The sequence below is a fragment of the Abrus precatorius genome, unplaced genomic scaffold (assembly GCF_003935025.1).
Source record: "Abrus precatorius isolate BTA unplaced genomic scaffold, Abrus_2018 Scaffold10, whole genome shotgun sequence".
NCBI classification, from domain to species: domain Eukaryota; kingdom Viridiplantae; phylum Streptophyta; class Magnoliopsida; order Fabales; family Fabaceae; genus Abrus; species Abrus precatorius.
Genome location: NW_020874292.1, coordinates 31,786,681 through 32,050,198, shown reverse-complemented (window position 1 = coordinate 32,050,198; position 263,518 = coordinate 31,786,681). Strand labels below are relative to the sequence as shown.

The window sequence follows — 263,518 nt, the reverse complement described above, 5'->3', positions numbered from 1 at the left end:
CCATATTTAACTTTTAGTGTGAAGAAAAACGTTGAGATATATATACAAGTAACTAGAAAATATGTTTGTGTGTTGCACAGTTTATTTTTTTTTTAAATTAATTTATTTTAAAATATATAATATATAATTTAAATATAAAAAATATATAAATATAATAAAAAATTTATTTATCAAAATAAATTATTATTTAAAATATGTATAATTTAGTATTTTTTAGTATAAAATAAAATAACATACAAAAATTTTATTTTTAAAATGTAAAAATAAAATTTATATTGTTTCATGATATCATAAATTATTTATTATTATAAAATTTTAAATAAATAATTATAACAATAAATTATTAAATATAATAAATTTTTTAATATATGTTATAAAATTTTAAACACTAACTTCTATTTTTTTTGAATTTAAAGTCTTTTAATAGTTGTAAAGATTTAGACTTCATATTCATAAAATTTTAAAATAAATTATATATATATAAATTAAATATAACATTTGAACTTAATTAAAAATAAAAATATTATATTTTCTTTACTTATTCATTTATTATGATATAAAAATATTAAATATAAAAATAGAATAGTTAAATCATATTCATTTTCATTGTTATGATATTTAGTAATTTTTAATTTATTTTAATTATTATAATTAATTAGTTTTAATTGAAGAGTTTTAAATTTATCATCATCATTATAGCATTTTATAAAAAACATTGCAACAAAATCATTAAGTATAAATATTGTTAATTTTTTAATTTAAAAAAATTAAATTTTTTATCATAATTATTATAATATAAAATATAAATAAAATATTATCTATGTTAACAGGTTATACATAATTTTGATATATCAGTTTCTACTAAATTATTTTCTAAAAAATTAAAATAATAGAAGAGAAAAAAAGAGTAGTTAAAAATTTTCAATTAAGATTTAGGTAGAAACTAAAAGAGAAGAATTGCTACATTTAATATAAAAATTAATTTTTATATCAATTAAATTTATAAATGTTGATATAATATAAAATTTATGAATTACATATAAGATTTGTCTAAGAAAAAGTTAATACATAATATATATAATAATAAAATAAGATAGATATATATAATAAAATAAAAAAATTATCTTATAAAAGACTTAAATGTTTGGTGACATTTTACTTTTCAGACTCTACACAATATTATTAGTATTTATACAACACTGTAATAAAAATGGTTCAATATTCTAAATTCTCTATTGTTGTCTTTTGTTCACAATTTTTTGCTTCTTCCTCCTTAAGTTACAACCTAAAAGAAAATATCAAATATAAATTACTAATCTAAGAAATTTGAACAATACATTATAAATTTATAATTTATACATTAATTTTCTCATTTTTTTTTGGTAAATTTGGTGTTTCTATGGTTAGAGATATATATGAATAACTTATTGCCAAATCATTTTCTTTTATTTTTGCATTTATATTGTCTACTCCTTCTTCCTTTTCAATCTGTAAATATAAACAATGAAAATAAAGTTATTTATCATTGTATTATAAACATTATAAATAAAAGTAATGAAACTCCAATTTAATTTTCTATATTATCTTCACTATCAGCTTCACAATTTTATTTGCAGTGAAACTTTATTTTTTACGACTTTCAAAGTACGTACTCATTTTTTTTTTTAACAATATGTGAAGTGTCAATAATCTTTAAAATTTGTGGAGGCAACTTTAACACTTCACCATTACCTTTAAAAAAATTATCACATAAAAATAGTTATATGTTATAATATATTTTATTTATAAGAAGTTAGAAATTAACACATTTGCTTACAATTTTAGATGTTGCAATAAGATTTGTTAACTTTACTTGTGCTAATTGTTCAACAACTTCATCAAATGAGACAAATATAGTTGAATCTGTAAAATCTTTAACATCAAGCTCAAGACGAAACCTGTAATGTATATAAATTAAGGTAATAATATAAAATTTAATTTATTTTAATATAAAAATTTAAAAATTAGAATACATAGTGATAAATTAATTACCTTGTCATTGGATACTCTGCGTCTTTATAACATTATTCACATTTAAAATTTGTAGTTGTGAAAGAAACTTTCTTCTTGCAATGAGAGTAAGAAATATAATACCAACAATTTTTAAGTATTATATCATTCACAGTTATAATATAACCCATTACGATATTTTGAAAATTAATTAAAAAATTAGTTTAAAACTTAAATAAGAAGAATAAAGTATAAGAGAGATTAAATTTACTATATAACTCTTTGATTTTGCTATTGTCAAGATTTCAGATATGTTTTTGAAATTTCCTAACTTAGGAAAAATAGTAGATATTGTATTATCAACATTGTGAGCCATATGCATATAATTAAAATCTCTTCAACAAAGTGATAATGAATAATTGAAAATGTAGTTAAAATAAAAAGTAAACAATTAGCAATAATTAATGTAACAGAGATATTTTAAATAATTTCAATACTTGAATGAATTTATAAAATGAGTAACTTCTGCTATGTCAATATTGACATAATTCTTTATTGATCTTGATGTGAAAATATAAATATTAACTATAATACATACATTCATATTTTTTATAATTAAATATTATAGTCGTGATATTCACACTTTTATTTTTCATTCATCTATTGTTGAGTTCAGATTGTTAAGAAAAATCTATTTATCTTTATTGAAACTTGTCGTTCTCCTACAACATCATGGAAATATAAAAATAAATAATTACTTGTGATGAATATAAGAAAATAATAAGAGATTTAATACAAATTATTCAATTAAAAATAAGATTCAATACATTATATAATTTAAAAATATTACTTCATGTTTATTTAAAAAAATTAAAATATATAACACAATTTAGTGAAACAAAATAAAAAATATCAAACTTGAAAATACATGTAGATAGGTAATTTTTGATTGCTGACATTGTTGCAAAATACAAAAAAAAAATATGACAATAGAAAGAACGGTGAGCAAGTTTTTAAAAATTATGTAAATATGACTTATATAAGTAGAAAATAAGTCCTTATTTAAGATATATGAAAAGTTAAAAAATAAAATATTAATGTAATAAAAGTTATTTTTTCTTTCAAAATTTACTCTAATAATATAATATATAATATAAAACAATAATTCACATTCAACGTATATTTTAATTTTTAAAATATATATGGAACTATATATTATATTAAACTAATTAATAAGATTATTTAAATATGTAAACTTACCTTTTCATTAGAAATGTAATTTAACAATATATAGTATAAATTAATAATTTTATAAATATTTTAATTTTTGAGATATATATTGAATTATATATTATATTAAACTAATTACTAAAATAATTTAAATATGTAAACTTGCCTTTTCATTTAAAATTTAATTTAATAATATATAATACAAAGTAATAATTTTATAAATGTATTTTTTTATTTACATTATATTTTAGTATTTGAAGTAAATATTGAAATATAAATTAAATTAAACTAATTAATAAAATAATTTAAATATGTAAAAAGAATTTATGAAAAATTTTACTTAATAATATATAATATGAAGTAATAATATTATAAGTGTAATTTTTTAATTCAATGTATATAATATAACTATAAATTCTAATAAATTATTCTTAAATGTATTTCATAATAAGTATAAATCAAATATAATTTTAATTCATAAACTTTGAAAAATGTTGTAGTTAATTTTAATAAATTATAATGTAAGGCAATTTATAGTATAAATATTTACGTTGCCATTTATAACATAATATAACCATCAATTTTAATAAAAAATTTAAATACAATTTATCAAATCTAATAAAGATTCTTTAAATATAATTCAAAGATAATAAATATGAATAAAATATAATTTCAATCAGTAAGTTTTACGTTTCAAATTTTAATGTAGAGAGTAATAATTAGATGCAGTTAATATAAGTGACTTTATAGGTTCTGAATTAATTCTTTAAATAAAATTTGTCAATTCTAATAAAAATTCTTTAAATACAATTCAAAGATAAATAAGTATGAATAAATATAATTTCAATTCATAAGTTATACGTTTTGAATTTTAATGCATAGAGTAATAAGTGAGTGCATATAAGAGTGACTTTATAAGTTTCGAATTTTAATGCATAGAGTAATAAGTAAATGAAATCACATATATAAAAATAACTTTATACATTTCAAAATTTAATGCATAGGGTAATAAGTAAGTGTATAGATAGATGCTAGCAATACATTTTCTAACATATTCTTTGTAATACTCCCTACTATTGGTTAAAATTTATTGAAAATATTACAAAATTTATGTAGTTTCAACGCTAAATTAATAATTTTTATATATTCTTAATTTTCAATAAATTTTAGTCAAAAATTGAGAGTAGGTTAAAAAAATATATTATAAGTATTTTTTATATTAATAATAATCTTATATATATATATATATATATATATATATATATATATATATAGAGGGCAAGATCTTCTTACACCAGTGTAAATATAAAAACTCTTACATTCAATTTTAGTCTTTCATTTAACTTAAATCTAATAGGTTTATAGTTAGGTACATTTAACTTAAATCTATTATGTTTATAATTTATTACTTAACTGGCAGTTAGATTTAATTTAAATAAAAGGTTCAAATTAGATATAAGAGTTTTTAGACTTACACTGGTACAAGAAGATCCTTATATAGTTACAAAATTATTAGTAACACAATTTCTAACATATTCATTTTAAGAACTAGTTAAAATTTTTTGAAAACTAAAAAAATAATGTAAGTTTCACTCAATATTTTTCTTTTATAATTTTTAAATTTTTAATAAATTATAACCAATATTTAGGCGTATTTAGAAAATAATAATTTTAAATCCTCCTACCCTTTATTTCTCTTAATTACTAAATAAATAAAGTAGTTAATATAAAGCTTTGGTAAATCCTCCTAATAATATTTTTACTATTTAATAAAGTAAGTATTAAATAAAATTTTTCATTTATTATTATATTAAAAACATAAAACATGTTAAATATTGTTTATTTATTTAATATTTATTTTATAAAATAATAAAAAATTATTAAAAATATAAAAAATTAAAATTATTTAATATATTTTGAACATAATAACAATAAATATTCATTAATAAGTATTACTAAGAGAGTGTATTGTTAGCATTTTTTTTGTGTAAATTATCTTCTCTTGTCCTCCTTTCTCTCGTGAATTTATTCAACAAAACGCATGCTTCTTTTCCGCGTTATCTCTCCAAAACACGCACACTTACACTCCCTCTAGTTGATATCATGTGAATGCAAGCTATGTGTTGTGTTGGAAAAAAGCTTTGAATTTGGACCCCACATGATGTATATCTTGAAAGAGGTTTTTGTAGTAGACCCAAAATAAATAAATGTTTTATATATAAAAGAAGAAATATATTAAAAGATAATTTTTATGTCATAAAGTAATAAAAAATATTATTAATTTTTATTATGAATAGTTATAATAAAAACATAGAAGTTATGTACCTTTTAAAACAAATTATGTGACTTTGAATTAATTATGTGATTTTAATTAACATTTAATATTGATACTCTAAGTATGATTAACTACTCAGATTTATCTTTTTCATTAAGTACATCCCATGTATAGAAATGTATCATGTGAAATATTTTTTTTATGTTAAAATATTTTAACCATTAAATCTTACAACCAATAATCATGATTAAAACATAAAAATTACATGCATTTAAAAATATGTGCCCTTTTAAAGTGATTTTAATTAACCTTTGATTTTTAAAAAATGTTAACTTTATTTTTAAAGACTAAGTTTAAAAATACAAAATAGTACATTTTATTGGAAATTAATTTTTTCTTAAATTTTTATTTCTTTAATATAATAAGCACTTTCTTTTCTAACAAAATTTTATTATTATTAAATATTTAAACTTAATTTTAAAGACTAAAATTAATAAAATAATTTTTATCATCCATGTATCCAATAAATTTTAAAAAAATATTATTTTAACACCCAAAATAAATGTTTAATACTAGACAGATAAAATTTATTAATCTCAGTTCTTGAGATGTGTTACTCAAAATTAATAATTTTGTATTAAAAATATTTATATTTCTTATATTAAAATTATAAAAATATAATAAAATTTTATTATTATTTATTTTTTAAACTCAATCACAAAGATTGAGGTTATATATATATAAAAAAATTTAACTAAATTATATTAATATAAGTTACACTCATTTTTATATTATTTAATAAATTTTTTATTAAATAATTTAATCCTAAAAATAAAATTTAAATTTAAAGTAAATTTCTTATTAATAAAATAATTTATCATGCTTATAAAACTTTGATATAGTAATTTTTTTAAAAGAATTTTTTACTTTTGTTTTTAAATTTAATTATAAAAACTAAAAGTATGTTTGTTTTATTTTTTAAAATAAAAATTTATTTTTAAAAAATTTTCAACTATATTTTAAAAAATATATTTTTATTTTCAATTTTTAAAACTATAAAACAAAAATAGTCGGTGTTTTGATTTTTGTTTTTTCATTTCTCTTCATATATATATATATTGATAGTTTAAAATATTTTTAATTTTTAAATATTATAAATTTAAAACAAGAATGAAAATATTATTTTATTTATTAATTTATAAATAAAGTTTGATAAAATAAAATTATATATATATATATATACACGGTAGAATCTATCGTATCTTTGTAATTGAAAAGATTTGGTATCCATTCTTACACTTAAAAAAAATTTAACTGTTAATTTTATATTAATAGATAATAGAATTAGTAGTTTAGTTAAAAAAATATTAATTTTTTTATTTTTAAAATAAAAAATAATAACAGTTAATAATAGAGTATAGAATACTTTCAAAAATTTATGAGTACTACAATAAATATCTATGTATAGAAAGAAGAGAGAGAAACAATAAAAAATATTTTAAATCTATTAATATTTGATGGTCAAACTTAGAAACGTATATTATTTAATAATTTTATGAGATCGATGAATTTAATCATTAAATTATTTTTATTAACATATGTATTAAATATCTATGTATTAAAATTTGGAATTTGTATGCATGAAATTATGTGATTTGGTGAGAAAAAGAAAAGAAGGGGCGAAGAGAAATGAAAGGGCAATGGGGTGTTTAAATTATCGATTGCTTTTAATTACCGAACACCATTCTTCAGTTCACTCTCCCTTTTCCCTTTTCCCTTTTCCCTTTTCCCTTTCTTTTCTTTTCTTTACAAAATGCCAAACTTGCTTACCCTCGTAAGGTTTATGCCAATGAGATTAGTGGAACGTTTCGATTCGATTTTTTAAGGTGTTTTTCTATTTAAATATACAACATACTAATTTATCGTGAATGATTAAAATGGATATGCTACTTTCCATTTTAATTGAAACAAATAAACCAATATTACATAATTACAAATGTCAAGTCAAATGTGATTTAGATTTATTTTACTTTAATGGGTCACTTTAAGTTTGAAGCTCACTTAATGCACTTATATTCAATATTTTGAAAAAGACTTTTGTCATACATAAAATCTTACTTAATTAAAAAAAAAAACATCTCATATAAAATATACTTGTGATTTTAAAAAAATATGATTTAGATTTATGAATCAATTTTTAAATTAAATTATTTTTTATTTAATTATCTTTCCAACGTCATAATTTTATTATTTTAAATTTAATAAGTTATTAATATTTGAAAATTTTATTCTTTTAAATAAATATTAATAATATACCTTTTTAAACATACTTTTCAATACACTTTTACAATTTGTTCATTTATTTAAAAAAATCATAACACTTGACTCATTAAATTTTATTTTTAAAATATTACTTTAATATTTTTAAATATGGATTAATTGGATAAAGTGCGTGTTTAAAAGAATATGTTGCTAACTTTTTTTGTATTTCTTTTAGTTTTTTATGGTAATTTTATTTAATTGTATTTTATTAAAAAATTCACATGATTTTTCCACTAAAGGCTTAAACTCAAGCAATTCATGCCAATTGACTTAACTTTTAACGAGGGATTACTTAATTAAAATATATATTTTAATATAAAATCTAAAAATGGATAAAATTTTTATAAGAACTGAAGTAGAAATAACAATAGAGTGATTGTTTATTTAAGTAAAAAATTTTACATTCATATATCTCTTTATTTATTTTAAGCTAAATTAATGCTTTTGTACTCTAAGGTCAATTTAATTTTGTCATCTAATTTTGTCTTAATTTATTTTAGCCTTTTAACTTAAAAAAATTCAAATAATTTTTTTTTATTAAAAAAGTGAACTCTATTTATATATATATATATTTTTTATTATATGTATTATTTATGCATTATTTATTGTCTTTTTCCTAGTTTTCTTAACATTGTTAATCATCTTCTTTCTCAAATTATTGAATTTCACTCTTCTTCATTTTTCTTCCCTTTCATCTTCTTCTTCCTTATCTTTCTTTATCTTTAAAATCCTACTGCATCACTACTTGTTTTTAATGATTTGTAACACTTAGGTGCAACTTCCAATTAACTATCTCATATTATTTTCAAGTATTTCTCTTGATATAAAAAGTGATCAAGAGCGTGTTTAAAGAATAATAACTATTTTTATTTTTTTTTCTTGACAATTTTTTCTAATTTGTATTCTTCTTTCATATTTATAGAATTGATTACAATTATTTTGATTATTTATTATACGACGAGTAATTAAATTCATAACTAGGACTATGATAAATCTATTTGTATAGCTTTATATGATTTTTACATTTAATGATAATTTTAATTTTTATTTATGATTGATTTTTATTCCGTTGCTTAAAAATGTGTGTTAAGAATTAACAACTTCTAATATATCATAATTAATTATATAGTAAACAATCGTATCACATATCATAATCATAAGATAAAACAAGACGAAGAGTTAAATAAATCAAATAAACCCTAAACATAAAAGGTGTGTAAGGTGAAATTATACATTTTAAGCTCTCCAATAAGTAATCAAAAATGTATTTCTTTATAGCTTTTATTCACAAGATAACTATTCATTCTTAATATGTATCCTTTAAATTTAAATAATTAAATTAAAATTTTCTAAGTACTTGAGATACAATTTATGTGAAACAATATTTTAAAAAATTAATTTAAAATTTTTTATCACTTTTTATGAGTATACTTACTTGTAAATAAGAATTAAATTATAATTGTTGAAATTAAAAAATATGTTAAAATAAAAATAAATTTATAAAAGATACATATATCATTATAAGATATGATCATCTAAAATATAAGTAAATTTTAACTTGTTTTACAATATTTAATGAAATTATTTATAAAATATTTTTATTTATTTATTTTTTAATAACTTTATTATTTTAAAAGAGAACCACTAAGTACTAAATTAACTTGTAAAAAGTTGTTCCAACTTAACATATGGGGTTGAATTTGAGTCTAACTACTTGACTCAAATAAGATTGTTTTTAGTGTCTCGGTTGACTACATCTAACATAGAAATTTAAATAACTAATTAATAATATTTAATGCTAAAATAAATATTAAATTATTCTTAAATGATCTTGAAGGGCGTGTTAAAAAACAATTTTTTATAAAATTTAAAATATTAATAAAATTAACTAATATTTTTAATTAGCATAAGTTAATTATTTTTCCTTTATTATATTAAATTGTATAAATTAAATTTTATAATGTTTAATAAAATTTAAGTATATTTAAATTTTCATTATTTAAAATATTATATAAGATAAAAAAATTATATATTTACACAATTTAATAACTTTTTTATAAAATGTTAGTTTTACATATCCAATAGTTTAATAATTTTATATTATTTTTATAATTATGTATATCAAATTTCACATAATTTAGGCATTTATAGGTATATTAACTAAAAATAAAATTTAATTTTAATTTTAAAAAGTTATATATTAAAATAAAGTAATACAATAAAATAATTATTACTTTATTTTAAAAGTGAAATACTATTATTTATTTTTTGGATCATCACGTCACGCATAATAATATTTTTTGTGTGTCTTTAATGTTAGACATTAATTAATAAAGACAAATAATTGATTACATTAATTGTAAAAAATATATTCAACACTTCTAAATTTTAAATTTCTTTAAAAGAATTATTATATAGCTTGATAAAGTTAGAAGAGTGTCTAACCAAGCTAACTTGGCGTATTCAGGTTAGTTCACAAAAAGTTGAGTTCAATATTGAACCCACTCAACTCACTTTTGTAGAGATTTAAAATTGCTAGCGTGGTTCAACCTACTAACTCGGTAAAGATGTAAATTAAGGTGACATGAAATTTGGAAGAAAAATAATGTTTTATTTTTTTCATGAAATAATGTTTCTGCAATAAGATAATTAAGAGTAGGAAGAAAGCATTAAAAAAAATTAAGATTTAAATATAATTTACGACTTTCATAATTTCTTTCTAATTTATTTTAATAAAATATATCAATATTGATCTTTAAGACTGAAATTAAACATTTCATGACATTAAAATTTTACTAAAAATATTTATTATATTTTTATAATTTTAATATAATAAATATTTTATTATTTTAATAAAAATTATTATATTTAAAAAAATATTTTGAAATTATGATTTTAACGAAATCATATTTTTATGAACTTTTTGTTTTAACAAAATCATATTTTTATGAACTTTTTGTTTAACTTCCAGTAAACTAGTTTCATAATTAAATTATAATAAAATTCATATTATAATATTTTATTGAATAAATACTCAATTAAATTAATTTTTCAAATGCACCCTTAGTTACTAAGAGCATTTTATTAAAGTTTTGTTTGAAAATTAAATTTTTTTAAAAAAAATTATACGACGATTATCCTTATTTTTGAAATTTTAAATTAATTCTCTTTTTTTTTCCCTTTTCATCTTATCCTTTATCCTTTAAATATTTTTTTCTTTTCTCTCTTTTCAAACTTTTTTTTAAAAAAAAAAATTTAAGAATTTAAAGTCTTGAAAATTTTTCATTACTTCCGTAAAGTTAAAAAATAAATAAAAAAATTGTGTTTTATATATAAAGAATTAAAATAAAAAATCAAAAGTTATTAGATTTTCTTTAAATTTAAAGAATATTTTTAATATATATAATAAAAGATTAAAAAGAAGATAAAATTAATTATATATCATGTCAAACATAAAATAACAAGTTGCCAAATGTGTAAGTTTCTTATATTATAATTACCAATTAATATATATAACGCGTAAAAATTAATTCTTAATTCAGAAGAATATTTTTACAAACTTTTTAAATGAGAGGGCTTTTAAAAATTAATTGTCTTTCTTATCATTTCAAGCATTTTTTAAGTAAGTATTTATTTTTAATTTAATATTATTAAATGTAAAATTTTTAATAATTTAATTTTTATTCAATATTTATATATAATTAATGAGTGTTAATCCTTAAATAAAAATAATTTTAAATAATTTCTCAAGTAAAAGTATTTCTAAGAATTAATTTTCTTTTTCATCATATTAAGTAATATTTTATAAGTAAAATTATTATTTTTGTTCCTTAATAAAGTAAAATTTATTTTAGTCTTCTAATATTTTTATTCAATTAAATCTTTAAAGTTTTATTTTTTTTATTTTAAGTTAGTCCTTTATGTCAGTTCTGCTATATAATATAAGATATCTTAAGTAGCACTAAACCTTAACATCATTTATTTAGTTAAATCTAATTTTTTATTTAAAAAATTATTTAAAAATAGTAAAATTTGTCTAGGTAACGTTGATTTCTTACTTACCCTTTTTTTCTCCTTCCTCCTTCTGACGCAACTCTCCCATCCCTTTCCCCCAAACCTACTAGTCCTGTCTTTCTCTCTCGCAGCTCTCATCCATTTTCTTCCTCCTCTCATAGTTCTCTAACCATTGTCCTTCCAACCCACCAGCTTGTAGCCCATATTTCCCCTTCCTTTAGCCCTCCTCTCCTCTTGCAACTCTCCCACTCTTACCCTCACAGCCCTCATTTTCCCCTCTCATAACCCTCCTTCTACAACTCCCTCACTCCTTTCCCTTCTCAACTCACCAGCCCACAACCTCCATTTCTCTTTCTTGCAGCTCCTCTTCCTTTCCTCCTCCTGCAACTCTTCTACTCCTTTCCCCCCAACCCACAACTCCCATTTTCCCTTTCTTCTCCTGCAACTCCCCCACTATTTTTTCCTCCAACCCACCAATCATGTCTCCTCCTCTCACAGTCCTATTTCCCCTTTCCTACAGCCCCTTCTCCTCCCACGATCCTACATTCCTTAGCCTCCCTCATTGCACAAAATTTGTTTTGTAGAGTAAATTAGTAAAGTACTAACTCATACTTAATTATAAATCATTTAATGCAAATTTTTAATCTCTGGTTCATGAGGCATAAGACTTGGAATAAGTACACATTTGTTTTGTTCTGTGAGAAAGAGAGTTGAAGGGCTTATAAGAGAGTTAAAGAGAAACAAGAAGGGGAGGAAGGAGATTGTGGGAGGAGAGGAAGATGCAAGAAAAGGAAGGAAAAATTGCGCAAAGAGGAAAGGGATTGTGGGGAGGGGAAATGGGAGTTGTGAGTTGGTGGGTTTGGGGGGAGGGGGAGGGAGATGGGGGAAGGGTGAAGGAGCTCAAGGGATAAAAGGTGGAGAGAGGGGCTACGAGAAGGAGAAGGGACTAGTAGATTTTTGGAGAAAAGGGGTGGGGACCTGCATCCGGAGGAGGTAGGAGAAGAGAAGGGAAAATGGGAGAGTCAACGCCATCTATACAAATTTCACTATTTTTAAATAATTTTTTAAATAAAAGAATCCATGTTAGATTAAATAAACAACTTTAAGGCTATTTTAATTCCACCTAGTATATCTTTATTAGGTCATATAATAGAGTTAATGGAAATGACTAACTTAAAGGAAAAAAAAGACTAAATTGAATAAATAAAAAGTTAGAAGACTAAAGCAAATTTTACCTTAAAATTAAAAGATAAAAAGACTAATTTTACTTATTTTATATTAAATATTATTTAAATTTTTTATAATTACTTTTTTAAATAAAAAAATTTAAAAATTTATTTAATATTTTGTATGATGAAAAATTATTAATAATTGTAATATTTACTTATTAAATTTCAAAATAGTCATATATTATGATTTTTACTTAAAATATCAAATTTATAATTTTTTTATATTACAATAATATTTAACATTTGTTATCACTATAAATCATTAACCATAATGTTGTTGACAAAACAAAATAAAATTCTCCACACAATTTTTGCGAATAATAAAATATTGAATTAATAATTATATATCAATTTTAAAATAAAAAATAAGTTTAGTTAATATAGTTGTCTATTCTAAAATTTGAAAATTTTAAATTATACAAATTACTTACTTCTTAATTAAAGCTTATTTCAAATGTTAATGGACAAAAATAAGAAAAAAAGTTGACTTGTTGATAGTAATAACGTAACACTTAAAATAGTAGTAAATATGGTAAATGTAACATCTTACTTTTTAAATTCTGAAAAATAAATAATAATTTGTTGTAAATCAACTGAATAAGTCAATTTTTCTTTAAAACGAGTAATATAAATATTTAAAAATTACAAGCCAAAAGAATAAATTGGTTATTATTCAAAATAGGTATTTACAGTATATTATGAATCAAAATTTTTCTCATTCAAACATATTTACAATTAATTTAAACAATAACGAAATCAGAGTCTAATTGTAATTTAATAATAATACCAAATTAAAATAATATAAATTACACATGTACTGAATTTAAGTTGTATATAAAAGTATATTTTTTACAGACTGTTAACCATATATATATATATATATATATATATATATATATGATATATAATACATTGTTAAATAACTAAATTAAGCAAAAAAAAATTTGTAGAGCAGTTCTGATCCATGTCTAAATGCTGAGAGTCTGATCCTAATCGTCATTCTTGTTTTCTGAAATATTTTGTAAGGATGAGTTCTATTCTTATCATTAAAACATAACAAGAAGTATCATTATATATTAGAAAATATATTTTACAATCCATATGCAAAATAAATAAATTAATTTCTATAAAATTTCTATATTATATTCACATAAAATTAATAAAATATCCAATCATTAATCATATTCCAAATACATCAATTTCTATGATAAGGCTTATATCGAATTCAAATAAAACACCACATCATTAATTGTAATCCAATCACCTCATCACTTTTATGCATATCAATATCATGTTCAATTTTATTACATTTTCAACTTAACAATTTTGTATACAATGTAATCACATTTCATAGTTGCCTCCAGCATTTCATGAGGTCTTACACAATAAGTGAATAGTTGCCGGTTAACCCATGCATATGGATATAATGTATACACTTATACGTCCCCTTAGCAAAAGTACAGTCAGGAGTATTAGTCAGGAAACGCGTGTGTGGTCATATGATGCATTTGTACTTTATAAATTGTGCACATTAGCTAATATCATCCATCATCTACGTTTCTCTCAGACTTCCATAGTCGGCTCCCTCTTCCATACTCCCAATGTATTGTTGTGCATATTCACATTAATTCCTTTTTCATCAATTCATATATCATCCACAGATCAGCATGTTACAATACACATATTATAACCATCTAATTCAATGTATTACGATACATATATTATAAATACATCCGTCGATGTGTCACAATACCTGTATCACAATCACATCAATTTGCTAGATTCAATTCTTGCATTGTAAACACACATCTCATAACTTCGCAATCTCCTCAAAATTTCATACTTTTTAGATTCAATTCCATTCAAATATTTTCACAACAATACATATTATACATATCATATACTTTTTACGCACACTATTCATCATTTAACTCATTTTTACATATATTCAACTTTCAATCAAATTCAACAACCACATCATCATATGATTCGCACATATAATCTGACTATCAATTAAATAATTTTGCCAGAGATCGAATATATTTGGACTCAATCCAAATCCAATACTACAATAAATTATATTTTATCATATCTCAAAATAATCAGTTATCATCCATTGAACCTCCTAAATTTAGAGAAATATACATTATCAACCTATCATAATATTTAAAATTTTCATCTTTATATATACAATTTCACAATAGAAACAAACACTACTGGAGTTTCAAGAGTATAAATATTTATATGTTCTAATAATAGAATTGAACTCTCCTTACCTCGATATAAAGATCTAGAAGGAGTCTGATAAAGAGAATCATTTAGAACGAAAGTTCTTCCTATACAACACGAGATAACCTTTTAAAAATAGAATTTGTACGATCGGTAAATTGAGATATAAACTCAATAAAACTTACTTAGAGTTGCTTAGGTCGAACACCCAAACTTGGATGCAGCTAACAATTGCAGTTTGGAGGGAACTTTTAGAAGAAAAGGGAGTGAGAACTCAGAGAGAACGAGAGAAGTCGAGATAGAGATTAAGAGAAATGAAAATTTCACGTTTGAGATTCCTTAAATAACCTGGACTCGCGTGCTCTCGCTTAAGCAAGAGATTCTCGCTTGAGCGAGTACCTCGCCTAGGCGAGATATGCAAACGGTGGTTCCTTACTCATTTTCTGGTATTCTCGCTTGAGTGAGCTGGGTGTCCAGAAGATTTTAAATTTCTCTGTGATTCCTCGCTTGGGTGAGATCCATATCGCCTGAGTGAGGTGGCAGTTGAGGCGACCTAATCTAGTCTCGCTCGAGCGTAATTGATCTCGCTTGAGCGAGAATGCTCCAGAAAGGGATAATCTTGGGCGTGCAATCTCGCCTGAGTGAGGCATATCTTGCTTGAGCGAGATTCCTTTGCACTAAAACTCTACTAAACACTTAAAATTCTCATTACTACTTTCCAACATCATCTAACATTAATTAATAATCCATCACTAATATTATTTTGAAATGAGGATGTTATAGTAATGATAATAATTATATTAATAGTAGTGACACTAGCTTTGATAATGATGGTGACAATAATGATAATTATTAAGTAGTGATAGCATAGATAATAATGATCATGAAAGTGATAATACATAGTGTTAGTGATCTTAGTAGCAACAATAACTAATAGTTGTAATAATAATCATGGTGACAGTTTAGGGTTTAGGATTGTGATAGTGACAATAATAATTATTATTATTATATTAAAATGAACAATAATGACCATTATTAATATTATGTGATTATGACAATAATTGACTGGTGATGGTAATAAAATGACAATAATAACAAAGATGATAATAATTATTGTGCCTTTTAAAAAAATGTGAGTTTAATACTTTATTTTTATAATTAAAAATAAAAACTACTTTGTTTTATTTTAAAATTTAAGATAAAGATATTTTAAAAATAAGTTAAAAATTTTCAATTGAACACATGAGTCAAGGACAATTTAATTTGGTCAAAGATATGTATCATTAAATAACGTAACTAAGCAAGTATTTATAAGACCTGTTTAGTTAGTATGAATTGTGCGTCTAATCATTGACTATTAAAGGGATTAGAAATATTAAACTTTATCCGAAAAACTTTTGCCACTCAATGTTGGCCCAACAACTAATTGTATTATCAATGCCTACACAAAGGGAAGGAGGACAAGAATGTCATGTGCATTACAATCCTCTAACCTACACCTACAAATATCATCCTCTAAATTCTTTCTAACTTAGTGTTAAATGTTTCTTATCTGAAAAATCCAACTCCATTATCAAATTATTCTCAACTCAAATAGAATAGAAATAAAAATAAGTACAATGATTCAAACTTATCAAGTGTTCAAATTTAAATACAAATATGACTTTTTTACGGATATATTATTAAAAAAAATTACAGAAATAGACTCAACAAGGATTTATTAACTGGAATTAACCTAATTGCTGTAACATAAAAATGTCAATTCAAAATTCGGTTCCCTGGGAACCGAATTCTGAATTGTTTTTTTTTTTATACTTTTATATAATAAAATAAATATTATTAATTAAAATATATTTATATATTTATATTTTGTTAAAATACATATTTATAATATGTTATTCTAATAAATATTTATAAATATTTTATTAATTATATATAATACAATAAGTTATTATTTGAATTATGTTTATATTTTTATATTATTTAAAAATGAATAAAAAAAAATAATATTAATTTTAAATGTTTACTAAAAATTATTTTACATATTTAAGATAATAAATAATATTTTTGTTTTTCTTATTATATTATTAATATACTTTTGATTTTTTAAATGATATTAATATTATATTTTGAAATTATATTTTTGAAAATATTATATTTTTAAAAAAAATAAAATTTACAATAATAATTTATTTAATTTTATATATTTAAAAATTAAATAAAATTATTAACTATAACCAATTTATGTATTTATTTTGAGATATTAATATTCATTAAAATTTATACATAATTATTTATTTAAAAAATTTGTTATTAATATTAATAAATATAATTAAATAATATTATGTAGATATATTATATATAATTATATATTTAATATAAATTACAAATACTAAAAATTTAAATGTTGCAATGATATTCATAAAATTAAAAATGATATTAAGAAAATTTTAAAATAATAACAACAATATAAATCAATGTCATGAACTAAAAGCTTGAGCGATGTTTGGACATGTCTTCCTTGTGTGACCAGGGGTATGATAATAAGAACAATTTTTTGTCCGACTTTGTTGTTCTCTAATGTCCATCTCTATTCTTATCCTACTGGACGTGGGTCGACCCTTTGAAGTTCTTTTTAATTCTGGATTTAGACACAAAGTTTGGTTTATGTAAGTTGGCTAATAGTCTTCATGTCTGAGTTCTCCAAATTGGCATTCGTATACCTTAGAAACTTGTTGTAAGGTATACACAAGAGATATGTAGATGTCAAAGTTGTGGTGTGTGTACAAGCATGAAGCAAGTATATGCGAGTATAGGATGTGAACTTTTGAAACTTGCCACAATCACACCATATTTCATTAAACCGTACTGTAAATCTTTATACGGGTTGAATTTCTGTCGGATGTTGCGTTTCTTCAACTAAAAATCTAGTGCTTGTTCTGGAAAGGTGATGACTTTGTGAGTGTCATGCCTTTGACTGTGCATCTTGAATTGCTTTAGTTGCAACCTCCGAGTACATATGTTCAGCATTAATCATTACATCTACTTCCTTACTTTTGTCAATGAAGAACTTATTGCAACGGGTGTATATTGTCATGACCATGGAGCAAATTGGTAAGTTTCTGATTTTCTTCAAGATCAAATTGATTGACTCCGCTAGGTTTGTTGTCATGTGTCCTTAGCATCGTCTGTTGTCCTATACCAGTGTCTATTTTTCTCTTGGGATGTTGTCCTACCATTGTGCAACTTCAAGATTATTATCTTTTACTATGTTGTAATAATAAAAGAATCTTGGTTCAGTCATCCCATATGCTGGAAACAAGATTTCAAATTAAATTAATATAACTAGCTAAACAATTGTATAAAATATTAATGATAATATAGAGTATGTAAAAAATTAAAATTACCCATATTGACGACATCTTTATTCAGTGCAGCATTTTTGAATCGTCGCATAAAGTTTTGTGCAATGCGTCTAATGCAATAAACATGGACAAAATTGTTTTCTGTCAAACCACTTCCATTTCTAGAGTACGCACTTCTTATGGCATCATGACGATCCGAAATGAGGCACAACCCCTCTTGCAGGGTTACATACCTCCTTAAGTTTTTCAAAAAAAAGAATCATGCATCGCTAGTTTTACCTTCAACCACAGTAAAGGCAATGAGAATTATGTTGTTACAGCCGTCTTGTGCAACTGCCACTAATAAAGTCCCTTTGTATTTGCCAGTCAAAAATATTTCATCCACTTAAACAATTGATTTGCAGAAGGAAAAATCATCAATGCATGCCTTGAAGGTCCAAAACAACCTCTTGAAGAACACATTCCCCTCGTCAAGCAAGCCACCGTTGTATGCCAGTTGTGTACTTAATTTCCATATGAAGCTCGGAACATACAGTTACATTGCAAGCAACTATCTAGGTAACTTATGATATGACTCCTCCCAATTTCTGAAAATATTTTTAATGGCATGTTGTTTCCCCAACTATCCCTTTCTATAGCTAATTGTATAACCCATTGTGGACTTTATGTGGGCTAAAATGGTTATGATGGGTGTGGATAGATCAGTCTCAATAATTTCACGAATGGTTTGAGAAATCATTTGTGATTCCAACTTATTATAATCCTGTGAAATGAGTGAGGAAGCACATGTGTGGCACCCTTCAAGCTTCATTATTTCCCAGTGTTGCTCTTTGGTGCGCAATATAGCGTAACATCTCCAAGCACAGTCGTTGTGAACGCATTCCACGACAAGCCTAGTTGTGCTTGATATTTCCACCTTGTAAGTGCAATGATTGACAATGTGAAATCTATTTATAGCATCTTGCACTTCAACTCGAGCTAAGAGTTGATGGTTTACTAGTCACTGGTCCAACAATGTTTGACTGGGAGGAAATGTGTGACACATATCTCGGTATCGTGCCAGTCAAGGGAAAGTCACTTATTGACTCTATGCTAAAACTAAAATGGCTAAGAGATAATATGTTGCCATTACCAGAAGAACCATTTGAAGAAGAAGTTCACGCCCATTGTAGGGCTTATATACTAAGTTTAATTGGAGGTGTTTTGATGCCTGACAAAACAGGCAACAAAGTACATCTTATGTATTTAGTTTTATTAACTAATCTTGGAAGAACAAGACGATATAGTTAGGATTCTGCTTATTTAGCTATGTTATACAGGGAAATGTGCAGAGCCACGGAAGTTGGTAGCAAAACAATAGGTGGTTGCTCATCATTGTTAATGTCCTGGGCATGATATCGCATTATATATATTGCGCAATTTCTAATAATCCACCAACATACCCTCTCGTGTGCAGATAGAGCAGGGGTAGAGTACTAAACTTTTGAAATAAACATCACAATGATGTTGTGGGGTACAGATGAATGTTTGATCACATTCAAGCTAATCAGGTAACTCTTCATAACAAAAATTTGAATTCATATTTATTTTCTTATCTTTTACACATCATCTTAAGTAACAAAGTTAAATTTATTTGTTGTTTTCATAGGCGTCATATCAAGACTTGCAAACATCAATACCCATGGAAGCATATAGAAATGTCCATTTGTGGATTTTATGTACTGTCATCCTTTATTTTGCAATTGTTGAATGACACAAAACAGATAGAGTCAAATTATAGTTTTGTCTCTTTCAAGAAGTCCCTTCTCCACCGAATAATTATAATGACCTCCACAAAATTGACATGAGAGGAAGACAAGATAAAAAATGGGTTACAAGACATGCTTAATGGATTGAGATATGAAACAACAGACGTGAGCTGACAATAACGGGTCATCTAATGCAAAGCCTATTATATCATACACAAGAATACATGAAATGGTACATTGTCAATTCCATCTATTTCCTATCTGTGCCACCACTACTACAAGATCTAAGGAGGAGTGATCAACAACTAAGGACTACCAACACATTTGAACGGTATGACTTCCACAATGTCGTGCCACGAGACTGCATCAATTCCTCCAAACATTACGCTAGAAACAAACATAATTAACACAAGACATTCGCTTGCAACAACATCAGAGAATTTTTTTACAAACTTATTTGGAGTTGATTTTACAACTCCATCTTCAGCACAAACTTACATACAATCTTTTTACTAACCAAATTTTCCTAATGAACCTGATAATTCATCAAATGCATTCCTAGAACTAGACCTTCATGATGATTCAAATCTTCCATAAGTTCATCTTAAAATCCCAGAGCAACAACCACAACAATGAAACCCACCACGTTACAAACATCGCCCTTGTTACGGAACTGCCACAATTACGGAGATAGTTAATTATTAATGTTGTTATAAATTTGTTATCATCTTTATTAATGCACTTTGTATTCATCAATGTTACCTTAGTAATATGAAAATGATAATTTTAAAATATTTGTTTCAAGTATAAATAATTAACTTATAATTTAATATTTTATTTACTTTTAAAAATAAATTTTTATTTTAAAATAAATTTTATTAAAAATTATAATAATAAAGTTTTAGGGTTTAGGGTATTAAAAATTATAATATTAAATAATGTAATTTTAAAAAAACTAATTTAATTAAAATAAAATTTTTATTCAAAATACCATTTTATCATATTAATATTTAAAAATATTAACTCAAAATTATATATTTAAATAAATAAATAAATAGAATAATATTTAATATATTTATTTAATTTTTAAAAATTTAATTATTATTCTTTAAGTATAAATAATTTAAGCATTAACATTACTATCTAAAATAATATACTTATTATTTAAATATTTTAATTAGTTTTTAGAAAATATCTAAAATAATTTACTTATTATTTAATTATTTTATTTATTTTTTAAAAATATAATTATTATTGTTTTCTAAAAATATTATTTATTATCATAAATATGTAAAATAAATATTATTTATTATTTTTATTTATTTTCAAATAATATAAAAACATAAACATAATTCAAATAATAACTTATTTTATTATATATAATTAACAAAATATTTATAAATATTTATTAGAATAATATATTATAAATATTTATTTTAACAAAATATAAATATATAAGTATATTTTAATTAATAATATTTATTTTACTATATATATATATATAAACCAATTCAGAATTCGGTTCCAAGAAACCGAATTCTGAATTGGCATTTTTTATTACAGTAATTAAGTTAATTTCGATAAATAAATTGTTGTTGAGTCTATTTCTGTAATTTTTTATTTTTTTAATAATATTTCTATAGAAAAGTCATACAAATACAAGTGTCTAATTTAACCATTATTTTGATTAGCCAGTATTACACATCAAACTTATAAGAATTATTATCACTAATTACAATAGCAACTGAACAAATTTCAACTAATAATTTGATACTAATAATTATGGTTATAATATAACATGGCATTTTTTCGGCATGATTTATTATAGTTGTGCACCAAGCAGGTAGAATCCTATATCCTATATTCCTATATGGCATACAGTGACTTCTACTTTTGGTGTAATCCATACAAAATAAATATTTATCTGTCCAATTAATCATAGACATAACCCATTTTTAACAAAGCAAATTCACCCTTTACTTGGGAAACATAACTTGCCATGTTACGATCATTAATTTCATAAAAAATATAATTTTAGAAAATATTTATAAAAAATCATTTGACAATTAGTTTATGATATTTAATCATTTATTTATTTTAATAAATACCATGAAAAGGTTTACTAATTATTTTTTAAAAATTCATTTCAATATGCTTTACTGAGATGACTCTTTATTTTTTATAATATATGGCCAGTTTAATTTTAAAATTTTCATATGATTTAATAAATTTATATTTCTAATAAAAAATTGTATGTTTCTGCTTCTTTTATAAATTTAATTTTGCTATAATTTAACGAGTTAAAACAAGGAGATGTTTGGTAAACCAACAAATTCTTGCCAGTATATTTTATTTAGATGCTCTAGTATTACTTAATTTTCTGATATTTTAGTCATCCATAATAGCTAATTAATATATGCTTGGCAATACTTAATGTCATCAGGTAATCAGAAAGAATATGTTATAAATGAAAGTAACTTTAAAATTAATTAATTCAAAGTATGTGTTATATATATATTTTTAAGTGAAGTTTCCATCGAAATGAAATCTTGTCCATAAAGAGATATTTTATTAAGAAAATTAATCTCATTATATTATAAATATTCATGATTCGAGTAAAGTTATCTCCAATCAATGCATACAAGGTGTATAATTGCGATAGTCCAATAAAGAAAAATAAAATGAGAGTTTAATAATTGTTCCAAGCTTTTAACAATGCATTTGCTATCTAACTCAAGACATTAGTAAAAATAATAATAATAAATATATTTAGGTACTAATTATCATTTTCTTACTTTAAAGCGTCGCTTGCTATGTCATATAAATAAGTATCTCCTACTAACTCTACTTATAGGTGTGCAAACAAGTCAAATTAAGCTAAACACTTAAAATTTAAACATGACTTGTTAAAAAAAATAATCTTAATTAATTTATTTAAACGAGTCAATTGCAAATTCAAAACTTAAATTTGACTTAGTTAAAAATTAACAATTAGCTTGGCCTTTTTTATTCGGTTAATTTACATATTTGCTAATTTTTTTTATCAAACTTTTTCTTTGAATAAATTTCTGTTTATCAATTTAGTATTTAATTAAAAGATATTTTTTTTAAAATTTAAAGTAAGATAGTAATAGAATATAATTTTCTGGTCATATAAAATGACTTAACATTTAAGATAAAAATTTTAATGGTAAAAATAAAAATTTTCTTGAATAAATATTATAATAATCTATTTAAAATACGAATATTTAAATTAAAAATAATAAATAATACATGTGTATATAAGATAATAATAACTAAAATTTTAAATAAATTTAATAAATTAAATTAAAATTGTTTAACTTATTCAAAAGTTATTAACATTATTTTTAAAATTTTAAACTCAACTCCTTGAAATAATTAAATTTAAGTTTCTTTATCTAACTAAAAAGTAAAATTTAGTGAATTATGTTCAAATAATTCATAAACTTACTCGTTGACAAGCATGAGTAACCAATATTAACTGTCACAATCATGTAGTAGTTCAAGCAACGTTGTCCATAAAGCACTTGAGTAAAAAGCTCCTCGTGCGTTGCAGCACATGATTGAAGATCCATTAATACTATTTTAATTTCTTTTTAAGCTTGCAATTGTCTCACTAGTGTCCTGTGATTAGACCTGCATGCCTATAATTAACAAAGTGCTAATCTATTATTATTCTTAATTAGGATCCCATTTGTTCCCCAATTCGTGTGGTCAACGTTTGCCAAGGAAAGAGGATTGATTAAAAAATTAGGTAAATGTTAATTAGTATTCTTAATATACTGGTCTTATTTGTTTATCAGTCTAAAATATTTATTAATATTTTTTAAAATAAAAAAATAAGCTTTTCTTTTGCAAATGTAGTCTAATATAAATTTTAATAATTTTATAATCAGTGTTTTGAAAACACTTGTTAACAAGATTAAAAATAATGTCACACTAATTATGATACCGGAATTTAAGTTTGAATAATTGTGTTTTGAACTACAGGATGTCACCTAAACATATGGCAAATTAGCAGCTAAAAGAAGATTTGACGTTATAACAAGTTTTTTTTGAGAGTTGAAATTAAAGACATGAGAGGAATGGTTTAGCCTAAATCAATCATAAAATCAAAGAATCTCATTTATATCCCTTATCAATTCACAGTCAAAGTGTTGAGATCTTACAAATTAATTTTTTTTTCTCCTGTTGCGATCTTTGGTAGAGTTGTGCAGATCTGAACAATCTGTTTCGCTCTGTATAATTTGAGCAACTCATCCAAGTAAAATCGGATAATAACGAGTTTTGGGTAAGTATAATATCTTTTTTGAATTAAAATTGTTAAATAAAGTTAGTGAAGGATATAAAATTAGAAGACTATCGGTACTCGAAACTGGCTGAATATATATATATATATATATATATATATATATATATATATATATATATATTTGAATTTGTGAAAATTTAATTTATCAAATATGCATGTGATATGATATGAATATTTAATTTGGGTCAAGTCCAATTCTGTTATTAAATCATTAGGTTTTAATTGACACTGCAACATGTTTTTCTTTTATTATTCTGAATTCTTGAATGTTTAATTTACCAAATATGCATGTGATATGAATATTTAATTTGGGTCAAGCCTAGTTTTTTTATTAGATCATTAGGTTTTAATTCATGCTGCAACATATCTTTCCTTCATTTCTTTAGTCTGTGCGACAACGATCCTTTGTTTGTTATCTTTGAACTTTGTTAGGGTTTGAAATTTTATCTCTTCTTTGCCTCTTTTTTTTTGTTACCATAGTTTATCTCTTATCAGCATGAGGCTTAAACTGAAGTAACTACCCGATTAATTGAGTTACTCAATAAACCTGAATCTAAGCTATCCGATAAAAAATTGGATAAAATTGAGTATTTTTCTAAACAATTCGATTAAATATAATTAGTTAATTTTAGACTTTAACTCACCCAAAATTGACCGATAATTACTCCTAATCTTTGGTAGATATTTTCAATTGCACGAATAGACATTTTTACTATTTTATGTTTAATCTACGGGGATTCATTGTTTTTTACACAAAGTATATATGGAAAGCATGTTAGTATGAACATGGTACCTTTAATTTCTTCGTGACAATGACACTTCAATATGTTATTAGAGTGGCAAAGGAAAATCCTAAGCATAGTTTAAGTGCATGTTTTATTATTGATCTTTTATAGCTTCTTGCTTAATCGATTTCACTTAATTCACAGGCAGGCCTCTAATTTGTTAACTATAAAATAATTTCTATTTACTTGGTGCATAAAAAATTGTCAAATTTAGATATTTAATAAAAAAAAATTATATATTAATAAAAAATTAAGTTAACCAATAATATAATATATTATTATTTATGTATTACTAGTGTATATTAATGTTTTATTCTAAATTATTTATTAGTATACATAATGTAACATATTATTAATACAAATTATATATATATATATATATATATATATATATATAAGCTAATATTAGTAAATGCTATTTTTCTAGTGCACAATCGTTGAAAGTATGAAAAAACAAAAAATTCACCCAAACAGTGGATTGAAAGGGAAGCTGACAGCTGATAAGACCTTAGGAGGTAGGAATATGGCCTTGCACGTCATTTCCATTGCTCTAGTAAATCTAAAATCAAAATTTTATTCTATCAGACTATATTTTGAAACTTTACTAACTTTAATTATATATATATATATATATATATATATATATTTGTTTGTTTAATAATGACATAATAATTTTGAAATATTTATTATTTAACATTTAATTTTAATAATTTATTATTAAATTTAATGATTGTAATTTATTTATTTCTTATTCTTATAATAAATTTTTCATTTGATACGCACTTTCAAAGTAACCTTGACAAAAAAATATTTTTCTTAATAAACTTTATATATATTAAAATTTTTCAATTCAATTATTAAATAATATAAAATTTATATAAATAAACAACTAATTCAAAAATCATTAGATAACTTTATTTTAACTTCTATTATGCATTTAATTAAAAAATTAATATGAATGATTAATGTGAATATATAATATTATTTAATATTAAAACTTTTAAAATTAAATATGACTTAATTAAATATTTAGTTTTTACAAAAGTTACACAATTTAAATTTAGTCTTTATAAAAATATTTGTTAGAGTATAGTTTTTATTTTTTTTATAAATTATTATTTTTAATTTTTAACTGATATAATTAATTGAAATATTATTTAGTGTCGATTTTAGTTTAACATGTTTTTTAAAGAAACTAAAAATAATAATTAATTAAAAATTACATTCTAATAAAATATTTTATACAAACTCGTTAAAAGGATTAAACATGTCATTAAATATTTATAAAAACTCTTAAGTAGAGTAACTCCTAAAACAGGATCAAGTTACGTTAAGAGTAATTTATGATATTTTTATTTTTTTCTTTATTACTTTAATGTTTTTTATTTATCTTATTATTACTTTTTATAGAATTAATTTCTTTATATTTATCTTTCATAATTAATATGTGTTAGATAAAAAATAATAAATAAGATATCATTTCTTATTGTGATAAATAAAAATATAATAAAGAATAAAATATTTTTCGTAAAATTTAAATTTTTAACTATTTATTTAATTATTGTATCTCAAACATTAAAGGGAGTGTAACTTGTTTGGCCTTTTTTTTTTTTTGGAGGCCAATTTAAAGTATGAAACTGCAAACCAAACTCAGCCCCACCTAAAAAGTCAACAATTAATACAGTAGCTACAATAAACAGTATTTTAGTTGGAGCTATTCTTAGTTATATATTATATAGTATACAAATATCGAGAGAGGATTAAATAATACAATATTAAATTTATTCAATTTTAAAATTAAATAAGACTTCCTTACTTTAGTTTATTTTAGCATTTAGTTGTTATTTAAAATATAAATAAATATTAATTATTAATTATATATTTACGATAAATTATAAAAATTTTATATATAATTACTATGATAATATTATATGAATCAGTATTTATATTAATAAATTTATTTTTAATTTAAAATATTAAGAATCATTTTTCCAAGGTTGATCAGCATCGATAAGTAGTTAGAGAGAGAACAAATAGTTACATTTACTGAAAATAATATCTTTATCATATAAAAAATCATATAACTAAATATAAATAATTAATTTTAAAATATATTTGAAGTCATAAATATTTTAAAAAAATTAAATAACAATAAAAAAGTCAAATAATTCTTATTTTTATGAATCTAAAAATGTATAAGTAAAATATCAAATGCTTTAAAAACAATATCAAATTTTACAAATATAATCTATAAGATAAAAAAAGTGCTAAAATAATTTTTATGATAAAATTATCGAATAAAACATTATCACACAATATAAAAATAAATATAACTCCTAGAAGTAGAAATTTATATCCCTTCCAATGTATATATCCTAAAACTGAAGCAACCAGTTGATGTAACTATCTAAGTGACCGACCACCAAAATCCTGCGTTTACTTTCTCTCAACATCAAAATCAAGTTAAGAACATATAAGCTTATTACTTGCATCTATGAATACTTATGTATCTTCCTCTCTCTGGTAGTGACCCACAAAAATTGGTTGAAACATGAGCAAGTAAAAAGATTAGGTCAGCATCAAGAAGAGAGAAAAGTAGATCAAAGAGGAAATGGATCTTGGAGATGGTAGAAATGGGCCCTGTGGTGCGTGCAAGTTCCTTAGGAGAAAGTGTGTGAAGGGTTGCATATTTGCACCATATTTTGACTCAGGCCAAGGCACTGCTCATTTTGCTGCGGTTCACAAAGTGTTCGGTGCCAGCAATGCCTCTAAGCTACTCACCCGTGTCCCTCCTCACAAGCGTCTTGATGCTGTTGTTACTCTTTGCTATGAGGCTCTTGCTAGGGCTACTGACCCAGTTTATGGTTCTGTTGGTCACATCTTTGCCCTTCAACAACAGGTTTGCATGCCTTTAACTCTTAGTTATATTTATATTTCAGTCATCTCTTTGTTTCTTCTTTCTTTGTTCGTGTTTGCTAACTAGTTGCCAACTTGGGGTTTATTTTGAGGGTTAATTCGTCTCCTGCTTGAGATTTGGGTTATTTGTTGCATTTATGAGAGGAGATGCTAAGATGTTCTAAGTTGATTAATCAGAAATGCAGATAGAACATTTTTTATAACATTTTAACTTTTTTTTTTATGAACTATAGGTTTGAGAAATTAGTGAAGTTTAGTTTTTCAATGGCTATTTAATTTAAATGTTTGGTCATTTAATATAAATGTTCTGTATAAACTTTGTACACCAAACAATTGTAAGTTTATAATACAAACAATCATCATCAAAGGTCTTGCTGACAACTTGAGAAATATACATCTACTGACCACTGAATGCTTTTAATTATTTTGCAAAGTGTATATTAAGTAATCTTTTATATTTCTAGATATAGTAAATATTTTTAATAAATCATTTGTGTTTCTTTAATCAGCATTTTAAGAATTATTTGTTCGTATCTGCTTAAGGTTAATATGACAAAAGTGATGAGAATTGCTGCAAACAAAGTACGTGCCAATTAAGTTGATGACAACGTTGTACGCACTTTGTCTCTAAATCATTCCTCTTGTACTTTTCTTTTGAATAATGACGCTATTGCTAGCGTGCTTGTTTTGAACCTTGATCAATTCATATCATATTTATCCTATAGGAAAAAACTGTTTTTGAACGTTTAAATAGAGATATCTAATGTGTTTTTCTTTTGTGTATTTTAAAATGAGTGTACGTATATGGAAAAAAAAAATTCAAAAAATAGATAAAAGTCGATTAATCACAGATCCTTTTTGTTTGGGTTATTTTAGATAACAAAAATGTATTAGAAAAATCGGCATAATTCAAGGAAAAATTATCAAAATTCAATTGTGTGGTTATTGAATAACTCAAGGGGATGGATCAGTCATGTATTCAATATGCAATACCAAAATTAATTCAAATGAAGAAATATAGGGATTCATGGCCAAATTTAAGGAATCAAGTTAAACACTGTAGAATCTGTACTTTCTAGAGTAGTCGCTTGATAAATATCACTGTTTCGAGTTACTGGTAGAGCACACGACTTTCTTTACATTAATTTGATGTTACAGTATGTTCTGTTTGCTTTGAAATGATTGTCAGCTTTGGTTAGCTTTTATATGGAAGCCATACAATAAACTTCTCATGCCCCTATCACCGTAGGTTTTGTCTTTTGATTTCAAGGTCTAAGGCCCATGAATGCATTATCAAAAGTACTAGCAATGCAGACTTTTAATTACCCTATGTTCTAGATCATTAAATTTACGATAAATTCGGTTCCTGAAATCAATGTGTATTGTGATTTGTGGACATTTGGTTTCTGTGTAAGATAGTGGCAGAATGAGATAGATTATAACTCTACTCGCCAAAATTAGCTGAAAGGGTTGTAATTTATCAATTTTTTTAATCTGTGTAATATTAAAAATTATAGCATTAATAGTATTAATAATATATTAAAGTATACTAAATTCTATAATTTTTAATAAGAATCTATTATGTATAAGTTATTGTTATGTGTTGCATATATTAAAATAATTTGATGATTTACAATTAGCTGACTGAATTACAATTATTTAATAAAATTAATTTCAACTAATTAAAAAAAGAGAGTAAAAGTTGTTTTATGCGAGGAGCAAATTAAGACGGATCTTTGTTGTGACTTGTGGGGGCAAAAGGTATTTAATCTTTATTATTAATGTATGTATTGTTTATATAAATTGTCTAATACTACATTTAATAACACTCAATTAGTTCAATGTGTTTGCCCCCAGTATTTGTTAAATAGGATGATTATAATCATACAAATTACTTCAATGTCTGACCTTAATGTAGGTTGTTCTCACAACTTTTTAAAAAATAAGTTTAAAAAATTTTTGTTTATTAAACGGTTCTATTTATTAAAAAATTATAAATTATAAACTCTTAAATAACTATACAAAATTATAATATGAAAGATGTTCTGAATATGAAAACTGATATTTTCCTCGGCAAAGTTACCAAACACCCAATTAGCAGTTGGAGAAATCTTCAAACACTCGTAACCTTGACTTTCATTCCTTTGTAGACATATTTTATATTACAAATACACAGTTGAGTGTATTAGTTTAATAACCCTAAAAAAACAACGTAGAATAGTAAAAAAATTCAAAATAAGATACCATTTGCAAAATAAGTTAATAAGATATATTCAAATATCTAAATTTTTAAACAATAATATTTTATATGCATAAATATGAAAAAACAGTAATAATATTTATATATTATTATTGTTTTACAGGTTGTGAACTTGCAGGCAGAGTTAGCCTATGTGCATGCTCGTCTTTCCACATTGCATCGGGTGTACGTAGTTCCTCCATTTCCAGAGTCTTGTTCAAGCACCCCAAATAGCAACAATGAGTTGCAAAGTTCATACATATCAATGCATTTTGATAATCCAACATCATTAGATTTAAGCAGCTTTCTGAATCCATCCTATCAACAAGGTGATGAGCAGGAACTCCAAGCTTTGGCTCGAGATTTTGTGTCGAGGTTCTTGCCCGGAATTAATTCTCACTAATTAAGCTCTCTTCTTCCAATGTTGATGCAATACTTGGGTTATAATATTTAATTAACGAAAGTGTGAGTTAGCTTAATCTTGTTAAGCCTTATGCTAATGGTATCAGATAGTTAGACCTAAAGGGGTTTGTAGCATTTACCATGAAGAACATATATATATATATATGCAACTACATGACCAATTCATCTTCTTTATCTACGCTTTTTTTTTTCCAAGAAATTTTCTATATCTCGCCTACTAAAAGCATGCATGCGAACCTAAGGATAAAAGTTATATATATATATATATATATAATTTAATCATGTATTACTATATCAACAAAAGTTTTTAATTTTTGTAATTATTTCAGAAATCATATTTATTTTATATTTTAATCAGTTAATAGAGTAAAAAAATCATATTAATAATATATAAAAAAAAACACTTAGGAATTATTTGATATTTAATTTTTAAAACAGTTATGAAATTAACTTTATAATATATAAATACATTAATTATAAATAAAATTTGATTTAAAATGTTTAAAGGACGTCTTCTTTCTTTTATAAAAAAATTAAATAAAAGTATGATTATATCATATTTTAAAAATAACTATTTAAGAATAAAATTTAAAAATGTTAAGAAATAAACATTTTTGTTCATAAATAAATTAATGATAATTTAATTTTATCACAATATATTTATATGTATATATATATATATATATATATATATATCATAAATTATAATATTTTAAATATACATCTTATAATACTTTTTATTTTATAGTCTTTTATTGTGATTACATGTGGAGGATAAAATTGTTATTAAAATTTTAATTTTTTTTATAATTTCAATTAAATAAAAATCAATATGCATATAGCATAGTTTGATTATATATACAGAAGTTTATAAAAATTTAAACTTTAATTTTTATAAATTATTTTGACATATTTTGACGATCGAGAGAACAAACTATAAAAAATTTAAAAGACTAAAACATGACAATTTTACGTTTAAAATGGCTAAATGATAATTTTCGTACAATTCCAACTTTAATATCTATAATTATTTTTCCAACAATATTATTACCTCCATTGCAGGTAAATATTTAATTGTCTCATTTTAAAATTTGAAAAAGATGCAACTTAAATCATCCCTCCAAATTTAATCATTAAAAGTCACTAAATATAATTAAAAGCATTCAACCATTATTGATTAATGAAAATAAATAAAAAGTTCAACGTTGAAAAAATGAAATGAATAGAATTTCTCATTTTGAAATTCAAATGAATTTAGACAATCATTGTCCATAGATAAAAGTAACGCTCACTCGCCACGTAATCAATACTAACTATTTTTGGATGACGTGTCACAATCTGGTTGGATTCTGAAGCTCGAGAAAACGGCTCGTTTCCCTCCCAAAACTGAATTCGATTCGCACACTTTGCTCCATCCTACTGTCATAAACCCCTCTCTTCTTCACTTTTCAAATCGCATTCCCAATTTCCAAATCCCTAAAAGAATTCCCAATTGTTCTTCTTCGTGTTGAGTCTCTTAAGGTCTGTTTTTTTCTGCATTTTTTTGTTTGTTTCGGAGAAAACAAAGGGAAAGAAAAAAAAAACTCATTTTTAGTTTGAAATAATGGGATTTGAGCATTTTCAAATTTACTGAAAATTTTGATTTTTGGTATTTTGAAGAATAGATGAATATTATAGGATGATAAGAAAAATCGTTCCTTTTGCTGTAGCAAATGACTCCTATTCTATAAGGAAACCTTTATTCACTGATCATGCACTACATCTTCCATCAAAGAGATATATACTTGCTGAACAGAGAAAGTACATGATGACGCTCATACATTACATCATTTGTGCTACCTGCAATAAATTTCAAGTGTGTCATACTTATGTTCATTCTATAATAGAAGCGGGAACCATTGATTTATTGATCATGCATTGCATTTTCTTTGTCATTTTGTTTTGTTTCTGGTTCCCCCCAGAGTTTTAAGCTTAGATTTAATGGGAAATTTCAATGTTTGATTTTATTTAAGTAGGGAAGGGTTTCACAATTTCTTATCATCATTTTGTTTGCAGCGTACTTGTTCCTATGTTGAGCAACCGAAGCAGTCAGTTTTTTCATCAAGAAACAACGTGTGATTTGTTGCTGAAAGAACTACAGGTTGTGAAGAATCACTCTTTTTTATCATGTTCTCTTCCTTCACGATAACTTATTTGTGCTTCTTCTTTTAGAGGACCATATAAATAGATTAACACTTTATTTTTGGTTTGCTTGGTCCTTGGGTGTTGAATGTAAGATAATATGGGATGAACTTGGAGAGTCTGGTTCTCAAAGGGATGCAATGTTGCTGGAAATAGAACAGAAGTGTCTGGAGTTGTATAGAAAAAAAGTGGATGAAGCCAAACAGTGTAGAGCACAAATTCAGCAAGAGATTGCTGATTATGAAGCAGAAATTGCTGGCATTTGTGCGGCTATAGGTGAACACCCGTTTTATGTAAGTGTTGTTGGCACTAAAGAATTTATTGTATTAGCCATTTTCTTGGCCACTGGGAAATCTTATAATTGACAAGCTTGTATCGGTGTGTTCTCAGTTGGAGCCAAAGTCTGGTACAAGCTTGAAGAAAGAACGTGAAACTGTTGTTTCTCAACTTGAGGAGATGCACAAGCTGAAAACAGAAAGGAAGAAACAGTTTTTAGAAGTCTTATGTCAGTTACAGAATATTTCCAGTGAGCTTCATGGCTCTGTGGAGGTTAATGCATATTTAGATGAGAACAACTTGTCTTTGAAAAGACTAGAAGAATTACAGAAGCAGTTACTTCAATTTCAAAATGAAAAGGTAATTTCTGCCTTTACTTTTATTATATTTGTTGCCTGAAATTTTGATAGACAGAAAAGTATATTGTTCATGATGTGTTTAGGAAATGCTCCAATGCAGTGTGACTATTGTTAATGCACGAGTAGATTTAGGTGAAAGAGTCATATTTTGTTTTCTTCCAAACGTATTCTTACCCTAAGAAAGAATAATTTTGAAATGTTAATTTCTGTGTTTTTCTCTTAAATTACTGCAGGCCAGTCGACTGAAGCAGGTATCTGACCAATTGAACACTCTTAACTCGTTGTGCTTGGTCCTTGGTTTGAATTTCAAAGACAAAATTTGTGAGATTTGCCCCACTATGACTAATTCCACTGTGACAAAAGATGTAAGTGACAATACAATTAAGAATTGGACTTCTGAAATACAAAGTTTAAGAGAGGTTAAAATACAGAGAATGCAGAAGGTCAGTGTTCTTGCTCTTGTCCTTCATCCTGTCAAATACCAGTTTTATTTCGAGTGGCCTTTCTCACTTTTTCAAGCTGTATCAGCTTAAAGGTTTTGCAGCTGCACTATTAGAGATGTGGGATTTGATGGATACACCAATTGAGGAACAGCAGAAATTTCACAACGTCACCAGTAAAATTGCTGCTTTGGAATCTGAATTTACTGAGTCTAACATGCTCTCAATTGACTCCATTATCTATGTGAGTTTTTTACTTGTTTGTCTTTGATTATAGCCTTGATTCTGTTTTTCTTTCCTTTCAAATAAATTGTTTCAATTGTATTGTAGTTTGCATTATTTATTTTTAATTAACCGTACGAGTGTTTCTCCTTGCAGGTTGAGAGAGAAGTTAAAAGGCTTCAACTACTTAAATCAACGAAAATGAAAGAACTTGTACTGCGAAAGAAATTGGAGTTGGAGGAAATATGCAGAAAAACACATCTGACTATACAAACAGTTTTTCCAAGCGAACATTCAATTGAATTAGACTCCGGTAAAATTTCCCATAAGTTTTTGAAGATTTCTTAGTTATTCTTCATTTTTTGCATAATGGTCTCACAGTTGGTGCAATCTTACTTCATATCCTTTAAGGAACCAATGCATACGCCAGTCATGAACAATGATATGGCTATTAATTTAAATTTCTTCCTTTCTATCATCTGCTACAGGGGATTGCTGGAAACTTTTTGTTTCTTAATTATTTACCAGTTTGTTGTTGTTTATCAAAATGTGCGATGAATGTCATTATTTGTCCTGTCATCCAATTTGACAATCATTCTGCAGATTCTGTAAACCATGAAAACCTGTTGGAACAAATTGAGCTCCAAATTACCAAGATAAAAGAAGAAGCCCTTGGCAGGAAAGAAATCCTTGAAAAGGTTGAGAAGTGGTTGGCTGCTAGTCAAGAAGAAAGTTGGCTGGAGGAGTACAACAGGGTGAAGCAGTGCTGCTATTGACAATAATGAATATTTCCTTATTTTATTTTTGTCTTGCTTTATTTTTTTATTTACTTTGGTTTTTTTCAGGATGATAATCGTTATAATGCTGGACGAGGTGCACATCTTGCCTTAAAACGTGCTGAGAAGGCTCGTGCTTTATTGAGTAAACTTCCTGGCAAGTATCTCTCTACTCATCATAATTAGTTCTTCAGCAATACTATCATTTTGCAGTGGCTTCCCGCTTTTGCTATTAGGTTCTTGTCTTACAATAAGCTAAAATTTGGGCTAAGAGCCAAATTGGATAAACTTTCTAACAAGTATATTAGGTAAAGAAAATAAGATGAATTAAAAAAGTAAAATGAATGAAACTTTTTTTAAAAATCTACTTTTGGAAAAGATAAGTGCGAGAGCTTCTAAAACTGTTGTTGAGGTGCTTTAAGTTTTAACATTTGGGAGAAATTTAATTATTTTACCTAGATCCATTTGATTTTCTTCTCCTACATGTTGAGAAATTTATTCAAACTGCACTCAGATGTTGGCATATAACATGTTGAAGTCAGCTATTTAATTGTATGTGGTCGTTTGCATATCTTTAACTGTGTAGTTTTTTGAGTATTAATTTAGTGTTCAGTTAAGGAGTACGATGCATCAAGAGCAGTATATAGTGTCTGAATTATGGGCCTCGTCCTCAGTTTCCCCTTTGTTTTAATTTGTATGTTATTGAAACAGGCATGGTAGAGGCAATAATTTTAAAAGTTAAAGCTTGGGAGAAAGAAAGAGGATGCGAGTTTTCGTATGGAGGAGTAAGTTTCTAAACAAAATTATTAATGCAACCTTTTATATTCAGTGTCAAATTTGAAGACTTGTGTTATTTAATAATTTTTTATAAAATATAAAAATAACCAATATAACTATTAAATTATCTGATATTATTTTTATTATCACATGAACTATATTAAATTTCACATAAATTAGATATTTGTAGATATATTGTCTAAAATTTGATATTTACTTATATTTTAAAAATATATTATCATTAAAATAAAATAATGAGATAAAGTATCCATTAATTTTATTCTTAGATGAAATTTTATAAAATTGTTCTACTTAATAATAACCTTCAAATTTTCACAAATGGATTCTTACATTTTATGTATTAGCCTGTTAAATTATATGAAATTTTACTGAGGTAGACTTCCTCTTTGAAATCTAAGTAAGTAGTATTATCACTTTTGGCATGTAAGTTCAATATAATTTACCTGATTCATCTCATATATTTTCTTGCATTTTGTTTTCATGGATGTGTTCAGAGCCGGCTACTTTCCATGCTTGAAGATTACAGCTCCTTGAGGCAGGAGAAAGAGAATGAAAGGCAAAGGCAGAGGGTATGAACTATTAAGTACATTATTGTAATCGAATATGTAACAGATGATGCAGAATACTGAGAGCATGTTTGTTTTTATTTTTTAAAAATTTTTCTCTTTTTAAAAAAAATTATAATTTTTTATTTTTAAAAAGAAAAAAACTCTTATTTAAAATGGAAACAATTCTCTGAGACATTTTGCTTGTTTCTACGCATTATCTATAATTCAATTTCGTTTGCTTCATGCCAATTTTAGGATCAAAAGAGAATTCAGGGGCAGCTGATGGCAGAGCATGAAACACTATTTGGCTCAAAACCCAGCCCGTCTAAAAGTGGGAGAAGAGCTTCCAGATGTTCAACAGGAGTTCCAAGTATCAGAAAATTGTCCATTGGTGGGGCATTGCTTCAGGATCCAAGACAAGCCACTCTTATTCAACAATCTACTAAAAAGGGTAACATTACCAATCAGAAAGGCTCTACCCTTCGCAACAAGAATATTTGCCATTCAACTAAATCCTCAGGTTTTTAATTTTTTTCTCTTGAGCCTATGTATTATCAAGTGAATAATTTTTGTAGAGTTTAAATGCTAATGTCAATGGAAACTTACGCAGGAAAAGGTAACTGTAAAGTTATTGGTCATTCAGTGAAGACTGCATGCAGTGCAGAAAGGGGTGTTGAAATTCAGTCACCATTGACTAGGAAGCCCCTCTCTCCTCTTTCTCCTACACTCCTGTCTAAAGCCAACATATCGAACTTTCTAGAAGACCAAAGAAAATTACAGAATGTAGCAACACAAGCAAAACAGCACAAAAATCAAATGGTAACAGGAACTCCACCTTCCAGGCCATATATAGCTGGTGATGAAGAAAACATGACACCAAAGAATCTTGGACTTCCAGTGCCTCCCACTCCTTTAACTTCAGTCCCTATGTTGACTGCCACTACACCAGATAGTGTGTATTCTGGTTGCACTGCTGCTTCAAGGACTAGTCAATCATTTGAGTATTCATTTGAGGAGGTCAGAGCTGGTTTTACCCTTCCTAAAACCTATGCTCAATGATTCTCAGTTTGGTGAAGAAGTTCAATCAACAAAAACAGCTAGAGTGCTGATCAGTTTTCTGCTTTTCAAAATGCTATAACAAAATTGTTAACTCTGTTGTATTTTGGTTGAAACTTGTCCAATTTTAGAGCACATCATAATGGCTTTCACTGTGATGTGATCCACCGAATTAATACTTTGATTCAATCCAAAATAACAGGTGAATGAGGCTCTCTTTTTTGGGCCACAATGGATAATAGATTGAGCTATTCTTATTTTATATTTTTATTGATCAGCTGTATACCTAACTGAGATTTCTAGATCAGCTACTATTCACATGGTTTACACATGATAATATATATATTTATTACATTTAAGTTATAAAATTATAATGAATATTTTAAATAAATTTTATAATAATTAGTTGCTTAAATTTAATTGAAAAATTAAGATGAACACTTCTCTTATTTTGATTTCATTAATTATATATTTAATAATTTAAAATTAATTTAATAAAAATAATTTTATTTTAAAATGAATAGAACTTCTTGTAAATGCAGCTATATTAAATATTAAAAAAAGTTTCACTGTAATTCTATCGGCCTCCAATAAAATTGCACAAATTGAAAACTATACGCAGTGTAGACTAAAACAAACGCAGGAAAGCTGTTCTTATTATATAAACTTTATTATATGCATACTTCAAATTTTCAATCAATTCGATTGGGACAGTTTTGGTCGATTTCAGTGAGTCCCCAATTTAATTTTGTTTTGGGTTTAAAGTCAGTCCCCAATAAATGTCTTAAAACCAAAACCAACCGCGTTTGACCAATGACCAACATATTTATAGGGCATATTATAAGTGTTATGTGACATATCATATATGTATATATGACATACTACAAATATTTTAATATAACTCAGGTGACCCCCTTCTTATGCTTTATTAGCATTATCATACCTTCCCTTTTCCTGTCGTATAAAGTCCCTTCTCATCTTCTCCATTGTCGGCTCATATGTTTAGTTTTATTAATTTCAACCCTTCAATTTTAATTTAAATATTTTCAGATATATTTTTTATTATATTATATATATTAAAAGTCTTACTATCAGTAACTATTTAATTCAACCCTGGTTGAATGAACATGTTTTATAAAAGTAAAATTACACTTAAGCATGGATTTTTTTTTTTAAATGGTTAAAATTGTGCAATTAATAGGTTTTTCATATGTATAATAGGATTAAAGGGTCTTTGATTGAAGTGTGAATGCATGGGTCCATTATAACAATGTTGGGTTTTGACGCAGCAGAGCATGTGCAGAACAATAACCTTAAAAGAAAGATAGAGTAACCTAGTCTGAGGCAGAGGCAGAGGGTAGGTGACTATTGACTAAATGCCAAAGCAACCTAAGACAAAGGTAACTGCTTGAGCCTATGGCTGAATCCAAAATCCAAGTCGGTCTCATGGGTGTCCTACACGTGGCAGAAGGACAACCACCTTGGACTTTGGTTCTTGGAGTTTTGTAGAATGCTCACACACTACTCAGCACACTTTGTTGAATTTCAACTCATTTCTATTATATACAAAAGCAAAAGGTTCAATTCTTATTCATAAAATCTTATCTTAAATGATTATGTTTGAAATGAATTTTGAAGCATAAAGATTCCATACTCAATTATAAAGATAAGAACATTGAAAATGTCAATTAGTTTTTTTAACTATTAATCTCCCACTCAATTTTTTTAATTTTTGTTTGTAATTGTGGAAAATTATTCTACATTTAATGTTAAGAAGCCTTTGATTTTTCTGACTCAAAATAAAAAATATTTTCAATTATAAACTCTGTGAATATTTTCTAATATTATCAGAAAAAATAATCAAACGTGTTTTCATCTATGACTTGTTCTAAATATATAAAGAATATTTTAAATTTTTTGTAACAAAATTTTAGGTTTTGAAAAGAGAAAGTACACCAAAACAGAATTAAAGAACTTTAGCATCTTTGATGGGATTTCTTAGAAATTGTTTATTATATTTTTATGGCATATTAAAAGAGAGAGAAAAAAAACTATTTTAAGAAACATTTACTTGTAGAATTACTTTTCATTATACCAATAAAAAAATGGATAGAAAAGTTAAAATTACTTTTCGATTGAGGATTAAATAGTCTCTTAATAAATTTTTTGACTTATAATGCTAGATATAATAATATTTTAATTACAAGTTGTTTCTGTATATTCGTGTTTTATATATATATATAGAAATATCTATAACTGCTAATTGTTGTCTAATGTGCGTTGATTCTTATTAACTCTGTTTTTAAAATTTTTTATAATGTTGTTCATCAAATATATAAAATTTTACCTATAGATAAATAATTTTAGAGGTGGAATAAAACTGTGAAAAAAATGTTTTTGCTTTAATAACATTAAAATATAGGGAAAGTATCAGAGGGTTCAAAATGAGACAGAAAATATTATTGGTAAAGAACTTTCTAAAATTTTAAAGAATTTTACCAAATCCTTAGAAGAATGGAGAATAAAAAAACATACAAGTTTATAAAAGAAAATTTAAAAATTAGACAAAATAAGTTACAGTGAGGGTGAAGAATGATTTTTTTTATTCCAGATTATGATATTAAAGATCGATGTAAGATATATATTTATAAATTTTTTAACAAGAAACAACTTCTAATATGAATAGATAAGGAATCAAGGTGAATGAACAAAATTTGACTGTAAAATTCAAGATGGATAACGATAAAGCTTGGTCTTGTGGTGTTTTTATTAAAATCTGAAAAAGAATAGACAAAAATGGTATTATTTCCTTGTTAAGCTGTTTAATAATATTTTAAAAAATAATAGATGAGTTAATAGGAAAAGCATTATGATTCCTCTGTATAAAATCATGTTTATACAACTAAATGAAGTGTGAATCTTACTGATCAATGCCCTTAGGTCCTCAAAGTAAATAAATATGGTGATTTTCTAATTTTATCCCCAAAATTATCATTTTTTTCTAATCTTTATAAAAATATTTTAATGACAAAAAAAAATAATTTTAGAACGAAAGACAGTTAATATTTAAAACTCATTTTAGTATAAAAATCATACTAAATTTTTAGATTGTTGACTTAAATTAAAACAATTTTATATTTTCCTATTTGTATGAAATCAGAGTATGTACTCCAAAGTGCAAATAAAAGATTGGACAATATTTTTTATACTATATAATTTTAGTGATAATAAATTTAAAATTCACATTTAATATTCTAATTAATAATGTATAAAAAATTAAAATTAGGAGTGACAAAATAAACTAATCTATCTTGCCTTATTAAAAGTTCATATAAAAGTGGGTCAATCTATCTCACTCTACTTTTAAGGTGAGTTAAAAGTAAGTTAGTGAGACTACCAACATAAACTTAATATAAAAAAATTAAAAGTTTCATAAAAATAAAAAAATATTTAAATAATATTTGATATAAATAACAACATAAAAATATATTAATAAACAGTTATATTTTATTTTTCATAAAAAATTATAAGTTTGACCATATCGGTTTACATTTTGACTAATTAAAGTGAGACAAACTTGACATATTGATGAGTATAAAACTCTAATTTAGCCTACCATTTTAGGTAAAGTAAATGAGTCAGTTCTTCAAGCCACATTTATTTTACATTATTTATTACAAAAATAATATATTAAAATTAAAATAAGTTGGTAAGGACATCATAGATACTAGTGAAATTTTAAAAAATTTTGTAGTGATGTTATGTTTCAATTTAAATTGATTAAATGATGTATTTTATGTTAATAATTGTAGTGTGTTTGTTCCAATTATTTTTCATTTAAAATTTTTGGAGTTTTATCCCTCAAAGTTATGTTTGACAACACATTTGACACATCACATTCAGAATAACAGGGCCTCAGATATTTTGTACTTTATGTTATGTGGAGATGTGAATTAATTGATAATTGAAAACAAATATGAAATAAATTTCATAGATGAAAATGTGGGTAAGGTAAGGTTTATTATATTTATTTCCCTTTGCTAAAAATAAAAAATGATATTGTCTCTGTTTCACGGGTAAGGTAAGTGTTTCCAAACAGAGGAGCTTTCTGCTACAATCACAAACCCCCACTGTCACGTGCCACTGTACCCTTTCAGATTTCAAGTAATATGCATTAAAGTTATCTTTTTCTCTTTCCTTTTCTTTATTAGATCATGCACCTTTTCTTTATATCATAAATAACCACTAATACCTAATCTCATCTTATTCATTATTGATTTTCTAAAATTATAAATTTCAAAATTCCAGTTTTTAAATTTAATTTATCTTTTTAGCTTTAAATAATAACTTAATTAAAACTCTTATGCATTTGAATTTCCATCTTTAAATTCTAAAAGATGTAACATTTGAAGCTTTCTTGTTATTTTTATTGTGCTGGAAGAATATTCTCAAAAAGAAGTGTTATAAAGGATATCCTGGATGAAAGAGCAAATACAATATTAGAATATTATGTTTAATTAGTCATATTCTTCGAGAATTACACATGCGTTTAAAATTAAAAATTATAATAGCAGAATTTAAAGAGTATTATATGAAAAAAAAATTAATTTAATTATATTTTAATTATTGAAATAGTATTTTTTTTAATAATGTGGAATTTGACCCTGGACATCTAAAGAAAGTGTATTTTGATTTTGAATATTTGTAAAAATATACACAATAGTCTCATAACTAATCTATTGTTATTTACTTAAAGTTTTATTAATTTGTAACAAATTAATTAGATATAAATTTAAATATAAAATATATATCGTTTTAATTTTTAAATTATTACTTTATATATTAAAAAAAAAGAGAGACAAAAAGCAGGTCACCGGCCGCAGAAGGCTGGCCATCCAACACTGACTTGCAGCCTTAAATGGAAAATCAAATTAGTTTGTTAAAAAAAAAAGGGCAAAAGTTTTATTTTTTTCTCAAATATAGAATCCTACCTTTTTTTTTCTTACAAATTTACCATATTAGCCACTGATCTAAAAAAGAATTTTAATTGCCTCTCACGGACCTGAAATTGTTCTTAACTAAATTGTATTTTTGGGGTTTAGCAATTTATTCAAAATAAGGTCTTAAATATTATTATTTACATACTTTATTATCCTTGATTTGTCTTTCTTTTTATTTTCTCCCTGATTATAATTACCAGAGTCTTCTAAATCAAATATCTTAAAGAATCAATTAAGAAAATAATGATATTTTAAATGATAAAAGTTTATTAATAATTTAAATATCGTGTTTTTATGAAAACTTTATTCTTAGTTCTTTAATAACTATCATAGATATACTAATTAACATTTATTATTATAATTATTATTTAATATCATTTTTAAAATAATTTTAAACGTTTAAAATTATAATAAATATTTGTATAAAAATTATGACTTTAAATTATTTTAAATTTTAAAATAAATTTAAAGCCTAATGTTAGCATTATTGTTATTATTATTTTAATGTTGTTGCAGTATTTATTTTGAACTTTACCATTTTTCTCTTTAAAAAATTTCAACTTTCAATTCAAGCAGCTTTGGAAAACCAACCAGCCAACAGGTTTTCTTCTAATCCTGAAATTTGTAAGTTGTTTTATATTTCTAGAGCAAATAGTTTTTCACTTTTTCTGCTCTTTTTTCTTTTTTTTTTTCGTGTTTTTTTTCTTTTAAATTTTCACTTTCTGGGTTGAGTGAGCTAGTTAGGTTTTGGAGGGAGCTGAAAAGAAATTTTAAAACAGTGTTACAGCTTTAGAAGAGTCTTGCTGAAGTGTGTGGAATCTGTGACAGGTCATGATCTTTGCAGTCTGAAGAGTATTAAGAGTTTGATGTTGGTATGTAAAATAAAAAAATATATAGGAGCTTTGTTTTATTTTTATTTTATTTATCTCACTTTTTTGTACAAAATTCTTCCTTGAGTTTCAGCTTTCTGTCTTTTAAAAGTTCAGGTAAATGCTGGGTATGAAGCAGATTTACGCAAAAGGGTGTAATTTATTTTATTTTCTGTTTTGGAAAGGCCTTTGATATTTTTGGATGGCTTTTACTTTGTTTTGAGCTCAGGGCTATGAAATATTTGGAGTAAATGAACCAAAATTTTTATGATGCTTAGTTTAAATTTGTTATCTTGAAACATGTTTTCAAAATTTTTTAAGCCAAGTTTATTTTAATAATATAGCAAATTTTTACTAATTTTTATTATTTTTCTTTTAATGGCTAATATTTTTTTCCCTCGTCCTTTCTGTTAGGAATCGAATTTCTGGTTTCAGTACTTGAAAGTTGAAACAAGTACCCATTTTTTAGATATGGAAACAGAGGATAAAAACTTTGTTAAGAAAACAACTGCATTTTCTTTCTTATGGTTTTCTACTGTGATGCTAAAGTGTTATGATTTTTGCAATTTAATGCAAAGTTAAAGTTTGAAATGGATCTGCTAATTCATCTCAACAACTTCTTGTAAATCCAAAGTTTGTGTCTTTATTTTATTTTTTTCCTAATTTGTGGGAATTCCTTGATGGGTTTTAACTTTGGCTTTCCACTTCTAGCATGCTTAAGAAGGTTCGAATTTTTGGTTTTGCTTAAATGCTCAATGTTTTTTTTTTTTTTTTATAGTGACACTTGTTTTAATGACCCATTTGCTTTCTAAGTACATTCTCTATTGATCTGCGGCATGCAGATGTTGGTTTGATTGTGTAGACTTAGGAGGGGATAGTTTAGTATATGCATGGAAGCAAGAGAAGGTATTAGTTCTGGGGTTACAGTGATAGGGGCAGAAGCTCCTTCAGCTTATCATATGGCACCAAGGAGTGAAGCTCCAAACCAGGGTCCTATTCCTGAAGCAGCTGCTCCCGCTATTGGTGTGTCGCCGGTGAGTGTGGGATTGGATGGAACATCAGTTAAGAAGAAAAGGGGTAGACCAAGGAAATATGGACCAGATGGGTCTGTTACTATGGCATTGTCACCTATGCCAATCTCATCTTCAGCTCCATTTGGTAATGACTTTTCAATTTCATCCGGCAAGCGGGGAAAACCGCGAGGGATGGAGTACAAGATGCCAAAGAAAGTTGGAGTTGATCATCTGGGTAATGAGATTTGATGCTATTAAGCTTAATGTGTCACTGACATGGTTTATTGGATTACTTTTTTTTGTTAATCTTTAACATTTTGGTGGATTTAGTAGGGTGCTTCTGTTTCTATTAGTGAAATGACTTTTCTTCCTTCTTCAACTTTGCTTGCTGTGAAACTTCTAAACTTTGTCCCCTTGAATACCTGTAAAAGCTCTGCTTTTTCATTTGTAAATACCTAAAGAAGTCATCCCTTTGAACTGTTGATTTTTTGAAGTGAGGTAAAACAGTTTAATTGTTAACATTAATGATGTTTCCACGCCTAAAAAGGTGATTTTTGTATTATTAGCAATGGAATGTTGAATAACAATTTAATGTTTATTCTCTAAATAATATTATTTTATCTTGTGTGTTTAACTCATCTACTAACTGTGCTCAACACAGGAAAATATCGGCATGCTAGTTGGTTTTTGTCTAAATATATGACTGCTTTTTATGGACATTATTGATTACTTGAAGTATCAACTAATTTCTGTTAATGTCTATTGTTGTGTTTTTGTAGGTGACTCTGTTGGTACAAATTTTATGCCCCATATCATTACTGTCAATACTGGTGAGGTATGCTTGACAGGGAGGGGTAAAAGATTTGTTTTAGCTTCATTTGGTACATATGAGTTTGCTTTTATCTCTCAAACTATCATGTATTATACCTTTTGAGAGTCTAGAATATATCCATCTTATGGAGGGGGTTGCTCAGTTGCCTGTTGGAGGGTAAACCCTGCAAGTAAGGATAATATGGTTTAAGGAAATATATTTTGGTTGTTTTATCTATTTGTTTAAATGAAGTGCAATGATAACATGGTTTAAATTTCTTGTTTTCCTATTTAATTTTATTGTATATTTTTCTAATCTATAATGGGGACAGTTATATGCAAGTGTTTCATTTTATGTTGATGATATTTGCAAATTAACGATCATTGCTTGATTATTGTGTTTGGCACGAAACACATTTTCCTCATAAAAAATAATTATGCTGTTTTGTTTGTTTATTACAATGAATATTCAGTATGTAACAAGGTAATAAATAAAAGACCTTTGTAGATATCAACTGACTACTGTTCACTGGAATTTGCTTCATTTTTACGCCCATTTTCTCAGTCTTTGTTTTGTTTTAGCTTTTGCTTTTACCATTTTTTAGCTTGATGCATTGTGGTCTTAATACATTGTGTATTTCAACGAGCAAGCATGCAGCTGTTGTTTTGTCAATGGTTGCATGATTATTAACTTGTTTTGTGTATTTGTTCCAGTTAAGTTTGATTAACAAACAATAGTTGTACTTATTTTTATCAATATTTGATTTTTCTGCAGTGAAGTCACCGCAAATTTACCTGTAGTTATTCATAACATATAGTTTGAACAAAAGTTAAAAAGCTCAAATGTTTGTACTTTATTCTCCGTTTGACAAAAGAGAAAAAGCCTCTATTTACATATTCCCTAACCATGCTTTACATCTTGTGATGCTAATTCTTCCTGCTGAAGAAACAATTGAATATTATTTTGCTTTACACTGTTCTTGTTTCAGGACATTACAATGAAGGTTATATCTTTTTCACAACAAGGGCCCCGAGCTATATGCATCCTATCTGCTAACGGTGTAATTTCAAATGTTACACTTCGTCAACCTGATTCTTCTGGGGGAACTTTGACCTATGAGGTGCTGTAGTAAATCATCTCATTATTACATGTTTTATTTTATAATTTTCGAACTTGCCTTTTTCACAATTACTTGTTTGAAGTTTCTGTCTTGTATAAATTAGTTTGAAACATCTGCGTCGCAAAATTGGACTTTGTTCAGTTTTATTTTGCATCACAAACTTAGAAACTTTTCTAAATAAACATATATGGACAAACTTCAACTCTTCATTGTCCCTGTTCCTGGTTCAATGTTTAACCTTTATCCCTCTTTCGTGATGGCCACATTATATTTCTACTGAGATGTTTATGCTCCTTCTATTGTTTGCTTTTGTATGCATTATTAATGATAATGATGTTTTTCATAAATTATTACTTCCTTGAACTCGAAGTAGAATATATAATTTTTGGAGATGCCAATATTCAATAATTATTGGATTATCTGTTGGTACTCATTATGCTGTTGTCAATAGAAATTCCGAGACAAAATCATCACGTACTGATAATGGTAATTTTCATGAAAGAGAATGATGCCAACCTAGGGAAGATTTAGAATAGTAGTACACAAACAAATTGCTTTGCCAATGCAATTATTGTATGTGTTGCTTACAATGAAAAATATTTCACATTTATGTTAAATAAATGAGGGTTAAAAGTCAACATTATATTTCTTTTATATTATTAAAAAAATTGTTACATTTTAAGGAAATAAAGTTGGTAATAAATTCCCTGTCCATATTCTATACCGAATTCTTTCAACTTGATCCCTGTCATACTTCGACTGGAATCCTAAATGTGAAGTTAGATATTGCATGAAACTAGGGGAAAACTTAAACCTGTAATGTTTTTTGGAAACAGGATTTAAATAGTGATTTGATGCACTCTGTCACATTTCTCATAATATTAAAATAGCTGCCCCAGCCAGCGCTGTTGAAAACTTGACCAGAGAGATGAGGGAAACTTGATTTTGAGTCTAGCAGATAATACACTAAATTAGCATGAAACGTGATTAACAGAGGCTTTTGGTGAAAACTTCGATTGTTGTGAAAATAGTCAGATGGGGGGCCAAGATTTCAAAATAAGGATGGAATTGGAAGGACAGAGGTTTTTTAAGTTTGATATACAAGTGCTTAAATTATTCGTGATATGCAGTGATATGTTAGGCCTAAGAAATGGAAGCATCCCTTTATGGTCTTTAAAAAAGTAGGATGTGAGCATCAAGTAGCTTGAGAAGATTCCTAGATTTAGGTTTGCTGTGTAGAGACTACAAATGGATAAAAAGGGCTTGGTTTGTCTGCAACTGACAGAAACAAAATTTTGGCTGTGGAATTGTCTTTGGTGGTACCTTATGGTAATTTGTAATTTTGTGTAAGTTCATCTCTTACATGGAAATTCATGTTTATATCAGTATGAGGTTCCTGATAGGTGCTATAAAATCTTGTGTTTGATATTTTGGATTATCTTTTTCTAGGGCCGTTTTGAGATACTTTCATTGTCTGGATCATTCATGCCTACTGACAATCAAGGAACAAGAAGCAGGTCCGGTGGGATGAGCGTTTCTTTGTCAAGTCCTGATGGTCGTGTGGTAGGTGGTGGAGTCGCCGGTCTTCTTGTAGCTGCCAGTCCTGTGCAGGTAAACATTCCCCATCCTATCCTCCTCGTACTCTCAATGATGCATATGATCATGTTCTGTTTCTTATGAGTTTCAACATGGACTAAGGATAGATTCAAAATAGTCTTCAATAATATCCCATCTTCACAATAATGTTTAAAACTTTGTCTCACATAATTTACCTCTAAAAGGCTGAGAAATGAAAGAGACTAGCTTTCATCCCTTGAATAAAAGACACTAGGGAATTATAACATTGAACAAGTTAGACATAACATAAAACATTACTTCCTCCAATGAAGGATCACTCAAATGCCTTTATGTCCTTGTATATCAGGTGGTGGTAGGAAGTTTTTTACCAAGCAACCAGCAAGATCAAAAACCGAAAAAGCCCAAGTCTGATTATGCACCACCGGCTACTGTTACCCCCGCTGTTGCAGTGTCTTCTGTTCCACCCCCTACTACTAATGGCGAAAAGGAGGATATCATGGGTGGACATCTGCTGCAAAATTCAACAACCCTTAACTCAAACCTTACTCCTCCCTCGGCCTTTCGCAGAGATAACTGGGTTAACATGCACTCTATGCCAGATGCAATGAAGTCTGCTACTGATATTAACATATCTTTGCCTGATAGTTAAGTTGATCAACGTGGAATCGCGTATCCTCTAGTCTTGCTGACAACATTCATGACTGAGCTATTTATTTGATGTTTCTAGTGTTTGTTCTCTATCATGATGTAGATTATTTCAAACCTATTGTCTATTGTCTATGACCACAGGATGAAGTAGTTGATTAGTGTTTTAAGTTGCAGCTAGGTTTCTACATTTTTCTTTGCCTACTAGATCATCTGATTCCTGGCTGATTTGGTAGATGCTGCAATATGCTGTATTATGAGTAGGCTAATTCGGATGTAATGAAAAATTGTTGAAGCTTTTATGTCTAAATCTAGCCATTTGCGTTTGATATTGTTCATTGTTTTTATACACTCATTTGTTATTATGCAATGAGTATAATCTTGAAATTTTCACTGAATCTTGCTCTTGCTTTTTAATGAGTTTAGTATTATTTACTTAAAAATTCTTGTTTTGGTTTACAAGAATGCACAAATTTTGGTAGATGAATGGTTGGCATACAAGATCCACCAAATAACTTTTGGTTGAACTATGGTTCTCATAATACTAATTTTTAATATTTGTATTTATATTCTCATTTAAATTTCAATCTTTATAATTTCTATTCTTCAAGATACGTTACTCCTTTCTTTTCATGCATACTTGATGCTTACATTTTTATGAATTGAAGTATTTATTCTTGAGAGGGTAAATACCAAAATAAATTAGGATAGATATTTGAAAAGATTACGAAAATCAAGTGAAATTAGTGTTTAAAACCAAAAGCTTTATTCAAGGTAAGTTGGAAGAAGCCCTATATGACTTTGTGTGGATGAACTTAATTTTACTATCTTATAAAACAAACTAAGCTTTTTTAAAAGAAAAATATGTTCCACAAAATTTAAATAAACCAAAACCCAAATCGTCGTCAACGTGATGATGACTTTCAATTATGTAGTAAAATATGGGTGTTGTAATGGAAATTCTTCCGATTTCTTGTGAAAGTATTGGTATCTTTTAACAATTAGTAGCTAATATTTTTATTCAAGGGTCTCAATTACTTGAAATATAAAAATAGTTAATGTGTATTATTTATATTTTAATTTGAAAAGCAATGGGACACCTTTATATAAATAAAGGGGTAACAGGAATATTTCTTTTAATGCAAAATTTTGATACATAATTCTTAAAGGTGTAAAAAGTAAAAATAAAAGCATTAACGTTCAAATTAAAATGCTGTATCATGCCTTAAAAGCAATAAAGAAAAGATTTGTGTTCAAATGCTTGCTAGGATTCAAAGAATCATGACGTGGATAGCAATCCATCTATGTTTGCTCTCCAAAATCAGTAATAATAGAATAGAGGTTGCTTTTGTCTCCCCTTAAAAAGTTATCAAGCTTAACTTTAAGAAACGTTAATAACACATTTTCTTAAAAAATATATTATTAGTTAAAATTTATTAAAAATTATAAAAACATGTATTTTTATTTTGTAATTTTTATTTTAAATAAATTTTAATTATTAATAAAAATATATTAAAATATATTTTTAATATTTCTTTTAGCTAAAAGAAGGCACCCTAAGATACTCTTTTCAGAAGAATAAATGTTACATAGGTCAAATGCTTTGATTGTCACCTACTCCCTACGAAGAAATTCGGCCTTAATAAAGTGAAAAATGCATTATTGTTTCAACTTAATTATATTTTGATCTTTTATAATAATTTCTATTCAATTTTTTTAATTTTAACTATTACAATCAAATCTTTCAACTCTTTGCTATAATTAGATCCTTTAATTAATTTTTTTATCTCTCCAAAATTCTCATTTTCATTTTTTCATAAAATATTCACAAATTAAACCCATTAAATTGTTTTAAACATTCTTCAGTTCAGAATTTGTAAATCAAAACATCATATCTCACCTCCCAATTAAAAAAAAAAAAACCTGAATTTCTCCCTCTTCAAAATATTAACCTCTTACCTTACTAAAATAATTTTTCATCTTGAATTTGTCCTAAGTCTTTAATTATTTAAATAATATAAAAATTTAATAGTTTTTTTAAAAGGTTACAATAGAACTCGGTGAAAATAATTAGAAAATGAAGTTGAGTTCGAATTTTCATAAAATAAAACCACACATTAAATACTATAAATTGGAAAAGAAAATACAATTAACTCATTATTGAGTAACTGATACTAGTTGTAAATGCAAACTAATAGATGAAAATTTCTTTTATTCATCATTTTAAATGTTACACACAATCTTATTAAGAAAAAAGAAAAAATTAACACACGATTTTGGACCTTTGATTTTGAATTGTGAAGTTTATGTACTTAAAATTTATATCCATTGATCTTTTTGTCTTTTTTTTTTTTTTAATGTCGTGATTTGATTTTGTTGTGTCTACCATCCATTCAGCGACATTATATAATAAGTGAAACTAAAAAGGTCTTGTGGTAATAAATAGGATTCCTATTTTTGGCCCAAAGTTAGTTGTCAGGGTAGAAAGGAAGGCTATTTTAGGTAAAGAATAAGAATGGTAGAAAATTGGTTGTGAAACTGCCACACAAGAGTTATAAAAGAGACCCTCTTGTACATTGTGAATAATTTTGAATCATTAATTGAAGTTTTCCCCTCTTTTTGCTTAAGTGCAGAGAGTGAGTTGTGAGAGAAAGTCTTACTCCTTGTTACGGTTTCTGTCATTCATAATTGAATCATTACATTTGGTATCAGATAGCTAGGAACGATGGTGACCAACAAAGAATTAGAAACAAGAATGGATTCTTACGAAAAGAACCTCGCTGATCAACAAGAATCAATGCAATGATCATTGGAGACGATGCAAAAGATGATTGAGGGTTTGGTGGCATCAATGGCGGCATTACCTGTGCGACGAACAGACAATTAGGAAGAAGATGAAGTCGTTTACAGCCACAACCCAGACACGACTCCTTCAATCATTGAATGGGCCCAAATTCCATTTCCAACATCCGATGGGACCAATTTTCGCAAATGGAAAGCAAAGGCAAAACAATTTTTTGAAATTGAAGGTACGCCTGAAGAATAAAGAAGTCGTTTATTACTTCTATCAATGGATGGAAAAGCCTTTGCATAGCAAAGGCATTACATGAAGAATCTCAAGAACAAAGACAAAAAATGGCAACAAATTCTCCAGGATACTGGAGGCAGGTTTGATACGGGTGCGTTTGATGATCCTGTTGTGAAAATAGCAAGGTTGAAACAAGAAGGTCCTTTGTTTGAATATCTTGAAAAATATGATACCTTGTTGGCTCGTGTATCAATCTCTGAAGAATTAGCTTTGAGCTTCTTCTTATCGGGATTGAACATTGAGTTGGAAAAATTTGTGCGTATGCATAGACCCTTAACTGTACAAGAGGCAATCAGGATCACAAGATTGCAAGATGAGGTGCTTCAAGAAATGTCAAAGAATTTTCTCCAAGAAAGACGGTTTCTGCTTCCCCATCTAACACATTTAGCCGTTCTTGGTCAAACCAATATCAGCCAGTCAGAAATCATCCAATAACAACCCTCCAACAATCTCAGCCACAAAGTACAGTTTCAGCAACAAATGGAACCGAATCAAATATAACTGTTAATAATTCTTTCTTTAGAAAGCAAACAAGTGATAGAATTTCTAAGGGTTTGTGTCGATTTTATGGTGAAAAATAGGAGAGGGATCATAGGCAACGATGTAAAGTGTGGGGAAAATTAAATGCCATCTTTAGTGCCCAGGATCAAGAGGTAGCGGAGGATCAATCTGAATTGGAAGGAGATCATGTCACAGAACTGGTTGAACATAGTTTAACTATAATTCAAGATGCTGATGTCCACATTTCACTGAATACGTTACAAGGAATAGCTGGGGGTAATACTCTTCAAATGAAGGGCTTCATTAAGAAACAAGCAGTACCATTCCTAATAGATACTCGGAGCACACACAATTTTATCAGTTCCAATTGGGTCAAGACATTGGGATTGAAGGCTCAAAGTGTCAAGAACTTCCCTGTGATGGTAGCATCGGATAAGCAACTGATGATTACAAGAAAATGCAGTCAAGTGGAATGGAGGTTTGGCGATCATAGGTTTCAGGCAGACTTTTTGGTATTACCTAGTGGAAGCTTTAGAGTGATACTTGGGATGCAGTGGTTTAAAACTCTGGGAGAAATATGCTGGAATTATGCCAAACTAACAATGAAGTTTGAGCATCAAGGGAAATAAGTGTATTTACAAGGAGAATCACTAGCAGTGGATATTGGTGAATGTACAGGTAAATTGAAAAGAGCTCAGTGTCAAGCATTATTACTTGCTGTGCAAGGACCAATTTGTTACAATGTGAGCCCTGCATCTAATACAATGGTACTGACAGCAGATCAACAAATGAAGTTGCAGCAACTTCTGAATGGTTATCAGCACTTGTTCTTGGAACCTACAACATTAGCCCCCAAGAGAAGGTATGATCATAAAATATCCTTGCTCAGTGATACACCTTTCTGTTTAAAACCATATAGATATCCACATGCACAAAAAGAAGAGATTGAAAGGCAGGTGAAAGCTTTGTTGCACACGAGATTCATAAGAGAAAGTGGAAGTTGTTATGCTTCACCACTGGTTTTGGTTAAGAAAAAAGATGGTTCTTGGAGGTGCTGCACAGATTTTAGGAAACTAAATGCAATTACAGTTAAAAATAAGTTTCCAATGCCTTTGATTGAGGATTTATTAGATGAATTACATGAGGCTAGATACTTTTCAAAGCTGGATCTCAGAAGTGGATATAATCAGGTGAGAATGGCTGAGGAAGACATATACAAAACAACTTTCAGAACACACAATGGACATTATGAATGGGTGGTTTTATCATTTGGTTTATGTAATCTCCTGCAACCTTTAAGAATTTAATGAATGATCTTTTCAGAGAGTACCTACGAAAATTTATTTTGGTATTTTTTGATAATATCATGGTTTATTCCAAGACATGGTCAGAACACTTAGCTTGCTTGAATACTACTTTACAGATATTACAGGACAATAGTCTGGCTCTAAACTTTAAGAAGTGCAGCTTTGGACAAACAAAGATAGACTACTTGGGACATTTGATCTCAGTTCAGGGAGTACAACCTGATCCAGACAAAGTTATAGCAGTAAAAGAATGGCCTACACCTGGTTCAGTAAAGGAATTAAGAGGGTTTCTAGGTCTTTCTGGTTACTACAGAAGGTTCATCCACAATTATGAAAAAATAGCTCAGCCCCTAACAATGTTGCTTCAGAAGGATGCCGAATTTAAGTGGACAACAACAGCTGATGAAGCTTTCAACAGGTTAAAATTAGCTTTAACATCAGCACCAGTCTTGTCTTTACCTGATTTTGATCAAACCTTCACAATAGAGACTGATGCTTTAGGTGTGGGAATTGGAGCAGTGCTTCTTCAACATGGTCACCTTATTGCTTACATAAGCAAGGCTATGGGACCAAAGTATCAATTGCTGTCAGCATACAAAAAGGAGTTTTATGCAATCTTGTTTGCAGTAAAAAAGTGGCAACACTACTTTCTGGGTCAACATTTTATAATCAAAACAGATCAGAAAGCATTGAAGCATATGTTGGAACAACCACCTACAACATTAATGCAAAATTGGGGACTAGAAAAACTGATGGGACTGGATTTCAGCATCGAATATAAGAAAGGAAAAGAGAATATAGTAGCTGATGCTTTATCCAGGAAGCAACCTAAGGGGAGCATTGCAGCCATATACAAAGTAACTTCTCAGTTGGTTAGTGAGGCAAAGGATTCTTGGAAGAGTGATAACAAGCTTAGAAAAGTGGTGGATAAGATGAGACTAACTCAAGCTCCTTACAAGTAATATTCTTTTGATGGCTGCATACTAAGGAGAAGAGGCAAGATGGTGATAGGGACTGATCCTACAATCAGAAGACAAATCCTGCAGCATTTTCACAATACAGAAGTGGGAGGACACTCAGGTGATGATCTGACTTACAAATGAATCAAGGAGCATTTTTATTGGAAGGGATTGCAAAAAGATGTAAAGAGATGGGTTCAAGAATGTGTCTTGTCAGAAAAACAAACCACTCTTACAGGCACCTGCTGGCTTATTACACCCTTTAAACATCCCTGATAAAGCTTGGAAATCCATTTCAATGGATTTTATCACTGGTCTACCGAAGTCTAATGGCCATTCAGTTATTTTTGTAGTTTGTGACCGGTACACAAAGTATGCACACTTTGTAGCCCTCGCTCTTTTGGAGCAGCTAAAGTGAGCCAAGTTTTCTATGAAACTGTTATAAAACTACATGGATGGCCAGATGAAATCATATCTGACAGGAATAGCATCTTTATGAGTAAATTTTGGACAGAGTTGATGAAAAAGAATCAAGTGAAGTTGCTGAAATCAACTGCATTTCATCCTCAAACGGATGGACAAATAGAGGCAATCAATAAAGCCTTGGAAGCTTATCTGAGATGTGTTACTGGAGAAGTTCCAAAGAGGTGGTCCGAACATTTAGCATCAACAGAATTATGGTACAATACGAAGTTCCACACTACAATTAAGCTCACACAATTTGAAGCCCTATATGGATACCCTCCACCAATGCCTTCAGTCATAATAAGTGATGACAGCAGTATAGAGGCAGTAGAATACATTCTAAAAACAAGGGAACAGATAACCAAGACATTGCAAGAGAAACTGTTTAAAGCACAAGAAAGAATGAAAGGGTACGCAGATAAGAAAAGAATTGACAGGGCAAGGAGATTGGGTTTATCTGAAATTACAACCTTACAAACAGCAGAGTGTTACAAATACTCATTTTCATAAACTGGCAGCCAGATTTTATGGTCCTTTCAAAATACTAGAACGTATTGGTCAGGTTGCATACAAGTTAGCATTACCTGTTGGGAGTAAAATTCATGATGTGTTTCATGTGTCTTTGTTGAAGAAACACCATGGAGAGCATCCAGTGTCACAAGAACTTCCTCTATATGATGAAGAAGAAGAATTCCAGCTGCAACCTTTGGCTGTTTTGGATAGGAGGATGAAAAAGAAGGGGGGTAGAGCAATAACTGAAGTGCTGGTACAATGGACTCACACGAATCCTGAAGATGCTAAATGGAAAGCGTTGTATAAAATGCAGCAGCAGTTTCCTAATTTTGCTTGGATTACTACACGAACTTGAGGTCAAGTCCTTATTTGAAAGGGGGGACAAATGTAATAAGTGAAACTAAAAGGGTCTTATGGTAATAAATAGGATTCCTATTTTTAGCCAAAAGTTAGTTGTCAGGGTAGAAAGGAAGGCTATTTTAGGAAAATAATAAGAATGACAAAAAATTGGTTGTGAAACTGCCACACAAGAGTTATAAAAGAGACCCTCTTGTACATTGTGAATAATTTTGAATCATTAATTGAAGTTTTCCCCTCTTTTTGCTTGAGTGCAGAGAGTGAGTTGTGAGAGAAAATCTTACTCCTTGTTATAGTTTCTTTCATTCATAATTGAATCATTACACATTAATAGAGGAAGAAAATATGTGCGTATTGCTGTGTCTCACATTACCCACTGATTCATTGCATATACAAGTAATAATTTCATTGTATAAATAAATTAATCTAAAACAAATTCTAATTTTTTTAAAAGCCAATTATTACTTTGGGATTTATAACAGGATGGTAAACTTGGGTAACAAGTTATAGTGAAATAAAGAAAATAAAAAGTTTTAAGGCTATGATTAAGGAATCAATATATTAAAAACTTCTATTAAAAATCACATTGAATGTATATTAAAAAGGATAATAATAATTATTAATATTTTTAAAAAATTATAGTTTTAATTTTAATTAATATCCTAAGTTACTAATTAATATCCATTGCAAGTTGTAATGTTTGTCATCAAGTTTTAGGTGTTTTGATTTTACGTTTAAATAACTATGAATTTATATTTATTTTAATATTATTAATTATAATTTATACGTTTAATTCATATTTATAAATATTTTAACATGTTTTTAAACACACGAGATTTTCCCCTTACAGAGATGTTCTAAATTTGCTGTTCTACAAAAGACAACCAAATGATGTTTGCCTTGAGAACATATTGTAATGTGACAAATGATGGCAAAGAAAAATTACATTTATTATTTTAAATTTTAAGAGAGTTAATAAAATTAATTTAATAATTGTGATGTGAAAAAAGAAAAACAGTAGGTATTAGAATTCAATTAGATATTTATGTAAGAGTTTTAAAAATTAATCTCATTATAAACTTAAACATTTGTTATGAAAAACAAAAACTAATAAAGATTTAACAATTTATCAAGGCACATACGTTTCGATAAGGGATTAGGACCCCACGGTAACTCTCACAAATTAGGTTCAAACCAAAATGTTAATATCACTCATTGATGATAAGGAGCATTCGTAATTGATTTTGAATCAATTGTGAAAAAATTGAAATAATCCATTTGATTATAAATAAAGCATGTAATTTAATTTAAATCAATTGAGAATGATTTCAAAATTAAATCAATCTTTTGCAATTTAAATCAATTTAGTTTATGTTTTACTCTATTTATTTTATTTTTTTAAGGAACACATCTTTAATATTTTAATCAATACAAACTCTTTTAGTGGCTAATTTTTATTGAAGAGACAACGCTTAATAAAAAAAAGTAAAATTAATAAACATGAAGAATAAATCAGTAAAAAGTACTCAATTTGAGCATAAATTATAATTTACTTTAAATTACCAATCACAAATTAAAATAATCTCAAGTTTTTCTTTAAAAAAATACAAATATATTTAATAAAACATTTTATATTAGTAGTTATATAAAGATCAAATAAAAAAAATCATATCGAATTAGTATATTTGCAATTCGGTTTAGTTTAATTTTCAATTCTCGTATTCAAACTGCAAAAAAAAAGCAAGACTTTTTTTCAGGTAATAATTTATGTAATTTTCAATTTTTTAATTGATTGAGCAGTTTAAAATGGTGGTTGAACACCCCTAGTTGCTGCTGCTACTACTCTTAGGGTTGCATGGAGAGGGAGCAAATAAGACAGTAAATATGCATATTACACAAAAGAAGTTTACATTTGTACCTAAACCATTACCAATTAACTTTTTTGATGCCTAAAGCACTCTTAATTCACAGAAAGAATCCAAAACTTCACTTAGAGAATCACACCTTCTCAAGCTCAGTTTTCTGTCTTTTTTGCTTAAGCACCAATATGGATTGTCACACATGTCCTCCTCTCTAAGGAGCTCAGCTCATCATGGATGGCTCTCACATGGTTCTTGCCCATTTGAATAAAGTACCAATATGGACTTGCCCAATATGTATCAGCCTGTAACTTTTCTGATATTTTCAATAATTTAATGAGCTGATTGATATATTTATACAAAGAATAACATAACCCTCAAACAAAAAAGTAACAGAAACTTACAGCAGGCGTTGAAGGTCCAATTAATGCACATCCTCGGTAAGGGTCCATACCAAGCTAAAAACACATTCAGATATGAGAACAGTCACCCACTTTTCCTTTGAAATAGTATAGGATAGTTTACAAAAGAATGCATTTCTAATCATAATACCTTACTATAGAAGCGACAAATACCAGAACAAGATATGCAACTTTGCACAGCCGCTTCTTTTTCTCCCAACTCAACTTATTATAGATTTCAGTAACATCTGCTAATTGCTCTCTTTTAATGCACCTGATATTAGCTTTCAAGTCAATTGAGGAGTAGCAATATGCTAGAAATAATGTGCATAGGTAATAACAGCACATACTTTAGAGGGAAATGCTTTCAGGGTTCCATTTATTATCTCATACAGGATTACACGGCTGCACATATTCATTTTAATGCAAAGATTTTTTTTATCAGCCAAACAAATTAATTGCAAAGTGAGTCCAAGGGGTACTCAAGCCCTTACAAAAGGTGTCTATGTTTTGACTTACAAGATATTTGAAATTTTGAATTCAAATTGCAATCTAATTATTCATACCTTTTGAATGTCAATTGCATGCTCAAGACATTCTTTAGGATGAGTTAATAATTTTATTATAGTGGCCTATATAACTTATAGCATGACTCTAATTAATGATTTAATGTGATGGTAGTTAAATATAAAATATAGAGTCATCAAGGATGTAATTATAAATACAATTATAAGGAAACCCTCTCCTCTCTCTTCATATAAATAAAAGAACGGTTATCAAATAGAGGTTACTTGGTTCTCTAATTTTCACTCTCACGGTCTCTGAGTGAGACCAGAGTAAACACAAGACAAGAATTTTCTCTCAACCATCCGAGAGGAACTGAAAGAAGAAGGAAGAGTTGAAAAAAATACCAAGGAATCAACGACATCAAAGAGAGAGATAACATCAAGAAATAATGAATTCAGGTTAGCGCTATCTAAACTCTTAATTGTATGAGAACTATATATTATATTGTGAGAGCAACGTAATTTAAGATCTCTAAGAAAAAAAGTAATTTCATAATAGTCATTGCATAATAAAAATTACATAATGGATTAAAGAAAATTCTAACAGAAATATACATTCATTCCATTATATTGAGTTTTGCTCCAAGAAACCAACTTTTTGAAACCCTAAATTAACATAAATGCTTCCAATAAGAAGTGAGAAGTCAACTGAAACATTCAACAATTTAAAATTAACAACTGCACAATTATATTGAAAACCTTTATGTTATGTGGAATTAAAAGGCAATTTTATTTTTAATAAAACTGATTCAATTTCATTTAAATGCTGCTATCCATGCCTTTCACAATGCTCCAATTTTAATTTCAACTTTCATGTGAAAGAATCAAAAAGAAGAATCATTTTGTCTTTTTACCAAGCTTTATGGTCTATAACATCTGCAAGAATGAAATAAGATCTGCTCCTTTGCTTTTAACACAATAAAATAAAACACTATTTTGAGAAGGAAAGGAAAAACGCTTACAATGTCACATTGTAATACAGGCAAGGGAGAGATATCAAGAATATAACCCAATGTCCTGCTATAAGATTGATGAGGCAGAAGATTCCTTGGATGATAAACTCTGGCAAGATAACCTGGTTTATCCGAAATGTTGAATCATACGGGTTGATATAATCAAACTCCAGGTCCACCAACAATATAAGCTGCAATATAAAAATTCAGGGGATGTCAATTTTGTTTAAGCAGCACTTTTGCTCACTTGATCTTATGGATGCCAAACAACCATTGAGCTGCGTGTTCAAGCTTCAAAGACAGCAACATAATTGCAATCTTAATAGACTAAAAGTTGCTGTTACGACAACATACTTCAAACGGTTTTTCCATCCTATGTCGACACACAATAAGAAACTATGTATGATGTATGACAAGCTTTTGAAAATTACAAGATATCACCAAATCCAATGCATTGATAACTTCTTATACACGTTACAAAAACCATACTTAAAATAAAAATATTTGTTTTAAAACTTCACAGATAAAATTGGAGGTAGGATCGCAGTAAAAATATTTACTACTAGTAATCTAGTACACCACTAACTTTCTGGGATTAATACACACGAAAATGACGAGATTGCAGATAACTCCATCTAGAATCGTGAAATACAACGACATAAATGTAGTGTGAGATTCATACCAACGCAGTCCTTAATCATATAAATGGTTTAATTCCAGAAAATTGTTCAAAGAACCATACACAACCATAGGGTTAGCACTTATCACTACAATCTGAGAAGTCTTCCACTCAATTAAAAAAAAATTAAAAGCATGAATATTAAAATAAAATAAGCAATCTTTGCAATTAGAACTGAAATCTCATGCCCAAATAATTTATTTTATCCCCCAAAACAATAAAAAAATAATAATATTTTCCTTCCATTTTTTATTACTTTCTAACTGGAAGCATTTAGAAGCAGAGAAAAAGCAAATAGAATTGAATTGAAATAATGAATATGTTGCTTTGGGGTGATTGAAAAGAGAAGCAGCAATGAACCTGGTAACCGAGGAGACAAAGAAGGGTCAAAATGAGAACAAAGGTTGAGATCCAATACAACACTTCCGCCATAACGCCCACCACTGCATCCCCTCTCTCTCTCTCTCCTGCTTTACTTAAACTGAGTTCCTGCTTTTGGGGAAACAAAATTGTTTTAACCTCATTTCTTGCTCTTTTTTCCCCTTTACATTATCTTTTTATAGCCTTTGTTTCACTTTTTGATGGGGCTTGTGATTATGAATTAGATGTATTTGACTAATCTGTTTCATTTTATTAAAATTAAATTAAGATTAATAGGTTGATTTTTGAGTAATTGGATACAATTGAATTTTGAAATAACATATTTCATTATTTTCGGTTTCATATTTCATTAATTCAACTTGATGTGATTTCAAATTTAATATGAATTTAATAAATAATTTATTATTTAAATATAAACTAAGATTTTTTATATAAAATTTGATCATTTTCTTAATTGATTTTGATAAATGTTAAATTATAAATATCCCATTTTTTTTTTACTTTTTAAATATAAATTCAATTTTCTAATCTAAACCAGCCTGTTTATGGTTGCATCATGTTAGAATGGATTACATTTAAGAAATTGAGAATAACTAACTCAATCTAACATGTTATATTTTTACAACTTAGAGTAATTTTTTTCATTAAATTCGGCCGAACTTAACTCTCCATCATTCATAATTACTATTTTGGGTCACTTGGAAGTTATATTAACATGTTATTAAATAATATAATAAAAAATCAAGTTTAAACTTAAAAAAAAAAAAGTTTCAATGTAGTTTTAATCTTTAAAAAAATTTAAAATTTTTTAGTTAATCATTTTTTAAAATTTTAATTTTTATCTCTTAAAAATTGTTATTTTCATCCGATCTATTTATTAGTAATATCTTAACTTTTTTCGTAATTTATTTATATAAAATTTGAGTAATTCTTATAATTTGATTAACACATAACATAAACAAATTAATAATAACATAATTTTATATTTTTAAATAAAATTTTAGATTATAAAATTAAACTTTTAAGTTTGAGATTTAAAAATATAAATATAAATATCACCTCAACTCTATGACATATTATATTAGATATCAAACAAAGGTAAACATTGCTGTCAAAGAGACTGTGTAAAAAGAACCATCAACAAAACAAATTGTGAAAAGCGTAATTTTTCTCCAAGAACCTTGTATTATCCTAATTTTCTAAATTTTAGAATATAAATAATAATTTATAACAATTCAATTTAATAAGTCAATTTCTTAATTATAACTAGTAATTTAAATATTTTCAAATTTTAAATCAAACAAATAAATTGGTTCTTTGACCAAAACAAGTAATTACAGTATGTGCAAAACTCAAATTTTTTCTTTTAAATATATTTATAATTAAATTGAACAGTAAAAGAATCATAATCTAACTATAATTTTATAATATTACCAAATACATCAATTTCTAGGATAAGGCTTATATTGAATTCAAATAAAATACCATATCAATTAATTGTACTCCAATTACTTCATCACTCTTACACATACCAATAACATATTCAATTCACTTAATTTCAACCCAACAATTTTTTATATAATGTGATCACATTCTATAGTTGCTTCCAGCATTTCATGAGGTCTTACATAATAGGTGAATAGCTGTTGGTTAACCCATGCATATGGATACAACGTATACACTTATAGGGCCCTTTAGTAAAAGTACAGTCAGGAGTGTTAGTCAGGAAACGCGTGTGTGGCCATATAATACACTCGCAACTTTATAAATTGTGCACATTTAGCGAATGTCATCCATCACCTGCGTTTCTCCCAGACTTCCATAGTCAGCTCCCTATTCCACACTCTGAGTGTATTATTGTGGCTATTCACACTAATTCCTTTCTCATCAGTTCATATATTATTTACAGATCAACATGTTACCATACACGTATTGTGGTCATATAATTCAATGTATTACGATACATATATTGTGAATACACTGTCGATGTGTCACAATACCTGTATCATAATCACATCAATTAACGGGTTACAATTCTTCCATTATAAACACACATCTCATAACTCCACAATCTCATCAAATTTCATATTTCTCAAATTCAATTCCATTCAAATATTTTTAAAACAGTACATATACTTTCCATGCAAATTATTCATCATTTGACTCATTTTCAAATATACTTAGTTTTCACTCAAATTCAACAACCACATCATCATACAATTTGCACATATAATCTGACTATCAATCAACAATTTTGCCAGAGATCAGATATCTCTAGACTTAACCCAAATCGAATAACACAATCAATTATATTTCATAATATCTCAAAATAATCAGTTATCATCCATTGAACCTCCAAAATGCAGATGATTCTAATATATTAAAAAACCCTCGTGAGTTATATCCGGACATAAAAATACCTTTAGATGATTATGAAAATTGGTGCAAGTTTAACCCTGATTGTTAAACTTCTTGATAAATCGGCTAGTTTTAGCTATTTGAACCAAAAATTAGGTCATATTTGGGGCAAAAATAGGACCTTAAAAATCCTGGACTTTAATAACGACTTTTTTCTAGTAAAATTTGATAATTCAGAGGATTATAAACATGCCCTTTTTGAAGTGCTTTGGCTAATATTAGATCACTATTTGCTAGTCCAGAGGTGGAGACCTCTATTTAGACATAAAGACTAGGAATTGAAAAAAATTGCGGTCTGGATTTGTATACATGACCTTCCATTAGAGCTCTATAATAATAAGTTTCTGTGGCAAGTAGGAAATTGCCTAGGTTTAATGTTGAAAGTTGATCCACATACATCCCTTGTATCTATAGGAAAGTTTGCTAGAATATATGTAGAAATAGACTTGAGAAGGAACCTTATTCCAGCTTTTAAGATTTTAGGCCAAGAATTTAAAGTAGAGTATGAAGGTCTGCATCTCATCTATTTTAAGTGTGAAAAACATGGACATAGGCAAGAACAACGTACTGAATGTCTTAGTCATAGTCAGGGTGATGCTAATCAGATAGTAATTGCTACTGTTCAAATTCAAAAGGAGGAAGGGGGGATAGAGAATAATGCTAAGGAAGCAAAGGAGTTGAATGTGACTGATCAGGCAAATAATTCTAGGAAAGTTAGGGACTAGTTTGGTCCTTGGATGTTAGCAAAAAAATTCCTTAGGAAGAATTCTAATCTCCCAAACTCAGCTAAAACCTTTGTGACCTATGGTAAGAAAAAAGATGCTCAGATTGGGTCTAGCTTTAATATTCTAGGAAAATCTGATCAGAATCATAGTCAGAATTTTGACTCTAAAAGCCTAAGCAATGTTGATCCTCAAAAAACTAATAAACTAGGGATTAAAGGCCCTATTAGTAAAAAAATGAATAACAAACCTTCTGCTAGTCTTAAAATAAAAGAATTTAGTAAAAAACCAATTAAAATCTAGTCCTCAGTTAGAAATGTGAAAATAGGAATAGAGGAAGAAGAAGGGTAGATACTCTAAGTTATAAACATGAGGTTCAGGAGAGTAATAATGATAAAGAAAGTAGGAACACCCTCCTATTAATGACATTTTTCAAGATAACCTCCAAAAGTATCCTAACCTAGGGCATTCTATATAGGACCTTATAGGTTTGAATCCAGCAAGAATTTGAAATGATCATGAAAAACTAAAACATATTCCTACTTATTGACCCCCAGATATCTCTTTACCTATGGATCTGGATAAAGTTCAAAATGTGGAAGTAAACTTGATTAACAATTATTTGCCTCTTGTTTGTCATAAGGAGTTATCTCAGCATCTTATTGATGCAAAAGACCTTAAACAATAACCTAATAAACTGTCTTTTTTAGAATTATAAGGGTGCAAGTGGTAAAACCTTTCATAGACATATAAAGGCTTAATTAGAATGCACCATCTAGATTTTATTACCTTTTTGAGCCCAGAATCAATTCCATCAAAGTTGATATGGTTATTAGGAAAATAAACTTGGATGGATCTATCAAGATGTTAGAGGGTTTGCTAGAGGAATTTGGTGTTGCTGGAACACCGAAAAAGTTAAAGTTAAAATAATAGCTACTAATAAATATTTTATTCATCTAAATATTAACAATGGGCAGTGGGATTAGATTTTGTCATCTATATATGCTAGTCCTTAAGAACATCTAAGAGCTGAGTGTTGGAAAATGTTAACTGAATTTAGTAGCACAATTAATAAATCCTGGTGTCTTGTTGGAGATTTCAACTCTGTTCTCTACCGGCATGAAAAAACTGGGGGTAGGTTAACTAATCTTAGTCTTATCTAGCAATTTACTGAATCCCTGGATACTTGTGGCTTGCAGGATCTGGGTTTCAAACAGAAAGGAAATCTTAGGAAAAGAATTGATAGGGTTGTTGTTTCTGACTCTTGAAGGATGCTTTTTCCTAATAGCTCTCTTATCCACCTTCCACTCTTAAAATCTGATCATAATAGACTTTGACTTAAAATTAGGAATCAGTTCAAAATTTCTAGATTCCCTCTAGACCTTGGACTGAGAACATAATTAATTTTCAAAAAAATATCTTTGATTAGAACCTACATACTTTTGGTAACATTTTTAAAAGGAAACAACGGTTATTAAATATGATTAGGGGTATACCATGTAAATTGGGATTAAATAAGAACCTCTTTCTTAGAAATTTGATGAAATCTTTATGGTCTGAATATCAGCAAATTTTAGACCAGAAAGAAATGTTTTGGGCCATTCACTATAAGTCTAATTGGCTTAGGTTAGGAGATAGGAACAAATTTTTTTTCCATAAAGTTGTTCTTATTCATAGGCAAAAAAATAGAATTTAAGCTCTGAGAGATAACTAGAATACCTGAGAATTTGACCCCCTCAAACTTCAATCCCTTGTTGTTAGTTACTTCGAGGGTATATATAGCGATCCTTATCCTAATAGTCCACCTCTCAACACTATCTCCCACTCCCCCTTTTAAGACTCTGAGATGGTAATTTTAAATGCTGACTTGACCATGCAGGAAATTAAATATGCTTTATCCAATATTGCAAACCTAAAATCTCCTGATCCTGATGGTATCCATGTCTTGTTTTATTCTTGCCCCTTTAATATTTGATTTTGTTTCTAATATATTTAAAAATCTCCATCATGTTGCTAAGGTTAATGATACATCTATTACCCTTATTCCTAAATGTGACCACCCTGAACACATTAGGAATTTTAGGCCAATTTCTTTATATAATGTCAGTTATAAAATCATTACAAAAATTTTGGCTAATAGAATTAGAGGCTCCCTGCCTTCCTTAATTTCTTCCAATTAAACCAGCTTTGTCTCGGGAAGACATGGCATAGATAGCACCTTAATTCTTCAGGAGCTGACTCATTCTTTCAATAAGTTAAAAAATAAGAGTGGTTACATGCTGATTAAGTTAGATTTAAAGAAGGCTTATGATAGGCTTAGATGGAGTTTTATTAAAAACACCATTTAACAAATAGGTTTCGATTCTAGTCTGACTGCTTTAATTTTCCAATGTATTTCCTCTGCTTCCATGTCCATTAATTGGAACTAATGGTATTACTGACAAGTTTTATCCTAATAGGGGAATTAGGTAGGATGGCCTTATCTCCCATTATCTTTTTGTTATTTGTTTAGAAAGACTAGCTCATTTAATTCAAGATATAGTTTTCTCTGGGGATTGGACCCATTTTTCTTTCAATAATGGTCCCAAAATTTCTCACTTATTATTTGATGATGACATAATTTTAATTGCTAAAGCTTATATGGTTAACAGTGAAATAATTAGTTCTGCCCTATCTGAGTTCTGCTCAACCTCTAGGCTATCCATTAATAAAAATAAATCTTCTATTTTTTTTTCTAGCAACTGTGATTCTGTTTTATGTGCTGATATTAGTCTTAAATTAGGAATTGGTCGTTCTACTCATTTTGAAAAATATCTGGGAATTCCAATTAGCCACCTGAAGCCAAAAAAAATAGGATTTTGCTTTCTTAGTTGACAAGATTAGGAAAAAAAATATTCTCTCTCTAGAAAATAAATTCTTTATCCATGGCTGGCCGAATAACCCTTGCTTAATCTTCAATTATGAGCATACCTGCCTATTTTATGCAATCAATGCTTTGATGATTCATATTTTGTACTCACATTTATAGCCTTATTGCATCTTCCAAAATATCTTTCTATCTTTATTTATTTCATTTAGCATGTTTTTGTATTTCTTGCATTAAATTGAAGTTTTATGAATACTTGTTATCTTTACTTTATATTTCATATTTTTATTATTTTGACTTTTGTCCACTATTTCAGCCATAATTTTTTTTTTCTGTAGATCTCCTTTTTGGCTATTTTTTTTGCAATGAATTCCTAAGAAGCTCTTGCTAGATTATCCGACATTGACTCGCTATAAGAAGATTGTCCGAATAGCAGAATTTTTCTATATGTGAAAATAGTGAGAAAGGCTATCAGTTAGCAGAATTCTCAACTCTCTCTGACTGCCTGCATTGGTTGTCTTTCTCTTGTGAGTCTAACATGTCTTTCTCTCCCTGTCTTGCAAATTCACATAGGTTGACCTACATGGCTGATTTTTTTTTTGCAATGAATTCCTAACTTCCTGGGCTTCAATTTGGACATATGGATCATGCTGTTTAGAGTTCGAAGCTATTTTTATTAATTTTTAAAGTTCAAACTTAAAACATACCTTTAATATTTAGGGTTTTTATTTTAATTACTTGCAGCAACCTTGACCCATTTATTTCTGTTTTCATTTAAGACCAATATATATAGGGGTCAAAAGGTTGATTTTGGACCTCTTCCTTTTTCATAATTTCATTTTTCTGTAAAGATTTTTTTCCACTTTTGAGAGAAAACTTTTTTTGTTCTATTCGTTTGCCTCTTTTCAGATTCTACTACATTCTTAATTATTCTTTTCTCGTGAATCATCTCGTCACTAGCGTGAATTGCAAGATCAGTTGATTGCTCCGATTTTGTCTTTTCACTTTCTTGCAATTCTTGATTAAGATTATTGCATGTATAATTTGATTGAATTTGTTTTTTATTCTTGAGTGTAAGATTGATATATTGATTTCTTTTGCATTTGAGATTTAGGCAAATTCGGTATGATAATCCTAGTTTGCGTCTGTGATTCGTGATTTCAATTTATGGTTTTAATTCTTGTTAGTCTTAATTGCCTTCATTCTTTTAATTGCATTCGTTCCTCTTTTCAATTTGTTTTCATTTTCAAATCTGTTTTTGTTTTTAAATTTGATTTTGTTTTTAGACTTGTTTTCGTTTTTAAATCCATTTTTGTTTTTAAATCCGTTTTTGTTTAAATTACTTTCATTTTAAATTGCTTTCCTTTTGCCTCTAATTCGTCTTTGATTTCTGGGTTTAATTCATGTTCGTTTTAATTGTTTTTAATATGTGTTTTCATTTTTAATCTGCATGCATTTGTTTCAATTAGCACTCGTTTTAATTGCTTTTGTCCTTTATTTAATTCTGGGTTTAATTCGTTTTCTGCATTTTTTGGGTTACCAATTTACATTTCTGTTTAATTTCTTAAAAACCACCCCCAATCTAACAACTATTGCATGTCTAAAATTGAAAACAGAATAAATATGTGTCCTTGTGAGATGACCTAGGTTTACTCCTTATATTGCAAAATTATTTGAGCAATCTAATTTTGTTTGAAACCATTACAACATGGTTATTATGCTCCTCCCCAAATCTGTGTATAAGGAAATAGATCATATCTGCAAAAAGTTTATTTAGGGATGATTGGGTGGTAAGAAATGTCATCTAGTTAGTTGGAAGGAAATATGTAAATCCAAAAAAGATGGGGGCTTAGGGTTTAGAGAAACTCATCTTGTGAACCAAGCTTATATCATGAAATTATATTGGCGGCTTCTCTCCTCCCCCAATGACCTATGGGCCTAGGTTATTTGTGGTAAGTATAGATTTTCTATTGGTAAAAATCTTAGTCTTTCTAATGCTCAAAACTGCTCTCACTTATGGAGAAATATTATTTCTGTTTGACAGCTTTTCTATTCAAGTCTTGGCTGAATTTTGGGTGATGGATTGACTACCAAATTTTGGAAAGATGATTGGATTCTCTCTAATGAGAATCTTAAATATTTTGCTTTTCACCCTATTTCAAAATCTGATTTATTGAAACTTGTGGTAATGTTTTCTCAAAATGGCTTTTGGAACTGAACTAGGCTTAGAACCTTAATCCCTGAGCATATATGTGCTTTAATCACTCAAATTCACCCCCTGCTTTTGATAAAGGTCAAGATTTTTTTTTTTGGAAACTAACTAGTAATGGTATTTTTATTGTAAAATTTGCGTTTAGTTTTATTTTTTGTCAGGATCAAACTCAAAATTTGCCTAACAACACTTTTAATCTGGTTTAGAATTGGGCAAGTTCCCCTAAAATGAATGTGTTTCTTTAGAAAATAGCTCATGGTAGACTTATCACAAATGTTGAAAGATTTAAGTGTCATGTGACTAACTTTGCCTTATGCTCCAGGTGCAACTGTGCTGAGGAAATTGTTATTTATATTCTCTATGATTGCTGGTTTGCCAAGGAGATTTGGGACCAACTCCTTGTTCCTAATAACTGAGTTTTATTTTATAGTTCTAGATTGTCCTACTGGTTGAATTTTAATTTAGCCCAATCTGATTTTCCCTTCTATCCTCACTGGAGTTTATTGTTTGGCATAGTGGTTTGGAATTTGTGGTGTAATAGAAATAATGAGATTTTTCAGAACTCCCCTCTAACCAGTCAATCTCTTATTTCTAAAATTCATTATGATTTTGACTACTTCGTTTTTTGTTGCAAGTCTAATAAGAAGTTGGGGTTGGGCTGGATGGGGTCCGAAAGACTCACTAGATGGCAACCTCCCAGGACCCTTCAGTTGAAGCTTAATGTTGATGGGGACGTCTTTCAAGCGGCTGGGATGACTAGCTGCGGCAGTTTTATTAGGGACAGCCATGGAAAATTGATTGCGAAATTTTATAAAGCCTTTAAGTTATGTTCCCCCTAGTTGCAGAACTTTGGGGGATCTACTAGAATTTTTTTCTTATTATCTCCAAGAATATTAGTCTAATTTGGATAGAATATGACTTGAAAGAGGCTCTCTCCTTAGTTATGAACCCATGTAGGTGTGATCATTCTCTCTTTTAAGTGATTAGTGACATTAGGAAGTTGTTAAAAGAGATTAGTTTTATCACATTTAGTCATGTCTTGAGAAGAGTCAATCAATGTGCAGATTGGTTGGTTAAGCTGGGTGCCGAATGAGGGTTACAATTTCTTTGTTTTGATGAGACTCTTCCTTCTTTAGTTTCTTTTTTGAGGATGGATTCTCTAGGTTTTTGGTCTCCTAGATTTTTAATCTAGTTTGTTTTGTGGTGTTGTGCTTTTAAGCCCTGTTTAATAGGCAAAAAAAGAGACTATGTAGAAAAACTAAATTTTAGAAGATTTATTTAAAAAATTAAAATAAAGAATCAAATAATTTTTTTTTTAAGAAATTGAAATGTTATTTAAACTTAAATAATACGATACCAACAATACAATGTTTTTGTTAGGCACCATCTTATATGATTAAGACCTTGTTTGTTTGTGTCAATATAGTAGAGAAAGAAGTAGAGGGGGGAAATAAACTAATAAACTTTCTCTTGTTCACTTTGGGAATAAAAAAAATCAAGGTATAGGGCAAATTATCTTTTGATAAAATATTTGATTTTTCTTTTGATTTAAAATTGAATAAATGTAAATTTAAATAATTTATTATTTTTAATTAAAAAACATAAAATTTGATTTTTCTTACTACAAAATAAAGAGACCCTTATTCTTACTTTTCACTCTTCTACTCAATTGTACTTTTGCATGTCCTTTTTATAAGAAATAGAATGAAACATTTTTTTAGTCTTTATTATAAGAAATAAATGATAAATTTAAAATATATTAATTACTAAATTTTTTTTATATTCTTCTTTTATTAGTATCATTATATGCAAATGACTAAGTACACCATTTGATATGGATATTTTTAAAATAAAATTTATATTTATAAAAAATATAACTGATTTAATTACTTTTCTTGATCTAGATAATTTAATATTTTGTTTCTTATAAAAAAAAGACTAAAAAAATTATATTTTTATCATCTAAACAAAAATCAGTTTCTATTCGGTCTTTTTTAATTTTCTCTTCTTTCCCTGTTTCTTTCAATTTCTAAAGAGATTGCAAGTGTTTTAAAAGATCTTTTTTATATAAAAAAATTTCTTTTAATTTTTTTTTATCTCTCGAACTTATCTTAAACTATCAACTAAGATTTTTTTTTTCATATAACAAACTTTGAACCTAATCTATAATTATATATGGATCTAGCTTTACTATTACAAATAAATGCTTTAATTTTGTATTTTTTGGTAATTCTGACTATTGACTACTCTTTCGGTCATAACTTTTTTTACAGATATCATTTTTGGCTAGTTTTAGTTGCATTGGATTCTACACATCCAGGGCTTTAAAATACATATATGGATTGCTGGATTTGGAGTTAATTTCAATTTTTTATGATTTTTTAAAGTTGAGGCATATTTGCTAAATATTGTTGCAAGATTACATTTGGACCCTTTGTTATTAGATAATTGTATTTGGACTTGTAGTTATAATTAAATTCTAAATTCTAATCAGAGCTTATAAATAGACTAATAAGATTCTGATTTAGGAGAGGTAATTAAACACTTTGAGATTTTGAGACTTGGCTGAAATAAGAATCCTTGTTTTCTACTTTCTCTCAAACTCTCGTTCTTTTCTCATACTTGTGTGGGTTAAGTGTCTCAATGGAAGGCTAAACCTCTCATTTAATTCCTGGAATCCAAACGCTATAATTTCAACTTGAGTTATGTGCTAAATTATTCTGAGTTTGTTCTCTTTTTCTTTCTAATCTCAAAATTATATATTGCAATTGTGATTAACTTGATCTGTTGTTAGAATTCAAATTAGAACTCGATTGATGCTTGATTTGATAATTAATGCAGATTAAATTAAATAATTATTTGATTGAATTCGTAACTGTATTCAATTAGGTTATTCAATCGAATTAATAATTGAATTGGATGATTGTTCAAACTCAGATTTAAATCTTTAAATACTGTAATAGTCGAAGTTAAATGTATTTGATATTCTGTAGATTGATGTTTCTTAATTCATTTTTACTCAATTTTATTCTATTCGTAATTCAATTCAATTAATTTATAATTTTTAAAATCCAAAAAACTTTATTTATATTTTTTAAAAAGAAACTTAAAATTAAATTTGACTGAGAACGTATTCTGTGAATTGACCTAAGTTTGACTCTATACTGTAAAATCTTTAAAAAATTAGTTATTTTGACAATGATTTGACATATCTAATCAGTGTTCTTTAAACTGAAAATATATTTTTGGACCCATAGACTTACTTCAAAACTATATTAGTCCAAGTTTATTTTCACAAAAAAACTAAAATTTCTTTTCTGTGTCAACCTTATAAATGATCATGATGTTGACAGGAAAAAAAAATTGTTTGTTACCTTTTTCTCATGTGCAATTTGTGCTAGTTTTTTCTAGTTACACCGACTCTTCACCCCACCACTTTATTACACATTGCAGCACTGACTCAGTGCATGTGTGCTCTTTTGGTTCTCATGTTTGGTATGTCTTTAGGTAGCGGTTGGATAAGGAAGTTTAGGGAAGAAAGTGATTTTTATTTTTATTTTTAGTATTTAAAATCCTTTAAGGTTTATTTAGGAGTTAATATTTGGGAAGAAGGAAAAATTTTATATGATAATTATTTTTGTTTGATAGTTTTAGATGAGCAAAGAGAATTTATAAATATTTCAAAACTCTAATGATTTTATATTTTTAAGTTTAGATGAGCAGACGATTTATAAATATTTTAAAACTCTAATAATTTTACATTTTTAAATTTTTTTAATTTGGAAGTTTCTATATTAGTTTTCCTTTTTTTTATTCTTTTATTTTTCAAACTCTTAAAAAAAAGCATAATTATAAAAGATAAATTTGTAGGAAACAAAAGACAAGACCATTTTTTTTATCCTTCGCCTGAGAAAATCATCACATTACAACCTGGCTTCTCCAATCCTTTTAAAGCTATAGCAAATTCAAACTACATGAACATATCAAAATACTAACTACCCACACAAAATTATTATCTTATTGAGATTTTAATATTAAAAAAAAAAGAAAAAAATTCACTTTTTAATCTTTCTAAGTAACACCCTTATACATTAACATTTGTCTCAATCAGTCAATTTTTTTTTATAGAATTATATTACTTTTATATAGCTTTATACAATATAAATTTTACTCTTTTTTTCATCACATCATTTATTTAATTGGTCAAAATTCATCTTTAATAATAGATAAACATATTAAGAAAGAGAAAAAAGATATGTATATTTTGTGAAACCCACAAAATACATGTTTTTTTCTCTTTTAATGCACTCATCTAATAAACAAATCTAAATCTTATTTAAGTACAAAATTCTCTTTCTTAATCTTTCTCTTAGTTGAAGCAAAAATACAACTTTTTTATTATAAAATAAATTTATTTTTTTATATATATACTTTGTTATCCTCACAGTCATTAAGTTTATTATGTTGAAAAAGACTATAAAATATAGTTTAATTATCTCAACTAAATCCACAATAACTCAATTAAAAGTTTATAGGGTGTATTTAAAAAGGTTTATCTTTCGGAAGTTTTTTTCTTTTCAGTTTGTTTCAGGTGTAACTTACTAGAATGTTATTTTTAACTTTTATCAATAAGTTTCATGTTTTCAAAATAATATAATTTTTTTATTTAATGCATAGTTTCTAAAGTAGTACTAAAATTATTAGGAAGGTAAGTTAGAAGGTATACCAAAATTCTTTTTAATGTGTTTTAAGATACACAATTAAAAATTAATAAAGAATATTTTTTATTAAAATTATAGAGGCTAAATTGCAGTTTTTTATTCCAAATTTTTGTATTTGTTTAATTTTATCTCTCTAATTTTTAATTACACGATTTTTTAGAATTCATTTTTTCTTCGCTGCCAAAATTTGTGTTAGGAGGATTAGGTTTGAAAGATGAACGACGTTTATGCTGCTTAGTGGATTGTGCAATGGTTGGGGAATGGTGAAGCAATAGCAACAAGAGTCTAGTGAATGGGGAGAGGAGGAGCACCGTCAGCAACGACGGATTTCGATAAAAGGGAAAGGAAGAAGAAGACCACTCATTTGCCGTTAAAAATTAGATAGCAACTTAATAAAAGCAAAAAATTGCTTAATTAAGAACATAAAATTACGCAATTGAAATTTTGAGGATTAAAATTAAATATAGATGACAAAAAAATAATATAGCCAATTATAAAATTTAAGACTGAGTTTAAGCATTCACAAATAATTTTTTTTATAAAAAAAAAATACACATTTATTATATTGAAGTTATAAAAATATAATAAATACTTTTTTAAAATAAAATTTTACTATTATTAGCTGCTTATTTTCAACACTAAAAATTAAAGTTAAAAAAACTCTAAAATTTAATATCACTAACTTATTAAATCTTATAATATTTTATAATTTTTTATAAAACTTACTATATATAAGTTCTTATTTATATTCTATGACACATATTTAAAAAATTATTTTTCTTTGACATTTAAAGTTCAACACATGAATAAGTAAATGTTTAGTATTTAACTTTCTATTATACCATTTATCTATTAGATTCATTAATATCTTATTTTTATATCTGTACTAAATAAATATTAATTTTTAGGTACAAAATTTAAAAAAATATTTATTCATTAATTTTATATAATAACAATAAAATAATTACAATGTCAAAGAAAAAAAACTGATGTAGTGTTTATCTAAAGAAATAAAATTAATTTTATTCCAGCTTATTTATCTACATAAAAGTTCAAAATAATATTAGTTGTTACTATTCTATTAATTTCATTTTTTCATATAAAACGTATAAAAAATGTTTATCTCTACTCTTAGGAATGAATTTAATAATGATGATAATAATAATATTAAAAAAATGCTAGTATTATGCTTTTGTATATTCAATATAATAATTTAAAATAAATTATTTGGATAGAGTAGAGTTTAAAAAATTATTAATCAAGAATAAATATTTTTTAATATGTCCAAAAACACACGTTAAGAAATCAATAAACAGTGAGTTTTTAATATATGTTCAAATATCAAATTTTGTAATATTATATACTTTTTAATAAAAATTTAATATGCACATATTTTGATTACGTGTCCTATCCTATAACACACGTTAAAAAAATTATCATAATAATTTTTATTTAATAATTATAAAATATAAATATAAAAGACTGAAATTCCAATAATAAAAGAAATGGCATTCTTTGAATGCATGATGCACGTGTTCTAGTGTAGAGCAACGTTATTGATGGTCTCAAAGCATCGAGAGATGCCCATCGTATGTTTTCCAGCTACGGTAATAGTGACTTTCAACCACCAAGATGTGATAACATTAATTACTAAGTTAGCTTAGATATAGTGCTTAAAATTTAAAGTTTATTATCTTTCTCAAAGTTTTTTAATCAAAATTCTTATTCATATACTTCAAGATTGTGTCTAAGAATAGAAATAAGCCAGTTTTAATTAAGCTTTACTTTAATCAGGTCTAATCTGTAATATAATTATTAAGTTTAAGCTTAATTTATTACTTTTTAAAAGTTTTATTTTCAATTTAGTCTGAATTATTTAGATGATTTGAACTGATCTGAAACTTGTCAAAAAGTCTGCTACAAAAAGAAAATCTTAATATTAATAAAAATATAATTATTTATATTTAAGTGTATAACTATGTGCTGTAAACCTGATTTTTAAAAGTTTTTTTATAGATACTTTATTCAAAAAAATTATACCAATAAAAATAAAACACGTATTAAGTTACAAAAAGTATATATTATTATATATAATTTATTTAAAATTATATTATTTATATTATTTACTATATGGTCATATTATATATATATAGATATTATATTAAATTTTTTATTTTATTTTTCTATTATTTTTAAATAAAATTTTAGTTTTGAATAAAATATAATTTATATTTAAATAATTTTTATTTATTATAAAAAAAGAATTAAACATAATATATTAATATAATAATTAAATATTAATAATAATAAAATTAAGAATATAAAAATATATTAATATAATATTATTATTTCATTTTTAAATATTATTTCATTTAATTTTGATTGCGTCTTGTTCTTGTTCAAAAACTTAAACACTCTTTAATTTTTTTAAATATAACAAATATAGTAATTTATTATTAAATAATTTTATTATTAAAAAAATATAATTATGTATAAATATTTTTAATTTTTAATAAAATATAATTTCTATTGATTATAATTATAAATAAAAAATTATAATATAATATATTAATTTAATAATAACAGAACTAAGAATATAAAAAATATATTATTAAATAACTTTATTATTTAAACATGTTTTGATAGTTTTATTTTTAAATTATATATATATATATATATATAGAGGTTAGGTTTAACAAGTTTGGTAAATAGCTTAGGATTAACTTGTTTATTTAAACATGTCTTAAAAAAAGTCTAAGTTTTCTTTATTTATTAAAAAGGTCAAACTAAATCAGGTCAGACTACATACTCTTGTCAAGTGACCTAGTCTATTTCCATCCATAATTGTGTCTTTCTATAGTAGAACCACAACTCAACATCATTTACAAACGCTTTTATTATTGAAAGTTCAAAAATGAAATTAAACTAATTCTTTGAACTTATATTATATGTGGTGCTTTTTTAATAAATTTATTAAAAATTACAAAAGTGAAATGTGTAAAGAAATTAAAAGTGAAAATTATACTAATATTATTTTTATAATTTTAATTAATAAAAAATAAACAAATACAGAAATAATAAATTTTTGTCTGCTTAATTTTTTATTTTATTTTATTTTATTCTATAATTATATTAATTATATGTGATACTATTAACTATGATATAATCAATTATGAGATGTTAAGTAACACTGTCCGACTGAATGTTAAGCAAAAGCTGCAAAATCGTGCTTGTTACTAAAAATAACCTTACTGATTGCTAAGTGTGATATGCTGTTGTCCATATATTCTATCAAATTTTATTTGATTGCGACAAAAATACTTCTGTAATTAATTAGTAATTGATTCACACTAAATTAAAATAATTAATACAAAATTTTCATTAAATAAGTATTAAATATATATAAAAATAGGCTATAAAAGAGTTTTGAAATATACTTATTAATATTTTAAAAAATTTATATAAATATTAAAAATATTTATAAATATATTTCATCTTTCAAAACTCTTTCTTATAATCTAGAAATTGATTATAAAGATAAAAAAATATTAAATTAAAATTCATTTTCAATCAATGATATACAAGGCCCTACATGATAATTCTTCTGTACGTCTTCGTCCAAGCTTGAAAACTTCACATTTAATTTCTCTGAACTTGTCCCACTTCAAATTATACATATATATTTTTTAAAATAAAGATGATGAAATGAACTACAAAATAAAAAATAATAATGCTCCTAATATATATAGCATTATATAAGATAAAAAGTTATATATAATATATTTTTATTAGAAATTATATAATATAATATGCTAATATTATTAAATAGAAGAGCTATGCTATATTGTAACACAAATCCAATGTTGCTTCATTGGGACCTCTAGATTCCCAAAATGCTTGCCAGAACCTAACGCTAATGCCGCACGCTACACTGTACTGCACCCCAAACTTTGAAGTCAAAATTTTATTTTAATCCTATCCCAAAATTACCAATTGGCTGGGTGATAATATTTTATAATATCAGTTTTTAAATTGAATTTAATCATTCGTTTAAAATTTTTTAAAATATAATAATTTTTTAATAAAATTTTATTTTTATTACTTTTTTAAACTCGGTTTTAAGAGTTATAGTTATTTTTTATATTTTTATGAATATGATTAATTTTAGACCCTTTAAACAATTCCACCGTGAAACCCTTTAAACAATAACAATTTTAAAATTTTTTAAGAGACTTTTTATAAAGTATTTATTGTATTTTTTATTTGCTCATTATAAATAAAGTTGACTGTAACATAATTCGTAGCAACCTATTTTTATCCTTTTTTATAGACACGTGTGAGCTCTAAGAAATTATAGACTGTTTTTATCATACCACGCGATTCACTGTACACAATTCCCCACCAACCAAACCATATGGGACACTATAATAAATTATGTTTATTTCTTTATGTGTTCTAAAAACTATATTTTTTTATTAAAAATTATATAATAAAAATTATAAAATTATTATTTAATTATTTTTTAATCTTATTTGTATTTTTTTATTCTTATATATTTTAATGTATGTATAATTTTAGTTTTCTTAATTTTTATCGTTCATATTTAGTCTTTCTAAATTTTTAAATGCTAAATTTAATTCTTTTAGCTTAAAATTTTATCCAATAATTATTAAAAATTTAATAAATATATAAAATTTTATTAATTTAAATAATTTATATATTTGTATATAATATTGAAATAAAAAAGAAAAATGAAAGTACAAAACCAAAAGAAATCTAAAAATAAAAGGATGTATTTATTAATTTAGCCAATTTACTGTGAAACAAAGAGATTCTTTTTAAAGAAAAACAACATTACTCTCTATTGTCTTTTTCATAAGTAAATAATTAATTTATTAAAACTAATATAAAATAATTATATAATATAAATTTATATTTCAATATTCTAAAAACTGCCTATATTATTGAAAAATTGGATTGATAACTTATTTATATATTAAATGATTAAATGCATCTTCTTATATTAGAATTATAAGTGTGAGTGAGTACGATTATAACATAAATTTTATAATAAAATAAGAATATAAAATAATTTAATAATTAATATATGTAAAAATTAGTAAATTTTTTTATAATTAAAACCAATAAAATATTTTTATTATATTTATAAAAATATCAAAACAGTAATCGCTACTCTTAAGAGACAGATTAATAAACAAAGAAAAATTAATATTAATAATACAATTATTGTAAATATTTATTTATTAGCAAGATAGGTATTAACAAAATATTTTTATTTTTATTTTTAGAAATACTACTGGCCGTTCATTTCAAAACACTATTAAATGTCTACATTCAAAGACTGCACCTTTAAACTGGGGCATTTATAGAAGAGTAGTGATACATATATATTAAATTCTCAAAATGTTTTTTTTTAATTTATTTATTTCCCTCCTTATGTTAGTGTCACATATATCCTAATTTTCTCCTAAATTATTATATTTTTTTTTTCTGTAATATAAGTAGACTTTTCCTTCATAGAATCACCCAAAATTTTGTTAATTCTCATTTTGTAGAAGTTGCACTTTCTTTTCCTATTCCTCCTCCTCTCACAATGCTCCCCTACAAGACCATTGAAGAGGCAGAAGTTGCACTAGACAGAGGACTAACTCTTGCTGAGACACTGTGGTTCAAATACACTGCCAATAAACCAGATTTTGTTCTTCATTGCCACAACATTCTATTCTTGTGCTTGTTTTACACTCTAGCCCCTATTCCATTTGCATTGATAGAGCTTAGTGGCTCCAAGAACTTCAACAAATACAAGATTCAGCCCTTAGTAAAGACATCATTCTGGGAAATGTTCAAGTGCTACAAAAAAGTCATGCAAACCTTTATCATTGCAGTTGGTCCTCTACAGATACTTTCTTATCCCACCATAAAGGTACTTGCTATTTCATTTACATAATTATACTTATTCAGCATCCACTCTTAATTGTTGAGTCCAAATCTATTCTCAGTAAATATTCTAATCTTACACTAATGGATAACTTTTTTAACAACACAAATTTAACCAATTCAATTGCTAAACTAAGTTATGGGATATGTTTAATTTAACACTTATTTGACATAAACTTTTATTTCCGAGTTTGTATTATAAATTTAACTATAAAACTTATTAACATAAATTGAAAATAATTTATTTTAATAAAAACTAAAAAATTGTTATTTTTTTTTTCATAAAACACACGTCATTTCAACATTGTGCGATGCACTTAATATGTAATATATAAATTTGGATCTTTTCTAGTTTAAGCAAAAATTACAATATGTAATCTAAATTTACTTATGTAAAAAAAATTGTTTAAACAAATTTGACAAAAAAATAATTTTCACTTAAGTTAAAAAATTCACTTAAACGAATTAGTAAAAACATATTTTAATTTAAAATAAAAAAATATACTTAAATCAAAATTGTAAAAAAATTTAAATTTTTTTTAAACTACAAAAAATTTAAAAAAAATTTGTGCAAAATTATATAATCATACTAAGAAAATTTAAGAGTTTTAAATCATATATTACTGTAAATATTTCTCGACTAAATTTTTAAAGTCATTATTTATATAATCCTTATCATTATTTTTAATAATTTAATTTAATTCTAAATAGTTCTACCACAAATAGTACATTAGACTATATATTTAGTAGAATGATATGTATAAGGGTTTTAAGTAATTATATAGTTATTAATAAAAAATAAAGATTTTTTATAGTTTAGAAAAAAAAAAGATAAAATTTTAAATTTTTTTTCAATTTTAACTTAAACAAAAATTATTTTTTGTTAAATTTTTCACTTAAATAACTTTAGACTGTAGAATGCAATTCTTTTAAAATTATAGAAAATCTAAATTTGTAATATTAAGATAAATTGTGAATTTATATAGATAATATTACGATCTATTACACTTTTTTAGTTATTTAATAAAAATTATAAGGTTATATAAGCTAAACTTGTTAACTTATTTATAAGACTCACGTAAATTTTAACTTATAATAAAAAATATTAACGTTAATACTAAAATTAAATAGTTAATACTGGTAAAATTTATTAAAAATAAATATTTATTATAATTTTGATATAATAAATATATTTTTATATTTTATATATTTAAATTCAATTTTAAAAAATGAGATTAACAAAGTTATAATAAAAAAAGTGTTAGAAATAAGTCATTATAAAATGTGCTATTTGTGTTGGAATAGTATCAATGGACGAGGATGATACCCGTTCATAACCTATTAACTGGTATGAGTACTAATAATGTAATTGTAATTTATTAACGTTAGCTATTAGTCAGGCTCTCACATCGCACTCTTCAACAAGTACACTATTTAATTTTATATCCCCCTACTACCTACCTCCATTAATAATCCATATCAAATAGTACATTTCATATTCATAAATTATGAAATTTAAAAAATTTGTTAAAAATATAAAATATACTATTTTTATGTATTATAATATATATTATACTACTTCCAGTTTTATTTATAAAAAAATAATTAAAATACAAAGATTAAGAAAAGTAATAAATTCAACTATATTTTTAATAAATATAAATTTTATTTTAAAAATACCTATATATTAAATGATGTAGTTGGTGTAGTTTTTTTTTCACAAACATACATTTAACAATAAATGAAGGATATAAAAAGAATTCAGTAATTAATACATCTAAAATATATTATATGTTTCTTATAAAAAAAACAAAAAAAAAATACTTTTATTTTTTATAAAAAAAATCGGAGATGATAACATATTTTTTATATTATTATTATTATCTATTAATCAATTCTTCCGTTAGAGAAAATATAAATAAATTATTATTTTCTTACCGTGTTTTTAAAAACACATAAAGAAAAATAATTAAATAATAAATATTTATTAAAGTTACAATATTTAATATTAATAATATATTAGATTTTATATTTTTTAATAAAAATTATTACTATAATTTTTTATTATGTGTCTTAAATATGTATTAAAAAATTTATAAATTATATTATGCTTGCTATTTTTATTCGCCAAGACAAGTTGAAAAATTGGTGAAACGATGTTAATATGGTCTGAAATTAGTTAGATTAAGACTTTTTGCGTTCTTTTAATAAATTATACGACACTGTATAAGATGCGAGAGTATTATATATATTTTTTATATGTAAAATAATTATAATTGTTAATTTTAATTAATAAAAAATAGGTTAATAATTTATTTAAAAAATATAAATATTTTTTAATTTTTTTATATTTAAAAGAGAGCATTCAAATACCCTATTGATTTTTTTTTTATTTTCAAATAACTACTCTTTTTTTATACTAAGAAAAATGTCAATATTAATTTATATATATATATATATATATATATATTATAAAATGTAAATTACATATTAAAAGAAGCAATAATTTTAATATTTTTCATTACTATACAGTAATTTTTTTAGCGTCATATAGTGATATATCATAAAAGAATAAAATATAAAACATTAGTAATGAAAAATAGAATAAAATATAATAAAGTGAATAGAGTGAAAGTGTAAATGAAAGTGCAGCATGCATAACACAACGTGAAAAAGGTAAGTGAATGGCTCGCTTTACAAAAGTCACTCGTTTTCAAAATTTATATTATTTAATAATTTTTTATAAAATATAATATTAAATAACAAATTTTTTATTAAATTAATTAATTTTATAAAAATTTATAAAACCATAAAAATGTTGTTATATTACTTATTTTTAAAAATTATATATTTTTTAAAATATAAATTATGTATATAATATACATAATTAGAAAAATAATATAAGAGAATTTAATAATTGTGTTAATCAATTTTGTATTTATAAACTTATTAAATATGTATATATGATATTTTTTATTAAAAATTGTAAAGTTTAATATATTAATAATATATAATATTAAAAGTTATACTTATATTAATTTCTATTAAATTTTTAATGTACTTCAGAGACACATTAAAAATTAATAATTTTATATAAACAAATTATACAGAAAAATAAATTTATTTTTTTATGGTTATTTTTTCTTACTTTTAAATCATGCAAATAGTATAAACATTTGATATAGATAGAGTGTATTTTGAAAAAAATAGCTTAATGAATTCTTTATCAATAATTTTTTTATGTAAGGTTTTATTTTGTAAATTTGATTCTAACTTTTTGTTAAAAGTTGAAAATTTTTATTTTGAAAAAATATACTAAAAAATTATTAAAATAAGTTAAAAAGAATATATGAAAGTTATGTTTTATTTTCATAAATTCTTTTAAATATTTTTAGAACAAAATTTACCTCTTCTAAAATAAAAAGTGTATAAAATGAGAAAATAAATGTTTATTTACCTATAATTTAAATTAAAGTACTTCATAAGCATAACTAACTTTAAATAAACATTAGATACATCTTCACTTTCTTAATTTATATTTCTTAAAACTTGCAAAACAGATTATTTGGGCATTTAGAATGTCCTATTTCGGGTGACACATTTTCACGAGTCGGGTTAAAAAAAAGTTAATTTGAATTATTAAAATTAATATGAAAAATTAGTTTTTTTAAAAGTTAGTAAATTTAATTAATATCAAACTCGATCAAATTAGATTGAAAATAGTTGAATTTAATTTGATCTTATAATTTAAAAATAAAATTCTATATTTTATCGTATAGGTTCGGACCAACTTGATTAATTGGATCTATTTTATTAAGTTTAATATTTTTTTGTTTTAGAAAAGTCAAATATATCTCAATGAAAGAATAATATATAATATTATTTAAGATAGATAGTGTATCCTTGCAGTGCGTTGAACTTATGCCTATTTTCGTTCGACCTTATCTGAATTCTGAAATTATTGTGTGATTGTCAGATGGAAGGTTGTGTTTGTTTATTGATCTGCTTTCAGAGAGTAATAATGTAGACATATGAGATATGCATCATTAATATTTACATATATAATTTATTTAAAATTATAAAAGAAATAATAGTTATAATTAAATAGATAGAACAATAAAAATCATATTCTACAAAGTTATGTTGGTTTTCTCGTATTTATGTCATAAATGGTAATGGAATTTCTTCCCTCCAAATATTTTTGCAGTGGATTGGGATCAGAACTGATTTGACATTGCCATCAGGTTGGGAAATATTTTGCCAATTGTTTGTTTACTTTGTGATTGAAGATTTTTCCAACTATTGGATCCATAGGTTACTCCATTGTAAATGGGCCTTTGAGAAGATCCATAAGGTTCATCATGAATATTCAGCACCAGTTGGGCTCGCAGCACCCTATGCCCATTGGGCTGAGATTATTTTATTGGGTATCCCCTCCTTTCTAGGCCCTGCAATTGTTCCCTGTCACATAACAACTTATTGGCTATGGTTCGTTTTGCGACAGCTAGAAGCCGTTGAGACCCATAGCGGGTAAATGTTTTATTTCTAATATTTCATATTTATAGAAGTTTATTTATGATTCTTTGGTTGAGTTTTGCTTGTTTTTAATTAATTATAAATTGATATTTACTTAATTTTTCAAAAATATCAAATTTCAATTATTATAAGAGATGTTAATCAATTTTAGTAATATTTAAAATGTTTTAGACTAACACTGGCTTTATATGATTGGTAAAAATACATTTTTGATATAAAAAAAATACTTTTTTTTGTCAAATTAAATGAGTTTGAAAAGCCTTTTTTATACCATGATATCAATAAATGCTTGCTTTCATAGTTTTATTAATTTTAACTTCTAAAGTTGAGATGAAGTATACAAGAATAATAATTTTTTTATTAAAAGTAAGGAAAAAGATCTTCTCACTTTTATATTTAATCTGATTTTTTCATTTAATTTACATATAATAAATTATACGTATTTTTCTTACATCTTATCCATCTTGACATTTTACAGGTATGATTTTCCATGGAGTCCCACAAAATATATACCATTTTATGCAGGGGCTGCATATCATGACTACCATCACTATGTAGGAGGAAGAAGTCAAGGCAATTTTGCCTCAGTATTTACCTATTGTGACTACATTTATGGGACCGATAAGGTAATCTTTATCTTTTTTGATTAGTGATTTTAGAATTACCACCAAATTACAATATCAGTTATTCTATTAAACTTGAAAAAATGATAGTAGTTCAGCAAAATTATTCAATATTTCATGATAACCCATCACTATATAACGAGGCTATTATATCATTGCAGGGGTACCAATACACTAAGCAAATGCGCAAGAACAAATCTACTTCCACCATGCTTGCCCAAAATGACAAGATGGAGTAGCTGTTATCTGCTTTCAAAACGTTCTATGATAGTATATAAAATAAAAGCATGTTTTACCATGAGTGCATGAGGTGCTTTAGATTGTTCTTCTATTTATGTTCGCATTGAAGGCTTAAAATTCAGAGTACTTTAGTGCCACTTTAGTGCCAACCTGCTTCATATGTTTTGTTCGTACTTTGGCATATGTATAAGAATAAATATAGCACCGTCTACTTATACATGTTCCTTGCGACTTTAGACTCTATAAATTAACGTTGTTATGACTCGATTCTATAATCGTATAACAATATCCATACATTACAATTCTTGGGCTCGTTTAAGCAACATTTTGATTTAAATATTCATATTAAACCCAAATAAACTTCAATTGTACGGTTTAACTTTCTACATTTTATCTACCTATGTGAAGTTTAATTCTTGCACCACAATTTTTATGTTGCTTCTAATATAAAATTAATATAGTTAATCATCATTAACCTCTTTATTTGGTGTACCTAGCGTACATAATCTAGTGTGTGGCTCAAGGCCAGCCTCAAATTTGTTTAAAATAATTAAAAAAACGTATTTTTAAAAGAAAAAATAGGTTTTTTTTTTTAATTGCATGATTGTCAAATTAAATGCTTTTGGATCAACAATATAATTTTCAATCAAAGTCAGTGTTGAAAATATTTATTTTAAGCTCATTTACAAATACTATATACATACTCTTATCTCTTCTAAATTCTATTGTCAAAAATTACATCAATCCTTTTTCTTATATAAAATGTTAACAATAAAAATATAAAAACTTATAAAATTTTAGAAGAATTTTTGGATAAAGATAAGCAGAAAAAAGATAACCAACTCAACTGAAGAATCCGACGAATAAAAATGAATATGCAATTAGTTCATATCAACATTTCTATAATTTCAAACTTCACTCTCACATCTACTTAGCAATTTTGACAGTGCTTTAATTATTATTATTTATTTCCACAATACTTCATCTCCAACTTCAACCGTGTTTGGTCTCCAATATTGATGGTGCTTTATCTTCATCATTTTGTTGCATCTCCAATAGTTCTTTAGACTTGCTTTAATTTAATCTAATCCAATATAAGAAACTTTATCTTTGACAATTTATCAATATCGGGACTTTGTTTTAAAAATTATGAAAGTTTGTAGGTCTAAAAATTTCAGATTTATCGTTAAAATTTAGTGACTACAATTGTTAAACAAAAGCCCGTCTAGCTCAGTCGGTAGAGCGCAAGGCTCTTAACCTTGTGGTCGTGGGTTCGAGCCCCACGGTGGGCGATTATTTTCATTTTTTTCTTATTTTAATTAAAAAAATGTTTTTTTTTCTTTACCTTTTAAAGTTCGTTTACAATACAATGAATAAATCAAGGTTATTCAAAACCTTTTATTTACTCGCTACTGCCGCCGCACGTTGAGGCTATTACACTATAGATCGTAGCATCATACTTCCCATAAAGTACTACAAAATTAATCTAAAACACCTCTTCATGTTTTCGCAATAGTTTCAGTTAATTAAATGTTAAGATTGCATTATATCACTAAAATCATTGGTGAGCAGTGTGTTCCGTTACAATTTACTGTTATTTCTAAATGCAACCATTGTCCAATTTAAATAATTTTTTCAGTACATAATTTATATGAAGAAAAACAAAATGAAATAAAGTTATGCACCTTAAGATTAGTTAAATAAAAGAACTAAAAAACATTATTTAAATTTTACTTTTGAGAGAAATTCAATCTATTTTTTTTTATTGATAAGTTTATCCATGGCCCATGTCCGATGTTCGAAAATTGAAAGGTGTAATGCCATACCAATGGTGTTGGAAATATGATAAAAAATTCTTTTTATGTGATATAAAATGTAGCACCATGTGCTACATGTCCTCTTCCGAAGTTACTAATCAAGTGATCGTTCTCGTAAGGCTCATTAACACCACCAAAACCGATAACATTATCTGTCTATAGACACTACAAATTATTGGTCACAAAATTTCCGAAAGATCCAAGTCTAAGCCGCAACTGAACGGCTTGTAACATTTCAGCTCTTCTTAGTTTCTCATTCAACTTTCCATGATACCATGCAGCTCTAATCAAAATGACTGAACCAACAAGAAAGAGACCAAATCCGAGAACTTTTGAAGCATCTCGCTTTAACACAAACTAGTTGTCAGAGAGTGCATGGGCATGTTAATGACAGAGATTGGCACACCACCATGGGAGTTTAGGATGGAGGGAGTGACGGAGATGCCCACAACTTCACTTTCTTGTCAGCACTAGCGGTGGCTAAAACCAAGACTTGTTCATTGCCTGCAAAAGGCACAACCACCACATTATTTAGGATGACAAAAATTACATGCTGGCTAGTATAAGATACATTGCATGCACCATAGAAGAATGAAAATACAAACACATTTCCAAAATCCAAATATAACTTGGTTTTTCCCACATTTTAAATCAAATTCAAATAGTTTTCAACATATAAAAAGGGGTCTGGCAGAAAATGTGTCAATAATGGAAATTTGTTGAGAACATAAATTACGTAAAAAACCAAAAGGAAGAGAGCAAGATTAGCAGCATTACCCATTGGAATAGTTTTTGGAGCCCACGAAATGCATGCAATGTCACCTGCAAGTGAAGAAAATAAATAATCAATGACCTGAAAATCACAGATAGAGAATTGCTTCAAAATTTAGTTGCAAGTAAAGGAAAAATCAAAGGATGGATGCTTGGACATACTATCATGGGCTTTCTCAGCTGTATCCAAAACCTTTCCAGTCTCAGCACATAACCACTGCAATGTGGAACCATGGGTTGCAGCCAAAATTTTTCCATTGGGGGAAATACTCAGGCGGTCATAGTGTAATGTAGTACCGGTAGAATCATGAAGAGGAATAGGGAGCACCTTCAGTGTCTTTGGATCCTCATCAAGATGATAACGAACTTCAGGATACAAGAAAAATAAAGGTGAGAGGTGTTGAATTAATTAACAGTCTGGTCCTTCAGACAGCACATAACAAGCATACAAGGAAAGGACACTTTGATTAATCAAATAACAAGCACATTGTCTCTAACTATGGCCAAAGAAAATAAGCAACATTTGCAAAAGAAAACATGCTCATTCAGCCATAGAATCTCATGAAAGTACTACTTTTGATTTCTTTATTAATAGCATCACCACATATCTTAAGTCAGGAGCCATTAAACTATTTGTGACAGAACATTTAACTAGAAAAATAAAACTAATTTCACAAGTGAAAAGTAATCTACTTCCAAAATTTGCTTACCATTGATATTCCATATTCTCATCGAACCATCCTTGGATGCAGTGATTATTTGCTCAGAATTCGGGGTAAAGCATAACCAAGTCACGGCACTCTGACCCAAGTAATAAACATTTAAATAATTGTCACAAAGGTGATAATGATGAACAATGCAGGAGGAAAGAAGGATGTCGATAAACTATAATTTTATTTCATTTTCAATTGCTTTTGAACAAGTTAAACAATGCTAAAAGAGGATGCTAGTTCTCCTTTCAGCCCAAGGGAAAAATAAGATTGTTACACTCTTGAATACACTTGTGTACAGAGCCAACAAAGATTAGGATGTGATGAAAGCAATCCAAATTTATTTAGAGCCTACGAAGAGTCAAGTGAGACAAACTAAAACAGCAACTAATATGTTTGCATGGAAAAACGGGAAGATCATCTTTATTCTTCGGATTAAATTGTAAATCTCACACACACTGATTAGGATCTGCCAACATCTGTGTAAATCAAGGTTTCACAAAATCCAATGTTGGATATAAAGATTGTTTTACACACATCATGCTCATGAAATTTTCCTTAATCCAAGATCTTCTAATATAATACATGAAAATATAAGATTGTACTACATCAAATATATGAAAATTAATGTATAATATACTTCTCACTCTCACATAAACAAAAACACAATGCATTTGAAGGATCTTTAAACTATGTGTCAAAATGGAAACTTAAATTAATTTTCAAATGATAAGAATCAATTTGATATAACAGAAGAAATAAGTACAACGCAGTGTACTGAAATATGTAGTATTGTACGGAAATAAAGATGAATCAGTATGATTCACCGCAAATATAGCAGAAAAGGAGAATGCACAGTAAACGATCTTGAGCTATTCGAGGTGCTCAGGGCCTCCCAAATGGAATTACCTCCCACAATACTCTTTCCCCTCTCCCTCTCGTTACCCCACAATATATCCGGATTTATTTTCTCTCTCCTGACAGTTAGTGCACATTCGCATAAATTCACTGCATAACAAGGGAGTGATTCCCTGGTCCCACCCTATTTCTCTTTCTCGCATATACCCTTCCAAACCTTTTATTATTACTATCATTCCCTTCCCCTTCAAAACTATCCTTGTCCTCAAGGATAAAGTTAGGAAATTCTTCCTCAATCTTGTCAACTAGCTCCCAAGAATCTTCAAACTCTGGCAGTCCTGTCCAGTGAATCAGCACTTCTTTCTCTCCATGATCATTCATCCTCCGCGCTACCACTTTCTCAGGGGTCACCTCTAAATGCCATTCGTCATTCAAACAGGCTGGCAGTGGTTGAAAGTGTACTGTTGGTGCCACTGATTTCTTCAACAAAGATACATGAAAGATAGGATGCACCTTGCTGTCAATAGGTAGCTTGAGCTTATACGCTACTGCCTCTATCCTCCGTTCTATCTCAGAAGGGCCATAATAACAAGGGCTCAATTTCTGGTTCACTCTTTTAGCTAAGCTTTTCAGCTTGTATGGTTGTATTTTCAAATACACCATGTCCCCTACTTGATACTCCACCTCTCTTCTATGTTTATTAGCTTGAACTCGCATTACTTCTTGAACCTTCAGCAACTGTTCCTGCAGTTCTTTTACCATATCATTCCTCTCAGCTGTCAATCTGTTAACTTCTTCCACAGCTGAATGGTGTACATCTCCTCTGATCAACACGGGTGGGGCTCTGCCGTATAGAGCCTGAAAGGGAGTGGTCTTCAAAGCAGCATGATAATTGGTGTTATACCAATATTCTGTCCAACTTAACCACTTAGGCCACATCCTTGGTTTCCTACCTGTCACACACTGAAGATAAGCTTCCAAACACCTGTTTACTACTTCAGTTTGCCCGTCCGTTTGAGAATGATAGGCATTGCTGTGCTTCAATTTAGTGCCTGCCAGTTTGAATAATTTCGCCCAGAAGGAGCTCAAAAAAACTCAATCTCTGTCCGACACAATAGTACTAGGAAAACCATGCAATTTAACTACCTCTTTGATGAATACTTAGGCTATGTCCTTGGCAGTATAAGGATGGCACACAGCTATGAAATGGGCATATTTTGTCAACCTATCTACCACCACCACGATAGTATCCACCCCTCTAGCTTTCGGTAGCCCTCCAATGAAGTCCATGGAAATATCACTCCATACTTGAGTAGGAACAAGGAGTGGTTGTAAGAGACCTTCTGGACTCAAAGTTTAGTATTTATTCCTTTGGCAAACTTCACAAGCTTGTACATAAGCTTGAATAATTTTCCTCATTCCTTCCCAATAGACTAACCTCGCTATTTTTTTAAGTTCTAAAGAAACCCGAGTGTCCACCTACTGCAGAATCATGTAAGCAAGTATCCATTGACTTCGTGGTGAATTCTTTGGAATTACAACCCTTCATTCTTTAAACAGTCTCCCTTTCTTCAACTGGTAACCAGCATGGCTATTTGGATCACTAATTATATCCTGGACGATACCTTTAAGTTTTTCCTCCGCCTCCACCTCTTCATCCAGCCCTTCCCACAGCTCACAACTCACTGTGGTAATAGTAGCAAACTGCATTTTCCTTGATAGAGCATCAGCTACGCCATTCTCCTTTCCTGGTTTGTATTTAACTTCAAAATCATACCCCAACAATTTGGAGATCCATTTTTGTTGCCCCTCTCCCATAATTCTCTGTTCAGTCAAAAATTTCAGGCTCCTTTGATCGGTGTGTACCTTACAGTGCCTGCCCAGCAAATAAGGACGCCATTTTTGGACTGCCATAACTACTGCCATGAGCTCTCTCTCATAAACTGACTTCTTTTGTGCTTTGTCTGTAAGAGTTTGACTCATGAATGCAACAGGTCAGCCTCCTTGCATAAGAACTGCTCCCAACCCTTTTCCTGAGGCATCTGTTTCTACAATAAACTCTTTTTCAAAGTCTGATACTGCTAGAACCGGGATGGTCGTCATAGCGTCCTTCAATGACTCAAAAGCTCTTTGGGCCATCTCATTCCATTCAAAGTTGTCCTTCTTTAATAACTGAGTTAAGGGCCAAGCAATCTTCCCATAATCTTTGACAAATTTTCTATAATAACCAGTGAGCCCCAAAAACCCTCTCAGCCCTTTTACATCTTTAAGTGCTGGCCATTTAATCATAGCTTCAATTTTCTTGGGGTCTGCTGCCACCCCTGTTCCAGAAATTAAGTGGCCTAAATATTCAAGCTGATCTTGCCAAATGAGCATTTCTTTTTGTTAACATATAATTGATTCTGCTGTAGCACTCCTAGCACTTCTTTCAAATGCTTCTCATGTAACTCTACACTGCTGCTGTATATGAGTATATCATCAAAAAATACCAAGACAAACTGTCTCAAAAATGGTCTCAGAATTTGGTTCATAATTGCCTGAAAGGTTGAAGGTGCATTAGTGAGCCCAAAAGGCATCACTAAGTACTCATAATGGCCTTCATGAGTTCTAAAGGCTGTCTTAGCAATATCTTCCTCTTTCATGCGAACTTGATGGTAACCCGACTTTAAATCTAGCTTGGAAAAAATATTAGCTTTCCCCAGTTCATCTAATAACTCATCAATTACTGGGATAGGAAACTTATTAGGTATTGTAACTTTATTTAGTGCCTTGTAATCCGTACAAAACCTCCACCCTCCATCCTTTTTTTTAACTAAAATAACAGGACTCGAAAAAGGACTTGTACTATGCCTAACAATACCAGCATGCAACATCTCTTTCACTATCTTCTCAATTTCATTTTTTTGATAATAAGGGTACCTGATGTTGGGGATTGCTGCCCTTGGTTTAAGTTCAATAGCATGGTCATGTTCCCTCTTGGGTGGTAGTCCATTAGGCATTTGAAAGACCTCCTCAAACTCTGACAGCAATTGGGTCCACACAGAATCATTCTGTTCGGTCATCAGCATAGACTCTGCTTCCTTCTGGCACACTTCACTAAATACCCCACCCCTTCATTCTGAAGTGCCTTCATCATTGCCTTCCATGATACATGCACTGTACTCAATGCTGGATCACCATGAATAACAAATTGCTGTCCTGCACATTGCCATTTCAGACTCAGATTTCTGAAATTGGCTTCAATGTTACCTAAACTAGCTAGCCACTCCATTCCCAACACCATATCCGTGCCTCCTAATTCCATCAGGAAAAAATGTTGTTGAAACTTTACTCCTTGCACCATAAACTCTATATCTTTACACACCCCCTTATTTCTTACCATTTCCCCCGAACCACCTTCTATCATATATATTGGAGTGCCCATCATTTCAATTTCCAACTCAGCTACTAACCGAGGGGCAATAAAGTTGCTTGTTGCTCCTGAATCAATGAGAGTCAAAACCCTCCTCCCTTTAATCTCACCCCATACCTTGAAAGATTTATTTGAAGTAAGTCCCTCTCTACTTTGCAATGACAAGTGTAATGTTTTCCGTTCCCCAAACTCCTCAACTTCCGTATCATTTTTCTCTTTTACTTCATTTTCCTCGGATTCCTCCCCTCTTTCACACAACATCAGCTTCATGTGCCTAAATTTGCACATATGTTCTCGATTCCACTTTTCACCACATTTGAAACACAACCCCTTCTTACTCCTCTCTTCTAACTCAGCTGTACTCAACCTCTTCCCCCTAATTACTTCATTCTTTTCTCCCGAATTCATTCCAGCCTTAGCTCCTTCTCTCCTGTCTGTTCTTTCTTTCCAAGTGCTACAGAACTTTGAGCTATTTCCCTTCCAATCCGTTTTCTCTTTTACCTGACTCCCCTTCTTATACACTGCTAAATTCTTCTCCTCTATCAGTAAAGCACGATCCATGAGATCTGCTAGATCTACATAATCATACAGTTTCAGCTCTGCTTGTAATTCCTCCTTGAGCCCATTGAGGAAAATACTATCCAACATTACACGTTCCTCTTTGTCTAGAGTTGCCACATGAAGTTCGAATTTCTCCCTATACTCCATTACTGTCCCTTCCTGCTTCAAATTAAGCAACGGACCTAATAGGTTGTTAATTAGGCCAGGGCAGAACCTTCGTTTCACTGCCACCTTAAATTCCTCCCACGTACGCGATTGCGCTTGATTCTCCCACCACTGAAACCAGTTCAAGGCCTTGTCTTCGAGCACAATTACCACTGCATCTAACTTGTCCCTTTCGCACACGCCATTGATGTGAAAATACCTCTCCACGTGCACAACCCATCTATACGCATCACCACCCAAGAAAACTGGAATCTCCATTTTACGTCATCCTCCTCTATAGATCACTGTCGAACTCCCACTTCGTATCGACTGTGATCGCGAACATCGGGGTGGTGTTGCTTCATCATCAGTGACATCGCCATCGCCTCGTCTTCGACTAGGTGCTCTGCGTCGGCGCAAACGAACGGTGAGCTCGTTCATCTTACGGAGCATCTCAGCCATGGCCGTTTCCATGCCTCCGAACCTCTGTTCCAAATCATTCATACGATTCTCCATTTTCCCTCATGTTAGTACCATGCATAACCCCAGGAATGACGTGCTTTGATACCAAATTGATAAGAATCAATTTGATATAACAGAAAAAAATAACTACAACGAACGCAGTGTGCTGAAATATGTAGTATTGTACGGAAATAAAGATGAATCAGTATGATTCGCCGCAAATACAGCAGAAAAGAAGAATGCACAGTAAACAATCTTGAGCTATTCAAGGTACTCAGGGCCTCCCAAATGGAATTACTTCCCACAGTACTCTCTCCCCTCTCCCTCTTGTTACCCCACAATATATCCAGATTTATTTTCTCTATCCTGACAGTTAGGGCACATACGCATAAATTCACTGCATAACAAGGGAGTGATTCCCTGGTCCCACCCTATTTCTCTTTCTCGCATATACCCTTCCAAACCTTTTATTATTACTATCATCAAATCCCCCAAAAATAATAATGCTAATATTAAACCTTATGTCCCTTAAGCTGCATGACTTTTGCAACTTCCTTGACAGATCCATCCTTTGCATATACAATTTCCCAGACCTGCCAAACATTGTAGACAAGCAAAAGTGGATAATATATTATTATATTAAGCATTCTGAAAAACAGGAGCCGTAACAAGTTGATGAAAATTGTCCAATCAGAAAATATAATAAAAGGATACACATTTATTATTCTAAAGATGTATTAAGAGGCTCCCTAAGGTCAAAAAAAGTATTAAACAGCTGTATTAATTAGAATCCATGTCAAAGATGAACAATGAGTAGTAAGGTGACAGTATTAATCACTTTAACAAAGCTTGCGATATTAACCCTACTTAATTTTAGTCACACAAACCATACAAAAGCATTAATTTAACTGATTTTGGCTTTCACAAGTTGTCCTGTGCAGTTTCAATTGATACAAGCTTGCCACTATCTTGTTACCAGAATAGGCAATTTTATTGTAAGATTACAAACAAAAATTGTGGATTATCAATTTGTAGATCATTTGCAAAAATATAACTTTCCTTGGAATACTAGCAAGTAGCAATACAATCTTCAGTGTTACTTCAACAGTATATAATCAAAAGTACTTCTAAATTTTCAATTGAACCGATTTTGTCCAAAGAGAAGAATGTACTGCTTAAAGTGTGTGTTCTGACATCAGCAATAGCAATGATGTCAGAAATCCTCTTTCCTTCTCCATCCTGGTCTTTGGTGATCCCCCAAGACTAACTATATGTCAGCAAGGCATTCCCCTTTTTCTCTCCTTTTCTCCTATCTGGAAAATATTCTCCATATTCCCATCTTTTACATTTGTTTTTCAACCAAAATAAATGAAAAGACTGCTTGAGTATCTAAAGTCTAGGTTTTTCTTCATATCCATCTTTACTCACTAGCCACAATATTGAAAATTCTGGCCCAAAATTGTGGATTGACATTTGATAAAATTAAAGTAAAAGGTGTTGTGCATATATGTGGGGAGAGACAGAAATAGATAATTAGATGGGGGAGAGAGAAAGAGAAAAATGGACAAGATGGTTGGATATACAAAAGCTAGAAAAGAATAACCAGCATGGCAAGTTGCTTTTAAGTTAAAGTGCCCAAAGATGTTTTATTGTAGAATTCCAACTTTTTCACTGAGCAATATTTCACCAACATTTCACCATAAACTTCAAACATACATATCATAGAAATGAAGAATCACTCTTATGAGTCCGTTAAGATATTTGCCATGTTGCTTATATCCTTTTCAATTGAATTGTAAAAAATACAAGAGGTCATTGATCAAAGCCTAATGGGTGCTATCTTGTTGCTAAGGTGATGATAAGTCTAAATCTGGAATTCAGCTAGTAAGAAATAGGAGAAACTTAAAGGCTACCTCCTACTGTACAGTATTAATTGTGCACCAGTGTCTGTATATGTATAAACAAGATATATTAGTAACTCCCAATAAATTAAATGGATGTGCACATTAAATCTCACCTTCACATCTGCAGTAAAAGCTGCAGCTGCAACAAAACGGCCATTGGGTGATATAGTAGCCATGGTATTTTTCAATTGATTTGTATCCACATGCCCCACATTCTTCCCAGTTTTTCCATGCCAAAGAATGATGTCAGTCCCTGAATTAGAAATCATACTTTAGGATAGAGGTTGTAGAAAGTCAACATCAAGCATTCTATTTCAGCATAAAAACAGTGGCAATAATTTCATCAGTAATTTGAAGTAAAAGTATAAAACATAGTGGATTAGATTTAGGGAGCAGAAGAAATCTCATACCAGATCTAAAATTTAGTTAACAATGTAATGTTTCTTACTCAGATGTGCCCCATTAGGTGAGGTAAGATAAGACAGTAATAATAGTTGAAACCAGTATTTAGTGGTCAAGTATATAGAGAAGCAAAGGCAACACAAACAGAAATGTATACTCAATTCAAACCACTTTGTGGACCTTCTAACCATACAAGCACTTCTCTTTCCACAAGCTACTACTAATAATAATTGAAATTCCCTTCATAATTGCCACATACTGTTGGGTGAGAAGACCCCAAATACATAAATTACGACTGAATATTTTCTTTATAGATTTCAATGGGAAATGAAGTCATAAAGATACCTTCTGAACATGAGGCAATAATTGTACTTCCATCAGCACTGCCATAAGTTGCAGAGGTCCCAAACAGAGTCAATATTGCTTTTTTATCATGAACTTTGTGACGTTCCCATTTAATTTCTGGGAGAGGAAGCTTCGCTTGTGGTTTATTTTCAGAAGTTTTAGGTTTCTCTTCTCCATACATATATAATGAACAACCAGAGAGAGTATGAGATGCCACAACAACAGAGGATGCATCGTCAGAAAATGCAACTGCTGTTGGATGACCACCAGCAGGCAAATTAATTCTTAGAAACCTACAAGAGTTAAGAGAATAAAATTTATGCATATAAAATATGATTGACATTGAGTTGACATGCATACGTATGAAGAGGCTCTTGAAATTCACATACTTGAAACTTTTACTTGAAGCATCATCCAACTTAAATACTCTCACAACTCCATCAGCACAAGCTGTTTGCATACACAATATATAGTAAGAAAGTGAGAAATCTATTTCATATGATGCTAAATTTCTCATCAACTGAAAATTAAAAAAAAAAAAACCATTAGAACAGGTAGCAATCTTAGGTCAAAGAAATTTAGAAAGGATATTAGCGGTAAACAACAATGATGCATGAAAATGCATGTCAACAAAATGTGATCTCTAGGTGAGGATACGGAACATAAATAAGGTGCTGAGCAATATGCAATTTTTTCAGTTTCTTGGAGTCATTGGCTGGAATGGTTTATTCACAACTTCAACAGTCTATTTTTGTATCTTAAACACGGCCTCAATTGGATAACAATATGTTTAAGGATGCTCAGTTCGAGGTGTTTTAAGTATATATACTTTCTTATACGCAGAAAACTGATTAACTATTGTGTATTTCAGCAACTTTGGTCTTTATATCATTTTGATTTCTTTATTTAGACAGGTACTTTCCTGTCCACCCAGAATTGTTTTCTCTCATCTCCCAAATGAAATTTCTTGTTTTAGAAAATAATAAGAATAACAAACAAGTTCACAAGAATGGCAAGATGAGCTTTTCCTGGTTGTACAAAATTAGTATAACAAGAATTGTTGAATAAAGAAATGCACATAGAAATGCAATTAATAAAAAGCAAACTTAGCATTGCCATGAAGTTTGATGAAATTATCTTTAAAAGGCACTAAAATAAAAACATAATCACGAATATCTGTTACTGTGAACAAACATGTTTGAATACCTGTTGCCAAATTTCGTCCATCCGGGGAGAAGCATAACCCCGTAACTGCATCACCGTGGCCTTTCAAGGTATTCAAATCCAACGGATGATGGCGCTTGATTTGATCCTAATGTTCCATAATCAAAAAGTTGTGCCAAGTCAAAAAAACCATACCATAAAATAAATCATACCAAATCTTCAAGCTCTCCAAATGTGATGCGTGTATAAAACAAAAGACACCAAAACAACATCCTAGGACCATTAAGCTCCACCAAGACACATTTTAATGATAAAATTGACAATTTCATATCTACTAAGTCAGAAATTATCTTAAATTTCCGAGAAAGAAAAAAACAATGAAGCACTTAATCACGACTAACTACAAACCAACCTTCTTCAACTAAAAAATCCAATAACCCATTAATGCAATCAAACCCCCGCAATGAAAAAGAGGCAACTTTAACTTAAATACCAAAAACCCAGTATCAAAATTGAAAACCTCCAACCCCCAACACTTGTTATAGCTTAAGCAACGAAACGCAGGAAAAAGGTATAATTGGAAATGGAAAATACCTTGTCAGAGGAATGAGGTTTGGAGAGAGGCTTCTTGGGAGGGGGTTTAGGGTTGGGAACCGAATGTGGATTCGGATTCAAATTCGGGTTAGCGATGGATCGGATTTCGGATTTGCGATTGCGGAAGTATGTGTTGAAGAATACTAAGGCGATTATGGCACCCAACACAAGCGAAAGAGCCACAATGGGTAACAGAGGATCCATTTGTGATTAAGAGAGACGAGTTGAGACACGCAATCGAAAGAGAAAAGAAGGGTTTCGATTTGGTTTGTTTTTGAAGGGTTGAAGCTGAAGTTGCAGCAGTGTTTGGGTGCACACGTGGATTCTTAATAAAATATCCATATGCATGTCATGCTTCTGCATAAGATATGTTACTTCGTACAAAGATATGCACATCCTCCTTTTACATTCTACTGCAAATTTTTCTCTCACTGTAAAACAACTGTTAGATCCTTTCTTTTTTTTTTAAAATGTTGCTTGATGTTAAAGTAATTTTAATAAAAAAAAATGTTATTTATTAATTTATTAACTAATTATTTAAGATTCTTTTTGGGGATTATTTATATATAAAAAAAACTTTTTTTTTTTATAAAACTCTTAAAAATAAGTTAACTCAAAATACACTTCATCCATTTGTAATATACAAGAATTGAAGTCAAGCTGGTAAAAAGGGTTATCAATTTCATTCAAGTTGATCAACTGGAAGTGACTTTAACAGGTTAAGGAAAATATTATGTTCATTTTGAACTTACAAAAGTAGTGTCTGAATTTAGTAAAATTTAAATTTTTTAAGTTTTCATGAATTTTTATTGACTTAGTTTGTATCAAACTTGATTAAATTTAATCTGAATTTAAAATTTACATTTTATTGAATGAATTTAAGTTAACTCAGATGAACAGACTTATTTTGTCAACTACAAACTGAAGTTACGATTGTAATAAATCATTAAATGAAAAAAATAAACTCCTACTTTATTACTTGTACTTAATTCACTTCACCACACTATTCTTAATTTGAATTGAAGGAAGCTAAAATATTTGTGACATTATGTTCATTGTTTTGAAAATTAATACATTTATGTATTTGGATAAGAAGAAAAAAACAGTTTTGAAATATTACAAAATTTTAATCAAATAACATTTAAAGTAATATTATTTTAACACTCGGTTTGGGTGTTAACACCAAACTATCTATATAAATATATCATAATTGCTTTTTAATTTGTATAGAGTGTTTGGTATAAACACTAACATTATTCTAATTTGTATGTTAAAATAAAAAAAATAAAAAATATATCTTATTAATTTCATATTTTCTATAATTTAAAAATTTTTGATTCAATAATATTATGAATTCTTCGTATTTAATTAAATTGATACAATCACATAACAAACTACACTTTGATATTGCTATAGCACCACTGTTATGAACGTTTAGAGCAACAAAATTAATAGGAGAAAGAGACCAAGAAAGCATTAGTAAGTGGAGTAACAATCTTAAGGTTAAGTGAAAAGAAATTATAATCCTGCAAGATTTGTAAAATGATAATCTTAAACTTTGCATTTGGATCGATAAATTAAAAGTTTCTAAATAACTTAAATTTTGAAAAAAATTAATTAGCATTATTTAAATTTTCACCATTTTAAAATATTTTATTTAAATAAAACAACTGAATTCCTTCACTTCAATTTTTTTTGTTTGTTATTTTAATATTCAAACGACACGTAGATTTTAAATTTTAAAGAGAGAAACATGAAAACAAAAAAACGAAGAAATACTCAAAATAAATGAAAAATAAAATTTAAACTTTCATTCTTTTATTAAGATTTATAATTTTTTAATTTAAATTTATTAAAAAATTAAAATTATATATTTAAATAAAAAATTAAATCATAAAATTTTAAATTTTAAAAAATATATTATTCACTTAAAATATCCTATGAATAATAAATAAAGAAAAAGTAAATAAAAATCCATTCAAGTCCATTAAGAGCCTTATCCATTAAATTGGTCTGCGTTAGAAAATAAATTTGGGCCAGAGGACAGCCCATTACCCTTCAAAGCTTTTAAACGTGAGACCTAATTTACACATCACAAATAAACACCTACCCGCATGAAAAATTTGGTTGTTATGCATTTATAAAATAAAAGAAAATTTTGTGACATTTTAAAAAATGAATGGGTTTTGTGTAATAAAACAAAATTTATAATAACGTTTGTTTTAATTGTTTGCTAAAATAAAAGGTTTGGCGTATAAGTGTGATTCATATTCATAAACTATGAGGGATTTTGTGTAGGTTTAGAAATAAAAAGATTTTTATGTAATAAACATTAAAAAAGAGATTAGAGTAATTTATTATAAAGATTTAAAAATATTTTTAAAATATAATTTTAAAAATCATATACATATCAAGGACTTTTTCCATCTCAATTATTTTAAAATGGTCAGAGTATTTGGATTCTGAAATCGATTGAGGTTTCTGCTCAAAGTTAAAACATTTTCAATAATATTATTAACATTTTAAGTATATAAGCGTAGTTAGTTAATATTTATAAAAAATATTTATTATATTTTATGTAATAAATAATCTTCTGTATCAAATATCTTAACCCTTTTAGATGCTCAATATTAGTTTTAAAGTTTGATATTATAATTTTTTAATAATATTATTTATATATTAGTTTCATACTATTTTTCATAATAAAAAAATCGTATGAACACGATGATGTTAAATTGACAAAGTTCAAGTGTTATTCATAGAGTAGATCTTCAATTAAGTCTTTTACAATGAAATCTGTTATTATATTGTTTTGTAAAAATATTTATTAAATTAGTCTTTAAATATTTTTGTTAATGAAATGTCTCTTAAATAATTAATTCATAATTAAAATTAGTCTGTTAAAAAAATATATCATCACTTTACTTTTTTTTCGAAGATAAAAATGATAAAATTTTAAAGTGGATTTTTTTAATAATAATTTAATATTTTTTATCATTAATTTCATTAAACGTGTAATTTTTTTTATGTAGTAAAAGGGGGCTTAAGAATCCAAAAAGCATCTGTAATTTTAAAGTCTTATTTCTTTCTTTTTTCTATTTTGTTATGTCTATAACTAGACTTGAAAGTAAGTCAAGTTAAGTTAAATTTTGCATATGTAGTTTTAATATATTTAATAATTTTAAAGTTTAAATTCAACCTATTATTTATTATAATTTTTTATTAAAGTTATTATAGCATTTTTAAAAGCTTAATTTAATTTATTAATTTTTTCAATAATCTACTTTATATTGAAATTTTTAATGGGTTATTAAATTTATTTAGAAATAAACTATCTAAATAAATTTTCGTTTAAAAAATCACTAATACATATGTTTATTTATCAATTTTAAATTAAATATTTTATTTATATAAGTAAATTATTGAACGCAAAATAAATTTGATTAAACAACATTGTCAATAAAGTTTAAATAGACTATTATATCAGACTAAATAGATTTTTCTATTAAATTTAAGTTTGACTAGTTTAATTAGTTAAATTTTTTAAAAAATTTAAATTTAAGTCAGACTTTAAACAGACCTTAGGTATCGGTCAGATAATATAACTTACTATAACCCTATCCTTAACCTTCTATTAGGTTTTACTTTTATATCCAAAATAAATGATATGTCACAGAACATATATAGTTTGAAAAAAAAGAAAAATAGAATATCACTGGCGGCTTTAATCTTGTAGTTGAACATTGCCCCATAAGTATGAATACAATTGTATGATGGTTTAAAAAATTGATAAAGTTAACGTCTGAAAATAAAGAAGGGAATTACAAACACACCCTATATATTAATAATCAAATTCAACTTATTTTCTATAAATTATTACAAAAGATCTCAAAGGATGTGAATTGTTTTAACACCTATTTTTTGACTTTGAGAATCAGTCATGATACACACCATTACGGGCATTATCACTATTGATTAAACAACAATTAGTGACTTATCTTACTACCTCTATAATTTATGTACGCAGTAAACTAAATCAATGATACATGATCCTTGCTATATATTTTTACAATACTCTATCATTATAAATTACAAAATCAAATATCTGCTATCGATTAATTATGTTTGAAGAATATTATTGCATCTCATAATAACTCCTTTTTTTTTTTTTTATTGATTTCAACTAAATTATGTAGGAAATTCACATCTTTCTATTCAGCAAATTGAGAATCGCCTCATTCTGACTATGGTGAAGTTAATGTTGACGCAAGTTGTGATATGAGCAATAATAGTATTGTTAGTAATGGTGTTATAAGGTCTAATAGTCATAGATGGATTAAAAGTTTCATTTTATGATGGACAAATGTATCTTGATCGTTGAGTTACATGCAATAAAATGGGATATATTAAAGGATTTGTCAATATATATATATATTTGATCATAATTTAAAATTTTTAGATTGCACAATTTGTTCTATCATCTTTGATTTTAAGATTTTTTTTGTTATCGTTTATTCTTAATTATACAGCAACAATCATTTTAGCCTACAGAAACAATCGATTTCATTGAAGTTAAGAAAATTGTTTTGACTTTAAAATCTCTAGTTTGCACAATGTATTCTATTATTTATTGATTTTTCGATTTATGACATTTTATTTCATGATAGAGTATGGTTGAAATTGACATGAAGGGTCTATAATTGATGAAGTTTCTTGCATAAATTAAAAGTCAATGACATACGTTATTACGAATGTTTTTCATCAATAGCGACAAGTGTGTGTATTGTAACAGGAATTTGAATTTCAAAGTCAAATACACTGTTAAAGCAATTAATTTGCATGGTTTCAAAATTATTATAATAATTTATAGAGAATAAGTTGAACGTAATTATTTACATAGTTTACTGGATAAGTTTTTCCAGGTGACTTCAGTTTGATTATCAATGTATAATAAAACTAAGTCAACAAAAAATATTAACACAGATTACAAGTCGCCATTCTTCGATCTTTAAGAAAATTTAAAGTATACCTTTATTTTAGATAATAACTCGGTCAATTTATGAAAATACCCTATCATTTTAACTAACATCAAAATCTCTGTTTTGATTTACTGGATAGAAAACTTATACTTATGGTGTTATGATAATTGGGGACGGCAATGAAAAATTTGAAAATATTTTTCATGTATAGAGAATGAATTGAATACTTTTTTGTGTAAAAATCATATTGAGAATCAACATCACATCAGCAAAAATTCCAATTTGAAAAAGAAAAATATATTAAGTATTTGATTGAATTATTTTGCCAATATTTGCAGGAATACACCTAAGTGTTTATTACAAATAAATACTTCGGCTTGCATCATGCAGGATATTATTTACTATAATCGCTATAATCTTCCTGTTAACATCATTCTTCATAGATAACCCTTTTCCTTACAGCATTGAATTGCATCCTCAAACATTTCCTCAAGGCTATACTTGAACTTGAATCCAGCATCCATAAGTTTGTTCGAGATCAAGTGTGGAAGCTTGGGAGCATTAATTTTCTTCAGCTCGCTAGAAGAAGAAAGCAAATTAAATAATATTAGTCACAGTAAAAAGAAATTAACTACATAAATTTAATAAAGTTTTTTCTAATGGAGAAAGGAAAATATATAACTCACTCTAACGATGGTATTTGAAATTCTGGGTGTTTGGTAGAAAAAATTTCTGCTATTTGTTCAATAGTTACAATGAATGGTGAGCAATTATATCTTCCTTTTGGATTAGGATGCTCAAGCAGGAATATATGTGCTCGAGCCACATCATCAACATGCACCATATGGATACGTGTCCCAAATGGATTCTTCTCACCTGCACCATCCATTTGCTTTCATTAAGAATCTATTGGCATGGTAAAATCTGAATAGGTTGGTATTTTTTTGTGAATTCTACGTTAGAAAAAGTCAATATAATGACAAATTTTTTAATTAAGGCCCCATTTGGTTTACAATGGAAATTAATATTCTATGTTGTGCTTACTTTTCTGTAAATTTTGCGATAAAGATTGACTTGGACATTCATCTGATTTTACCAAAATTAAGTTTATTAAAAATTTAAAAATAATGATTAATTTTTTAAAAATTAACCCTTAAGAAGGATTGTGTTTAAGTATTTAAAAATATGTTTGTTATATTAGAGATAATTTTTTTAATAAAATTTAATATTATTATTTGTTTAAACTTGATTTATAAAAATTAGAATTAATAAAATTATTAAAATAGACAAACATTTTACTAATATGAACGATCGATTTTGGTAAGATTATTTTTTGTAATACTCTCATCTCTTACTTGACATGCTTTTTTGTCTGTGTATGTTTAAATGTATGTGTTTAAGATAAAATAACACTGCCATAATTAATCAACGTATGACCAATCAAACTAATCAAATTTCTCATCAAAGAAAACTCAGAAAAAGGGGTTTAGAAAATAGAAGATGAAGTACATACCAAACAGAAGAGCCAGTGAACTATAAACTGAGCCAGGAAGCTTTGGACAAATAAAGGGTCCGACAACAAAAGTTGGTATTAGAGTCACAACATCCAACCCATGTTGTTCTCCGAATTCAAGAACAGCCTTCTCAGCCAATGTCTTAGAAATCGAATAAGACCAAGCAAATGGCTTCAAGGCTCTAAGAATATTCACATCACTCCAATAACTCTCATCCATTACATCCTCTTCTTTGTCCTGCCAATAAACAGTAGAAGCACTAGAAGTGTAAACAACTCTCTTCACAGTTTTTGAATTCAAGCATGCTTTTAAAATTCCTAATGCCCCGTCAATGGTTCTTTTGGTCACTACTTCCTCAGGTTCGTTTGCTTCAAAATCAATTGGAGTGGCTGTGTGGAACACCCCAATGCACCCTTCAATTGCTGCACTGAAACTCTCTGGGTTGCTTAGATCAGCGTTGAAAAAGTGTAGCTTTTGAGATGCACCTGGGAGATTCGTGAGGAAGCTAACATCTTTCTTCCGCTCTATACATTAAAACATTATTGCATGATTTTGGTTATAAGTCATAACATAATAGTAAAAACAAAAGTACTATAACATTAATAACACCATGCATAACTTGATTTAATTAAATTGGAGACAAACACGTTATTTATCATCATACAACCATGCCAAAGACAAAAAGGAGTGTGTTTTGATTATATTTGATTTTTCCAATTTCTTGTATGAATATGTTGCTTCAAAATGAAATTTTGAAACAAAAAAGGCTTACCAGGATCAGATCTAATGGTGGTATTAACAGTGTAACCATCTTCAAGGAGTCTCTTGATGATCCACGAACCAATAAACCCTGTACCTCCAGTTACACACACTCTTCCTTTCCCCTCTTCCATTTGGACACACACTTTCGCTGAATATATGTGTAACTTTTTTGTTTTCCTCTACTTCTAGTTTTGTTGGTACGTTCTGCTTGAATCTTAATGAACATATATATATATATATGGTTACACTGTTATGGTTGTTAATTTTTCCATGGGCGTATTCGTTCAAACATAAAACATCCCCTTTTTGACTTAACTTCCCTGTAGGTTAAAGAGGGATCCTAATACCATCATTTGTTATTGGTTCATTTTAAAAAATAAAATAAAATAAAATTAGAGTTTTATTTTAATAACATATAATAATATTAAATATAAAAGCTTTATTAACTTTAAATTTTAATTGATTAACAATTTTAACATATAATGTAGCTTGTAGTAACCTAGACAATTTAACTTTAGAAAAATAATATTATTTTTATAACGGTCTATTAAATGTTAGTCAACAATATTGTTCACAGAAGTGACTCTAGCAAGATCTGTGAGAAATTTGCTGGGAATTGAAATAATCATCTTTGTCATATTTTATTAATTCTTTTAAAGATATAATAAGTTAAAATATTCTTCATATTCATATTTTATTTTTAAGAAAATATTAATTTTTTAATAATTTTTATGTTGCTAACTAGATGGCGGCTTGGGCTGCTAACCTTCTACGTTTTTGCTAGTACTGTGTTGATCTCTTTCATATTTTTTTAAATTAAAAAAGATGGCTTCAAAATTTCGAATAACTTGCCATATTTAATTAATTAAAAAATTATCAGAATGTCTCTGACTTTTTCTTTCCATTGGTTTCTGAACTTCAACAGGTTTCGGAGCAAGTAAACCCATTCTCTCTGTGACACAAGATCGATGCATTAATTTCAGATCACTCATAAAATTATATAACATGATATAATTATATAAAAAAGTATCAAATTTAATAAATAAATTCTACAATTAATTATGATAAATTATTGTTTTAAAAAATAATATATTTTTCTGTTAATTAATAACATAAAAAATAAATTAAAAAATTATCATTCTACACAAATATTGACCAAGTCAACAAGAGTATCCACCCTGACAAGTTATCTATCAACTAGCCAGTTCCAACGGTTTATCCTCTCTCTCGTTTTTTTCTTTCTACCTATTTATTTAGAACATTAATTGAAAGTATAGATGGCCAGACAATATATAATATAGAGAAAAACGTTAGTAACATTCTTCAACGTATTTATTATAATTAGTTAATTTTTAAAAAGTTAAAGCAATTTTTAAAAAAATTACCAATTTATAAAGTAAGTGATTTATTATATATATATATATATATATATATATATATATATATGTATACTGATCATAAAAAAAAATACATTAAAGAGTATGTTGTTATGATTTCTTTTTCTACAATTTATCCACCTTATACAAATTTGAGCATGCTTATAAGACTTTTTATATAATTTATTTGAGTTTATGATTTTAATAAAAGTTTTAATAAATTTACCAAAATATTTTGACATACAGTTCTTTTACAATGTGTGAAATATGTTAACAACTTGATTTCACTAAAGTTCCAATTTATTTACAATTTATTTTTAAAATAACAAGTTAATTAATCTTAATAAAATTTAAATTAAAAAATAGTTTATTATTGAAAGAGCTAAAACAACATAAATGGCAACTTCACCAAACTATATATTATCTGCATATTGACTCATTAATTTATTGTGGGTCTTCCAATTAGACTTTTACTGGGAATATCATTATCATAAAATATCACCCATTCCGACCACCACCCACCAAATCATCACTCTAGCAAGTTATTACCAGCTGGTTTAGGTTTAGATCAACGGTATGCAGAAGTTTCTATGAAGAGTTGTTATAGTCTTCGTTAATTAATTAATTTATACAGTTCTTTTAAAACTAACAAAGAAATCTATGGGGAGGGAATTGGTCAGAATGATTTGTTAATCTATCTCTATATCGTAAATTTAAATTTCTATTTTTAGACAAATTTTCTTTTACAAATTCTTTTCATCTTTAATTTATTGTTACTTAATATGATGAAATATATATTACTAATAATAAAGTTATTTATTTATTTTTATTTTATTTAATATTGCAAATTCTATTATGAGCCTTGCACATTCCCTTAATTATACCCTTAATCAATGTTCTGTTTGAAAATAACCTTCAATAATCCTTGGATTCTTAGACTCGTATACTGAAGTAAGAATACTACTTAATTGAATGCCAAACAAATTAACACACACTATATGCCAGTAAAGTGCCTTTTCTTTCAGCTTTCGAGCTATAACAATGCCTCTTAATTTCTTTAAGGCAAACTTTTAATCAATCAAGAAAATACACATGCACGCACGATTTATTGATCGTGGCAACGTGAACAATCTATTATAAATATAACATTATGTTACATAAAATAATATCAGTTAAGTTAATATATCATTATTAAATTATATAAGCTTTTAGGAAAAATTATAAAACATTAAACCGGGTTAAGATGATATCACATGAAGTGGTTACTAAAATATGATAAATTCATTTTTTTAAATTTAAATTCATCAAAATTAACTTCATGACTAGTCAAACTAGTGTAAAAAAGGATGAATGTTAAATACTTTGATTATATTTATTAATTGAAAAAATAATATTTAAAATTTTAGATTTTCATAATTATTATATATATATATATATATATATATATATATTCTTACAAATGTTCAAATTATTTAAAGTTTGAATGTCAAACTAAAATACTTATACAATTAATAATTTTTCATAAAAGATGAGATTTTAACCAATTCAACTATTTGTTTAAAGGTTCTTATTATAAGTAAATTAATTTTATTTTAACATATATTATATTTTAAAATATACGTAAATATTAATTTTTAGATGTTATAATCAGTTGAAAATATTTAAATTAAATAAATTTTAATATACATGATCATGAAAAGTGATATAAAATGACTATTGAATTAATTAATTTTATATTTTATAAAAAATTATTAAAAAATACAAATGTCTAAGTTTTTATACCCGGTAACAATAAAATATCTCTCTCTATATATATACTCACTTTAAAATTCTATAATTGATCTAAAATAGGTTGAGTGAAGAAAAAGACTTTGAAATTTTAATAATTAGTTAAGAGAGATCATTCTATTTAATAGAAACAATATACGTATTCAACTTTTTAAATTTTTTTATTACTTTAAACTAAACAAATATATTAAAAATATATAATTAATTAATTTTTTTAATGTGTTTAATGATATATAATGAGAATTTATTTATAAATAATATTTTTTTATTAAAAATTACATGATTCAATGTATATTTACAAATATAATGATTTTTAATACAATATTATTGTATTAAAATTTTATTATATATTTTTACAAAAAATATTAATTTAATATATAGCTGTATGCATTTATTCTAATTTTCTTAAAAAAATTTATCAATAATATAGTATATTTAGTCCAAATACTTTCAAGACTTTTTGTGATATTCTTTTATTGGTTTAGAAGTTTAATGTGATAGCATTAGAATAGCTTTTCAGTAATTTTATTTGCTTAACTTTCATATAGTATAATAAATTTTATAAAATTCATCTTGCAGAAAAACTATGTATATTTCAAAGACTCAACGTTTGAGGATATTTTTTGCTTACACCAAACAAAGTTGAACTACTGTTAGTAGTCAGCAGCACATGTACTTTTAAATTTGAAATTTTTATCAACTATATATTTTTAAACCTTTTAATGTTCAAAGTTAGAGTAATATAGTCGATAACTGTTAATAGACACCTTTGATATTAATTATTAAGACCTAGTCGTTGATGGCATGAGCACAGGAAGTAGAGACCATAAATAATTAATTGATTAAATAACGATCTATCTACAGTACTTTTCATAGGAATTTGTTTTAAGACACTAAATTAATCAATAATGTAAGCATTTTATCTCACTAGAAAATTTTGCTCTTGCATAAGAAACTAACCATCAAGAGGGAGAAGGCTCGTATAAGCAAGTCAATCACTGTGTATTAAATATTCAAAGCAAGAGTTAAATGTTAAAAATTACAAAGTAATAAAATTATTTTCTTGAATTAAGTTTACAATTAAAATAAAGAAAAAACTCAAATAATTGCTTTTTTAATATAGAACTAATGTTAAAAAAATTATGAAAATAAATATGAATGAAATTAAAACAAAGAATAGACCAAAAAAAGTTTAAAATTTACAATCTCATAAAATAAAATATTACAAAAAATAATAACAATCATAAAAATTAAAATATAACAAAAGTGAAAAATAGGCAACTGATAACTTTAAAAGATAATGGCAAAAAGACATAAAATAAATAATATGAATAGAAAAAGATTAAACTTTATTTAATTTGCATAGTAAAATTTTAAAGGCACTTACTATTCTAAAAAATCATTGTCAGCATGTCTCTCTCACGCACATATAGATAATTGATAATTACCTTATAAAAAAAGAAAAGAAAGAACGTAACTGAGATTAAATAACAATCCATGAAGAATTGGTCAAGGGAAATAATATAAGTCTAAAATTTATCATGCCACTTATTTGACCCTTCACTGGTTTTTTAGAGTGGGGTATCATTCTTCAATCTTCTTAAAAAAAATTTATAAAACAAACAATACACATAAACATCATCTTTTATAATCATCTTATTCAACTCAAATAATATATTTTTAAAATATTATTATAAAAAAATAATAAAAAGTGTTAAACAGTGTTCCATAAATATATATATATATATATATATATATATATATTAATGAATTTAAATATAGTTTTTAATAAAGACGTCTATTCCAATTCTTCTTCCCAAATCTTGTGTACATTTTGTAAGAGAAATATTTTTTTAACCCACTTTAAATGTTATATTAAATATTGGTTGAAAAAAATGGCTCAAGTTCTCACAAATTCTTTCATGCGTTGATTTAACAAATTTTTTCTGATAGAAAAAGAGAAATACTGCTGGAATAATAACTGTTAAAATGTTTTATTTAAGTTATAAATAAAGTAAAAGTACTCTTTATAAGAATTGTATAACTCTTTTTTATATGAAATAATTATTGAAATTAAGTTAAGCTTAATTTTTAATATAATATAAAAATTTATACTTTATATATTGAATCATTTTTAAATGTCTAATCTTATTTGACCATTATTATTTTTAAAAAATTGAGTCTAACTTAATTTAAAAGTCAACTCATAGATGATTAAATATTTATAGACCGTATAACATTCGAATGAATAATTGTGTTTTCTTTTTACTTGAGACATCATAGACAAATAGATTATTTAAGTTTGTAATCCAATTTGAGGAAAAAAAAGAAAAGAGACTTGTAGCCTAATGTCTATCTTTCACTCTTAAAAACAAATTATAACATTAAAAAAAAAAGCACAAATCTAGATTTAAAAAAAATTAAGTTGACATTATAAATAAGTAAGCCATTCAAGCTTGTAGTTTAAGATCTCATTCAAAATTTCAAGATCTGTTCAATTTTATTTCTAAATACAGTTTTTTTCTTTTTAAAAATAAAAAATAATAAAATTTTGTTTGTCAATCTAAGGTTTTACAAATTATTTTTAAAAATATTTAATTTTCAGTTATTAAAACCAAAAATCAAGAATATGCAATCAGGTGTTTTGTTTTGTTTTCCCATTTCTATTTCTAAAATTTGGAAATTTCAAAGAATTTATTTTTTATTGTCATCACTCATCAGTGTTATAAATTAAAGGGAAAAAAAAAAGTCAAATGTTATAGTTATTGAAACATTTTTGAGATTTAGCACGCACTCAAACTTTGCTACGCATGACTCTTGGCGATAATGGGAGCAAGACATACCCATGTCATTTCTTTAAGAAAAAATTTCACAATTTTTAATGTTTTTCTTAATTATTAAATATCTTGTATATTATTGAGATGATAATTATATATTCTTTCATTTGATACTTAATAAAAATATTTAAAAATTTAACAAATATTTTTCTAAGACCAATATTAACTAATATTTTTCAAGAGTAAAAAGGTTTAAAGACATGCTAATTAATGTCTTAAAAAATTTACTAAAAAATGTAAAAATATATTTATTTTAATACATTTTTCTGCATTACAAAATTATTTTAAATGAAAAAATATTATTATTATTATTTTTTAATCAAGTAGCTTTTATTAATACAAAATATAATGTATATTTTCAATTTTCAATACGTTTTAAGGGAGTTAATAAACAATTGTTTGATCAATAAAATAAATAAATAGTGTATAGTTTAGAAAAGAAGTTTATATTTTGTAATTTTCACAATTTATTAAACTACAAGTATAAATTGTAAGTATGACTTCATAAATAAGAATATTTTTATATCAATATTAATTATATTTTAATATTTTAATAATTTTAAATTCAATATAAAAAATTTAAGTTAATAAAAAATGTTAAAATCAATTATATATATTTGATTTAAAATACTAAATTAAAAAAAAATCAAACAGTTTAATTTTTTAGTTTTTAAAAATAAATAAAATTTATTTTTAACTTAAAAATAAATTTGAAAACTAAATTAATAAACAAAATTTATTTTTAATTTTTAAAATAATTTTAAAATATAATATTTAAAAATTAAAATTAAATACATAAATAAAGTAATTTAACTCATGTTTTGTACTATTTTTTAGTAGAAGGTATGAGTGTTTTAATCTTGTGTGGTTTTTTGTTTTACATTTTTCATGGACTCGAGTTATATGGGTCAACTGCTTAGCAAAAGGCTAATTATGGGTAGCATGGCAGACTTCTTTTAACGAGGGAGCATGAATAAATAAAACTTGGGAGGATCATGCCTAGTGAAGGCAGATAACCCCCTATACTCAGCCGGCTCTCCACCTTGATTATGCACCATGGCTTCCAGATTTTAAGTCATGCGTTCCATGAGGTCAGTAGTGCCTCTAGCTCCTCTATCTCTACCAGACATAATCAATCTAGCTACAACAAGTCAGCAATCACATTCTAGCATATTAGATCAATTTATACATTATAATTTAGGCAAACAAAACGATCAACACTTATCTTGGATGCTTCAACCCGATACCTCAGTTTGGTTTGGATGAACTGCTCTGATACCAAAATTGTAACACCTTAAATTTAATTTTAATTAAATAATAATTTCACAAATTGGGTAACTAAATTTTTCATAAAAGATTTCGAAATAAGTGAAGGGTTACAAATTAATATCAAATAACTGCTACAGGACTAGTTCAATTACAACAATTTCAAAATAAAATCTAAGTCCTCTAGCAGTCCATCCGTCCCTTCACTGAGTCGGGTATTGATTGTCTTGATTATCTGAAAAATGAATGTAAGAGTGAGTACTCTACACTACCCAAAACACACATTTAACATAGAGTCTCACCTCCAGAACCTTCCCAATACATTCAACAAACACAATCACAGGCAGCAATTCACATCCATAAGTACAAAACACAAATCTATGCATACGCATACCAGCCAGACTCACTATAGTACTGTGATCACAGATTTATACCATGAATGGTCGCCGGTTACCCCCATCTCATGGATACTACTTGGGCAGTCACGGGTCGCTCCGCAAAGATAGTAGTTAGAGGTTTAGTCAAGAAGAGAGAGTGTGGCCCGTGGTGCACCTGTTCCGCAGTTGGTGTCACCACCACTCCCTCTTCCCCAAGGTATTTCTACCGTCCTTATCTTCTACATCCCCAGTGTATCGCTGAACCATTCACAACACATTACAATGACACTAACACGTCCATTCACACATGCAATAGTCATGCTTACACACGGCACACAGCCCACATGACACTCAAATACACGGCACTAGGCCCACATTTATCCACAATATCATTAATTCACCAATCAATGACATTCCATCACACACAATCACCCTCACGGGGTATAATTATTCTATCACACATCACATTGCCTATCAATTTCCATCAAACACACAATTTCTATTTTCTATCTCAGACACATTGTAATAATCATCAAAACACACAAGAACTACAATACATTGAGATAGGGTAGAGTCCCTCCTTACCTTGAATTGAAGACCCACACTCGAATTTAACCACGGACGTGCTCCCTACACAGATTGCGGCCTAAAACACATGGAAGAACTTTATGAGAACCCAAGGAAACCCAGAAACAGAGAAAAGGGGATGAGAACCGAAACCCTAACCATTAAAACTTACTTCCAAGCGTTCCCTACATGGATTCAACCTTCAATCAAGCTCTCGAACGACTTTGGAGGCAATTAATCGATGGAATAAGGCTCTGGGAACGAGAGGATCAAAGAAATTTTGAAGGGAGAAGGAGAAATAACTCTCCCCGAACCCTAACCCCCTTTAAATCCTTTTTTGGTCACGATACTCTCGCTACAATGAGATATTCTGCATGGAGACATCGTTGCAGCGACACGCTCTCTCGCTACAGCAAAAAAATCAGAGAAAACTGCACTCTGGTTTCTGCAGAATCTCGCTACAGTGAGACCCTCTCGCTATAGCGAGACTGCACCCAGAATTGCACCCCAAACTGTCGTTTTATCGGTACAGCGAGAATGCGACAGTTCTGATCTTTCCTCCCAGGGCCCTCTCGCTGCAGCGAGAACAACCCAATATTTCGCTCTGTACTTAGGCACTTAGCCCATTTCAGTCCAACCAGTTATGCATACACACACACACACACACACACACATATATATATATATATACACACATACATATTCACAACATATATCTAAAAAATATACACATGAATATACATTTAGATTTATATAAATACAATAAATAATATTACCGAAATTCGGAACGTTACATAACACTGTCGGGGGATTGTAGAATTTGAAGAGCTACTTGCCCCAGTCATTCTAGCAACTCGGGTATGTTTGCGTGCCCCGTCAGCACCAGTCGCCCCAGCTGACTGGGAGTGCTTCCTTTTCGCCTTCTTTGTCCTTGCCCTTGTCCTTACGCTTTTTCGGCTGGCCCTTAGGGAGGACAAGGTCTCGGGGAGGAAAGTGATGCTCGGTTACCTCTGGGACATTGTTGAGTTGGGGATGACGATGCTCTTCAGTCGATACGTTACCTGGAGTCTGCCTTCTTAAACTGTGATGGTAGGTCGACATATTTATGCCTTTTTGAGCCATTAAACCTACAACAAAAACAAAGATTCAAATCACTACAACTTGATTAAAAAACTAAACTATAAAAATGAAGCATACCATCCATATCCAATCGGGGATGAGGGGACTTTAGCAAAAGGATGAGGGCTTAGACAGAAAGCTCTCGGGAAAGAGACTTCAAGTACTTCAGGGCTAACAACTCTTCAACCGACAACAAGTTCTCCGAGAAAATGTCATAACGACGAGGTACCCGGGTCCAATAGAAAGGGAAAAGCAGGTTATTTTCGCTATCCAAAAAGTATTTCCTACATATAGGTTGCACAGTTACTTTGAAGTAACCAGTCTTAAAACCCTTAAAAGAGAAAATATAAGGTTTGAAAAGCGGCAATTCTGGTTGCCTAATTAAAGATACCCATCTTGCTAAGTCTGAAAGACGAGTACAAAAAAAATGAAGAAACAAACCTACACTAGGCTCTATGTAATGAAATTTACAAAGAATTCTAAAGGCTTGTATAGCTGTCCACCCATTCAGATGGAGTTGTGTCGGCACTACATTTAGAACCCTCAGTGTACTCCCATTTGGAAGTCGTCAAAGGGTAGCCTTATACCTAATTCCCTAAACATATATTCATATACAAAGAAGGTGTCCGCCATCCCGACACCTCCTAAAAATATTAAGTCAGGATTGTTGGACCCATCCCCTCGGCAGGTATCGACAACGATGGGGTACGACTCTGAAGATTCCCATAGTGATATATCACAATGATCTACAAACGACTGGAGACTCCTATTATTTTGGAAACGTGAGAAGTGGGCGGCTACTTCACCATGAACTTACTCATATTTCGGTGTGGTAGAAGGTGGGAAAACTGGTATTTCTCTAGGGAGGCTTGCATTAGGTAGCGATTTGACAGAATCCAAGTCCTCGGAATTACCAGACGGCTCGACATTACTATTACACTCTCTCAATCCCTCACCGCCCAACCCATTCGATCCTGGAGACATCTCCCTGCCCTTATCGGTTTCCCCAACACCCTGAACCTCATATGTAGTCTGCCTCGAACTATCCGACAGCGAGTCTTCCCATTCAATGGAGTCAGCCATGATATAAATCTAAACAGTAGAAGAAAGGACAACTATGCGTACCTTACAAGCTGTCGGCAAAAAGAAAACTTCTAAAAAGTATACCCCTCGGCCTAGAGGTTGTAAACAAGACAGAAAATACTCTCTTGGTTTGGAGCAAAAGGGACAAAGGGAAGCCTGAACCACCATATATTTATAAAACCTAGAGCCGGAAAAATGGGCTGGCCCGATGGATTTGGCCCAAAAAACCCGTTAAATGGGCGAGTTTGAGCTCTAAAAAATAAGGTCCGAAATTATCTTGGGCCATTTTGGCCCGATCCGAATAAGCCCAGTACTCAATAGGGCTTTAACCGGGTTGACCCATGCAGGTTCGGGTAGCCCGTATATATATATATATATATATATATATATATATATATATATATATATATATATTGAGATTAAACCTTGAGTTTTAAGGAGTTTGAAAGGGAATATATTTTAGTTTCAAAACCTTAAAATTACAAGTCTAAATTATATACTTTTGCACCGCTACAAAAACAATAAAAAAAAAGAAACCAGTGGCCTTTTACAACTTAAAAAAAAATAGTATAATACAAAAATTGGACATAAAAAAGAGTGGTCTATTAAGTTCTTTCTAAAATAACTTAACATGGTATGTTACAAATATTAAAAATAGTAATAAAAACAATGATTTGTTGTTATAAAAACAGTAAAAAAAAATGACATGTTACAAAAATAAGAAAAAGAAAAAAAATTATTTGAGTTGTCGGGTCAGCCCGCAGAAGCCCGTAGCCCGCATAGGATAAGGCTTGGGCAGTAAAAATATAAGTCCATTTTTATCTTGGGCTAATTACGCTCGACCCGTTTGAGCCCGCTACCTGTATTGGGCCAGGCCAGGCCGGACTGCTCGTTTTGACTGCTCTAATAAAACCAGAGGTGTCGGACATACGAAGGGTCACATCACTTCCTAATCATCAGATCTTTCTCAGATCGACGGATCCAATCTAGCACCCTTTCGTTTCAGAGGCACAAAAATCGGGGAAACCCTAACAAAAAATATCTCTGACACCTTAAAGTGCCAAAATCATTATTCATGGGAAAATGGGCCAAAACCAAGGCAGAGTTAGCAAGCCCATTTGCCCATCTCTGAACATATATTTGGTTTGTACCTCCTCAGCCTATTTATCTCTTCATTAGATCGAATACCCCTTCGATTTTCTCACCTTTTCACCACAACCGAACACCCCCTTGACTCTTAAACCGAATACCCCTCGACCCACTTACCTCTTCATTAAAGCCGAGTACCCCCTTCATACTCGTATTTCTTGACCGAAACAGAAAACTCGTTTATCTATATGTTATGGGTAAATATCTTTTTAAGCCCTTGCATCGTACCTCTTCGGGCTTGGGAGCTAGTGTACCAGATAAGACACTATCTGGTCTTACCTACAGAAAAGGGGAACCGAGTACCCCCTCGATCGTATAAGGTAATTAACCTAATTAAGGGTAATAATCAAATTATTATCTACTATCAAAGGGTCAAAACCAAGACAGACTTAACAAACCCATTAGCCCATAATACTTCCTATAAGAGGAAGGTAAGAGGTACAGGTAAATGGTTGACTTTTAATTATTAAATAGTATTTGCTGCTTAGAACCGAAACCTGACTTCAGTATCGGAGTGTCTTTTGCAAGTACCCTTCCCACGTCAGCAACGTACGGAAGGACGTCATCATACCTAGGCAGAGGTCAGAAGATTAGTGTTTCCCGAATAGGAACACTTAGCTTTAATTCATATCATATTTTATATAACAGTTGTAATTAATATCATATTTTAAAGATTAAAAAATATTAACATCTTTTTTAATTAAACTATTAATTTTATTATTTACTAGTATAAAATTACCTATAACATTCAATTATCAATTATGAAGGGTATCAATGATTTAGCATAAAACAAATGGCATAGCCTGCAAATAATTGTGATGGACATTAAAAACTTAAAAAGGCTTGGGTTGGGTGGGTTGTGCAACTGGTTTTGATATTAATTTGGCATCATATGATTAAAGCAAGTTATCGTTTCCTTAAATTGATAACTTCATATTTTATGCCATGAAGGCATACATGGTATTTGCCAGATTAATTTTATCTTGATTTATTACAAGTAACTTCATCCATTAAGTGGTGTACATGGGAGCCATCGTTACTAACAATATGAAATGCTTCAAACTATCAATCATCTTTAGCAACTTATTTTGTTAACTTCATGGCTAAACTAGATTAAAGATAACCCTTTTCCTTGCAGCATTCAATTGCATCCTGAAACATGTCCTCAAGGCTATACTTGAACTTAAAACCAGCATCCACCAGTTTCTTGGAGGTTAAATGTGGTAACTTGGCACCATTAATTTCCTTCAGCTCCCTAGAGGAAGAAACCAAATTAAATATCAATTAAACAATGAGATCAGGGTGATTATATATACTTGTATATTTAACATAGCATTTGCATGGTGAAGGACAATGTAACTCACTCTACTGTTGGAATTTGATATTCTGGGTATTTGGCTGAAAGAAGTTCAGAAATCTCTTCAATAGGTACAATGAATGATGAGCAATTATATCTCCCTTTTGGATTAGGATGCTCAAGAAGGAATATATGTGCTCTAGCCACATCATCCACATGCACCATATGGAAACGAGTGACACCAATTTCTTCCTTTTTACCTGCACCATCAATTTCTTTTTACTAACATAGAGTAAAGGTAATTTCTTTATAAAAAAAAATGTATTACTTGACTATTAGTTTTTAAGACAGTAAGTGTCATTTACTTATAATTTTAATTTTATAATTTTTTATTTATCATCTGACTTTTCCATATATCGTTTATTTTATTCTTTTCTTGCATTTTCAATTGCATTAAATGAGAATTTACTGGATAAAATATCATAATTGACCCTTAAATCAAACACAGCATGGGAACAAAAGGAAAAAAAAAAGAGAGAGGAAGAAACAGAGTAGAACAAGGTGAAGAGTTTATACCTAAGACCAAAATCAGAGCTCTTTCAACAGAATCAGGAAGCTTGGGACAAATGAAGCGACCAACAACAAAAGGAGCTATGAGAGAAACAACCTCCAACCCATGTTGCTCTCCAAACTCAAGCAATGCCTTCTCAGTCAACACCTTTGAAACCGCATAAGACCAACCAAATGGCTTCACAGTCCTAAGCAAATCTACATCGCTCCAAACACTCTCATCCACTACATCTTTTTGTGTGCCACTAAATGAAACGGTGGAAGCACTAGAAGTGTAAACCACCCTTTTCACAGTCTTTGACTTGAGACATGCTCTCAAAATGCCTAATGCCCCATCAACGGTTCTTTTGGTCACTGTTTCCTCTGCCTCGCTCACTGCAAAATCAATAGGAGTAGCCGTGTGGAACACCCCAACACACCCTTCTACTGCTTCACCAAAACTTTCTGGGTTGCTAAGATCAGCATTGAAGATTTTTAGCTTTTCTGATGCCCCAGGTAGATTTGTCAGAAAACTAACATCTCTCTTACGTCCTGTTAATGTCACAGTAGACAAAAAATGTAACCTTGTTTAACATTAATTGCTATGCATATGAAATTTTGCACTAGCATCAATAAATTATATTTACATTGTAAGTAACTTTATATAAAGTATTAGCATTATTTTTCAATTAAATTGATAATTTATAAGATAAAACTCAACATTAAAGATGAACAGATATTATTTAAGTAAGACTAGAACCATATTAATGGTATTTATAAAGCTAGAGATAAAATTTGTACTTAATTTACCTGGATCAGATCTAATGGTGGTATTAACAGCATATCCATCTTGAAGGAGTCTCTTGATGATCCATGAAGCAAGAAAACCTGTACCTCCAGTGACACAAACTCTACCTTTCCCCTCTGCCATTTGATCACTCTTCCTGTGGCAGTGTTTGATGTCCTCAACTTCTATTTCGTTTGTTCTGCTGGTTGTTGTGTGTATAAATAAATAATCAAAACGGTCAACACACACAACGTTGGTTGGTTGCTTTTGCTATCACCCGAGCTCACATTTTAGTATTGCTGTTGGACTCTTCTTTCAGTCAATTATTCCGTCTTTGAATGGATTTTACCATCAAGAAAACTTAGTCACACTGTTATAAGTACTTGTAACATTATTTTTTGATTGAACTTAATATTTTATTTTAACATTAATACAATAAAAATTTACATTACAAATTAATGTATACTATTAAAATAAAATTTTAGTTTTTATTGTTCGGTCTATGACAATTAGTTTGAGATAAGAATAGTTTGAATTGAACTTAAGAAAAAAAATATCTAAGACAAAAAACTTCTAGAAGATGAGTCATTTTGACATCAAATGTTAAATAATTTAACATAACTAGAGATGATATAAAATAATTTAACAATAAAATTAATTAATTTTACATTTTATAAAAATATTAAATAATATAAATATTTAACTCAAAATTAAAAGTTATTTTAAAATTTATATAAATATTTTATACATTTCATCTCTACCATTTTAATACTACTAAAAAAAATTAAAGAAACTAACTTAACAAGCATTAACTTTTTTTAGCAATGTTATATATCAAAATTAATTCATAAATAAATGTAATTATAGAGATATAATATATTTGAACCTCAAAAAGTGTTATAAAAATATTATTAACATATTTTTATTATATCTTAACATATTTTTAATAGACATTTATTTATGATTTTTGATTAACTTTAAATAAAAGTAATGGCGAGAGAGATTTTTATTTTACGACTTTTCTCTCCATTTATATAAAATATTATATTAAATAATGAAAGTCAAATTTGTACAACTCCCAAAGAGTAGCTGGTTGATGTGAACTTTCAAACTTAGAATAAAATATTTGATATTTTGTAGGCTGCCACAAATCCATTGAATTGGAAAGCTTATGAAATTCCAAAAAAAAAATGGTTGGAATCGCGAGTTCTTTCTTTTGTTTTTGGTCAACAGGAACGAGTTCAACTAACACGTGTGGCAACCTACTGAATTGCATTTTTGTTTCGTAATTGGAGCAAATTAATACACTTAGTTAAAATTACCACACATAAATACTTTATCACTTAATAAAACTTCGTTAATGGCAAGCATAATTGTGAATATAAGAATCATAACCAAATTTTTTTAATTTTTTAGAGACAAAAATGTATTTATTTATTTTATCATGTTTGTTTAATGACGTATATGGGCATTAGCCAGGTGAGCAATACCACATCCTTAGTTAACAATAGATAATTAATGGTGAGGTTTACATTTACACACATTAACAAAAGACTAAACTTAGATTAAAAAAAATTATTAGCCACCAAAATTAAATTTTGATAATTTTATACGAAGAAAGGAGATGCTGGAATTCCCTGGTTATGGTTAACACTGCATCATCCATGATTGAGAATTGCCAATTTTTCAATGATTCAGGATGAAGCTTCTAATGCCCAAAAAAATTCCAATTTCCATCCAATTCTCCATAAACCCTAGATTCACCCACCCAACGTCCACCACCCCTGTCGGTACCCACAGGGAAAGCCTACCACGCAGGCAAAAGAGAAAATTTTATTTGCCTCAACAATTAGGGTACAACAGAGATTTTCATTTTTTTTTCATTGGAAGAAATTCATGATTCTCCTAGTTTCGCCACTAGTGGCTATGGTTGTGTTTTAGGATCACCACCAAGTGTGCAAAGGAGCAATCTTTTGATGCTAGTTTGTGGTGGGGTTCCTCTACTTTTTTCTCTTGAGCATGCATAGATTCGGAATTACCATGGCTTGGAACGTATTCAAGCTCTGTATTGCATTACGAGGATTGGGCTCGATCATGATACTATTGGTTTTTGGGATTGTGGGTGTTACCTATTACGCTATTGTGTTGACTAATTATGGACCTTCTTTGTATAACGGTGGTCTTGATTCTCTTACAGCCTTTGTGGTGTTGATCTTGTTTCATTGTTTGGTAAGCTTCAAATTTCTATTTGTTTTTCACAAAAGAGTTCACAATAACTTTCTTATAGCTAATTTGGGGGAGGGGGTTGTGAATTTGTGTTTTTGATCATTGGGTTTGAATTTGACTTGTGATTTTTTGAAATTGTGAGCTTTTCTTTAAATAAAATTCAAGGGAAAAGGTTTGCCAATCTTTTAAAGAGCTATGGATCATAATAACTTTTTTAAAGTTTTTGGAGTATGATGTTTTGTTTTACCTCGACTTGGAGCGCTTATCATTCAGCATTCTGTCGATTTGGAAATGTAGCTTCCTTGAGAAAGAAACCTTTAGATATTTAATTTAAAGAAAAATCAACAAACTCTTTGAAATTTGCTTTTCGTGATTAGTCTATTAATTTATTAAAAAGTAAAAATACTTACATTTCAAATGAATTGCTTTTTAAAAATTTGCTTTCGGTTTTTAAAAAATTTAATTATGAAGAGTGTGTTCAAAAGATTTCATGATTTTTAATATGGGAACAAATAAATGATTATAATAATTTCATATTTCTTTATGATTGTGCAGTTGGTTATGTTATTGTGGAGTTACTTTACGGTTGTGTTTACGGACCCTGGGATTGTACCTCCTAACTGGAAGCCTATTGTTGATGAGGAAATAGGAGAAGATGATCCATTAAATGGGTTAGAATTAAGCAATGTGCAATATGGCACTTCATATAAACGAAATCGATATTGTCGAAAGTGCAATCATCCCAAGCCAGCTCGATGTCATCATTGTTCAATTTGTGAGTTTGGGTACACAACTTTCCATTTTATGTTGTTATATTGAAACAAAGTGAGGATAAGTTTGACCTTTATTGGTTTGATATCAGGTGAACGTTGTGTGCTAAAGATGGACCACCATTGTGTCTGGGTAGTTAACTGTGTTGGGGCCTTAAATTATAAGTATTTCCTCCTTTTCTTGGTATGGGCACCTCAATTTGAAAATTTTTATGTTAACTTATTAGTGATCATGTGACTTAAATAGTTTTCATAACATCTTCCATGTCCAAAATTGCTTTTCATACCCCCCACAAATTTTGAAATGGCTTTTTATCCATTCATGTCTTGATTGGATCTATAATACTGAATGAGTATCTGCAAACTTTTCTTTTTTTCCTTTGATTATTTCATTTACAATATGTTAACAACCTTTATTGTTTGTTCTCTTTGTTGTTTATTGGTAATAACTTAATTACGCGAATCTCTACACTTCACTATAGTATAGAAAAAAATTGGTTTGATTCCATTTATCCCTTGTAGAATCCTTAGGACTTAGGAGTCGCAATATTCCATCTCATCACCATTATCACCTCTTTCACTTCTTAAACATTTTCAACTTCATCTTGTTTAAATGGCGGTTGTTCTTTGTTCTTTTGCCTTTCATGTTGCTCATTTTCACAAAGATTCAAATTTATAGTAACTTTATTAATTAACAGATTTTTGGGAACTTATGATTAGTATAAATCATATAAATGACAAGTCTTTATAATTAACAGTTTACCATTAGTGTTTAACATGAACAGTTGTGAATTTGTTGCATTTTTTGTACCTGTCACATCAAAATATAGTGATTATTTAATGTAATTTTAAATCTTATTGCAGTTTTACACTTTCCTTGAGACCACTCTTGTGACTATATCATTACTACCACATTTCAAAACATTCTTTACTGATGGAGAAATTCTTGGAACACCTGCCACTCTTGCCACAACTTTTGTTGCATTTGGTTAGGTCCTGAATCCTGGTTTCTAATTTTAGTTGTCGGTTCCATATTTGATTTTTTATAACACTATTGTATTTGTTGCAGTTTTGAATCTGGCCTTTTCCTTGAGTGTCTTAGGATTTCTTGTCTTTCACATATCATTGGTAGCTTCTAATACAACCACTATTGAGGTAAACTTTGTACTCTAGCTTTCCCCATTTTTTTAACTTAAGAAATCACTTTATCTAAAAATGAAAGAACCTATGAATTCTATTTGTCCCTTATATGTGTTTTTTTTTCCCACATAAATAAACTGTTTTGGTCTTAGTTAAATGATAGTATGTAGCTGCATTGAAATTGTGAAATCTTTGATAATACATGCATGAACTAGCCATTCTGATAAAGGGGCGAATTTCTTTGGGTGTGTATGCATGTGTACTGTGTGTTGTGAAAATATTAGTGTATTCTTTGTAATGCTTTTCTTGTCCTAATAAGAGGATAGCTTATGTATTGTTGGTACTAATGAAATTTTCTTCGTTCTGATGAGAAGGCATACGAGAAGAAAGCTGCCCAAAAATGGCATTATGACCTTGGTTATAGAAAAAATTTTAAACAGGTTTGTGCATGTTACTATGTTGGTATATATTGTTTTTATTCTTTTCTTGTTAGATATTTTTTTTGGTTGGTATTAGATCTACTACATTCAAATTCTTTAAAAAATTATGGGAACACACCTATTATCTGGTGTATTAACAACTCAAGAACTAAATCTACCTCATCAAAGTAATCAAGCAAAAATATTATGGCATTATCAATAAAATTGAATCTAAAACTCATGAAATTAGTCATAAATGATTGCAGTTACATTTGTTGGAAACAAATAGTAAAACTCTATCACTCTAATCTAAAAGGAGAATGCTAACACTCGTTAACTATTTGTTATACTGAGAAAACAAAAATCTTCAATTCTTGACTTCTTTAAGTAATTAAAAGTATTTAATAAAATATATTAAATACTTTTGACTAGACCCTAATTCTTATTTTATTGCAGTTCAAGAAGCACAGTTTGTAAAACATCTAGCCAATTGTAAAACATATGATTTTCTTTAAGTGACAAATGTATATTATTGCAGAAGCTAATTTAGGCTCTAAAGAGTGGAAGTCATTATGTTGGGTGCCATTTATTTCATTGAAAATGGAATATAATGACATTTCCCTGTGCCATGAACTAGGTTTGGCATAACTGATTTGTCACCCTTGTTCCCTCGTTAAGTAGTTTCACACTCAAACCAGTGTACCACTGATGTTGCAATCAAAATTGACATGGATTATGGCAAATCACTTTTAGACTACGATGCCATTAGATTAAAATTTTTATATTTATTTGAACATCAATACAAATATTCATTTATTTGTGTGTTTATGTTTTCAAAAGCATCAAATTATTATTATTATTATTATTATTATTATTTCTGTAGTGATTACTGTAATTGTGGTTATGCGTACAAAATATAGAAATATTTTTACTCATTTTGTATAGGAAATTAACTTTGGAACAAAAATTTAGATTGGGCTGCCAATGGGTATTGGGTGAATAAATAGGCTTGTGATATGCCCTTGACCTTGTATCTAAGCAACTTTCCCTTACCCAAACTTTTCATACATAAAAAAAAAAAAAAATCAAAGTGGGTTTGGCTTCATGCAACCATACAACTTAGACCTTAATCCCTGATTGAGTTAATGACCATAGCACCATTGTTTGAGTTCCTGAGATATTTTAGATTGTGCATTATTAATTTGACCCAACTGCTTCTAGAACTGATAAAAACAATTGGTAGAACATCCCGAATTGATAAACATAGGTCAAGTTGATAGTTTGAGTAAATAAAGTTTAATTGGAGATGATAAATTTGAACATTCACTGCAATAAGAAATGTTGCTTTAGGAATAGAAGTTGTCGATATTTTTTTTTATTCTAATGCAAATAATAGAACACATCTATATTTTGTTTCACTTTGGTGTATATGTTAGAATAGCAATGTGTTTTCTCCACATTGCCAAAGAAACTATCATGCTGATGCTTTCTTGTTCCCATCTCTACCAGTAAGAGTAAATTGAATGTAGAATAAAGAAGGGGGCAGAGAGAGCTAGAGAGAGATTTTTAAAAGGTCTTTTTACACCAAGGAAAATCATGTTCTCTCTGGAGCTTTTCTTAGGTGTAGAATGGTAAAATATATGCATATGTATTTATTGACCTTGCATTAATCTTCAGTATCTCAAGTGCTTTGTTTGTGTGAAGCTAAGGAGTTTTGGAATACCAAGATGGGAAAATCGAAATAATTAAAGTTGCAAAGCTTGAAACTTCAAAAAAATAAAGTTAAACTTTCATTGCACTTATGCCTTTACATTTCTTAATAAAGGTGCTTTCTCCTATAATCTTAGCAGATGAAGGAAGTGTTTTGTCCACATGACATATGATTCTACATTTTATGCTTAGCTAATTATATTCATTTTGATTTTCTATAATTCCTTGTACATGATTCTTGGGGTTTTCTCATTTCATCATTGTTGAACAAGTTAGAAACTCAAAGCTTATACGTTATGATTTATGTTACTGTGGTATCAGGTTTTTGGTATGGACAAGAGATATTGGTTCATCCCTGCTTATTCAGAAGATGATAAACGAAGGATGCCAGTTCTTCAGGGCCTTGAGTTTCCATTAAAACATGACCTGGACGCCCAAGGTTGAGAGTTAGCATTGCCACATCAAGAGAAATTGCTTTTACCTTTGTGTAACACAAAACATGAAGCATCCAAAGCTCTTTTGATCTCTAAAAGAATCTATAGTAATTTAAGATCCTAGCAACAATTGATTTGCACAAGTAACTTGGTATGATTAGTGTCATTGTTGCTATTAGTGCATTTTTGGTGAAATGTTAATTTTGGAAAAAAAAATCACTTTTTTTATTTTATTTTAAGTTTTATCAGTAAGCTGAAAAAGAGTGATTATTTTTTTCAAAATAGGAAGAACCAAGCATACATTTAAGGTGTTCAAATTCCTGATGGTGTTATCTCAGTAAGGCATAAGAAATGCATGATAATGAATTTTCACGTTCAAAATTTTTCCCTTTAATATTTACACAAGAATGTAACTTAGAGTGACTGTTAACTGAAGTTTTGCAATCAACTGTTCCTTGCATAGATGATGTTAAATTGTAATGTGACTTTTACTTTCTTATAAGTATATGCAATTCACATTCTTTTACCAATGTGTAACCTTTCTTAAGATTTCTCTATCACTCTAAAAGAATCACGCCTTTCATTACAAAGAGAATGTAAACTATATTCATGCAGTGGAATTTATAAAATAAATAAAACTTCTTTAAAGTTAAAAATAACTTATTATCTTAAATTTTAAAAAAGTTAAACGAAAAAATTTTATGAAAAAATAAAGAAAGAAAAGTTATTTTTAATTTATAAAAAAATATTTTTTATACTAATCTTTTTCTTCTTTTTAAAATTTATTCAAACTAAACATTAATCACATAACATAATTATATATGATGTGACAATTTTGCCTTCCTTTACTGGGTATGATTATTAATCCATTTGTTAAAGTAATGGTAATTCAGAGGAAAAGAAAATTGCATCTTATCGACCTACTTAACGGAATTCTCATAATAATTATAATTATATTTATACATTTACATAGTACTTGTATTTTTCTCCTGTTTTTCTATTACATTGTCTATCAGAATTTTTGCTTTCTCCCTTTTTATTTTTACTTCTATCTCTCACTTCTCTATATTTCATAATCTTCAAAGATGGGTGTATGACTAACCTTAGTTTAAAAATGATTCATAATAGATAATGTATATTTACTAACCTTATAGGACTGTTCAAATCAATTTGAGATTTTGAGATAATCTGCACCACTCTTTCCTTCTCCCTGTAGCCCTTTACATGAGAATACAAACCAAATTAATGATATTATTTTTTTAAAAGCTGTAATGGTTTTATCCCTTTTATATTTTCTCTCTAGATTCACAATTTGGAGGAGGTTGTGTCTTCATTGATGATGAACAAAACAAAGCAACCGGGTTAAAAAGATGCCCAACCAAATCTACACTAAGAGCTATAGTTGTCATTACTACTTTTAAGAAATGTGAGTAATTAATTTCACTTTTTTTAATATCACCTACAAATCTTTCTTATGGTCATGAATTGATTTGATTTGAATAGCTATTAGGGTATAAATGGTCAAGGGCATGTGATAGTTATAATCATGCCTTAATATAGGGAAGCGTATGGTCTGTCCTGCATTTTATTTAAGTTAGGCTTTATTATTCAATTTGGCAAACAAAAGGGCTAATGATAGCTTTTTAATAATACAATTCATGCCCTGAATATAACTAAAACAGTTCCACTATTAATACTCGAATTAAATTTTGTTAAATATACTCTATTATCAATTAAAACAATAGTCCATCATCAATGAATTGCTGCATTTTATTTAAGTTAGGCTTACTTATTAAGCAAATTACGTTAACTTAAAAAACTATAAAGCTAAAGGGTCATACTTTATGACATGTATCAACAACAATAATTGTAAACTAACTTTTGTTTTTTTATTGTAACTTATTGTCTACCTTTAAAAAGATAATTTATCTTATTATATTATTTATTATTTTTAAAGTTTATTCTTTAAATTAAACACAAAAAATATATAATTAAAAGTACACTAGATAAAAGGTTAATCTCAAATTAATTTATACTAACAAATTTATAACCATTAACAAATTTAGTGATATGATAATTCCACAAACAAAATTATACATACATGTTTTGGATTAGATTCAAAACCCAATTGAATCTTAAATACAATTTAATTTTTTATTTTTAATTTAATTTTATAATTTACCTTAGATTCATCTATTACCATGATCATACACCTAATGATAGTTATTTCCACTTGCAAGTTTACATACTATAGCTGGGACTATATAACCCCTTAGCCCGCCATTTGATCCATGGTTTTAATATTCACTCCCAAGGATCGTAGGGCTGGGACCCGAGGCTACGGTGTAGCACAGAGAAGGAAGCATGTAGAGGAACAGAAGAAAAGGAAAAAATACCGCTGAACTAACTTCCTCAGTCGGCGGTTGATGATATAAATAAAATTTTGAAAATCTAAAATCATTATTGGAATCCAATAGGACAACGAATATATCAAAATTAATTTTCAAAAACAATTTGAACCAATGCGATTGCGGATATATCAAAAAGATAAATAAAAAATTAAAAAGCGAGAAGCAGAGTGAGATAGATAGAGAGAGAGAGAGAGAGAGAAGGAAGAGGGAAAAAGATGAAGAGCGGTGCGGTGGGTGGTGGAGGTGGTGGTATGGGCGCGGTGCCTTCGTACGGAGTTCCGGCGAAACGACGGTGGAGAGGGTTCGTAATTGCGGTGCTTGGTCTCGTCATTCTCTCCATGCTCGTCCCTCTCGTCTTCTTGCTCGGTCTCCATAACGGTTTCCACTCTTCCGGTACTCTCTTGATCTCGCCAAGATCTGTTTCCTCTTTATTACAACATTGCCATTCCCTTCTCTCACATTCTCTCTTCGCTATAGATCCACGTCAATTTCACCTCTCTTCTCTCACACTCAACTAATCGAAACATGAGATTGTGCTTTAGATCTAACATTCTCATACTCTCTGCACACAATTGCATTGCATCGCTGAATCTTCACTTGTTTCTAATCAACGAATCGAGTTTCTTTTTTATTGTCTATTATATCACTTTAAGCTCGAAGCAGTGTTGTTGTCTGTGAAAGATCTGTGTGCTTATTTTGTTTTTTGACAGAGAAAAAATAGTAATGATGCTAGTGAGAAATTACGTGTTTACGAGGAGAAGTTAAATGCACGTATAATTGGAGTGCAAAAATCTCACAGGACGTACACATTATATTTAATTGCTCGATTTTTTATTTATATTTTAAAGTTGTGAGTTCAATTACGGATAAAGTAATTTATAGCATGTTTGGAACTGCGTTTGAGTATGCTTTAAAATCACGTTAATATATTGGTTACAACTAGTAGTTTTGGAGTAAACATGGATCAGTGACCGATCAAACGTGCACATAGTTTATTCAATTTTTACGTGAAGAACCTACGTTTCACTTTTTTCTTTTTATTTGCAAATAACGATGTTCTATTTGTAATTATATATCTGTAGTGTAGTGAAATTCCAAACTTCATATATATGTACATGCAGTGATTTTTTTCTCTGCCCCCAAAATATTGTGTGCCTTATCTTCATATCTTTTGCTTATTTCTAACTCTTGGACTCCATTTATGGTTGTGTTTTTGCAGGATATGTGTATGAACAGAGAAATTCTCCTTCGGTAGGCATTCAGTAAAATGTATCTGTGGACCTGTTACAAATTTTCTGGTTAAGTTTATTCTTGTTGATGTCGCTGTGTTTTCTTTTTCCTCCTGTTGCTTCTTTTATTTTCCAAATCAGAATCAGAAAGGTCTTGAAAGTTATGACAGACATGATGTTGGCCATAACGAGAATCAGTCAGAGGTACCATGGTTTACCCCTTCCCTAGCTAGTTTAAGCTGTACATTTTGTTATAGCATTCTTCTGTGGAATGTTGTTGTTGGACATAGTAACCTCACGTCACGTCCCCATTTTTTAAATAGTCAATTGGGTGTATATACTTTTCAAATTTTTATTGGTATGTGCAAGTATTGATGGTATATTGTCAAAGTGAAGGAAAATGGGTTTGCAATTAATTCATTTAATAGCATATCAGTAATAAAGTCTGAAATTTTTACGAATAGCTGATACATGACCCTGATAAAACTTTTAACACAAACATCCAAAAAATTAAATTTTATTTCCCAAAATCCCGAATTGATGTTGTCTCTTTTGTAAATTTCTTTTGCAGGGAGAACAATCAAGTCATGTGAAGGAACTAATTACAAAGTTTGAACCTACTCTTCCAAAGGTTCTCTGCATAGTACTCTGGTGGTTAATTTTGTACTTCTTGTTTGATAAAATCTTTTATCAATAAATTGCTTATTCTCTCATATCTTTTAATTGTGGGATGAAAATGTATTTTTTAGTCTTGCCTAGTGTAACTTTAAAAAAAAAAAACTTGACATAATATTTGGTTGAAGGGGAGGGGAGGGATGTTTCTTGTTTAGTTCAGGAATTTGGAGGGGAAGGGAGGGAGGGTCAAAATCCTTCCCGACAATTTTTGCCTCCCATCCAATATTGGGGGGATTTGAAGGGAATGGAAAATGCTTAAATATTGTAAACTGCACTGACTATGTTATCCTTAGTAAAGCTTAATTTGTCTATTTTAAAGATATAATAGTAAACTATTTTATTTTTCATCCATTAAAATCCCTCCCCCCTCCCTTCCTTTCAACCAGACTGTGAGAGTAAATCATGCTTCAGTAATTGTCATCATTATAAGGATTTTAGTTCCATGTCAATCTTAATATTTCATCCATATAAGTTGTTGAGGATTTGGTTTTTATTGTAGTAATATAAATTTATTAGAAATAAAAATAGGGAAAAGTACAGGTAAAAGAAGTATAAGATATCTCAAAAACAGAAAAAAAAATGTGAGAGAACAAGAGAATATAAAAACAATGCATCAAAGCTACTCAAGTTCTAAGCATGTTTGAAATGGAAGCTAAGGAGAATACCAAGTATGCAATCCTATCCCATAGTTGAGAGGTATAGACATAATCCTATCCGAACTATATGCACTAAAGGACTGCAAATCACCTCTTCTATTTTGCAGAAGCCTTTGTACCTGACCAATTGAAATTGTTCCAGAGTAGGAGACACCCAATGCTAACCAAAATCCCAAAATAAATGCTCCTTAAAAAGTGGCCAGTGGCCATCTTACAATGCGAGAACTGGTGCACAAAAGTATAGGTTTAATGATTTTATTTTTTAAGCATGCCATACAGCAATTGAGTTGTAGTTATTTGCTACAATTATATTTAAAATTTTGTGTCTTCTTCAACTCCCACCTTTTTCTTTTTGTAGTATTTTCAACTGTCAAGTTAGTTTTCTTTATTGAATGAGACATGGACTAGTATTTCTGTCTTTTATGTAGTATATGATATCTTTAGTGATTTGCATGGTGACACTTCATTATTAGTGATTTAAGGCAGTGAATTTAAGATTTTTCCATAGCTGGAACCATGAGCATTAGTGCAGCTGCCTTTCTATTTTTATAATTATTTAACAATGAAGATTAACCTCTTACACTGTGAAGTTTGTCTTTTGAGCATGATCAAGTAATACAGAATATTATAAAATATTATTAGTTGCATATTATTATCCTGAAGACATAGACCTTAGTTGTAGTTTTAATTAGTTTATATAATAGTATAAATGGTAATACTAGTACTAGTAGTATGCATAATTGAGGATACATCATAATTATGATTGAATTAATGTCAGGCTTTCCTTAATTTATGAGATTCAGTTTTATAAGAATTTAAATTTTATCTGGTGTCTTTGTTGTCAGGTTAAAGGATTTAGTGTGACAGAATTCAGGATTACCTAGATGTTGAGGCATTGTAATTTTGGGTTTCCAAAGAATTAGAAGATTAATTACTAAATTTAGTTCCTTGCTTCCTCTAGTTTCCTTCAATTTTCTAAACTCCTTGCTCCACTGTAACATGACTCATTTATTCCTGGATTACGATTCTTTTGTATCATTGGGCTGTGAATGTGCTGATTTGTCTATAATTATTAGGAAGAAAGATTAGAAAAATCAAGGATAAGAATCCACCTTGCAAATGGAACTTAAGGGGGCTGGGGGACATTGCATCGTATGTATCTAAAATGTGCAATATCATTGATTATCAACAATAATTTTATGTCAGGATGTTCTCAAGAACTATGCTCAAGGAGGCAAGAATGACACCATCAATAGGGGTGCCAATGACGATAAACAAAGAGGTGGTTCTACTGATTCAATGTCATGTATTCACATCCCATGATACCTTGTATCTCATTTTCATCTTTTTGGTTTTTTTAATTTTAAATGATTTTCAGGTTCTAAGTTGCCACCTGATGGTGTTCTGCAATCACCTCCAACTTCAAATGTATGCGTTTAATACTCTAATTTGTTGAAAATTTTGTTGAACACAGTAATTAAACAATTGTCCCAAATAGTTCAATTCATAAGATCTACTTGGACCTCCAATTTATCCTAATAATCTGAATAAGCACAAATCTAGTATCTATTGTAACTATAGCAATCCTAATCCAACAATATTCACAACTTACTAAGAACTAACATAATATAGACAAAGTCATACTCTCTGAATCTATACTTCAATTTTCAATCACAAAGGGACATAAATCTATACTCTCTGAATATGATCTTCAATTTTCTTTGCCTGCACTAGAGTAATATGCAGTGTTTGTGTATTGGATTGGATAGTAACTTTACAAATCAATTCTGGAAAAGGGCTGGACTGGGTTTTGCAGCAGTTATGGATAAAAAGAACCAAAAGAAAATTTAAATTGAGATCAGAAAGACATAATGGCTATACAAGAGAGATGTATTTTGCACAATGGAAGGGGGGACACTGGGTCATGATGGAAACTGGCAAGTAGTGCTATTAGCCATGTTGAAAATTGAAATGCAGTCATTTCAATGATTGCTCAGAATAGTTCAATTCATGACACTGATTTAGACTCCTTAATTTAAGCTAACTACTAATGCCATACAACAACTAGTACAAGCCTAGCCTAATAACACTCAGGCTGAGTGTTATAACATAAATTATACAACTTAACTCTGCATTACACTCAAGCAAAATTCTTTACAAGCTAGATTATATATTAACATTCATGTAACTACTTGAACTAATTAAATTCTGTAACAGAATCCAAGAAGTGGTCATGTTGAAAAAATCACCAGCCCTAAAACAAGCTCTGCTGATGAAAGTGGAAAGTCTTGCGAGCTAACATTTGGTAGTTATTGCCTGTGGCAACAAGAACATAGAGAAGAAATGAAAGATGCTATGATTAAGAAGTTGAAAGACCAACTATTTGTGGCTAGAGCTTATTATCCTAGCATTGCAAAACTCCCAGCACAAGATAAATTGTCTCGCCAACTGAAACAGAATATACAAGAGCTGGAGCACATGCTTAGCGAATCTACTACAGATGCTGATCTTCCACCACTGTAAGCAGATATTTTCACATGATTTTTCCTTATTTTTATAGTTTTACTTGTTTGAGTTGCATTCTGCTTGAGCTGTTAGTGGAATATGATAGTTGCAATTGGGCATAAATCACATGATTTCACCTTCAATCAAGTGATCTTATATATATATATATATATATAGGGGGCATTTCAAGTGAGAGAGTTTGTTATTGAGAGGTGAGAGACATTAATAATGGTCACTTTTTTCTCTCTCTTGCCAATTATTTGATCCAATGGCCATTATTAATGCTTCTCACCTCTCATAATACAAACTCCTCTCACTTGAAATGCCTCCTATATATATATATATATATGCTTACAAAACCTAGTGGGATAAGGCTTTTGTTGTTGCTGCTGTATATCTGCTCACAGATCAGGCTTTTTAGTTTTCTTGAATCCAGCTGATTTTCACTTGTCCAGACAGTCCATAAAGTAGTTCAATTGTCTGCAACTTCTGTTCTACTTTGATACACCTTTTAGCTCCGTTTATGGTTCCCTAGACAATTGTTGGGCTAATATGTTATTCTCCAAAAGTGTAGCCTTATCTTTATTTTCTGTCTCAAATTTGTTCTGTCTTTGGGTTTAATATGTCATTTCATTTGTTTTACCTCGAACCCAAAGCTATTACTTCGATTCTTGCCTTTCAAGATTGTCATGAACCAACTCTCTCAAAAGCTTAAGCTTTTATATGTTAGCACTTGGTCAAGGAGGTTCTGATATCATTTCATGAACCAACCCCCCCAAAAGCATAATAAGCTCTTAGGTGTAAGCGTGTGAATTTCTCTTAATAAGGATTGACCACACCTGTGTTTTCTCTCTTTTTCTACATTCAAATGCTATAAGTTAATGAGAAATTTTACTTGGTAGTCTATATTATTTTACAGGGTTGAGAATAATTCAAAGAAGATGGAAATTGCAATAAACAGAGCAAAATCAGTCACTGTGGATTGCAACAATGTTGACAAGAAATTGAGACAATTAGTTGATTTGACCGAGGATGAAGCCAACTTCCACATGAAACAGAGTGCATTCTTGTATAAACTTAATGTTCAGACAATGCCAAAGAGTCTTCACTGCCTGTCACTGAAACTAACTGTAGAATATTTCAAATCTTCCCATGATGGGGAAAAGGCCGATGAAGAAAAATATATTGATCCCTCATTGCATCATTTTGTTATTTTCTCTAATAATGTGCTTGCAGCTTCAGTAGTTATCAACTCCACTGTTTCTCATGCAAAAGTATGTCATGTTTCTAGTGATTCACCAGTGAATTGATAGAGGTTGAATTTTAGCAGTTGTACTAATAACTTCACTGATTGCTGCATAATGTTTCAGGAAAGTTCAACTCAGGTTTTTCATGTGTTGACTGATGGGCAAAATTATTATGCAATGAAGCTCTGGTTCTTAAGGAACAATTATAAGGAAGCTACTGTTCAAGTGTTGAATGTTGAGCAACTTGAGCTGGACAGCCAAAAGGGAAATCCATTGCATCTATCCTTGCCTGAGGAGTTCCGTGTTTCATTTCATGGTTATGATAATCCATCCACGGACCAGATTAGAACAGAATACCTTTCAATTTTTTCTGATTCGCACTATTTACTTCCTGATATATTCAGCAATTTGAGGAAAGTTGTGATTCTGGATGATGACGTTGTTATTCAGCAGGACTTGTCTGCCCTGTGGAACATAGACATGGGAGACAAAGTTAATGGTGCAGTGCAATTCTGCTCGGTAAAGCTGGGTCAGCTGAAAAGTTATCTGGGTGAGGATGGTTTCAATCATAATTCCTGTGCTTGGATGTCAGGGTTGAACATAATTGACCTGGTGAGGTGGAGAGAGCTCAGTCTTACTCAAACTTACAAAAGATTAATAAAAGAGGTAAGTTCGTTCACTAGAATTGCAATACAATATTTTCAGAAAACACTATTTGTTGGAATTAACAGCATTGAAATACTCTTGTTGAATGTAGTAGTAGTAATAGGACTGTCAAATTGGGCTGAGCTCAATGGAATGCTCCAAATAACCCAATAAAATTAGTGACTTGGGCTAACAAAGTTGACATATAAACTTATTTTGGCCAAACCTAATGCAAGCTGACCCGAATTCGCATAGCCTAATTTGATCCAACTCTCAAATCTAAAATTGCCAAAATTAACCATTAACTACTCGAATTAAGTTTTTCTTTTTGAAATTTAGTGAAATGTCATTTTAAAACGTTTATCTATTTTATGACTCACATTTTCAAATCTCTGCAAGTGGATTAAGTGATAATTTGAAAAATGACATTTTAAGCTCTAATAATAAGAATAAAGTAAGGAAATGTGAGCTTGGAGGCAGCCTGAATAGCTCGCTGCCTGCTTAGCTGAACTTGGCTAACAATTTATTAATCTGAATCGAAATTTGGCCCAAATGGGCTGGGTCAGTCCCAATTAATAAGTTCAATTGTGGTTAGGAATGGTTAGTCACTCATTATTCTTGTAAACTAATACATGTAAACATCTCGTCTACGAGTACACCTCATTAGAGTGGTATCCAAGTCGAGTAAATCATTCATTAATCACTTTCTGAAGCCTTAGTTTATTCTTTAATACTGTTAATTGGACTTGGATTTATTATTTGGCCTCACTCTCACTGTTGATTTTGTTCTTTTTGTTTTTCCTTTAATTGTGGGGAGATTTTTGAGGAAGGGAGCAGAACAAGTCTTTTACATTTTGATAGCTCATATGCTGCTAGATCTGTAGCAAATATATAATTACCTAAAGAATTCTGTTAATTTGTATGCTGCATTGTCTTTAATGATTTGTATCAATTGATATAGGTTGTATATTCTGGGTATTTACATTTTCTGATTTTGTTTATTTCCTTATATGTAGTTGCGCATGCAAAAAAGATCTATTAAAGATATTGCCTGGCGTGCAAGCTTGCTTGCCTTTGAGAATAAAATATATCCACTCGATGAGTCGTGGATTGTGTCTGGACTAGGTTATGATTATACAATTGATACTCAGCTCACTAAGACAGCTTCGGTGCTACACTACAATGGGAAAATGAAACCTTGGCTTGATCTGGGAATTCCGAAGTATAAAAGCTATTGGAAGAAGTTTATGAACAAAGAAGATCAGCTCTTAAGTGAATGCAATGTAAATTCATAATAAGTTATGGTCCCTGTGTAAGCTTGCATGTTTTGGGAATTGTAGGGGTGAGCTCTTAAGAAACAAGAGGATGCCTGTGCTATGGGTGCTCATTTTTCCGATCTAGTTTCGAAGGGGTTTTTGTTAAGTAAGTGATAGTGGTGATGAGCTTAACACACCAGTTATAAAATTAATCAGTCAATAAGGAACCTGGGAACTTCCCTGCATTTCTGGTAAAAGGATCAAGAAGTCTGAGTACCCTCACAGTTTTCAGATAGCTAATTGGCGTTGAGGTTTTCCCACTGTGCTGGTGGGCACTACGAAGATTTATACATGAGCAAGGCAGTGATCCATGAAAAGAAAAATATAAAGACAGTGCAATTGTTTGTTTCAAGAAATTTTTATCCTACATGATGTAAATTATTCTTAGCTGAGAAACAGGTAGAGCTATTCCTGGTAGTTTTTTTTATTATTCATAATTTGCTCAAAGTTTGTTCTTGATTGATGACAAGAATGTTGTCCAACAGCTCTATAAAAGAAAAAGTAACAATTTTGTCCTCTAGTAATAGTTTACTGTAACTATTCTTTTCAATTCATTATTGTATACCCTATCACTTAAACATGCTTTTCATGGCGAGTAGGAGACAAGATCGGAGTGTGGTATTTTGCTCTCTGGATGTATGCTGAGGCAATGGAATTGGGATTATGTAGATTTACAGAAACTGTAGACAAGCTCCGTGAAATATGCTTGGCTATTTAGCCAAAAGAATAAATTTTATATCTATATATATATATATATATGTTGAAGTGTAATTTAATATAAATGATTGAAAGGAGTGATTGAGAAATGCACCTGACGCAGTTCGTCTAGAAGTGTAGAAGACCACGATCTTAGGCTTATAAATAGAGTGGAGTCTCTGCTAAGTGGTAACTGATTACTCGAATCTTTGTATAAAACCAACTATTTGGAAGTCTTTTAATATGGAATGTAAGGCTTTATTTAAGAGTTTGACGGGAAAGGGAATAAAAAATTATAAAGTAAGCTAGGAGGAAAGAGAGTAATAAAAAAATTTCCTAAATTGAAAAGAATTTGAAATATAGACTTATTAGGAGAATTTATAAAATCTATTGAATTAGAAAGATTTTAAAATAAAGATTTATTAAGAGAATTTATAAATCTCTCCCTTTCATCTAAAATTTTTTAAATAAGAATCATTGTTATACAAGTATTTTTCTTTTCTCGAACAAAGTCTAAAATATTAAAAGCGCATTTCACTGAATAACTCAACAGAGATGAAATGAAAATGTTTGACTTGAATTCAAGATTTGTCCATGTTTAATTTAAATTGTTAAATTTTTTAACATGTATTTAAAGATACATGATAAAGAATTAATAAATATGATTTTTATTAAAAGTTGAAACATTTAATATTATTGATGTATTAAATCAATATCGTGTGATTTTCAATAAAAAAATATTATATATAGATTTTTATTATGTCATTAGATACATTAAAAAAATTGGTTAAACTATTTTAGAATTATAAGTATTTTTTACCTGTTTTTTGAAATTTTGTAAAAAAAGATTATCATTAAAAGGAGAAAAAAAAATGGTCTCAGGAAACTATCTGTTTAAAAGTTTGATGTAGAAATCAACGAGAGTTGGATACATGTGATACATGTTTAATTATTTTTAAGTAAAATCTTATATTTAAATCTTGTGTAGGAATTCTTTTTTTGCTGAGAGCTCATCGTACTGTGACTTAGAAAAAAATAAAGCACGACGCAGGAAGCACCAATTTCTTTTTTTATCTCAAAACCTCAATCTAATCGAGACTGTTTTGTCATTAGATCAGCTTATCCTCTTCTCCCTAACAAGACTCTTCGTGATGAAAAAATAAAATATATATTTGATGATTCAAAAGAAATAATAATATGCTTAAAATAAGAAATAATAATAAATAATAATGGGTTGAGTATTATGATATTGTAGTGTACATTGAACTGAATTGACACTCCACTAGTAGAAATAACTGGATGAGACATCAATTTTTCTTTTTCAATAGATGAGAAATATTATTTCAAGGTCCCAGTGGAGTATTTACACACCAAATTTTTAATGAAGTTTACAGGAATCTAGTGGATTTTAATGCATAAATAATATTTAATTTTTCAAAATATTGCATTGTTTTCCCACAGAAATGAGTCTATCATTTCACTTTAGAACGACTTTCATTTTCTTCGCAGACAAAAGAAGATCGTGTTACAACCTATAAATAAGAAAGAAAAGCACAAGGTGCTTACAAAAAAGACCGGTGAAGAATCCTAACAGAAGTAATGAACGTGGATTCCTCTACAGTGAGTTTGTCTTTTATAGATCACTTTTAACAAGACTTCTTGAGAAAAGGAAAATGAAAGCATCCAAATTTGGAATATGCTTTCCCTTTGTGTTATCATGCAGTAGAGAAACCATTCAAATCATTGTTCCAAACCAAACTGAACATCCAATGGTCAATTAACAAAAATTATATTTAATAGTAAACCGAAGGTAATAATTTTAGTGAGAGAACGAGCAACTGATAAACAACTCACTCATTAATGGGTAACCATAAAAATCAGAATATAATAGTAACATCGATCCTTATACAACTTCTCTTAGGTGCTCCCGAGCAAGAGAACTTTCTTGCTTTATATAATTAGTTCCCCTTCAACTATATAGTCATCACTGTTTTCTATTTCAAGTATACTTTTTTAAATGTTATTGCTGAAGTGGTACACATATTAAGGCAAAAAAAATCACGTGCTTTGGAAACACCTAACATCATCTCTTTAAATCAAGGAACATAAAGGGATGGATGCTACAAAGGATTAGAATCAGATGACAAGGGCAAACAGGAACCTAGTTGTGATGGGTAATGGCTGTGTTACTATGAAAAGGAGGTCTCCAAGCTGAAGCAGTGAGCAAGCAAAGGTCTTTCCAACCAAGTTTAAGGATACCATTGTCCTCCACTAAGGTATACCCTTCAGATGGGAACATACCAAGTAGTAAACTAGCTTGAGTTGCAGCATTACCAGCTAGAGATATACCCCTAAAACCACAATGTTGAAGCTTTTCCCTCCAGTTGTGAAACTTTGGTTCTCCAGTCCTTGATGGCCCCCCGACAGCTAGCACATTACGAATCTCTCTAGACAATAGTTGCTGTTCAACCACATGTCTCTCCTCACTTTCTTCACCATAGCTTGACCCAAGAGAATCAAATAATGCTGAATAGTAGTGTATGGCTTCCACAAACCTCCCCAAGAATGAACCTGTGTTGCTCAGGTCCTGCTCTACCACAGTCACTACTTTAGGTGCCAACCTGCAAAAAACAAGCCCCATGCAAAACAATGCAGCATAAGAAAATTATTCAATTGTTATTATTACCAATGTTAGTAATCATGTTCATGCATACTCTCGACCCATCATTATATTATGTTTTTCAGAACTTACTATATAATACATTCTACAGTCTCTTTTTGTTTCTGCCCATTAATATATATGCAGAGAGAGTAATCCGAAACAAAAAGACATAATCATTGTTCCCAATTTTCCTTAGAAAAGAAAAAAGGCAGAGACATAAAGTGAGTACTAGAGCCTATAAAGGTGAAAAAAGGTTTTTGGGGAATTCTTTCATGAAAAGTACTATAACTATTTCCAATTGTACTAACCCCCACTCAGCTCATATCAGCTACCTCCAGATCATGCAAATTATATATACAAGGCATAGTAATATAAACCCCATGCAGGATATAGAATCACCTACCTCTGCAAGAGCCACAAAGTGTTTGTGTCTGAACCAGTAACATCGTAGAGGGAATGTTGCAGCCAGTGAACAGCAACTGCTTCGGTTTTGCTTACATTGAGCCTCTCGGGGTCAAGGTTCCCAACTCTCTCAGCCACTGGAAAGAACTCAAATGGAAGGCCAAGTTTGTTAGCAAAATCAGACAACCTCTTGCCCGTGGCTTCAAGTGCTTCCATGGAGGTACCAAGCCCTGTGATCCTCACATAAGGGGGTCCACCAGGTCTTGAAGCCAGAATGTGAAACAAACCAGGCCACTGTAACCCCTGCATTATGTCCAGATCTATGATATGCACCCTCTCTTCCCTTTCAAAAGCTTCTTGTATAGCTTGGTTTGCTGTGAAGTGTGAGAACTTCACAAATGGACTAATGCCATTGAACACTTGGAATGCTGATTCTACCTTGTGGCTTTGATGGGTATGTGGCAAAGTGGCATATATTCCCAAACATGAACTCACTAACCTTGCTGATATGGCTTCCGAGAAATAAGCTGCCACACGTTGTGCTGATGTACCAAATGGTGTTGACAGTTGAGAAATCTCAAGCAACATCTTGTTAGCATCTTCTAGATTCTCAGCTGAAACTGCTTCTGCACACTGAAGCAGCAAAGTGAGGAGATGCAAACCCTCTTCATCTTTTTTCTTTTGTTCTCTCAACTCCTCTTTCTTCTTTCTTGTGAATGCCACCTCAGCACTGCTGGTTGTTCCTAGATCTTCCTCTGGAGGGTGATTCTCATGGCGCTGCTTCTCTTGTGAGGGTGAATAATGGGGTGTTGTTGATGGTGGTGAAGGTAAAGTAACCAAAGAAACTGAAGGGTTGTTGTTGCTGTTATTGTTGTTGCTATTGCTGGTATCATGATGGTGTGTGATTTGAGGCACACCCCAATTGGACAACATCTGTTGATTCACAACCACAGCAGCACCTGATGAATCTGTGAAGTGTAGATTAGGAACAATGCCATCAACACGGTTCATAAGCTTCGCTGAGGACACAGAAGGAGGTAGAGGAACCCCTTCTGTGCTCCTTTTGTTTGGTGTGGTGGACTCGGTGAGAAGAAGCCTCAAGCGGTATTCAAGAACCATTGCAAGGTTTGGGTTGCAAGGGTATATAATCTCCCTCACGTTGCTGATTAGTTGAGGAATTGAAACATTGTTGGAGCTGTGAATAAGATCCTTCAATATACCATCGATCCAATTACTTGCTGCTGCTGAGGTATCTTCCATAGAAGAAGAAGAAGAAGAAGCAACCACGTCAACAATATTAGCACCACTGTTTCTTATATTGTTGTTGTTGTTGTTGTTGTTGTTGTTGTTGTCTCGGTTGTTTCTTTGGCTTTGAGATGGAAAAAGTGGCAAACCTGAGAATCCACACACTGCAGGCACGGGGTTGTTGTGGTCTTGACTTTGGCTTTGACTTTGGCTCTCAATAAGACCTTGGAAATGATGATGTTGGTGACTGTAGTTTGGAGAAACACCAGAGGGATTGATGGAAGAAGGTAGCATCATAGTGGAGTAGTTGGTTGTGACCGTCACAGTGGGGTAATTTGGAATAGCAACGTTATCTCTTGACGAAATATTACTAGCGTTACTATTATTATTACTATTACTATTATTATAATGATAGTTATTGCTATTACTATTATTATTATTATTACAACATGTACCTGCGGCTAACGTTGTTGCTGTTGTGGTGGCCCCTTTTTCTAAGGTGCCCAAGTTCATGTTGGTGCTGTTTCTACGAGGAAACCTAGGATAATCACTTGTGGAGGAAGAGTTGTGAGGTGGGGTGGCATGAACTTCCATCTCCGAAGCCATTCTCTTTCTCACCATTTTTCTCTCACAATGGGGTTGTGTCATGCCATGTAGGGGGTTGTGTTCTTCACCACTCATGTTGCTTGAGTTAGATGCACTGGTCAAAGGACTAGTAGCACTTCCACCGTTGTTGTTAACATTGCTATCTTCAGTAATATTGCCTCCACCACTGAACAAAGCACAAGCAGCCATTTTGATATGGATGGATATAGAAAAGTGATGGGTTCAGTTCATAAGAGGGGAGAAGAAATTTTTAAGTCTACCTTTTTTTTCATGTGTATAATACTAATAATTAAGGGCATGGTTTAAAACAAAACATGTGTGGTGTGTTTTTGCAATTTGTAGTAGGGGGGGAGCATAACATAACCAATGTTACAAGAAGATAACGTTGTTAAGATTGGGACAGTGGCTATAGGATTCCCCCCTCTTTCTCTCTCTAACACGCTTCTCTATGCCTTTTGCCTTTTGGATGGTTGCGATATGAGGGTGCATAACAAGAAAAGGGAAGAGGATGTGTGTGTGTGTGTTGACACTGGCTACGGCGGTTAGTGCTTCGTCTTTGTGCATTTTGATTTTATTTATATGTTGCTAAGTATGTTATTTTTATTTGACATGAATGAATGTGATGGTGCCATATGATATGATACAGTTAATAAAAAGTGTAGAATATACATAGATAGATAGCTAGGGAAAGAGGAAAGGAGGGGAAGAGCAATGAAGGGTAGGTAGTGTTGCAGTTGTGGTCGGAAATTATACAAAGCCAAAGCAAAGTAGATATTTTTATTTCTACAATTTCGTCGTTTTTCAAGCTGACTCGGTATCTACTTGGTTTTAAATCAACAATGATTCATAATCATGAATTTAATTTTATTTACGATGTTAAATATCACTCAAATATGTACTTAAATTAATTTAAATTGTATATTTTGCCAAAATTAAGTTATATAACATTAGTTTTTATGTGGAAAATGAGAAGATTGTGAAAAGAGGAGAGGGAGAGTGGTGTCGCAATGAACGAGGAGAAGGAGCTGTCAAACCTCAGTTCCCAAAAATCTGAATCGTAGCGTTTGACATTTTGCTTTCAACTGAGGCATCAGCAACCGGCTTTTTCCTCTTGACTTCATCTCTTTTTTTCTATTTTTTATTCTTTTCTTTTCTCCCATTAACATATTTTGTCAAACCAACCACTGCAACGGACACATTACCCAAAAGCTGGCACCAAAATCAATTACCAAAAAGGAACCTCAGAACCCACCCTCTACTTTCTATCATTTTTATTTTAAATATTAACATCATACCATAAAATAACCTTATTTTGAATTGTTAAATATATGTTAAAGTTAATCTAAATCAAATTTTTATCAAAATGAATTATCTGTATTGAAAAATATATTTTTCTGACCATAAACCAAATGGATGAGTGTACACATTGCTGTGAAAGTGATTTCAGATGCTGTGATTCCCATCCTAACGAAAACAAACAAGAATTAAGTTGTGGTGAAGAGTTTTAAAATCATAAAGAATTTATTTGCACATGACTTGTAGTTGTAGAAGGAAAACGCTGTGTTGAACAAAACATTCTGCACAATCAAATCAAAGATTTTCTTGCCATATCAAATATTAAACTCTCGACCTTTCCCTTTCTTTCCTTTTCGTCTAAAACGCATAAACAATAGTTGCTTCACGGGACTCCCCATAAGGAAAAATGTAACCAAAAGATATAATTTTATATTACCATGCATCGAAAATGTTGTTTCTTCTAAAATATATATATATTTTACAATATTGTTTTTTAAATTCTTAGAAACTCAATAATATATGGACATAACTAATATTGGGTTTAAATATAATAAGATAAATCTAAGCGTGGATTAACAAATATTCTCGACTCTCTCGAGTAATGTTAGTAAAAAAGTACGATGTATAATGTTGATGTAACCAATGATCACCTAAACAAAAGAAAGCAGAAGTACACGAAATTGTCAAGTTATAAGAGAAAGGACGATGACTGCAAATTGCATAAACAAGAGAGTACAATTACACGAGCAACATAAAGATATAATTCGCTATCATATGTGTGGAATGAACTGGTTAACACAAACCAAAAATACATAAAATAGTATTATAACAATGTTATTTTTTATGAAATGCATATCTAAAAATAACGAAGTATGATATACTTAATGTTAAAACAAATTAAAACCCTAAGTGTTTGTTTTAGTTTATTTGAGACAAATCATTTTTATACATTTAAATATACTCTTGACTAAATTAGCATCACTATATTTCTTGTTACGAATAAGAAGAGTTTAATTTTCTTCATGCAAATAATTTTAAATATAATTCCAATATATATATATATATATATATATATATATGCTTTTAAAGTACTACATTTGGCTACTTGTCTGTAAAATAAACAATATTTTTGTCCTTTATTTGGATTCTCTCGAGCCAACAGTGCTACTATGGCTTTGTTTAGAGTGAGCTAAAAAGGTGAACGTCTTTATATGAATAAATAAAAGTGTTTTTGAGTTGAATCGTACATCGTCCCTCAATTTACTTTACCTATAGATCTGCCAATTCTAGTGTTGCGTGCCCTTCTAATTATATTATGGGTTTTACTAACCAACAATACTAATGATTTGTTTAGAAAAAAACAAATTAAAGCAATGATCAAAATATTTACAAAATAAAATTTTAATATTTTTTGTTCTCATTCTTCTTTGATATAAATTTTAAAAATTTATTTCTCTTCTCAATTATTCCTTCTAAAATAAATAAAAAGATAAGTATTCGTTAAAATAATAAATTAATAATTTAAAGCTATATTTTCTATATATTAAAAAAATTATCGAGAGGTATTTTTACTTTTAATTTTTTACCAATGCCTTCTAAATATTAGCAAACATTTATTGAATTTTTTATATATACAAATATTATTATTAAATACTAAAATATGAAATTTTGAAAAGCATTACAAAAATATGAAAAATAAATATTAGTATTTTTTTTATGATTATTAACTGTTTAAAGGATGAGATTTGATTACTTAAATAGTGAAAAATAGCTATTAGAAAAGTTTTGAACCTTCAATTCATGCGTTCTGACTTCATGCTCGAGTTTTGATTTTTTATTTTTTGTTTATCATTAGCAATTTCTCAAGCATCATATATACACATAATTAAATAAAAAATTCACATTTCTGTATATTATTCACTCAAAATACCATAATTAAAATAATTACTCACGTTTATCTAGTAATACATTCTACTTTAATAGTTATATAATTTTATCCAAAAAAAATTTTTGAAAATAAATGTTATTATAACTTATACTATACTTTCAAATTTGTGTTTATTTAAAATTTTAATTTTTTTCATAATTTAAACATTTAAAATAATTATAAATTTATTTAAAAATATTTTACACTCTCTTTAAAGGTATTCATGAAGTAACATTGAAAAAGTTTTTATAAACTTAACAACAGTCTTATTTCATTAAGTCCTATAAACTGTAAATAAAATGATTAATATAATAACAAAATAAAGAGCAGTATAAAAGGATTACTTTTTATATATAATATTTAAAAATTACATATAGCAAAATAGAGTATTTTAAAAAAATATATAAAATTCAAAACTCGTCAATATGAAAATATTCGTAAAAATAAATAATAAAAATTTATAAACTTTCAAAATTCATCAATAAAAATTTATTTAAAAATTTTAAAAAATCAAATCTAAACAACAATGAGATTTCAATAAATAAACAAAATTAAAGTACCAAAAAATGTTATTAACGAAATTTAATAAAAACTGCTATTAACAAAATTTTATTTTTTTATATTTTGTAATTTTCTTCAAAATGATATATTTGTGTAATTTTTTTATATATTAAAAGAGCTAGTATAAAATACTATGTTATAAAAAATATTGTATAATTAATATATATATTTGATATAAAACAGTTGATATTTAAGATATTATTAAGAAGGTTACCGGAAAGGTTTAAAGTGGGGCAGTAATAACATACTGAGAGGGTAATGTGTCTCTGACAGTGTCAGTGATAGTAAGAGAAAGTTGTGGCACGTGAGAGACAGACACTTTGCTCCTCAGAGTAACGTCACCATTGAAATTTCAATGTATCATAACACTTTTATCGTACACTTCCATCCCTCACTAATCTTTTCTTTTTCCTTTTCAACATTAATTTGCTCATTTTCTCTCTTTTTTTAATATAGAAAATATCAAACACCGTTTTTTAATTCATTTATTTTCAATATTTTTATTTTCAACTTTTCTATATGTACTGTGTTTCTTAAAAATAACTATGTTTCAAAGTTAAGTACATCATATCTTAAATATCTATACATATAATAAAGTGAAATTGTTTATAATTAAATGATAGAAATGTATAAATATAAATAATGTATTTACAGTTATTATCATTGAAATTATTTGTCATCTTTTCCTTCCCTGTTCTTTTCTTATAGATAATGCTTTTTGAGTTAAATTATATTTTTAGTCACTCAAAATATTATACTCTTTCTTCTTTTGATTTTATCTGTTAAGTACTATGTCATTATATAAAATAAAAGATAAAAAGTACGTAATATTTAGAAGAATTAAGTAAAAAATAAGATATTTAAATAAATTATAAAATAAACAAAAAATTAATAGACAAAACTAACAAAAAAAAATGATAAAAATTATATAAACATGAAAATTATATTATAACCTTTTTAAATTAAAGATTAAATGAGGAGTTTATAATATTTTAAGGAACTATTTTTTTTTATTATGGATATATCTGTCATATTAAAAATCAAGATCCAGCAAAATTAAATATTGATACATGAAAAATTATATTGTTTTTAATTAAATAATACAATTAACACAATTTTTGTGTATATAAATATTTATATGAAGCATCATTAATTCATCAATATATAATTAAACTCTAACCATATATACACCTTGGTTACACGAAATCTTATTTCAAGATTTATTGGTTAATCATTGAGAAAGAAAGAAAGACATAGTTGTGCTTGTAGGAAGGTAAAAAACATTCATTGCTAATTTGCTATTGACGTTGTTTCTTCATGATCGATTGAAGATTATTCACATGCAAAGAGCCCCTAACCCCGAGTCGTCATTGTTGACCTTGAGACAAAATTTGATTTTGACCCAGATGCTCTTCCTCCCATCCTTGTTCATAGCTGATTTTGATAGATCATACATGAACGAGTTCATGACTGAGATTTTGTCATCTCAATTCATTGATGTAAGTAACTTTTCCTATATACATATAAAAGTTAGATCAAAACATGTTTTTGGTTTCTATAAATGTAATTCTTTTTAAAGATTTTTCTTATTAACTTTGGTTCTCAAAAGCTTCAAAATTTTTATAAATAGTTTTTGTTGCTACTTATTAATGATATAACATGCATTTAAACATATTATATCACTTGCTTACAACTGCAAAATGGTTAAGGGTATGGTACAATTAGATGTATAATAGTCTATCATTAAAAAAAAATCTTTATGAGAATCAAAATTAATAAAATAAATAAATAAACATGATTAAATGATTCAATAATTATTGTTTGTTCCCCTAAGGAAGAGTAGCTTATGATGACAATGGGAAAAGTCCAAGTATTAGATTGTTATGATTAAAAAAATAAAAATGAAAAAGTTTATTGAAGAAAAGAGTTCTACACCGGAGGGGACACTCTTTCCATTTTCTTCTTTCTCCCTCGCTCTTCGCCGGTTATCTTGTTAAAATGGTGGAGCCTCCTTTGCCTATAGCATCGTGTAGTACAAAATAAGAGAGAAAGTTTCCGATAGATTGATGAGATACATGTTTTGTCTTTGCTTTTAAAGCTAACTTGCTCGCAGCATGTTTTTGGCCTTAGCTAAGAGCCATTTTCACTTTTCTACTTACTCTTTCGTCTTTTTCCTATCAAATGCAAATAATTCTTTATCACTTCTTTCATGTTTTTTTGCCCCTTCTTATTTCTTTAATTTCTTTCATCACCCTTTTTCTTTTAAGACCTATTCAATCAATGAAAAATTTATTCACAAACAATTAGTATTATATTTTACTTCATAAGGGTGACTGAAAAAATAATAATTTACCGCTGAAAAATCATAATAATTCTTATGGTGAATGCAATGTATTTTAAGAAATTTGGGCATGGACATAACCAGGGTCGTGGTTTTGGCCATAAGGAGAATAATAGCTGTTGTTGTTATGTTACCAAAAATGAACTTCAAAATTGGAAAGAACATTAATCAAAAGGCTGAAAAAGATATTTAGATAAATAGTATTGTTGTGGTGTGAAAGGACAATTGACTTGTAACATATACACCTAAACTTCTTATAGAACTCCACTAAGCTTCCATTAAGGGGAAAATCAAAAGGGTGCATATAAATTTCATCCAGCAAGATAGTAATGGTGCTGTTAACATACATACAAACTCATTTGAACGTGCCAATCTTACTTAATTGATTATGTTTACTATTTGTTTTGATATCTTAGTTTTATTTATTTTTTATATTATATCACTTTCATTAACGAAGAAAAGTAGATCATTTTAAGATCTCAATATATAATGCGTAATGTCTATTGCACAAACACATTCAATTATATCGTCTAAGTTAATTACTATTATATAACATACTCACTTCTCTACAGGAAAAAATTGTCCAGAAAGTTAAAAATATTCACAACCGTTTAACGTACATTGTAATGTAAGTCAAATATACTTTTAGCCGTGGATTTGTGTACCTCAATTACAGAAACATATACAAAACAAGCATAACATCTGGCAATACCAAAGTGGTTGAAAAATCTTGAAGAAACTCTCTATTTGATTTGCTAACCCAAAATAAAAATGTTGAAACGGGTGAAAATATTTCTTGTACTCTAAATTTATACTTATCAAAATGTTGATGTTTAAAAAAAATCAAAAAGAAAAATGAAAAAAATAAAAATTTAATTAAAGAAAAAGTAAAATTAAAAAAAGGATGAATTTTTGTTTTTAAAGGTTAACCTTTCTCTTTTTTAATCAAACAAAAAAGAAAAACATCATCATTCATATTTCTGTTTCTTTGACCAAAACTTATCATTTTTACCTGAAAAAACTAAACTAACCATAAGCTAAAAAAAAAAAAATTGACTTAGTTTCGAAGATATTGTTGTGATCAACAATAAGTAAAGACAATATTAAACATCTTTATATTACCATTATGTGTGACGATATGAAAGGGATAGCAGAAAAATTACCCTCTCTTCATTCAATTTGTACTACACTATTATAGGTGTGCTTTAGATAACAAAACAAAACTTGTTAGCATACGGTTGATATTAATTGGTTTTCTTTAATAATGTTAATAGAGTTGGTTATTTTGTTGAGATATTAATAGAAAAATACAGTTACAACATTTTATATAAATTGTTATATTTATATATCTTTTAAAAGTGATGTATGAGAAAGCTTTTATTTTCAGTTCTTGTATTCTTTTTATCTATTTTATGTTTGTATGTTTTTTATGTGTTTAGTTTGTTGCCCAACAAATTGGTATGTCGATTCAGGTGACTGACTTGAACGAGTAGATGAGCCATAACAGAATGAGCTGATGGTGGCACCTATAATTAGTGTGAAAGTGTATGATAGAGAATCAGACGAGTAGATGAGTCCTGACAGAGCTGGTGACATTCACGTGCGGATGGTGTAAAATTCAAAAAATATTATTAAGTAGACGATAGTCCATGTGAAAGAGAGCAAAGAGTTGATCTAATATATACCATAGATATCCGTGAAGAATAAAGTCTCACATTGATGGAATATGAACAAGTTAGAAATCTACAAGGAGATAGATTTATGCACCCATTACCTTAAAGTTTTGAGTTGCATTATGATATTTTATACTTGTGAAGCTTCCCTTCTTTACTTACTCCACTAGTAGTATCAAAGCAACAACGAGGTTTAAGCAAATTGTAGAGTAACTTCGTGGACAATAATATCTCATTTTAGCTAAACATATATTGAGATATTTAAAAGGTACACACATTGATAACATTAATATTTTTTGAATGATTTTAAATATTTTTTATTCCTATAAATTTTCTTAATTATAAAATAAAAAAAATAATGTATATATATTTTTATTTGATGTTTACTTTATAAAGTATATAGGATGTTTAAGAAAATAAACAGATTAATATAATAATGATCTTAATTTTTTTAAGTCACTGTAAAAGAGGCTAATATCAACGAGATTACCGACATATTTTATGACGGTTAATTCATACAGATGAGTTTACTAACAACGGTTTGTCATTTTTATTTTTTGGCCATCGAGAATAAATTACTGACTATGAACGAAATGTGTTTGTAATCATTGACGAGATCAACTAACCAATATTAAGGTCGTGAATTGTATAATATTATTGATGAGTGTTTGTAATTTTACCAACAACTTATTAAAAATAATAATATATTTATTTAAATCCACATATAAGTGTGTAATGGGAATATTTTATTATTTTTTAAATCAAGTAATTTAAAAATATAATAAATTATCAACGAGTGTACTCGTCAGTAATAATTAAAAAATAATTTTAAATATTTGATTTAAGGTATAATTAATTGCATTATTCACCTTTTACATTTATTTATATAATAATTTAATTATAAAACTAAATGATATTAAGTAAGAAATAAATAACAATAAAATAAACAAAGTAATACAATAAATAAATAACATGTTATAACAAGTTGTCTATAGGATAATAAATGTAAAAGATATCAAAGATGAAATAATAATAATAATAATAATAATAAAAGATAGATAAAGACTAGTTAGATTCTTAATGATCGACAACATCACATAATCATTAATCTTATCGGAATCATCCATGCCATTTGATGGTAAAGAATCCTTAAAAATAGGTTAAAGAGTCACTTGAAAAAGTATTTTACTAGAATCGAAGAATAATAAGTAAGAATTCTTAAGGGTTGAGTGCTGTATGCATAATTTTCAAAGACTCATTGGTATTCAATAAATTACCAATAGTCATATCGACAGATGATTAATAAATTAAATATATTTATTTTTCAAAAAAATTTATATAATTTATTGACAAATTTATCAACGAGAAGGCTAAAATTCCAAGAGTTGAGTGCTCACGTATATAAATTTTAAAAACTAACCAATAACACTTGTCAATAATTTATAAAAATATTTAAAAATAAATAAATATGTTTAATTTATATAATCTCCCATCAATAAGATATTTAATAATTTAAGAAAAAAATAAATTTAAAAATATTAACACTTGTCGGTAAGCTGTGTAGATTTTTGGCATTTACCAATGAATGTATTGATAGAAAGTTGGAAAACAAAATTTTGTACAAGTTAGATAATGAAATAAGACATCAATTTATCAAAAATAGCTTTGATAATTACTGACAAGAGCAACTCTGGTCGATAGTGTCTGTGGATGTGATCGACAAATTTCTTGTAGTGAGTATTGTGAAATATTAATAAAAAAAATTAAAAGTTGTAAAAGAAGATATAATAAAAAAAATATTCAATTTTCTTAGTATAATATTAATGATAAATAAAAAAATATTTTCACACAAAACTAACAAAGTAATATGAACAAAAAAGTTAAATGAAAGCATTCACGTAACTAAAATAAATAAATATATAAACAAACAATAACAACATAAAAATTTTAAGTTATAACCAGAGGTGGACCATTTTTAGTGAATTTTAACAACACTATCTTTTAAAGTGAAGAAATTACTGAAAAGATTAAATATTTGGATTTTAAAAAAACTCTGTAAATAAAATTATTTTTACAAGTGTGTAAAGCCCTTTGTTTATCTCAACTTATGGCGCCATACATTTAAGATGAATTTATCTTTGTTCCAAGCTTATCTAAAATTTTGATAGGCTTTTCTTTTAAACTTGAACCCAACCTGATCAAACTTGTCAATATGTTAGAAAAGATTGGTCACCTTGGTTTATTGACTGAATAGATATTTTTTTAAATTTATGCATAGAAAAATTAAAGAAATAATAAAGTATAAAATTTTAATCATAGTATACTTTATAATGCATTTTTGAAAAATTAAATAATATCAAAATAAATATAATATTAACATATTCAACATATTATCTATTAAGTCTTAAAATTTTATTATTAACACATGATTATTTAAAGATATATATAGCTGTGGGACACTGATGCTTGAGATGTGAATCAGGTAAGTTCCTAAACGTGACCTAATGAAATGATCCACAATTACACATTGCTTGGTTAATGCAAACGTTAACCACGACCAATATTCACATGCATAAGTAATACAACATGTTATGAGAAAATTTTTGAAAAATAAATAAATAATTATTTCACTAAAAGTGATTTATATCTAACATGCTCTAGATTTGATGAAATATCATGTAAAAAAATGTAGATTAAAAAATTTTCATCAAATTTTAAACATTTATTCCTCTTAAATAAAATTTTGGTCTCTTAAAATATTCACAATATTCTCATTTGATATCTCATTTTTTATATTTTAGATAAAATCCTTAAAAATTTTTTTTTTTCATATGGTTACTTTATTATTAATTTGTTAATTTCTTTTAATATTTACTTATATAACATTCAACACAATTCATATAATTTATCATAAAATGATGTGAATAATGATATGACATTTATATTTTTAAATTTCAATTTCGTAAGTGATAATTTAATAAGTTGGAATTTCATTTAAAATTACAAAACATGTTATATTATTAATGACACATTTTGCTCATTTTATGTATTATTTAAATTATATGAATCAACTTAGAAATAACAAAATAGGTTAACAAATTATTAATGGAGGGACAAAATAAAAATGAAAGACAGTTTTTCAAATACTGTATTAAAAAAATTAAAAAGATAGATCAAATAAAAAAAAGTTAAAATTGTAATTTCAATTTTGCTATAAACTATGAGTCCTATGTTTGAATTATATGTAAACAATTAGAATATAAAATAAATTTTAAATTGTTATGACAAAAATAAAAAAAAAACAAAAATAAAATAATGTGATTTAACCAATATGACCTATATTTATGTACAAATTGAGATATTTTTATTTATTGTAATATGTGTATATACTATTATCTTTTATTGTATCGTATAAATGTGATTTTTTTAACTTTTAAAATTGATGTATATAATAACTTATAATTCATTATAATAACTCATAATTTTTCATTAAAACAATAATGGTTGAATTTTAGAGACATTATAAAGGTTGAGTTATACACAAATTTAAGGCATTTCAATAATTCTTTTCCTTGACTTGAATTATCTAAAATTATCAACAAACAAGAACAATTCTCATTATATTCAAAATATTTAACCTTATTACTATATTCTTTTTCCACACTTTTAAAACTGCATCATTTATATTAGAACTAGAGATCTTTTCTCCAATTCTTCATGCTACACCGTCCTTGATGTTGTTAAACCATCAAATATGCATCACTTATCTAAGAATAAAAAACTCTGTTCTTTAATTCTCTAAGATTTTATATTGTCCTTCACATAGTTAACTACCAAACCTCTTTAACCACGGATATTTATAGTGATACAAGAGTACTATAACACTACCACTAATTGTCATTAGCAATCAGCCAACGGCCACCGACTAGCGTTAGCAATTAGGCACCATTTACCAACTATCATTAGTGGTGATTAAGTTGCACTACCAATTCTTTTTTCAACTTTGCATTATCATTAACACTCATTAATGAGATATGTTTCCTAACATCCACATTGATAGGAAAACTTTGATGCAGTAGTCCCTTCAAATGGATCTACTACTAATTTATAATACTTATATTGAACAGATTTAAGTTATAATTTGAGTTGTCTCAACTTAACCTAGGGTCTCATATTCTTTTAAATTGTATATTTTTAAAAATAATTATGTACTAATAATAACACTTTGAAATGTCAGATAATATTCTGCATGATATTATATTTATATTAATATTCTTTGTTTTGAAATATATATTATAAAATATACTATGATTTTAGTTTTATACTTTGTTAACTTCATGCTTTAACTATACATAATGTTAAGATTAGTATTTTCTATCAATAAATCAGGTTGATTCAGTATCATCCTATATATTATTGGGTTTAAAGCAAGTTAGATTCAAATCTAAGAAAAAGAATCTATCAAGATTTTGGAGAGGTTTGTCTTATATATAGGATTGAGCTTGAGATCAACAAAAAAACTCAAGATTGAAACAAATCAAACTTAGTGTAATGAGACTCATTTTTGTTTAATGCCTATCAAATTGAGTGGGTTTTAATTAAGAAGGTGAGCAGATTAGATGGATAGATTTAGATGCGTTTAGACTAAAACACGACCTAAATAGTTTTTCCGTTCTTAAATTTGATTTGGACATCCTTTATTTTACAAACCTTGCATTTGAATGATATTGCCGCTAGTGATGTTAAAGTTTTTCTCTCCACTTTTTAGATCCATGCTGCTAAAATCTAGATCTATGTAAAGAATAGGTTAGAACTCAAAGAATGACTACTAAAAGTGTGAGGTGAGTTTATACATGACTAGAGGAAGTAGGGATCCATCACCAGGAACTAGCCATGACTTCTTTATAGTATTGATGTCAACATTTTGTACAAAGAAGTAGTGAGAGAAAAGAAAAATAAAACTTGACCTGATCCATAACTTATTAGAAAGGTGAGGTACAAAGAGACATTTATGGTAGCTTGCAAGGGAGTTAACAAAGTGCATGTTACAAGACAAGTCAGAAAAAGGAGAGAAAGAATAAAGGTAAAAGGCAAGATATATTGGAAGAAGTGATCCAAGACGTTTGAGAGATAGAAAAGAGAAATGAAAACCTTAACAAAGTTGTGTGCACAACTCAAAGAAAGAGTGAAATTAAGATTATTTATGGATTCTACTTTTCATATTATGTGTTTCTTGGATTAATTCAAGGACAAAAAAAAATAAAAATTCTAAAACCACACTCCACTGTATATATTTGTTCTAAACTATTTTTTTTTTTTGATATATTTACCTTACAACAAACGTGATCCATTTAATACAATTTTTTTCTTGGTTGTAACAAGTTTAGTTGGGTGCGTCAATTGTGCTACCCTTACTCATATAACAAGTTCAGTTGCGTGCGTCAATTGTGCATACCCTTATTTATATATACTCTAAAGGTCAATGGTGGTGGACGATAAAAATGATAAGAAGTGATCAATAAGAATGATAATAAAATATGTAATGACAAAAGTATGAAGGGAGTATGGATAAAAAAAAAATTTTAAAAAAAAGAGAGAAAATGATTGTACAATATAGAGATGAAATTAGAAATTATAATTCATAAAATACTTCAAATAGAAATTGAGAAAAACTAATTTAATTATTAAAATTTTACAAAATTAAATTCTCAACCTATGATTACAATTTTGAAAAAACCTTCTGACATAATAATCACAATTAGAAAATCCAATTCTAAATGTAGACCCAATTTCCATGCAAACACAAAAGCCCATGGACTGTAGCCCGGCGAATGATATATTTTTTGCTTTGTCGCCCAAATGAAAAAAAAACATTAACTTAAAAAACAAGAAAAAATCATGGATGGTTATCTCTACACTGTTGTCGGTTTCATATAAAGAAAACCAAAAATGTCTTTCAGCCCAAAAAATGAATGGAATCTTAGAATAACATAAGAAGAGGAAAGCCGAATATTTTGCATCCACCAAAAGAAAGAAAAAGCCGAATATTTTGCTTTTGCTTTTGCAATTCCATTGCATTTGTGGTGGGTGCTGCGAATGAGGAAGGAGAAGAAGCGGTGAGAAAGAGAACCAGAGAGAGAAAGAAAGAGGAAAAATGGGTAGCTACGAGGCGGTGACGGAGAAGCAAGGAACGACCAAGTGGGTGGTGACGTGCATGGTTGGAGGGGTGATGGTGGGTGTATCACTGTTGGGTCTATATTCTGGCCACCTTGGAATGTTCTGGAAGACCAGAAGACGCAACAAGAAACCAATTCGTGTCTACATGGATGGTTGCTTTGACATGATGCATTATGGCCATTGCAATGCCCTTCGTCAAGCTCGTGCCCTCGGTGACCAACTCATTGTTGGTGTTGTTAGTGATTCTGAGATCACTGCTAATAAGGGTCCTCCTGTTACCCCTCTTCACGAAAGGTTCCATTTTTTAATTCAATTATGTTAACCCATGATCTTCTACTTGTTAATTCTGGCATTGTTTTGAACCCCTTTATTTGTTTGTTTAATTTTGATGCAGTGTCCTTTTGTGTTTAAATGAATTGCAGATTTATAGTGTGATTCTTTTGAAAGTGTGATTTTTATTTGTTTTTTAATTTTAATTTTGGTGTGGTTAGGTTGATAATGGTGAATGCTGTGAAGTGGGTTGATGAGGTTATTCCTGAAGCTCCTTATGCTATAACTGAGGAGTTCATGAAGAAGCTTTTTGATGAGTATAAGATTGATTACATTATTCATGGGGATGATCCTTGTGTTCTTCCTGATGGAACTGATGCTTATGCTCATGCTAAAAAGGCTGGTCGCTATAAACAGATAAAGCGTACTGAAGGAGTTTCCAGCACTGATATTGTTGGTTAGATTTATATTGCTATGCTTTCTTTTTTTGGCTGTGATGCAATTTGGCATGTTGTTTGACTTTGTTCTGTAGAGTGTTGATAAATTTTTTGGATAGAAGTACTTGGAATGTTTCCGTGTTGTTTATGGCCTCTTTATCGGGGATGTTTCAAGGAGGTTGCCGTTTTATATATGCATACTTTCCTTCTTTTCTTTCCAATAAATTGTCGCATTCTATATAAACAAAGTATTAAATGGAAGTGTTTCGTCCTGGATGTTTTTATTTGTTAAATAATTGTACTTCTTGAACATTTCTGCATTTCACTTAGGTTATTTTTTATAGTGAAGCTTCATTTGGAATTTTGGTGAATGGCTGAATCTTTGTGTTTTCACATTAGTAATTTTTCTTGGTTATTGAATGAATTTCCTTCCCATCCATTGACTAATTTCATAAAAGACCTTATGTGCTTAATTTTTACATTTGGACTTGAGCTTGTGTTTTTGTTTTCCCCTTGAGGTTATATTTCTTTTTGGTAGTGTTGCCTTCATATTACTTGCAAAATGTATAATTAATGGTATACAATAATTTCATGCCCAGGTCGAATGCTTCTCTGTGTAAGAGAAAGGTCTGTTAGTGACAGTCATAATCATTCTTCTTTACAAAGACAGTTCAGCAATGGCCATAGTCCAAAGTTTGAAGCTGGTGTACCTGCAATTGGAACTCGTATATCTCATTTTCTGCCTACATCTCGTAGAATTGTTCAGTTCTCAAATGGGAGGGTATGTTGATGGAAATCCCCCTTCTGATTTATAACTGTTTATAAGCTTGTTATCATCTTCCTTACCTCCCTCTATTATTTCTGCATCCTTTAGTCTTTGTGATGCTTGAATCATCTATGTATTTCACTTCACATCATGATATTAGTCTATCGGAATGAGTTGCATTTATCATTGGCAAATTCATTATTGTTTTCTTATTTCCTTCTCAAATGCATTTATCATTGCGATCTGGAAGAGCAAGTAATATTTTTTACTAGAAAACCAACTGACAAGGAAGCCTAGGCCCTTGGAATTATAAAAATCTATCATGTTGCTAAAATGTTTTGCATTGTTCTCAATTTGCAGTTGTTTGGTTTATATGGTTGGAGAGAAATGGTAGAATTTTAACTGGTAATGCATTTCCTTTGGAGTTCATTTGGGATCAAGTAGTTCATGTAGCTCCTTTGTGGTGACTATGTCTTTTTTTTTTTTTTTTGGGAGGGGGGTGTCTTTGATAGATCTTATGATAGATTGGCATGCTATGTTACAACTTAAACATATTGTATTCTTAGTTGTTTTTTTCATTTCTTTCTTTATTTTTTGTGGATTTTTTATCCTCTTGCATCTGTATGTCTCCTACTCTCCTTTCTTAATAATGATTTTCAAAAAAGAAAAAAAAATAAAATTCAACCATATTGGTAATGCTGGTTTTGGGAATTAGGTTTGTGGCAAATGATAATAGGTGTTTATTGGCTATTGGTAATGGATAGTAAAAAAATATGACAAAAAGGGTTAACAGTGTGGGCCACATGGTATCCAATAACATTGTTTTGGCATTTTCCTTCAGTCTTGTTATAAAAATTAAATTTGGGAAACAGCAGAATAGGTGGCATAGAATTACAAACCTAGTGACTACTCATTGCAACATACTCATGCCTATGGAAATTTCATTTATGCAGTACAGGTCTCTTTTACACTGCTGACTTCTCTTAAGCTAGATGATGGCTTCTGTATCATATTGTGGGATGACATTTAGGTTGTGTTTGGAGTGATGAAAAAGGATGGAATGATACTTTGTTCTATTGTTTGGATTGTTTAAAATAGATGGTATTGTTGAATTTGGGTTTTAAGCCTAACTCAACCCCAAAAAGTAGCTCGTAAGGTGAGAATTGTTTTAATCTTTATAAGCTCTTGTTTAGCCATATCTATGGTCGATGTGAGACTTTAACACTCCCCTTCACAATCAAGATTGAACATCTAGAGCAAGAAAATTGTAGGATTATTTTTTTTAATATAGCACTAGATAAGCTGCAAGACTAGGTAGGTAGCATTTAGAAAGCCACGGGACCAAGTAAATTGCATTGAGAAATCCACGGAGCTAGGGTAATTGCACTAGAAAAATTTGTGTGATCAAATTTTTTTTTTTTCCAGTCAAGGGTGGCCCAATATTGAATCTATGATAGACTTTGATACCATGTCGAATTTGGAGTTTAAGCCTAATTCAAGAATATAAGTAAACATACCATGAAATGGAACTTGATGGAATGCATTGCACCCAATACCCTCTTTTTCTTTCCATCTGATTTCCTGGGGACCAGGGTGGGGGGATGGGATGGAACTGGCCTTTTTTTCCCATTTCATGATAAAAATATCCAAACAATGGAGTGGTAACTTAATTCTATTTCATTCCACTTCATTATTTTGCATCTCATCTCATTCCATTCCATTTTCTGTTAGATATCCACAGTGTTAGGTATGGCACAAACAAGAAGTGGGTAAGATAAGGACAATCCTTGGACAAGTGAGGTACCAAATTAGAGGCATAATCGGATGCAGCAAGCACAAGTGTAGACAACTATGCTCTAGGGAACCACAGGTTGACAATTTAGTTTTACATAACATATCTGGGTAGGGTTCAGATATGTCTTATATTCTTGTGTTACCAAAATAAACACCAATAGAGAATCCAAATTGATCAGCTTTGCCATGCCTACCTAAAATGAACCCTAATTACTTGAACTAACCTGGACTCCCTTTTGCCTTCTTTGCTAGATCCTGTATGATTGTTCAGGTTCACAGGTGGATCTGAACCCATTATCACCCTTAGAAATTGTTAAAATTGTGACTTTCCTGAAAACCATAAAAGGAAAAAGCAGAGTGGTACCCTACACACGTCACGAGAAGCAAGGCTTGCTTGCTGTGGGAAATATAGACTGGCTTATCTCACCAGTCCGTCATTGGAAAACTTTATTAATGTGAATATGTTCAGTAATCTTAAATTGATAAGAAATGAACCTGATAGGAACCAAACCGAAATTGGGCCTTTAGAGCCTTGGGCCTTTAGAGCCTTTAGCCAATGAAACAAAGAAAAGCCCAAAGGAATGGTTGGTGTATTCCCGTTGGAAGAAAGGGGCAAAGTTGGCATAAGTAGAAAAGGAGTTTGTTAGAGGAGAGAAAGCGGGAGGATCTTTTCTGTTATTGCATATTGTATATAGCATCATGCTATAGGCAAGGGGGGATGATTCAATATTTGTTTCTCTATTAGGAGCTGTGTATATAGCATCATATTGGGTAGAGAAAACCTTAAGAGTATCTCTTTTAGGAGCTGTGCTCTGGGACAAGGGAGGATTTCCTCTTTTGTAATATTGAAATTGCAATCAATACAGAATTTTATTTGTTTCTTCTCCCATTTCTGCTGTGCTGTTCACATCACAAATTGTAGGAAGCGTATTAGAACCCTAGAGTTTGGAGAATATGACCCAACTTGAGTAAACTTCTATAGAAGTTCTTATAAGGAAAAAAAAATCAGTATAAAAAATGAATAAAACTTTTTTCGTAAGTTAAAAATAACTTATCTTTTCAAATTATAAAGAAGTTAAATGAGAGATCTTCTTAGAAAATAGAAAAACATAAATTGTTTCTAACTTATGAGAGAATTTTTTTTTTCCATTTTTATACTGATTTTTTTTCTTATAAGGACTTATCTAGAGATTGACCTAAACTCCCCCGCATCAAGTTAGATTGCAAGCTAGCTTTTTTCTAATGCTTTTGGAATGTGATAATGCGAATGAAAAGAATATATCAAAGAGATTGGGTTAGCTCTTTGGACCTGGATTTTTGTTCTATTCTCTATCTGACTTCCTCCCATGTACTGAGCGATATGACAGTAGCTTTGGCATATCTCTTTGTATAAGTTGCTGATTTGGTCTCCTGAATATTATTATGGCTGTGATTGAATCTTAATGGTTGGTTTATTCCTCCCCATTGCATGTAGAAATATTTTTTTTATCTCTCACTACTTTTAGATAGTGTAACATTATTCCCAAATAATTTTAAGCAGAACTATGTTTGGGCAAGCTATATTTGGTAATTTCTTCATGTTACTTGATAATTTACTCATGCTTTCTGTTCCAGGGTCCAGGACCTGATGCCCGCATTGTATATATAGATGGTGCTTTTGATCTCTTTCATGCTGGACATGTGGAGGTATAGTTTACCTACACTATTACATAATTGTTGGTTTTGCTTTGTCATTACTCGAAAGCTTTCTCAGCTCAGCAACATCTTGTTATAAGTTGTTTTGAACTCAAAGTAAGCTAATACAAACAAGCTCCTAGGGTATGTTTGGATACACACCTTATTTAAGCGTTTATTCGATAAGCTTTTTTTAGATGATGATTTATATCATAAATTTAACGATAAAACTTATTTTGGAAAGCTATACTGAGAGGCTTATTGAAATAAGCTGAAAAAAGTTTATGAGAGTCATAACCTATTTTCACAAGTTATCCATAATTTATTCTAAACAGGCCCCTAGTCTGTCAAATGCTATGTCTCAGTCTCTGGCAATCTCCTATACCTATATCATATCAAATAATATGCTGTTAGACATCTTCCCTCTTTTTTTATCTCATTAGTTCTTCGTTTGGTATCACTGCCACCATCTGTTTTATTTATTTATTTATTTTTTATCTCTTTTATATCTTTCTTCTGCTAGACATTTTTGGTTCCTTCTTTGTCCTGTCTCTAAATTCACTGTTTTGTTATGCATAAATAATGGGTGCATTTGAGACAGTTGTACTTTTCATTACTGCTGTCTGCAATGTGATGCTTAATTGTGTTTTTCCAACTTGACATTGCTGCTTCTATTTTTGCTTTGCCTTTTAGTTGTTGTTGTCCTTATTGTACAAGACTGTTGCAATAACTCTTGCCTCTATGCTATTACTATCATTAAAAATAAAATGTCTTAAATAAGTTTTTAGTCCTCCAAAAATTAATGATTTTTCCATTTGGTCCATCTTTTAAATTTTTTTTTTTTCAATCTAGTAAAATATTCTTCATTTCCATATAGTTCCTCTTGTGCCTCTGTTAGTAGTCTGTTAATTTGTTCTTTTATTTGCTTACATATCATTTGAGTTCTCTCATATAATTTGACTGTGACATGACATAGATAAGATATGTTGTTAACATTATATCTTCCAAAAATTAAGATTTGGAATATAAAGAGGATGAAAGTGTAGATGTCATGTTATTACTCATATCAATATCATATATTTTATGAGCCAAGTTGGATGCTATATAAACCAGATAATGGAGAAAATTAACAAATCATTAATAGAAAAAGAATGAGAATGAAAAAGGATTTTTGTGGAGTTGTTTGGAAAAATTTTAAAATGAGGGACCAAATGAAAAAAAATGTGATTTTTAAAAGGATTAAAAACTTATTTAAGTCAAATAAAATTGTTTAAATGGATGTTTGTACCTTTTATTAACTGATCTTTATGTTACATAGATCTTGAGACTTGCTAGAGATCTTGGAGATTTCCTGCTCGTTGGAATACACACAGATCAGTCAGTCAGGTTGTTAACCTTTACATCCCTTTGTTTTTCACACCTTTTTTTAAATTGTTTCTATACTTTATTATTAGTGTTATCAATGATGAATGGTGGCAACCCAAAAACTCACTATGGAATTAAGATGGATGGCAAAGTGGTGAATGTCAGAAGCATGATGGCCATGTTAAAAGATTATAAAATATACTTCAAGCAGCACAAATTACTAAAGCAACATGGTTAAACTATTTTTTAAACCATCAAACTTATTAAAAGTATCACATTTTTTAACTTAAATGCAATAACAGAAAGATAAATATAAAAGCATAACATAGTGTCATTATTATGTAAGCATGAGCTATTGCCCTTGATCATGCAAACAGGCTGAAAAAAATGGACAGAATAGCATTCATGGTGGCTGGACATGCTAGGTGACTGGATGCTTAGGATAATGGGTGGGTGGGTTGTAATTTTATTCATTGTGCTGCCATTCCACTATGGTGCCATTGATATGGCAGCTGCCATGGTGCCGCCATTGCAAAACCACATCACCATGGCTTTGGTAAGGTGGTTTTAATAAAATCTGCCAGGGTATTACTATTCAATGGCATGAAGGACTTTTATATGGGACCTAGAACATTACTAGCAAGAAGCTGACAACAATAAAATGCCACTAGTTCACAATAAATATACAGAAGTGCCAGTGATAAGATGTTACAGCTTGAGTGGGAAACTAAATTCATACTTTGCCACATGTGAAGAAGTTGAATGATTTTAATATAACTATTGATTGGTGATTGTAAGGGGGCAGGGGTGGAGGTTATATTTAGCTTATTTCTTGGAAGTTGTTTGCACCATTTTATTGCAACTTTAAATGCTTCTATTGTACTCTACAGGAAGTCTCACAAGTAAAATAATAATAATAATAATAATGGTAGCTTTTGTCACCTTGTAGCTCATGTTATAATTGCTTATTTTCAAGCTCATTCAGAATTCAAGTGTGATACAATATTCTAAATACAGAGCTATGTTCTTGGGTTCTATATGACAGTTTGGGCTAATGATTTTCTTAAATGGTAGTCTCTGAATTATGCCACAGGATTGCGAGCCTTTTGTTCCTTTTATGTGTACAGTCTGTTAAGTCTTATTTACTTTGAAAGGTGCCTGCATCCCTTTGTGTGTGTCTGTGTGATTAAATAAAGTATTATAAATTAAGTTTACCATTTTATGTAGGATGCCTTCCCATGAATTCAAAGGATGGGATCTCAATGCATATTTTCTTATCTTTGTATTGTTATCTTTATCTAAGGTTTGTTGTGTATGTAACATCATATTAAAGATTAATCTATCTTTTCTCTTTACTTGTTGCACTTATATATGGTCTTTGGGTGAGGCTCCATAGTTATTGGACTTGCATCATTTCCAAAAACTATGCTCTACAATAATAGCAACACTTTTGCCTTCACTTGTAAGTGATAAATTTGAATTAATATAATTTGAGCATCTATTGTTGTTTATGTTTCTATTACATACAGGGTGATAATGTTTGCAAATTTTTATAGGATGCTTTCTTTCTTTGTAGTTCTACTAGAGGATCACATCGTCCTATCATGAATCTTCATGAAAGAAGTCTAAGTGTTTTAGCATGTCGCTATGTGGATGAGGTTATAATTGGTGCACCATGGGAGGTGTCCAAGGATATGGTTAGTTTCATTTTTTATTTTTTAATTTTGTATATGATAATTCTTTCCTTTCTATTGCTGTAAATATTCTTGAGCCATTAGATTTATTATTATTGTGCTGTAATGCCAATACTAGTAATTAGAGCAAATTTTGTTTACCCTCATTTTATTTTGAAATTCTGAAGTTTCAAAGGACATGATGTGTCTCCTTTGAATTGGTCATGTTTTAGGTGATGTCATTGTGTGAGAAAAAGGAGGATTAGAGCATTCCCTGCACCTTATAAATTTATCCTTTAAAAAAAATGACAGATGAAAGAGCTATGTTGTATAAAAGTATTGTATCATATCTTAGATTATATCTTTTAGGATTTTAGTTTCTTTATTTCCCCTTATCTCTTAGGATTGGTTAGCAACTTAGCATCTGTTTTTATCTCATGATTCCCTAATAAGTTAGGACTATGATTAGTGTAAATAAGGGTTAGTGATTTAGGTTTTAGGAACAATATCATCACATTATAATGCAAAGTCTTTCTTCTCTCTATTTTTTCCTTCAATACCTAAAACCATATAATTTTAACATGGTATTAGAATGGTACCATCTTCTGTAACCTTTCCATTCACTCCTCTGCTACCAACAAATTTCTCGTTTTTCTTTTAACAATTTTGTTTTCTATGTTTTTGTCTAAAAGACTTTTTTTATTAGTTGTAGATGCAGCAACTAATGAGTTCCAATAAGTGGGATAAAGTTTAGCTTTTGTTGTTAGAAAAGAAGCTACAAATTAGTGACCATTGGTTGGTTCAGTTGGAAGTTGGAGCTTGCTCCATTCTAGCATATTGTTTGCAAATAGTTAAGTAATCACTTGGTCATGGATTGTTGTGACACTTGGTTTAAATTCATTTGAGTGCAGATCACGACGTTTAACATCTCATTAGTTGTTCATGGAACCATTGCAGAAAATAATGATTTTCAGAAGGTAAATTGTATACTTTTCTGCTTAAGTGGTGTATTTACAATTATTCCTTTTTCTATAAGGTGCTAAGTTGCTTCTGCATCAATGACTTTCTCTCCTTATCAGTTGTTGACATTGGTTTTCATATAGGAACAATGCAATCCATATGCTGTACCTATTAGCATGGGCATCTTCAAAATTTTAGAAAGTCCTTTAGATATAACAACTACTACAATAATTAGGAGGATTGTATCAAACCATGAGGCATACCAGGTTCGTTCAGACCTTTGTCAAACCATGAGTTACTGTTGAATTTTTGGCTTATCACTTTTCTGTTTTATAGTACTTGTTACAGTTAGAATGTTTACGTATTTGACATGTTTCTTTTGATCTGTGAATTAGCTAGTGATTATATTTATACTAGAGAAGACAAATTAGTGTGTCTAGCGAAGACAAATTTTAACTGTAACCTCTCTCTTCCCTGTATACGAAAGGCATGTTTCTTTGTTCTGCAGTTGAGGAGTTTGCTTCTTTTTTCAATCAATACTTTTTAAAAATCAGTATATAGTATGAGACTTGTTATCTAAATATTTTGTGGTCCATTTTTGTAAGTTTACCATATTGTGACTGTTTTATGAAAAGAGTATGATGTCTTTGGCTTTGCTTGTATTCCAAGGATACTATAGCCTAAGTAAATCTCTCAAACCAAGCACAAGGATATTGCTTAAGTCCATTTAGAGCTTTCTTCAATTTCCATACTTTGTTCCCACCATTAATAGTACCGAATCTTGGAGAAATATCCATATATTCTTCCTCCTCTAAGTCTCCATGCAAGAATGCATTTTTTACATCAAACTAATGCAAGTTCCAATTAAAGTATATTGCTAATGAAATGATAGTTCTCATAGTATTCATTTTAGTCACTAGGGCAAATGTCTCCTCATAGTCAATTCCATAAGTTTGAGTATATCTTTTTGAAACTAATATAGCTTTGTACTGATTAAGGATACGATTTGATTGATATTTAATTGTTTAAATCCACTTGTAATCCATTGTTATCTTGTTCATGGGTCATTCTACAATCTCCTAAATGGTATTCCTTTTTAATGTGCTCATCTCCTCATTCATGGCTTGAACCCAATTATCATCTTTTAAGGTTTCTTGTACAGTCATGACAAGAGAGCAAGTGCTTGAGGACTTACTTGAGGATGGACTGATGAGAGCTCACAGGTGTTTAGTTTGAATCTCCTCTTCCTCAAGGGGAACTGTCTCAAAGTCTGTGGTTGTCTAGTTTGCATGTTTCTGCTGAACTCCTCCCTTTTTCAATAAGCTTGTTTAATGTAGTAGAATTGTCCTTGCATTTCTTCTTTAGATTTTGATCCAATTGAATCCATAATCGATTTAGAGTTCCATAATATTCTGTCACAGATAGAGACCCTTGTCTGATGTTAATAATTTGGTTTTCCAATAACAAGCAACATCTTGCCTCTTGGAATAAGCCTGACTTAGGTTATACCTAATCTCCTTGGCATTAGAAAAGAACATGTAGTTCCGGCTTATTTTTGGATTCAGAGTTCCATAACCAGGTCATAATAAGTGAATTTTCAAACTTTGGATCATCCTTACCTGGAGCCTCTCCTTCAATATGATTCAGCTTTTTATGTTCCTCAAGGGTTGTTCAAACCAATTGAGCCCATTGAAGATAATTCTGATCATCAAGGTGGTATGATCTATGCAATATTGGAAGGTCATTGGACCTAAGGGAGGCAATAGGCTGAGTAGAAAAATGTGTCTATCAACAGAGAACATGTAGGGTTTGAAGGAACGTCTAAATGGTTTCACTTTGGGTAGAAAAGAATCTGACAAACAAAATGCCGTTTGCGGGAGGGCAAATGATGGCCAAGAAGACGGCATGTGGTGTTAATGGGCCGGTTAAGGCTTCTGTGGTGTGGCAGTGTGTGGTCTCCGTTGGGAACAAAATTTTGGGGTTTCACTGATCTTGGCCGTGTGCTCCAGATGGTATGATTGCCGAAGTTGTTTGGTGGTTTGACATCAGGAACATTGACAGGGATAGGGGCTATTGGCAGCTGAGACAGAGGGGAAAAAAATGCCTAATGCACAATGAAAGTATAGATGTATGCCGTAATGAAGATGGCTACTAGGGTTTGGGTGCCGTGATAAAGGTGGCTAGGGTTTGATGTGCGGAAACAGAGACCCTAGGATCAAAGTCTTTGATACTATCCTGAAATTTTGAACTCGTTTGTGTCATATATTATAATTTACATATATATATATATATATATATATATATATATATATATATATATATATGTATGAGTCTAATCCTAATATTTACATAAAATAATGTCCTATATTATCTTCTAATAATATAGAGATAATGACCAATAATTACAATAACTAAATTTTAATAATTAGGAGATATTCTCTACAGTGCTACTAATATCAAGCTTGGAAAGCTGGAACTTGACCCATGTAAATAATTTAATCCTAACTTAAAATTTGAACTTGTTTATTGAATTAAATAAACAAACTTAACCAAGCATTTAATGAGCTAAGTTTAAAATATTTACACTTTTAGTTTTGAACATACTTGTTAATTGCACGCTATGACGGTGCTATCGCACCGGAGCAGTGCAGTGTGGCCATTGGCCACCACATTGCGGGGCATTTTGCAGGCGTTCATAGCCAAAACAGGAAGATATTCGCGTTGTGATCGCGTGATTTGGGGGCAGGAAAGAAACCCTATTCTATTTTTTTATAAAATGCACCATTTGGATTATTTTTTAAGGGTAGAAAGGTTATTTGGGGAAGAAAGAAACCCATCTTCCCAATGCTCTCCTCCCTCTGTGAAAAGACCGAGCCTTTACGTGACGGTTTCTCCCATTCTCAGAAGCGCACCCATTCTATTTCGTCGAAGAAATCAGTTTGTCTGTAGGCTCACATGCTCCATTTCACCGGAGGAACAAGCTTTTCTGGCGTCTCCTCTCAGGTGTATCCTCTGTTTTTTTGTTCATAGGAGAAATTAGTTTTTCCAGCATCTTGTTTTCTGTTCACTGGAAAAATCAGATTTTCCAGCGTCTGTTCACTGATTAATCATATGAAAGTATTTTTGTTTAATATATAATACTCATGTTGTAATGTTTTACACTATTATATATGCATATTATAAATCTTTAAATAGAGATCATTTTGCTTACGCTATTCTGTTATGGCGTTTTAGGGGTCAGTCGCTATTTACCTTTATCCGAGATTAACAACTATGATTTAACATTAGTTTTTTAGTAATATATATAGTTATTTGGTAATTTGGTTTAGTAATTTAGAAAGGTTTAATTTTTGAAAGCTTTCCATGGCAAAATGTCTTCTGTATTAATTCTCTATGGAGGTAATTGATAAGTTCTAAATATGGTAGCAAAGGTGGGTGAACTACTTCCTTAAAGCGTAAGTATTTGTGTGCAGGGGTTTGGTTTGTACTATACATACCTATTTGAATAAATTCTTTTTTGGGAAGTTTGGAGTGGATTGATTTTCTCACTCCTATTAACATCATGTTTGGTTTCAAGAATTTTGAGCTAAATGTAGCACTAAAGACAAGCAATAGTAAAGTAGTTGGAGCAAGTAATATACTCATCAAAGTCCGAAAGTGTTTAGACTGAGTAAAGTAGGCCTTAGCCTACTAAGGTTTGGTTTGGTTTGGTTTGTGGACATGTTTTCAGTTAATAATTACAAAAAACTGTTGTTATGTTGTTGCTTGTTTTCCAAGAAATATAATTTATAATTGTGAGCAAAAATATTAAACATTTTTGCAAATTAGGGTCTATTTGGTTTGAAAAAACATTTTCTATTTTCATTTTCATATATACTTTTTTGGTATTAAGTATCTTGAATCCATTCTAGCAACTGATATCGAGATTGGTAGGGATGTCATTAGTAGGATTCAAGTTACGTGAATGAATAACAGAAGTGTTGTCTTTGATGGCTGAAGTGTCCATCAATCTTGTAAATGATGAGCATGTTAAGGTTTTATACTTACGTGTAAATGGAATCTGGTTTTCAATTTCATCCTTCAAATGAATGTTGTGTGTGGCAAGTTTGTTTCTTTGTTTTGGTCTCTCATTTTGACTCTTTTTTGCATGCAGAAACGTAATGAGAAGAAGGGGGAGAGTGAGAAAAGATACTACGAGGGTAAGACTCATGTGTCTGATGACTAATTCATGCCTCTATCGCTTGGGGCATATACATAGGCGCTTTCTCTTTCTTTTGGAAAAGTTAGTTTTGTTCAACTTGGTGGACAAAGTTGGACATTGTGTTTCGCATCCAAGAGTAATCATTTACCAAAACTGATTTAACTAATAGTTTACCTATGGTTGATCGTCATTATGAAAGTGTTCCCCAAATATATTCGTGAATAACTAAGTTATTAGTTAAATTAGTTTGAGGAATACTTGAATAGGCTCGTGAACCAAAATGTTCAACTTATGCTCCGAGCAGAACAAAACTCATTTTACTTTCTTTTTTCCCCCCTTTCGAATAACCTCCTATATTGTATTACTGCTGTATGAATGTTTGATGAACGCTTATGTTGATTGATCATTTTTTTTTTTTTTTTGGTTTGATAAATTAGTGAAAATATCTTCGTTAAATGACAATTGAAAGTTTTTTTTTTTCATTTTAGTCACTAGTAGTAAATTTGTGCTATTTATGATTATTGTATGTTACGTGGACAGCATATGGTTTTCAATTACAGGTCAACATTTGAGGATGCGTTCAAAACCTATGATAAATTGGATTTAATTGATATATATTCGTTTTATTTATTAGGTTCAAATTAAGATATGATAAATTTAGGTAAAACATTATCCTACGCATGGTTATAAGCTGAGAAGGAATTTTAGTAATATACTTTCTATATAACACTTTTTTTTCATGTTCTTAACTAGGGAAATTAATATATATTTAGGTATTAATTTTTAAAAAATGTAGTCGTTAAGATCTTATTAAAAGAACGAATTGTTAACATTCTCTAAGTTGATACACCACTTAAAACTGTGGTTGTCATATGGTCGACTAGTTTACTTTGGGTAATTAGTTTACAAAAATATACTACAATCACACCAAATTAAATAATATTACAAGCCACTTGCAATGCTCTGTGTTGTCAAAATAGTGTTGTTCGACTTATGCAGCAGTTAAAGCTTACATCCATGCATATCTCTGCATTGATCATCTTTAGTTAATTACCAATTTCAAAAATTAGAAATAGAAAAACATAAATAACCTGATTGTTATGTAATGTGACCCATTTCACAAGTTTAAACTTTTTTTTTTTTCAAAAAAACTATATAAAACAATTTTTACTTTGTTGTAGTGTACACATGCTATCAAACACCATAATTTAACCTCCAAGAGTTAAATGAGGAAGCATACAAATGCCTTATAAGCTTGAAAATGGCACTTCATCTTTATTTTGTCAAAATACAAACTGGTCACTTTAAAAAGGCAGGAGCGTGCAGACAATCGTGCAGTCAAAATACAAACCTTATAAGATTGTCTTATGTCCTGTGTTTACCTAATAATCTCTCGTTATAACTAAGAGCTTACTCTTGTACTGCAGATGTTGAGAGGAAGCAGTTACATTAGTTCTGATGCCATGATGATTACAAAGTACACAGATTACCACACAATAATTCCCACTCAGATGAACAGAAGACCAAACATTGATTACAAAAATTATCCACTAGGGCTTCTTGTCACCATAATATCATGTACAATGCAACAAAATACAAGGATGCACCCACATTTTAAAAATTACCATTTTCTTGAGATTAAGTGGTGATTCGAGTAGCACACCAGACAGGGATTCAGGGCAAGATATTATCATCTGACCCTTAAAGCTGCTGGGGCACCTGGTGAACAATTTGGGTTTGGAGATCGACAAGTAGCACCTGGACCAACATTGTTTGAAAACTTGTGACGCATCCGGTAGTCAGAGATTTTGTTCATAGCAAAAGGCCCAGCACTCCCACTATTTGATCCAGATAACGAGACTTCACCAGCACCAACACTAGAACTTTGTAAGGGTTCCAATGTCTCAACTACATCACTCATTAGTGGCCTTGCCTTGGGATTTTGACTCAAGCAGTAATAAGCCAAGCTACATGCTTTTTGTGCCGCCCTCACCGAGTATTGATTCTCCAATCTAGGGTCAATTATTTGTAGGAGCTTTCTCTTGTCATTGAGCTTTGGCCGTGCCCAATCTACCAAGCTCTGTTCCTTTCCAGGTCTGGTCTTGTCAACAGATTTCCTTCCCGTTAAAAGCTCCAAAAGAACAACACCAAAGCTATAGACATCACTCCTAGCCGTCAGGTGGCCTGACCATTTTCAGACATGCCAAGTTTAGATACGCATCAGTGCATGCCCAAACATATAGAAGATACAAGAGTGAATGCAAAACGAAGGCCATAACTCAAGTACATTATGCAATAAGATCAATTTGTACATACAAGCTCTCAAGTAACTTGTAGTTTCCACTTTTTCCTACAAATTGAGCATGTTTGAAAAATAGGTCATACCAGTCATCACGTATTCAGGGGCAGCATAACCATATGTACCCATGACTCGAGTGGATACATGGGTTTCATCACCTTGTGGTCCTGCTTTAGCCAGCCCAAAATCAGAAAGCTTGGCAGTATAGTCCTGTATCGTCATTGGTAACACAGTGAAAAAAAAAAGGTAATTTTTTTATTACATAACCACAATATACAACACAGAGAGAGAGAGAGAGAGAGATCAATTAACTTTAAAATACCAGAAACTTACAGAGTCCAATAATATATTAGATGTTTTGAAGTCACGATAGATTACTGGCCTTTCAGCATTGTGGAGAAAGGCAAGTCCTTTGGCTGCTCCAAGAGCAATCATCATTCTTGTCGCCCATGATAAAGGAACAGTTGCCTCTGGAAGCCTCAGGAAAGGTCATATCAATGAGTTGAAAAACACACCCGAACAAAAAATCTTATCTTGATAACTGTCAATTTTAGCAATTTTATATTTGCAACTAATAGTGAACAAAAAATCAGAACAATTTATTGTTCAAAATGATTTGTCTTTTGTTGTGAAGTGAATCAATAGTTGTTTACCAAAAACCTGATAAAGTTGGAAGAGATGATATTTTACTTGTGTCAATAAGTTTAACCACAGATTGAAAATATAAAACATTATCAAATATAAAATAGGATATAGCAATGAAATTCCTAAAAGTGTTTACACAACCTCTATCCTGTCTCAGGGTATAACATCCTAAGCTATAACAAATACAATAAATTCTGCCTGAAAAATATCATATTAAAGCATTGTATAGTTAATTTCAAGGCAAAGATTCACGCTACTGTCTCAATGGTGTAAAGCAAGCTAGTCATAAATTTTAAAACCTAGCTAGTTACCAAGAAGCTAAATGAAGGATAGAGTTTCAATCTTTAAATTATCATTTATCTGCTTATAACCAAACTAAAACCACTATTAAGGTGCTGGTAGCTGGAGACAACACCGAAAATGACATCCCCAAGCAGCTAATCAACTTTTGGTTGCAGATCTAGAGTAGTCTCACAAGGGAAAGAATCACTTAACTCGGAATATGAATATATTAAAGCAGACCAGTAACGACATAGTTCCAGATTCTAAATCAACACCGATTGAAAAGTACATGCACCCATCATTAGATGTAATGCTATTGTCTTGAACTGAGTAAACAAAAGTAATCATCTCTAGAATAAAAAGAAATATGACAACTTTTAATAGTTAACTTTGAATCATTAAAAGAATTTTTCTGCAATCAATTTATTGCATGCTTGACCCACCCAGAAAAACTGCAACCAAACATCCACTTTCTTAGAAGAAACACTAGCACATTCGGCGAGCAATGCACTCAATGGCTTATATTTTCTTGTGAAGCACTAATAAACTTACCTAACGGCACAAGGATTTGGGTCCTCTAAATTAATTCATGGAAGTTATTAAAATCTCCTTCGTTGATTTTTCATTCCACAGTTATAACCCCCTCACTTAAGCGAACCAAATCCACGTCACAAATCCAATTCCAGAGCCACAAGTCACATCTTAATCAAATTATTCATTCATTAATGTAAGACCCTCCGAAGTCAAAACACCTAAGAATTTCCCCCCACTCAGATCCAAATCCATTCCTAACCTAACCTAAGAAAGAATTAAAGAAACCAATTTTTTTTTAAAAAAATCAACATACTTCGGAACAGGTGATTTTCTAGACTTCCTCGAAACATGAACTCATAGACAAGCAGCCTATGATCATCCTCACAGCAATAACCAATCAACTTCACAAGATTAGGATGCCTTAGCTGCCCTAGAAAATTCACCTCCGTCTGCATCAACCAATTCAACAAAACACACAAAATCACAAAATTAAATTAAATTAATAAACAATTCAAAAAATTCAAAATGCAAAACGCACAAGCCACTCTCGATGTCCCTGTAACCCTTCCTTGTTCAAGACCTTAACCGCAACAGGGAGTGACTTCAGTCCCACCCTAACGTTCTCATCAATGTACCCTTTGTAAACAGTGCCGAACCCTCCTTCGCCTAATATATAGTCCCCACGAAAACTCTTGGTTATGGTCTCCAACTCATAAAGCGTGAACGCGATCACGTGCGTATAAAGCAGCGTGTTGTTGCTGCTACTGCTATTGTTACCGCGCGGTGTCGAACAAGACTCGCTCAGATCCGAAGCGCACTCGCTCAGATTGTGCCTGTGACCGTGCTTCTTCTCACCGACGCCACCGGCATTTTGACTCCTGGCACTTGCGCTCAACGACGTCGCATGGTGAAGCTGCTGAACTGTTGAAAACGAACGTGAGTGAGTGAAATTAACAATGTGAAAATGGATTATAGGATAATGGTGATTAATTGGTTAGTTAATTGGGAAAATGAGGAAGAGAAGAGAGAGCCCTAGAGGTAGATCTGGAGAACCTTGAGCATTGGAAACTACTGCTGATTCCTCTCTGGTACCGCAATTGCCCATTCATTCAAGTGTGATTGAATCGGAAAGCGATGAAACGACGTCGTAGGAGCAATGGTGATGGTGGAGCTGCACGGCACTGGTTGTTGGTATCTGCAAGTGCAAAGACCAGGTTTTCATTCTTCGACTCCTCCTTTTCCTTTCTTTCTTTTTTCTCCCCGTAATTCTTTTCAGCTGAGGTGACACTAGTTGATGTCACTTTTTTTTATTATTCATCTCACTCTATTTATTTCTTTTTTTACCAAATTACTACTTTCTTTATTTTTCAATAAAAATTATTTTTATTATTAATTATAAATCTTTATTTAATTCCTTTTATAAAACACATTTAACTAATTTACATATATCAATAAAAGTTCATTTTTTAATGTTTTAAAAATTATTATAATATCATAATTTTACTCTTTCTTTTTGTTTGAAGAGTATCATAATTTTACTCTTCGTTTGATAATATTAAGCTTGACTATATTGTTAATATTTATTTTTTAAATTTTTATTTGGTTTATTTATGTTACTGTAGTTGTGTTAAAATTAGGCGTAGTATTTTTTAAAATATTAAATTAAATTTATAAAGATCTAAAAAGTACGATAATAAAATTAATAAATTAAGAATGAAAATAATTAAATTAAATATAATTTAATAAATTTATTTAATAATTAAAAATGTGTTAAAATCAATTATTAATTTTTTTATATTTTAACTAAAAAATAAATTTTAAATTAATTAATAAAATAATTAAATTAAGTTAAAAAATACATATTCAGTCGCATAATAAAAGATGTTTAAAAATGATAACTAGTATTTAATATATAAAATTATTTTTAAATAATTCTTTGATAAATGGTTAATATTCAGCCACGTGATAAAAAATATTTTTTAAAATATTATTATTTAAAAATAATAACTCCTAATTGATATATAAAAATAGATATAATTTTAAATAATTCCTTGTCAACTAGTTAATATTTTAAAAAATTTAAATCGACAAACAATGTTTCCGCTCCTAGCATTTATTGTTTTGTCATCACACTGATTTAATTCTGATAATCATCAAACGGTCAAATTATTAATGCATGGTTTAGTCACTAAATGAATAATTTCATATTAATAATGAATACAAATTAATCTAATTTTTAAAAAATTATATTAATAATATATTAAACTTAAACTACTAATAAATATAAATCCGTTGCATTAATTTAAATAAGTATTGATAAGCATTGTGTTGTTTTTTAAGTGATCTACTTCATACTTACATCTCTCAACAGTGGCAAATGACTTTATATAAGGTTCGTTTCATTTTAAGTTAGTCTCTCCCGTAATCATACTTAATTCTTTATAAAGTCATTTTATAACAAAAAAGTGATGTTCAGTTATTATTCAATATAATTGATTTTATCTTTAAATTCGTGATTAAGACAATGCAATAAATTATAATTTTTTTATGAAGTTGAAGAATTTATATTAAATTTTATTATAATCTTACTCTTAAAATAAAACTTTTTAAACATAAATAACATAACTCTAAACTCATTTAAATAAAAATTTTATAAAGTCAACCTCATTCAAACTTAAGTTTATAAACGCTTATCTAAATACACATTTAGATTAGTAGTCTTAGTATTCACAAATTATAAGTACTATCTATATTTAGATCAATTTATTTATATTTACAATTTAAATAGAAAAAATTTCTAACAAACATAATCTCTCTTAAATTTAAAACATGCTATGAATTAAAATAGATTAACTATATGAAATATACTTAAAATTTGAGAAGGTAATTAATTTTTTTAAAAATGCACATGTAATAGATTTTAAATGATAATTCAAATTAAATTTAAATTTAGTTTTTTATTATGTAAATTTTAGTGATCAAACTCTCCATTTAATATTTAGAGGTTGTAAATATCAAACATTTTAATTTTTAAAATTTTTTAAATTTCACATTAGTCTTGATTATTGTTTCTGTCAATTAATTTAATCTTTAAAATCATACAGTAATAAAATATTATATTACATTAAGTGATATATAATTAATTATGTGATAAAAATGATGTTATATATATATATATATATATATATATATATAATATGATTTTATTTTATTTAAATTATGAGATCGTTGCTATCAAACATTTTAGTGAGCCTAATTCTTAAAATGTTTTGTCCATTCACTAATTTTTCATTTTTTTTTAACATTTTCATGAACAGAATTCACCTTACCTAAAATTATTGTTTAGCATATGTTTTCTTTGTCCATCAACCCAGCTCTAAGAAACTCTTCTACCATCACAACCTTGTTTGGTCTTTTCTCTTTCTGTTCTTAAAATTTGAGAAGGATCAATCTAACGATTCTTTAGTAGATTATAGTATTCTGTTATGCATTTGTAAAGGAACATAAACTGATTAAGCAATCATTATTGTGTGCCTCTATTGTAGATTTTAGTCCATTACCAATGTGCCTTTGTCATCACTTTTTTCCTTCTATTTTGCAGGCACATATAATGTATATGATAATATTGTTTGACCATGTCCTTATTTGTGTTGGTATTAGTTTCGCAGAGGGGTGAGATAAGATAGAATTGCCCCAATTGTCTTTTTGTTCAAGTCAGAAGTAATCTCACTTAGGCGAGATGGAGCTCGCTGAGGCCGCCTCGTAAGAAAAATTAAGTAGCTCTCTGAATCCCTTCTTACTTAGGCGAAAATGACCCTCGTTCAGGTGAAAATATCAGAAAAAACTTGAGAAACCATTGTCTGATATTTTTGCCTAAGTGAGACTTAGTCTTGCTCAGGCGAAAACGTGTGAATTTGAGGAGTATTTAAGGAACTTTCAGTAAAAAAACTTGCATTACCATCCAAGTTACCCTTTTCTCTCATTTCTCTATAAACTCTCACTTTCTTTCTCAGAAAAATCTCTTTTAAACATAAAAAATTCCTTAAATCCATACTTGAACGTTCAATCCAACTGACTCCAAGTAAGTTTTGTGGAGCTAAGTTCTCTAATCTCTGTTCTTTTTCTTTTACTTTCTATTTTCTCAAAAGTGCTCTATTCTGTAATATTTAGAAAAATTAAACAATATTCTCTACAAATCCCTTTCTAAAACTTCATCTCGAGATAAGGAGAGCTTTTTTTCACCATTACACATAGTGTATATTTTCATACTCATGAGATCACTATTATGTATTATTTATTGTGTTTGAAGGGTATGTTTAAATGATATTTATCAGTTCTAGAAAATTGATCATATATGTTTGGTTAATTTTGGATGATTGTGTTGTATTCTATACTATGTGTGTTGCATGGGCATAGTTTGGAAGTATTTTACTAAGAACGATCTTTTTATCTGAATAATGAAAGTGAAATGAAAGATGAAAGGAAATGTATGATGAGTACAAAGTGATGAAAGGAATTAGTGTAAATAGTTATAGAGATTTACTGGGTATAGAGTTCAAAGATAATTAGAAAATTTGGAAGAAACGTAGGATGGTGAACTGCATTTGACATTTGTGTATGTGTACACACTCTTTTTAAGAGTGAACATGTCACATAGCCTCACACTCATTTCCAACTAGACTCCTGACTATACCTTTGCTAAGGAGTCTACTATAGTATATGTTGTATCTGTATACAGAGGTTATCTGGAAACTATTTACCTATATGTGTCAGACTTCAGAAAATGTTGGAGACATTGAATATATGTAATCACAGTGCATTAGAAATGCATAGTTGAGAAAGAAAAGTGTTATGATTTATGAATGAGTACGTATGATCTTGTGGAATTTGCTGATGAAATTGTATATGAGATGTAAATTTTTCCCTTTCAACTAATGACGTTATGTTATAAATTTATATTGATGTAATTGCATCATGTTTAATAGTAAGATAGATGTTCATTCTTACTAAATATTTCATGGAACAAGGATGACTAAATCACAAGGAGTGATTAGATTAGTAGATTATTATATAAATTATAGGATTAATTATGTATTCAATGAATATCAACAATTTTATTATTTAAATGTTGTAGACCATGATAATATACAGAGTAATGTACTTTGAAAATGGATTTAGACTATAGCGTACCCTTAGATTTTCTTGTAAATAATAGGATTCGTCACATCCTTATCATATATATTTATAGAGAGACAGTTAGGACCCTAACAACTGTGAATTATTTATATACTTTCTTGAACCACGATATCTTTGGAAGATCGACCTGATTACTGTTAAGTGAATAACAAGTGTTGAGGTCGAGGTTGATTCTGCAAACCTTAGAGAGGATGAAGATTCTGCAAATCTTCTCCAACGCTTGTCACTAACTCTCGAGTAAGAGTACCCAGTCTTCTCATATAGTCGTGATTATAGAAAGTATACGCGTAGTTCACTGCATCCAGCGTCTAAACCATACCTCTACATATGTACAAACTAAGTATATAGTGGATCCTACCACTAATAGGGTAATCAAAAGGAATATTATACCCTATTATCATCTCAAGAGTAAATATATCACCAGTTTCACTATTACTATTTACAAAAAATTTATAATGGCAGCTACCACTCTTTAAATACATACTTAAGTTTATCACTAACTAGTCACTCTAACAACCTAATGGATTTCTGAGGGTCTGTCATTCTTTTTCCTTGAAAATATTTGTAAGGATAAGTTCTATCCTCATCACTAAAATATATTTCAAACATTTTTATAACATCAAAATAATAGCAATAAATCAAAAAAGAATACAACACATATAATTCAATCATATAATCAATAAATCTCTCTTTCTCAATTATTCATTTCTTTGTGCACTGTGATTTCAAACATTTGATGCCTCCAACATTATATGAGATTTTACACAGATAGGTAAATAGTTGTTGGTTAACTCATACACATGGATATAACATATACAATAATGGATATATTGTGTACACACACGCGAATATCGTTCACCACCCTACATTTTTCCAGATTTTTAAAATCGTCTCTGAACTCTATATCCTCAATACATCTCTGTAATTATTCGCATTAATTCCTTCATCACTTCTTTAAAATCATCTCTGAACTCTATATCCTCAATACATCTCTGTAATTATTCGCATTAATTCCTTTATCACTTCTTACTCATAATACACTCTCTTTTTATCTCATCATCATCATTCGACTAAAAAGACCATGATTACTCAAAACAATTCTAAACTAAGTCCTTATCACATATACTATGACTACATCATCAATTTTTACAACACTTAAATATCATTCAAACATATAATCACAGGCAAGAAATACACAACAGTACTCTCACGAGCACAAACTATTCACTATGTTTTAATGATGGGATAAAACTCTCTTTACCTCGAGGAGAAGATTTCAAAGAAGATTTGTCAAGGATATCATCCAAAGGACTAAGTTCTTCTTAAATATTACAAGAGAGAGCATTTTTGAGAAAATAGAAAACAGAAAGAATAGAACAAAGATTGGAGAACTGAACTAAAACTTACTTGGATTCAATCAAAACAAACATCCAAGTCTAAATTCAAGAAAGGTTCAAAGTTTAAAGGAGATTTCTCTATAGGAAGGAAGATGAGAGATCAGAGAGAAAGTGAGAGAATTTACTTTGATTGTAATACGAGTTTTAGGGTCAAAATTCCTTAAACATCCCTCAAAACTCGCAAATTTTCGCTTGAGCAAGTGGACTCTCACTTAAGTGAGATTCACTTTAACCTAGACGAGACCTCTCTAGCATAGGCAAAAATATCAAACAATGATTTTCTAAACTTTTTCTTATATTTTCATCTGAGCAAGGAGTATTCTTGTCTGAGTGTGAATGGGTCGAGAGAACTTCTTATTGATCTTGTGCTTTCTCACTTGGGCGAGACTCAGCTCGCCTAAGGAATAATACTTTCTAACACCTAGTTCAAAAAACTTAGTTTCGCTTGAGCAAGACCTATATAGCTATCAACATTCATATATTTCTAATTTAAAATAAAATCTAATAATAAATATTAACAATAAAGCAATTAAGAAAAAAATGACTTAATTATTCATGTTAGATAAAAAATATATATTATAAAAAATATATATTATAATAACATATATTTTAATTGTATTTACATAATTCTAGTATCATAACAAGAATAAGGTAATTTTTCATTATACGAAACATAACACTAAAAAATGCAAACAAATACTTCTTGGGTTCAACAAGAATCATCACAAACTTGTTTTTAATTAATATTTATAGAAAAAAAAATAGTGGCAATATATATGAACATCAATTAGTTTTGTTAAAAAAAAATATTTATCATGTCTATACATATACATGTTTATATATAAAAAAAATAGCTCGATCAAATAAGAGAAACACTTTATCTATAAATAATTTAATAAAACTAAACACTCATTTTTATCTTTAAGATTGTTAGTGTTAGTTATTTCAGTCCCTAAAATAATAAAAACATTATATTAGTCCCAGACTTTTACTTTTGTGGTGCATTTTAGTCTCTAAACCTATACACTGACAAAGACAGAATATTGATATGTCACTTTATTAATATGTCAGATATGGTATATATGACATCGTTTTAAAGAATCTTAAGTGATAACCATGACAATTTCTCATTTCTCTCACGGAGAACCCTGTACAAAGAACTTGATATTATTGGAGGTAATATAGTTATTCTTGTTATTATATAAGGCTTTATTCAAGGCTAGATTTGAGAAAGCTATTAAATCTTAGAAAATAAACATTAAAAAAAAAATAAAACAACAACTTCGACTGTTGGGAGTAAATTCTAAAGATCTAGCTGTCATTACCAACATTTAAAGAGATATTTCCACGTTCTTCAATGTCATTGACAAGAAAGAGGGAAGCTTTTATGTATTATGTGAAAGCAAACAATAAATAATAGATTTGCTAAAGGTTTGAAAGAGTTAGAACTTTTTGTTGATATTGATCAGGAAAAGTTAGATCAATCCATTATTGAGATAGATGATGCAACAGATGAAGAATATGAATTAAGTAAACTAATTTGAGACAAATTGATTTTAAGATTTTTCATGAAAGAAAGGACAAACTGCCACAGTTATTATTTAGAATTTTTCTAGGAGTAACACTTTATGAGATTGAACATTTAAGACATAACATTTTAAATTTAAAGATTATTTGTTATCAGTGTTTAAATTTAAGAATTAAATTGTTTGACAACATGATAGTAAAAAATTAACTCTAAAGTTTTTTAACATTTTAGATATTAAAATATGCGAGACTAACTATCTCATAAACAAAAATTAAGGTTTAATTAATTTATTAAAGTGATGTATGGTTGAATTTTTATTTTTTTTAAGATTTGAAGCTCAAAACTTGTATATTAAAAAAAAAATAATCCTATTATGTGTACTTTTTTTTTACTTTAGTAAAATTGGTACCTAACATTAAAAATACCAATGAATTAAAAATAAAAAGGATTTTAAAAGTAAAATAGCCTATCAACATTATCAGTACTGCATTACCATCTTCTCCCTTGTGAGAAAAATAATATTTGGTAATAACCATAAAATATCAAAAGCCTTCAAAAGATATGTAATTTATTGAAAATAATTCATCTGTTTAGATGGTATTTCATTTTTCTTTCATTACAATTTTTCTTCTCATTTCTGTCTATTATTTATATTACATCACGTTAATTTTTTCTTCATTATATTTTTTTCTTCCTTTCACCTCAACATTTAAAACGTGTTATTTGGATATATATAAAAATAAATAAAAATATAATAAATGATATAATAATAATAAATAAATAAATAATGTATGAAAAAATATACAAATACCATTGTTGAGTAAAATATTGACCTGTTAAAGATCACACCCATTAGTCTGTCACAAATTTTCACCAATTATTTAATTATAGCAAATGTGTAAAATCTCGTGTGAGGAAGTTTCTTTTTTCCTTCCTTCGATGGGACCCAGCTTTTCTTACGTTGTGTTTCAAGCAGCCACCCTTCATTTTCGTCCAAACATAAGATTTTTTTAATAACTCAATAATTATTTAATATTTTTATACTCAATATTTATCACATATTTTAAAAAGTGTAAAAAAAGTTATATGAAATAAATAATTTTTTATGAAACTAAGATTAATACGCGAGAAGATAACAAAAAGGACACGAGTTGGACATGACAGAAGTTACTACTTAAGTCATTTAAGTCTATGTATTGCAGGCAGAAAAAAAAGGTAAATTTCAATTTTAGCAAGATTAATTAGACATCTTTGGATGGTTTAAAATAATGTGGTCCTGACCACTTACACATTAATGATAAGGCCATGGGTGCTTGACTGATGAGGTGCTTAATTGACTTGTGCACGGTTGACTGACTCACCAAACGAAAATTTTTGACCAGGAAAGTGTCCAGAAATTTCAGCCAATCCTATGTTTTCCAACTCCAATTTACGTACTCGTTAGTGATTAGAATATCCATCTAATATTATTTATTTATTTATTGTATCACATAGGGTTTAAAAATATAAATTGATTAAGTATGTATTTGATAATTTTTTAATGAAGACTTATGTCATAAAACTATGCTAAAATAAATTAAAAAATTATCCTAATAAATTTCAAACAAAAATAATAATAAAATAAATTTAAAAAATTAAGAATTATAAATTATTTACATATTTTTCTTATAAACTCTTCTTGATTACTGTCGTTACTTATCACATTTTTTTTAATCTCTGTGTGCGCTAAACAATTTCTAGTTTGAGCACTCTAGAACGAAATCCATCCAACCTCAGTATGGCAGAGTTGTGGAACATGGCTCCGAATCCCTTCAAGCTTATCATACTCTGTATCCTTGTTAGCTTCTTCAATTTTGCAACCATTAAAGCTCAGAACCCAAATTTTATTAGCCAATTTTGCAGTGGGGACAGAATCACTGCCAACAGCACCTACCAAAAGAACCTGATGACCCTCCTATTTTCCCTATCATCCAACGCCGTCGAAAACACTTTCTACAAGGAGACAAGCGGAAACCTCGCAGTCAAAGTTTATGGTTTATTCATGTGCAGGGGTGATGTTCGCTCTCAGCTCTGCAGACAGTGCGTGGTAAACGCGACCCAGAAACTATCCTCGGATTCAGAGTGTCCCTTGTCTAAAGAGGGTCTGATCTGGTACGACGTTTGCATGCTTCGGTATTCCAACATCTCTTTCTTCACCACCGTGGCCAAAACACCCTCGTTATACATGTGGAACACTGCCAATATCTCCAACTCCTACAGAGAAAACTTCACGCGTTTGCTATTCGATACCATGAAGCAAACTGCAGATGACGCAGCCAATTCTGCTACTGGTAACAGATACGCCACAAGGGAAGCAAACTTGTCCCAATATCTGACACTTTATTCTCTAGCTGAGTGCACGAAGGACCTGTCACCCCAAAATTGCACAGCCTGTCTTACTTTTGCAATAGAGGAACTTCCAATGTGCTGTGAAGGAAAGCAAGGAGGGAGAATTTTGTTTCCCAGCTGTAACATTAGGTATGAATTGTACCCTTTCTATCGCGTCACTACCGTGGATCAAGGAGGACTCGTTCCCCAAACAGAATATCCACAAATAGATTCACAATATTCAGAAGATCCTGGCTATATTTCCTGCAATTGTTCAAGCAACGAAAACGACACCACCATCGATAGTGCCTTTCAATCAAACCTCAAAATCCTACTCTCTAACTTGTCTTCCAGTGCTATTAGTGGCAATGAATTCCAGCTGAACGAGGGAGCAGCGTATGGCCTCATCACGTGCCGTGGTGACATTACTGGTCGTTTATGTGGGCAGTGTGTTCAAAACGCAACCTCTAAAATAGCCTCCGAGTGTCGTTTTTCTACCGAGGCTATAATTTGGTACAATCATTGTTGGCTTCGCTATTCCAATCGGCGCTTCTTCTCCAGCATGGGAACAAGGCTTGAATACGTGAAGCTGAATATCACTGACACCAACCAAAATCAGGATCAATATTCTGATGCTATTACGTTATTATCCACTGAATTAGCTGACATGGCGAACAAGACAGGGGACAGTGTTGAGAGATACCGAACGCGAACGTTGAAATTGAATGATTACCAAACACTGTATATTCTTTCTCAGTGCACAAAGGATCTATCCAGCAACGACTGTGGTGGATGCCTACTTGATGCGACTGGATCTGCAATTCCATGGTCTCGTTTGGGAAGCGTGGGTGGAAGAGTTCTGTATCCAAGCTGCAATCTCCGGTTTGAACTGTTCAAGTTTTACGATCTCACACTCGCCTCACCTGCTGCTCCTCCATCTCCATCTACAGGTTTTTTTTTCTTTTTTAATTCAAATATCCATGCATTTTACTTTTAAAAATTATCATTTTACATTAGTGCTGAGGGAGATGACACGTTGACACTTGAGGCCCTAGTCAAGTTTGGGTGTAAGGAAGAAAAAGATAAGAAAAAGAGAGAAAAAAAATAAAGACAAAATAATATGCAACTTGATAGAAAAAGGAAATAGATATATGGAAAGAAATAAAATGAGTGAACATGGAATGTAAAAGAGAGTGTCAATATATTATAATGGATTAAATAAGATTTTAAATTTTAAGAAAATAAATTTTTTTCATTAGTAGATATTGAAGAAATGAGTGATACCACAAAAATTTGAAAAAAAAACAAAATAGATAAATAGAATATAAGATACGTGTAAAAATTATCTTCAAATATAAAGGAGTCGGTAGATGAGGTCCCACGTTTGAAATGTGACAGGTTCGAATTTTAATGTTATTCTTTTTGTTAGGGTAAGATATTTGTATGTTTTTATTTTAAATATATATAATTGTATTTTTTTAAAAATATATTTTGACTTTAATTAATGTAAATTTTAAAATTTAAATGTTGAATTTGAAGTTGAATTAAAGTTATTTTTTCATGATAGATTTTATGTTTTATTATAATCTTAATAAATTTCAATGTGAATGTGATATTTAAATTAAAAAAAATACTAATTTACAATATAAAATTTATATATATATATATATATATATATATATATTCAAATCATTTTTCATATTTAATTTTTTTTAAATTTTTTTTAAAAAAAATAGATACCACTCTTAACTCTTAATTTTGTTTTGATCTAATTCTTTAACTTTTTTTTTATTTAGTTCATTTAACTTACACAAGTATTTATTTAAAATAAATATTTATTTAAAAAAATTAACTCTATTAAAAAAATAATGTTAATATTTTTCTTCCTTATAAATTCTTGTAAAATCATAATATATTTTAGTACATTTGTTAGTTATGCATTTTTTTCCTTTTTCTTTTTCTTTTCTTTCTCTTGCTCTCCGTATACACCTTTACAACTAATTTCTCTCCCCTACAATATCAACCTCTACTCATTGTTCCTATTTTGATATAGAAGATGACAAAACACTTTTAAATTCTTAAATAAGCTAAAATCTTAATGTTATAAGCTTGGAATTGTAAGACACCTTAATAATAGAAAATATTAACTCAACATTTAAAATGTCATACTTCATATTTTTGGTTTTAATAAGAAAATTGATATTAAATTTGTAAAAGGATACAAAAAATAAGTTTAAAGGTTATGCAACTTAGAGGATCCCGTATATCTTTAAAATCATATAATATACATATACATCATTCTAAGTTCAAATTTGATTTCAAATGTCACACAAATAAAAAAAAATAAAAAAATAAGTTTATAAGGTCAAAAGTGAGTTATTTAAGTAATTATCTAATATGTTTTTAATATTTTCAATACAATAACATCTTTCATGACCTTCAAATTAACCATAAATTAGAGGGAGAAAATGAATCATAAAAGGATGTATAAGGATAAAAAGAAAAGAAAAAAGAGGGAAGAGGATACAGAAGATGATGAAATAGCAAAAATTCAGCAAAAAAATACTATATATTTATTAAAATTCACAAGAAAGAAGAACATGAACAATAATTTTTTTAAGTTTTTTCTAAAAAGAACTTATTTAAAATAATTTTTTAAGTTAAAAAACTAAAATAAAAAAAATAAAGGAACAAACTTAAACATAAATAAAAGTTAAAAGATTAATTTACTAATTTTTCTGTTATTTTTTAGTTTATATATTATTAGTGTAAGAGAATTATTTTCTTAACTAACTAACTAGAATACACAATAAATATATAAATTTCAAATTAATTATCATAAAAATTAATAATATGACACTTTATATTTAGAGGCTAGTATACTATTAATACATCGTAATTAATTTTTTTATTCTTATATAATTAAATAGAACATTCCTCATTGACATAAAAACATATTTACTTAAAAATATAATTTCATAATAATAATAAATTTTATAATTTTGTATTTAAAAATATATTTAATTTTTTAAAGTGTTTTATAATAATTAAAAATAAAAATAAAATATTCTTATAAATATTTTAACAATTTTCACATGAGACATTAATATCTCACTCTTAAGAATATTTTAAATAATATATTTTTATTATAGATATTGAAATAATAGCAAGAAATAACCATTTTTTTACTTTAAAAAAAGTTATTGTCATGTTTTTCTCATCCACTCATTATGACGAATTTACTGACATGTTATTTTTATTTTTAGGTCGGTCACAAACTACTATCTTCATCGTGGTTCCCATCATTATTGTTTCTGCAATACTTTTCTCTTTGGGCTACTGCTTCATACAGAAGAAAATACGAAAGAATTACAAAACTATACTTAGAGAAAACTGTAAGTGTTGTGAACAAAATTCATATATAAATCCATGTTATCATCTTACTTTTAAAATCAAGTAGCCTTTTACGAACCTAATTTAACTATTGCAACATTTTGGTATAGTTGGAGAAGAAAGTACCGCTCTGGAGCCATTGCAATTTGATTTGGATATAATTAAAGCAGCAACTAATAACTTTTCCAGTGAGAACAAGATTGGCGAGGGTGGATTTGGAGAAGTTTATAAGGTGCAGAAAAAATAAGACACAATTTATTTCTTATATGTTCATGCTTTTGTCGTAAATCAATCAAATGTATTTTCAGGGCATTCTTATTGATGGAAGACATATAGCTGTGAAGAGGCTCTCAAGAACTTCTACACAAGGTGTAGCGGAGTTCAAAAATGAGATCATGTTGATAGCCAAGCTTCAACATAGAAATTTAGTGACCTTTATAGGATTTTTTTCTTGACGAACAAGAAAAAATACTTATATATGAATATGTGCCGAACAAGAGTTTAGATTACTTCTTATTTGGTTAGATGCTTTTCACTTTTATTTAGTTTTTTAAAGTTAAGCATTCATAAATTGTGCATTTATGATGTCTTGATACATTATATCTTGAATTAGCTGAGAATTAATTACAAACCATGCATCACTTAATTTTCTCACTTGTTGAATATTTTTTGCAGATACTAAAGTTCAAGGGATTTTACTTTGGTCTGATCGTTACAAAATTATAGGAGGGATTGCTCGAGGAATTCTTTATTTACACGAATATTCTCGACTTAAAATCATACATCGTGATCTTAAACCTAGTAATGTTTTATTAGATGAAAATATGAATCCAAAAATTTCAGATTTTGGTCTTGCTAGAATTGTAGAAATAGATCAAGATGAAAAAAGTACTAACAGAATCATTGGAACATAGTAAGTTTTGAGTACACATTCTCACTTTATCATAACATGCTTTATATAAATATTGATATGTTTGTTTATTTTCAATTTTGTAGTGGCTATATGTCTCCAGAATATGCAATGTTTGGACAATTTTCTGAAAAATCAGATGTTTTTAGCTTCGGAATTATGGTTCTAGAGATTATTGCTGGAAAAAAGAATACTGGTTCTTATGAATCATATCACACAACTAATGGTCTCCTAGGCTATGTAAGTGAAATAATCTTCCAATGATATTATTATTATTATTATTATTCATGTTGAAATTGATTTAAAACTAGGAAAATGTAATGGTTTGATTGTAACTTTACAAATTGTTATAGGTTTGGAGACATTGGAGGGACCAAGCACCATTGAACATATTAGACCCAAAATTGAGAGAAAATTATTCTAAAAATGAGGTCATTAAATGCATTCAACTTGGCTTATTATGTGTTCAAGAAGATCCCAATGCTAGACCTACTATGGTGACAGTTGTTACATATCTTAGTAGTCAATCAATTGATTTGCCATCTCCAAAAGAACCAGCATTTCTCTTACATGGTGGAATGGATCAAATAAAAGTTGCACATGAATCAAGTTCCAGTCAATCTATCAATAATTCTATACCACTCTCTGTGAATGAAATGTCTATAAGTAAATTCTATCCTCGATAATGTGTTAATTTATCATTAAATATCATTATCTACTCATTTCAATGTATAGTAAATTTTCATTTAATTTGACACTTTTGTAAATAAAGATTAAAATAATATTTTAATTTTATTTTGTTTTTTAATATTTTGTACATTAGAAGTCTTCGAATGATTCTTAAATTATTTGTTGAAATAAAGATAAGCTACACAAAACATATATAACATGGTGAATTCTCATTTAGTATGAATTCTGTCCAGTCAAAAATGTGATTTTTTAAGAGAATAAAAAAAAGTAAATTTAGTTTGTACAAATCACAGTGGATAGTCAAAATTGAAAATTAATTAAAACTATATGATCATTTTAATGTGACTTTTTAAAAATATTACATGGTTTTTATGTTTTAAATAAATAATTAAAATTGACTTTAATTTAATCACTAATTTAAGTACAAGTTAGTGATTTGAATATCCGTTTAAAACACAAAAGTTATATAATGTTTTTATTATTTATTATTAAACATTCTCGATATGTTTTCCAACTTTATATATATTTGATGTTAACTGGAAACAACTTTCCATGAAAATTCTCTAATATCACAATTGACATCACAATGTAACAAAAAATAAAATAAAATAATATATTATACCTTTTGTATATATGTAAATCTTTATCAATGTTATTTTACATTTAAAAACATTTTCGTTTAGTTGGGTAAATAATAATACTCTACAAACTGTAAGTTAGGTTCAAAAGTTTGTATATAGATTCTGATCTTAAGTTTTCTTGACTTCATGCCTTTCCTTTGATGAGCGTATTTGGCCAAAAGCATAGATTTGTTTAAAACCTTAGAAAAATGATCTCAATACAAGGTTTGCAATATTCACACAAAATGTTTTATGAAAATGATCTTAGGATTTGAACATTAATAACTTTATCATGAGATGGATGATAACACGATGAAAAGAAAAGTAAATATAAAAATAAAAATTTTCATTTATTTGAGTGAATTAAAAATACTGAAAAATTATAAATAGAAACCTCTATTTTACAGGACTCTTATCTTATTTTATATGTAAATATTAATAATTAGAAATGACAGATAATATATAATCCCTATTTAAAAACGTTTTTGTAACGGTTAGAACTACATAAAAATCACAAAATTTTATATTAGTGCCAAGAGACTTTGGCTCATGTAACCCAATTAATTTTCAAAAGATATTTTGATATTATATATATATATATATATATATATATAAGTTTTTTTTAAAGTATCAAAATAAAATCAGAGTAAAGGAGTACTTTAACTTATTATATTTTTAGAAAAAATTTACAATATATTTAAAAAGATTATTAATTCAATTCACATACATAATTGAGTTTTTTAAAGCTTCTACTGCAAGTCACTTCCAAGAAACGATATTTAATATAATCAAATATTATACTGACATGTCGTGAAGAGAATATTATTTTGTTGAAGTTAAATTATCCATATTACTGCAAATCATGCTATTACAACTTCTGTCCATTTCTTTTTTTCATATCAAATTCTACACATATTTAGCAATGTGTCATGCAAATTTTCAGATAAACATATACTGATACTAAACCATTTGAACACCATGTACCAAAGTCTCATAGAAATACTACAATGTAAAAATAGGTACAATATCTCCTCATTTTTGGTACACACAAGCTTCTAATAGAATCGTCAAATTGTGTTTGGTCAAATTCCTTATCATTGAAATTGCATTAAGTAACAAACACCACACAAATACCACTATTTCTCTAGATGCATTGACTTTCCAACTTTTGTGTAATGCCTGCACTATACACAACTTCAAATCACTACCTACAATGAAGAAATTATGAATATAGTAATAAACAGATTGAACACTATAGTCTTCATTACTATCACACTTCTACATCAACATGTCATTCACACTTTTCCTGAGCCTCTTCCTTTCTATAGTCTCCCACAACTAATATAAATCCTCTTTCTATAAAAACAATTGTCTTCTCCAAGGAATTTCTCATACCTATTGGTCTATCTTAATCGTCCATTATCTACCACCTACGTTTCCTTATTAGTCGTTGCTGAAAATAGTCTTGGGTATGAATTCGTCAACACAATATTTTCTACCCATTTATCCCTAAAAAAACTAAAGGAACAATCATTGCTAATAACTTGTGTGACATTAGAATCTATCCACCCATTGACTTGTTTACAAATCCACCAAACTCATCCCTCCTTTTTTTTTTCTTCATGATCTCGAATTGCGTTAAAATTACTCAAAACACACCATAACTCCTTCCCCAATTCACATTTAGACATACATATGTTTTTCCACGACCTTCTTCTGTCATTCAATCGATATGGAGAGTAAATATTTAGTATTCTTACTTGCTTCCTGTTTTGTCCCCACTCCAGGCACACACTGACAAAACCTAATCTACGAAAGGTGAAGAATAGCTTACTTTTTGTTGCATTTCAAATAGTAAACAAAACATCACTATTTCCAACTGCAAACCACTCACACTACTTGAAGTCATCATCGTTTCATACTTGACCACACACCTCTCTAGAATAAGTCTCAAGCTTAGTCTCTTGGAGAGTTGAGATATCAATACCTTCATTCCTAATTATCTCTCTAATTTTCTTCTTCTTCAATTGACCTTCAACCCCTAGATATTAAATGTTAGAAATTTTATTGATGACCAATGGCACCCTCTTTGTTAGCTGCCTCTCGCCTATCTCTTGCTTCCATCTCAACTAATTTATTAATCACCTCCATAGAATTTTCATGTACCACCACACTCACATCTTCACCAATTTGCAATTTTTTTTTTTGTCAATTCCCTCTCCTCTCTGCTTGAAGTCAACCGTGCTTGAGAAACAAAAACAAACTCACTTTGACGTCGATACTAGGGCTATACAAAAATGCTAAGTCCGTCCGAATCCGGGTTAGCCGAATGTCCAAAACATGGATAGGGCCGATCGACTTATTTAGGAGAAATTCATATCAGTAAAAACGGACTTATATGGTTAAAAATGGTCGGATTTGGATAAGAGAATTGAAATTCGAACCGACCCGACTACCTATTAAATTAATATTAAAAATAATGAAACCTTAGTGACACATAGAAAATGGCAGTGTGTTTAGTGGGTGGGGCTAAAAGGTTCGAACTCTCCTTCCATATTCGAGAATATTCAAAAGGAAGAGAAGGTGAAGGAGAAGAGTGGAAAGATAAAGACATGGACGTGCGTGGATAGCTGTTGTTGGACAGTAGGATTCATATGTTCCCTTTAGTGATTTTTGTTATTTTTATATAGTGTAATGTCAGCGTCGTTTCCTCAGTACGTGGCAAAAGCAATAACGGAGCCGTTGTTGGATCCTTCCGACGTGAAATTGAGGAAGGAGGGGTTGACAGTGAAACACCCGATGATTTTTGTGCCTGGAATCGTCACCGGTTGGTTGGAACTTTAGGAGGATCGTCAGTTTGTCGATGGATTGTTCAGGAAGAGGTTGTGGGGTGACACTTTTGGAGAATGGTACGAAAGGTTTTTCTTTTTTTATTGTTTTTGGTATGGTTTGATTTGATGTTGGATTTTTTAGGTGAGGTATGTGTGAATTTGAATGTGTTTTGAGTGGCGTGTTTGCAAGATTTTTTATAGTTTTTGGTAAATAAATCATTATTTTGGCCCAAACTGCTTGTCTGACCTGCTTAATCTGAAATCTGCCTAATCCATAATCCATTGACGGTTACAACTCTGATAATATGGAGGTCAGTTTGAACTTTTTGTAACGGACAACCCTAGTCGATACTGTGGCGTGTTTCAAACATTTAGCTTAAACTTCAATTCCTTCATACAATTATTTTTGGCTTTCACTACAATGTTATATAATTTTTTTTTTATTAAAGTTCTTCTTCTTCTGTAATATCACATAACATTCTCTCATTTTTTAATTTTTAATAATTATTACTTTATTTATACTTTAAATTTTTATTTATTTTATTTATATGTTACTTAAGTTTTTATATTCTAACTATTTTATCTTATTTTATATAATTTTATTAAAAATATTTAATTCTCTCCAGAAAAAATATAAAAAAAATATTTATTACAAAATATAAAAATTCTTATTGTGTATGTTAAATTGAGAAAATAAAAATACATTATTATAATGCTCAACATCACAAGATTTTTTTTTTATTTTGATAATATTAGTTAATTAAAATATTAGCATTTTCATAAATAAATATTTATGAATAGAAGATAATGGAATAAAACTATTTATGTTCAAACTGTCACTACTAGAAAAGCGCTTAATACAGACGGATTTTACAGACGGCTTTACAGACGGATTTGTGAAATAAATTTTTTTTTTTCTGAAAAATCTGTCTGTAAATCCGTCTGTAATACAGACGGATTTTACCCTGTCTGTAAAATTCGTCTGTATTTAGCCCGTCTTTTGGCGCCAAACGTTATAGACAGCAATTACAGACGGATTTTTCCGTCTGTAATTTGAAAATAGGATGAAATATTATGGCAGAAAATTACAGACGGATTTTACCGTCTGTAAATATGGTGGTTTTAGCCGACCTTTCAGGTGGCACATTACAGACTGATTTTTTCGTCTGTAAATGGGATTGACGCATTTACAGACGGAAAAATCCGTCTGTAATGTGCCTCCTGAAACGCACCGTTTCATTAAACCCATTACAGACAGATTTTTCCGTCTGTAATGACTGAAACCCATTAAAACCGCGTCTCCTCTTCCCCTCCCCCATTATCAGAACCCTCTCTCTCTCGCTCCCCCCTCTCTCTCTCTAAGAGCTCAGTGTTTTGGCCATTGCGAGTTGTTGGAGCAATCATTTGAAAGTTTTTTTGCATCATTGTATTCCTGGTACGATACTCTAACTTTTAATCGGTTTAGTTTTTTAATTTTTTATGTTTTTTAGAGACTTAAAATTTCTAAGATAGAGTTGTAGGATTGGAGATTGTAGACTGGGGGGAAGGGCGTAGAGGTCCTTCTCCGAACCTGATTATTGTGTGCTGTGGGATTATTTGTGTTTGTGGAGTTTGTAGAATATGCATGTTGTGGAGTTACAAGGGGATGTGCTCTAGAACGGTTTAGGATTGTGATGTGTTTGTGTTTGATGTATCGAATAATTTATTGTTATATAATTTATTAGTTGATTTTAGGTGAAATTTTCATTTTTGTAAAAAAATAGTAAACAAATGTAAGGAAATTAACATGTATTAGGGGAGATTCTGCCAAAATTTATATTAAAATTTTTTGTAATGTATTTTAGAAGGTTGATACTACATTGTATATTTGTATTAGGTTTATATAGTTCTTGAGGAAGATGTTTCTCAGAAATTGTCAGTGGATGTATGATAGGTTGCCATGATTATTTAATTTGAGTTATCACCAATATTATTCATATTTTAAACAAATTATAGTATTTGTCTCTAAACATATATATGGTTTGATTCAGATATGGCAGGTAAAGGTAAAGGTAAGAAGGGTATTACTCAGCAAACTGATCGTGGCAACACTTCTTCACCTACCGCTCCGACTTCGACGTCCACACTAGCAACAGTGCAGACCTCCCAGGTTAGGGGACAGGAGCAATTTATCATGGTGCCGAATCCATGTCCCCTGCATCTGTCACTGGAGATGCCCTTCTCTTGCACCTGAGGATGTGGAGGACATGGTCCGCACTCAGGTTCATGCCCTCAATGAAGAACTCCAAAAGCAGAATGAGGAGATGTGGAAGAGTAAAGAAAGTGCATGGAAGAAGAAGTGGGCAAAGAAAATGGAGAAGAAGATAGAGAAGAAGGTGACGTCGAGAATGCAAAGGGAGGTCCAGCAGCAGATGACGCAGCAGCATATGCAAATGCAGCAGATGCATGCTTATTTTGAGCTCATGAGAGCAAACAGCTCCACACCTCTTCCTCCTCCTCCACCAGCTCCAGCACTACCGGTTTTTACCTCCATGCATCATTCCTCTACTGACTCCTCTTCTACTGATGATGATGCTCCTTCGGATTCTGACCATATAGATTATTCCTGATGAAGACTTGTATTTTATTTTTAAATGTATTTATTTAGATGCTTTTTTTTCTTCCTTTGTAACAACATTTAAATTTTATATTTTATAAATCATTTTGGAATGTTTAGATGCCGAATCTATAGTTTCTATTTTGTTTATAAATTGTGATAATCAAGAGCAGCAGGAAATAACTATCTATACAAATAAAAAAATATCAATTATAGTAAAATATATCACCGACGGATTACAGACGGATTTTTTCGTCTGTAATTTATAGATGGATTTTTCCGTCTGTGAATTACAGACGGATTTTCCCGTCTGTGATTTACAGACGGATTTTACTGTCTATAACTTATAGACGGATTATACCGTCTGTAACTTACAGACGAATTTTTCTGTCTGTAACTTACAGACGAATTTTTCTGTCTGTAATTATTTACCGACGAGGATATTACAGACGGTTTATATCCGTCTGTAATAGAAAAAACCATCCGTAATGCTCTAAAAATCTGTCTGTAAATCCGTCTGTATAAATAGACTTTTTAGTAGTGTGTTTTATTCTTTTACATGAAACTACAATTGTCAAAAAAATAAAAGAATTTCTATTGAACGACAATATGATAAACACATTGAGAGTCAATTCTCTTGCGAGAGTAAGTACAAAAACAATTTTCTGAATCAAATGTTATATATATATATATATATATATATATATATATATATATATATATATATATATAGTGATTAGGGTAATATGAAAAAAAAATGTTATACAGAAATAAGTTTATAAATTAAATACTTTAATAAATTTTTACTCCTCAAAGAACTATATACTCAACATTGATTTATTCTTCTAAATGTATAGCATATTAAGTACTTATTAAATATTATTTCCAGTTATAACTTAATAAAATAATTTATTTAATATCATTTGTGAGATTTATTTGATATGATTTTTTTAATATTCAAATTAATGTCGAATGAATTTATTTTTGTATTTTTAAAGTAATTTATAATTATTTATTTATAAAAACATAATTTAAGATAAATAAAAAAAATTTATTATTATTTTATCATTATTATTATTTAACTAATTAATAAATAATATAAATATAATATTATAAAATATTATTTATTAACTAAAGTCTCATTTTAATTGCTGAAATAATTAGCATCAAACATTTTAATTATTAAAATTTAAAATATGTTATGTTAGTCTTAATTTTTATATCTATCATATATCTTAGTCTCTTCTACACTAATAATAACAATAACAAAATATTATATATTTATATAATTAATTATATGATAAAAATATATGATCGTGTATAATATGATATATTATAATTTCATTTTATTCATTGAGATTTTTATTGGCAAAGTACTTTATTCCCTGCAACCATGCATTTGCGATCTTAAATCCTTGCCTCATAACATAAATACGATCGAGTGAAAAATCTATTTATGATGTTAAAGCACTTTTACGAATTCTACAATGCACACAAAGAAGCATGCAATCTTTCACCCCAACAACATGCAGAAATATTCCTTTCAACTCAATAAAAAGAATTATTTATAAGTTTTCCAGTATTATTATTATTATTATTATTATTAATTTTTGTTTACTGGAAACGAATTAATGAATATAACAAATTAATAAAAACATTAAAAAAAAAAAAAAAAGACAGTGTAACAGCGAATCTTCACACCCATTTTGAATGGAAACAGTGTTAAAATTGATTTTCTTTTTGAACAAGCTATGTTCTCAGATTAGGAAGTATGTGAATGAGGATAATTTACGTGTTGAAAAGGAGAAGAGATGAATGAATAACGGCTATTTTATGAGTATAGCGTAAACGATGCACAGATTCATAAACTTCTAACTTACTTATTAAAATAGAACAACTCATAACTGCCGATAGTGACTCTCACAATTGCAATTAATCTCCGCTGAGACATTCAAAAGTAGGGACCTCATTTCCACCCACATTCATAACTACCAAAATTATTAATATATAAATTGGAAATTTTGAAGTTAAGGATTCAAAGTAAAACTTTATAAAATATTTTTTTCTTAATTTTTTATTATGTTGAATTTGAACTTATTTTAATTATTTTAATTTAGACATATTTAATGACTTTCTTGTAAAAATAAATTTATATTATATTCTCTGAGTCTTTAGTTATTTAATTTAATTTTAGATATGCTTATAAATAATATATAAAAATTATTTATAAGTGCATGCTCTTTATGAATAACATAATTTTAGTTAACAAATTAGAAAAAATGTTAATATTAAACATAAACTTTGAAGACATAAGTGAAATTTAAGAGTTTTCGTTTAAATAAAAGTAAAATAAGATATATATATATATATATATATATATATATTTAAATTAATTAATATAATAATTATGTACTGAAATTTAAAATTAACGTCAGTCTTTAAGTTTAAGTATTTGAGATTATTTTTAAAGAATAACAAAAAAACTAATAAACATGTCGTTTATAGAATATAAATTGAGTGATTAAAGTGAAAAAACATTAGAAATTATTTATAATTATAAAGTATTTTTGAAATTGAAAGTAAAATTTTATCGTATCATTATATATATATATATATATATATATATATATATATATATATATATATATATATATATATATACACACGATAATGAACGTTAAAAAAAATAGCATAAGAAAAAAAGTAAAAATAAGAGAAATGAAAATACTAAAATGAATGGTCACTCACACACAAAAAATAAAATAATAAATAATTGTTTACACGAGAATCTTAAAGTTGCATGAGCGACGAAGGTATCTTAAAGTTGCAACTGTGAACGAATAATAACACACTCACAGACCCATGAACTCCACCATGCCTTCCAAACCTTTGGATCTTCTTTTCTTCATCCTCGTTATCTCTTTCAATTTCCCAATCACAGAATCACAGGAAGCTCCTTTTGTTTTTCAATTTTGCCCAGAAATTTTATACACAGTGAACAGCACCTATCAATCAAACCTCATGACCCTCCTTTCATCCCTATCCTCCAATGCCGCCACGACAACCTTCTACAACACCACAGTTAAAACTCCATCCGAAACAATTTACGGTCTCTTCATGTGCCGAGGAGACGTACCCGTTAACCTCTGCAAACAATGCATCTTAAACGCAACCCACAGGCTCTCATCCTCAGACTCACAATGCTACCTCTCCAAGCAGGCCATAATCTGGTACGACGAGTGCATGGTTCGCTACTCCAGCACCTCTTTCTTCTCCGATCCCCAAACAGTTCCCGAATTTTACTCATGGAACATGGCCAAAATCTCTAACACCAGTAATTTCATGAATTTGTTGGTGGACACAATGAAACAAACTTCAAATTGCGCAGCGAGTTCTCCACTTGGGAACAGATACGCCACAAACGAAGCAAACATTTCCGAAATTCAAACCCTATATTGTCTCGCTCAATGCACGCAAGATCTCTCACCCCAAGATTGCTCAAATTGTCTCGCAAAAGCAACATCTTTACTTAGATTTTGCTGCGAAGATAAACAAGGAGGAAGGGTTCTGTTTCCTAGTTGCAACATTAGGTATGAATTATATCCTTTCTATCGTGTTACTTCAAAACAATTAGGACCCGTTCCAGAAACTAAATATTCACAAAACGATTCGGCTTGTTCTCAAGTTCCTGCGTATATTTCCCATAACTGTTCAACCAATGAAAACGACATGGCGTTTAAACCAAACCGAAGCACACTCCTTTACTACATGTCCCGCAACGCTACTAACGCCACTGAGTTTCAAACCAAAGTGGGAACGATGAACGGTCTCTTCATGTGCCGCGGCGACATGACTCGTAGTTTATGCAAACAGTGTGTTGAAAACGCAATCGATAAAGTGAGCGTGGTGTGTGATTTGTCAAGCGAGGCTATAGTTTGGTACAATGATTGCTTGGTTCGGTACTCGAATCGGTCGTTTTTGTCGAGAGTGGAAACGAGTCCAAGGGTTGTGAAGTTGAATGTGACGAATCCAGAGGCAATTAACAGCTACTCGTTTGCGTTTACGTTGTCAACTAAGTTGGCAGATATGGCGAATGAAACAGGGGATAGCATTGACAGGTACAAAACGGGAACGTTGAAATTGAATGAGAACCAAACGTTGTACATTGTCGCTCAGTGCACAAGGGATTTGTCGAGTAGCGATTGTGGTGGGTGTTTAAGCGATGTGATTGGATCGGCGATTCCCTGGTCGCGTTTGGGAAGTGTGGGTGGAATGGTTTTGTATCCAAGTTGTTATCTCAGGTTTGACTTGTTCCAGTTTTACGCTCACTTTGACTTCCCCACGCACGCGCCAACTCAGCAACAAACAGGTGTGTATATAATATAATATTTTCACTCTGTATATATTACTCTTTTATTTTTATTATTAAAATGTGTATTTTTTATAAATAATAGTTATAGAATTTACAAAATAAGTAATAAGGTTGGATAGTGAATATATAATAGTAAATGATTATTCATTTTACGAATATCTGTAACTTTTATTAACCGTTTTGTAACTTTTATTATTTGATTCGTATTACTTATAGTATATGTAACATATTTAGCATCACTGGATTGAGTGATGCACTTATTACCTGTCCATAAAATAATGTGATATTCTTAAGTAATTTTGGAGAAAGAAAATATATTATTTAGTGACATACAAGGTTTGTTTGAAATAGCTATTTATTAAACTTATAATTATTGAATATATAAAAAATATATATATATTTCTTCTAATAAGTTCTTAAATTAAAAAAAATTATTGAATAATTATTTTAATCAAACTATTTATCTAAGCTCACACTCAATATATATATATATATATATATATATATATATATATATATATATATGTGTGTGTGTGTGTGTGTGTTTTTTTTTTTTTTTTAATAATAAATTTTATAATCAAATTTATTATTTAAATTATTAAATAAAAAATTTATTAAAAATTATTTAATTAACTGTTTATTTAAACTCACACTTAATATATGTACTTTTTAAAAATAATATATTAATTTATTCTTTAAAAAAATAAAAAATTTAATTTATGTAATGATTAAAATCATCACACGACAATTACGATGGTATTTGATCTTTGAAATTATAATTGTAAAAACTATTCCATAATTTTATATAATAAAAATGAAGCTTTTATAACTTTATAGATTAAATTGTCTTATATTTAAAATTTTAGGAACCAATTTAGTATATTTTTTATATGGGATATTGACGTCTCTCACTCTTGCAATATTTTTAATATTATAATGTTGATGATTTTTATTAAAATTATATCAAATAATTATATCTTTAACATAATAAACATGCTTTTTATTAAAAAAAAAATATTACTTTTGGATACTAAAAATCACTTTAAAGACTAGGGTTAATAATTTTTTTTAAAAAGAAAATGATAATATCAATTTTTAAAGCTTAAGTTAAGTATTTAATAATAATAAAATTTTATTAAAAAAATTTATTTCACTTCTATATTTTTAATAAAATAAATCTATTCTTTTTCTATTTAAAGTTATTATTTTAAGTACTTAAACTCAATTATAAAAGGTTATTATTAACAATTTTTTAAACTAAAAAAAAAGTAATAATTCAAGAAGAACCATTACAAGTCCATAACTAATATATAAGAACCAAGTAAATTCCTCCTCATGTTCATCATAGCCTATTTCAGTGACATGATATACATTTTCTTATGCAGAAAAAAGAGTAGTTCGGTCGCGAACAATTATCTGGATTACTGTTTCTACCATTGTTTCGGCTATACTTTTTTCTTCTGGCTACTACTTGAAACGAAGAAAAGGAAGAAAGAATTATAAAACCGTTCTCAAAGAAAACTGTAAGTATTGTGAAAAGAAGAAAATAATTTTTAATTTTGTGCATACTTTTTAATTAGTAAGTTCAGAGAAGATCACCCCAACATGCTTTAACAATTGAAGTATTCTCGTCTAGTTGGACATGAAAGCACCGTTTTGGAGCCATTGCAATTCGATTTGACTACAATTGAAGCAGCAACAAATAACTTTTCACTTGAGAATAAGATTGGCAAAGGAGGATTTGGAGAAGTTTATAAGGTAAAAAAAATCCAATAAATTTTATTTTTTATGTTTTTATTTTCTCATGAATAATTATTTATATTTTTTAGGGTATTCTTGATGATGGAAGACATATAGCTGTAAAGAGACTCTCAAAATCTTCAAAGCAAGGTGCAGAGGAGTTCAAAAATGAGATTCTTTTAATAGCCAAACTTCAACATAGAAATTTAGTGGCTTTCATAGGATTTTGCCTTGAAGAACAAGAGAAAATACTTATCTACGAATACGTGACAAATAAAAGTCTCGATTACATTTTATTTGGTTCGATACTTTAACCTCTCCTTAATTATTTAATGTTTAATTATGTGCTTATGATTTTCAAATATTATATCTCAATTACTTTAGGTGATTTACAAAATAAGCTTCACTAAGTTTACTCATAAACTCAATTTTTTTTTGTAGATACTCAACAACAAAATTTGTTAAGTTGGAATGAGCGTTACAAAATTATAGGAGGAATTGCTCGAGGAATTCTTTATTTACATGAATATTCTCGACTTAAAGTTATACACCGTGATCTTAAACCTAGTAATATATTATTAGATGAAAATATGAATCCAAAAATTTCAGATTTTGGTCTTGCTAGAATTGTTGAAATAGATCAACACGAAGGAAGTACAAACAGAATTGTTGGAACATAGTAAGTTTTGAATGCCCATTATTTACTTTCTATTATCTTTAAAGTGGTAAGTTTGCACATATTTGCTAATGTTATATATTTCTATGAATTTTGTAGTGGCTACATGTCTCCAGAATATGCAATGCTTGGCCAATTTTCTGAGAAATCAGATGTTTTTAGTTTTGGAGTTATGATTCTAGAAATAATTACTGGAAAAAAGAATATAGCTTCTTATGATTCATCCCGTATTGCTGATGGTCTCCTAAGTTTTGTAAGTTCAATGATACCTTACAATATTCTTGTTTATTTCATATTACTTATGTTTAGTTTACAATAAAAATAATTTAAAAGTAAGCAAATGTAATGATTTGACCAAGTTACAAATTGTTATATAAATGTTTGCAGGTTTGGAGAGAGTGGAGGAAACAAACACCATTGAACATAGTAGACCCAAAATTGAGAGAAAATTATTCTAAATTTGAAGCCATTAAGTGCATTCAGATAGGTTTACTATGTGTTCAAGAAAATCCAGATGCTAGACCAACAATATTGGCAATTGTTTCATATCTCAGCAGTCACTCAATTGAATTACCATCTCCACAAGAGCCAGCATTTATCTTGCACAATAAAATGGATTCAAAAATAGTTACACATGAATCATGTTCTAGTCAATCTGCCAATAACTCCATACCACTCTCTGTTAATGAAATGTCTATAAGTGAATTTTATCCTCGATAGTAAGTTATTTAGTCATGTTTAATGTGTAATAAAATTTCAATTGATACCTTTGCTGCTAGAAATCAATGATGAAGTATGTTTTATTTCTTATTTCAATAATTTGCATGTGCAAATCTTTGAATGATTCTTAAGTTCATTTTGATAGAAAGTAAATAAATTTGAGCCACCAAACAAGTATATGTATAACACTATGAATGCTCACAAAGTATTTGGTAAGGAACACAAATGCACATATTAAATATTAATAAGTATATATTTGATAAATCTAACCTAACATCATACGATGTACATTAGACACACCGGCTTTAAACAATCCAACATCTTAACAGGGTCACAAAAAGTCTATCAGCATAGTAATAAAGTATATTATGCACCCACCACTCTGTCCAACACAACATGCATGTAGAAGCTAATTCTGTTTTGGACCACAATCTAGATTAATATCTAATCATTTAATCACATGTATGTCTCCTTTCTTTAAGAATAAGATAATATGTTATCTACACTTGTCTAATTTTACTTTAAGGATAGCATCTGTAATTATAACAAAATCTTAATTTTCTTACCTCTCAATGACTACATTGTATGTTAGAAGTGACCTTCTAAGTAGTATCAGCACATTTTTTTTAGCTTTTCTTTCTCACACTCACAAGCTTGACCTAACTTTATATATATATATATATATATATATATATATATATATATATATATTTGTGTGTGTGTTTTTGAGTGGTATTAAAATTTGATATATTTATGTTGAGTTTATTAATCAATTTGGTGTTTAGAAAAGTTGTATAAAGCTTATTTAATAACGTGATTAATTATGAGTTAAAAAAAAGCATTTAGGTAAAAGATTTTATACATGTATACGTGACATGAACCTAATTAGAATATAATTTTATAAGTATATTTGGGTTTCTTCATTTAGTCAATCCATTTTATCAATTTTAAATTTTTTATAAAAATAAAATAAAATAAAATAAATTACATATTACGTATATATCCTAAAGCTAATTTTTTTTATATAAATATCCTATTTTTATATAATAAAAATTAATTAAAATTATTTTAATACAAAATATTTCAGTTGCAATTATGTTAGATCGTATAAAAAATCAATTAAAATTATTTTATTTGTAAAATAAAAGTTAATTATAATCAAATTTATATGAAAAAAAACTATTCACAAAATATCTCAGTGAATTGCATTAAAATGAGTCTTTATTATTTTTCTTTTTAGGATTGTCTGTGAGTTATTTAGTTTTAAGAGTGTGAGAAGGAAAACAATTTAAAGTAAAAGAGAGGGAGAATATAATAAACTATTTATTTATCTTTATTGTTTAGTGATATTTTTTATTTAAAAATTTCTTATAATTAAATTTCTTTAATAAACAATTTTTTTTACATAAAAATTAATTATAATTGACTTCTTTATAAATAAATCAAATTTAATCAATTTTTTTATATTTAATTTCTTTTTTACAAAAGTTAATTACAAATAAATTTTATTTTATAAGTAAAATATTACATAATCTAACATAAGTGTAATTAAAATATTTTATACCGAAGTAGATTTTAATTTATTTTTATTATATAAAAAATAGGACATTTATGTAAATAAATTAGTTTTAAGATATATATGTAATATGAAATTTATTTTATTTTATTTTTATAAAAAATCCAAATTTTAGACATAATAGGATGAGAAATGATATATATATGAGAGTTGAAGTTGAATAAAATATGATAAGAGAAAGATAAATTTTTATTTTATGTTTAATGCATAAAAAATAATAAATTAGATGTAATGTGTTATTTTATCATGTTATTTCTAATACAAGTCCTTGCACGACATCATAATTTCTCATATTTGATATATTCAATGGTATTTGGTTTGACTTAGTTTACAAATTATTGTGTACACAGGTAAGACGATGGAAGAACTAAATATCATTAAATATATTACACTACAGATCAAGGAAAAAAGAATCTAAATCTAAAGTAACCAAATTGCTTTATTACGTATTCAAGAAAACTCAAATACAAAATTTGTAATAATTACAATTAGTTCATATATTAACACTCACTCAATTAAATTATCATCTCTATAGGAAACAACATTCTTCTTGCACACTCCACAGTCATCATTTAGTCATGGTTTTAATATAAGATAAAAATTGATTTGACACTTCTGCTGGTAGAAATCAAAGCAATTATAAGCTATGTATTCATTTACTATTTAATATTCTAATTTTAATGAGTATTAATAACTTTTTCATGTTTTAAATTTACATAAAATTTTTAATATTAGCTTCTATTATTATCATTGTTATATTATACTTGGGTGGGTGTCACAGCATTACCCTACTTGTTATTAATAGTATTATATATACATATATTGGTCCTTTTTTTATTATTATTTTGAGTCTTTGTTTTAGAAATTAGAGAAGAGAGGCGTGGAGAATGATGCACTTTGTTTGGCCACGGCAGCATAAAGTAGTAGAAACCGCTAGTTCTGAATAGAAAATAGCTTCCTTGTGTCGTGCTTCAGCTTATATAACGAATATTCCAAACACGTTAGCAGATATTCGCTACACCGTAAAAAAGGCGTATAGAGGAACTTTTCATCTCAACCGTTAAATTAGTAGTATTTAATTTATTAAACGTAAAAGGTAAATAATCGATGGCAGTAATGCCTGGTGCGTCCATCTTCTAGTTTTAAATGCTGTACTGTAGCCACCTAACCCCTAAAAATAAGTATGTGTGAAATGAAAAAACAAGGGTGCATTTGTTATTGATTTTAAATTAATGATAATATATTCTTATTTTATATGTATTTATTTACTTTAGAGACGTTAACGTTTTTAAATATTTACTATGATATTTTAAAACACATAAAAAAATATAAATCATAAGTAATATAAAATTAATATACTTATTTGTAATATTTCAATTAAAAATTAAAAACAGCCACGGTAAGAAGACAAACTATTATTTAATACTGTAGAGTATATAATAAATAGGAGAAAGCATATATAATAGTTTAAAAAAAATTTGTGTCTTTTGCCAATAAATACTTATTTTTTAGTTTTTAAGAATTTCATTGAAATTCATTAAAAGTGAAATTAACTTACATTATCATCTAATTATAAATTTTTATATTAATAAAAAGTAACGACTTTATGGTAATTTATTTAAGAATTTTATTTAAATATTACATTTATGATTTATTCTGATTAGTTGATAGTATAAAAATTACTATTGTTATATATTAATATTGCATCAAAATTAAACTCTTATTTTAATTATTTTTCAATTTTTATCATTATCAATATTATATAATAGATTCTTCCGTTAATTTTGGTTAAATTACTATAAACATATCTAGATATCTTCAATAATGATAAGAATTTAATTACGAATTAAAATGAAATGAAAAAAAAAATCGTAATACCTATTCATAGAATATTGAAAAATTAAGATCAATTGTTTTCCCTAAATAAAGATATTGAATTCAATTCGTATAACACTTCTGATTTAAAAATTCCTAATTTTTCTCTCTTTCCGTGACTAATCTCAGCATTCCCGTGGGCACTGCTCCCACTTTATTTATTTATTTTTTAAAAAAGCACAGTAAAATAAAAATAGTATTTATATATCAGACACCCCACAAGTGCATAAAACAGGACAAAGGCAGAGAGGTTTGGTTTCATTAGGTTACCTTTGGAACATTTGTGTTGTTGGTTGCGGCTCAGACACACAGGTAGAAAGGTAATTAGTACTGTACATGAACCTGTCTAAAAATGTTTAGTATTTTCTTATGTGATGTTTATGTCAGAGTATGGATGATTAGTAGCGTATCTTAATTTTGGGTATTTGGTTTTGCTATTGAATCTGAATCTGACAGAAAAATAAAAAAAAATAAAAATCGCAGATGGGTAGCTCTGGATTTTCATGGAAATTGGCGGATCATCCCAAGCTTCCAAAGGGTAAGACTGTGGCTATGGTGGTTTTGGATGGTTGGGGAGAGGCCACCGCCAATGAGTACAATTGCATCCACGTCGCTGAAACACCATGCATGGATTCCCTTAAAAAGGTTCCATTTTTTGGATCTAATCAATGTTTTTAGATATCATAGATCCATTGTTACTGTTTTGGTTTTTTTAAAAAATGAAATGAATCTGGATTCTTGTTTGTTTTAGGGTGCCCCTGAACGGTGGAGATTGGTCAAGGCTCATGGTACTGCTGTAGGACTTCCAACAGATGATGACATGGGCAATAGTGAAGTTGGTCATAATGCACTTGGTGCTGGTCGCATATTTGCTCAGGGGTAAACTGAAATTCGCTTCTTATTTTCATCTATTCTGCCCTTGTTTATATGTTACTACCACTGCTAGTTGATAATAATAGTGATCATGTTCTGCTTGTTATTTTTAAACTAATTGGTGTCTGGAAAAATAAAATGAAATTAAGATTTATGGGTGTTTTCGTAAAAGGTTGTTCTTGATGTTTTGTGAGATTTACCATAGTTATAGATGCTATCTGATCTTGTTTCTTGTAAACATTTGGATTTGCTCTGCCTGTCATTCTTTTATGTTGTGGATTGAGCTGTAAAACGGCTTGTTCTTTTTTCTTTTTTTTTTCTTGAATTATCCTATTATCAATAGGTAAATGTGTGTTGTGCTCCATTCTTTTACCTAGGTTAGTTGTAGGATGCAACACAATGATTCACAACACCACTGTGGCCTTCTCTTGTTGTGTTGTGTGTCACTTTTCCTGAGGAATTTTGGGTGGACAATGCTTTGTATTATAATTTAAATTAATTTCTTTGCTGGAATTAAGATTTATCATTCATGCCTAGCATCTTGAAATGTTTAATTATGGCCTTTGCATTCTAGGCTAGTTGGTCTTTTTCTTTTTCTTGTTTTAACAATGTTTCTGGCATTTGATTGACGATTGGGATATCTTGATCTGTCATTGTACATTGTAGTGCTAAGCTTGTTGACCTTGCGCTAGCCTCTGGCAAAATTTTTGAAGGAGAAGGTTTCAAGTACATAAAGCAAAGTTTTGAAACCGGCACATTGCATCTCATTGGATTACTGAGTGATGGTGGAGTTCACTCCAGACTTGATCAGTTGCAGGTGATTACTTGGGGTTTGAACTTCGTTTCCTTCATGTCTATGAAATGTATTCCTTCTAGCTAACTATTTTTGTACAGTTGTTGCTTAAAGGAGTTGGTGAGCGAGGTGTTAAGAGAGTCCGCATCCATATTCTTACAGATGGCCGTGATGTTTTGGATGGCTCAAGTGTCGGATTTGCAGAAACCCTTGAAAATGATCTTGCAAAATTGCGTGAGAAAGGTATTGATGCAAAGATAGCATCAGGTGGAGGTCGCATGTATGTCACAATGGATCGTTATGAGGTATGAATGACCTGGAAATGACCTTCAATTTGCGTAGTTCATTTCTTTACTGCTAAATGCATTTTAGTTGTAAAGTTGATAGACTAGGCTCTACCCGAGTCTCCCCCTCCTATAGAAGAACTGTTATTTGTATATAAGACAACTTTAATTTATTCAAAAATGGTATAGGTTGATTAACAGTAGTTATAGTATTTATATATTTAAAGGTAGTTATTTCACTTTATGGTTCTTGATTGCATTTGTGAGCTGTTGTCTGCATCTAACTTCTCTCAAAATTCCATGTTTTGGTCAATCATAGTATTCATTGGATATGGCGGTGTCCATTCTGCTGTGTCCCTTTAAATTTAGCCTTGGTATTTTTATCATCTTATGCTGGTACCTAACCTGCATCGTTGAACTTTGATCTGTGTCACTGACTTTTGTGCAACTATAGTCTATTATACACCAACCAATTTTTTATTCTGTCTATTGAGGTTCATTGTTGTAATGCCATATTACCTTTGGAGTTTGATCGAAAAACAATATAAAATGCTGTTAAGTCTTTTATTGATTTGTTTAATTATTTTAGAGCATATTAGTTTATAAAGTTTTTTTTATGGTTAACTTTGTATTTTTAAATTCATAATGTTATATACATCAAATAAATATGGTTGGCTTGAAATATTTTTTGTGTATTTCTGTTATTATGACTTTTTCTGTTTTTGAAAACAAACTGCAGAATGACTGGAATGTTGTTAAACGAGGATGGGATGCTCAAGTTCTTGGTGAAGCCCCACATAAGTTTACAAATGCTGTTGAAGCTATCAAGAAGCTGAGGGCAGAACCAAAGGCCAATGACCAGTATCTACCTCCTTTCGTTATTGTTGATGAGAATGGGAAACCTGTTGGTCCAATAGTTGATGGTGATGCTGTTGTTACATTCAACTTCCGAGCTGATCGTATGGTTATGATTGCTAAGGCTCTTGAATATGAAAAATTTGACAAATTCGATAGAGTTCGTTACCCAAAAATCCGCTATGCTGGAATGCTTGAATATGATGGTGAATTGAAGCTTCCAAGTCATTACCTTGTTTCTCCACCAGAGATTGATCGGACTTCTGGTGAATATTTGGTTCATAATGGTGTGCGGACTTTTGCTTGCAGGTAAATTGTCTCTTTTTTAAATCTATAGTAGGATTATGTTGTAATTTATGCAATTCCTTAATCTTTCTAACTGCATATTCTATTTTTGACGGTGAATGTTTGGAACTATGTACATGAGAATATCCTATGCTTATATTGTTGACCAAACCTGATGAACAAATGTTTCTTGTTTGAGTCCTTCCAACTGGGGTTAATAATTAATATAATTACAGCTTTGTGTGGGGAGAAATAGGAGGTTGAAGTCCATCTTTCTTTTATGAAACTGCCTTTGTGACATAATGCTTATCTTAAGTGATCTTCATTATCTAGTACTTTATGTCATTAAAGTATAGCCTTTATTGACACTTGTATGAATTTCTTTGTCAACAGTGAGACTGTTAAATTTGGTCATGTCACATTCTTCTGGAATGGAAACCGCTCTGGGTATTTTAATTCACAATTGGAGGAATATGTGGAAATTCCTAGTGACTCTGGGATTTCGTTCAATGTAAAACCAAAAATGAAAGCATTGCAAATTGCTGAAAAGGCAAGGGATGCTATTCTTAGCCGGAAATTTGATCAGGTAATTAATGATTTATCAGGTGATTTTAGGAATTATGGTCTAATTGAACTTCTACTTACTCTTATTTTTGTCTGTTGTTTAGGTACGTGTCAACCTTCCAAATGGTGACATGGTGGGGCATACAGGTGACATTGAAGCAACAGTTGTGGCTTGCAAGGTAGCTGATGATGCTGTGAAGGTAATTTCCAAAATTGTTGGATCATTTCTGTAAATAAACCTTGTTATATTCTTTTAAAACCTTTTGAAAATTTGAGAATTCCTTAGATCACTTTTAGATTTGTTTCAGAAGTAAAAGCATTACCTAGGTGATTAGTAAGTGATAAAATGTTGAAAAGTTTAACTTTGAAGACATACATGTGTTGTGTTTGTTTAGTGTGTGATTCTAGTGAGAAAACTAATCTTACATGAGAAATGAGAGAAGTGAATCTTTTATTTAGTCTCTATTAACAGTTAAGCTCAAGACATGAAGTCATGTGAGTAGTATTGTGTCTATCACTTTGTTAAAAGGACTAGGTAATGTGAAGAACTAAAAGAGGAGCCAAGTTCCTTTGGTGTACCCCACACTAGTTGCCCCTTGGACACTAAAGATTAAGTTTTTCTTCCTTTTCATGTTGGAAACGTTCACCATGGCATTTCTATAATATTTTTGCAATCATTGTCTTCCTTAGTACGGGAAAGAGCAAATATCTTCTGGTGGCTGGTCATATCCTTAAACATTGTGTTATTGCCAATTAAGAAATTACTGCAACAAAAAGTTATATACTCTAACAAACAAGAGAATGAAGGCTAAATAGCTGCTCATTGTATTGATTAATGTATATTTACACATGTACTTGCAGATGATTCTTGATGCAATAGAGCAAGTGGGTGGAATTTATGTTGTCACAGCTGACCATGGAAATGCAGAGGATATGGTCAAGAGAGATAAATCTGGAAAACCTATTGTAGGCAAGGATGGAAAAGTCCAAATTCTTACTTCCCATACTCTTGAGCCTGTAAGTTTTTCAAACTATTGACATTCATTGATGAGAATTTCACATGAATCACAACATTCTCCACTTTCATTTAGTTATGGATGACTTGTGGGATCTCCAAAAAATCAATTATATTATTTGTTGTTAATTTGAATACATGTCTAAGGCTAATCAAAATGACCCTTTTCCAATCAGTTCGTTTAAAGCATTAAGATACTGGCTTCTCTCACCATACACTTGCATAATCATTATAGACAACAACCTTAATTTTGGTTCTAAATCTCGTTCTTCTTTCTCTGCTGGTTTAAGGTACCGATTGCCATTGGAGGTCCTGGATTGCCCCCTGGCATCAGATTCCGTACAGATCTTCCCACCGGTGGGCTGGCCAATGTTGCTGCAACTGTGATAAATCTTCATGGATTTGAGGCTCCCAGTGACTATGAGCCAAGTCTTATAGAAGTAGTTAATAACTAAGGAACCGAAAGATGAATTATTATAATTTGCAAACATACAGGGAAGGCTGTAGATTGCAGCCTTAAAATAATTACAAATTTTCCACATGAGGTGGGTTTTGTTCTTGTGAGTTTTAATTTCAGTCTGCATTAGACAGAACAGTATAATTAATTAATGCCATTTTGACTGCAGTTTCTTTTGTTCCAACTTTCTTTGATTGTGCTTGTGTTTGATCGGTCTTGTCAAGATGTTTTCTCTAAATCCTGCATGTTAAGTGTGATGCTTCTCTGGAGTAGCGTTACTGGCTTATTAATGCCATTTTTAACCTGATGTCTCTCTGAATCAGGTTATACGGGTGATAAGATGAATGAAGTGATGGGAAGAGAGAGACAAAGAAAAAGCGTTATAATTGTTCAGGCCAATTAATGAATAATAATGGATTGTTCTATTTTCTTTCCTCTCTTTTGTCCCAGGACTGTTCCAAAAATTTACATCACTATAATATAACAAAAAGCATGTGAAAGTTTTTTCAAGAGTTGACCAAATGAATTAATCGTCTTGGTGAAAAAATGAACCATTCATTTTAGTCTATTGATCAATCAAAATTCTCTTTCGTTAACTGAGAATTTTATGGTTATAACAAAGAATAGAATTTGATCAATGCTCCATTTTTGTTTAATCAAGAAATAGATTTCTTTGTGTAGCCATTTATTAGAATAATTTCCTCAGAAGAAAAACTGAAAAGGAAAAACATAGCTAAGAACCGGTTTGGTAGGTCAAGCAAATGGAATGGCTAGCCTAGGGTGGTTGGATTTGTAAAACCGGATTTTTCAGAAGCAATAAACTGATCAGACCATGGGATGTATATTGACCTCCAATTTGACTGAACTCAAAACCTTGTGTTACAGCCATTTGTATAAGATTTTGAAGGCTCAAATTTGACTTTGAGACAATTTTATGAAGCAAAGAAATTTGTTCTTTTTGTCAAAAGCCTAGTGGTGGTGGAAGGAAGGAATCTAATACAGAGCATTAGTCATAGTCCAATCAGTATTCCAACGCTACTTGTTGGTTAATTATGCTCCTTATTTTAGCATAAATATTGAAAACTGCCACAAGATTCTTATCATACATAGATAGCTCAACACTTATTTTTGTATGGAATAAAAAAAAAGATTGATTCTAGTTACTGTTGACATTTTTAACTCTTGACATTTTTAGTATATAGTCTTGATTCAGAAGTTTCAATAAAAATTTTCAAACAATTACCCTTTTATTCAGTCATTAAATAATAAATATTTGAATTAATTTGTAAATTTCAAAGAAATAAAACATTCTATCACTTGAGCAAATTCAATTTATCTACTTTATTCATAATTTATGAGTCATGATTCTTAAACGAGAGTATTTTTAGGTTTCAAGTGTAATATCTTAAACAAGACTCAATCCTCATTGATACTTACTAGACATGGTTATATTTTTAATAAACATTATTTAAATATTTAACATTTATAACCATTAAATTTGCAGACAGTTGAATTTTAATTTAATCTTTCCAACGGTTCAATGAATAAATTAGTTTTTGACCTCACTATAACACGTGCCAAAACATGATTGCACGGCTTAAGAAATTTAAAAGGTTGCAGTAAAATATTCAATGTTCCATTACGTAAAAACTAAAATAAAATAAGAAAAACATGCTAATGAGTAATTTTTAGGTGAATATATACTTAATTCTTAAATACAGTCAATTAAATTCTATACCTCATTAAAAAATTACATGGAAAACCAAAAGAAAAGCACGCGAGTGTTTAAAACGTAGCTTCTTCTCATCCTTCTTTTTCTCACACATTACATTATTCTAATTTGGTTTTGCATGTGAGTTTGTTGAAAGGTAGAAAACTTGAATCAGGTGTTGCATTGCTTTATTCGTTTCATTTGGTAATTTTCTGTAGATAATTTTTTCTAAACTCACAAGTTTGTTGCAATTCTATTTTGCTAGTATTTAGACTAATTTGGATAAATTCTCCAGAAGCAATTACAAGCGATGAAAATAAAGAGGTAAAATGAAACAAATTTCTTCCAATAGTTAAAATCAACTTCTACACAAACTTTTAAACAAAATATAGATAAAAGAAACTTCTCAAAACGTTGTTACAAGTTGCCTTATTTTTCTTTCTTATTTTCATTTTCAAGTTAGAAGTTTATCCAAATTGCTAATTATTGGAATATTCTTTCTTGCTGGGTTATTATAGATAAAATGGGACAGGTTGATACTTCCACATTGAACCAAAAAAACTTGTAGCTACTTTTCATATCAACAATTTTTATTGGTTGAATGCTTTCAGCCTTTTTCATATCAAGGATTTCCAAGTCATCCCAATTATTTTAAAAAAAGGGATTCAGGAGAAGCAAAACACAGGAAATAGAGGAGAAACTTCCCATGTTCAAAACCTCACATGCTTCAGTTTTTTAATTTTCTCAGTTTCAAGAAAAATATTAAAAAGAAAAAAGTAGCAGCGTAACAATGAACACTACCACACAAATACACAAGATCATATCTACAACTCATAGGGCTATATTCATACTCAATTCTTAAAAAAAAAAGGGACAAAAAACTAGAATAGCAGATTTATAGTGAGATTTACACCAATGATACACATAAGGTATAAAATCCCACACAGTGCCCTTTTTGGCTCCATCCCACATTGTCCCCTAGGAATTAAGGATAAACTAATAATACAAGCACTATGTTTCATCTGCCTCAAAATCATCAGTAATGACTGCACTATACACAACTATTAAGGCCAAACCTCTAAAAAGACCTAAAACTCAAACTAACAAAAAGCATACATATCAATTTTTCTTGAACTCCTGGTTAACTCACCAACAGGTTATCTCTGCATAAACTATGAAATACACAACTGCAGAGTGCTAGATCATAGTTTCATATCAACTAATGTTACAATCCTGAGGCAATCCAGATTTTGGAAACATCCAATGCTGAAATAATCCCAACAGCAAAAGCACAAATCCAAACACGGTTTCTTGGCCAATGGAACGGAAGAAACAGACATTTTTGCCATCAGTTAGACCATACATGAACAAAACCATGTCTGTTACCAGTATATATCTCATTTCTATCTTCATCATAAAAGAGGGCAGTTATGTCCTCCAAAGCCTCCGCGACTGTACTCATGTGGGATGAATGACTTTGCTTGCAGCTGCAACCACGACCACTGCACTTGTCTGCCTTGGTGCTGCTATTTGTTGCGTTAATTTTAGCCATACATTTCCCAGTCAAGATATTGCTGACATTAATGGAGCCAGCTGCTTCAAGAAGAAAAATAAAATGATATACGATTACTTCATTCAGAAATGAGAAAACAACTAAGATCAAACACAATTACCATTGCCTTCCATCCATTGATCATCAGAATCAGCCTTGCAGTAAGAGATGATAAGATCCTGATCACTTGTTATGTATATGTTATTTGTATTGCAATCAGGATGCCATAACTGGTGATCCTCAAATGAAGTAACAAGCTCCCCACGAAAGTTCCAAACAGCAACTGTTCGATTTCTGAATGTAAGGAACAACTGATTCTCATACAGAAAGATAAATGCTGATGGAGTCATGAACTCGGTTCTGCTCACCTCCATCAGCTCGGCATTTCGAACCTATGGATAAAAGGAATTGCACAAACAATGAAAATAATTTTAAAAGAAAAAACAAAAGAAATTATGCAAATACACACATATATGAAGCTTACATCAAGAATCTGAAGGTTCTCATTCTCCTGCTTGACTAAGAGCTTTTCATTAAATTGCTCAATGAAGTCCACCTTCTTATTCCGATGAAGTAAATGGTTGAATGTTTTGAGAACTGAGCCATCTTCAATGGATAAAATCTTAAGGGGAATATGACCACTGGTTCTATTGAAAATTAATAACATGATGCCAGGGCTGTAACAAAGATCAAGTAATATGTATGAAGATATCAAGTAACAAAAGATGACATTCATTACAATAGAAGAGAAAAGATCCTACTTATAAAAAGAAAAAACAACCAAGAGAGGAGAAAGAAATTCCTTTAAATAAACCATGTGGTTGACATCAAGTAGATCTACTTGAAGATGAGAGAATTACATTCTAACCAAATGCACCAAAGTGTTAGCATAGATTATGTGTTGCTACAAAAATCTACCAAAACCAGTAAAGCAGGGTGATGAAAAACTGGTTCAGGGAACACCTAACATGCTCCAAAAATGCCAAACAAAGAATTTCACAAAGAAATAGCTATAAATGATTCTAAGCTAGCACCACAGATAATACGTTAGGAGAAATAGCTTTGTGCAGCCTACAAACCTGCAGCATGTCATTGGTATTAATTCTATTAAGTACTGCTGTCCAAATATAAGACTTAACCTTAGAGGAAGTTTTGGACCTACAAATAAGTTTGCCAAGACAATACCACATTCAATGAATTTGGAATTGAGAATTTTTTATTTTTATTTTTGCAAAAATAACCAGAAAAGATCAAGAGACCAAATCCTTTATATAGACTACATGACAAGGAGACCCAAGATTGTCTCAAATTCAGAACAAAATGAAAATGCCATTGTTAAGATGTCTCACATTGGTTAGGAATAAAGTTAGAATATTTCTTATAAGGGTTAGGGTAGTCCTCCTCCTACAAGCTAATTTTTAGGAGTGAGTTAGGCCCAAGTTTCTTAACGTGGTATCAGAGCCTATTCAGTTTAAACGTTAGGCTATCCATAGATGTCCAATCCTGTTGGGTCTACCCATGTAGATGTCCAATCCTGCAAATTTCACACTAGATGTCTACTCCTTGGGGTGAGAAGGATGTGTTAAGATGTCTCACATTAGTTAAGAATAAAGTCAAAATACTTCTTATAAGGGCTAGGATAGTCCTCCTCTTACGAGTTAGCTTTTGGGAGTGAGTTAGGCCCAAGTTTCTTAACAGCCATAAAGGAGTGGAGTCTTGAACACTAAAATTATGAATAGGAGTGTTGTGTAAGGATGATATAAGATAAATTGTGGGAAACCCAAACTAAAAGTGGAACCTCCTATCCAATGGTCCTCCCAAAATGTCAACATGAGAACTGCCATCTACCTTCAATGAAAGCAGACTTAAAGACAGTATAACAATGTGAGATATATCCCTCCAAATCTTTTATATTGTTAGCAACTCCCACTAGGCTATTGATGAGCAAATTAACCCACATGTATAGAAAGAAATGAAAGAAACAGAAAGACGGGCCAAATAGTGGAGAACAGAAAAAGGGTCAAGGATGGAAATATAATGAAAGCATGGTGTAAAAGAAGTGGAGAAATCGGTTTGCACTTGGAAGAGAGAGGGAAATCCAAACTGACAGAACAACTGGCAGGAGGAGGTTGAAGGAAATGTATGCAAGTCATGTCCATGCATGAAGGGATATAGCCACTCTGCATCAACTGAAAGGCAGGGATGAAGTTAATGGGAGTAACCATTGAAGACGAGGTGGCAATCTAGAGGATATGGGACACGGAAATCATGTGAGGAGACTAGAGATTCTATTCTTTCACTATAGAAACCCACTGTATTGGGGAAATGAAGCATTAACTGATGATTTGAGGAGAAGGTCAAAAGAGGTTCGGTACTTAAATTGGAAAATTAGACTTTGAGAAACCTTATCATTGGGTCAGTTCAGGTTTTTATGGATAAAGATATAGAGAAAAAAAGGGTTTGTCTTCAGATGGATAAGTTTGATCTCTGAACTTCTCTCATCTAGTCCCTTTTTTGTAATTGTAAATGGAAAGCCAAAAGGTTTGTTTTGCAATCAAAGGGGTGTAAGGCAAGGAGATCCTTTATCTCCTTAGTCCACTTTGGTGGTGGATGTACTTGGTCATCTTATTTCTGGAGCAATTGTGAGCAGATCCATTAAAGGAGCCATAGTTGGCTTAGAAGGGATGGTAGTCTCTCATTTGCAGTTTGCTGATGGCACCAAAATGATGTGGATGGTATAATGAATGGTCTTTCTCTCCCTCTCTCTTCCATTGAAGCTCTGGGAAGCTGTTAGATGTTTGTAGCGGCCTCTTGTTTGCTTGGGAGTTCCTTTGGGTAATAATCCTACCCAAAAGCAGAGCACATAATATCAGTCTACCTGCAACAAAAGCACTCTGATTCTCAAAAATAGCATCCTCCAACACCCCATTCACATGGATAGTCAATACGATGGATATGTTTTATACAAACCTGAGAAAAGACCGATGGTAATGTAACCTTTTTACAATAGATATCTTTCTTAGGGACCAAAAAAATACAAGTCGATACTAATCCCAGCTTTTCCACTGCTATGGTACTCAGCAATTACCAATAAAAGACAAAATTTAATGATGCCCCCAAACCCAGAAAAAATAACCAACAGTAGGACCATCATGTACCAGAGCCTTATCTCTGTATTCATACTCTAAACAGCCCTTATTATTCCTCTTCTCCAAACGGTCCAGGAAGCAAAGAAGCCTTTTCCTAAGAGACAGCACACCAATCTAAATTCCCAAGTAAAGGCCAACACAAATTATCCTCATTATACAAATCCTTTAACAGGGTTCCTCACCAAAAGCTCCATTATCTCAGACAAAGCTTCCCAATTGTGATTCTGAATGCCTGTTCATCCCCATCCTTAATAGTTAGTGACTTTCACTTTGGTCTTTTGTCTCCAACTGATTTTCTCAACAAAACCACCTCGAAATCATTGAGCAAATAAACCTCTCTCACATTCACTACTAGGAAACCCATCAAAACCAACTTATCCAGTGCCTCAAATTCATTAAGAATTTCAACTTTAATGTAAGAAACATGTGTGGGTGGAGTGATGCAAAATATATCCAAAGGTAGAGCTTGATGACAGACCAGAAAGCGAAATGACCCCAAGCATTTCAATTGGAAGTGAATCCATAAATCTTATTACTAATTTTTGGCCACCCCAACCATCAGTTTAAAACTAAGGACCCAAAAATTTTCCACAAGTGAATAATAGAACCGTAACTCCGTAGCAAGGAGTAAAAACAAACAAGATCAAAGCACCCACAAGATGATCATGCTCGTGATTTCACCTAACAGAATTTATTTATTACACGGGGGATTTTGCTGGCACTTGAACTATGAATCAGAAAGTCAACCAAAAATAAACAGAAAGTACCTGATCTTGATTTCTTGAACATGCCTATCTGAAATCGAGTATAGCATTGTGTAGTTTTTAAGATCAAAGACCTTGTAGATACTGACACCATAGGATGAAAGTGTGTTAGATAGAATAACCAACAGACAGTGCATAACAGTAGAAGTGCAATAGGAAGATAAGAGAATGAGGAAGGTACCTATCTTGTGCAGAGTAAGTTAGGACCTTTCCATTGACATCATCAAACTCTACAAATCCAGGCCATTTCAAAGATTCAGACTGAAAAAGGGGAAATCCAGCATCTGGCTTGCCCCGCCGTATGTATCTAGGAAGATAAATGAAAGATCATTAAGCAACATAAGTTGTAAAGTGTAAACATCAAAGGGGAGAATTCGAATGCACAGCCAAAGAATGCACGCACTCAATCTTTGTGGATCTGCATTTCAAAGAGCTGAAGTTCTCAGAAGCATAAACGGATACTGTAATAAGTGATTCATTGTTCTTGTTGTAGAAGAGGCTGCGGATAACTTCATCGGGGCAGACATTCAAAAAGCAAATCCTCTCATTGGTTTCTGCAAGGAATTCACACACAAAAGTCCAATCTCACGGTTTCTCTACCACAATACGACAATGACTAACTAACAACAAGCAGTAACGGTGTCAAAAATTCATCAAAACAAACAAATTTCACGGTTTGTACACAGATATGACAAAAATAACTAATGAATGGGCACTGGGAAAAGTCAATTCACACATAAAAGTCATGGTTTTCATACAAATATATGACAACGATTAACAAATGGGTAAAGGGCAAGGGCAATTCACACATGAAAACAAAAATAATAAGTAATGGTTTTAACACAGATGCAACAATGATTAACAAATGGTTAAAGAGCTATGGCAATTCATACATAAAACAATAAAAAGTTTCAATTTTTACTGAAGTACCGCAACAAATTAACAAATGGGCAATGACAATTCATACACAAAACAACCAGAAGTTACAATTTTTACACAAATACCACAACAATTAACAAATGGGCAATGGCAATTCAAACATAAAAATCAAGAAACAGGATTCTTAATGTATACGAAAAAGACAATGATGAATCAAAGAACAACCCTACCTCTACTAAAAGCCGCACACAAACCAGAATGGTAAAGAGAAAAGACGAGGTTTTTGGCAGCAACGATTTCAACAACTTTGGTTCTTTTCATCAAAAAGGGCAAAAGGGAAGAGCGAGCCTTGGAATCATGAGTGTCATATTGATGGGTCAAACGCATGGTGCGGAACCTGTGAGGGGCAGTGGCAGAGGCGAAAGCACGATGGGGTTTGGAACAAATCTCACGGCATTGAAGCTTCTTGATGATACTGTTGTTGTTGTTGTTGATTCCATTGCCGTTGACATTGCCATTGCCACTTCCTCTTTTGCTTGCTACTATGCGTCGACCACACCAACCTCCACGCCTCCTTCCTTCCATTCTCACCACTTCAACAAAATCATCTTGCTATTCAATCATATACCCTCGTGACCTTTTGGTAATTGTAAGGAAACTATTTAACTCTTACCTTCTTTGTTTTTATTAAATAATTTTTTATTTTATTTCTAAAACATGGTTAAAATCTTTCATTTTATACTATGTTAATTAAGTAAATTACGAGGAAAAAAATTAAGTCATATTTTCTTTTGAAGTGTATCAAACGATAATCATAAAAAATATTTTTATTCATTATACGTTTTAATTCATTACATACAATTTTAATTATTTTTAAAATTATAGATAACTTCTTTTTATTTTAAATAAGAGACAAAGGTCGTAGAAAAATGTAAAAATAAACCCTGTAAGCATGTATATGTGTGTGTGTGTGTGTGTGTGATAAAGAGACACTTGCCAATTATTATTACGATTCAAGATTGACTTGATATTATTGATAATTATGGAGTAATGAAGAATAAGATTTTAAGTAGTTTTTCTATTTGAGAAATTATTTCAATTAACTCCCTTGATCAAGTTTAAAGAAGACAAAAATCTCAGTTCATAAAGTAATCTCCATAATTTAGCCTCAATAGTAAAGTAATTCCCTATATTACAATAAAATTCATGAACAAACGCCATAAACAGGTCCTTAATAATCAATTCCTCTACAAGCATGTTCGCTAAATACCTCATAACAATTTTAATTATTAAATAAAGTACTCCTACCAATTTTAATTATTAAATAAAAGCATAAGAATTCTTAAAAGAACATATTAAAACTAAGTTAGCTTAGACTTATTTATTAAATCGTTTAAGTCAAAAAAGTTTAAAAGATTATTTAATTTAAAAAATTTAAATTTTAAATCATTCAAAAGATCTAATAGACCGACCAATAATAATAATAATAATTTAGTAATGTAATATTATATATTTATTTTATTTAAAGACTTAAAGTTTACTAATTTATAAATAAGTTTAAGCTCATGGAATTGTTTAAAAGTAAATTATTTTAACTTAATTAAAAGATCTTATTATAAAATAGACTTGTAGACCAAGTCAAGCTTTTTAAAAAAACTAATCCAAATTTATAAAAATGGCCTAAATTTGATAAATAGATAAGCTTAAGCGTTTTTCTTTTTTCAATGGTTAGCCTAAGTTTGAATTCAAAAATCAAATTTACAAAATCTAACCCAAATTTACATATTTTAATAGGTAACTTCCTTGACAACTTAGTAATAAGCTAAAAAGACATAGTATATAAGAAACATGGTTCAAATCCTGTCACACGAAGAAGGTGGATCTGGATCCTTTGCAGTGAGATATTTTATTTTATTTTTTGCCCAGATCAATTTTAATCATAACCATACATTTTAATATTTATTATTTTTTAAATAAAAAAGTTGTGAATTTCAATTGTTGAGATTATTTGCACTGTTAATGTCACTATAGAGAATAATTTTCTTTAAAAAGTCACACTTATTTTCCCTTCTCTCTATCCTCACTTTCGTCCTTAGACAGAAAAAGAAAATATTTCCATAATCGCATGATAAATTCATGACAATTCCATAATCCGATTTTCTTTATTCCTATTTCTTGTTTATTTTCTTTTGTTTTTTAGGTTTCTTCAGCTTATATTTTAGTATTAACTCAATTTCAAAAAATTTTCTTTACACACATTGATTCTCATCCTCTCAATTCTCACGAATGAATGGAAATATTTGTAAGATCTATCTTCTTCTCAACAAGTCACGTACTTTTTTTTTAATTAAACATCCTACACATAAAAGTAAATAATCATTTGCCTGGAATTTATTCCCAATTTAAATTTGAATTTAAATTCTAACATATTATCAAATTAATAAGATAAAAATGATATCTTTTAATTTAAATTTATTCTATAATTTAAAAATTACTTCTTTAATTTATTCTTATTTAACAAAATAGAAATCGCATTATAGATAATAAAAACGTATTTTATTATATTTATTTTAAAACATGAAAACTTATCATTATTGAATAATAATAATAACTTATTACAGTTTTACTTTTATTTTAAAATTTTATTTTTATTTAAATATTCACATGTAATATATGAAAAAATTTTAAATTACTTTTGCGTATGAGACATATGAACTCAACATAAAGCATTGCAAATCAAATTCACATTTTATTTTATGACATTTTGGTAAATAACAGCTTTTGAGTTAATTAAATAAAAGGAAAAAAAAAAAAAAAGGCTGTACTTTGGCCCAATTACTCTCAAAACTTACAAAATGATCCTCAAAACTCTTCGAATTGAACTATTTACTATAATTTTACCACAACTACTAAAAAATTAATGAAGAAGTGTCTCTGACCGTTAATCAGACCATTTTGAATTGGGACACGCAACATCTTCTATCTATTTTTAGCAGTTATAACCTAATTGTATTGAGATTTTATTTTTTAATATGTACAAATAAAAATATAGAGTAAAAATTTACTATTTCTCTAAAACTTACAAAATTCAATATAAATTAAGCCTAATACTAAAGTTAGTTAGTAAATAAGTAGTGTATGAGTGAGTGAATTTTTTTAAAACTGTTAAATGTATTTTAAACAAAATAAATCATTCATATTTTTTGACATGCAATATAATAATATTAATTTTCATATAATTATGATTTAATTCTCCATAATCATTTGTAAAATTATTTTTTAAATTTTAAAAATTAATTATTTTATATTTTCGTGTGCTTATATTTATAGTCATTTTTAATTTTAAAAAGGTTTGTATTTACATGTATCAGTACAGTTTTAATTTATAATTAAAAATAACTTTTAAATTAATAAAATGTTAAATATCATTTTAAATCTTTAAAGTTCTCCATAAATTCTATATGTAAAATTTATGATTTTTAGAATTAAAATTTTACATTCATTATCAGTATCAATTCATTATAAAAATTAAATTCTATATTGATAGATTATTTAATGTCATTTTAAATCTTTCATATGTTATCTTTTTACATTAGTCATATCTACTTCACATAATTTTTGTAAATTTTGTTTAAATCATATTTTCTTCACTTAAGCAAAAGTTATAACAAACAAAATAACTTACTAGATGAATATTGTTTAAATAATTATTAATTTACTTAAGTCATACAAGATATTTTAATATTTGCTTATGTAATAAAGTTTAACTTAAGGTAAAATTAAGTATCATAATTTTACTTAAGTCAAATTATTATGACTTAAGCAAAATTGACTTAAGCTACAAAATAAAATTAGTTAAAAAAAATTCAAAAAATAATTTTCCTGCAATTTTTAACATTTAACTACATTTTTTTAGTTATTATTCCTATTTCAATTTAGTCGAGTCCCGTTTGTTTATAAGAGAATTGAGATGAGTATATAATATTTATAAATTTAATTAATTTTATTTACAAATATCACATTTTAAAATATGACAATGTTAAAAAAATATAGTTATTTACGTGACTAGATTTGATAAAAATGTTTACATGTTATTTGAAAAGAGAAAATAAAGAATTAAAAATAAGGAAAAATTAAATAAAGTTTCTACAACATTATTCCAAACATAAATCACTTGATTCCATTCAATCTTTTATTTTAGACATCTCTTTCATATTTTTATTACATAAATTTCAACCACAACCATTAAATCTATTGAAATAGTTGTTAGAAAAATAAAAGAAATGCTTAAAATAGCTTAAGAATTAAAGATGAAAGTGAAAAATTTTAAAAAAATAGGGTTGAATTTTTAAAAAAAATACATAACTATTAAATTATTTTATATATATAATATTTGAAAATTCTTACCCTGCAAAATTTATTAAAAATTAAATTATAAACAATATAACTTTTAAATTTTATCATAGCAAGTTATCTTACTAACTCATTTATAAGTCAACTTAATACATTGTTAATATTAAATATTATAACTTTTGATAAAAGAATTATTATTTAATAATCTCTTATTATACACCTAGGTTAAATTATAAACAATATAACTTTTAAATTTTATCATAGCAAGTTATCTTACTAACTCATTTATAAGTCATATTAATACATTGTTAATATTAAATATTATAACTTTTGATAAAAGAATTATTATTTAATAATCTCTTATTATACACCTAGGTTAAATAAACCTTGTAGTAAAATGCACAGATAAAAAAAAAATTAAGAACCATTTGTTTCAAATGCCGAAAATAAGATCAGAATGCACAGGTCAGAGTATCAGAACAAATTTTTTGAAATTTCCCTTAATTGAAAGATACAACTGCAATGTGCATAACTATTTCCCAGTCTCGACTCTCAGTCTCGATTCCCACGTAAGTTACAACCTCTTTGTTTCGCTTATTTTTTCCTTTTTTGTTTTTCAAAATCAATTAAACATTGGTGGCATTTGATTAATACATGAACCGATGAAAGTCTTAAATAATATCTAAATATAAGTATCAGACAGACAGATTTAAAATTTTTCATGAGCAATCCTTTTTATTTCTAAAAAGAATTTCATCAGTGCCTAGGCTTATGGTGCAGCACATTACGGTGACGACTCTACAGTCCATTCTATAATGATTGAGAGAAAATAGTAAGTCCCATCTCACTTGTAGAATCCAAGAGTATACTTTGCTATTTTCTCTTGAGCAATTTTGACATCATATTTTCAGACATTCAACTATAGCGCGGCATCATATGTTCAGACTCAACCACATTAACAAGTTCAGCAAGAGCTCCCATAGCTGCCGTCCCCCCTCTATGTAGTAAAGAAAATGCCAGTTCATGTTCATTCCATCTACTTAATCCACGTGCCAATTTCCTCAAAGTGTCCACCTTCACTTCTTGAATCCATGCTGGTGCAAGACTAACAATTAATCCCACTAAACAACAGACATAAGTTTTCCATGTAATAGGATTGCAATTGAGTGAAATTTTCTTCTCCATGACTTCTGCCAAGAAGTCCAAATGGACATCAATGGTACGATTCCTTCTAGTGAATGTTCCCGATGGTAACTTGGTCCCAACACCCCATATAATTGACCCAGACAAAATCAACAGATATGCCATAGCATAACCCTCAAGTATATAGGACACAACAGAATCACTGTTCTGCTTCACATCCCTTGATGACAGCAGCCAGGTAGGAATAGTCTCTTTGTACAATTCCTGGACCAGTTGTAGACCACCTGCTGCACATAAAAGACTTGCACCAAGCATTGCCACCTCTTTTGCACTTTGAGCAGCTAGGGATAGTGATACTTCATTGGATTTTAAGTGGCGAGAGCCGGCACCTGTCCTTCTGCCAGCTAATTCATTAGAGTACTCTGTCACAAGACCCACAATTATATCGTTTAGATACTGCACATTGTGTATATTTCGACAGGAACGAAGGAAAAGGAATCCTGGTGCAACATACGGATAGGCACCAGGGGCAGTAATGCTGCTACCCAACAGGCCATTCACACTACACTCAGCAGTCAGCTTTGAGGTTGAAACACACAATGTTCCAAGGAATGAGGAGAAACAACTTCTCAATAGCTGAGCAACAGACTCATTATTATGTCTAAACACAGAACGGGAACATGATACAACAATGAAGTTGTGCCAACGGCGAACCTTTTGGGCCCATAGAGAGCCAATTATCGGCATGCTAGGCCAAGGGCAGCCCGATGCACAATTTTCCAAAGCTGCTCCGGTAATAGCATGGATATACTCCAGGCTCTTGTCAAGTTTAAAAGTAATGGATAAACTGACAAGAGCTGCCATTGGTAAAGGAAGCATTACTGGTGAACCTCCTATCATACAACAATTATGTAACTGGTAAGCAATGCTAATGCAATAACTATCAGTGCATTGTTTAATCTTAATATCTTATATATTCCTATTAAATTATAAGAAATTATTAGAAAACAATTAAGTTTGCAGATTTATGTCAGTAATCATAGTGATAAATTCATCCCCTCAAGCACTGCCTTTGACACGCAAATATATGGATTAAATGTGTTTACACTTGGCAGTTTGCACCATGATAAGTGTTTCTCAAGAGAATCCCCCAAAATCCTTCGCGTAATCATCTAAGGCTTTTTTTGTGAGGTAATTTTAGGGGGGGAAAAAAAACCGAAAGGAAGGAGAAGGTTTATTTAACAGTAACCCTTGTTTGGGAGTTTTTGAAGAAAAGTTTTTATAAACCCTCATTAACTCGTGTTTGAAGTTCTTCCAAATTGAAGGCATTTTTGTTAACCCTATCATAGAAAATAACACCATTTTTTAACAAAGGAGACAGTAATATAACATCCTACTATCATCTAATAATTAAAGCAAGGACTTGAAAGGATTGAATGGCCATCGTTCATCCTTTTTTCAATTTAAACATTTGATTAGGCATTAAAAAACAGTACCAGATAACTGATAGTGATGATAAATGGAAAATTTCAGCAGTGATATGAGCTTTCAAACATACCCTTAATTTTAGAGAAAGTATATCTGATAGACCTGTAAAGCAACGTCTATACTAGGAGAAAGAGGATGAATTACAGAAAAGGAAATACAAAGGAGGGGCAGGTATATGAAAGAAAGAAGAAAAGTGAGAGTAGCAAAGTGATTTTCATAATAGATTATGGCAAGGATTATGGAGCAAGAGAGGTGCTGCCAATTGAGGAGTTCGTTACAATGCAGGGGAAGAATGATGAGTTTGAGGAGTGAGACGATGAGAAAATAACAGAACACTTGGCAAAGATCGCAAGAGAGGAAAGAAATAGATAGTGAGAGGGGTAACCCTACTCTAAGGCTGGTAAGTGCGGTTCTCGGAGGGCCATTACAGTGTCTTCTTCCTTTCAATTTTTCTTGGCATTTCAAGAATTCACAAAATCTCATGTTGTTATCCTGAGCTGAGCTCACAGATATTTGTTATTACTATATTTAGTCTATATCATAAGTTCCTAATCAAATATAATAGTCCTGATATCATTGTAAATATTTTTAGGCATTTTCCCCTATGGAATTAAGATGAATTTCACTAAATCACCCCATATCCCACTCAATGAGCCTAGTTGAAAATTTTTGTCTTGTAAAATAGTTATTTTATGCACTTTGTAGGTAGAAAAGTCATTGATAGGACATGGCGTCAACCAAAAGCCTATACCATAGAAGTATAGCAGAGGAAGGCAGAAAGCATTGGTTGGTATAACACAAAGGAAAATTGCACTAAAGGGACCTGAAGAACATATTTTTCTTTTAAAAAATAACCAAAAACTTATCAAGAAAACATTTTTTTTACCAGATACAACTCACTGAAAGTATCACAAACTCAAATATAAATGCACTACAGAGAATTAAACATGTAATGACAAAGAAAGAGCAGAGCTTAAAAAATTAAGACAAAAGAACTGAATTTCATAACCTAATTTAACAAGGAAAGAAATAAAAGGAAGTGCAAATGAATGACAACAGAATGGCTATCATTATCACTTTTAATGCAAAGATGTCTGGCATGGAAATTCATACTATTATTTAAAATGATGACGTGTCAGTGACTAATTAGTTTAGTCTATACAAGAATTTTTCCCTGCAGCGAGGCACCCACAAAATGGAGACAAGAACAAGGGAGAGGTGCCACAGCACCATGCTTGTGGCAGCAGGCAGCCACATGTGGTGGGGCCACCATAATAAACCAACCTGGCCATTATAATTTTGTGGTTATTTTATAAAAATTTCCATTTGTTAACATAACTATACAATAAACAAGTTTACTGCTCTCTATCTCTCTCTCACTCCCCCCTACCTTCTCATAGAGCCCAATTCCATATTGGTCCTATTGAGCCATTGGCCTACTAGACAAAGTCATTCCCTAAGAATTTGGTAGTGTACTCACGGAAGAAAAGAGAAAGAGCTGACGTGGCATGAGAGAAGGGGGCGTGGGCAGTTAGGGGAGAGAGAGTGGAATATCCTTCTGTTATTTAGGGAATGATGCGAGGTTGTGGAAGGAGACTGTTTTTTTTTTTATATCTTGGATAGAGGAAACTTAGTGGTTTCTCTATTAGGAGCATTGCTTTGAGCAGTAAGGAGTCATCCCTTTGCTGTATTTCTTCTTTTGCCATTAATACAGAATCAAAGTATATTTTCTTCTTCAATTCTCTGTTTCACTTTTATATGTTTTTGCTTGGGATCATATTATTTGGTCTGACCTGTCGGATCATTGGATCAATGAATGCCAACAAAGAAAAAAAGAGGACAAGCGGAAGAAATGGAAGCGAGGTTGGGAAAGGTAGAAGGAGAACGGGATAAAATCAGTCATTGATGCTATGCCGAAGTTTTAGGAATCCATAGACAGCAAAATGATGAACATAAGAGTAACAAAAAAAGAAAAGGAATGAAAATGGTATTGAGATAGAAAGAAAATGAGGTATGTATTGATTACGAAAAAATAAAGACAATAAGCCAGAGAATTTGAGTAATCCCCTATCCAGAGCTATGCTCCTCTCAGAATGCACCTCTGCCCACAAAACTTGATTCTTGTCCCCCTTTTTTCTCTTTTCGCATCCTTCTCTTATAACAAAACTCTCTCTACATACCACTCTACTGTGCCACCTGGCCACTACTAACCTCCCCTTTCTTTTTTTTTATTTCTCTCGTATACTTTCCAAATTAGGGGTTTAGATAAATTCTTGGACAAAAATGCATTTGGGCCTTCTTTATGAATTAAGGGCCTATCATAATCCTCTCCATGAAAACTAGGCTTGTCCTCAAGCCTGAAGTGAGGGAACTGACTGCAAATGTTGTACTCTTCCTCCCAAGTAGCCTCTTCAGTTGATTTTTCCTTCCATTGGATCAGCAGTTGAGAAATTGACACCCCTTTCTTAGTGACGACCCGAGAGGCCAAAACAACGGTAGGCTCCAAAGGGGAATTAAGATCCCCTTCCAAATCAGTAGGTAAATTATTATTTTCTGAGTAGTTTCCAATAGCTTTCTTAAGGAGGGAAACATGAAAAACAGAGTAAATGCGAGATGCTGTGGGTAATTGAAGCTGGTAAGCAACCTTCCCTACCTTGCTCAAGATAGTGAAAGGACCATAGTAGCGAGAGGATAATTTTGGGCAAATTTTTGCACCCATAGATTGCTGACCATGAAGCCTGAGTTTTAGAAATAGCTTCTCACCTATGTCATACTGTCGATTAATGCGCTTCTTATCAGCTTGAACCTTCATAGAGCTTTGGGCTCCGTTCAAATGCAACTTGAACTGCTTGAGGGCCTCATCTCTATCCTTAAGCTCTTTCCCGACTGCCTCCACCTTGATTTCACAAGGCAAGAACCGAGTTATTATCGAGAGTGTCCGTCCATATACCACCTCAAAAGGAGTGCACCTTATATATGCATGAAAGGTGGTATTGTACCAAAATTCTGCCCACGGCAACCAGATAACCCAAGATTTAGGTTGGTCAGCAATAAAACATCTCAAGTAAGTCTCAAGGCACCTGTTTACAACCTCAGTTTGTCCATCGGTCTGAGGATGATATGCGGTACTCATTTTCAGTTGCGTCCCCTGCATTTTAAACAACTTTTTCCAAAAACTACTAGTAAAAATAGGGTCTCTATCACTTAAAATGGAAGCAGGAATCCCATGTAGTTTCACCACATCTTTAGTGAATACTTCAGCAACTGTTTTAGCAAAGTAAGAGTGTTTTTGAGGGATGAAATGACTATATTTTGACAACCGGCCCACCACAACTAAAATAGCATCAAACCCTCTAGATTTGGGCAGCCCAGTGATGAAATCTAAAGAAATTTCTTCCTAAATCTGTTTTGGAATTGGCAATGGCTGTAACAAGCCAGTAGGGGATGCAGCTAGATATTTTTGCCGTTGACAAGTATCACATTCTTGCACAAAATTCTGAACTGAAGGTCTCATACCGAACCAAAATAAGTTGGCTGCCACCCTTCTATAAGTTCTATAAAAAATCAGAATGACCACCCTATGAAGTGGTATGGAACTCATTTAACAAGGTAGGTATCCAAGCAAATTGGTTAGAGATTAACAAACGCCCTTGATATAACAAAACCCCTTTAGTGTAGGTGAATCTTGGTTTGGTGGGCTGTTGGTGTTGCAATGCAGAAAAAATTTGCAGTAAATGGGCATCTTTATGTACCTCTTCAATCAATTCCTTGTTTCCCATCTAGCTAAGTGTATGGAGCATAGAATTGAGTTCTAAATCTCCAAACATATGAGATAGAACATCGGCCCCCTTGTTCTCCTGACTAGGCTTATACTCAATGTCAAATTGGTAACCGAGGAGCTTGGCAATCCAGTTCTGCTGGCTGATAGTGGTAATATGCTGCTGCATTAATTGCCTCAAACTTTTCTGATCTGTCCTCACGACAAACCAATGACCAAGAAGGTAGGAACGCCAATGTTGGATAGCTAGAGTCATAGCCATAAGCTCCCTCTCATACGCTGATTTAGTTAGATTCCTTTCCCCAAGAGCCTTGCTAAAATAAGACATAGGAAGCCCCTCCTGCATCAAGATCGCTACCAAACCAAGCTCGGAGGCATCACATTCGATAATAAATTCTTTAAAAAAGTTAGGTAAGGCCAAAACTGGCACCGTGGTCATCTTTTCTTTGAGTAACTCAAATGCCTTTTGTGCCTCACTGGACCAAAAGAATCCATCCTTCTTGGTAAGAGCAGTCAATGGCTTGGAAATTTTTCCATAATCTCGTATGAATTTGCAATAATAACCCGTCAATCCAAGGAAACCGCGAACTCTCTTCACATCAATAGGAACAGGCCACTCTAAAACACTCTCAATCTTGCTAGGATCCATCGCCACCCCATCCTTAGTGATTAAATGACTCAAGTACTCAATTGATGTTTGGGCAAAAGAACATTTTTTCTTATTTGCAACTAACTGTTCAGCTTGAAACCATTGCAACACCTTGACTATATGCTCCAAATGAGAGTCCCAATCTGGACTATAAAACAAAGTGTCATAAAAAAACACAAGTACAAACTTACACATCATATCCTTGAAAATAGAATTCATGAGGACTTGAAATGTTGAGGGGGCATTCATCAAACCAAAGAGCATTACTAAATATTCGTAGTGGCCCTCATGAGTCCTAAACGCCGTTTTGTGCACATCCTCCTCCATGACTCTGACTTGGTTAAATCCAGATTTGAGATCTAGTTTGGAAAAATATTTTGCACCGTGGGGTTCATCCAGTAATTCATCAAAAACTAGGATGAAAAATTTGTTAGGAACGGTGACTTTATTTAAAACACGATAGTCGACACATCCTCCAAGATGTGTCTACTAAGATAACCGGATTAGAGAAAGCACTTTGACTTGGTCTAATCATTCCAGCCTACAACAACTCCTTTACTTGTTGCTCAATTTCATTCTTGTGATGATGAGGGTATCGATGTGGTCTTACATGAACTGGACCTGCTCCATCCAACAACACAATAGCACGTGCCCCTTTTTGTTTGGGAGGCAGCCCCCTTGGTTCTTGAAATACCGCATTGTACAAGGTCAATAACTTCTGTAACTCCTTTGGTGTCCTCATGTTTCCTCCTGTGGGGGACAAATTCAGCTTAGCATAAATATATATATCCTCAATCAGCTGCGGAGATATGTTCAAAAAACTATGTAAAATGCCACATGACGTGGTACTTTATTGCCAATCCCTTTCAACTCAACCCATTCTTCTTGCAGTTGCACTAACATGAATTGCTTCTCCCAGTCTACCCACATCCCTCTAAGGGAAGCTAGCCAAGACATTCCCAACACCACATCTATTCCTTCCAAATCAAATAGAATGACATCCATTTTCACATTATGCTTTCCTAAATCAAGCTCTAAGCCCACACATTTTCCTCGGATTTTTGCTTTGTGACCATCACCCAATTTGATTTTCATGGGTTTTCATGGGTTTGGTCTCAACAATTGGCCATCCCAACTTCTCAGCAATCTTCCTGGATATAAAGTTGTAGGTTGCCCCACTATCAACCAAGAGCAGAATAGGGACTCTTTTTACCATACTTTGAAGCTTTATTGTGCATGGATGTGGGAATTTCAACTCCTCCAAGCTTTGAAGATTTACAACACTACACTATACTTCGGAATCACCTCGTTCCTTCTCATCGACTTCCATTTCGTGGGTCTCACCCATCTCATCATCGTCATCCTTAGTCAACATTATATTAAGTTGTTTGTCTGGACATTGGTGCTTTGGGTGGAAAGGGCCCCACACCTAAAGAATAACCCTTTTTGTTTCCTCTGAACTACTTGTTGATAAGACAAATGGCGTATTCCCCTTTCTCTGCCAATACTCCTTTTTTTTTCAAATTTGGGATCATATTTGAATGTTGGGCCATTTGTATTTCTGCCATGGCCCTCTTTCCCTCCTTTCACATGGACCCAATCACCCATTCCTCCTTTACTCGACCTATGCGACCCGGATCTAGGCTGTGTCCCGAATCTCTGCATGGCATTGGATCCGAATTGTCGTGATCCAGTCCAGTTCCCCTTCGTCTCCCTCATCTCCAACTCCATAGCTCTGGCCATATTCAGAAGGCGAACACGAGGTAAAGACCCAAGAGCCCGTAAGCTTCGCACCTTACCCCTTACTCTGTCACGTAATCCGTGGACAAAATACCCAAAGTATTGATCGTCAGGAAGACGACCAACTTGTGCAATCAACCTCTCAAATTGCTAGATATAGTCTTCAATATCTTTGTCTTGTTGCATCGCAACAAGCTTTTCGAAAATATTTGCTTTGTCGATTCCACCGTATCGTTCCAACAACTCCTCTTTGAACTTCTCCTATGTTAACTCTCCTCCTTCCTCCATTAGGGACCTAAAAAAATGAATGGTTGGCCCTTCCATGCACAACTGGGCCATATTCACCTTCACCTTAGGTCGAGTACCTTGCATCTCGAAATACACTTCCGCCCTAATGATCCAACCAGCAGGATCTTCTCCATCGAACATCGGCAGCTCAACTTGCTTCACCGATCGTCGTAATCCCTCCAAGGAATCATCGTCCAGCTTGGACCATCTGCTCTCATTCGGGTTCGTCTCTGGTTTCTTCTTGGACTGCGAGCTTCCGTCATTCTCCAATTCTTTGGTAGCGATAGAATAAAGTCTACCCCTGTTTTCCACTGTCAAAGCCAGTAGCTCTGCCAAAATGTTACAGAAATCAAACATCACCTTTTCTATGGCTGAGACTCTGCTTTCCATTTTCTTTGGTGGCACTCAAAATGTAGTCACTAACGCTGGTTATGGAATTATGTCCATCGAAATTAATATCTGGCAGGTCGGACCAGTTTGTTAGGAATCCATAGACAGCAAAATGATGAACATAAGAGTAACAGAAAAAGAAAATGAATGAAAGTGGTATTGAGATAGAAAGAAAATGAGGTATGTATTGATTACGAAAATAAAGACAATAAGCCAGAGAATTTGAGTAATCCCCTGTCCAGAGCTATGCTCCTCTCAAAATGCACAATTGCCTCTGCCCACAAAACTTGATTCTTGTCCCCCCCTTTTTCTCTCTCTGCATCCTTCTCTTATAACAAACCTCTCTCTACATACCGCTATACTGTACCACCTAGCCACTACTAACCTCCCCTCTTTTTTTTTCCTTTCTCTTGTGTACTTTCCAAATTAGGGGCTTAGATAAATTCTTGGACAAAAATGCATTTGGGACTTCTTTATGAATTAAGGGCCTATCAGGAAGGAAGCAGTTGAAAACTAAGCGAAACTTATCAAAATGCTGAGAAGGGAAGCAATTGAGAATCAAACGAGGCTGGCAGAATTGATGACAAAGACTCTCAGTAAAGGCACTAACGAAGAAGGGGAAAACTCCGTGGGAGGAAGGAAGTCTACAAATCTGAAAGGAAACGTTAACTAGGGCATGTCGGGATCAGGCCTGAAATCTTTGGAAGGTGAAGCTCTAGATGAATTTCGTCATTCCATTAAGAAAATTGAGTTACCCTTGTTATACGGGGAGGATCTGTTAGGATGGATTACTTGAGCAGAAATTTATTTCAAAGCATAGGAGACCAGCGAGGAGGTATAGTTGAACTTGACTCAGATTTGTATGGAGGGTGGAATACTCCATTTTTTTCAACTCACTATTAAACGATTATGAAGATCTCACATGGGAGATTTTGAAGAAGGAATTGCTCCAGCGCTACAGTGGATTGGGTGAAGGGAGTGTGTTTGAGCAACTCACCTTTCTACAACAAACAAAGGGTGTAGAGGAGTATATTCAGCGATTCAAGTGTTTAGTGGCTCGGGTTCCAAGAATGGGAGACGAATAATACTTCGCTTTCTTCATTCATGGGTTACGAAAAGAAATTCGCTCATGTTTGCACAGTCTCCAACCACAAATCCATTGAGTAGAGGAAGAATGATAAATACCACGCGAGCGGTGGAAGCGAAACTATCATCGCGAAGGTCTATTTGGTAGGGAAGGCAAGACATGCGTACAAGTATGGGTCACAAAACCCATTCGAATGTGATGGATCAAACCAGGTCACGAAGTTATGGTTCAAGGAGTGGAACGAATGGGCCTAGCCCAAATGCTAAGGATGAGGATGGTGAAAGAAATAAATGGGGCTTTAGAAATAGAGGTACTACACACTTAGCTTATCAGGACTTGATTGAAAGGTGATAGAAGGGTCTTTGCTTTAAGTGTGGTGGCCTATATGGCCCATTACGCCAATGTCCAATAAAGCAATTGAAGCTGATACTCGTTAATGAGGAAATTTAGGTAGCGTGCGACGAGGATGACTTTATCAATGAAAATTCCGACAACGATGACAGAGCAGATTCTGAAGGGGAATGTAGTACTATTAGATTACTTGGTTTGGAAGCAGAGCAAGGGGAGAACCCTAGCACAATGAAATTAAGAGGAAAGATTGGAGATATCCCTGTTTTGATTTTGATAGATAGTGGAGTCATCCACAATTTTGCCTCTAAGAAATTGGTGAAAGCCATGGGATGGGAATGGGAGTCCACGAAGAAAATGAAGGTTCTCATGGGTGACGGCCATAAGATTGAAACTCTTGGAGTTTGCCACGGAATCAAACTCGAAACATAGGCAGGAGAATTTATGATGGATGCTTTTTTGTTTGAATTGGAGGACCTTGATGTTATTTTGGGCATGTCTTGGTTGGAGTCATTGGGGAAAACTATGGTGAATTGACAGAAGCACACAATGAAAATTGAAACAATTTCAAGAGCACAAGTACTAAGGCGAATAACACAGGGAGAACCATTCCTCTCATCCCTTTGTGAAATGCTAAAGGAGCCACTGATGCAGAAAAAGGAAGATATCACAGGAGATAGGCAAAGAGACGTGGACGAAGTTAGTGAAGTATGATGATGTATTTCAAGAACCCAAAGGACTCCTACTAGTCCGATAAAAGGAGCACGTGATCACTTTGATTCTAGGACAGGGACCCATTAACGTGCAGCTGTATCGTTATTCCTATTACCACAAGAATGAGATCGAGAAACAAGTTGGAGAGTTGATGGACAATGGGCACATTTGGCATAGCCAAAGTGAATATTCCAGCCTTGCGATTCTTGTGAAGAAGAATAATAAGTGGAGAATGTGTGTGGATTATAGAGCTCTCAACAAAGCCACTATACCGGACAAGTTTCCTATACCAGTGATCGAGGAATTACTTGATGAATTACATGGTTCCCAGTTCTTTTCCATGAGCGACCTAAGGTCCGGATATCACTAAGTGAGAATGAGAGAGGAGGACATCCCAAAAACTACTTTCAGAACGCATGAGGGCCATTATGAGTATTTAGTAATGCCTTTTGGGCTCACAAATGCCCCTTCCACATTTCAGTTTCTCATGAATGTGGTATTTCGTGAAGTCTTGAGAAAAAGGGTATTAGTATTCTTCGACGACATACTGATATACAGCAGGACATGGGAGAATCATTTGGTGCAATTAAAGGTTGTTCTGGAAGTCTTGAGACAGCAAGAGCTGTTTGCAAACAAGGAGAAATGCAATTTTGGGAAAGGCAGTGTGGAGTACTTGGGCCACATTATTTCAGTACAAGGAGTATCGGTGGATCCCTCAAAAGTGGCAAGTGTGATGGCGTGGTCCATCCCGAAAAACGTCAAGGGAGTTCGTGGTTTTCTTGGACTAATGGGATATTACCGAAAGTTCAGCAAAGACTACGGTAAAATAGCAACCTCACTGAACTCACTAAGAAGGATGAATTTGGGTGGAATAATAAGGCTCAAATGGCTTTTGAGGAGCTCAAGAGAAGAATTACAACTGCACCAGTGCTGACTCTACCTAACTTTGAGGTAGATTTTGAGTTGGAGTGTGATGTCTCAGGTATGGGAATTGGAGCAATCCTAATGCAGAACCACAAACCGGTAGCATACTTTAGCAAGGCCCTGTGTAGTCGAAACTTAGCCAAATCTGCGTAAGAGAAAGAGTTAATGGCAGTGACTTTAGCAATACAATATTGCCGACCCTATCTCTTAGGGAGAAGATTTAGGGTATATTCAGATCAAAAGAGTTTGAAACAATTGCTGCAGCAAAAGGTTACAACAGGAAGTCAACAAAATTGGCTTGCAAAATTGCTTGGGTATGATTTTGAGATAGTATACAAACCTGGTTTGGAGAATAAAGGCGCGGATGCACTATCAAGGAGTATGGGGGAAACAGAATTCAGGGCATTAATGTACATATCCTGTGTGGTTAGACTGTCAAGAGGCCATAGCCAAAGTACATGTTGAGGACAAATGGAAGAAGATTATCGAAGCTCTGTAGTAAGGAAAAGAGGTAACTCTAGGGTTTACCTACAAACAAGGTATTCTGTTTTACAAAGATAGATTAGTAATTTCAAAAAAATCTGCTTGCATCCCCAAATTGTTAGAAGAGTTCCATGCGACCCCACAAGGGGGGCACTCTAGATTTTTACATACTTATAGAAGGTTAGCTGTCAATTTGCATTGGAAGGGTATGCAGAATGACACCCAGAAGTTTGTATAAGCTTGCAATACATGTCAACGCTAAAAGTACATGACTACTGCTCCAAGGGGGCTCTTACAACCTCTCCCTATTCCAAAAAGGTATGGGAGGACATTAGCTTGGATTTTATAACAGGGTTGCCTGGGTCAAAGGGATTTGAAGCTGTCTTGGTTGTAGGGGACAAGCTGACTAAATACAGCCACTTTATTTCTCTCAAACACCCTTAAATTGCGCGAACCATCGTTGGGTTAATTGTGAAGAAAGTGGTAAGGCTACATGAGGTTCCGAATTCTATGGTTAGTGATTGAGATCATTTGTTTATGAGTTTGTTTTGGAAGGAGTTCTTCAAAAGGCAGGGAACGATACTGAAAATGAGTACGGCTTACCATCTCCAAACGGATGGCCAAACCGAAGTCACAAATCGTTGCTTGGAGACCTACTTAAGGTGTTTTATCACTGATCAGCCTAAAAGGTGGGTTATGTGGCTTCCATGGGCAGAATATTGGTTCAATACTAATTTTCATTCGTCAATCGGAACTACCCCATTTGAGGCAATCTACGGACGAAAACCTCCTATGATGGTGAGATGTGTTCAAGGAGAAATCAGGGTGGAAGCAGTGCAGAGGGAGCTCTTAGACTGTGATAAAGCATTGAGGCAACTTAAGAATCATCTAGTAAGAGCTCAAGAGAGGATGAAGTTCCCAGCTGACAAGCATAGACAGGAGAGAAGCTTTGAAATAGGGGACATGGTCTTCTTGAAGTTAAAACTGCATAGACAACATTCTTTTGAGGCCAGAATCAGCCCAAAATTGAGTGCTAGGTACTATGAACCTTTTGAAGTCTTAGAAAGGATTGGAGAAGTCACATATCGCTTGAAGCTGCCCCCGAATACAAGAGTACATCCAATATTCCATATCTCTTTGCTCAAAAAAAGCAATAGGGAATTACAAGGCTGAACCCGAATCACCAACTGGCTTGGAGGATGATAGCGCAGAAATAAATGAACCCGAAGCAATACTTGCTACACGAAACATACACAAAAGGGGGGAAGACAAGGTTCAGTGGCTGGTACTTTGGAAAGGAAAGACTAGAGAGGAGGCTACATGGGAAGATGCCTTAACAATTAGAAGCCAATTTCCTGAAATATGTCTTGAGAACAAGACAGCTATTGAAGAGAGGGGCAATGATAGAGCCCAATTCCAGATTGGTCCTATTGAACCATTGGCCTATGAGACAAAGTCATTCCCTAAGAAATTGTTAGTGTACTCACAGAAGAAAAAAGGAGGAGCTGACATGGCATGAGAGATGGGGGTGCGGGCAATTAGAGGAGAGTGGGATATCCTTCTGTTATTTAGGGAATGATGTGAGTTTGTGGAAGGAGGCTGTTTTTCTTTTATATCTTGGGTAGAGGAAATTTAGTGGTTTCTCTATTAGGAGCATTGCTCTGGGCAGTAAGGAGTCATCCCCCTTGCTGTATTTCTTCTTTTGCCATTAATACAGAATCAAAGTCTATTTTCTTCTTCAATTCTCTGTTTCACTTTTATATTTGTTGCTTAGGATCGTATTACCTTCCCTAACAACATGCACACAACATGAACTCAGTTGGGATATGGTTCTAGTGAGAAAGCCAACATGATTTTAGAAATGTGATGAGTGGATATTGACCTCATAGTATAGAGAGAAAAGTTGCAAATTTTTTTCCTTATTAAAAGTATTTAGTACTTCATTAGAATATATTGATGAAACATTAAATTGTAATTTTATATCAAGTCAGACACATTAAAAAGAGAAAGAAAACACAGACCAAATTATTCTGGTCACGGCAACTATTTCAGGCAACATATAAAATGTCTCTGCAATGCATGCACCTGTCTCATCAATTCCATCTATCTATGCATGCATGTATCATGTTATGTTTTTTGGGGACTCGGAATGGAAATTCATAAATATTGAACAGTTATATTAGAAAAATGAACCAGCTAAGTACCAGAAGAACAGTTTGGAACCTCAACACCAACATATGTCAATATAGCTTTTATTTCTGATTCAATTGATTGAAGAACTGCTGCTGGACTAGGCCAATCGGTTCCATTCATTGGAACCAGTTTCCATACACCACGAGTAACTTCTGAAGAAAAGTAATCAATAATGGCAGCAAGCGATGCTGGAAGAAAATCAACAAGGTCTCTAAGACCTGAAAGTCAAAGGCACATATGAACCACAGTGATAAAATGAACGTAGCACCAGAAACATGTGCCTTCTGTCCAATAACTATTTTTGAAACTCCAACAACCAACTTTTTCTATTTCTTAGTTGCATTAATAATTGATTGACAAAAGTATCAGTGCTCCCCAATTACCCTTATTTGATGTGACCTCTTTTCATTTATATAGTACAATATTAAAATTAAAAACAGTAATGGTTTAGTCAAACTTAACAATTTTGGAACTCTGGCTTTGAAATTTCAGGCAAAATTTTAACATATCCAGAAAATGATATTGACAAAAAAAGAACTGGAGCCAACGAGATTATTTAATTTTCATGATTTAGTTATCTTCTATTAAAAAGGCACAAGAAAGGTGGGACCAAAATTGACAGATACAGAAAAACTTGACTGATAGATAAGTAAAGCTAGCATCTAGCCAACCTGTTGTCAAGTCTCGAGATGAAAGCCTCCCATGAACACAAGCAGTTAAAATTGATTCAAGGACAACAGGAAGTGCTTCCAGTACTTCCCAAGCAGGAAGCATAGGCCTTTGAAAAGCATCTTCACCAGAATTTATGACGGAGCTACATGCATTACTGCTAGTTGGTGAAGAATTACTTGATGACATTCCACATTTGGTCATCTTCTGGTAAATCATGCTTAAGATCATATTAGCAGTTTGATGAACAGAATTTCCTGTAGAAAGGCCAGAAAGGGCTGAAGCAACGCAAGATTTGTATTGACAGTACAAGGCCCGTAATTTTGGAAATGAATCAATATATACAGGTTTAACAGATGCTGACTCAAAGCGACCTGGATTGCTTTTCAGCTTATCTTGGGAAAACATGGCACGATTATTGTGCAATGACAAAATATACTCCAAACCTCCAACTATAACTCCTAATTCGGTGATGCACAGGTCAAAAGGGGGTCTACAGAATTTCCATAAACGAATAAGGAAAAGAAATGCTAAAGAAAATGTCATGTATGTTGATGTTGATGTTGAAGACTCCTCGGCAGTGCTATTTGAAGTCGGTTTAATTGAACCAAATGCCTCACAAAGTGGCAATAAAGCAGCAGCAACTGCGGGGACCTACACAAAAAAACTTCTGATAAAAATAATTGACACTAAAATGTAACTGGAAAAGAAATTAAATGAAGCTTGTGCACTAATAGCTTAGAAATGGTGCATGAACTGTAGAACCTATCTTAGGTTGCCTTAATTTGTGTAACCTAGTGCATCCAAGAAGGAATAAAAGCGAACGTATATAAATAAACTTTGTTGCTACTGTTAATAAGTATTTAGGTAAGTGTCAAAAGATTCAAGTAAATGATTAAGTGATTAAATGTTTTCAATTTCATGGCTGATGACTTATGCTTTTAATATTCCTACCACATGTAAGCAGGGAGAATACAGTGTGTTCATCCTACAGCCTTTCAATGTTCTCGCTTCTCTATAATTCTCTTTTCTGCCTTTACTTCCATCACTACAAGATTCTCTTCAAGCTTTGTTTAGAAAACGAAACTAAAACTTGAAGCCCACAATTATAATTTCAATTGTTTCAAGAACATAAAACTAAATGTTCAAATTACTCCTAGAAATGGAAGTGAAGAGGGATATAGTTGCATGTGCATCACTGCACTTATTGCTGGGAATTGGAAAGGGTTTTATTACATTGTTTTCCAACCTTGGAATTTTTATTAAAAAAAATTGAATTTTGCATGCTAGAAGGTGTGTCAAACATTAAGGTTAGAACTTAATTGTCCAAGTCTGATTCGAAGGTTGAATTGGAGCCCAATTCCAAGCACCAAACAAGACCTGCAATGTTCAACAGCAGCCAAAAGCTGAGTGAACGTAAATTCCTCCCCCACCCCCCCTCAAATTTGTGGCAAAGAATCTAAAGGGGTATCATACTATCATATTCATAAAAACATCAAATAAATTATTGAAGAGATTCACTTACAACACCATGTAAAGAAAGTATATGAACAGTATCAACACAGGAAGCTCCACGAAGGACAGCACTTAGCATGGGCATGTTATCAACCAAAAGACTCCAAGATCCAGAATGACTAACAGGCACAGGAGAAGCAAGAAGCTTGACAACATAGTGGACCACATGTTCCTGCGAAGGAGACAAAGCTTGATGTCAGAAACAGTATATGATGAAGGATACAACATTCAAGATTGCAATACCAAGAACTGAGTATTCACACATTAATCCACAAGCCAGTACAAGCAAAGGACAGTAGTCACAGAACTATTATCTGAAGGGGGTAGAAATAATGCAAGTTTTGTCATCACCGCAAAGAACAAAAGCATGACAATTTTTTTTCAGTTTAGATAAGAGGAGAAACAGAAGTAGGTCAACCTCAGTGAAACTCACAATCCAGGTTCGGGTTTTCTTTTTAGTGTTTAGGCAAACAACAGGATTGAATAAAATTAGATAAAAATTAAATTGAAAATTTCCATTAATTAATAGTCCACACTACTCAATGTGTTTCTTGTGTACCTTGTTCTTCAATTATATTATTTGGGCTCAGGGAAGGCCAACAATAAGATACAGAATACTTGAGTGAAAAACAAAATAACGCACAATAATTCAAAATATGATTGGAAACTAATGAACTGCCTAATAATTACATTACAATAATATGGATTGATTCAATTCCACTGCATTAGATCCAGCAGCTTCAAAATCAGTTCATCATATGGGTATCAGTGTTATCAAATGGCGGCCATGACGGATGGCGGTGGCAGTTTCCATGCTCTCCGTTACAAGCATGGTGTTTTCCAGTAACAGCAGCCATGGTAGAAAAATGGTGGTTTTTAAAGAAAAATGGGTTTTTTTTTGTAGAAAAAAGGGGTTGGGCCGTGGATCCAACCCGGCCCAAAGCAAGAACCCACGAGCTCAACCCTAATAATCTTGCCTCTCTGCTTCGTCTCTCACTTCTCTCTTCTTCATCTCTGGTTTCTCTCTTCATTCGGGACTGCTCTAACTCCTGTTTTTTTGACCAGCGACAACTATTCCATATCCGGCGACTCCATTTTTTTCGGTAGCTTTTTTTTTTTTTTTTCCATTTTTCCCTTTCCCTCTTTCAGTTTTTCTTTATGTCCCTTATTTCAGTTTTTCCCTCTCCCACTTCTCTGTTTTTCCCTCTCCATTATTCAGTTTTCCCTCTCCCTTTATATCAACTTTCCTTAACATGGCTCAACAAGAATTATGTTTTTATTAACTTTACATTTAATGACTGTTTATTTTGTACTGGATTATACTTTGAATTGTGGGTTACACTAATGTTTTGAGTTAATTCATTTCTATCATTTCCAATAACCTATAATATTTTATTATACTCAGACAAGATGATTATTGTTAAGATCCCACACTGGCCAAGTATATAGCCAAAATACCCTTTATAATGACTTGGGTAATCCTGCTCCCTTTAAGTAATCTTTAGGGCAGAGCTACACCCAGTCCATTCTCTATTCCAATAATTATATTGTATCAAATTCATAAACCTAAGTTAACGATTTTACCCCCCTCTGGTAACAAGATTGGTAAACTTTAGTGTGAGACTAAATAATTTAAGAAATATACATCCAAGGAAATGCCTGAAGTACATCTAAGCAGCTGTATTGGGGGAGGACTTGCAATGTCCAATATCTGTAGTGGGAATAGGATTTGTCACCTGAATATACCATCCTTGGCTGAGGGATGCACCACACAGAATCTTTGCAGCTGCTGGCCTTTCCACATCTGATCCATTTAATGCAATATAGTATAACTTCTCTATCTCTGCCAGGCTAGGACAGAAGAAAAATTATGAACACAAATCATCAGCCAGTTTAGATAACACCAAGAATGAATCAAATTTGACACAAAAGTAAACCTTGAGGCAGGGGTCACCGTAAGAGAGTTTATAAGGGAATTGTTTAATGGTGCTCCTTCCATAAATAATAACCATGGAGATTTTTCTAAAGATGATGAATCTGACAAAGACATAACAGATGTAGACAGATAACCAGGCCAGAAGTACACTGATGTATCCATTAAATTTCTAGCGATGCAAGCTTCCACTATGAGATGCCTCAAGTTCCCACCTGAAAGATAATTATTTCAGAATTATCAGAGATTTGCAGATAAAATATAGTAAACAATTAATATAATTCTAATTCATCATAAACAATGCAGATGGAATCATAGATATAAAGATCAAGTTCCCAAAAACCAACCTGCTTTTGTATTGGTATTAACATGAATGCCAATGCCAGATTCCCCCTTTTCATTCATAGAGTTATAAATGAAGCTTGCTGCGTTTTTAGCTGCCTGATTGGCTGCATCAACAACTAATGCAGGAGGACATAGAAGGCCAGAAAAGTGCCCAAGGACTTGAACAGATGAAATCAATCCAAGTTTTCTAGAACCATCACATTTCGTTTCATGTTTGTATCCTGATTCCATAGACACTTGAACAGAAGACAGTTCAGAGTCATCCCTTAGGACATTTGCAATTGCCAAGGGGACAATAGATAAAAGTACACATAGACGGGCCTCAAGATGGGGAATAGGGCCTTCAGGAGGATCACGTTCCTGCAATAAACCGTGAAGAGAGAGAGGGGGGGGGGGGTTAATTATTTGGATAATACCTCAACAAAATCAAAAGATTATTATGGATTGATCTCAACTCGCTGCACAAGCCGAAGGGCTGAAAGCCAAAGTGCTAGAAAAGTTTCTTGCCAGCTAGCCTGGTTTAGCGTTTGAAGTGTCTTGATTCCTTCTGCAAATAGTTCATGAATATTAGGAAAGAACTGAATCCTCATAACGTTCTGAAAATAAAATGTTAATAACCATTACAAAATTGCAGTCAGGAAAAATAAATTCAATGAAAAGTTGAAAACACTCTAAGGGAATTTACCAGTAAGCACATCAATAGCGGATTTGGTAGGAATTTGTCTAGAATCCATGGCATTCTCCATATAAATATCAAAAGGAACCCAACAAGGAGACTGACAAAATTTGTAGTTGCATCTCAACGATGTCTTACAGGATCCAACATCAAGAAGCATCCCAACCAGCTGATGCTTACTTAGGCAGTAATCAAAATGAGAAACTCCACGGGTGTTTGCAGACACCGTTTTTAGGACTTGGTTTACTAATTTTAATTCTGATGAGGCCAAGTCAAGGGATTCAAGAAATTGGAGCCTCTGCTGGAGGCAAATGAATTTTTCGGGCCTATCATACATGAAGAAACACAATGGGAAAAACATATCATCAATTTCCCAGAACAATCCTAGAGAACAAGTAAATATATGCATACAAGAAAACTCATGCAAAGTGTTGTATAAAGAAAAATAACTTGTATGCTTTAGGAACTAAAAGTGATTATCCTCATGTGCTCAGACCTGAAGAGCCAGGATTACTAGGAAATATGGCATATGCATAGGTGCTATTAAATAAATGAAATCTCCCAAACCATTTGAGGAATCAATTTATGTTCCACCTAGCCTACTCTGCATTTGTAAGTAACTTCACAAACCACCAATTGAAAGCAGAACAGTGGCAGGAAAGGGATACGGGATTGAGCATTTTTCGAGCAAATGACCTAGAAATCACTAGATAGAAATTCCGACGTTGTCTAGAAAACAAGGAAAGCGAGATATATTAGAACTTGAACAGAGGATAAACAAGCTTCTATGATTTTACTTGATAAGTCAATTGATGAATCTGGAAAATATTTACTCATCAAAATTAAACAATTTCAGAAACAAAATCCTGCAGGATATGAAAAAATTTGGATCCTTTATCAAGTATATTATCATAGAGTGGAGGAGAATTCAAATCAGAGTATGATATCATAGGGTGGAGGAGAATTTAAACAATTTCAGAAGACAGTTTTTTTTTTTTTTTTGTCGAACAATTCAAGGCCCATAGCATATTCCTCTAGAGGATATCATAGAGTGGAGGAGAATTCAAGTCAACGTCTTTTTTTTATCCAAGACTAGCTTAAAACGCCTACTGGACTGCTGCTGCCTCCATGATTGTATGTTAGAAAATAGAAACTTTCAAGCAACACAAATTGGATAGCATTTGGCTCTAATACCAATTAGTGCAAATCAGAAATATTAAAAGGAATAAGGAACATTTAATGATTTCTCTCACATACTGTAGCACATCCAATACAAGAATCATTTTATTTCCCTGCGGTATATTTGTAGGGCTAATATTCTACTTCTGACTGAAGTGTAAATTCTTGTAATGGTAGTACAGTGAAACCATATTATGACATCCAGCTGACCAATTTGCGGCATCGTAGTGTAAAAATTTAGATATGCAATGAGCACTGCTCTATCCGGCAATTACAGAAGTTGACGTTAACAACTTTTTTAGGCAAATAGATGATTGCAGCATAAAGATTGTTCGGTTGGAAAATACATCACAGATAATCATAATAGCAACAGATTGAAAGGCGATCAATTAATAAACTATCGAACTAGATTTTCAAAACCAAAACACAAAGACCATATAATAATATAAAAAAAGTGTGAGACAATACATGTTCACGAGAACAGACTGCAGAAGAATAGTCGCTTTTCTGCTTTCGGTTAGTCTTTCCAATACCTCTAACACGGTGAACGAATTCCGCTTCCTCATCTGTTCATAAAATTCACTTTTCTCAAAACTCTGCGCCACGTTATGATCAATTTCCATATACTCTTCATCATCTGAAGCTACTAAACACGAATTTTCACTAAACGTCATTTTAAATCCCCAATCACGCAAGGCGCAATCAATCAACGCAACAACAATGTTATAAAAGAACAGCACAAACACATGTCCCAACTCCAGATTGGGAATTTTATACGTTTCCGAAAATCGAAGCACGGAATCAATAGAACTCACTATCCTGCAAAACCAAACGCATCTTTCAGAAAACAAAAGTGAAGTTCAGAGAGAGAGAGGGAGGTTAGGGTTTATTTACTTGAGATTGCATTGAAGTGACGTGGTGGGGTGAAAAGAAAAAAGGTGTTGAGAGAGAAGAGGAAGGAAGAGAGCGTAAGCGTGAGGGTGAGAATTGCGGTGAGGAAGGACGTTGGAAGAGAGAAGAGAGAGTATTTGAAGGGGGAAGAGGAGGCGCGAGGAAAGAGCGTGATGCACCAACTTCCACGTCGAAGGCTGGTTGTTGTCGAAGCACATTTCCGAAACTAATAGTTCCCCTAATTCTGGACTTGGCAACGTAATGCCCAGTGTGTTCAAGTGTTCTATTAGTTCCGTTACCCATGCCGTCGGTGGCTTGTTGCTGCGTTGCTCCCACCACTTTAGCCTCTTTACTATCCCTTCCTTCACTTCCTCGTCCCACTCCATTCCGTTCCGTTGTTTTGTTAGTTAGTTGTTCGTCTCATTTTCACACAAAAATTTTAAATGTAAAAATTAATGGTTCATGAAATGCACTTTGGTATTCAGTGATGAAAACGAGCGCTTGCTTGCTAAGTGCAAAGAAGACTGTTAGGTTAGGAAGTGACTGGCTCCAGTTGAAATTGATGGCGGTAGGTCTCACGCTTCACGCTCCGATTCCTATTATTGCACTTGCCCAACCACCCACCTCGTGGATCGTTTTGTTATAATTTTAACCGTAGGATGTGAACTTTGAGATATCAACGGTCTATAATTTGTCTTCGGGAACTTATTGAGCAATTGCAAAATGGACCTCGTTAAGAAGAAAAATGAAGTGTTCATTCGAGACAGCTTCGTTCTGAATCTCACAGCGCCACACCGATTCCCGATGAGCAAAATGATATAGGACATTCTCTAGGCATTGCGTTTTGACCGCCACGCTGAAAAGTTGAGTGAAGATTGCATCATTTCAAAACTGTTTGTAAATGTCGGCTGTGAAATTTTCCCCGCAGTCTCTGTCTCTTTGACTCGCTCCTCCTTAGTGTGTTCCTAAGCTCTTTTTCTTTTGTAGTAGAAAAATTATGGAGATCGAATCATCGTTCTTGTAATTAAGGAAAATGCTTTCGCATGTTGTCGGTCTTGCTGCGGGTTCGTTTGATTTTTATTTTGGTGTTGCATTCCTAGAACGGTCCTGTATATACTAGGCATCGGTAAAAAAAATATTTAGAATTAACAAGATGAATTCTCTTTAACGGATTTTGTACGTAGTAATATCACTTTTAAAATTATGCATTGATGATGAATAGTTTCAAAACAAATAATAAAATTTTCTCTTCTTTACAAGTGAGAATAAAATTTTTTAGTGGTAATCAACTGTACAATTATTAATTTTCTCGTGAGGATAATTTTTTTGTTCTTAAAAAATTATATAATCAACAAAATTTATATAAAAATTACTTCTATATAATTTAATTGAAAACAAAAGATTTTGGGAACAAAACACCACTTGTAAGAGTTTTATAAAGCAGATGACAAGGGACAACTGCTTATTTTATTTAAATTAAAAATAATATCTCTACATTACCTATAAATTGAGGGAAAATTTTTAGCTAGACTTAGAATTGTATTTCCCTTTACCTAAACACATTTTCAACAAAGGTTTGGGTGGTTTCTTTTTCTCGGCATCATAGTACAAACATGGCATTGATGTTTTAAGCCAAAGGTGCAGGTTATAGAAAAAGAAAAGAAAAACTGTAAGACAGGTTATTTTCCAACTCAAATGTTCTTTTGAGACGGCAAAAATAAAACAAGGTTTTTAACAACGATTTCTCTTTGCTATATATTAAATTACTTAATTTAACAAGCCAATAATAGCTTCATCGAAACACTAGGCTAACCTAATTTCTGAATGGATTAGGATTTGTCAAAAATTTTCTTACCATGTTTCAATCTCAGTAGGATTGCATTATGAGGGATTTGAACATTTGAGGACCCCATTCAATTCAAGCTTCAATTGACAGGTACATGCATATGTTACGTTCTGATACAGCTATTTATATTAATATAAGTTCTTCTCATTTGATAATTGTTGCAATGCCACATCGTTTTCGTCTTTCTTTTGGGTTTTAATTTTGTATTTCTTTTTCTTGAATGCCATTCCCTAAAGCAAGCTAAATATATTGAATTTGAATTTGGTCAAGCGATTTGTTGTCATGCATGTGATCATGTTAGGATTGGACATGAAGAATTTGTATGATCTCTATGTATTACATTTAACCAATCTTGCATGCATATAAAGGGTAAGATCAATGGCACAAATATATGATGGGACTATGCGCCGTGAATCATGGACACGGAATAAATTATCAGAGGCAAGAAAAAGAATACTAACATAACGTGTTGTTATCATGGCCTGCATCTCATGTATTTCAATAAATGTGAGGACTAGTCCCGGACAACTTGTATTATCAGAGGCAAGTAATAGCATCATTTTCAATTGCATGGTCATAGTTGATTAATTGGAAGAGGTAGGTATATTTCCTCTTCAGAAAGCTTTGACAAATTCAAATCCTTTGCTAGTGTTGATTGGTGTTGATTATAATATCCCTAAACCTTAAAATAAATCATGATTTTTCCCCCTTTTTTACACGAATCACCTCTTATTTTAGGATATAGAAGCAATCTAACCTTTGTTTCTCTCTAGTCAAAATAAGTTTGGATTTGAATAGGACACCACACATGCACACCTATTCCTGAACTAAGTAGTTTAAAATATTTATAAAAAAAAAAAATAAGGGATATACTGTTATTATGAACCTAACTCTGTATAATGTATACTTTCAAATACAGTTGGAAGGGAGAAAAGTTGTCAAGCGGAGCTTTTGACAACTAAACTTCCTCACGGAACATTTCCTGTCCAGGTAAGGCAGATACTATGCAAACTAAAACTCTAATTTTTGGTGAACTATTGCACTCTATTTAATAGTTACAGTGTGCTTCAATTACCTATATCTGCTTTTCTGATATAGTATCTAGTTGTTAACTATCATATCATATGATACACAATTTTGGTTTTACAGTATAGATAATATTAATTAATTTCCAGTATCTTTTCATTTTTGCTCTAGAAGAATATAAATTAGTATTTAATTTTAGTAATTGTAGTTTGATATATCAAGAATCACCTTAATATTTTACTTCATCTGAAGCTTTATAGGCAAGGGAAATAGAACAAGCAGTGACAGACAAAAAATAAATAAAAATGACTTTTTGAAGGTTTCTTCTTAAACCAGGAAAACAAGCAAAATGAAAAAATTGATAGGACAAAAAACAAAATGGTGGGTCCACGAAGAAATAACATTCTCAGCTTTGTCTTGGACCTCTTGTCCATCAGATCACACTGGAAATATATCATGAAAACTTCTAAATTGTTATTTATAAAAATTGTTGTTAATAAAAATTCCTCTCTAGTATAATTAATGAACCAAAATATATCTTGAAAGTTATAGCTTGCCTTAGACTTTGCCAAAATAAAATCTTACAAGGACAAGGATGCCTTATCCTCTGTTTCAATGAAACTAATGTGAATATTATAACTGAGTTTTTTGGTGAACATGCATAATGTTTAGTAATTATTCTGGATTCAAATTTACATATCTCATTTGATAGCACTTTTTCGTATTTTAGTTTATTCTTATTCTTATATTTGTGTGTTTAGGCATAAAATGATGGTTCTTCGAAGTTTCATGCATTTGAAATTACATTAATTAAAAATTAAACAAATATAACAAAGAATTGATATCCTATTTGCATGATGATGTAGGTACACAGTGTAAGAGGCAAAAAGCAATCAAAATGAAAGAAGGGTCTAGCAGCAAAGGGAGGAAAAAGTGCCTAGCAATAACATTTATTGTAGTGATTACAATTGTATTGCTAGTGGTGATCTTAGCACTAGTGTTCAGACCAAGGCAGCCTATTAGCACTGTGGATTCCGTAAGCATTAAGGACATGGACATGAGCATGGATTTGTTTGCAGCAAGGTTAAATTTGAATTTGACATTGCAAGTGGATGTGTCAGTGGAGAACCCAAATAAATTTGGATTCAAGTTCTATGATGGTAATGCCTTACTCAACTATAGAGGGCAATTGATTGGGGATGCCATTATTCCCAATGAAGAGATATTAGCTGAGGAGACTAAGAGAATGAACTTGACACTCACTCTTATGGCTGATCATTTGTTCTCCAATCCTCAAGCTTTAAATGATGTTTCATCGGGTGCATTGCCCCTCAACACTTTGATAAGAATTTCTGGCCAAGTCGACATGTTAGGCTTTATCATATTCCATGTGGGTTCTACCTCATCTTGTGATTTCACCCTCTATCTTTCCAATAAAACAATTGTGAACATTAAGTGCCAATACAAGACTAAGATTGGGCGTTGATTTCTATGTTAGGATGGAGAAGAAAGAGAGCAAGTCAATTATGTAGTCTTTCAATATCACTTCTTACTCATTTTTCCCAAAGTTTTCTGATTTGGGAGGATTTTAAACATCCAAAGGAGGAACTTGCTGATTAATTAACCTCTCATTTGACTCATCTTCCATCCAATCACGCTTCATTTTCTTTGATTTATTTCCCCCAACTACATAGGCTTAAAGGTGGATTTTGACTCCACTAGTTTGTTTATTTGTATAAATATAATTATCTGTTTAGTTTTAATTAGATATTCACCTTGGTTTGTTTGTAATTGCAATTTGCCATCATCGATCTTCTCTCCCTCTTGGGCTGTTCTTGGGAATATTTGAGATTGTTGTCTCCTTCATTATAGATTTTACCATAATACTTACATTGGAAGAGATAATTATTTTACCATAATCTTAACTAACTTTAAATTAACAATAAATACACCTTTATTTTCTTACTTCCTTGTTTGTTGACTTTAGAAAAGTCAAATTATAATCTTAACCTCCATTTTTTATTTTGATGATTCCAGATTTGTACTTAATTATTATGTATTATAATACTTTTCTTATTTTCACTCAAAAATAAAAATTAAAAAAGACTATTTAATTTTGAATAGAGGAGAATTATCTCATTCTAACCAGAGTAAGTTATGTTACCGTCAACATTCCCAAGTTGGGAGAAAAAACTATTTTTATATGTATGTTTGGTTCAAGAGAAATAAAAGAGAGGGAAGGGGGGGGGGGGGGGGGAAGTTTTTTTAAAAAAATTTACCTCATTTAAATAATATAAATTAGAGAATAAGAAAGGAAAAATGATGGAATCAAACTGTCTTTTTTCTCTTATTTTTGTCTTATACTAAAAAAAAATATCCTCAAGTTTTATTGACTCTCCTCCCCCCCCCCCCCCCTTCCCTTACTAATATTTATCAGAATATCATAGTATATTATGGTTTCTTTTTCCTCTTCTTTCCTTACCAACCAAAAAGGAAAGCTCTTCTCCTATTCATTAAAATCTATCTTCTTTTATTTTTATTTTTCTTTTAAACCAAATATAGTGTAAAGGAAACAGAGACAACGATTTTCCTATAAATTATGGTTGGTCTGATTTTCTAGCATACTAAAACAAAAAGGAGAGATTTTCAAGTTCACCCATGCTTTTTATAATCTCCACACAAATAAATTAATACGTCATACATAGTATTCGATAAGGTAACCTATATGTTAGCTCTCTACTGTGCTTTATTATTATTTTCTCTCAACTTTTCGCATTTACTTTTCTATATAATTTAATTTTTATAAGTTTTGTAAAAATATGAGCTAGAAGTTTGAGAGATTTTTGTCTTAAAGTAAGTTCACGTTTAGAATCTAATATAATTTTTAAATATAGTGTGTAAAAACAATTACGGCCTTATAGATTTTTCTTCTTTAGCTTTTTGTTCTTTGTTCGAAATGAATGACATTTCTTTTGCACGGGAAGAACTGTCATATTCGGTGAGTATCCTTTATTTCGTAAACATGGACATGATAGCAACACAATAACTTCATTTTAAAATGTGAATAGAAATGTTATTTGCAAATCAAAATAATTATATCATGCATATATGAAAAACAAGATAGAGATAAAAACATGTGAAGGAATATTTTGTTTTGTTTTCTAGAAGAAAAATGAGATACAAGAAAGCAGCATATGATCATCATCATCTAATAAACAAAGGAGAATTATTATTTATACATCAAAATAATTACATCATGTTTACACTTTTTCTAAAACAAAATGTTAGAAAAAAGCATGTTATATACGTGTTTCGTATTTTATTGATCTTATTTTGAAGAGTTCATTAATAATTTATAATTTTTTAAATTTATTTTAATAATTTTTTTAGTATAATTTATTAAAATAAATATGTTCAGCTTATTTTAATAAATTTCATAAGTAAATTTATAATATAAGTTAACATTTAAAAATATTATCAAATACTCATTTTATTAAGCTGCCCATACGTACTCATTAACTAAAAGAGAAGTATCATAAAAATTATTTTAAACAATAATGTTCAATCATTTGAGGTTTCTCTAAAAAAAATGCTGAAGATACTGGTTAAAGATTTAAAAATAGATTTTATTATTATTATTATTGAAAAAGGTAAAAGACACCTGCTATTGTAATTTTCAATACATTCCATCGTGACAATAATTAGCAAGTTAGTAAATTCAAAAGCTATAATATATATATATATATATATATATATATATAATTGTAAAAAGTAATGCTAGTATTATACTTTTTTAACATATATTTTATCATTAGTTAAAATTTATTAAAAATTATTAGTAAGTTTAATTTTTTTATTTTTAAATTAATGTTTATTTCTCTTACTTTTCTAATCTTTAATAAATTCAAGTAAACAGTTAAAAAGTACTTATTTTTATCCTTTTTATAAAATAAAATGGAGCATTTTCTTAGTTTTTATTATAAAAAATAAATAATAGATTTAAGATGTATTAATTGTTAAATTTTTTATTTATATTATTAAATATATAAATTACTAATTACATCATTTAATATTATAAATATTTTTAAAATAAAATTTATATTTATAAAAAATATAATAGACTTAATTGTTTTCAACCGAAAAGAGTATATTAGAGTGTTGTAAGCCTTCCTCATACTTCAAATATCTACAATTTCCGATGATCAAAACCTAATTGAATATGTGTTGCAGAAGGCAATTAATGTGTTCCTTTGAATTTATGTAAAATGCATGGACTTAAAAGAGGCGTTTAGTGGCGGTTGGGACACGGAGTGGCTAGCCGCGCATTAAGTTGAGTCTGCATAATACTAATACTTGTAATTAAAACCATTGGACCCCCACAACACCCAACAACCTTATGATATCTTACATTAATTTATTATGGTTGGCACTCCTATATTACAGGCCATCCATAGCTATCAAATCTTATTTCAAGATCTCTATCTAATCTTCACACGCTTGCATTTTGCTACTTCTGTTGCCCCAACATCAATGTCTGAATTAGCACCAAAACAAGATACCATGTTAGAAGCACAACAAAATAAGCATGACCAAGAACAAGTGGTAGTGATTTCACAGAAAAAGCTGAAGAGGAGAAAAGTGTGCGTGATTGCTTCAGGGGTTGTGTGCTTACTTCTTGTGGTGCTGATCATAGTTATACTTGTTCTAGCCTTGACCTTGTTGAAGCCCAAAGAGCCAAGAACACAACTTGTCTCAGCTGCTTTGGAGGGTATAGCTCCACGTGTCACATTTCCTGCTATTGACATACAAATCAATGTTACTCTTGACCTCAAGATTCAAGTCGAGAACAGAAACCATGCTAGTTTCAAGCATCAAGAGGGAAAGAGTGTGTTGTTGTATGAAGGAAAACAAGTTGGAGAAACAGATATATACCCGGGTTTGATTCCTTCAAGGGGTTCTGCAACACTTCCATGCAGACTCACCCTTCAGGCTGATAAACTTGCATCCAATTTGACAAGTTTTATTGGGGACTTAATGGGAGGAGAACTCTCTATGGAAACAGTTACTAGGATTCCTGGAAGAGTTTCCTTCCTTGGATTCATCAAAAAACATATTGTCGCAAAGTCCAATTGCAAATTCACTATTAGGGTTCCGGACTTTAAGATCAAAGACCAAGTTTGCAAGAGTAAGGCCAAAATATGAATCCTAGAGGGAGCAGATTTGTAGGTTATATACATGGTCAGTACAAAGTTCATACTTTATTACTTTCTCACTGTGAGAACTTCTGAGACATAAATAATAGTGTTACATACTTGTATTTGAATATTAATTTCTTCATCGTTGTTGTGTTGTTTGCTTGCTTGTCTATTAGACTTTGGCTCCAGTTTTGTAAATTTTAATTGAGAGAACACCATTTCCGGGAGTACTATTTATGTTTTGTGCTAACTCTTACTTTATCCTTTGAAACTTGTGATCATGTTATGCCATGCAAAAGTGGACCCAGAATCTTGGCTTGACCCTGCATATGATTCAATATTGTAAATTTTCTCTTCAGTATAACCACATCAAGATTGGCTTCAGTTCTCCTGTAACAATATTTTGATTAACTCAGTACAGAGCGATCCTTTAGGGAAGGACCAAGGACATATAGATATTAAAGTTATTTTAGAAAAAAAAATAAAAATTGGCACTGAGATTTGAAAATTTGAAATAGTAGTTTCATTTTCAATTTCAGTCAGCTTATTTTCAAAGTATAACCAAATGAAACTTCAGTCATGACAAAAAAACTTGTAGTGTTGGCATGCCAAAGGTTTATGTCTTGAGCAAGTAGGAGTTGAAGGTTTCAGCATAAAAAATAAATTGTAAGACGATTCATAAGAGTACCCAAGGTCCTGTTAAAAAGACTATTGTCAAACAATTCAAACTGATTGTTTGGAAATAAAAAGAGTAAAATCAAGAGTTGATAAAAAAAACGGACTTATCCTCAAAAAGGCAACATCATATTTTTTTAGCAGATACAAAAGTAACTTCTTTTTCATTTTTCATGCCATGCACCGAAATAGCAAACAAAATAAAAGAAGAATACAAAAAACACTTTTGATGTGGCAGGGGACTTGCACTGCATATCAGAATACTTTTCAAAAAAAGATATTGTCTTCTTTAACGAAAATTTTAAACGTATCTAACCTAAATAATCAAGTTTAATGTTATTTAAAGATACATGCATTCATGTATAAAACAAAGACACTGAAATACATGAATATCATATCATTTTGAAACAAATCCTTTTTGTATATGCTAAACTTTCTTTTCATATTTAGTGTGCATAGAAGGTTGAAGAGACGTAGAAAGAAAAATACTTGGAAGTATGTTTACCTAAAGAAGCGTTTGCAAAAATGCTTGTTTCCAGAGCCTAAAAAAGACTTGTATAGTAATACTTAGTATGTCAAACACTAAGTTTATATCTTATATAATATTACTGGGTTGTCAAACACTGATTTGATTTCTTTAAAAGTGAAAATCTTGACAAAAAGCCAGTAATTGATGTAATCCCTGTTGGGTAAACCAATATATAAAAAAACTCATTAACTTTTTATTTTTAATCTTTTTGCTAACTAAGAATTTTGTTCAACGTTAATTTATCTATTATTATTTTAAATTGAACTAAGTTTTCTTTTATTATCAATTTACAAAAAGCTTGTAAAAACATATTCAATCTCTTTTCTCTTGATTTTTAACCTTTAACTTCGATATGAGATAAATAAATACAATGACTTACAATAACCCAAATTGAGTAAATTTCTATATAAATATTTATAATAAATAAATAAATATAATATCTCTCTTAAGTTAACATAAATCACTTCATATCTTATAAATAAAACTACTCCAACTCAATTCAGTTGTTTAACGTGTGATTGGTTCATGTCATGCTGTCTTTTTGTGTGGTCAATAGGTGTTGTTCTGTTTATTATTATTATTATTTTCAACACAGAGCATGCCCCTTAACCAGCTCCAAGAATTCATCGTTAGTTTTGGGACTGCATTGAGCTTCGGGTTGGAATCTCAGGCCCAGGAACAGGTCACACTAACATTTTCATGTCTCATTGATATAAATTGTGTCCTGTGATTAAAAAATAGTTAAATCATCTTTCATCCATTCCATACCACTTTAATAAATAATAAAATAAGTTAAACATTTTATAAGCCGTATTTAATATTTATTATCACTAAAAACCAAAATAAACTCTTCTGTATAATGTTACAGGTCTTATTTATAATTTTATACAAATTACATTATTTTTAATATTAATAAACAACAAACTAGTATTAAAAAAAAAAGAAATTTATTTTAAATGGGTGAAAAAAATATAAAAAATTGAAAGTATGTTTAATTTCTGTTTTAAAAACAGTTTTTTTTTAAAATATAATATAATATAAATTTTGTATTATATTTTATTTTTAAAAATAAAAAATTATTTTTAAAACAAAAATTAAATATATTCTAAATACCTCCTCTTCCACAAGGGCATGGTTTGCTTTCATATTAAAAAAATGATAGGAGCTTATGTGGAGTAATGGTGTAATTTCACTACTAGTAAGTGTACTAGGTAGTTGAAGCAAGTTATAAAATGTGGAAATCAGATTGAGTTCCAAGTATCGTCCTCTAGGATCTTATTTTTAATCACCAATTCAAAAGATAATAAACATTTGCACCAAACAATTCATTGAACAGATTTCAATATGCAAGAAAGTAAAATTCAAAATTAAGGAAATGAGAAATTGTTAAAAACATAATGTTAACTTGTACTATTAGAATGAATCACGAATGGAAGAAAGTTAGGAATTTATTTTACTAGAATATCAATATCAATTCAGTTCTCCCTCTGAACATTCAAGCATTTGATTGATTGACAATCAGTTTTTCTTTACAATAACCAAAGATTGATTCTTCAACTCATTGGTCCTAATATTCAATCAAATCTCCTTAATTCCTTAGGCTAAATTCAGTTCAATATTGCATTACGAATTAGAACCAAAAGATTGCAAAACTAAGACTACTTATCCCTAAGAAAATCAAGAGTTTTGGTAATTAATTCAGATCCAAGCAACAAACCCAATTTCTATTAGTGAAGGTTACTCTTTGATTAATCAATTGAATTTCCATTCAAAGATCAAGTAAACACATAATTAATCCCTCAATCAAATCAAATACTCAAAGTTCAGAGTCAAAACGAAATCAATATATCAATTCTAGATCCATAAATCCCTAACAAAAGAGTTAGAAACACATTACAATGAAATGGAGAGAAGCAAGAAGAAAAGAAGATGAAAAGCAGAGAGCCATCTCAATAACTTTGCCTCCCTCCAGATTCCTCTAGCAAGGAAGAACAAAAGTCGCTCCTCTCTTCTCCCTCTGACTTCCCTTGAAAGTTAAAACGGTTACAAAATGAATACAAAAACTAAAAATGATAAAAAGACCCCATTTCTAAGTTCCTAATTCCTATTTATAGAGCTCCTCTAATTCTTTGAGTTAACCCTTGAAATTCTGATAGTTAGTTGTTCCCAAGTGTTCTGGAATCTTCTAAAAGTGATACAGAAGCTCCAAACGTCCAGAATTGGCAAGAAGAAGAAGTTATAAAGTTGCAAAAATTTGAGCCAAAACGCGCAGTGGCAGGAGTAAAGGCGCGCAAATGCGCGCCTTGGCTGCATGTGATTTGCATTTCCACGCGCTCAGCGCCAAGGCTACAACTGCTCTGCATTGCCACGCGCAAAGTTCTTGTCTAGAATTTACTTGGATGCTCAGTTCCGCGTTGCCACGCCCTGCACTATGAGTTGCAATGCGCTCTTGCGCGCCAAGGCTTCAAGTGATGTGCGTTTCAACGCACAACACTCCAATTAATGCTTTTTCTATGTGCTTAGCTTTGAGTTGCTACGCCATCTGCTATGCGTTTCCACGCTCTGTTGCGTGCCAAAGCGCCAGGTTATGTGCATTTCAACGTAATGGCAGTTATCCAGGTTCAGTTGCTGGAATGTTAACGCGCATCACTCAGAATAACCACGCAGACCCAGTGCTGTATTTTGTTCTTTCCACGTTCAAACGCCAATCACTTGGAGTTGTAATGTCCAACTCTTAGAATTTCTTCAAGCTTGATTCTTTAACTATTCTTCTTCAATTTCAGCTTCTAATCCTTCCTTTAAGCACTTTCAACAATTTTTCATCTTTTTGCATGAACTCCTACAAAAATTTAAACAATTTTTAATATTTCAACAAAACAAACAATTTATACTAATTATATTATTTTTTATGATCTTTTCAAGTTTATTTTAGAACTATTTTCCTAATTATTAACCAAAAACTATGTTAAAAACATGGTAAAATATAAATTTATCACCACCCTAAACTTAGAATTTTGTTTGTCCTCAAGCAAATCAAATCAAACAAAAGGGAAAGGGATTAATCCAATTGACAAGAATTCAATCATCAAACTGATTTTTCAAAACTTCTAATTCCCAATTTTGTATCTTTCTGATTTCTCATCCAAATCAAGTTATTCATCCATTGATCAACATGATCATTACACTATTTTAACCACTTAGTCAACAAAAACATGCCATCTAAATTCATGTAATTTAGCAAAGTTTCATATGAGCAAAATTAAAAAATATGTTCACAACTCACAACTAGTGTTTCCCTCATCACTCAATTAGTGTTTAGGCTCAGTATTTGCTTCTCAAAATCATCATTTTTACTACACTCTACCATAGACTTGTAAATATTCTCAATTTCCTCTGTAAGTATACAGTAATTCACATATCAAGAGGGCTTTTCAGGTGAAATTGAGGTTAAAGGACAGGTAGGTCTTCAAACAAATAAGAAACCAATGTGGTTATTTCCAAATAGAAGAGATGCAATTCAAGTAGGTGAAAATTAAAACTAAAATTTGAGATTACATCATCTTTTCCTATTTATTCCAATCTGCACAAACTTTTCAAAAAATTTCAACAATGCATCAATTAGGTAGGATTTTTTTTTCTTTTTCATTTTTTTCTTCTTCTATTTCTTTCTTTTTCTAACTTTGCTTTTCATTTTTTTCGTTTTCTTTCAAATTTTCTCAGATTTTTGTTGTTGCCTCCTACCCTAAACTTTAGAACTTTGCTTGTCCTCAAGCAATGTATTACAAAATGTTACCACCCCAAACTTTGTTTTAAATTTCATCTTTGATTAAACTTAAATTGCCTCTCTTCAATTTTGGATAGGACATGGTTTTTCCAGCAAGGCTTATTTTGAGGTTTTTCAAAGAAAAGGTCATAAGCTCAAAGGGGGTGAACTAGGGTTTTCACACATAAAAGGACGTTCATTTAGGCTAACTAAGCATGAACAAAGAAGGCCTCCATCATGAATGTGAGATCTGCAAATTACATATTCAACTAAGAAACAATGCAAATTCTAGAGGTGCAGCAAAATATGAGATCCATTTCACACATCAAGAAATGTTATGCATGAGGGTCAAGTCTCACCAAGGAATTAAAGTGAAAATATTAAACAATCAGGCTCACAATCTACTTTTTCATAACTATATGCACAGGATGGCAAGACTACCTCATTTTGAAAATGATAAGTGTGACAATCATGTGAGAATGGGAAAAATAACTTAAAAAAATTTGAAATTCAGAATTCACAGAATCTCACTATATTCAATTATTTCAAAAAATGCAGTTCAATGATTCTTTTTCAATTATTTTTGTGTTTTTCAGGAAGTGTTTACAGTGAATAAGGCAGCTTAAAATCATGAAGTAGAGGTACAGAATTCCACCCCCTTCTATGAAAGCTTGTGCAAGTGTGCAGTCTAAGTGTGAGTGTTGTGTGCAAATGTGAAGTGTTCTGCACAAACGAAATTCAGATCATCATCAGTTTAAAGGAATTTCATGAAATGAATATTGTAGAAATTTTAAAGTAATTAACAACAAAATACATTACAACTGAAAATGATTTACAGTGTTCTCAACATTCAAAAGTGCTAACTGAATTGTATAGAATATATTGTCCTAAGCACTAAAACTTTACAGTTGTAAAATAAAGCAAAATAATTCCTAATCTATGCTTCTTGTTCATCCTCTTCCTTTGAACTAGTTTCCTCTTCTTCCTCTTCATTTTCTCTTGGAGGAGTGTGCATACCAATAGTGAACAGTGGAAGATTGTTAAATGTAGTGGCCCTCAAACATTGCACATTCTGGACTTCAGACTCATACAACTGCTCCTTTGTCGTTCCTAACTTCTTTCCTATGTTCATCATCATAGTGTCCATCAAGAGAAGTCCAGCTTTATAACTTTCAAGGAGAGCATCCTGCCTTGCAAGCAAGGACTCTTGTTTGTCCAGAATTTTCTGCAACCGAGACTTCATTTTCAGAGGTGATTCCTTCTTGAATTTAGTTGGAAGAGGTAAGGCAGCAGTGACAGGGGTGTTGGTATAGATTTCCTTGATTATAGCGGCTGTTATAGGAAGAGTGGCCTTGAGTTGTTATCTGAAATCTGCAAAATCCAATTCAGCGTCCTTGAACAGCAAAGCTAACACGCCTGGAAAAGTTAAGGAATCAGACTTTGATTTTAAAATTGCCTTGATGCTGCTGTTAATCACTTTCCCAACATCCACAAAGAAGTCATTCATTATTGCAAAGATCAATTCTGCTCTCTTGATGGCAATAGTGGAGCTGTGAATTACAGGCATAAAGGAACTCAAGATGAAAATGCTCCACACTTTTGTGAAGGGCAGCAGATTTTTGGTTGGGATATTCTTGGGTGTGGAGATGTTTTTAGCCTCATCTCTTGCTTTCAATTCCCAAGTTGTCCCTGGTCTGTCTATCTTGTGCAGAATTTCTGTGTAATCATTGTCCTTCTCTTTCAGAAATTCAGAGAAGTCTTTCCGCCCTTCTTCCCTCTCAGCTGTGATCTGCAATACTCTGTTGATGTTCTCAGCTGAGAAATTGATCAATTTGCCCCTAACAAAAGTGTAATCAGGGGCTAAGTGTTCTCCCTTAGTCCTTAAGGCATTAGCATAGAATTCCTGTGTCAGCTCTCTGAATCCCTTGCCAGCAGTTGATACAAATAATTCTCATTCTCTCTTCTTGATTTGGTCAAAGAATTCAGAGTGTTCATCTTCCTTTAGTTCAAAGTTTCTGTCATGCACTATTTTTCTTTTCAGAATATTTTCCTTGAAGTAATTTTCTTGTGGGATGCCTCTGAATCTAGGGTCATACTCAGGTGTGCTTCTTGAAGAATGTCCTTCTGAAAATCTGCCTCTTTTTGTCCTAGGAGTTCCCCTTGGTGTGCTTGCCATTTTTCACTTTCTCAATATACAGAAAATTATTGTAATCCAACTGTGTATAACACTGCAACATTGGAAAAAAAATTTAGAATTATCTATGATGAATTGAAAGCATTTGCATAACACAATTAGATTGAATGGTAAGGTCATTGAGACTGTAGCATGCAAGACATGTACACAGAGTTTGACATTCAAATTATGTAAATTCTTATCAATTAAATTGTTGTTCAGATGCAGCAACAACAGATTCAATGAAGATGTAGGACACTAAATAAGCTCAGATTCAATCCTTACTTATTGTGTACAGCATGCTGATTTTTTAGTGATTCAATCATTCAATACAATTTTTGCAAAATTCATGGTAAAAATGTGAATTTCAGGGCAGATTAATCCAGAGCAGCAGTGCACAGTTTTAATGTATTATGATCAGACAATTACAACTCCAACAAATCACATTAGTACTCATTTATTTCAATTTGAATTCTTTTTATGGATATTAAACTGAGTAAAATTAATTCAACATTTTGCAGAACATGTTTCTCATCATACTCAATGCTACATTGCACAAATTTTTCAACAAAATTCCCAAAATATTCATGGCTATATTTCTGCACATACTCAGTAAGGGAACAAAACAAAAATTCATAATGCAGATTCAAATTTTCATGAAAAATTACATTTTTGGCATGAATTCGACTCAATCACACCTTAATTTCATGTTCTAATAACCAATTAAGCATAATTCACGCCCAAATCACAATCCCCAACTTATCCCCAAATCAAATTCAGAAGAACCCTAGAATTTAAATTCGCAAATTGAGAAAAATTACCTGGAATTTGAGTGCAGAACTGATACAAACTTACTCGACAGTGATAATGTAGTGGAATGAAGTCTTAGATTCAGTTCAAAACAAACATAAAGTTGTTGATTTTTTATGAAGGTATATGGGCAGCTAGGGTTTTGCACAGTGCGCTTTGGCTTTGGAGGCTTTAAGTGAAAACTCTGAACGCGTGAAGGCTTTAAATAGGGAAAGTAATCACGCAGAAGATTTAGTTCAAAAATACCCTAGGCGTGGCTACTACGCTCGTTCTGCGTTTCAACTTAAAACCCTCGTACAGCTCACATGCTTACTTAAAATGAAAGAAGTTAAGGTTTAAAGGATCTGACCTGTGCGCGTGTTGGTTGTAAACAACTAGGGTGAAGGCGTGCAACTGTGCATGGTAACTTCACCCAGTTGACGTTAAGGCGCGCAACTTCTTTGTGTAAGGCACTCTGAACGCGTCTTGACTTTATTCACTTAGAGTGAAGGTGCATTTTTGCGGCCAAGGCGTCATGTGAGTAGATTGATTTCAGAATATTAATTTTAGAATATTAATTTCTACCTAATTCAACAAAGTATACTACTATGACTCAAAATTAACTAGAAATTCAACATCTAAACTACAATCAATAAGAGTTCAGGTTTTAGAAACGTGAGTTGCCTCTCATAAGTGCTCTTTTAACGTCACTAGCTTGACGTTTGATGTTTCTCATTCAAGAGAAACCACTTTGATGCATGAAATTTCCTTTGAGAATGCCTCTCCATGATAAATTTTCAACCTTTGGCCATTGACTTTGAACTCTCTCCCTGTATTAGGATTTGCCACCAAGACTGCCCCATGAGGTGATACTTCTTTAATGAGGAAGGGTCCAGACCACCTTGATCTGAGTTTCCCTGAAAATAATTTCAGTCTTGAATTGAGCAGCAACACTTGTTGTCCAGGTCTGAGTTCCCTTTTCAAGATGAACTTATCATGGATCCTTTTGGTTTTCTCCTTGTATATTTTGACATTTTCATAGGCTTGTTGTCTGAATTCTTCTAATTCATGTAGCTGCAAAATTCTCTTCTCTCCAACCTTTGCCAAATCAAAATTCAGCCACTTTGTAGCCCAATAGGTCTTATGTTCCAATGCCACAAGTAAGTGACATGCCTTTCCATAGATTAATTGGTAAGGTGACATACCAATTGGAGTCTTAAAGGTTGTTCTGTATGCCCATAGACAGTCATCTAACTTCTTGGACCAGTCCTTTCTTGATTGATTCACCACCTTCTCCAAGATTCGCTTAATTTCTCGATTTGAAACTTCCACTTGTCCACTTGTTTATGGATGATAAGATGTAGCAATCTTGTGTTTCACTCCATATTTTGCTAAGACTGAATCAAGATATTTATTGCAAAAATGAGTACCTCCATCACTCAGTAAGCATATAGGTACTCCAAACCTAGTGAATATGTTTCTCTTGATAAA

General features: G+C 30.1%; 19 protein-coding genes, 1 non-coding gene and 1 pseudogene across 47 annotated transcripts; 13 read left to right on the top strand and 8 right to left on the bottom strand.

Moving 5' to 3' along the window:
- Window positions 1-28,130: 28,130 nt before the first annotated feature.
- Window positions 28,131-31,077, top strand: LOC113852299 (LOB domain-containing protein 19). The gene is made up of 2 exons (XM_027482534.1): window positions 28,131-28,418; window positions 30,799-31,077. Exons 1-2 carry the CDS (start codon window positions 28,131-28,133, stop codon window positions 31,075-31,077), a joined length of 567 nt encoding a protein of 188 aa, XP_027338335.1.
- Window positions 31,078-33,165: 2,088 nt separating this feature from the next.
- Window positions 33,166-37,756, top strand: LOC113852298 (65-kDa microtubule-associated protein 3-like). The gene is made up of 12 exons (XM_027482533.1): window positions 33,166-33,237; window positions 33,374-33,571; window positions 33,669-33,914; window positions 34,147-34,356; window positions 34,442-34,597; window positions 34,732-34,888; window positions 35,179-35,330; window positions 35,421-35,508; window positions 36,063-36,136; window positions 36,644-36,718; window positions 36,953-37,148; window positions 37,308-37,756. Exons 1-12 carry the CDS (start codon window positions 33,166-33,168, stop codon window positions 37,754-37,756), a joined length of 2,073 nt encoding a protein of 690 aa, XP_027338334.1.
- Window positions 37,757-43,259: 5,503 nt separating this feature from the next.
- On the top strand, window positions 43,260-49,117 carry LOC113848384 (AT-hook motif nuclear-localized protein 7-like). 9 transcript variants are annotated; one of them, XM_027477888.1, is made up of 7 exons: window positions 43,271-43,354; window positions 43,494-43,625; window positions 44,465-44,870; window positions 45,415-45,470; window positions 46,435-46,566; window positions 48,016-48,177; window positions 48,491-49,117. In XM_027477888.1, exons 3-7 carry the CDS (start codon window positions 44,513-44,515, stop codon window positions 48,791-48,793), a joined length of 1,011 nt encoding a protein of 336 aa, XP_027333689.1. In that variant the 5' UTR covers window positions 43,271-43,354; window positions 43,494-43,625; window positions 44,465-44,512; the 3' UTR covers window positions 48,794-49,117. The 9 variants fall into 9 exon arrangements, with proteins under 9 accessions (XP_027333723.1, XP_027333689.1, XP_027333731.1 ...); XM_027477895.1 differs by having other exon boundaries at window positions 43,298-43,354; window positions 43,486-43,625; XM_027477873.1 differs by having other exon boundaries at window positions 43,305-43,377.
- An 8,738-nt stretch (window positions 49,118-57,855) lies between these two features.
- LOC113852834 (protein cornichon homolog 4-like) lies at window positions 57,856-60,942 on the bottom strand. 3 transcript variants are annotated; one of them, XM_027483214.1, is made up of 5 exons: window positions 60,798-60,942; window positions 59,768-59,949; window positions 58,391-58,513; window positions 58,243-58,296; window positions 57,856-58,152 (listed from the first exon to the last, which is right to left on the bottom strand). In XM_027483214.1, exons 1-4 carry the CDS (start codon window positions 60,867-60,869, stop codon window positions 58,263-58,265), a joined length of 411 nt encoding a protein of 136 aa, XP_027339015.1. In that variant the 5' UTR covers window positions 60,870-60,942; the 3' UTR covers window positions 57,856-58,152; window positions 58,243-58,262. The 3 variants fall into 3 exon arrangements, with proteins under 3 accessions (XP_027339015.1, XP_027339016.1, XP_027339014.1); XM_027483215.1 differs by having other exon boundaries at window positions 57,856-58,143; XM_027483213.1 differs by having other exon boundaries at window positions 58,396-58,513.
- An 18,429-nt stretch (window positions 60,943-79,371) lies between these two features.
- On the top strand, window positions 79,372-85,113 carry LOC113852978 (methylsterol monooxygenase 1-2-like). The gene is made up of 4 exons (XM_027483405.1): window positions 79,372-79,701; window positions 83,923-84,245; window positions 84,730-84,877; window positions 85,036-85,113. The coding sequence occupies exons 1-4, from the start codon at window positions 79,372-79,374 to the stop codon at window positions 85,111-85,113; spliced, it is 879 nt and encodes a 292-aa protein (XP_027339206.1).
- Window positions 85,114-86,333: 1,220 nt separating this feature from the next.
- TRNAK-CUU lies at window positions 86,334-86,406 on the top strand. The gene has a single exon. It is a non-coding gene; the product is annotated as a tRNA-Lys (tRNA).
- A 539-nt stretch (window positions 86,407-86,945) lies between these two features.
- Window positions 86,946-98,541, bottom strand: LOC113870062 (transducin beta-like protein 2). Of its 3 annotated transcripts, XM_027506662.1 has the most exons (10): window positions 98,259-98,541; window positions 97,707-97,812; window positions 96,890-96,950; window positions 96,501-96,793; window positions 95,867-96,006; window positions 94,368-94,442; window positions 88,413-88,503; window positions 87,865-88,068; window positions 87,709-87,753; window positions 86,951-87,435 (listed from the first exon to the last, which is right to left on the bottom strand). In XM_027506662.1, exons 1-10 carry the CDS (start codon window positions 98,460-98,462, stop codon window positions 87,350-87,352), a joined length of 1,305 nt encoding a protein of 434 aa, XP_027362463.1. In that variant the 5' UTR covers window positions 98,463-98,541; the 3' UTR covers window positions 86,951-87,349. The 3 variants fall into 3 exon arrangements, with proteins under 3 accessions (XP_027362472.1, XP_027362463.1, XP_027362466.1); XM_027506671.1 differs by lacking the exon at window positions 96,890-96,950 and having other exon boundaries at window positions 86,946-87,435; window positions 96,501-96,668; XM_027506665.1 differs by lacking the exon at window positions 94,368-94,442 and having other exon boundaries at window positions 86,960-87,435.
- A 4,973-nt stretch (window positions 98,542-103,514) lies between these two features.
- On the bottom strand, window positions 103,515-105,712 carry LOC113866747 (vestitone reductase-like). The gene is made up of 4 exons (XM_027501552.1): window positions 105,524-105,712; window positions 104,751-105,275; window positions 103,924-104,113; window positions 103,515-103,816 (listed from the first exon to the last, which is right to left on the bottom strand). The coding sequence occupies exons 1-4, from the start codon at window positions 105,642-105,644 to the stop codon at window positions 103,675-103,677; spliced, it is 978 nt and encodes a 325-aa protein (XP_027357353.1). The 5' UTR covers window positions 105,645-105,712; the 3' UTR covers window positions 103,515-103,674.
- Window positions 105,713-117,929: 12,217 nt separating this feature from the next.
- Window positions 117,930-119,896, bottom strand: LOC113866729 (vestitone reductase-like). 2 transcript variants are annotated; one of them, XM_027501535.1, is made up of 4 exons: window positions 119,732-119,896; window positions 118,949-119,473; window positions 118,440-118,647; window positions 117,930-118,330 (listed from the first exon to the last, which is right to left on the bottom strand). In XM_027501535.1, exons 1-4 carry the CDS (start codon window positions 119,850-119,852, stop codon window positions 118,189-118,191), a joined length of 996 nt encoding a protein of 331 aa, XP_027357336.1. In that variant the 5' UTR covers window positions 119,853-119,896; the 3' UTR covers window positions 117,930-118,188. The 2 variants fall into 2 exon arrangements, with proteins under 2 accessions (XP_027357336.1, XP_027357343.1); XM_027501542.1 differs by having other exon boundaries at window positions 118,440-118,632; window positions 119,732-119,894.
- A 1,677-nt stretch (window positions 119,897-121,573) lies between these two features.
- On the top strand, window positions 121,574-126,417 carry LOC113852297 (probable protein S-acyltransferase 14). Its single transcript, XM_027482532.1, has 7 exons — window positions 121,574-121,937; window positions 122,490-122,709; window positions 122,797-122,888; window positions 123,569-123,692; window positions 123,774-123,859; window positions 124,219-124,284; window positions 126,295-126,417. Exons 1-7 carry the CDS (start codon window positions 121,728-121,730, stop codon window positions 126,415-126,417), a joined length of 921 nt encoding a protein of 306 aa, XP_027338333.1. The 5' UTR covers window positions 121,574-121,727.
- Window positions 126,418-128,987: 2,570 nt separating this feature from the next.
- On the top strand, window positions 128,988-137,608 carry LOC113873765 (probable galacturonosyltransferase 7). 2 transcript variants are annotated; one of them, XM_027512073.1, is made up of 10 exons: window positions 128,988-129,211; window positions 130,038-130,069; window positions 130,189-130,251; window positions 130,619-130,678; window positions 132,585-132,660; window positions 132,757-132,806; window positions 133,596-133,897; window positions 134,803-135,157; window positions 135,254-135,796; window positions 136,792-137,608. In XM_027512073.1, exons 1-10 carry the CDS (start codon window positions 129,034-129,036, stop codon window positions 137,068-137,070), a joined length of 1,938 nt encoding a protein of 645 aa, XP_027367874.1. In that variant the 5' UTR covers window positions 128,988-129,033; the 3' UTR covers window positions 137,071-137,608. The 2 variants fall into 2 exon arrangements, with proteins under 2 accessions (XP_027367874.1, XP_027367882.1); XM_027512081.1 differs by having other exon boundaries at window positions 128,994-129,211; window positions 132,757-132,812; window positions 136,792-137,555.
- Window positions 137,609-139,628: 2,020 nt separating this feature from the next.
- Window positions 139,629-143,106, bottom strand: LOC113849541 (protein SCARECROW-like). The gene is made up of 2 exons (XM_027479519.1): window positions 140,853-143,106; window positions 139,629-140,408 (listed from the first exon to the last, which is right to left on the bottom strand). The coding sequence occupies exons 1-2, from the start codon at window positions 142,889-142,891 to the stop codon at window positions 139,949-139,951; spliced, it is 2,499 nt and encodes an 832-aa protein (XP_027335320.1). The 5' UTR covers window positions 142,892-143,106; the 3' UTR covers window positions 139,629-139,948.
- Window positions 143,107-156,471: 13,365 nt separating this feature from the next.
- Window positions 156,472-172,800, top strand: LOC113853176 (ethanolamine-phosphate cytidylyltransferase). Of its 4 annotated transcripts, XR_003502489.1 has the most exons (11): window positions 156,472-156,971; window positions 157,169-157,404; window positions 157,984-158,165; window positions 161,559-161,630; window positions 162,937-163,004; window positions 164,211-164,445; window positions 164,560-164,680; window positions 165,568-165,633; window positions 165,760-165,882; window positions 169,770-169,815; window positions 171,245-172,800. XR_003502489.1 is itself a non-coding variant. In XM_027483675.1 (10 exons), the coding sequence occupies exons 1-10, from the start codon at window positions 156,655-156,657 to the stop codon at window positions 171,268-171,270; spliced, it is 1,257 nt and encodes a 418-aa protein (XP_027339476.1). In that variant the 5' UTR covers window positions 156,472-156,654; the 3' UTR covers window positions 171,271-172,800. The 4 variants fall into 4 exon arrangements, 2 of the variants coding, with proteins under 2 accessions (XP_027339476.1, XP_027339475.1); XM_027483675.1 differs by lacking the exon at window positions 164,211-164,445; XR_003502488.1 differs by lacking the exon at window positions 171,245-172,800 and having other exon boundaries at window positions 162,937-164,445; window positions 169,770-170,275.
- LOC113853175 (probable serine/threonine-protein kinase PBL8) lies at window positions 171,033-174,845 on the bottom strand. Its single transcript, XM_027483673.1, has 6 exons — window positions 174,631-174,845; window positions 174,116-174,498; window positions 173,891-174,026; window positions 172,450-172,586; window positions 172,203-172,326; window positions 171,033-172,001 (listed from the first exon to the last, which is right to left on the bottom strand). Exons 1-6 carry the CDS (start codon window positions 174,680-174,682, stop codon window positions 171,508-171,510), a joined length of 1,326 nt encoding a protein of 441 aa, XP_027339474.1. The 5' UTR covers window positions 174,683-174,845; the 3' UTR covers window positions 171,033-171,507.
- An 8,648-nt stretch (window positions 174,846-183,493) lies between these two features.
- On the top strand, window positions 183,494-189,054 carry LOC113870800 (annotated as a pseudogene).
- Window positions 189,055-189,512: 458 nt separating this feature from the next.
- LOC113853304 (2,3-bisphosphoglycerate-independent phosphoglycerate mutase) lies at window positions 189,513-211,696 on the top strand. 3 transcript variants are annotated; one of them, XM_027483879.1, is made up of 11 exons: window positions 189,513-189,519; window positions 206,315-206,384; window positions 206,548-206,709; window positions 206,816-206,943; window positions 207,604-207,754; window positions 207,832-208,035; window positions 208,754-209,178; window positions 209,548-209,740; window positions 209,823-209,918; window positions 210,580-210,735; window positions 211,024-211,371. In XM_027483879.1, the coding sequence occupies exons 3-11, from the start codon at window positions 206,548-206,550 to the stop codon at window positions 211,186-211,188; spliced, it is 1,680 nt and encodes a 559-aa protein (XP_027339680.1). In that variant the 5' UTR covers window positions 189,513-189,519; window positions 206,315-206,384; the 3' UTR covers window positions 211,189-211,371. The 3 variants fall into 3 exon arrangements, 2 of the variants coding, with proteins under 2 accessions (XP_027339680.1, XP_027339681.1); XR_003502496.1 differs by lacking the exon at window positions 189,513-189,519 and adding an exon at window positions 211,514-211,696 and having other exon boundaries at window positions 206,280-206,384; window positions 211,024-211,278; XM_027483880.1 differs by lacking the exon at window positions 189,513-189,519 and adding an exon at window positions 206,311-206,314 and having other exon boundaries at window positions 206,377-206,384.
- LOC113852296 (cysteine-rich receptor-like protein kinase 7) lies at window positions 192,183-202,613 on the top strand. The gene is made up of 10 exons (XM_027482531.1): window positions 192,183-192,296; window positions 192,369-192,560; window positions 192,652-192,656; window positions 197,964-199,474; window positions 200,863-201,000; window positions 201,114-201,235; window positions 201,307-201,517; window positions 201,659-201,896; window positions 201,993-202,146; window positions 202,281-202,613. The coding sequence occupies exons 1-10, from the start codon at window positions 192,183-192,185 to the stop codon at window positions 202,611-202,613; spliced, it is 3,018 nt and encodes a 1,005-aa protein (XP_027338332.1).
- A 1,900-nt stretch (window positions 211,697-213,596) lies between the features above and the next one.
- On the bottom strand, window positions 213,597-219,882 carry LOC113863206. 2 transcript variants are annotated; one of them, XM_027496712.1, is made up of 7 exons: window positions 219,476-219,882; window positions 218,770-218,920; window positions 218,548-218,673; window positions 218,370-218,450; window positions 214,938-215,130; window positions 214,575-214,845; window positions 213,597-214,494 (listed from the first exon to the last, which is right to left on the bottom strand). In XM_027496712.1, exons 1-7 carry the CDS (start codon window positions 219,828-219,830, stop codon window positions 214,250-214,252), a joined length of 1,422 nt encoding a protein of 473 aa, XP_027352513.1. In that variant the 5' UTR covers window positions 219,831-219,882; the 3' UTR covers window positions 213,597-214,249. The 2 variants fall into 2 exon arrangements, with proteins under 2 accessions (XP_027352513.1, XP_027352505.1); XM_027496704.1 differs by having other exon boundaries at window positions 213,743-214,497; window positions 219,476-219,846.
- Window positions 219,883-224,074: 4,192 nt separating this feature from the next.
- On the bottom strand, window positions 224,075-246,601 carry LOC113863168 (mediator of RNA polymerase II transcription subunit 33A-like). 8 transcript variants are annotated; one of them, XR_003504522.1, is made up of 12 exons: window positions 246,035-246,519; window positions 245,609-245,959; window positions 243,971-244,287; window positions 243,741-243,832; window positions 243,288-243,645; window positions 242,945-243,155; window positions 242,744-242,858; window positions 241,018-241,179; window positions 239,495-240,146; window positions 238,835-239,041; window positions 224,386-225,634; window positions 224,304-224,336 (listed from the first exon to the last, which is right to left on the bottom strand). XR_003504522.1 is itself a non-coding variant. In XM_027496692.1 (12 exons), the coding sequence occupies exons 1-12, from the start codon at window positions 246,415-246,417 to the stop codon at window positions 225,571-225,573; spliced, it is 2,994 nt and encodes a 997-aa protein (XP_027352493.1). In that variant the 5' UTR covers window positions 246,418-246,519; the 3' UTR covers window positions 225,438-225,570. The 8 variants fall into 8 exon arrangements, 7 of the variants coding, with proteins under 7 accessions (XP_027352466.1, XP_027352439.1, XP_027352484.1 ...); XM_027496692.1 differs by lacking the exon at window positions 224,304-224,336 and adding an exon at window positions 238,652-238,733 and having other exon boundaries at window positions 225,438-225,634; XM_027496638.1 differs by having other exon boundaries at window positions 224,077-225,634.
- Window positions 246,602-249,801: 3,200 nt separating this feature from the next.
- Window positions 249,802-250,389, top strand: LOC113852295. The gene has a single exon (XM_027482530.1). It carries the CDS (start codon window positions 249,802-249,804, stop codon window positions 250,387-250,389), a length of 588 nt encoding a protein of 195 aa, XP_027338331.1.
- A 2,986-nt stretch (window positions 250,390-253,375) lies between these two features.
- LOC113852770 lies at window positions 253,376-254,451 on the top strand. Its single transcript, XM_027483140.1, has one exon. It carries the CDS (start codon window positions 253,434-253,436, stop codon window positions 254,103-254,105), a length of 672 nt encoding a protein of 223 aa, XP_027338941.1. The 5' UTR covers window positions 253,376-253,433; the 3' UTR covers window positions 254,106-254,451.
- The last annotated feature ends 9,067 nt before the right edge of the window (window positions 254,452-263,518 follow it).

What these genes read in the sequence shown, in the direction of transcription:
- LOC113853175 (XM_027483673.1), bottom strand. Translation starts at nt 174,682, where the DNA reads ATGGGCAATTGCGGTACCAGAGAGGAATCAGCAGTAGTTTCCAATGCT. An exon ending in AGTAGTTTCCAATGCTCAAG is followed by an intron (nt 174,499 to 174,630) that starts GTTCTCCAGATC and finishes CGTTTTCAACAG; the next exon opens with TTCAGCAGCTTCACCATGCG. An exon ending in AGGGACATCGAGAGTGGCTT is followed by an intron (nt 174,027 to 174,115) that starts GTGCGTTTTGCA and finishes TGGTTGATGCAG; the next exon opens with ACGGAGGTGAATTTTCTAGG.
- LOC113848384 (XM_027477922.1), top strand. Translation starts at nt 44,513, where the DNA reads ATGGAAGCAAGAGAAGGTATTAGTTCTGGGGTTACAGTGATAGGGGCA. An exon ending in TTACTGTCAATACTGGTGAG is followed by an intron (nt 45,471 to 46,434) that starts GTATGCTTGACA and finishes TTCTTGTTTCAG; the next exon opens with GACATTACAATGAAGGTTAT. An exon ending in GGGGAACTTTGACCTATGAG is followed by an intron (nt 46,567 to 48,015) that starts GTGCTGTAGTAA and finishes ATCTTTTTCTAG; the next exon opens with GGCCGTTTTGAGATACTTTC.
- LOC113852299 (XM_027482534.1), top strand. Translation starts at nt 28,131, where the DNA reads ATGGATCTTGGAGATGGTAGAAATGGGCCCTGTGGTGCGTGCAAGTTC. An exon ending in TCTTTGCCCTTCAACAACAG is followed by an intron (nt 28,419 to 30,798) that starts GTTTGCATGCCT and finishes ATTGTTTTACAG; the next exon opens with GTTGTGAACTTGCAGGCAGA.
- LOC113852295 (XM_027482530.1), top strand. Translation starts at nt 249,802, where the DNA reads ATGAAAGAAGGGTCTAGCAGCAAAGGGAGGAAAAAGTGCCTAGCAATA.
- LOC113852978 (XM_027483405.1), top strand. Translation starts at nt 79,372, where the DNA reads ATGCTCCCCTACAAGACCATTGAAGAGGCAGAAGTTGCACTAGACAGA. An exon ending in TTTCTTATCCCACCATAAAG is followed by an intron (nt 79,702 to 83,922) that starts GTACTTGCTATT and finishes ATATTTTTGCAG; the next exon opens with TGGATTGGGATCAGAACTGA. An exon ending in GCCGTTGAGACCCATAGCGG is followed by an intron (nt 84,246 to 84,729) that starts GTAAATGTTTTA and finishes GACATTTTACAG; the next exon opens with GTATGATTTTCCATGGAGTC.
- LOC113866729 (XM_027501535.1), bottom strand. Translation starts at nt 119,852, where the DNA reads ATGGCAGAGGGGAAAGGTAGAGTTTGTGTCACTGGAGGTACAGGTTTT. An exon ending in CACCATTAGATCTGATCCAG is followed by an intron (nt 119,474 to 119,731) that starts GTAAATTAAGTA and finishes TGACATTAACAG; the next exon opens with GACGTAAGAGAGATGTTAGT. An exon ending in AGCTCTGATTTTGGTCTTAG is followed by an intron (nt 118,648 to 118,948) that starts GTATAAACTCTT and finishes GTTAGTAAAAAG; the next exon opens with AAATTGATGGTGCAGGTAAA.
- LOC113863168 (XM_027496638.1), bottom strand. Translation starts at nt 246,417, where the DNA reads ATGGAGTGGGACGAGGAAGTGAAGGAAGGGATAGTAAAGAGGCTAAAG. An exon ending in TCACTTCAATGCAATCTCAA is followed by an intron (nt 245,960 to 246,034) that starts GTAAATAAACCC and finishes TTGGTTTTGCAG; the next exon opens with GATAGTGAGTTCTATTGATT. An exon ending in ACGGTGACCCCTGCCTCAAG is followed by an intron (nt 242,859 to 242,944) that starts GTTTACTTTTGT and finishes CTTCTGTCCTAG; the next exon opens with CCTGGCAGAGATAGAGAAGT.
- LOC113853176 (XM_027483675.1), top strand. Translation starts at nt 156,655, where the DNA reads ATGGGTAGCTACGAGGCGGTGACGGAGAAGCAAGGAACGACCAAGTGG. An exon ending in AAAATAATGATTTTCAGAAG is followed by an intron (nt 165,634 to 165,759) that starts GTAAATTGTATA and finishes GTTTTCATATAG; the next exon opens with GAACAATGCAATCCATATGC. An exon ending in TGAGAAAAGATACTACGAGG is followed by an intron (nt 169,816 to 171,244) that starts GTAAGACTCATG and finishes CTTGTACTGCAG; the next exon opens with ATGTTGAGAGGAAGCAGTTA.
- LOC113852298 (XM_027482533.1), top strand. Translation starts at nt 33,166, where the DNA reads ATGTTGAGCAACCGAAGCAGTCAGTTTTTTCATCAAGAAACAACGTGT. An exon ending in TGTTGCTGAAAGAACTACAG is followed by an intron (nt 33,238 to 33,373) that starts GTTGTGAAGAAT and finishes GTTGAATGTAAG; the next exon opens with ATAATATGGGATGAACTTGG. An exon ending in CAATTGACTCCATTATCTAT is followed by an intron (nt 34,598 to 34,731) that starts GTGAGTTTTTTA and finishes TTCTCCTTGCAG; the next exon opens with GTTGAGAGAGAAGTTAAAAG.
- LOC113852297 (XM_027482532.1), top strand. Translation starts at nt 121,728, where the DNA reads ATGCATAGATTCGGAATTACCATGGCTTGGAACGTATTCAAGCTCTGT. An exon ending in AGTATTTCCTCCTTTTCTTG is followed by an intron (nt 122,889 to 123,568) that starts GTATGGGCACCT and finishes ATCTTATTGCAG; the next exon opens with TTTTACACTTTCCTTGAGAC. An exon ending in CACAACTTTTGTTGCATTTG is followed by an intron (nt 123,693 to 123,773) that starts GTTAGGTCCTGA and finishes TATTTGTTGCAG; the next exon opens with TTTTGAATCTGGCCTTTTCC.
- LOC113852770 (XM_027483140.1), top strand. Translation starts at nt 253,434, where the DNA reads ATGTCTGAATTAGCACCAAAACAAGATACCATGTTAGAAGCACAACAA.
- LOC113853304 (XM_027483879.1), top strand. Translation starts at nt 206,548, where the DNA reads ATGGGTAGCTCTGGATTTTCATGGAAATTGGCGGATCATCCCAAGCTT. An exon ending in CCAGACTTGATCAGTTGCAG is followed by an intron (nt 207,755 to 207,831) that starts GTGATTACTTGG and finishes ATTTTTGTACAG; the next exon opens with TTGTTGCTTAAAGGAGTTGG. An exon ending in TTAGCCGGAAATTTGATCAG is followed by an intron (nt 209,741 to 209,822) that starts GTAATTAATGAT and finishes TCTGTTGTTTAG; the next exon opens with GTACGTGTCAACCTTCCAAA.
- LOC113873765 (XM_027512081.1), top strand. Translation starts at nt 129,034, where the DNA reads ATGAAGAGCGGTGCGGTGGGTGGTGGAGGTGGTGGTATGGGCGCGGTG. An exon ending in TAACGGTTTCCACTCTTCCG is followed by an intron (nt 129,212 to 130,037) that starts GTACTCTCTTGA and finishes GTGTTTTTGCAG; the next exon opens with GATATGTGTATGAACAGAGA. An exon ending in ATAACGAGAATCAGTCAGAG is followed by an intron (nt 130,252 to 130,618) that starts GTACCATGGTTT and finishes TTTCTTTTGCAG; the next exon opens with GGAGAACAATCAAGTCATGT.
- LOC113866747 (XM_027501552.1), bottom strand. Translation starts at nt 105,644, where the DNA reads ATGGAAGAGGGGAAAGGAAGAGTGTGTGTAACTGGAGGTACAGGGTTT. An exon ending in CACCATTAGATCTGATCCTG is followed by an intron (nt 105,276 to 105,523) that starts GTAAGCCTTTTT and finishes TTTAATGTATAG; the next exon opens with AGCGGAAGAAAGATGTTAGC. An exon ending in TTCACTGGCTCTTCTGTTTG is followed by an intron (nt 104,114 to 104,750) that starts GTATGTACTTCA and finishes TGGATGGTGCAG; the next exon opens with GTGAGAAGAATCCATTTGGG.
- LOC113852296 (XM_027482531.1), top strand. Translation starts at nt 192,183, where the DNA reads ATGGCAGTGTGTTTAGTGGGTGGGGCTAAAAGGTTCGAACTCTCCTTC. An exon ending in GATTTGGAGAAGTTTATAAG is followed by an intron (nt 201,236 to 201,306) that starts GTAAAAAAAATC and finishes TATATTTTTTAG; the next exon opens with GGTATTCTTGATGATGGAAG. An exon ending in TCTCGATTACATTTTATTTG is followed by an intron (nt 201,518 to 201,658) that starts GTTCGATACTTT and finishes TTTTTTTTGTAG; the next exon opens with ATACTCAACAACAAAATTTG.
- LOC113863206 (XM_027496704.1), bottom strand. Translation starts at nt 219,830, where the DNA reads ATGGAAGGAAGGAGGCGTGGAGGTTGGTGTGGTCGACGCATAGTAGCA. An exon ending in GTGTGCGGCTTTTAGTAGAG is followed by an intron (nt 218,921 to 219,475) that starts GTAGGGTTGTTC and finishes AATTCCTTGCAG; the next exon opens with AAACCAATGAGAGGATTTGC. An exon ending in TGCAGATCCACAAAGATTGA is followed by an intron (nt 218,674 to 218,769) that starts GTGCGTGCATTC and finishes TTATCTTCCTAG; the next exon opens with ATACATACGGCGGGGCAAGC.
- LOC113849541 (XM_027479519.1), bottom strand. Translation starts at nt 142,891, where the DNA reads ATGGCTGCTTGTGCTTTGTTCAGTGGTGGAGGCAATATTACTGAAGAT. An exon ending in ACTTTGTGGCTCTTGCAGAG is followed by an intron (nt 140,409 to 140,852) that starts GTAGGTGATTCT and finishes TGTTTTTTGCAG; the next exon opens with GTTGGCACCTAAAGTAGTGA.
- LOC113852834 (XM_027483213.1), bottom strand. Translation starts at nt 60,869, where the DNA reads ATGGCGGAAGTGTTGTATTGGATCTCAACCTTTGTTCTCATTTTGACC. An exon ending in CTGTATTACAATGTGACATT is followed by an intron (nt 58,514 to 59,767) that starts GTAAGCGTTTTT and finishes AGCTAATATCAG; the next exon opens with GTGCATTAAAAGAGAGCAAT. An exon ending in TTGGACCTTCAACGCCTGCT is followed by an intron (nt 58,153 to 58,242) that starts GTAAGTTTCTGT and finishes AAAATATCAGAA; the next exon opens with AAGTTACAGGCTGATACATA.
- LOC113870062 (XM_027506662.1), bottom strand. Translation starts at nt 98,462, where the DNA reads ATGGATCCTCTGTTACCCATTGTGGCTCTTTCGCTTGTGTTGGGTGCC. An exon ending in AACCTCATTCCTCTGACAAG is followed by an intron (nt 97,813 to 98,258) that starts GTATTTTCCATT and finishes ATGGAACATTAG; the next exon opens with GATCAAATCAAGCGCCATCA. An exon ending in TATTGCCTCATGTTCAGAAG is followed by an intron (nt 96,007 to 96,500) that starts GTATCTTTATGA and finishes TTTCTAATTCAG; the next exon opens with GGACTGACATCATTCTTTGG.